Below are 225,711 nucleotides of genomic sequence, written 5' to 3' on the forward strand. Positions count from 1 at the left end.
CTTTCTTGCTCTCTCTGTGCAACATTCCTGAAAACTTGCATAGGTGAGTCAAAACACGCCTTGCCTTGAGGGAAAACAAACAGCTTGGTTTCATGTACTCTGTCCTTCCTTATCCTCTTCTGTACATGTTAATAGTATCTTTATGACACTGTATTCATGTCTGTCTCCCCCTGTATCCATCTTTTAAACTCACATCTTTCATGCACACTTTGTTTCATACACACACAATTCCCAATATTTTTGGTCCATCGTAAGTGAGAATTATTTAGGTAATTGGATAACTATGTGTTGAGACATGCCCACTCTCTCAAGGTCTCTGTTATAGGTCAACTGTTTTGCTACTCTAGTCTAAGTTAACGTGCACACCCTGTTTCAAGACTTCCGCCAAACTACTCTCTGTTCTCTGACCCAGACGTAAGGAATATTTATTTCAGTACTTGGGGAAAACCAGACTGCATTCTTCAACAGTGATGTCACTCAAGCACACACACACTCGTCCACAGACACACATAACACTCCCACACATGCATTCTGACGCCACACACTCCCACACACAATCGCACACTTTCACACACACTGCTGCTACTATCTATTATCTATCATGTTGCCTAACCACTTTACACCTACCTATATGTACATACTGTAGCTACCTCAATTACCTTGTGCCCCTGCACATCAACTCGGTACTGGTACTTCCTGTATATAGCCATGTTATTTTTACTCGTTATTGTTATTCTTTTTTTAATTTTACTTTTCCATTTCTGTATCTTTAACTCTGCATTGTTGGAAAAGTACCGGTAAGTAAGCATTTCACTGTTAGTCTACACCTGTTTTTTACGAAACATGTGACAAATACAATTTTATTGATTTATTTGACACACACAGCCACACACACACAAATACTACAAACAAGCAAAATTCACGTCTGTGGAAAATGATCTGTGACTTCTGGATCAAGCTGTCCCAAAGCAATCGCGGGATTGGTCTAAACCACAGAGACAGTTTCAGTCCTTAGCCAATAGAAAATACAGAACTTGTACAGCTGACGTGGATTCTGAAAACACGGAAGTAAAGCGTTGGTAAGTGAAAACATGCAACAGAAATTACTATTGCATAAAATTCATAACTAAATATATTATTTACAATCACCTGTCTAACCGTGCAGGTGGTATTTCATTAAATTGAGAAAGAGAAAATGTCAGTGGTGGCAACGGAGAGATATGGCTCCCTCGAGTCATGGAAATATCAGTTGAAGGATGGAGTAATGGAGAGAGAAAGAGAAGGGGGCAACGGTGGGACGACTGGAAAAACCATCATTGGCGTGTTCAAAGTGAGAATTTTTACATTATAATGAATTTTGATAAAGGCTCACAGAATATAGTCTCATAACTGCTAAGGGAGTGAACGTTATTTATAATAATCGTTACATGGAGAAAATCTGACATCTCTGAAATGAAAACGGTTAGCCCTCTTAATTAAGCAAAATATATTTTACCTAAACCCTTCCTGAACGCTTGAAAAAAAACAAGTGACCCTCATCTATACCCCAAATAATAATTAAACATAAAGTGGATAGCATGTTCCATGCCTATCGTTTACCCTCACTTCTTGGGACAGACAAGGGGCCTAATTTATACACCTTTCATAAGTACAAAATAATACCCCAAAATGTGCTTGCGCCACTTTTCACGCAAAAGTTGGCATTTAAAAAGGTTTAGTTTGATTGTGAGAATGTGCTCACCTCTCCGCAAACTTTAGACCATCTGCTAGTGGTTGAAATATTGTATTGCAAGTAAGCAGTGGCGATTTTAGCATGTAAATCTTGGTGGGGCAAAAACAAAAATGTGGGATGCATGCCAGCAAAGCCACAACACTAAACAATACATTAATTGCACTATAACGGCGACAAACGGTGCCCACAAACGGTTAGGACCTACATAAAGCTGTCCCAACACCTTACCACTGCTACACCTGGCTTTCAGCACTGCTTTGTCTGGCAGCGAAACAGTTCATTCAGCCTCATTTACTGCCTTTAAAAAAAACATAGCTGATATGGCTGACTTGCTTAAACAATTGAGATGTACAAGCTATGGCATAAGGGGACGACAAGCGGATAAGAGGCAATCTGTAATTTCGATTAAGACATTAATGAGCGACGACGGACGTAGCTAATATAACTATTTGTTCAGCACTTTTGAAATGTACAGTGGAGGAAAAAAGTATTTGATCCCCTGCTGATTTTGTACATTTGCCCAAATACAAAGAAATGACCAGTCTATAATTTTAATAGTAATAGTAGGTTTATTTGAACAGTGAGAGACAGAATAACAACAAAAATCCAGAAAAATGCATGTCAAAAATGTTATGAAATGATTTGCATTTTAATGAGGGAAATAAGTATTTGACCCCTCTGCAAAACATGACTTAGTACTTGGTGGCAAAACCCTTGTTGGCAATCACAGAGGTCAGACGTTTCTTGTAGTTGGCCACCAGGTTTGCACACATCTCAGGAGGGATTTTGTCCCAATCTTCTTTGCAGATCTTCTCCAAGTCATTAAGGTTTCGAGGCTGACGTTTGGCAACTCGAACCTTCAGCTCCCTCCACAGATTTTCTATGGGATTAAGGTCTGAAGACTGGCTAGGCCACTCCAGGACCTTAATGTGCTTCTTCTTGAGCCACTCCTTTGTTGCCTTGGCCGTGTGTTTTGGGTCATTGTCATGCTGGAATACCCATCCACGACCCATTTTCAATACCCTGGCTGAGGGAAGGAGGTTCTCACCCAATATTTGACGGTACATGGCCCCGTCCATCGTCCCTTTGATGCGGTGAAGTTGTCCTGTCCCCTTAGCAGAAAAACACCCCCAAAGCATAATGTTTCCACCTCCATGTTTGACGGTGGAGATGGTGTTTTTGGGGTCATAGGCAGCATTCCTCCTCCAAACACGAATAGTTGAGTTGATGTCAAAGAGCTCCATTCTGGTCTCATCTGACCACAACACTTCACCAGTTGTCCTCTGAGTCATTCAGATGTTCATTGGCAAACTTCAGACGGGCATGTATATGTATTCCTGAGCAGGGGGACCTTGCGGGCGCTGCAGGATTTCAGTCCTTCACGGCGTAGTGTGTTACCAATTGTTTTCTTGGTGACTATGGTCCCAGCTGCCTTGAGATCATTGACAAAATCCTCCCGTGTAGTTCTGGGCTGATTCCTCACCGTTCTCATGATCATTGCAACTCCACGAGGTGAGATCTTGCATGGAGCCCCAGGCCGAGGGATATTGACAGTTCTTTTGTGTTTCTTCCATTTGCGAATAATCGCACCAAATGTTGTCACCTTCTCACCAAGCTGCTTGGCGATGGTCTTGTAGCCCATTCCAGCCTTGTGTAGGTCTACAATCTTGTCCCTGACATCCTTGGAGAGCTCTTGGCCATGGTGGAGAGTTTGGAATCTGATTGATTGATTGCTTCTGTGGACAGGTGTCTTTTTTACAGGTAACAAGCTGCGGTTAGGAGCACTCCCTTTAAGAGTGTGCTCCTAATCTCAGCTCGTTACCTGTATAAAAGACACCTGGGAGCCAGAAATCTTTCTGATTGAGAGGGGGTCAAATACTTATTTCCCTCATTAAAATGCAAATCAATTTATAACATTTCTGACATGCGTTTTTCTGGATATTTTTGTTGTTATTCTGTCTCTCACTGTTCAAATAAACCTACCATTAAAATTATAGACTGATCCTTTCTTTGTCAGTGGGCAAACGTTCAAAATCAGCAGGGGATCAAATACATTTTTCCCCCACTGTACAGCGACAGAATTCAGAACATGGGCCGTTCTTACAGTGTACTCCCTGTACAACAAGTCAGAACCGTAGGATAAATAAAGGGGACATATAAACCAGACAATGAAAGCTCTTGCAATATTCAATGATTACATTTCTCTAAAACAGGTTAAAAGCTACATGTGCACCACCAAGTCAGAACAGTAGGCGAAATTAAGAGGTGAAAATAGACCAAATGATTAGGGTGAGGCACATTGAACGCCGTTTGGGTCTTTGCGTGTCAAAAAAGATACACGTCATAACACTATTCGACACATTAAATATGCTTTTAATTTGACATGTCAAATAACAGAATTCTATTGTAGAATGTTGTGTGTGCTGAATTTGCACAACCCAGGCGCCACCACTACTATCAGTAGCACTGTCAAAGCTGTGAAAAAAAAGTTGGCAAACAAGCACACACCGGCCACGAATGACATGGGCTACTAACAGCATACTACACAACATACACTTAGCATTACTTTCTTAGCTACAGTATACATATCTCCCTTGCATATTACATCATTTATGCAGCAGCATACAAGACATTTTTGGACTCACCTTGTGAAGGTGGCACGGCGGTCCTTTGGGGGCACATTTTGTCAACAAACTTTGAAAAATACAAACATTTGTCAACAAACTCGGGGAAAAAACACACATCCACTCCATTGAATAGAAGGCTAATGTTAGTGGTTGCTTTGCAGTGCTTGCAGTTAGCCACCGACTCCTTCCAAACAACTCATTGGTGAATTTGCAATTTCCAACTTGTTGTGTAATCTTTATGTCCAATGGCCGATGAGCACCGATACGTTTTATCTATAATTTCTCTTCATATGACAAGGATTAAAAAGGACTTGCCAGTAGATTGTCGACTTTTTCTTTTGGCTCAGCCCCACCTGCCCTGAATGACGGGTCGCCACTGCATGTAAGTATTTTGTGCAAATGGGGGATATGATGAAAAGCTTAAATAAAAAAAATAAAAACAGGAAAACAAATGAACCATTTACCATTAGTGAGAAGAATGAAAATCTATGTGTTTTATATTTAGAATCGAAAATAATTAGACATAGAAATCTTATAATTAGACATAGGAATCTTTTTCCCTTTTTTAGGCACTATATTTGCAGAATATATTCCTCACTTTTTCTGGCCGTGATTGGTTCATATTCTCAAAGGAGCCATACAACAAATTACCATCCACATCTCTCATTTAATTGGACCTAGTAGCCTAGTAAATAGATAGGCTATATGTATTTCAAGTTTTGCAAAATCATAGGCAGCGCAGTTTTACATTGACAGCTGATCTTTTACATTGAAGTAGGCATATGTATGGCGTTTCAATTTGTATTCTCATGTGCATAAGTAGCCTACTGTGAAATGCTTTTCTAGCAGTAATAAATATCAGTAGTACTATAAAACATAAATTAAAAAGTCAAGTAAAACAAAAACACAGGAGAAATAAAACTGTACCTACTGTAAGTACTGTAATTGCATTTTTTTGTGGCCTGCCCTACTATGTTTCAGAATTTGCGGGTTGTCCATCATTTAGGTTGGGGGAAAAAGTCTACTTAAAACATTGTCGAATTAAAATGTTCTGCTGACAGGTCCACGAAAATGTGCCATTGTTTTCTCGTTCAGAAACTGCCAGTTATTTTCCAGATACAGCATAAATGACTGCTAACACATTAAATAGGGCAGTAGTTTAGGTAAAATATTTGACAGTATGTGTAGGCTACACTATTGCTGTGCGATAGGAGCGCGACATCCTTGCCTATTTAATCTCAGAGCCTATACCAAGGCAGGGCATATAAACCCAATAATCTATTGATAAACTAAATATTTGCATGCCGAGGCCTAATGCAAGTAGTTCCAAATTATACAGCAAATAAAGGGTGTTATTGTCACCATAAAAGGAGAATGGAGGGTGTTATTGTCACCATAAAAGGTGAATGGAGGGTGTTATTGTCACCATAAAAGGTGAATGGAGGGTGTTATTGTCACCATAAAAGGTGAATGGAGGGTGTTATTGTCACCATAAAAGGTGAATGGAGGGTGTTATTGTCACCATAAAAGGTGAATGGAGGGTGTTATTGTCACCATAAAAGGTGAATGTAGGGTGTTTTCCAGGCTGAGTTGTAATGCTTGTTCCCACCAGTGGAGGCTGGTGGGAGGAGCTATAGTAGGAAGAGCTCATTGTAATAGCTGGAATGTAATTGATGGAACAGAGTCAAACGTGGTTTCCATGTGTTTGATACATTCCATGTATTTCATTTCGGCCATTACAATGAGTCTGTCCTCCTATAGCTCCTTCTCATATTCACCCTCTCCTTAACCTAAACAGAACATAGGCGAGTCGGCGCGCAATCCAAAAAAATCCGAAGAAGCCTTTGACTCTCCTGAACTACCACCGTAGGCCTACACAGCACAGCCATTGGTTAGGCATTGGTCAGCAAGAGCAGAGCAGGCTGGGGCTCAGGGTTGGAATATCCATTGCAGTGTGTAATGCTGCCTAGTTTTATGTACCCCATCCCAACAGCTATCTTAGAAATATAACTTTGCTCTGTGCTTCTCCTAGCATGCACATATAGGCTATGGATCATTTGATTGAGACCACACTAAATAGCCTATAAGCACACTTAATATTGCGTGCCCAAGGGAGAATCAGAGATGAGGGGAGGCATCGGGCACACATCGATATATAGCCTAGTAAGCAACTAATTCTAAAACACTGAGAAATATAGAAATGTCATCAATTACATGACCCTCCCCTGGACTATATTTAAAAAATACTAAACCCTCCCCTTGACTGAAATTGAAAAAGCATGACCCTCCCTCATTTTCCTCCAGGTACCCATACTGTACATTACATACAACCCCCCCCCCACTCTCTCTCTCATCTCATCTGCTCTTGTTAGAGTGTCTTCTTGCCTCAGGGGTTTCCAGAGAGTGTCAGTGGCGATTACCTGCAGTATCAATTTTGGGATACTCTTCAGGTAGGTCTGTGTGAGAAAGACATAGGATGTTGTTGTTTTGTGGATATGTGTGCCATTATTTTGAAATGTCAAATTTATTGGTACATTTTAACACTCTGTTGCACTCCCTCCCTCTCCCTTTCTCTCTCTCTGCCCCCACACACACACACACACACACACACACACACACACACACACACACACACACACACACACACACACACACACACACAGGCCTTCTCCAGTTCTCTTTCAGGTACTCTTGCCACCCAGGCCTCTTTAAGGGGTGTTGGTGTTGGAAACCAAGAGGCAACAGTTGCTGCTGCAACAATTACCTGGTTATTACGAGGTTAGTGTAATGACTGTGATAAGACCATTGTCTTCTTTCCTGTTAAGGGGTTTTATAAAAAAAACTATCTACATTTTAGATGGCACAGGCATGCTGGGAAGAATCCTATTTGCCTGGCTTAAAGGGTGAGTTTTGATTTGTTTTGTAATCTACTATTAGTAATTTTCAATATTGTTTTTCAAATTTTGTCTTTCTCTGTGTTTTAGGAATAAACTAGACTCTGAGGCCAAAAAATGGAGGTAGGGATGTCAAGCATCAATAAAGTGAGTGTGTTCATTGTGTGTTATGGAATTATTGGGTATGTCAATGCTTGTGCTGTTTTCCTTAGGCTTGTTGCTGATGTTCTCAATGATATCGCCATGTTCATGGAAATACTGGCTCCTAACTTCCCAACATGCTTCACTCTAATTGTGTGCTCTGCTGGAATATTCAAGGTAAACCTGAATAACATATTCTCACTAGCATTGATTTTGCAGATAGCAACCAGCTATTTTGAAGGTTTTACTTGCAATGTTCCTAATATGTGGTTGTTTTACCTACTTTGGTTGAATGCACTGATTGTAATTAGCTCTGAATAAGAGCGTCTGCTAAATGTAAATGTACACTGTTCGATATCTCTCTCTCTGTGTTTGTCAGTCCATTGTCGGGGTTGCAGGTGGGGCCACCAGAGCTGCTTTGACTCTTCACCAAGCTCGCAGAGACAACATGGCGGACATCTCTGCCAAAGATGGCAGCCAGGTGCTCCATACATATTTCTCTACTTGATGATACTGTAAGATACTGTAACTAACCCATGGCTTTTACTGTCCTGTCTTGTACGGCTGCTTTAAGATGAGGATCTTATTGTAATTCATGTGTTCTTTACAGGAGACTTTAGTGAATCTGGCTGGACTGCTAGTCAGTCTGATCCTTATTCCTCTTGTCACTGACAATCCACTGTGAGTCCTCTATTGCACTGCTTACACTGGCACTGTATGAGATAGGACATGACAGCTCTATATAGCTAACCTATTGGTTATTCAATGGAGATTGATCTGTTTTCCATCCCTTCTCATCTCCTCAGGCTGACGTTCGTCCTCTTCTTCCTTTTCACCATCCTCCACCTTTTTGCAAATTACAAAGCAGTGCGTTCGGTTGTCATGGAGACACTCAACGAAGCTCGGCTTGCTATTGTGCTCCACCAATACCTTAGAGATGGACGGGTCCTCGCTCCACTAGAGGCCAATCATAAAGAGCCTGTATTCTTGGGTATGGCTGACATTCAGTGAATAATAAACAATGAAATGGCTTGTTGATCATTATGGCTATCAACTATCAATGGCTTTAACATACTTTTCTGCTGTTTATTTTTTTAGAGTTCAGGAGGACAGTGCCAATCAAACTGGGAGTGAGGCTAGGGGAACTTGTTTATACGTAAGTTGGTGTCTGCCTGTTTGGTGTGAAAGTGAAGTGTGCTCAGATTTGGATGTTCATGCTCAATGATATAATTTCTTTCATTTTGTAGGTCAGAGGACCTTAATTTGGCCATGAAAAACAACCACGGGCCCTTCCTTATCGGAGTCAAACGTGGTGTGTATAACATCTTTCAGTAATCCCCCACCAACTGCTGTACTCAGTTGTCACGTGGGTTGTTTCTAGATGGATGTACATTACATCATGTCATTTTAATAGATGGTGTATGTCATGTGAGTGTTATTGAATGTGCTATTTCTCTCCCTTAGGCACGGTGTGTGTTTGTTTGGGACCAGATGCATCTGTATGTGATGAGATCAGGGCTGTGTGCCAAGCAGTGTGCCTCTGTGCTGTGTTACACCCTGTCTCGCCACTAGAGGGGGCTCTCAAACAACTCTCAATGTCACACAGCAACAGTGAGCCTTTAATGATCATCTTTACATGACAGTTTAAACCAATGTCTGTCAATGCTGTGTTATAACTCTGTTATCCCCTTTTCCTCTCTGTTATCCCTTTTTCCTCTCTGTTATCCCTTTTTCCTCTCTGTTATCCCCTTTTCCTCTCTGTTATCCCTTTTTCCTTTCCCTCAAGATCATTGGGAGCTGGTGCATGAGAGTCATAAACTTATGGACCAAATTTTTCAGCCATTCCTCAAAGGTAAGCTCAGTGTAACAAGGTGTGCTCAGTCAGTAGCTGTTTACTCCCACCGTGTATGTTGGGATGTTGTCAGTGGCGTCCGTTCAGCTAAACCTAGGGTATGCCCCTCCCCCTAAGGAATTGTTTGGAAGTTGAAGCTCATTTACTGCATTTGTACACAGTTTAAAAACTATAACATACTATTTGGAGAACAGCAAAAACCAATAAAAATGATCCCAGCCATTAATTATCACCTCAATAATGGGTTTAAAGGTCTGTGGAATGGTGTGTAAAATGTCAACCACTACTCAACTTCATAAATTGACTCATTTACTTGTGGAACAGCACATACAGTGAACATGAAATAGATGCATAATACAGGCTATCAAATCACAACAAGGACGATTTTCAAAAGCCGATATCAATGTTCTTTTATTTTATTATTATTATTATTTTTTATCCCAGGCCCCGTCCCCTCAGGAGGGCTTTTGGTAGGCCGTCATTGTAAATAAGAATTTGTTCTTAAGACTTGCCTAGTCAAATAAAGGTTAAATAAATAAAATAAAAATAAATGTGAGTATCTGGTGCATAAAACAGTTGGCCGCGGATGCAAACTATACCACATAAATCATAAACATGCTTTGAAATAAAAGGCATAGGCCTACACAAAATGACTTACTTAGGCCGACAAGGACGCATGACTCGACCAAAGAATGTCCAAAATCACAAATTACAAATGGAAAATCTACACATGCCTTTTTAAAAGGGAGCTAAGGCCCCTTTACATGTCACCTTATCAAACCATAGAGATAGATAGACGTTTCATTATTTTATATGTGCCATTGTAGCGTATATGAGCAGCGTCATTGAGGCAATCTCGAGTTTGAAGTAGTCAATTTTCTTCTTCACTATTGGCTGATCCCTCCTGATGACCCGGTTGGACATGACTCGAACACAGTCACCAGGAGGGCTCAGCCAATGAAGTTGGAAGTCCCATCCAGTTGACTACATTAAAATGGTGGAAGCCCTCATGGCCCTGCTCATGCTAAAATGGCCTTTTGGCCACTGGAGGCCTCTATCATTCTCTGTGTCAAATGTTTCCAGTAGTTACATTTTCTCTTATTGCGCTGCATAATGTGTGCGCCAAGCTCATTTGATAATTTCTGCATTATTCACCAGGGAAGGAAAATATTCAACGAATATTGAGGCATTTTTACCCTCTTTCTTTCTAACTGTCCTTGTTCTGTATGTCTTGTTTTGTTATATTTGTTTTGTACTTAGAACTCTGGGTCTTGTTGTTTCTGTCTGCTCTTTTATGTTTAGATAAGAATTGCATACTTGTCTTTTATACCTATACACAATTCTTGTGTGTGTTCAATAAAAAATATTTGAACGAATATTGAGGCATTTTATCAACAAGGTGCCTCAGAGTATTTAAACATTCTATTAACCAACGAGTTGGCTCTGAGAACATTTATGTAAACTCAGCAAAAAAAGAAACGTCCCTTTTTCAGGACCCTGTCTTTCAAAGATAATTCGTAAAAATCCAAATAACTTCACAGATCTTCATTGTAAAGGGTTTAAACACTGTTTCCCATGCTTGTTCAATGAGCCATAAACAATGAATGAACATGCACTTGTGGAACGGTCGTTAAGACGCTAACAGCTTACAGGCAGTAGGCAATTAAGGTCACAGTTATGAAAACTTAGGACACTAAAGAGGCCTTTCTACTGACTCTGAAAAACACCAAAAGAAAGATTCCCAGGGTCCCTGCTCATCTGCGTGAACGTGCCTTAGGCATGCTGCAAGGAGGCATGAGGACTGTAGATGTGGCCAGGGCAATAAATTGCAATGTCCGTACTGTGAGACGCCTAAGACAGCGCTACAGGGAGACAGGACAGACAGCTGATCGTCCTCGCAGTGGCAGACCACGTGTAACAACACCTGCACAGGACCGGTACATCCGAACATCACACCTGCGGGACAGGTACAGGATGGCAACAACAACTGCCCGAGTTACACCAGGAACGCACAATCCCTCCATCAGTGCTCAGACTGTCTGCAATAGGCTGAGAGAGGCTGGACTGAGGGCTTGTAGGCCTGTTGTAAGGCAGGTCCTCACCAGACATCACCGGCAACAACGTTGCCTATGGGCACAAACCCACCGTCGCTGGACCAGAAAGGACTGGCTAAAAGTGCTCTTCACTGACAAGTCACAGTTTTGTCTATGTCGGATTTGCGTTTATCGTCGAAGGAATGAGTGTTATACTGAGGCCTGTACTCTGGAGCTGGATCGATTTGGAGGGTCCGTCATGGTCTGGGGCGGTGTGTCACAGCATCATCAGACTGAGCTTGTTGTCATTGCAGGCAATCTCAGCGCTGTGCGTTACAGGGAAGACATCCTCCTCCCTCATGTGGTACCCTTCCTGCAGGCTCATCCTGACATGACCCTCCAGCATGACAATGGCACCACGCACAGAACTAGCAGTATGGCTGATTTCCTGCAAGACAGGAATGTCAGTGTTCTGTCATGGTCAGCGAAGAGCCCGGATCTCAATCTTGGACCTGTTGGATCGGAGGGTGAGGGCTAGGGCCAGGGCCAGGGCCATTCCCCCCAGAAATGTCCATGAACTTGCTTGTGCCTTGGTGGAAGAGTGGGGTAACATCTCACAGCAAGAACTGGCAAATCTGGTGCAGTCCATGAGGAGATGCACTGCAGTACTTAATGCAGCTGGTGGGCACACCAGATACTTACTGACTGTTACTTTTGATGTTGACCCCCCCCCCCCGTTCAGGGACACATTATTCAATTTCTGTTTGTCACATGTCTGTGGAACTTGTTCAGTTTGTCTCAGTTGTTGAATCTTATGTTCATACAAATATTTACACATGTTAAGTTTGCTGAAAATAAACGCAGTTAATAGTGAGACGTTTCTTTTTTTGCTGAGTTCAGTAACCAACGAAGGGGCGGCTCGCTCCATTTGTTCCCCGGGCCAGCTTGTCTCCATCTGATTGTAATGTGTTGCATACACAGAAGTTGCACTATCAGGGTGCTCATTATATTTTAAAAAGTGCTACATCCACACTAGCTAAATAACTTTTGCAAGCAAGATTGTTAGAATATCTCATTTTAATTCAGGAAGCTGGACAAGCAAGACTGATAGTGAATGGTGGAAATGCATTATACCAGAGGCAGGTAGGCTACAGGTAGGGATTAAGGATGCAGGCAGAGGATGATGATGATGAAGTAGGCCTACAGCAAGAAGTTGAAAAAAGTTAGGCCAACTAAGTAATCATGAATGATTTGCATTATCTCAATAATCATTCTGTCACTGCATGACAATTCAAATGTGTAATAGCCTACAATTGTTTGTTTTTAAGGCCAAAAACAGGAAACCAAACTTGCTCTAGCCTACTGGGTGAATGAATAAAAATATAAATTAGCTCTACAGCTTTCACAACCCATATTCTAATGGCAATAAATGCTTTTGGTTTCGAACAGCCACCAAAAATGAGGGTTCCCCCACCTCCCAATTAAATGATCACCTGGCTATCAAATAAGACAGTTCAAATGCCGACATGAAATTCAAAGCATTCAGCACACTGCCTAAATTGCTGTCCAGCAAAGCAGACTGGCACTGTCCCTGCTTTCTAAAAGTGAGCGAAAAGATAAGAGTTTACTCAGGCCGTTAGCCATTGAAGAAAAAATGGTCACGGTTTCTGCCTGTATAAGTGGGCGTTTCCTCTCTCGCGTGAGCAGGCTTTACCCATGTGACATTCTGTTCCTCCATAATATCTGGCATGCTCACGCAAGAGAAGGAACAGCTATCTGGTCTACTTATTGTCCGCTCCCGCCCCGTTGGGGGCAATAAGTAGACCAGAGTGGCCCCGCCCCAATCTGAAAAAAATTGGGAGTAGGGTGTCTCGATTTCTCTACTCTCTCTGAGGCGGCAGGGTGGCAGCCGCTCTCCGAGCGATGCTCCACATGGTCCTAAAGCCAGCCTTCAATATGCTAAACAGCTGTTGCATTTTAAATCGGGATTGGAATGATTTGAGCCTAATTTACATTTTTGGTCTTGAGCGCCACACCCAACTGACTCCCCTGGATGTTGTCACACTGGTAAGTCACCATTGTTTGTGCTTCATCTCTTCTAGCTCTGGAGGTAGCTGGATGGCAGACCAGTCGAACCCTACTGGACTGGAACGAATGGAGGGTGGAGTGGAAGAAGAAGAGCAGTTAGAGGAGTGTCAGGGTCTCTAGAGAGCAGCAACTGCAAGGAAATAGGCTGAGCTCTCTTTCAAACATTCATTGTGAGATGCTCAAAGATTAATATGCTCAGATTCAATTAAAGGTTTTTGTCCTTTTTTGGTACATTTTATATAAACTTCAGAATAAACTTGACCATAACTTTAACCATCTGTTATGGCCAGTGTGATATTACCAGCCCCTGAAAGTAAGCCTCTGACTAGCCTGATACATCATCCAGTGATAGCCAGTTAGCTAGTCACAGTCTGACATAATGCAATACAATAAATCTTTGGAAACGGTTCTCTCAGGACCTCTGGAAACCAGAATATTGAATAATATTACATTTGAACTTAGTCTGCCCATTTGTCTGGGGGATTGGTCCTTTTGAGACAAAATATTAAAAGGAATGTACTGTATGTACTGGCTCCCGAGTGGCTCAGCGGTCTAAGGCACTGCATCTCAGTGCAAGAAGCGTCACTACAGTCCCTGGTTCGAATCTGGCCGTGATTGGGAATCCCATATGGCGGCGCACAATTGTCCCAGTGTTATCTGGGGTAGGCCATCATTGTAAATAAGAATTTGTTTTTAACTGACTTGCCTAGTTAAATAAAGGTTAAAAATAAATTATATTAAATCAGACTTTCCAAACGTGGGTCCCAATTCTCTGCTTGCCTCATGTCAAAATAAAAGTCAGTGACAAGTGATCGCTTCCCACTTGGCACACCATGTAATTTCCACGTGGATAATTGGGTAATAGTTGGTTGAGATGTTGATCAATGAGATTCCGACCTATATTCACCCACTCAAAAAGACAGCCAAAAGATATGCTGTGATTTTAAATGGTTCTTTTTATAAATATCTGATTTAGATAATTATTCACACTCAGAGCCAATACTTTGTAGAAGCACCTTTGGCGTCGATTACAATTTTGAGTCATCTTGGGTGTATCTGTATCAGCATTGCACATCTGGATTTGGGGATTTTCTCCCATTCTTCCCTGCAGATTTTCTCAAGCTCTGTTAAGTTAGATGGGGAGTGGCGGTGAACAGCAATTCTAAAGAATTTCCACAAATGTAATGGGATTCAAGGCTGGATTTCAGCTGGGCCACTCAAGGACTTTCACATTCTTGTTCTGAAGCCATTCCAGCGTTGCTTTGGCTGTATGCTTGGGGTCACTGTCCTGTTAGACTGGGGCCGTGACCAAGTTAAGGTCATTTACATTCTGAAGTATGTTCTCATCAAGGATTTTCTGTGTCCTTGCCGCTGAAAAGCATCCCCATAGCATGATGCTGCCACCACTATGCTTCAGGGTAGGGATGGTGTTCGACAGGTGATGGGCTGTGTGCCTGGTTTTCTCCAGACGTAGCCTTATGATCTGAGTCTTTCACATGCATTTTTGCTAACTCCAGGCGTGCTGTCATGTGCCTTTTTCTCAGGTGTGACTTCCATCTGGTTATTCTCCTATAAAACCCAGATTGGTGAAGTGCTGTAAAGACTGTTGTCCTTCTGGCAGGTTCTTCCATCTCAGCCAAGGAACTCTGTAGTTCTGTCAGAGTGGGCATTTGGTTCTTGGTCACCTCGCCCAGTTGCTCAGTTTGGTCGGGCAGCCAGCTCTATGCAGAGTCTGGGTAGTTCCATATTTTTTCAATTTCCCAATGATGGAGACCACTGTGCTCATGGAAACTTTCAACGCTATAGAAATAGTTTTATAGCCATTCCCAGATATATTCCTCCTCACAATTGTATCTCGGCGATAACCGGACAGTTCCCTGGACTTCATGGAATATTTTCTGCTCTGACATGCCCTGTCAACAGTGGGAACTTATATAGACAGGTGTGTTTCTTTTCTAAATAATGTCAAAACAATTGAATTGGCCACAGGTGGACCCCAATCAAGTTCTAGTGACATCTCAAGGATGATCAGAGTATATTGGATGCACCTGAGCTCAATTTGGAGTGTCATAGAAAAGTGGTGTGAATACTTATGTAAATAAGATATTTCTGTAAAAAAAAAATAGCAATTTAATCCATTTTGAATTCAGGCTTTAATTCAACAAAATGTGGTCATTTTTGGGGGTATGAATAATATAATATAAGGGGTATGAATTCTTTCTGAAGGCACTATAGAGAGAATACTGTAGACGGCATGTGTGAAAAAGTGATTGATGATCTATTTTTAGTGTCACGTGTTTATACCTTTTTATGGACATCCTGTCTGGATGTTCTCACGCTATGGGACATCCTGTCCAGATGTTCTCACACTATCGAGTGAGTGCTTATGTAATATGATAGTGCAGCTGTTCCTTTGAAGTAAAGCATATGTTTGCAATAAAAATGTCATGTTGATTGATGTGTAGTGACCTTGTTGAACTGTTGAATGTGTTTGAACATTTGAAACAGTTGGGAATTTATGTAGTGAATGAGGGAGGCCAGAGTTTGAAAAGTTTAAACAGTTGGGAATTTTTGTAGTGAACTTATGGAGTAAGCTTGTGAGCCCCTGTAGAATGAAAAAAGTAATTTCCAGGGTAGGTATGCCTAAGTATAAGTAAGACCTGTGAACACTACGAGCGACAAGAAACCATGACAGATAAATGACATAATACAGATAATTGGTCTAGGAGCCATGTTTTGTGTCCTTCGTGTCAGGAACACAATGACAAAAACATCGATGCCATTCTTTGTGATGCACCTGATTGTTTTAATGATGTGATTGATACGAGTGAAGGACATAGGGGTTACATTTTCCAACCAGACGATTCAACAGTGAAGATTTTCACAGCTGCCTCAGCACACTTTTTCAGCCAAAAACCGGGAGTTTTTCACCTGCGTTGCGCATGAGAGAATGGCTTAAGATAAGACTTGCTCAATGTCAGTACGAACAGGCCCTGAGTGGAACATCCCTGCCTGGGTAAGCATTGGAAGAGGAAGTTTGCGGTCGAGATGATTTGAAAGCCATAAGAATCTCTTCAGTGGCCTATAGTCCAGACTCCAAAGTGACAATTTTGGGTTGTGCCAAATTCAATAGCTGAAATGCCACCAAATCTGTTAGCACATACAGTTGAAGTCATAAGTTTACATACACCTTAGCCAAATACATTTAAACTCAGTTTTTCACAATTCCTGACATTTAATCCAAGTAAAAATGAGGTCAGTTAGGATCACACCTTTTATTTTAAGAATGTGAAATGTCAGAATAATAGTAGAAAGAATGATTTATTTCAGCTTTTATTTATTTCATCACATTCCCAGTGGGTCAGAAGTTTACATACTGTACACTCAATTAGTATTTGGTAGCATTGCCTTTAAATTGTTGGGTCAAACGTTTCGGGTAGCCTTCCACAAGCTTCCCACAATAAGTTGGGGGAATTTTGGCACATTCCTCCTGAAAGAGCTGGTGGAACAGTCACGTTTGGAGGCCTCTTTGCTCGCACACACTTTTTCAGATCTGCCCACAAATTGTCTATGTGGTTGAGGTCAGGGCTTTGTGATGGCCACTCCAATACCTTGACTTTGTTGTCCTTAAGCCATTTTGCCACAACTTTGTAAGTATGCTTGGGGTCATTGTCCATTTGGAAGACCCATTTGCGACCAAGCTTTAACTTCCTGACTGATGTCTTGAGATGTTGCTTCAATATATCCACATAATTTTCCTGCCTCATGGTGCCATCTATTTTGTGAAGTGCACTAGTCCCTCCTGCAGCAAAGGACCCCCACAACATGATGCTGCCACCCCCGCGCTTCACGGTTGGGATGGTGTTCTTCGGCTTGCAAGCCTCCCCCTTTTTCCTTCAAACATAACGATGGTCATTATGGCCAAACAGTTGTATTTTTGTTTCTTCAGACCAGAGGACATTTCTCCAAAAAGTATGATCTTTGTCCCCATGTGCAGTTGCAAACCGTAGTCTGGATTTTTTTATGGCGGTTTTGGAGCAGTGTCTTCTTCTTTGCTGAACGGCCTTTCAGGTTACGTCGATATAGGACTCGTTTTACTGTGGATATAGATACTTTTGTACCTGTTTCCTCCAGGTCCTTTGCTGTTGTTCTGGGATTGATTTGCACTTTTCGCACCAAAGTACGTTCATCTCTAGGAGACAGAACGCGTCTCCTTCCTGAGCGGCATGACGGATGTGTGGTCCCATGGTGTTTATACTTGCGTACTATTGCTTGTACAGATGAATGTGGTACCTTCAGGCATTTGGAAATTGCTCCCAAGAATGAACCAGACTTGTGGAGGTCTACAATTGTTTTTCTGAGGTCTTGGCTGATTTCTTTTGATTTTCCAATGATGTCAAGCAAAGAGGCACTGAGTTTGAAGGTAGGCCTTGAAATACATCCACAGATACACCTCCAATTGACTGAAATGATGTCAATTAGCCCATTAGAAGCTTCTAAAGCCATGACATCATGTTCTGGAATTGTCCAAGCTGTTTAAGGGCACAGTCAACTTAGTGTATGTAAACTTCTGACCCACTGGAATTGTGATACAGTGAATTATAAGTGAAATAATCTGTCTGTAAACAATTGTTGGAAAAATGACTTGTGTCATGCACAAAGTAGATGTCCTAACTGACTTGCCAAAACTATAGTTTGTTAACAAGAAATTTGTGGAGTGGTTGAAAACGAGTTTTAATGACTCCAACCTAAGTGTATGTAAACTTCCGACTTCAACTGTAGATAGATAAATGAATAAATAAACCTGCACATAAATAAATGAGCAAGGAAATACAAATATACTGACCAAAATGCATCTACATGTATTTAGTTATTTATGTTTGACCTAATGCATCTGAATGTATTTAGTTATTTATGTTTTACCTAATTATTCACACATTCATTCATGTATATATATATATATATATGCATGTTGCTTGATTGCTTTTGCCTGACTCTGATGGTCCGAAAAGTAAACAATCAAACTACACACACTTGAGAGATTTACAACCGGTAGATACTGTAGCTACAGTAGACCAGTTCTTCTGGCAGTTAGTTAGTATGGCTGCAATCAGGCGAGCAACAGCCAGAGACTTGGCAGTGCTGGCTAACGCTTCTGAAAACAATGCCTCTCCAGATTACCTGCTTTTCCATGAGGAGGTGTAACAGAGTTTATTTATTTTTGTTTTATTTAACCTTAACTGACTTGCCTAGTTAAATAAAGAACAAATTCTTATTTCCAATGACGGCCTACCCTGGTCAAACCCGGACGACGCTGGGCCAATTGTGCGCCGCCTTATGGGACTCTCAAACACAGCCGGATGTGATACAGCCTGGATACGAACCAGGGACTGTAGTGACATGAGATGCAGTGCCTTAGACTGCTGCGCCACTTGAGAGCCTCGTGTTAAGAACATACCGTAACCTCACATTACAGCTAGCTTGAAATGTTGCCAATGGAGCTATCCAATTGGTATCTTTTGTATAGCTCAATCTGTTTGCATGTTGTCAAGCGGGCGGTCACCTCTGTTGGCGAGGTAGAGGAACCTGGTTCAAGCCCAGTCAGAGGCAAGTTCAGGGAGGCTGCGCTATATGCTAAGCTAGCACACTTGACCCTGGTTATACTGGTGCTGTGACCCAAACCCACAGTTTGGCTCAGCTCGAAGACTGGGGTTGCTGTGGAGTGAGTTGAAACAGGGTGAGTCTTATGGAGTTAAGAACGTATTGTAACCTCACTCCAGAGCTAGCTTAAATTGGTTCGCACGTTGTCAAGCCGTCGGTCACTTGTGTTGGCGAGGTAGAGGAACCTGGTTCAAGCCCAGTCAGAGGCAAGTTCAGGGAGGCAGCGCTATGTGCTAAGCTAGCACACAAACCCCGGTTATCGCGGCATGCATCGAAAACTTGAGTCAGCTAGCTGCTACAATTTGGAGAAAGTTGCCCGATGACCCTAAGTTCAGGTGCAGCACACCATAGAAAATGGGCCACCATAATCACACCGTTTTTCAACTGGTCGTTTAGCAGACGCTCTTATCCAGAGCGACTTACAAATTGGTGCATTCACCTTATGATATCCAGTGGAACAACCACTTTACAATAGTGCATCTAAATCTTTTAAGGGGGGGGGGGGGGGGGGGTTAGAAGGATTACTTTATCCTATCCTAGGTATTCCTTAAAGAGGTGGGGTTTCAGGTGTCTCCGGAAGGTGGTGATTGACTCCGCTGTCCTGGCGTCGTGAGGGAGCTTGTTCCACCATTGGGGTGCCAGAGCAGCGAACAGTTTTGACTGGGCTGAGCGGGAACTGTGCTTCCTCAGAGGTAGGGGGGCCAGCAGGCCAGAGGTGGATGAACGCAGTGCCCTTCTTTGGGTGTAGGGACTGATCAGAGCCTGAAGGTATGGAGGTGCCGTTCCCCTCACAGCTCCGTAGGCAAGCACCATGGCCTTGTAGCAGATGCGAGCTTCAACTGGAAGCCAGTGGAGTGTGCGGAGGAGCGGGGTGACGTGAGAGAACTTGGGAAGGTTGAACACCAGACGGGCTGCGGTGTTCTGGATGAGTTGTAGGGGTTTAATGGCACAGGCAGGGAGCCCCGCTAGCAGCGAGTTGCAGTAATCCAGACGGGAGATGACAAGTGCCTGGATTAGGACCTGCGCCGCTTCCTGTGTAAGGCAGGGTCGTACTCTGCGAATGTTGTAGAGCATGAACCTACAGGATCGGGTCACCGCCTTGATGTTAGCGGAGAACGACAGGGTGTTGTCCAGGGTCACGCCAAGGCTCTTAGCACTCTGGGAGGAGGACACAATGGAGTTGTCAACCGTGATGGCGAGATCATGGAACGGGCAGTCCTTCCCCGGGAGGAAGAGCAGCTCCGTCTTGCCGAGGTTCAGCTTGAGGTGGTGATCCGTCATCCACACTGATATGTCTGCCAGACATGCAGAGATGCGATTTGCCACCTGGTTATCAGAAGGGGGAAAGGAGAAGATTAATTGTGTGTCGTCTGCGTAGCAATGATAGGAGAGACCATGTGAGGATATGACAGAGCCAAGTGACTTGGTGTATAGCGAGAATAGGAGAGGGCCTAGAACTGAGCCCTGGGGGACACCAGTGGTGAGAGCACGTGGTGCGGAGACGGATTCTCGCCACGCCACCTGGTAGGAGCGACCTGTCAGGTAGGACGCAATCCAAGAGTGAGCCGTGCCGGAGATGCCCAACTCGGAGAGGGTGGAGAGGAGGATCTGCTGGTTCACAGTATCAAAGGCAGCAGATAGGTCTAGAAGGATGAGAGCAGAGGAGAGAGAGTTAGCTTTAGCAGTGCGGAGAGCCTCTGTGACACAGAGAAGAGCAGTCTCAGTTGAATGACCAGTCTTGAAACCTGACTGATTTGGATCAAGAAGGTCATTCTGAGAGAGATAGCAAGAGAGCTGGCCAAGGACGGCACGCTCAAGAGTTTTGGAGAGAAAAGAAAGAAGGGATACTGGTCTGTAGTTGTTGACATCAGAGGGATCGAGTGTAGGTTTTTTGAGAAGGGGTGCAACTCTCGCTCTCTTGAAGACGGAAGGGATGTAGCCAGCGGTCAAGGATGAGTTGATGAGCGAGGTGAGGTAGGGGAGAAGGTCTCCGGAAATGGTCTGGAAAAGAGAGGAGGGGATAGGGTCAAGCGGGCAGGTTGTTGGGCGGTAGGCCGTCACAAGTCGCAAGATTTCATCTGGAGAGAGAGGGGAGAAAGAGGTCAAAGCATAGGGTAGGGCAACGTGAGCAGGACCAGCGGTGTCATTTGACTTAACCTCTTACATCTAGACGTTCCGCTAGCGGAACACCTGCTCCAATATCCAATGATAGGCGTGGCGCGAATGACAAATTCCTCAAAAATACAAAAACTTCAATTTTTCAAACATATGACTATTTCACAGCATTTTAAAGACAAGACTCTCCTTTATCTAACCACACTGTCCGATTTCAAAAAGGCTTTACAGCGAAAGCAAAACATTAGATTATGTCAGCAGAGTACCAAGCCAGAAATAATCAGACACCCATTTTTCAAGCTAGCATATAATGTCACAAAAACCCAGAAGACAGCTAAATGCAGCACTAACCTTTGATGATCTTCATCAGATGACCCACCTAGGACATTATGTTATACAATGCATGCATGTTTTGTTCAATCAAGTTCATATTTATATCAAAAAACTGCTTTTTACATTAGCATGTGACGTTCAGAACTAGCATACCCCCCGCAAACTTCCGGGGAATTTACTAACAATTTACTAAATTACTCACGATAAACGTTCACAAAAAGCATAACAATTATTTTAAGAATTATAGATACAGAACTCCTCTATGCACTCGATATGTCCGATTTTAAAATAGCTTTTTGGTGAAAGCATATTTTGCAATATTCTAAGTACATAGCCCAGCCATCACGGGCTAGCTATTTAGACACCCGGCAAGTTTAGCCTTCACCAAAATCAGATTTACTATTATAAAAGTTTGATTACCTTTTGTTGTCTTCGTCAGAATGCACTCCCAGGACTGCTACTTCAATAACAAATGTTGGTTTGGTCCAAAATAATCCATCGTTATATCCGAATAGCGGCGTTTTGTTCGTGCGTCCCAGACACTATCCGAAATGGTAAATCAGGGTCGTGCGCATGGCGCAATTCGTGACAAAAAAATTCTAAATATTCCATTACCGTACTTCGAAGCATGTCAACCGCTGTTTAAAATAAATTTTTATGCAATTTATCTCGTAAAAAAGCGATAATATTCTGACCGGGAATCTCCTTTTCGGCAAACAGAGGAAAAATCACAAAGACGGGGGCGGCCAGGGCACGCGCCTAAGCCCACAGTCCCTTGATCGGCCACTTGAGAAAGGCGATAATGTGTTTCAGCCTGGGGCTGGGATGACGACATTCTGGTTTTTCCCGGGCTCTGAGCGCCCATGGAAGACGTAGGAAGTGTCACGTTAGAGCAGAGATCCTTTGTAAAAGATAGAGATGGCAAAGAAGTTCAAGAAATGGTCAGACAGGCCACTTCCTGTAAAGGAATCTCTCAGGTTTTGACCTGCCATTTGAGTTCTGTTATACTCACAGACACCATTCAAACAGTTTTAGAATCTTTGGAGTGTTTTCTATCCAAAGCCAATAATTATATGCATATTCTAGTTACTGGGCAGGAGTAGTAACCAGATTAAATCGGGTACGTTTTTTATCCAGCCGTGAAAATACTGCCCCCTAGCCATAACAGGTTAAACCTCTTACATCTAGACGTTCCGCTAGCGGAACACCTGCTCCAATATCCAATGATAGGCGTGGCGCGAATTACAAATTCCTCAAAAATACAAAAACTTCAATTTTTCAAACATATGACTATTTTACACCATTTTAAAGACAAGACTCTCCTTTATCTAACCACACTGTCCGATTTCAAAAAGGCTTTACAGCGAAAGCAAAACATTAGATTATGTCAGCAGAGTACCCAGCCAGAAATAATCAGACACCCATTTTTCAAGCTAGCATATAATGTCACAAAAACCAAAACCACAGCTAAATGCAGCACTAACCTTTGATGATCTTCATCAGATGACACTCCTAGGACATTATGTTATACAATACATGCATGTTTTGTTCAATCAAGTTCATATTTATATCAAAAACCAGCTTTTTACATTAGCATGTGACGTTCAGAACTAGCATTCCCACCGAACTCTTCCGGTGAATTTACTAAATTACTCACGATAAACGTTCACAAAAAACATAACAATTATTTTAAGAATTATAGATACAGAACTCCTTTATGCAATCGCGGTGTCCGATTTTAAAATAGCTTTTCGGTGAAAGCACATTTTGCAATATTCTGAGTAGATAGCCCGGCCATCATGGCTAGCTATTTTGACACCCACCAAGTTTAGTACTCACCAAACTCAGATTTACAATAAGAAAAATTGGATTACCTTTGCTGTTCTTCGTCAGAATACACTCCCAGGACTTCTACTTCAATAACAAATGTTGGTTTGGTTCCAGATAATCCATAGTTATATCCAAATAGCGGCGTTTTGTTCGTGCGTTCAAGACACTATTCGAAGGGTAAAGAAGGGCGACGCTCCCGGCGCGTTTCGTGACAAAAAAATGCAAAATATTCCATTACCGTACTTCGAAGCATGTCAAACGCTGTTTAAAATCAATTTTTATGCGATTTTTCTCGTAAAAAAGCGATAATATTCCGACCGGGAAACCCTGTTTTCGTTCAAAGACGAAAAAATAAAAACATGGAGTCGGCTCGTGCACGCGCCCCCAGTCTCATTGTTCTCAGATCGAACACTATCCAAATGCGCTACTGTTTTTCAGCCATGGCCTGCAAAGTCATCATTCAACGTTCTGGCGCCTTCTGAAAGCCTATGGGAGCGTTAGAAAATGTCACGTTACAGCAGAGATCCCCTGTTTTGGATAGAGATGATCAAGAAGGCCAAGAAATAGTCAGAGAGGGCGCTTCCTGTTTGGAATCTTCTCAGGTTTTGGCCTGCCAAATGAGTTCTGTTATACTCACAGACACCATTCAAACAGTTTTAGAAACTTTGGAGTGTTTTCTATCCAAAGCTAATAATTATATGCATATTCTAGTTTCTGGGCAGGAGTAATAATCAGATTAAATCGGGTACGTTTTTTATCCGGCCGTGAAAATACTGCCCCCTATCCATAACAAGTTAACAAACGAGGATCGAATGTCGTCAACCTTCTTTTCAAAATGGTTGACAGAGTCATCCGCAGAGAGGGAGGAGGGGGGGGGAGGGGGGGGGAGGATTCAGGAGGGAGGAGAAGGTGGCAAAGAGCTTCCTAGGCTTAGAGGCAGATGCTTGGAATTTAGAGTGGTAGAAAGTGGCTTTAGCAGCAGAAACAGAGGAAGAAAATGTAGAGAGGAGGGAGTGAAAAGATGCCAGGTCCGCAGGGGGGCTAGTTTTCCTCCATTTCCGCTCGGCTGCCCGGAGCCCTGTTCTGTGAGCTCACAATGAGTCGTCAAGCCACGGAGCAGGAGGGGAGGACCGAGCCGGCCGGGAGGATAGGGGACATAGAGAGTCAAAGGATGCAGAAAGGGAGGAGAGGAGGGTTGAGGAAGCAGAATCAAGAGATTGGTTGGAGAAGGATTGCGCAGAGGGAAGAGATGATAGGATGGAAGAGGAGAGAGTAGCAGGAGAGAGAGAGCGAAGGTTGCAACGGCGCAATACCATCTGAGTGGGGGCAGAGTGAGTAGTGTTGGAGGAGAGCGAGAGGGAAAAGGATACAAGGTAGTGGTCAGAGACTTGGAGGGGAGTTGCAGTGAGATTAGTAGAAGAACAGCATCTAGTAAAGATGAGGTCAAGCGTATTGCCTGCATTGTGAGTAGGGGGGGACGGTGAGAGGGTGAGATCAAAAGAGGAGAGGAGTGGAAAGGAGGAGGCAGAGAGAAATGACTCAAAGGTAGACGTAGGGAGGTTAAAGTCACCCAGAACTGTGAGGGGTGAGCCATCCTCAGGAAAGGAACTTATCAAGGCGTCAAGCTCATTGATGAACTCTCCAAGGGAACCTGGAGGGCGATAAATGATAAGGATGTTAAGCTTGAATGGGCTAGTGACTGTGACAGCATGGAATTCAAATGAGGAGGTAGACAGATGGGTCAGGGGAGAAAGAGAGAATGTCCACTTGGGAGAGATGAGGATTCCAGTGCCACCACCCCGCTGACCAGATGCTCTCGGGGTATGCGAAAACACGTGGTCAGACGAGGAGAGAGCAGTAGGAGTAGCAGTGTTTTCTGTGGTAATCCATGTTTCCGTCAGCGCCAAGAAGTCGAGGGACTGGAGGGTAGCATAGGCTGAGATGAACTCTGCCTTGTTGGCCGCAGACCGGCAATTCCAGAGGCTGCCGGAGACCTGGAACTCCACATGGGTCGTGCGCGCTGGGACCACCACGTTAGAGTGGCAGCGGCCACGCGGTGTGAGGCGTTTGTGTGGCCTGTGCAGAGAGGAGAGAACAGGGATAGACAGACACATAGTTGACAGGCTACAGGAGAGGCTACACTAATGCAAAGGCGACTGGAATGAAAATTAACTAAACAACTGGGGAAGCGAGAGCGCAGGGCCTCCCTCACTAACCATTCACTGAAACACTCATATAACTTTTCCAACTTCCACTTTAGAAATATAATTGATGTAAACTACAATGGTTCAATGTTTCCAGGAATAGGCTAAAACTTAGTTTATTCAGCTAGATAACTTGGTACAGTATTCTTCCGTGAAACCCACCCAGTGCACCGTGTCCTATGACGCCGTAGCTAACTAGCATGCTAGCATCCAATAACACATGGTTAGCACCAATACACAATGTTAGCACCAATACTTGGTTACAACAAACTACCAATGGATCATACGTGTCCGTGTCTAGTTCCTTTCATAACGCAGAAGTGATTAAACGTTGACTAGCTAACACAAAGTCAGTCCTGCTAGCTACACAAGTGGACTACACGTCTCGAAAGTTCAGAAAGTTAATTTTACGTTGCAAAAATCTTATTGACTAAAAATGATACAGTACTGCTAGCTGCTAGAGTTGGCTAGCTAGCAATGGCTGCGTTTACCTTTATCTTACCTTTATCTTTGATACAAAGACAACTTTGTAGCTAGCTAACATTACACTAATCAAAACGTTCCGTTGTAATGTATTTAGTTTCTACAGTACTGCTAGTTGGTAAAGTTGGCTAGCTAGCAGTGGCTGTGGTGTTGTGGTGTTGACGCCGTTTGGAAAACGGTACGAACGAACGAATACAGCTGGCTAGCTAACCTTGTTAGTTTCTCAAAGCTACACCTTTATCCTTGATAAAAAGACAGCAAAGACAACTATGTAGCTAGCTAGCTAGCTAATCAAATCAAATCGTTCCGTTGTAATGAAATGTAATATTACCCGCGGAGCGAAGTACAGCACGACTACTCACTCCAGCATCCGGTCACCGTTTGTGTATTTATTATTACTTTTATTATTACGTGTTTTACTTTTCTATTATTTCCTTTCTCTGTGCATTGTTAGGAAGGACCCTTAACTAAGCATTTCCCTGTTAGTCTACACCTGTTGTTTACAAAGCATGTGACGAACAAAATTTGATTTGATTTCAAATTTGATTTGATTAATTAAACGTTGAACACCGTTCTGGCATACTGAATCGAGCAACGCGCTGTGACATTGATTAACCAATGGTGTGTTAGATACCACCCACAAATGTTTGATGACACCCCCTCATTATCATATTGGAGGAAGAAATACATAAATAAATGAATAAAATTAAAGTGCGATTAATAATAATATATATCTATTTATGTGTGCTTCATTCATCCATTTATTTATCTATGTGTGCATTTATTTATGTATCGATTTGTGGCAGGTTTGGTCCTCCATAGGTTGGAAGCCCAAAAGGGCTTATGTGAAAACCACACCACAAAAACAATACACAAATATAAGTAAAATAATGAATAAAAAGTGAGTGAAATCTGCCTGAAATCTGTCCACGTTAAGCAGATCCTTAATTATTAAGCAGGCATGGAGTTTTTGTATGTGGGGGGGGCAATGAGAGAGTGTCAAATTTAGTCAAGATAAACATGAATTGCTATTTTGATAAGTGAGACTTATTTGGTCTAATAGAAGTTTCGTAATGATTAGGTTGTTACGAGTGTGATGCAAGTAAAATCCTGGCAACTTTGATAAAAAAAAAAACACTTTATATCGGAGTCCCTGTTGAACTTCAAGATTGTCTAAGCATCTCACTCTCCATTGAATACACACGGTTGACATCAACACTCCTCATAAAATATTCAAAATGATTATTCAAATAACAAGATGTTTCCACCAATCCAAAGAGGAATAAGCAGGAGCAACGAATCCTATTGTCATTATATCATATCTCTAGTTTGATTATGTGTGTGTTCATGTGTGAGAGTGTGATACTTCCATCTGGTGGCATCCAGTCTTGCCAATTTAGGGACTTTGCCACTATATTTTTGAGAATTTTCAGAACCCTTCAGTGACTTTATTGGTAAAAGGGTCTATCGACAAATTCAGTTACTTTTCAGTCTGCCTTTGGGGAGTTTTCACACCGAAGGTTTCTATGTTTCTTTTATCTAGTGATCCATCAATGATTTGGTTAATTATTAGCTATAATAAAACCAAACGTTTTTAAATGCAAAGTGGTAATTGGATGTCTTATACAAACTCAGCTTGCAAGCTTAACATGATGTTTGCCCTTACTCATACTTTTCTTGACCCAAAATAGGTTTACTACAAGCATTGCTTTTAAAATGGCATGTAGACAAACAAATTGACACATCTTGATTTTAGAGATTTATTTTCAAAATCCACAACTAATCCACAAGTAAAATGTACACAGTTTCACAGAAATGTCCATTTTTTAAATTGGCAGATTTTCTTCTCATTTAGGCACTTCTCATTTAGGCACTTAGGCACCGTGGCGGATGAATCAGAATTAGTTGGGTAACATGGATAATTAAGATGTTTTCTTTGCATAATATGCTTATGTGAGATACTTGTCATATGTGAATGTATTGTTAAACCATGTGAAGGGATGGCGTGATTAACGGGGAACCAATTATTTGTCTCCACAATGTCTGTGCGCAAGTCACTCCCCTCAGTGAGCTTGTCCAGGAGTGGAGTCAAGAGGGGTTTACTTGAGATGGGAGTATCTAGAGTTGTCAATTGATTTATGCCATTGGATGAGCTAATGGTTCTGTTCTATACTGTACCAGGGAGAGACGGTTCCAGTTTGGGGTGGGAGGACCAGATACTGGTCTATACAATGAACACTGTTGATACAGCAGTTGCTGTCTGCTATGTTTTATAGATATCTTTCAAACAGAACTTAACCTTTGTGAACTGTTCCTAAGATCTGTTGTTCGTCATGTACGTTGAGAGGGGTGGGTCTTGGGTATAAAAGATCTTTGTACTTTTGTGTAATCACTTTTCAATGGTTCATTGAAGGTCAAGTGCTTTTGCAAAAGCATCTTAATTATTAAAGATGTAGTTTTAAGTATAACTGACTTGTGTGTGAAGTTTAACTCTCCTCATTTGGTAATGCAGAAATTAGCCAGCACAGCACTTACTATAGTCATTTATTTAACATCTTGAAATGAGAACATGTTTTTATTATGTTGAACTCTTCATGACAGAGTGTTAAAATTAGGTGAAATAAAAGTTACACTACACAAAAGGTACTCAATTGGTGGAACAACCCGCACACTTTCCTCCTCCCAGGTATTTTGTACCAGTTTCCGTCTCTGTACAAAGGCATGGTCTTAAAGCTATGGAAGATGGCAAAACATTTAATAATAATAACTGATTGGACTTACAGGGCACTTTTCTAGACACCCAAAGCGCTTTACAGTGTAAGGGAAAATTCACCACCCTAACCCCCTTACATACTGTTGCGATAAGTGCCATGGGAGTGACCACAAAGTTGGGACACCCGTTTAAGTCCCATCTTCTTAAATTTTATTGAGGAACATGACATTGTTCTTTAGCACTTCAACATTATTAAAAGGAAATTGGTGTTGTAAATTGGTTCAGTATACTGTATGGTATAAATTACAGTGATCTGTCTTTGAACTTACAGCCTTTCTGTTCATTTCAGAAGCATATTTGTATTTTGTTAGTCTGTCTTTCCCCCTGGTGGCATTCATACATCTTCGTGCCCACAATCTGAAAGGGAACACCATTGAATGTGAGACTTACTCACCCAACTCAGTTTTTTTCCTGCCAAAGGCTGAGCATCTGTTGAAGATCAAGAACATGATATATTACTATTAGAATGATAGGCTTGTAGGGAAACTAACAACGCTGCTCTATCAAATAGAATAACTCATCCATGCTTGGAATGGAATCCCTTATACTAGCTAGCTAATTTTAGGTGAGTAGCAGAAGGTTAGCCTCATACGAACCATCCTGATCTCGCGAGCTTACGTTCTGTGTCGCGAAACATCATGTAAGCGCGCGCGATCAGGATGTTCGTACGAGGCTAGCAAAAGGCTGGGTCAAAGACAGTACAGTATGTGCGTAGATAGAACAATGAGACAGATATTTCAGGAGATGAATACATTTGAAGCATCCGGTTGGCGTTTCCACTCATTAACAAATATGGTGATGAAAGGAAGCCCAGTGACGAACAGTGGGATATTTTTATTTTCATAAAAAAAAGAAAAAAACGTTTTCATCCCGCACAGTAGGTGGCGGCAATACAACGTTTTGGAAGTTGTGCTTCGTAAGACCCCAACAAAGAAGAATTCTCACTGAAATATAATTGGCAACACCTCAGAGAGTGATTAGCTAGTTAGTAGTCCTGCGTGGGTAATATTTGTTCCTGTCACACAGCGACAAGAATGCCAACACTGTCACTGTGTTCAGCATACAACTGCAAAAACCGCAGCCCCAAAGCTGGTGTAGGATTTTTTAGGTAAGTATTACAGTCTACTGTTAAAACTACCTCGAGAGCCACGTTTGATGCCTAGCTAACTAAATTCCTACGGTAGCTAGCTTAGGCAAACGCATACTAAAGTTCTAGCCAGCTGTAGTAGCTCGAGAAACAGAAAGCTCCGATTCACAATGTCTGCAAGCGTTCTAATATGATTATGTTAACTGTATATAATAACCGCAGTAAACTTGTTTTTACTTGCGGATATTCGAGGGTTAACTCGTCGATAGGTCTCTGACGGAAGGTCCTAGGATGATGAGTGATATATCTAGTATCAGATGACGGTAGAGAGCAAGGTACACCCATTGTTTTTACTAATAGTCGAACCAAAGATTTGTATTACTAACCCAAGATGGATCAGAGCCTGTCCTTTCCAATGTGGGCAAATGAATCATAGTAGGCAGAACCAAACACGAGCGAGTGAGATCCTGTTGGCACGTTCTAGCATTTATTTGCATATTTATTTTAGTGAACGCCTACTCTGTCCCGTGCTTGTGTAATAACTCAATTCGCCCTTGCACTCCTAAACAATGCAATTTTTATAAACTTTGGCGAAGGGTAAAGTCTAGAAAACGCAGTCGATTCTGTTTGACAGATTTTAATTTTGTAAACAGAACTATTGCATTAAAATGTTTCAGCAGATGACAAAATGTATATATGTATGTGTATGTATGTATGTATGTATGTGTGTATGTGTGTGTGTCTTCTCTTCTCTTCTCAAATTTGATTTGTCACATACATGTTAGGCAGATGTTATTGCAGGTGTAACGAAATGCTTGGGTTTCTAGCTCCAACAGTGCAGTAATATCTAACATCACCATATTTGCTAGCGAGTGGAAACACCAACCGGATGCTTCACATTTATACATTCTGTGAAATATCTGTCTCGTTCTGTGGTAGAACTCTACTCTTAACAGAGCCGGAAAGGAGGCAATATGCTGTTTTCTGGTGCTCAGCTGGTCTAGGACTGTTGTAAAAGTGCAATGCCAGTGATTGCACGTAAACAAAACAATGTTTGCATTCCCGTCCAGGAGGGTTAGCCCTATATGAAGATGACACACACTGCGTAGGGACTCCAGTTGCCGAATGGCCCCACATTTCTATTAGTTACGTCTAACTACTATGCTATATTTGACCAATTTACAAGGGTTATTTTCAAACGCTTCACATCCAGGTGAAATGGAGATGTAAAACCACATAATGTGAAGTCACTGACCCCACCTCATCCATGCTACATTCAATAGAATTTCAGTTTACCACATATCAGATTTAATTGGCATATTTCAATACCTTCCTATCCATATGATCTACAGACAAGAGTGGTGGTTTCCTTCAATTCTCTTGTCGAAGTTACACTTTTTTGTTCCTCCTCTTTGATAGCCCTATTTGGTAATACCAAGTCCATATTATGGCAAGAACAGCTCAAATAAGCAAATAGAAACAACAGTCCATCATTACTTTAAGACATGAAGGTCAGTCAATTTTGGAAACCTTGAAGAACTTTGAAAGTTTCTTATAGTGCAGTCGCAAAAACCATCAAGCTCCATGATGAAACTGGCTCTCAGGAGGACCGCCACAGGAAAGGAAGACCCAGAGTTACTTCTGCTGCAGATGATATGTTTATTCGAGTTCCCAGCCTCAGATTGCAGCCCAAATAAATGTTTCAGAGTTCAAGTAACAGACACATCTCAACATCAACTGTTCAGAGGAGACTGCGAGAATCAGGCCTTCATGGTCGAATTGCTGCAAAGAACCCATAACTAAAGGACACCAATAATAAGTAGAGGCTTGCTTGGGCCAAGAAACACGAGCAATGGACATTAGACCGGTGGAAATCCAGATTTTAGATTTTTGGTTCCAACCAGCGTGTCTTTGTGAGATGCAGAGTAGGTGAAAGGAAGATCTCCGTATGTGTGGTTCCCATCGTGAAGTGTGTGGGGGTGCTTTGCTGGTGACACTGTCAGGGATTTACACTTAACCAGCATGGCTACAACAGCATTCAGGTTTGCACTTAGTGGGACTATCATTTGTTTTTCAACAGGACAATGACCCAACACACCTCCAGGCTGTGTAAGGGCTATTTGACCAAGAAGGAGAGTGATGGAGTGCTGCATCAGATGACCTGGCCTCCACAATCACCCGACCTGAACCCACTTGAGATGGTTTGGGATAAGTTGGACTGCGGAGTGAAGGAAAAGCAGCCAACAAGTGCTCAGCATATGTGGGAACTCCTTTAAGACTGTTGGAAGTGCATTCCAGGTGACGCTGGTTGAGAGAATGCCAAGAGTGTGCAAAGCTGACGTCAAGGCAATAATTTTTTTTTTTAACTAGACAAGTCTGTTAAGAACAAATTCTTATTTACAATGACGGCCTACCGGAGAACAGTGTGTTACCTGCCTTGTTCAGGGGCAGAAGGACACATTTTTACCTTGTCAGCTTAGGGATTCGATCCAGCAACCTTTCGGTTACTGGCCCAACGCTACCTGCCGCCCCAAAGGGTGGCTACTTGGAATATTTTTTGATTTGATTAACACTTTTTTCTTTTTGGTTACTACATGATTCCATATACATTATTTCATAGTTTTGATGTCTTCACTATTAAACTACAAAGTAGTAAAAAATAAAGAAACCCTTGAATGAGTAGGTGTCCAAACTTTTGACTGGTACTGTAGGTCTCTGACCTCACTCATTGTCCACAGTAGGCTACACCACTTAGAATTGCTTCTTTCATTTTTTTCACAGATTTTTTACATGAGTTGTTCTCATGATGGGCCTAATTTTCAATAGCTCACTTTCCATATGCACTACAGATCTACAGACCATTGCAGTGGCTTCGTTGCCGCTTATCAAAGTTACACCTTTTTATTTTTTCAAAATTCCTCGCCTTTGTACTCTACGCTAAGTCTTTTTGAGATGATTTATGAGATTGGAGAACACGTTGGGAGGAATCTTAGACTTTGCCTCCATACAGAATCTTTCTAGATTCTTAATTCTGTGCATGTGGAGTGCCCTCTTCAATTCAAACCAGAGTTTTAATAGGGTTCAAGTCCGGAGACTGAGATGGCCATTGCAAAATGTTGATTTTTTTTGTGGTCAAATTACAATTTATTTGTGGATTTTGATCTGTGCTTGGGGTTATTGGTGTGGCTGGCTTCCGGATTAAGCGAGTAGTGTGTCAAGAAGCAGTGCGTAGGGGAGTTGCAGCGACGAGACAAGACTGTAACTACCAATTTGGATACCACGAAATTGGGGAGAAAAAGAGTAGATCTGTATGTGAATTAATAACCACAGTTGTAATACGATAAATATTTGTAGTAAAACAAAGGGGAGGAATAATAATAACATTTATAAGACAGGTCAAAGAACCCACCACACTTGTCTTTAGAGATCTATAGCTCATATGGACAGTGAGCTATTGAAAATTAGACCTACCAGAGGAAATATTCATGTAAAATCAGTGAAATGTAAAATTGAATTTCCCTCCTATGGAGGAGAGAGATCAGTGACCTACCATTGAGTGGTTTTAGATGTGTATGTCATGTGGACTGGAAGCTATTGAAAATGTTTTCTTTATGTGGATTAATAGAGGTCAGGGAACACACCACACTTGACTATAGATCTCTAGCATTTGGATTGGAAGCCATTAAAAATGAATTATTTATAGTCAGAACTTTTTAAAATGGGAATTCTAATAGGGACGTCAGTGATTTTGGCTCTCTAGGTCATGCAAGTAGGCCTCGGGGGGCCTGATCGGTGTCAGACTTTTTCCCCAGCTAACACACCTGAGTCCAATAATCAACTAACTATTAATGATCTTCAGTTTAGAATGCAATTAGTTGCGTACAAGTGAGCGAGCATAGGCCTATTTATGTTTGAGCTCATATTTTTACATAAAATTTGTTAAATAAACAATCACATTTTTAAATGTATTTGTTGAGAAAAAACAGTTGGTTTAAGATCTCTAGATCATTTAATTGAGACAGTTTTTCGGTTAACACCAGGTTCGGCTGATTGCACTTTTAAGACAGACCGAGAGTGCATAATATTCTCCCATTGAAACCACATTTTAAGTCACTTTGAAAATGGAATGGAGAGAGAAAAAAAGGCTGTACCTAGGCCTCTCTTGTCATCTGATTCTAAATATGTCATCCTAGGACCTTCCGTCGAATAGGTATTGACGAGAGAACTCTGAATATATATTAACCAATATCCAAAGGGGAAACAAATTGAGTTGTTGTAGACTTTCGAACTGTGCATGCTGGTAAGGAGTGATTTACATTGGAGGTGCTTTTTTGGTTGCTTGTACATTTTTATTTAGACCTTTTTTGGAAGTACACACTGGCCATAACTGGATTAAATGAAGAAAGTGATCAACTAATGTATATTGACATAACGCTTGTAGAGTATGAATCTGAGTGTTGGAGGTCTGGTTCAGCTAGCTAGTACAAATGGTTTGCAGGAGAATTTAGCTAGCTGACGTCAGCTAGTTTGATAATTGTACTTAAACTCTGCGCTGTGACAATGCTGTTCTCCTTAGAAGTCTGTTGAATAAACCATTCATGGATTTACTCTTTATTTGAAAGCTGTAATTGTGATGCCAATTTTGACGTATGAATGTTTTGGTAACAGATTCCCCAAAAATGATCCTGAAAGACGCAAACAATGGATTATTAATATGAAGTGTAAAGGGTGGAATCCGCAACAAAACCACCGTGTGTGCTCTGTTCACTTTGAAGACAAGTATATTTGCGGAAGGGACATACGTCAACGCCTCACGCCAGACGCAGTCCCGACTATATTCGACTATCCAAAAAACTTTCAAAAGAAGGTACTTTTAATACAACCTCTGACTTTTTTCCTCACTTGTTGCTCAACTCAGTACTTGATGTACGACGCAAACTGAGGTGCAATTGGCACATGCTCATTGGCGCTGAGTTGAGCAACACGATTTCTTTGCCAGATGAACAGGGATTATTTACTGGAGTTTTTCTCCAAGTAGACTTTCATATTTTCACCATATTGATCTTTGCAGAGTATTACCTGGGCAGTCAAAGATGTTTCCCCGAAGGTAAGTTATTTACTCACAAGAACAACCAATGGCTTATGCTATATGCCAGTAACTTGTGCAAAAAAATAGATCAACGATGCACTTTATTTTCAGGTGGCATGTGAGAACATGGAGTTCCAACTTCCACCCCTCAAGCACATAATAGAGGTAATGAAGGATGTGTAAACATTCAGTCTCTAATACAGGGTTAGGGATAGAGTCTCCAAGTTGATCGTTGATTCATTGGTCTGTTTTTTTTCTAATATGTCTCACTCTGGATCGAAAACCAATAAGAGTGTCATTAAAACAGTACTATACATTGTCTCCCATTCTTACCCAGATCACAGAGGCGTGGGAGTGGCTGGGTATGGACATCAGAGGGCCGCTACCCTTGACATTGAACGGACACCAGTACGTTCTGACCTTGACAGACTTCTACTCCAAATGGGTGGAGGCCTTCCCCCTGAGAGGTTGTAGCTCTACTGAGATAGCACAGCATGTAGCTGAAGTCATCTCTCACTTTGGCTTCCCTTTTGGAATCCTTGTTCGACTGAAGAAGAACTTTACCAGTAAGGTGAGAGGTATATTTTGTCACATCATGCTTTTGTGTATATATATAGTGTATGTGTAACAGGTATGTGGACACCCATTCAAATTAGTGGATTCGGCTATTTCAGCCACTCCCATTGCTGACAGGTGTATAAAATCGAACACACAGCCATAGCTTTACTGAAGAGCTGTGACTTTCAATGTGGCACTGTCAGATGCCACCTTTCCAACAAGTCACTTCGTCAAATTTCTGCCCCGGTCAACTGCTAGTGCTGTTATTGTGGAGTTACTGCCTTTTTTAAGCAACATCAGCACATGAACTGTTCGTCAGGAGCTTCATGAAATGGGTTTCCATGGCCAAGCAGCCACAATGCCAAGCGTCGGCTGGAGTGGTGTAAAGCTTGCCGTCATTGGACCCTGAAGCAATTGAAATGCGTTCTCTGGAGTGATGAGTCACGGTACACCATCTGCCAGTCTGACGGACAAATCTGGTTTTGGCAGATGCCAGGAGAATGCTACCTGCCCCAATGCATAGTGCCAACTGTGAAGTTTGGTGATGGAGGAGGATTAATGGTCTTGGCCTGTTTTATATTATGATTTATTTTTTATGGTTCTGGCTAGGTCCCTTAGTTTCCGAAGGGAAATCTTAATGCTACAGCATACAATGACGTTCTGTATGATTCTGTGCTTCCAACTTCGTGGCAACAGTTTGGGGAAGGCCTTTTCCTGTTTCAGCATGACAATGCCCCCATGCACAAAGTGAGGTCCATGGTCCATACAGAAATGGTTTGTTGAGATCAGTGTGGAAGAACTTGACTAGCCTGCACAAAGCCCTTACCTCAACACCATCAAACACCTTTGGAACGCAGATTGCGATCCAGGCATAATCGCCCAACATCAGTCCCTGACTTCACAAATGTTCTTGTGGCTGAATGGCAACAAGTCCCTGCAGAAATGTTCCAACATTAGTCCGAAGCCTTCCCAGGAGAGTGGAGGCTGTTATAGCAGCAAAGGGGGACCAACTCCATATTAATGCCCATGATTTTGGAAGGAAATGTTCGAGCCGGTGTCAACATACTGTTGGTCATGTAGTGTACCTTGCAAAAGTACTACTTTGATATTGGTTCATATATGCAGTAAAGGTCAATAGGTCAGAAGTGGTTCGTTAGACAACCATGAGCTGTTTCCATTTATTCATGTTTCAGATCAATGTTGCTTTGAAGAGTCGTCTGAAGTTGAGTGGGTTCTCTCTCTTATACCGTCATCAGCAAGTTGGATCACTGGATCTGACCACACAGACCCTGATCAGCAGGTTTGTGTTTTAGACACATTCCTTTCTATAACTTGCCTAGTTATATAATTGTACCTTTTTTTAATTTTTTTTAAATATGGTGTTTAATTTCATATTTGACCATAGTGACCTTCACCCCAACAGGATGGTGTCTGATCTTGTGAATGACCATCCATACAACTGGGATGTCTGCCTCCCTGCAAAGGTGTTCAGCCTGTGTTTCAAGGAGCACCCCAAGACCAAGCAGAGACCTTTCTCTCTGCTGTGCTGCAAAGGACCACAGCCGGTCACCACTCCTAGGGATCTGTCTGTAAGTTTACTCTGTAGTTATAGCTTAACTCTTATCATAATGGATTGCATTACAATTGAATGGGTGCATTTCTGCCTGTCCTTTTTATATTTCCTACAGTTCAGTCCTGCAGAGCTCAGAGAGAGTTCCTTTGCAATTCAGTCAAATCAAGAGGGTGGGCATGACACTGATCTGCAAGGTGAGCGCAATCCCTGTACCGTAGCAGGGATTTTTCTGCCATTGTAATCCTTTATTGGGTCACCTAAGTCCAAACAGTAAGAAATGTATTTATACAGTACCAGTCAAAAGTTTGGATACCTACTCATTCAAGGGTTTTTTATTTTTATTTCCTACATTGTAGAATAATAGTGAAGACATTAAAATTATGAAATAACACATATGGAATCATGTAGTAACCAAAAGTCTTAAACAAATCAAAATATATGTTCTATTTTAGATTCTTCAAAGTAGCTGCACTTTGCCTTTGACAGCTTTGCAGACTTCTGGAATTCTCTCAACCAGCTTTACGAGGAATGCCTTTCCAACTGTTTTGAAGGAGTTCCCACATGCTGAGTACTTGTTGGTTGCTTTCTTTCACTCTGCGGAACAACTTATCCCAAACCATCTCAATTGTTATTGAGGTTGGGTGATTGCCTGGAGGTGTGTTTTGGGTCATTGTCCTGTTGAAAAACAAATGATAGTCCCACTAAGTTCAAACCAGATGAGATGGCATATCACTGCAGAGTGCTGTGGTAGCCATGCTGGTTAAGTGTGCCTTGAATTCTAAATAAATCACTGACAGTGTTACCAGCAAAGCACCCCCACACCATCACTCCTCCTCCATGCTTCACGGTGGGAACCGCACATGCAGATATCATCCATTCACCTACTCTGCGCCTCAAAGACACAGCGGTTGGAAAATATCAGACCAAAGGACAGATTTCCACCGGTCTAATGTCCATTGCTCGTGTTTCTTGGCCCAAGCAAGTCTCTTCTTCTTATTGGTGTCCTTTAGTAGTGGTTTCTTCACAGCAATTTGACCTTGAAGGCCTGCTTCACGCAGTCTCCTCTGAACAGTTGATGTTGACATGTCTGTTACTTGAACATTGAAGCATTTATTTGGGCTGCAAATTCTGAGGCTGGTAACTCTTAATGAACTTATCCTCTGCAGCAGAGGTAACTCTGGGTCGTCCTTTCCTGTGGCGGTCCTCATGAGAGCCAGTTTCATCATAGAGCTTGATGTTTTTTGCGACTGCACTTGAAGAAACGTTCAAAGTTCTTGACATTTTCCAGATTGACTGACCTTCATGTCTTAAAGTAATCATGGACTGGTTCTATTTGCTTATTTGAGCTGTTCTTGCCATAATATGGACCCCTACAACTGATTGGCTCAAATGCATTAAGAAGGAAATTCCACAAATTACATTTTAACAAGGCACACCTGTTAATTGAAATGCATTCCAGGTGACTACCTCCATGATGGTTGAGAAAATGCCAAGAGTGTGCAAAGCTGTCATCAAGGCAAAGGGTGGCTACTTTGAAGAATCTCAAATCTAAAATATATTTTGATTTGTTTAACACTTTTTTTTGGTTACTACATGATTCCATGTGTTATTTCATAGTTTTGATGTCTTCACTCTTACTCTAGAAGGTAGTAAAAATAAAAACCCTTGAATGAGTAGGTGTCCAAACTTTTGACTGGTACAATGTGTATATATAATACATTCTAAATTAATATCTACATTGCCAAGATGGGGCCCTTAATTTAAAAAAAAAAAAAATTTTAGCAGATTTTTTTTGTGATTGAAAACACAGAAAGAGTTTAACTTAAACGACTCTAAAACCAGATTCAAAGAATGTAGAAAATATAATCAATCTATATATAAACTCGGCAAAATAAGAAACGTCACTTTTTCAGCACCCTGTCTTTAAAAGAATGTAAAAATCCAAAATTTCACATATTAATTGTAAAAGGTTTAAACACTTTCCCATGCTTGTTCAGTGAAATATAAACAATTAACGAACGTTCCACAGGTGCATGTTCATTAAGACACTAACAGCTTGCAGACAGTAGGCAAATAAGGTCGCAGTTATGAAATCTTAGGACACTAAAGAGGCCTTTCTACTGACTGAAAGACACCAAAATAAATATGCCCAGGGTCCCTGCTCATCTGTGTGAACATGCCTTAAGCATGCTGCAAGGAGGCATGAGGATTGTAGATGTGCCCTGGCCACAAATTGCAATGTCCGTACTTTGAGACGCTAAGACAGCGCTACAGGGAGACACGACGGACAGCTGATCGTCCTCGCAGTGGCAGACCACATGTAACAACAGCTGCACAGGATTGGTACATCCGAACATCACACCTGCGGGACAGGTACAGGATGGCAACAACTGCCCGAGTTACACCAGGAACGCACAATCCCTCCATCAGTGCTCAGACTGGCCGCAATGGGCTGAGAGCGGCTGGACTGAGGGCTTGTAGGCCTGTTGTAAGGCAGGTTCTCACCGGCAACAACGTTGTCTATGGGCACAAACCCACCGTCGCTGGACCAGACAGGACTGGCAAAAAGTGCTCTTCACTGACGAGTCGCTGTCTTGTCTCACCAGGGGTGGTGGTTGGATTTGCGTTTATCGTCGAAGGAATGAGCGTTACATCGAGGCCTGTACTCTGGAGCGGGATCGAGGTGGAGGGTCCGTCATGGTCTGGGGCGGTGTCACAGCATCATCGGACTGAGCTTGTTGTCATTGCAGGCGATCTCAGCGCTGTGCGCTACGGGGAAGACATCCTCCTCCCTCATGTGGTACCCTCCCTGCAGGCTCATCTTGACATGACCCTCCAGCATGACAATGCCACCAGCCATACTGCTCGTTCTGTGTGATTTCCTGCAAGACAGGAATGTCAGTGTTCTGCCATGGCCAGCGACGAGCCCGGATCTCAATCCCATTGAGCACGTCTGGGACCTGTTGGATCAGAGGGTGAGGGCTAGGGCCATTCCCCACAGAAATGTCCGGGAACTTGCAGGTGCCTTGGTGGAAGAGTGGGGTAACATCTCACAGTAAGAACTGGCAATTCTGGTGCAGTCCATGAGGAGGAGATGCACTGCAGTACTTAATGCAGCTGGTGGCCACACCAGATACTGACTTACTTTTGATTTGACACCCCCTCCCTCCTTTATTCAGGGACACATTCCATTTCTGTTAATCACATGTCTGTGGAATTTGTTCAGTTTCTGTTTAATCTTATGTTAATCCAAATATTTACACATGTTAAGTTTGCTGAAAATAAACTCAGTTGATAGTGAGGATGTTACTTAATTTTTTAGTGTATATATTTTTTTGAACTACTGGGAGATTTGAAAAAAGCCCAAAACAATTAATTTAGCACTGCATTAGCCATGGCTAAATTCTTAGGATTGCAGGAAATTGATTTATATGCAAAAATGTATCTACACTGCCAAGATGTGGCCTTTAAAAATGCCCCTAAGCACCTTTTGATCCAGAAAAAAACCCTGCTATAGTATATATCACACTGAGTTGATGCTTGAGGGACCAAATTCTTGCTTCGGTTGAATGGTATGGTTCCCAGCCAAGGTTGAGTTTGTGGCGTTCCCAGCTATCCCTTCAGTTCGATAGCTACAGTTTTACCTCTTCACTTTTCGAAAGATGTTTGAGAATAACTTGGTCTCAACGTATCTTTTGAATTGGGTGAATACTTAGTGTATTACATAGCGTGTTAACTGTTCTACATTTTATTGTAATTACCTTATGTCATGTTGCAATTTGTTGGTCATATTGTGTTTATGTGCATTTGTTATTACAGGCATGGTTGGCATTGAATCTGGGAAGGAAACAGCTGGAAAGAGCACAGTTACAAGGGTCTCCTTTTTTAGGAGCAACACCGAGAGTAACACGGACGGTAACACCATCAGTAACACGGACGGTAACACCATCAGTAACACGGACGGTAACACCATCAGTAACACGGACGGTAACACCATCAGTAACACGGATGGTAACCCCAACACCATCAGTAACCTGGACGGTAACCCCAACAGTGAACCATCCTCTGAAGATCATCATGCCATGGAAACCTGAATAATTTATTGGATGAGCGCTCTCCCATGTTGCCAAATGTTTTGGGAGTAGGTTATTTTGGTTTTCTAAGGTGTGATCATTTTGTTGAAAAACACTTTGGTTAAATGTTTGGCTGGTGTACTCTTTCAAGATTGTTAGCAGACATCAGTGTGGGTCAGGAATTTATGTACCACCTGCATCAATTCAATCAGCCAAAACAAATAGGTGATTAGGTAGGTGATTTATTAATGATAAGGTTATCCCTAAAAGCAATTGCTTTATTTTGAAATCAAATTATATTTGTCAAGTGCTGAATTTAACAGGTGTAGGTTGTACTGTGAAATGCTTACTTATGAGCCCTTAACCAACAATGCAGTTAAAAAGTACGAAAGGAAACGGTAACAATAAAATGGCAACCAGGCTCTATACAAGGAGTAACAGTACCTAGTCAATGTGTAGGGTATGAGGTAGTTGATGTAATATGTAGGGTTAAAAATGACTGGGCATTAAGGATAGATCATATACAGAGTGGCAGCAGTGTGTGTGTTGGAGTGTCAGTGTAGTATGTGTGGGTAGCGTCCAGTGAGTGCATAGAGCCAGTGCAAAAAAGGGGGGTCGATGTAAATGGTCGCGGTAGCCATATGATTAACTGTTCAGCAGTCTTATGGTTTGGGGGTAGAAGCTGTTAAGGAGCGCTTTGGTCCCAGACTTGTCTCTCCGGTCACGCTTGCTGTGCGGTAGCAGAGAGTTGTCTATGACTTGGGTGGCTGAAGTCTTTGACTATTTGTAAGGCCTTCCTCTTACACCGTCTGGTGTAGAGGTTCTGTATAGCAGGGAGCTTGGCCCCAGTGATGTACTGGGCTGTACACACTACCCTCTGTAGCGCCTTGTGGTCGGATGCCAAGCAGTTGCCATACCAAGAGCTGATGCAGCCAGTCAAGATGCTCTCAATGGTGCAGCTGTAGAACTTTTTAAAGATCTGAGCGCCCATGCCAAGCCTCCTGAGGGGGGAGAGGTGTTATCATGCCCTCTTCACAACTCTTGTGTTTGGACCGTGATCGGTCCTTAGTGATGTGTTCAATGAAGAACTTGAAGCTCTCGACCTGCTCCACTAGATGTGAATGGGGGTGTGCTCAGCCTTCTGTTTCCTGTAGTCCACTATAATCTAATTTTGCCTTGCTGACGTTGAGGGAGAGGTTGTCCTGGCACCACACTGCCAGGTCTCTGACCTTCCTGTAGGCTGGCTCATCGGTGATCAGACCTTACTTGATCCTGATTACAAAGGACATGAAGACAAATGCATTTCTAGCTATTTTAATCATATGTACCATATTAAGGGCTGTTGAGGCCATATTATAATTCCAGTTGGGAGCATGGATGCTGCCATGCTGGTGGGAGCACAGTCACTGATGTCTGACATGGGTAAATCCATTTGCATTTATTCACTTTTTAACAGCAACCCTTTTGATTTGAACATAACCTTACATCCGCATACTGAACCAAAATATAAACGCAACATACAACAATTTCAAAGATTTTACTGAGTAACAGTTAATATAAGGAAATCAATCCATTTTTAAATAAATGTAGGCCCTAATCTATAGATTTCACTTGACTGGGCAGGGGTGCAGCCATGGGTCAGAATGAGGTTTTTACCCACAAAAGGCCTTTATTACAGACATACTGTTTACACGTGGTGTCAGTTGTAAGGCCGGTTGGACGTACTGGCAAAATATCTAAAACAACGTTGGAAGCAGCTTATGGTAGAGTAATGTACTTTAAATTAGCTGGCAACAGCTCTGGTGGACATTCTTGCAGTCAGCATGCCAATTGCAAGCTCCCTCAACTTGAGACATCTGTGGCATTGTGTTGTATGACAAAATTTTATACAATTCTAGGATCTTTTAATTCAGCTCATGATAAATTGGACCAACACTTTACATGTTGCGTTTTATATTTTTGTTCAGGATATTTTATAATTTCCTTATTAGAAAAAAATTACTTGGTTTCTAGTGCAAGCAACTTGTGCTTGTCTTTTACTTTCAGTTTATCCACCAGCTTCAAACAGCTGAAAATACTTTATTTTTAGTTTATTGAAAAGCTATTTAATGGTACAATGATTCTGTCACAAATGAGAATGATTGTGAAACACTAAGTTAACTACTGCTGCAGCTATGTAAAGGACATTTTCTGAATTACAATGCAAAAATATTACATATAGCTTCTTTAACCTTTTTAATGAAAATTATTTAACATGTACACTTCGGGTCAACTTTGATCTCCTTGGTATTCAGGTCTAAAAGTAACTTTCTTACTACTTATTCCATGATCAAACATGTAGGGAAGTTTTTGTTTAAATCAAAAGGGATGTTTTAAAAAAGTGATCGAATTCAAATAGATTTACCCACTTGCAAATATTTCTCTCATTACTCTCATCAAAGGCTGGAATACGAACCACATGGAATTGAGTTATTTGTTAAATGCGAAGATACTTGTATGCTTTTATAATGTATTTATTATGTGTGTCTCTTGTTATTGTGAAGCATGCAGGTGATGGAGTTTTAACGAAATTTACAATTTTAAGAAATATTCTCAAAACAAAGTTGTCACTATTTGTGGACCTATGAAGGCAAGTGCTGTGTGCCCCATTCTGGCATATTGCACACACACACACTGCTTTTGGACAGCTGTTGGATGAGGGGTTTTACTAGGATGTATACAGCTACTACTAGAAGTGACTTTTTCGTAGCAGGTTAGGAGAATTGGGTTAGGGTTAGCTAAAATGCTGTCCTAAACTGCTACGAAGTCACTTCCGGTTCTAGCTGTACTCCATAAAGTCACAACTGGATGAGTGTTTTGTGATTCTCGCAGTGCATCATGGGATAACGGTGGCATTAGGGTGGGGGTGGGGAAGAAAGGGGGAGATGGAAAAGAGAAGACTAAAGGTAGAAAATAGGAAGAGAATGGTATTTCAAGGAGAAGAATAGTGAAATTCCACTTAAGAAAACAAATGTTTTTGATAGACAAAATACATCTGAGGCTTAAATTTACTGGGATTGATTCACCACCTGTATTATGCTTTTACAACACTTAAGAGCTTGATGTGAACAAAATATAGACCAACAATTTAAGCAACATTGCAGTTTATTACTAAAATAAATACACTGCTCAAAAAAATAAAGGGAACACTAAAATAACACATCCTAGATCTGAATGAATGAAATAATCTTATTAAATACTTTTTTCTTTATATAGTTGAATGTGCTGACAACAAAATCGCACAAAAATAATCAATGGAAATCCAATTTATCAACCCATGGAGGTCTGGATTTGGAGTCACACTCAAAATTAAAGTGGAAAACCACACTACAGGCTGATCCAACTTTGATGTAATGTCCTTAAAACAAGTCAAAATGAGGCTCAGTAGTGTGTGTGTGGCTTCCACGTGCCTGTATTACATTTACATTTAAGTCATTTAGCAGACGCTCTTATCCAGAGCGACTTACAAATTGGTGCATTCACCTTATGATATCCAGTGGAACAACCACTTTACAATAGTGCATCTAAATCTTTTAAGGGGGGGGGGGGTTAGAAGGATTACTTTATCCTATCCTAGGTATTCCTTAAAGAGGTGGGGTTTCAGGTGTCTCCGGAAGGTGGTGATTGACTCCGCTGTCCTGGCGTCGTGAGGGAGCTTGTTCCACCATTGGGGTGCCAGAGCAGCGAACAGTTTTGACTGGGCTGAGCGGGAACTGTGCTTCCTCAGAGGTAGGGGGGCCAGCAGGCCAGAGGTGGATGAACGCAGTGCCCTTGTTTGGGTGTAGGGCCTGATCAGAGCCTGAAGGTATGGAGGTGCCGTTCCCTTCACAGCTCCGTAGGCAATCACCATGGTCTTGTAGCGGATGCGAGCTTCAACTGGAAGCCAGTGGAGAGAGCGGAGGAGCGGGGTGACGTGAGAGAACTTGGGAAGGTTGAACACCAGACGGGCTGTATGACCTCCCTACAACACCTGGGCATGCTCCTGATGAGGTGGCGGATGGTCTCCTGAGAGATCTCCTCCCAGACCTGGACTAAAGCATCCGCCAACTCCTGGACAGTCTGTGGTGCAACGTGGCGTTGGTGGATGGAGTGAGACATGATGTCCCAGATGTGCTCAATTGGATTCAAGTCTGGGGAACGGGCGGGCCAGTCCATAGCATCAATGCCTTCCTCTTGCAGGAACTGCTGACACACTCCAGCCACATGAGGTCTAGCATTGTCTTGCATTAAGAGGAACCCAGGGCCAACCGCACCAGCATATGGTCTCACAAGGGGTCTGAGGATCTCATCTCGGTACCTAATGGCAGTCAGGCTACCTCTGGCGAGCACATGGAGGGCTGTGCGGCCCCCCAAAGAAATGCCACCCCAGACCATGACTGACCCACCGCCAAACCGGTCATGCTGGAGGATGTTGCAGGCAGCAGAACGTTCTCCACGGCGTCTCCAGGCTGTCACGTCTGTCACGTGCTTTCATCTGTGAAGAGCACAGGGCGCCAGTGGCAAATTTGCCAATCTTGGTGTTCTCTGGCATATGCCAAACGGCCTGCACGGTGTTGGGCTGTAAGCACAACCCCCACCTGTGGACGTCGGGCCCTCATTCCACCCTCATGGAGTCTTTCTGACCGTTTGAGCAGACACATACACATTTGTGGCCTGCTGGAGGTCATTTTGCAGGGCTCTGGCAGTGCTCCTCCTGCTCCTCCTTGCACAAAGGCGGAGGTAGCGGTCCTGCTGCTGGGTTGTTGCCCTCCTACGGCCTCCTCCACGTCTCCTGATGTACTGGCCTGTCTCCTGGTAGCGCCTCCATGCTCTGGACACTACGCTGACAGACACAGCAAACCTTCTTGCCACAGCTCGCATTGATGTGCCATCCTGGATGAGCTGCACTACCTGAGCCACTTGTGTGGGTTGTAGACTCCGTCTCATGCTACCACTAGAGTGAAAGCACCGCCGGCATTCAAAAGTGACCAAAACATCAGCCAGGAAGCATAGGAACTGAGAAGTGGTCTGTGGTCACCACCTGCAGAACCACTCCTTTATTGGGGGTGTCTTGCTAATTGCCTATAATTTCCACCTGTTGTCTATCCCATTTGCACAACAGCATGTGAAATGTATTGTCAATCAGTTGCTTCCTAAGTGGACAGTTTGATTTCACAGAAGTGTGATTGAGTTGGAGTTACATTGTGTTGTTTAAGTGTTCCCTTTTATTGGATTGGTGCCCTTCTTTGCGCGGTATTGGAAAACCTCCCTGGTCTTTGTGGTTGAATCTTGTTTTTTTTTTATATTCACTGCTAGACTGAGGGACCTTACAATTATCTGTATTATTTTGTGTGGGGTACGGAGAGGTAGTCATTCAAGATTGATATTAAACACTATTATTGAACACAGAGTGAGTCTATGCAATGTATTATGACTTGTTAAGCTGATGTTTACTCCAGAACTTATTTAGGCTTGTCATAACAAAGGGCTTGAATACCTATTGACTCCAGACATTTCAACTTTACATTTTTTATGAATTTGTAAACATTTCTAAAAGCATAATTCCACTTTGACATTATGGGGTATTGTGTGCGTGTAGGCCAATAACATCTCAATGTAATCAATTGTAAATTCAGGCTGTAACACAAAATGTGGAAAAAGTCAAGGGGTGTGAATACTTTCTGAGCGCTCTGTATGGTTTTTCGGCAATGGGAAAATGCGGGACAATGCTGTCCAAGCAAGGGATAGCATCGGCACGTTGGGGCTAGCCTGTGATACAGTATAATAACTAGTGTCTTTGCGGTTCAGGAAGATCAGGTGTCGTGTAACAATTGTGACACATGAGGCTGTCTTTCCCATTTGTGAAACTGTGAGGGAAAACCAGGTTGAGAGGTTACTAGGTCAGGGTTGGGCAGAGGGTCTGACTAGTTCCCATGATGAATTGTTATGATAGGCTTGTTGGGATAGGTTTATTGTTGTTAGTGGGAGAAGGGTTACTTTGGTTTGATTCAGGAATTTTGGTTTAGTTTCGGTTTAATTATCGAATCCGCAGTTGGGGAAACAGCACCACTGTTCGCCCCAGCGTCTTTAATATTGTTTTTTTTGTTCATGAAACGGAGGACAGGAACGTCCGGCAGCGTGGTAAAATAAATTGCAGTACATATTCTGCTGTTCTGTTGCGCGTACAATGATTTCCGAAGGGGAAAAACAGTTTGTTTGCATTAACTTTTTTGTTGTTGTAGTTTCACCAATTTAAGGATTCTAGCTTTTAAAGGGGCAATTCGAAAAACAACAAGTGCCCCGCCACTTGTTTTGGCAAAAGAGTTGAGGGATGGGGCTGGAGAAATTGAACCACACAAATTCATGAGATCAAAATGATAGTTTTAACCATGTTTTGAAGCTATACAGTGTTTGTGTACAATTACATTGTTAACTAACAATTGATTAAAAAACTAACAAGTGAACTAATGTAAAATATACTGTCTGTAAAATGTATATAGGATGTAGAAGCCTAAGTATTGTTGTCCATTAGTTTACACCAATTAGGTGGTAGGGTTAGGGGAAAATATATTTAAAAAATATATATAAAGTGATATACAATGTATATTTACAAAAAATGTATATGGGGGATTGGAAATGGGCCAGACAATTACATTGATAGAAACCACAATCTATCTGCAATATTAAAGATCTACTCCCTAAAAAAAACATTTAGTTAAATAAGCTTTTATGCTCAGTGGAATTTTGAAATGGAAGTTATGGAACTCCCTCACATGCTTCTGTTATGGGGAAAAAGTCCACAATAAAACTGACATTAAATGTGGTTAGAGCATTGAGCCAGTAACTGAAAGGTTGCTGGATCGAATCATAGAGCTGACAAGGTAAAAATCTGTCGTTCTGCCCCTGAACAATGCAGTTCCCCGGTAGGCCGTCATTGTAAATAGAAATGTGTTCCTAACTGACTTGCCTAGTTAAATAAATCAAGTAGCCTATTCATTTCTATGCCTATGTAGGCTACTGTAGCCTACTATTTGATACAATAAATATGTTTAAATGATATCATGTGTAACTCTGTGTTGTATGTGTCTAACTGCTATGCTTTATCTTGGCCAGGTTGCAGTTGCAAATGAGAACTAGCCTACCTGGTTAAATAAAGGTAAAATAAAAAAATCACTGGAGTCATTGGAAATACATTTTTGTCACTTGTGTAGTCTACCTGGTGCTGGCAAACTGATTTAATAAATAGCCTATAACTTCAGTTTATTGTTGTTGTAGCCTCGTATTATTAATGTCCATGTTTGGTTAATGAAATTGGAAGTTATCAATTGTGTGTCATTGTCACAGTTCTATCGCAATTGCCGATCAGCTGTTATTAGAATGCATTTGTCAGATTATGTTACAGATTAAAAAAATATATAAAAACCTGTGGCAACTCCCCTTGCTGCAGAAAAAACATGTTGGGCTAGTTTATAGGCCTTGTGTGCGGGTTTTGAATAGTCATCGGTCTAGAAATGTCAGCTAAACCTGGCAACCGTGAATAGTGGCGTTTATGTAGACGTAGGTGGTGCATTTTATTTTTGCCCATTTTGTGCAGAACATTTGCAATTCACACTCCGACCTGTGAAAGGCAGCAATACGCAAAGTGTGTAGTCTGCCAGAGAACTACACGAAGAAGAAGAACAATAACAACAACCCGTGTAAAAAACATTAACATCCGGCGGCATCATTGTCACTTCTGAGAACATTTAGCTAGCTAGTTGTGCTTCGTATTTTATATTTGTTCATTTCATACAGCGACAAAAATGCCAACACTGTGTTCAGCATACAACTGCAAAAATCGCGGTCCCAAAGCTGATGTAGGATTTTTTAGGTACGTTTTACCGTCTTGCTCGAGAGACACGTTAACGCTATTTGCCGTGGTATTTTGGCAATATACCACATACCCCAGAGGTGCCTTATTGATATTATAAACTGGTTACCAACGTAATTAGAACAGTAACAATTATTTGGTCATAACTGTGATGCCTATTACTGGGTACGGTAGCTAGCTATGGTATTTTTAGCTAAAGTTATATCTAGCTAGTACAAATAACGTTAGTGTGTACGAGAAACCCTATGACAGAAAAAGCTTAATTAGCTAGATTATATGTTCTGTTGCGATACTGTTCTCTTATAAATCTACATAAATCATTTACGGATTTACTGTTCATCATTTGATACTTTTGTGATACCAATTTGCTGGTGTATTAATGTTTCTGGTAACAGTTTCCCCAAAAATGACCCTGAAAGACGCATGCGATGGATTATTAATATGAAGTGGAAAGACTGGAATCCTCAACACCACCACCGTGTGTGCTCCATTCACTTTGAAGACAAGTACATTTGCCGGATGGACAAACGTCAACGTCTCACGCCAGACGCAGTCCCGACCATTTTTGACTTCCCAGAGAACTTTCAAAAGAAGAAGGTACGTTGCAACCAAAAATGTATCTAGCGAGATACATCCCAAAGTCAGAACTCACTACACAAATAATACGGTTTATGATAACTAGATGTACAATATTTTAACGTGTGATTTAAATAAAATGTGTTCCTTCTACAGGCATCCATCCACCCACAGAGTAGAAGAGCCAGGGTAAGGCACTGGCAGAGGCTAATAACTCCTTGGCTGTATTTGGTATCACACATTGCACATTAGTGTCCATCTTGGTATTGCATTTGATGTAACTCAGCTATGTTTTCACTTGGTAAGTGAAGCATTGATATGTAAATGCATAGCCTACACACGGTATGTTTAAAGTACATGCGTCCACGCAGTAATGGTGGTCATTATCTTTGTTTTTGGCATGCAGAGTGATGGGTTGCCAGGGAAGTATACTGCTGCCCCTGCTGTTACAGTGGCTGAACTGGTCACAACACCAAGCCCCACCATCACATCAGAGACAAGCAAGCTGGCTAAAGACAATACTAAGTAAATAACCTCGTGAATTTAAGTGAAAGTTAAATGGTCTCTTTTTGGAATGCACAACATCACTGTAGAGCAGTATGGTTTCTACCTGTGTTCTAGTTCAGTTTTTTTCAATTGTCAACTTCTATTTTGACGGATCAGAGCTCCAGAAAAAGTTACCTCTTCAAGTTGGTATATCCATGTAGATGAAGAAATCCAAATGGCTGAATCCCTCCCAGGTTTCTTCCACAGTGATTACTGTCTACCACATGTGAGTGGCTCTAGATGGTCTGATTGGACTGTTGCTTTGTCAGATATACAGGGATTATTTACTGGGGTTTTGCATTATGTAGACATTTAATAACATTTTCCTCATATTGATCTTTGCAGAGTATTCGCTGGGGATTCAAAGATGATGTTGCCCCGAAGGTAAGTTGTTTGCTCACTGGAATAACCTGTAGCTTATGCTATATACCAATAGCTTATGCTAAGAATTTGATAAACAATGCACTTTATTTTCAGGTGGCATGTGAGAACATGGAGTTCCAACTTCCACCCCTCAAGCACATAATAGAGGTAATGAAGGATGTGTAAACATTCAGTCTCTAATACAGGGTTAGGGATAGAGTCTCCAAGTTGATCGTTGATTCATTGGTCTGTTTTTTTCTAATATGTCTCACTCTGGATCGAAAACCAATAAGAGTGTCATTAAAACAGTACTATACATTGTCTCCCATTCTTACCCAGATCACAGAGGCGTGGGAGTGGCTGGGTATGGACATCAGAGGGCCACTGCCCCTAACACCGAACGGACACCAGTACGTTCTGACCTTGACAGACTTCTACTCCAAATGGGTGGAGGCCTTCCCCCTGAGAGGTTGTAGCTCTACTGAGGTAGCACAGCATGTAGCTGAAGTCATCTCTCACTTTGGCTTCCCTTTTGGAATCCTTGTTCGACTAAAAAGGAAGTTTACCAGTAAGGTGAGGCAAAATATATTTTGTCACATACTTACTGTTACACATACCTTGCAACAATCTTGAGGTTGGTTCATATATGCACTAGCGGTCAATAGGTCCAGAGTGGTTCATTAGACAATCCTATGAGGTGTTTTTACATTTATTCATGTTTTAGATCAACCTTGCCTTAAACAGTCATCTGAAGCTGAGGGGGTTCTCTCTCTTATACCGTCATCGGCAAGTTGGATCACTGGATCTGGCCACACAGACCCTGATCAGCAGGTTTGTGTTTTAGACTCATTCCTTTATATGGTTTTTAATTTCATACTCAACTTTGACCATGGTGGCCTTCACCCCAACAGGATGGTGTCTGATCTTGTGAAGGACCATCCATACAACTGGGATGTCTGCCTCCCTGCAAAGGTGTTCAGCCTGTGTTTCAAGGAGCACCCCAAGACCAAGCAGAGACCTTTCTCTCTGCTGTGCTGCAAAGGACCACAGCCGGTCACCACTCCTAGGGATCTGTCTGTAAGTTTACTCTGTAGTTATAGCTTAACTCTTATCATAATGGATTGCATTTCAATTGAATGGGTGCATTTCTGCCTGTGCTTTTTATATTTCCTACAGTTCAGTCCTGCAGAGCTCAGAGAGAGTTCCTTTGCAATTCAGTCAAATCAAGAGGGTGGGCATGACACTGATCCGCAAGGTGAGCGCAATCCCTGTACAATACGACATCACACACTGTGGTGATGGTTAAAGGGATACTTCAGGGTTTGGGGAACTTCTCCTGCGTCAGATATACTTCTAGTTATCATTTTTATGTCTCTGTGTCCAGTATGAAAGAAGTTAGAGGGAGTTTTGTGAGCCAATGCTAACTAAGTAAAAAAGGAAATTGTAATGCGATTAAAAACAATAACGATGCTGTTTATAAGGAGTACAAGTACTGAATCAATGTGCAGGGGTACAAGGTAGTTGTGGTAATACAATATGTATTATACAGGTAAATAGTATGGTCTACAGCTTATCGTGATGCATAACTCAGGCGAGCAGAACCTCGAGACTTACTTAATATTAGAGATCGCGCACCAGCTGTTAGTTCACTTTCCTAAAGAGGTTTGAGAATAACTTTGTCAACATAGATATTGTTCAAGTGAGTATTTAGTGTGTTCTAAATTGTAATTGTCTTATGTTATGCTACTAACATAATTGTAATTTGTTGATCATATTGTGTTTATCTGTTATTACAGACATGGTTGGCATTGAATCTGGAAAGGAAACAGCTGGAAAGAGCACAGTTACAAGGGTCTCCTTTTTAAGGAGCAACACCGAGAGTAACAACAACACTGACGGTAACACTCATGGTCACCCCGACGGTAGCACGGCGGGTAACCCCGACGGTAGCACGGCGGGTAACCCCGACGGTAGCACGGCGGGTAACCCCGACGGTAGCACGGCGGGTAACCCGGACGGTAGCACGGCGGGTAACCCCGACGGTAGCACGGCGGGTAACCCGGACGGTAGCACGGCGGGTAACCCGGACGGTAGCACGGCGGGTAACCCCGACGGTAGCACGGCGGGTAACCCCGACGGTAGCACGGCGGGTAACCCCGACGGTAGCACGGCGGGTAACCCCGACGGTAGCACGGCGGGTAACCCCGACGGTAGCACGGCGGGTAACCCGGACGGTAGCACGGCGGGTAACCCCGACGGTAGCACGGCGGGTAACCCCGACGGTAGCACGGCGGGTAACCCCGACGGTAGCACGGCGGGTAACCCCGACGGTAGCACGGCGGGTAACCCCGACGGTAGCACGGCGGGTAACCCCGACGGTAGCACGGCGGGTAACCCCGACACCAACAGTGAGCGATCCTCTGAAGAACATCATGCCATGGAAAACTGAATAATTGATTGGATGAGCGCTCTATCGGGGGTGTAGTTTTTACTTTATCATTTTGATTAGAAACACTTGTGTTTTATGGTTGTGTGTGGCTGGTGTACTGGGTCATGATTATTACACAGGAGGATGATAGTAGGAGTTTTTGAACCAACTGGATCAATTCAAAATCAGTCAAAACATCATGCATAGCAACATAGATGATGGAATAGTGATAAGCTTATCCTAAAAGCAGTTTCTTTATTTTACACTGTAAACTTTTTTTTTTCTTCCAGTAAATGAATCCAAACATGTGTTATTGTAGTACATTATTGTAGTATAGACATTTTCACCTTACATTATTGTAGCATATACTGTAGATATTTTCACCTTACTTGATCTTGGAAAAATCCACTTTAATGCTCCTCCAACTGGTAATTAGTAGTAGGAAACTTATCTATCATCCCTGAGCTCTGACTTCTCCCACATGCTGACCTCTGACGTCACATACTAAGGAAATTAGTATGCAACAAGACATTATTTATAAAAAGCTATCTTGTTATTGTTTTTTAACACTTTGTTTACAATCATGATAGCTGTACATTGTTTATGGTTGACACAGTTTGTTGGCCATTAGCCAATCGGCGAGTTCAAAGCTTGTGACTGTATCAAACTGGTATTTACGACTTCACAACGGGTAAATACTACCTTCCCCATTTGGTTATGAACGCAGGATTATTATAGGAATGTTTTTTTATGCCTTGAATAAGAGACTGAACAATCAAAAAAAATATGCATTTGTTTATACAAAGATACTTACATTTATGAAGCATGCATTTATTATGGGTCTCTTCATTGTAGAGCATGCCGGTGTTGGAGCTTAACAAAATGTACAATTATGAAATATTCTCAAAACAAAGCTTGAGTTTTCACTTCACTGCACAAGCAGCGCTTTCGGACAGCTGGGGTGTAATTCAGTCCGCAGATTCTGATGCAAAACGTTTTTTAAACGAAACAGAATTTACCTCAATTTTCCAATAGAATTTACCTGAATGACCAATAAACTCTTGTTTTGGTTCTTAAATGGTAAACATCTCGCCAACTTGTAGTTCTAAAACCCGGTAATGAGTTACCTCTGGTTGGGGAAATAATAGGGGTTTGAAATAAATGCCTAAAATAAGGTCTGAGGAGGTCTTATATATTTTGTAATATGAGATATCAGTCAGTTAACATGACCTTTATGAATTATGAAGCGTTGTGCTTTATTTTTCATAAATACATACATTCACAGAAAGTGACGTAAACTGATGATTATTTGATATAACAATACGTTAGATTTCCTAAACCTGTGTTTACCACATACCTTATTGTCGGCGTTTATTCAAAACCGCCATTCATTTCCCCATAGGTATTGGCAAACGAACCATGGCGGAGTTCGCAAAGATGGTTACCCCTTCTGCCTGTGGAGTGAGTTAATGCCTACAAAACTACGCCATTACTAGTTCTCTGAATACCCTCCGCTGTGGTATGATCAGAGACATTAGAGAAAGGAGATAGGAATCCTATTGGGCAATGAATGAGACGCATAACGACCCACACAGCAGACTGTTGACCAATCGCGTTGACGTTGTTTTGCTTCGTCACGCTGTTGCTAAAATAATCGTCACGAAATCCGTTCCTAAAGTCAGGGTATGAGTAGAGAAACTTGCCTATTTTTTTTCTTCAAAGAACGCGATGGCACGATTCCAAAGGTATACATTACAGATAGCAAGTTAATTATCGCACATATCGGAAAATATTTGTAATGTTGTACTTCTTGTTGACAAAATCCATGCTAATGTTGAGTTTTTAGTTAGCGGCCAATTGACTCCCATTCACTCCTTGAAGGAAAGCTCTATTTGGCCAAGAATCGCCCAGAAGGCACCGCGCGGTCCATTGACGGAGCATGGGCAACGTACACAATGGTCGTTAATACGATTTCAATTGAGTTTCCTAGCTCATCAAAAGTATCTCTGGTGTTATACACCACTGTTGGATGAGAGCGTTTTGTGATTCTCGCAGTGCAGCGTGGGATAGCGGAGGCGCAACCGACCGAGAGAAATGGTGAGTGAGGAAGAGATAAATGATCTATTTTAAAACTGTGACTTGACATTCTTATGGCGTTTTGCTGCTATGGTAAAGTAAATGTTGACATGTAGAAACCGTTAATTCCCTCCATTAACACATATGGTGGGAAACGCTTGATATGGACTCGCAGCATATTAAGCTAACGGTAACTAGCAAGTCAACAGTAGCTGTTTAACTGCAATCAGCGTTTTGTTTTAGTCTAACTTGACGAGTTAATTCTAGCTCAACGTTCACTGTCTGACTTGTTAAAAAGAAATAAGTAGCTAACTTATCCTAGATCTGTCTCATGTAGCTAGTTATCTAGCCTTGGTGACACTCGAACATACTTTCCATGTCCATAGAAACTAGGTTACGTTAGCTAGCTAGGTAGCTACTGCCCAGATGGCTTGCTATTCGTTTGGTGTCAAGCGTACATGACCACACGTCAGTGAAGCATTGAGTGAATGGGCTAGCTAGCTAACGTTAGCTAACAGTAGTAGATGCCAGCCAACTGAACAAGTAATGCAATATTACCTAGCTTTTTTTTGCTGACTAGTTAGCTACACAAACATTCCATTTGCTATTTAATTAGTTAGCAAGCTAACGTTATACAGTTGCCAGCTTGTTAGCTAAAGTCATTTGGACATTTTGTATCCAGCATCGTTATGTAGCTAGCTAACAGTTAGCTAGCTACTAGCTTTGGAAGACAATGTTAACCAGTCAATGTTAATCAACTAGCTATTAAGTAACTGGTGGCAAGTTTAGGTAAAATGTGCTCATAGTCAACCGTAATTTTGTCAGTCAACAGAAATGTAGCATTTTCCTCTTCAAGTTAAGCCTAGTCTTACAGTTGGCGGTGCGGTCTTAACCAATTTACTTTGCATGATCCCCCAAACTTAAATGATGAGACCCTGTTTCTCCCAAATATTGAACTGTACTTTGCCCACTATCCTCCAGCCCTACATGTTGTCGACATTATTGGGTCCGGCCCAGGCTTGAGGCCTTTAATTAGAAAGATGGCTCTGTAGCACTTCTAATGATGAACGAGCACATGTGGGGCTGTCACCCGGCAGAAGCCTATGGTGGCAGATCTGGCTGCTGTTTGCTCAGTTTTCCCCTCTACTGAGATGTTTTAACGTCAAACAGGCGCATTGGTTCAAGAAAGGCTTCCGCATATACAAATCATAGGCCATTGACTACTAGACAATGAATGAAATGTCAAGGGCTGCAGCACGTTTCACAGTCCTATTCCAGTGTTTCTTATTGTTCACTGGTCTGTTAGCTAGCAAACAGAGCAACGGCATAGTGGTCCCTGGTACTAAAGGTTTGGGACACTTATTTTTATTATGTCTTATCTCTTTAACTTGCTGTTGTCTTAGGATGTGTTTCTGATGATCCGGCGTCACAAGACGACCATCTTCACTGATGCCAAAGAGTCCACTACGGTCTACGAGCTGAAGCGCATAGTGGAGGGTATCCTAAAGAGGGCACCGGAGGAACAGAGGCTGTACAAGGTATATACAGTGCATACCCCTTGTGGAGGACAATTACAAAGTGGGGGAGTAAGATATGGCCAGGCCAATGAAAGTCATTTATTCTATTTGTATATATAAAATAGGGTTTTCTTCTGCTGTAGGAACTCCCCAAGTCTAAGAGGAAGTTGATTTTATTAAACCCAAACACTCCCCCAAAGTCTGTTCTTCTCTTTTCTCTCTCTCCTGCCCTCATTTGTGGTGTGTGTGTGTGTGTGAGTGAATATATATGTATAGATAGATAGATTAAATGGTGAACTTGATGGTGGTGTTACATATCTACCCTCTGCTCTGACATCTCTCTTGTATCAGGATGACATGTTGCTGGAGGATAGTAAGACTCTTGGAGACTGTGGCTTCACAAATCAGACAGCCAGACCTCAGGCCCCAGGGACTGTTGGATTAGCTTTCCGTCTCGGTGGTGAGTGTTAATTTCTGTTACGTAGCATCTGTCCCATGTTTCAAAACATTCACTCTGTTTTATTCTGATGTTGAGCTGCAAGATATGGCTGTGAAATAGTTTGTTTAACAGAAACAAATTGCCACTTCCTTGCATCCCTAAGTTTATCCCTCTAATAATGCCTCTTGCTTCCTCTGTTTCCTTTTGATACTCTTTACTCTCTCCTTATCAAACAAATCTCTCCCTCTCTTTCAGATGATGCATTTGAGCAGCTGAGGGTTGAGCCCTTCTCCAGCCCCCCAGAGCTTCCTGACGTCATGAAGCCTCAGGACTCTGGCAGCACAGCCAATGAGCAGGCAGTGCAGTGAAGGAAGGAAGCAGCCAGGGAGGGAGGGACATGGGGCGGGGGATCTGGGAAGTGGTGCTTTGAATTAGGTAGGCCGGCTTTACAGACTGCTTTAGGGTAACATGCGAGTGTACCTGTGAGATCTTTAACTTTGCAGGAAGAACATGTATTCCCTCTCACACAGAGGGGAGTATTTTCATGTTATTCCTGAACTAGGCTCACGCATGTTTAGATTCACTCACAAGATCCCTCAACAAACATTTCTAATTTGTCAGGCCACTGTCAGTAAGGGGGTTGGGAAAAAATGAAAAATGCATCATACCTCCTAATTTAATTCATACTAGTCTTTTGGGGAGGGTGTAGCCTGTCTTTTGGCTATGTTGGAGATTTGCGAAGGGAGTGGCTATTACATTTTTAGAATGCCCTCTTGCTGATTGCATTGTTTTTCTTTATTCAATATTAATATTACAATTTAGCGTTTTTTAATTACTCCTTGGGGTGGTAGTATGTGGAGCAACAAAGGGTTTGTGAGTTATTAGCTTATCTAGTTAACATGCGCATGAATGGATCTGAAATAAACACATGTTGATGCCATGACATAAAATGTATAGCAGAACACATGTACTTGCACACACGGATGGACACACACACACACACACACAGAATGGTGTGAAGATTTACAATCGTCAGTTTTATTTCTAAGCTTTCCCACTATCTGGTTTTTGTTTGCTTGTTTCTTTACTTTTGAACCTTTGCACTGGAGTTCCTGTGTAATTGTTTTTCTTCTTGATTCTCTATACAAAACTGTACCAATTTGACCCCTACCCCCAAATTACACCCCCCCACCCCCCCTCTTTTGGGGGGGGCTGAAGTGTAAATGGAAACCTTCAGTGGAAAGAGACAGGAATCACTAATCTATTGTGATAAACAAACAAATTACTGGTGTCAAATTGAAATCGGTGTAAACTGTCTCAATTAGATTCAACAACCTGATTTTTGGGGTGGTTGTCATGCCCTTTTTTTAAGATATGATGGAAATGGTTCACCAACAAGCTCTTTTAAAAACAGGACTTTATGAAACAAGCAACACCTGTAATTGTCTTTTGAGTTGACATAAAAAAAAAAAAAACATTTTCTTTGTCACCTCCTGTGTGGTATATTGTTAATGGACTCTGTGAAATGCTTTTGTGCCATTCACTTTACTTGGTATTTGTCATTCATATGGTGAAATAAAGTCAGTTCAGTGAAATTGCCAGGATTGTATGATAGTGTAGTGTTATACTACAGCCAGAAAGAGGTGAGCTCTTGCACTTGCTTAATCTATTAAACTAGTTACAGCAGGAGAATGTGTTTGTAGCAGGCTGGATGAGAGCTAGTTAAATATGTAGCTAGCTCATTTATTTGGATAAAGGGTCAGGTAGGTAACTTTATTAATCTACACAATTGAGGATGAAGTGGATTAGCGAGTTAGCTATAACACAATAATAGCCAATGTATTAGTTACCTTAATATTTGTTAATAAATTACCTTGGTGAAACGTTTAGGTGGCTAGCTAGCCTGTAATTTGTAATTTAGTGTGTTGGCTGAACAAGCATGGCCTTTTGCATCAACTATATTTAAATGAATGAATTAACTAAACATCAGTAAATACGGTATTTAGCATATTTTCGGTGGTCCACTCATCTTTCGTGATAAACTAAGGTACAAATTACTGTCTCGGAGTCAACAATCTGACTGTTGTGGTTGTCATTCTCTTAAAATATGATGGAAATAGTTCGCCAACATGCTCTTTTAAAAACAGGACAACCACAAAGTCCTTTTGTTGACATACAAAATATTTGTCAGCCCCTGTGTGGTATATTGTTATTGCTATCGTTAATGCACACTATTCTGTGAAATGCTTTTGTGCTATTCACTTTGTCATTTATATGGTGAAATAAAATCCGTTCAGTAAAATTAGGAAATGTTCAGGATTTTATGATAGTGTATTATACTATCGCCAAAAGAGGGTGATGTCTTGCACTTTTTTACTGTATTACGCTAGCTACAGCAGAATATATTTCCCAGAGCCTGTAGGGATGGGCATTGGCAGTTGAATCCGAATAAAGGAGTTCATTGAGTTTAGTTTTCTTTATTTTAATGATTTGGGCTGATACAGCCAAAACAGTAGGTGGCAGCATGCACCTATAGCATTTTTCTTCGTACCCAGTGGTGTCAAGTACTTAAGTAAAAATACTTGAAAGTGCTACTTAAGTAGTTTTTTGGGGGGTATCTGTACTTTACTATTTATATGTTTAGCAACTTTTACTTTGCTACATTCCTAAATCAAAATAATGTACTTTTTACTCCCTACATTTTCCCTGACACCCAAAAGTACTCTACATTTTGATGGGAAAATGGTCCAATTCACACACTTAACAAGGGAACATTTATTTATTTTACCTTTCTTTAACTAGGCAAGGCAGTTAGGAACAAATTATTATTTTCAATGACGGCCTAGGAACAGTGGGTTAACTGCCTGTTCAGGGGCAGAACAACAGATTTGTACCTTGTCAGCTCGGGGATTTGAATTTACAGTTACTAGTCCAACGCTCTAACCACTAGGCTACCCTGCCGTCCCTGGTCATCCCTACTGCCTCTGAACTGGCTGACTCACTAAACACAAATTATTTGTTTGTAAATTGTGTGTTGGAGTATGCCCCTGGCTATCTGCCAATAAAAATTGTGTCATCTGGTTTTCTTAATATAAGGAAGTTTAAATAATTGATACTTTTACTTATGATACTTAAGTACATTTTAGCAATTCCATTTACTTTTGATACTTAAGTATATTTAAAACCAAATACTTTTGTAGTATTTTACTGGGTGACTTTCACTTTTAGTCATTTTCTATTATATCTTTACTTTTACTAAAGTATGACAATTGACTACTTTTCCACCACCGAAATAGTTCGTACTGCAATAATATCAAAGAAGACGACCCCGTACAGTAGATGGCGGCAATACACCAATAGGTGTAGTCTGCCATAAAACTTTAAAGAAGAAGATTATATTTTTGTTTTTAGCAGGATGGATGAGAGCTAGCTAGCTAGACAGAACAAATATTTAGCTATCTAATTTATTTGCATCTCAGGTGTCGGGTATCTAACTAGTAATCTACACAATAACTGAGGACATAGTGGATTAGCAAGCTAGTTAGATATAACGCAATAATAGCCAACTTAATAAGTTAGTTAGTTACCAGTATCTGTGATAAGTTACCCTGTATTATACATTTTAGATCGCTAGCTAGCCTGTAATTTAGTGTGTTAACAGACCAAGTTCTGAACAATCATGGCATTATCCATAAACTATTTAAAGGAGTGAATCAGCAAAACAAATCAAATATTAAATACGGTATTCAGGATAACGTTACCGTTTCGGTGGTCCTCTATCTAACCTTTTCCACTGCGCTCAGCACCACGCACACGCATGGATAATAATTATGTTGAGTCGGCTGGTCGAGCTGTGCTCGAAATGATGCAGCGTGAATGGGAGCCTCTTTCTCAAGACGAACTGGAGCAACGATTGGACCGAGCAGTGGAAGAAATTCTGGAAGCTGACCTCCTAGCAAAGGTTCAGGACCAGCCTGGACCAATCTACCTACAACTGTCTCAGCTGGTGGAAGAACCTCAACAGCAAAACCAAATTCGGTCAACAACAGAACTTACAACACTTTCTCATGTAGAAGAGGAGTCTGAATCTCAACAGTTAACTGATGCTGAGGAAAACGCTGCAGTTCAGGTAGCCTTCAGTAGGCCTACTTTTCTTCATTGTTGTGGCTTGATCTATTGTTCCATCCCCACACTAATGCAGATTTGAGATGACACCATTTGCTTCATTTGCTGTGCACACATCTGATTTATGTTTCTTTTCATCTCTCAGTACATTACAGATCTCCTCCAGAATTCAAACTCAAGATACAATCAGAGCCGTATGGCAGGACGTGCCCGCTTATCCCTGTCTCACACTGTTCTCCTGTCCCTTACTCTCCTGTCCAAGCGCCTCAGCTATCGCTCTGTGTCTACCAGTTTCCGCCTGGAAAAAGGAAACATTCATAGGATCTTCTTTTCCTTTTGTGAGCGTGTGAACACACTTGAGGACCAACAAATTAGATGGCCAACTGGTATGTAGACTGCTGTTCAATGTGGATCAATTACAAGTGTTATACAAACTTTTTCAGCAGGGACCCCATTTTATCTGCCAGTATTTCTGTGGACCCCATTTTCCCCCCAATAATTTCTTGCCACCCCAAATCGGATGACACAACCTTAAAATCAGTCAATTTAGATTTGACATCAACAAATAACATGAAATTAATTACATTACTTTCAAAATGAAAAGGCATCAATACATTTACTCAAGAAATGTTTTCCAATTATCTTTCTCAAAAACGTTTGTATATTGTCCCATACAATTTTTTGTATGGGACAAAAAATTTGAATATCACTGAATTACAATATCCTGAAATGTTCACCTTCAAACAATTGACACATTATTTACTCCATCACCTGTGTTTGTTTCTGGTCCTTCTCTCCTCCAGGCATTGAGGCTGTTGAAAACCTCCCCCCCCTCTCCAGCCTGCTGGGGAAAGCCAAGGGCTTGGAAGAGAAGGGCGTCCCCAGGGTCCTGGGAGTCTTGGGGCACACCCGCATCCCCATCCGCCTGCCCATTGGCAAACAGGATGTGGAGAGCATGGTGCCAGAGGTAAAGAGGATGAAGAAGGAGGCCCATCCCGACTCCTGGCTGAACCTGGAGCTGGTGTGTAACCATACAGGCAGGTTGATACACTGCAGAATCAGCAAGGGATCAGACCTGGATAGAGCCAGTGCTCTGAGGGACAAACTCAAACAGGTCCCTGAGATGATGCCCCCAGGGACCTGCCTAGTGGCTCGAGTTGGATATCCAGCCTCTGCCCAGATATTGACCCCATACGTAGTGGGTCGTGGCCCCAGGGGAAATCTTTACAACAGGTCCCTGGAAGCCCATTTTTACCTCCTGGACCAAGCTGTGGCTGACCTGAAAGCCAGATTTGAAAGGCTCAGGTATTTGGACATGGGGAACTATGAAAGAGCCAAAGCAGTTGTCCTTACTGCTTGCATACTCCACAATGTATTTCTGGACATGGGGGAAGTGGTCAACGGACAGGTTGAGAGGGAGGCAGGGACACAGGAGGGAGAGGGGGAGTGTGATGAGGAGGGTGTGAGGAGAAGGGAAGCCATCGCAGATTTGCTGTACAAAGAGTTGGATTCTGGAAGTACATAAAGTGATTTAGAATTTTTGTGTTTGTATTGAGATAAACAGCATTTATATTGAATGTTTTATTATAAGGAAGAGTATCACAGCAATATCTTGTATTTTATACATATGTAGGATTATTTGTATCCTATGGCAGATCTATGTACAAATGCCCTGTGTAGCCTTCTTCTCATTCACAGGTATTACAGGGAATTCCTGCAGTCAACTCCTTTGTCAAATGGTGTTATTACAGCATAATAAAAACGTATACAATGACAAATCATGACAACACAAAGTAGCTGAATGGTTGAACGCTTAAGAAACATTTGCATGATGCAGTCTTTCATTCTATGCACAAGTTCAGTGAGAACTCCTTTGCTCTGGTGTGCTGTACTGCTACTCTGGCAGCTGGAAACTGTTGTTTTGACTGTGAGACAAACTGGAGATTGCACGGGCTAGATTATTGATGGCCTCTATCTTCCTCTCCTCCAGGGCCTTCTGCTGGGCCCACATGTTCATCTTCCTCTCCTGCAGCTCCATGTACAGCTGCAGGACATCCTGGGGGGGCCTGGAAGCAAAGGGGGCAGCTGTCAGGGAGGGTGTAGGGAGGATGGGGGTAAACCGCTTGCTGGCAATAGCCTTGCCCAGCTTGGTCCCGTTGAGTTTGGACCTGCGCTGTGCCTCGATCTCCTCCCGACTCTTCCCCAGGACCTCATGCATGGCCTTGAAGAACTCCCAGTGGACACTGTGGGCCCCCAGTCTCTTGGACCTCTCAGCGTTTTTCCTGTATGTGGCCAACATGTTACGCCACTTCAGATCACACTCATAGGCCTTGACTGTGACATCTGTGCTCCCAGCTGCCCTTAGCTTGGCAGTCACTCTCTCAGCCACTGTCTCCCACAGTTTCTTTTTCTTGCACACTGGCTGGTCAAAATCCTGGTCCATTTCGAGGCGGGTTTGGACAAGTTGCCATGTGGCTTGTAAAGTCCATACAAACTCTGGAGAAGGGAAGTTGATAAATGTGTGTATATAAAAACAATATGATACAAATAAATGACATGTTTTGTTAAATGTTGTTTATTAAATTGTCATGTGTTTTCCTCGTAGCCCGTGTGTTTACAGAAACTTGCCCTATTGAGAAACTTTGAGAGCCAATTAAATTTATTCTGATAAATATCAGTGATCAACCACAAACTCATCGAGCACCTCGCAAATAACGATGTACGCAATCTGCTGACAAGTTGCACTGACCTGCTTTCGATTTATCTGGATCCAAACTGGACACCGTTGGAGTTTCATCTACTTCAATACTCTCTGTTACAACCGTCTCAATAACATCCATTGTGTTACTCAGTGACAATGAAATTTGTTTGAAGTAGGATATGACAAGCAATTCTAACCAATCATTTAACAACTGTGCTATGGCATGCGATTATTTCCCCCCCCGCATCAACTAAAACGATGAATATAACAACCCCATACTTGTTTCCAGCACCTCCCAGTGAGCGTAGCTATTGCATCGTAGAGCAATATGGAAAATGTAGTTTTTACAGTTCTAATGAAACAAGATTTATTTTGCTTACTTAACAACAATCACCGGTTTCTATAGATATGGCTTTAAACGAGGAGTTATTTATTAATGTTTTGGGAAATGTTATTTTTCATAGAGAAATATTGCTTAATTCTGATCGTTGTAAAACAGCTGAGACTACAAGGCCCATGATTAAATAGAACGACCCACCCATTCACACGTCCCTCCCCCCTTTTCGTGGCGCCTCCTGTTTATCGTCCAGCTAAAAGATGGCGTTAGCGGCTAGCTAAAACGATTATTCTTCGTTTGATTGAATTAATTATGTCGGTGGGAATAATTAGTCATTGCAAATACTTTATTACTCTTGAGATGGGACTAAAAACATAGCTTATAGCACTTGTGTTCGCACCATAACGCACCGTGATTGTTTGTTGGGCCTTCTCGCATACAGAGGCCTTTTTTTTTTTTTTAGGGAGTGGACGAGAGGTTTACAAACTTCAACTCCCAGCAGCATTGCTGAGAAGTGGGGTCAAAGGGTAATTTCTTCCACTTGTCATGCCGGTATTTGTAGTATTTTTGTTCATTTCCAGAATTTTTTGACAAACTTTGGAAATTGATTAAGCTGAAAATACACTACAGATCATTTGTTAACCATGTTTAATACTGTATAACTTTATGATGTAGCCTAAGAAAATTGGAAAGTAAAATGCACAAAAATAATGATCCACATTTCTGCCCCTCAGTCCCCCTGTCATCCTCCATGTCATCACTTTCTATCTGAAGTGACTTGTTAGTGAGGATAAGCAGAAGAGCAGGTGGGTTGGAGATAATTAGTTTCATCATGGCGTCAAAGCCAGTGCCAGGGATCCAGAAACATGGGACCTGGTTAGGCAACCCCAGAGAAGTGTCCTCAGCCTCCCCAGAGACCTCTCTGACCTGGTGCCTGTCACAGCTCTCTAAACCTGGGAGAGCAGCAGCCGAGGACCACAAGCCAGGCACTGCAGGGCCGGACACCAGTGGACACAGACAGCTGGATAAGAGGGTCAAAGCTGGGCAGTGGCGAGCACTGGTAGCCATCCGCACACAGCACATTAAAGGAGGAAGCAGTGGGATAGCTCGATTCCGAGGCCAGGGTGGACTGCACACTCTCCTGGACCTGCTAAAGCACCCTGAGTGTTCCAGGAAGACTCTGGATCTGGCTCTCAGCATCCTGGCTAACTGCTGCACTGAGAGACAGACACGAGTTGAGGTGAGACAGAAGGGTGTAGGACAAATCAGGGCTGCTTCACATTTACATTGATTGAATATGAATGTTTGGTATGAAAAGTTGGACAGTGGTGACTTACATTATGATATTTAATGTTTTTCTCCCCTCTAAAGGTTAGGAAGCTTGATGGAATATCTATTGTGGGCAAGTGACTATCACAATAAGTTTGAATCATTCATTTCACATAATGGTGAAAATTTCAGAAATGTAAGTTTGCTCTTCCTTTCTTAGTGGGTATTTTGAAGAAGAATGTAGCCATGGAGACGATCCAGAACAGAGCAGCCCGGGCCTTGGGGAACTTGGCCATGGACCCTGAGAGTTCCACACTTATCCACTCTGCCGGTAAGTAAAACATGTTATAATGATTTTGGCTGCCTGTGTCTGTCTGTACATCACTTTCTGATGGTATTTTTGTTTTGTAGTACAGTACCAGTCCAAAGTTTGGACACAGGGTTTCTCTTTATTTGTACTATTATCTACATTGTAGAATAAGAGGGAAGACATCAAAACTATGAAATAACACATATGGAATCACGGAGTATCCAAAAAAGTGTTAAACAAATCAAAATATATTTTGTATTTTTTATTCTTCAAAGTAGCCTTAATGACAGTTTTGCACACTCTTGGCATTCTCTCAACCAGCTTCACCTGTCCTGTTGAAAAACAAATGATAGTCCCACTAAGCGCAAACCAGATGGGGTGGTGTATTGTTGCAGAATGCTGTGGTAGCCATGCTGGTTAAGTGTGCCTTGAATTCTAAATAAATCACAGACAGTGTCACCTGCAAAGCACCCCCACACCATCACACCTCCTCCTTCATGCTTCACAGTGGGAACCACACATGCGGATATCATCCGTTCACCTACTTTGCGTCTCACAAAGACACGGCGGTTGGAACCAAAAATCTCAAATTTGGACTCATCAGGCCAAAGGACAGATTTCCACCGGCCTAATGTCCATTGCTCGTGTTTCTTTGCCCAAGTCTCATCTTATTGGTGTCCTTTAGTAGTGCTTTCTTTGCAGAAATTTGACCATAAAGGCCTGATTCATGCAGTCTCCTCTGAACAGTTAATGTTGATGTCTTACTTGTACTCTGAAGCATTTATTTGGGCTGCAATTTCTAAGGCTGGTAACTCTTAATGAAATTATCCTCTGCAGCAGAGGTAACTCTGGACCTTCCTTTCCTGTGGTGGTCCTCATGAGAGCCAGTTTCATCATTGCGCTTGATGGTTTTTGCGACTGCACTTGAAGAAACTTTTAAAGTTCTTGAAATTATCCGGATTGACTGACCTTCATGTCTTAAAGTAATGATGGACTGTCATTTCTCTTTGCTTATTTGAGCTGTTCTTGCCATAATATGGACTTGTTTTTTTACCAAATAGGGCTATCTTCTGCATACACCCCTACTTTGTCACAACACAACTGATTGGCTCAAACGCATTAAGAAGGAAAGAAATTCCACAAATTAACTTTAACAACGCACATCTGTTAATTGAAATGCATTCCAGGTGACTACCTCATGAAGCTGGTTGAGAGAATGCCAACTGTGTGAAAAGCTGTCAAAGCAAAGGGTGGCTATTTTGAAGAATCTCAAATATAAAATATATTTTGATTTGTTTAACACTTTTTTGGTTACTACATTCCATATGTGTTCTTTCATAGTTTTGATGGCTTCACTATTATTCTACAATGTAGAAAATAGTAAAAATAAAGAAAAACCCTTGAACGAGTAGGTGTGTCCAAACTTTTGACTGGTACTGTATAAGTTGAACATTAGATTTTGTCCCCGAAAAATAATTGCTTTTCTGTTTTCGACACAGGTGGTGTTCCACTCCTGCTCCTCTGCGTCTCTCTCGCATCCGCCCCGTCCCCTCCCTCTGATGACCCACTGGAAGCCCCTTCCTCTAAACTAGAGTGTGCTCAGTCGGCTGCCCGTGCCCTCCTCTACCTTGCAGACACCCCCTCAAACCGCCTTTTACTGCTCACCCAGGGTACTCTGACTGCTCTTGCCCCGCTCATTGCTCCAGAGTACCCTCTGGGGCTGAGGAGAGCAGCACTCCGGACCCTCCATGAGCTCACCAGGGGCTGTGGTGTAGAGTGTGCTAGAGAGGTTTCCAGATCTGGGGTTCTAGCTCAGCTAGGTGTCATGGCTTCGGGAGAGGCCGATAAACCTTTTGAGGAGCTTGCGTTGAAAACCCTGGCCAACATGTGCACTCAAGGCTGCTTACGTCCTCTGGTGGGTTCCCTGGGGGTAATCCAGAAGTTTACGGAGGAGGTCAAGAAGGACGGCCTGAAGTCTGGAGTGTTCCTCAAGGCACTCTGCTTATGCTGCAAAGAGGCAGTGAACCGGGCCAAAGTGAAGGAGAGCGGCGGTCTGGAGGTGTTGATTGGCTTCCTTGGTGTCCATCGGAGCCACCCCCTCGACCGATTGGTCATTCTGGCTTGTGTTGACTTTGTCTATGACGAAGCTGCCCTGGAACAGTTACAAGAACTGGGAATAGTCCCCCTGCTAGTTGCTCGGTTAGTGGAGCTGGCTAAAGGTGAGGAGCCATCTGCTGGGAAGATGGATGTGAGCCTCACCTCTACCATGTTTGCTTCAGAGCTGCTGTCTACGTCATGTTTCGACTCATTTGACTTCCCTCCCCCAGAGGGGAACAGGAAAGAGGAGATGGGGAAGGAACATGTCCTTGGGTCATCCAGCTTTCTTAGCCTGAGGTGAGTGAACAGACTCACCTTTGCACCCCTCTGGGTTTGTGCACCTGTGATTTATTTGAGTTTTGTAAAAATGGTTATCTGACCTGTCCTATTGCTGCTCCTCCAGGTCCTGGTTGGTGTCTGAAGGGTTGATCTCCTCTGAGGGGGATCTTCTTGACTCTCCTGGAGGCACGGAGGGAGATTGGGGGAGTCTTCATATCCCCTCTTCTTCTCCCCAAACCTCTACCACTGACTGTCATTCCCCTTTAAAATGCTTATCTCCTACCCGCTCACTACCTTCCTCTACTCCCTTATCCTCACCCGAATCTCAGAGTCAATCCACTCCCTCTACCTCAACGAGTTCTCCAGCTCAGGTCCACCTGTCATCTCCCTCAAAAAACGCTGATCTGTCTCCCTGTGTCCCTCTGCCCTCCTCTACCTCCACCCCCCGAGCCCAGCCCGGCTCCTCTACCTCCACCCCCCAAGCCCAGCCCAGCTCCTCTACCTCCACCCCCCAAGCCCAGCCCGGCTCCTCTACCTCCACCCCCCAAGCCCAGCCCAGCTCCTCTACCTCCACCCCCCTAGCCCAGCCCAGCTCCTCTACCTCCACCCCCCGAGCCCAGCCCAGCTCCTCTACCTCCACCCCCCGAGCCCAGCCCAGCTCCTCTACCTCTTCTCTCCCTTCCCCCACTATCCCACCCCTCACTTCCGTCTCCCCATCCAAGTTCTCCTCCCCTCCACGGAAAAGGCCACGTGTCCCCTCAACCACCCGCTCCAGTGTGGTGCCCCTCGACACCCCTCCCACAGTGTCCCGACCCCAGGCCTACCACCACCCCTACCACCCTGAGCCTTGGGCCCCAGAGTCTCCCATCCTGCTGCTGCTCTCACGCTTCTCTCACGCCACGGATCCCAGCGCTGCTCTGGTCAACTCAGGCATCATCTCTGGCCTACTGTTCTACCTCAGCCAGCATCAGGACCCCAGCGGCAGGTGCTTCCGCATGCTGTGCCGGCTGAGCTGCAACCCCAACTGTCTGCAGGCGCTGGTCAGGACTGGCTCAGTGGCTCTGATCCGCCACCACCTGGTCCAGAGAGGGAGTGACCCTGAGAGTTGGGGAGCTGGAGAGAGGCAGACTGATAGGGTCAAGGCCAAAGTGAAACAGCTTGGTAAGTTTAATTGTTGTACTTGGTCATAAAGTTTTGTTATTAGTTTGTGTAATGGTGCTGCTGTAACGTTTTGGGTATAATTTCTTGTGCATATGTCTTTAGGTCTTGCTCTTCTTAGTAATCTACGCGTTCAGTGTGAGTCTGGATTTGGTTCTGGAGTCCTGAGCCATGTGATGCTGTCAGGCTCGGAGTCAGACAAGCTGAACTGTGCCCTGTCTCTACCACTAGTAAATGGGTAAGTCAAATTGTCTTGTGTGAAATGGCACTGGTGGAATGTTATGAAGTGTATACCAACTGTAATCTGACATCAACTTGTGTTCCCTAACAGTAACAAGGTTCTGTTGAAGAAGCTTCTTCTAGACAACGGTGGTCTACTCTTGGCTCTGGAGCCCCTTGGATGTAATGAGGACGAGGAAGAGGAAGACCATCACACCAGTGAATGCCGACGACTCCTCTCCGATTGTCTCAACTCACCACAACATGTCTCCGCCCCCCAGCTCCACTCTCTATATTTCTCCCTGCTGATTGGATGCCTCTCTAGTCTGATGGGTTGCCCCAAAACAGTACTGGCTAAAAGAAGGTGCAGGGTACTCAGTCCTATCAAACCCCTGTCAGTCTCACAAACCGGTAAAGCTTCACCCCCTCCCTTAAAAAAGCCTCGTCTGGGCAATATCTGTCCTTACAATGACTCAACCTTTGACCTCCTCTTCCTGCTGGACGATGGGAGCCAGGTGTCAGCCAATAGGGAAGCAGTGGCTGGGGCGGAGGGAACCGAGGTGGTGGGGTCAGAGTACTTCAGGGCCCTGTTGAGGGGGGGCTTTGGAGAGGCTCAAGGGAAAACTGGGGAGGCCATCCCTATCAGGGATGTGAGCCAAGGCATGCTGCTACCTGTACTGCACTATCTGCATGGCTGTCGCCTGAACAAGGACGGAGAGACTGCAGAGGAACAGGGGGATGAGACAGAGAGAGAAGGCAGAGGAGAGTGTCAGATTTTGGGATCCTTGGCCTCTGAAGGACTGGGTGTCTGGAGAGACGGGGCAGAAGAACCCTCACCAGAGGCACAGGGCTTCCAGAAGACCCCCCTAGCTGAGACGATGGTGGGGGCCTGTAGGTTTTTGGTGACAGAGTTGCAGAGGGAGGTGGAGGATCTGTGTGTGTCTTTGCTGTCCTGCTCTGCCAAGAATGCTGGTCGAATTGCAGACGTTGGCAAAAAGCCTCCATCTAACATGAACCAATATGGGTCAGAGGGAGAGTCTGCTGACGAGAGCCTGGCAAACCGCACATCTGGACTAGAGTTGAGTGGTTCTGAGGCCCAGACAGACTCCTTGGCCCCCACAGTGACAGCAGGCCAGGCTGTGTCACTACATGGCTCTGGACTCCAACCCTGTCAGCAGACAGAGGGTAGACGACACTCTGCCCCTGGACCAGGCCAGAAGGGCGATAGTGCACCAAAGACAACCTCAGGACTGGAGACTTGTGTCAATCCTCTGAAATCAAGTTCTGCCTCTAAGTGCTGCAAAAGACGTTCTAAACTGCAGAGTGTTTCAAACACACAGAAGGTTGTAGATTCTGTACAGGACTCTAAAGTTGGTTCTGGTAGATGGACCCTCCTACCACAGGTGTATTGGTTTTCCCAGCGGTACAGCTATCCTGGACTGGGCAGGGCCTGTCTGTCCCTACTGCTGAGCTCTCAGGGCTCCTCCCAGCCCCGCCCTTCTTCCCTGGCTGCAGACTGCCTGCGCAGACTGGCCAGAGAGGCAGACTGTACAGAGACTCTGAAACGTGACCTAGTGAGTCTGGCCACCATGGCCCTGAGCTGAGAGGGGGAGGGCTAGGAGGAAAGAGGGGTGTTGGGTGGGGATGGAGGTGAAGAGGAGAAATAGAGGATCAAGTATGAGGAGATTATTAGGGATGGTATGAGATCATGTGATTGTCTCTCCAATGACACTGAAGTTAACGTTTGCCATTGTGAAAATGTATTTTATGTTCAAAAGTCTTTACAACATGATTAGCCTTCCTTCCTTGTGAATATCTGTCTTTGTCTCACAACAAATAACCTTTATATTCAAATATTGGTGTTTACAAAGTAATTGACGTTTGAATTATTTTCTTCAGAATAGTACATTTATATTTAAAGGAGTCATGCGGCCGTTTAAAGGGATGGGTTCTCAGACAATGAATCATGAGGAAAATCATTTTTATCTCATGGTGCACTGTAAATGAAGTTGTATTATAATTAAAACATTAGCATAATGTAATATGCTAAATACTTTTGTTGCATGTAATGGTAACTTTTTTTTATGTTTTCAGTTTGATTTTGAAGTATACACAGAGCTGTCCTGTAAATGTCCTGTATTGACTTGGATGACTCTAATAATCAGGGTGGGACTGGGTGCCATGTTGTATATGCTGTAAATAAAGAGAACTTTAGGAGTAGCTGCAAGGTGAAGATAACAGAGATCAGCTTTCACTCGCCTCATGTGAATCCACGTTCCTCAATAAATCTGTTTAAAATGTCTTTCTCTTTTGTCCTGTCTGAAAAGGCATACTGTATCTAAAGGAAAAGACTGATCAACACGAATGTTGGCCATGCACACTAGATCACCTGCTCAGTGCTCAGACGAACAGTGGTGATTCAACATGTAGAATTGTCTGGAAATGAACAGAAAATTACAGCCGATGTTCTGAGGTCAGAGGCAAGAGCAAGCGACACCCACTACGCACAGCCAACATCTGTGTTGGTCTGTCTTGTCCTTAATGTATGTTTGGTGTTCAGAACTGGAATATACTTGTATGTTTACATACTAGTTCCATTCATCTTACACATATAATAACATCAGACAGTTGGAGGTAAACAAATGAGAAGCCACTCAGTGTGTGTGATACAGTAAAACTAGTATATTTTTTATTTCTATCTGACTGGGAGCACCACAGTCAGTAGTGTTGCTAATTGGCCCCTTGGTCAGTAGCATAATGCCAGGTTCAATAGAGCTATAGATTACAGCTATTCAGCATGTCGCAATCAGGGAAGGTGGATGATCAGCATAGAGTTAGGAGGTTTCCTTAGTGGCGGGGGCCCTCATAACCCTCAGGAAGAGCATTTTCATGAGGGTTGTGGAAGAGAGAGTGGTTGCCGTCACCCCAGGGCCATTTCTGAAAGAGAAAGTTGTTTCATCATTCAGGATATATTGGATAAAACTAGACCTATGTTCAGAAAGACATCCCACTACTACTACCAATCCTAACATGTAGATGATGAACTGTGAGTGAAGTTAGTCTGAGGATGTGGCTATAGTCTGTTGGATATCAGAGTGCCTCCTGTATCACCTTGGTGCGGATGCGAAGGTGTGAGTAGGCCACAAACTCAGGGGGTTCATGGGAGTGCTGCTGCATCTTCATGTAGGCGTTGGCGATGCAGACGGCCACACCAGGTAGGGCCAACACAAACGACAGGATCTTCCAGGTCCTAGCTGTGGAGTTGAAACCAGTTCCGGTAGATCAGACTCTACGGTTCTGTGTGACCCTGAGTTATCAAGGCTTGGGTACATCACAACACCAGCATAACTAAGTAACAGAGCAGCTCCAAAACACTGATCATCCAGTTCAGATTGCAGTGACTCAGCCTTGGTTCCTTGTCTCAGGCTGTGACATGCAGGACAGAAGCGCCTCAATTACAATATGATACATTTGTAAGTCACCTGACAGGCCTAAATACAGCAGAACACAAACATTTAATGAATGTAAGAGGAAGACTGCCAACATTCCACAAACCTCTGTTAATGTTAAACCCAGAAGCCCAACTCAACACAAAAGGTGCAGGCAGTAGGGCAGAGAGAATATAACACAATATGAGAAGAGTTAAGTACATTACACACACCTGATCCTCCCTCATGGCCTGCGTGTGATGCAGCAGCTAATACCCTGCGGGCCGCCATCGATGCAGGAGATGCCATTCCTGTGGAGTACAGACAGACAACTTTTAAACCAATGGACAGAGGATAGAAGTGGGAATTAGTTTCCATGTTTGTGTAGACAGAGAGGCAGTAGGCTATGTTCAGATGTGTAGATTTATTCCTTTTAGAAAAGTGCTATTATATTTATAGGTAATCTATTACACCCTACAGGCAAGATGAAATAATCCAGGTCTAGGCCCACATGTTATCCATGTCAAAGGTTTGTATTGTGGCTCCTCTACCCCAGCAACGGCACATACAGTAAGTAGGTCAAGCTAAAGCTCGCAATAAACCTTCATAGTTAAGAAACCCCATTAAAATGGCTCACAATACATGTTAACTGGCAGTAAATGTCTAACCTAGTCATTTTCAAAGGAAGTCAAATACATTTTATAAATATTGGGTTTTAAATACCTAAATTAAAAGAAAAGTAAAGTTAAAAAAACAGACAGAAGCCATGCCATAGGCCTGTTGATATTACTGGTGATCTGAAATGGGAAACACTTGGGAAGGAAAAATTAAACAAATACCATAGAATCTATAAAAACTTTCTGTTCTTTATCCAAAACGTTTAACTCACCTTTAATTTTGTTGGTCAGTCTTTTGTCCCTTTCTCTTTCTGCACCTTTGTGTCTGTTTGTCCTTCAGCCTGTCCTGGACTGAACAGAACTGTGAGACTCCTCCCCGTTGCAACCTGTCTGTCTGCCAAGAAATATCAAGTTTATATTTGGTCAAGTGCAAAAGGCTGACCGGAAGATCTGTGGTAGACCTAACAAACCAGCGCAGTGTACAAGAGGAGTAGGATCACCCTGTTTGAGGAGAACTTTCCTGCAATGCTGGAAATTTAAAACTTCTGAACTTTGTAATTTGCACTTTGAAATTTCAGACTTGATTTTCCATTACGAAAAATATACATTAGGCTAATTATAATCCACATAATAATTCACAGTTTCTGTTGCTGCATGATTATTTTCCTGCTGTGTAAATGCTAGGCACTTTTGCACTTGACCAAATATAAACTTGATATGCTAGGCACTTACACTAAAACCGGCTAAAATTAAGATCCTACACCTGTAATAGTAGTAGGTCCCAGTTTTGTTCAATTTAATTCTGCGCATGACCACATGCATATGAGATTGATAGATTACCATGAACGCCATCACATGTTGATCAGACGGGAAAAGGTCTGAAGTGGGAAAAGGTCTGAAGAAGCTTTGAAATAGATGGTCTGTATTTCCTTTATGTTTTTGTTTAAGAGTTCACAAGAAGGCTAATGTGTCAAGCAATTCAGCACGCCTAATTTCATAGGGTTGGCATTTGTAGATAAATGTATTTTCATCAACTACACTTCAGTTGTACATAGAGAATGGGCCGTGTCCGCCCGTGTACAATCGGAAGTTGTGAATATGACTGATAGGTGTGTCTGCTAATCATGGTGCAGCTGACCTGTCCCTTTAATTTACTGAAGTCTGACTTGAATTTGGTCCAGTTGGAACTTGTGTTCCAAAATAGAAATAGAAATAGCTCTCACTGTGTGTCACAGGGTAACAGTATCCCCTGATCTGCGGCCGGTTAGTCAATGGCAGTCACAGTGCAGCACCCATACCTCTTCCTAGACAGTGAGCGTTCTATACCTACAGACTGCAGCCTGAACTTTGTATTGCTTAATGTTGAGCTATCTCTCTCATAGTTGGGCTGGACGTGTGTGTGTGTGTGTGTGTGTGTGTGTGTGTGTGTGTGTGTGTGTGTGTGTGTGTGTGTGTGTGTGTGTGTGTGTGTGTGTGTGTGTGTGTGTGTGTGTGTGTGTGTGTGTGTGTGTGTGTGTGTGTGTGTGTGTGTGTGTGTGTGTGTGTGTGTGTGCATGTCAGATAATAGTGTCCGTGGTGTAGGCCTACCGTATTGAAGCTGACAGACCCATAGGTGTAATGCTGCACATTTGGGTTTGAAATTAAATACTGAATATTGACATTCAAAGACGAGATAGCAAATAGGTCTAGAAGTGTAGTATTACTTCACTATAGATAAATATCATATCAGAACAGTAGCGGTGTGTGGGTAAGAAAAGTCATATTACAACCTAAGTGTTGTAATAATTGTGTTGTTTGCTCTATAACCTGTTAGTTTATAGTTGATATATAGACCTAAAGGCCGAGACAATAAGAAGACACAGTGGCAGAATAAATTCAACTACACCTTTGTTTCATCACAAAACCGACAAGCAACCTCTGTCCAGTGAAGTCCACAAAGCATATTGCATGTAACAAAAAGTTACATGACCTACAGCATGGTCAAGCAAGTTACTGTTTCCGACATTTTCGGACCACTAAACAACTATGGATTTAGAAGCACTGTGAGTTACCGCAAGTCGCAAAGAAAACAGGAACTGTGTCACGTCCTGACCAGTATAAGGGTTATTTGTTATTGTAGTTTGGTCAGGACGTGGCAGAGGGTATTTGTTTTATGTGGTTCGGGGTGGTGGTTTATTTAGTAGGGCGTTTGATTTATTATTTACGGGTTTTTGGGTAATGTTCTATGTTTGTATTTCTATGTGGTCTCTGGTCTTTTGTATTTCTATGTCTGGTTTATTGGGGTTGGACTCTCAATTGGAGGCAGGTGTTTTCTCGTTGCCTCTGATTGGGAGTCCTATATATGGGTATGTGTTTGGTTTAGTGTTTGTGGGAGATTGTTTCTTGTTTTGTGTGTGTGAGCCTTACAAGACTGTTTGGTTGTTCGTGAGTTCTTCGTTATTTTGGTGTTCACTTTATTTTCAAATAAATATCAAGATGAGCATCCACATTCCTGCTGCGTTTTGGTCCTCCATTCCAGACGACAACTGTTACAAACTGCCTCCACTATCCAGCACCATTTCAACTTCAACATTTCAACACCATCAAACCACCTATGCTTAGTCTAATACAGTGACAACTAAAATATACCAAAAACATTTACTCCAATCTACGTAAGCAAAATATGATGTGACTGTTGATGTTGATGTTTCTGTGTGCGTGGGTGCTGGGTTCTGTGTGCGTGGGTGCTGGGTTCTGTGTGCGTGGGTGCTGGGTTCTGTGTGCGTGGGTGCTGGGTTCTGTGCGCGTGGGTGCTGGGTTCTGTGTGCGTGGGTGCTGGGTTCTGTGTGCGAGGAATAAACATGTTGACTCACCCTACTTGGAGAGAAATGCCAATGCCATCCTCGTCTCTTTCATGTTGACGAAACAATCTATCACTTTGTCATACAGTACACAAATGTATTGTTGTTGTCTTAGGTTACCTGGCTAAAATGCTTGCTCGCTAGCCTAACTTCCTTTCATGGACCATGTTAGCTAGTTAACAATAGCCTTCTACATCTAGCTACATATTGAATGTCCATCCTCTCAGGCCAGGGGCACAATGTATGAATTAATGGTTGGATCAGAATCGGAGTAATAATCATTGGCCAGGACGGAGAATTAAGTAAAACCACAAGTCTAAATCCCTATCTCCATACATGGCTAATTTAGGAAAGGGACAATTTTAGCTAGCTAGCTAGCTAGCCACAGGAGGACAACAACGCAGTGAGATGCAACAATTCAAGTTGTTTCTGCCAATGACTTATGCTCTCTATACGATTTGATAGGAGTCACACCAAATCCAAGTTGGCTTCCCGTGACACTTTTGTTTTGGTGCGCTAGGAACATTCACAGTTGAGCTCACTCAGTTTAGCTCAACGCTGATTGGCTACTATTTTATACTTTTTTCATCATGGGAGGTCATAGCTCACTGGCTTCCTTTGCATTCAATGCTACAGGTGGCTACAATGTCATACTCTTTTGGAACTACACATACAGTGACAGAAGGGCGCTGTTTCACTTGCTCGGATGCTTTCTCTGGTGAGATACAATACAGTCGTGCCCAAAAATTTTGAGAATGACACAAATATTAATTTTCACAAAGTCTGCTGCCTCAGTGTCTTTTGATATTTTTGTCAGATGTTACTATGGAATACTGAAGTATAATTACAAGCATTTCATAAGTGTCATAGACTTTTATTGACAATTACATGAAGTTGATGCAAAGAGTCAATATTTGCAGTGTTGACCCTTCTTTTTCAAGACCTCTGCAATCTGCCCTTGCATGCTGTCAATTAACTTCTGGGCCACATCCTGACTGATGGCAGCACATTCTTGCATAATCAATGCTTGGAGTTTGTCAGAATTTGTAGGTTTTTGTTTGTCCACCCACCTCTTGAGGGTTGACCACAAGTTCTCAATGGGATTAAGATCTGGGGAGTTTCCTGGCCATAGACCCAAAATATCGATGTTTTGTTCCCAGAGCTACTTAGTTATCACTTTTGCCTTATGGCAAGTTGCTCCATCATGCTGGAAAAGGCATTGTTTGTCACCAAACTGTTCCTGGATGGTTGGGAGAAGTTGCTCTCTGAGGATGTGTTGGTACCGTTCTTTATTCATGGCTGTGTTCTTAGGCAAAATTGTGAGTGAGCCCACTCCCTTGGCTGAGAAGCAACCCCACACATGAATGGTCTCAGCATGCTTTACTGTTGGCATGACACAGGACTGATGGTAGCGCTCACCTTGTCTTCTCCGGACAAGCTACCATCAGTCCTGTGATGCCCCAAACAATCGGAAAGGGGATTCATCAGAGAAAATGACTTTACCCCAGTCCTCAGCAGTGCAATCCCTGTACCCTTTGCAGAATATCAGTCTGTCCCTGATGTTTTTCCTGGAGAGAAGTGGCTTCTTTGCTGCCCTTCTTGACACCAGGCCATCCTCCAAAAGTCTTCGCCTCACTGTGCGTGCAGATGCACTCACACCTGCCTGCTGCCATTCCTGAGCAAGCTCTGTACTGGTGGTGCCAGTTCTTCACAACAATTGAACCACTCTCCTTGAAGTTCTTGATGATCCGATAAATGGTTGATTTAGGTGCAATCTTACTGGCAGCAATATCCTTGCCTGTGAAGCTCTTTTTGTGCAAAGCAATGATGACGGCACGTGTTTCCTTGTAGGTAACCATGGTTGACAGAGGAAAAACAATGATTCCAAGCACCACCCTCCTTTTCAAGCTTCCAGTCTGTTATTCGAACTTAATCAGCCTTGTCCTCGTCAACACTCACACCCGTGTTAACGAGAGAATCACTGACATGATGTCAGCTGGTCCTTTTGTGGCAGGGCTGAAATGCAGTAGAAATGTTTTTTGGGGATTCAGTTCATTTGCATGGCAAAGAGGGACTTTGCAATTAATTGCAATTCACCTGATCACTCTTCATAACATTCTGGAGTATATACAAATTACCATCATACAAACTGAGGCAGCAGACTTTGTGAAAATTAATATTTGTGTCATTCTCAAAACTTTTGGCCACGACTGTTCATTCAGCCTCTTGTGATTTGAAGGAAAAGGATTAAACACAAAAGATACATTATTTTTTATGTTTTTTAAATATTTTTTTTCTTGGTGAATTTTGTGGGGAAGCCTGGCCTCTCTTGGCATCCATGAATGCACGCCACTGATAGTGAAAAAAACAACCAACTTAATGGGGTTTTCTATATGGTCTGGGTACATTATTTTTACTGACCACCAGATGGGGCATTGTGTGCCTATGGCACGATATCCAATTGACTAAGATTTTCACCCTCCTGTTTGGTGTTTCTCTAACTTGCCTAGATGCCTATTACTTCTCCCTCAACATCCATATGTGATCCTAGAGAAAATTATGCCTTTCTGTATTTTCCCAAATATTTGTTAACCTACTTTCAGTAGGCTATTAGTTCCCTGGAATCAGTTCAACTCCTCTTCAGCCTACAAGACTGTCTTTTTGTGTGTTTATGACGTGTGTGTAACCATGTGAGTTTCTTCTGTCTGTGTGTGATGTGTGTAACCATGTCCATTTCGTCTGTGTGTGTGTGTGATGTGTGTAACCATGTCCATTTCGTCTGTGTGTATATGAAGTGTGTAACCATGTGAGTTTCTTCTGTCTGTGTGTGATGTGTGTAACCATGTCCATTTCGTCTGTGTGTGTGTGTGATGTGTGTAACCATGTCCATTTCGTCTGTGTGTATATGAAGTGTGTAACCATGTGAGTTTCTTCTGTCTGTGTGTGATGTGTGTGTAACCATGTGAGTTTCTTCTGTCTGTGTGTGATGTGTGTAACCATGTCCATTTCGTCTGTGTGTATATGAAGTGTGTAACCATGTGAGTTTCTTCTGTCTGTGTGTGATGTAACCATGTCCATTTCGTCTGTGTGTATATGAAGTGTGTAACCATGTGAGTTTCCTCTGTGTCTGTGTGTGAGCCAGCCTGTCCTTTTATAAGTGTGAATCCTTTATTTTCACACTATTTGTTGAGTGTTCCCGTCTCTGTCTGAGGAGCTTCCAGCTCCAATGCAAACAGCAGTGAGAGCCAGGTGTGAAGTCAGCCTGTCAGGGTTAGGGTTAGCCAGTCATGCAGGCAAGCAGTCTGGCTGTCTGGCCCTGTGTTATTGTAGGCACATGTTGTGTTTTACTGTGCGCGTGCATACGCACTCATCAAGGCTCACATTGAAACACGCACATTCACTCTCACACACACACACACACACACACACACACACACACACACACACACACACACACACACACACACACACACACACACACACACACACACACACACACACACACTTGTTCGAATTGTTCACTCAAGCACACAATCAGTCTCACACATTCCCATGTTTCCACTCTTTCCAGCTCTCTCTTACCACATACACCTGTTTATGTGAACCTGGCACACACCTCTGCGTTGAGACACCTAGACTCAACAATGTTCAAGTGTACACACACACACACACACACACACACACACACACACACACACACACACACACACACACACACACACACACACACACACACGCAAAACTCGCACACTTTGACTGTATGCCTTCAAAATGCCAAGATAAAGATTGAGATGGTGTGAGCGGTTATTGCCACCCTGCCATAGCGTTGACAATAAGTTGAGAGCATGTGCCCTGTTAGATGAGTCTAATCAGGCCATGCCCGCTCCAGAGGGGCTCCTGGGTCTGATATAGACCATTCAGTTCTCCTGCCCCAATAAAGTCACTTCACACTTACACCAGACAAAAAGAACTCAACCAAATTCTTTCTAGTTATTTTCTTTCTTTGTCTTAGTTTAGTCACAGAAATGACATGGTCAACCATGGTCACATCCATGTTGTCTGTATCAGATGTATTGTGAGGGGTGATCCATTGTTGTTTAAAGTCATTTTGTAGTGGTACAGAGTTGCATATCCAAACATTACAACATGGGTCTTGAAAACATAGTATACTGAGCATTTGATGAGGCCGCCTCCAACAGCTAGTCCATCAATTCGCGTCTGTATTTTTTATGACCCTGAACTGAATTTAAACATTGTTCTGCATCACTGTCTTGGACAGTACAAGGGCTCATTTGTATTTTTCACACACTGTCTGGTGGGTAGTAAATGAGGTTGGGACTAGGCAAATCATGATCAGATGAAGTAGAAACGTTTAAAATCAAGACCTGTGACTATTACGTCGTTGGAAAGCTTTTCAACGCTGCCGATTGCACGAAGGCTTGAATATTTCCTTTAGAGGTTTTGACTGTCGTTCAGTAGGAAGAGAGGGAAGAGGTGAGGGATGGAAGATAAAGAAGCTCTGTAAGGACACACTTTAATGTGAAATTCTATGAAAGTGGAAATTGCAAACAGCATAGACAGGGGAGATATACTGCCTTGGATGTGGAGAGATAGAGATGCAGGGAGAAAGTGAATATTGAGAGTTAGAGGACATGTAGTAACAGCTATCAGGGGAATGAGATGGGCAGCAGAGATGTGAAGATAATGACTCAGAGGGGTCAGAGAGAGGATGCTTAGGAGTGGGTGTAAAGTGGGAGGGGTCTGGTCAAGACACAGGGCAAAAGGTTCAGAGGTTTAATTCCCTGTGTGGACAGTCAGTCTCTCACTATGTTCACCAATGCAAACACGTGCACCCAACAGTACTGCGTTGACTTATACACTGAACAAAAATATAAACGCAACATGTAACAATTTCAAAGCTTTGACAGAGTTACAGTTCATATAAGGAAATCAGTCAATTGAAATAAATTCATTAGGCCCTAATTTATGGATTTCACATGACTGGGAATACAGATATGCATCTCTTGGTCACAGATACTTTAAAAAAAAGGGAGGGGGCGTGGATCAGAAAACTAGTCAGTGTCTGGTGTGACCACCAGTTGCCTCATGCAGCGCGACACATCCTCTTTGCATAGTGTTGATCAGGCTGTTGATTGGGGCCTGTGGAATGTTGTCCCACTCCTCTTCAATGGTTGTGCGAAGTTGCTGGATATTGGCGGGAACTGGAACTGTCGATCCAGAGCATCCCAAACATGCTCAATGAGTGACATGTCTGGTGAGTATGCAGACCATGGAAGAACTGGGACATTTTCAGCTTCCAGGAATTGTGTACAAATGCTTGTGGGATGGGGCTGTGCATTATCATGCTGAAACATGAGGTGATGGCAGCGGATGAATGTCACGACAATGGGCCTCAGGATCTCGTCACTCTATTTCGCTACATTCAAATTGCCATTGATAAAATGCAATCATGTTCATTGTCCGTAGCTTATGCCTGCCCATACCATAACCCCACCGCCACCATGGGGCACTCAGTTCACAGCGGTGACATCAGCAAACCGCTCGCCCACATGACGCCATACACACTGTCTACCATCTGCCCGGTACTGTTTAAACCGGGATTTATCTGTGAAGAGCACACTTCTCCATTGTGCCAGTGACCATCAAAGGTGAGCATTTGCCCACTGAAGTCAGTTACGACAACAAACTGCAGTCAGATCAAGACCCTGGTGAGGACAACAAGCACGTAGAGGAACTTCCCTGAGACGTTTTCTGACATTTTGTGCAGAAATTCTTCGGTTGTGCAAACACACAGTTTCATCAACTGTTCGCGTGGCTGGTCTCAGACCATCTCGCAGGTGAAGAAGCCTGGATGTGGAGGTCCTGGACTGGCGTGGTTACACGTGGTTTGCGGTTGTGAGGCCGGTTGGATGTACTGCACAATTTCTCTCTATGGTAGAGAAATTAACATTCAATTATCTGGCAACAGCTCTGGTGGACATTCCTGCAGTTAGCATGTCAATTGCACAGTCCTTCAAAACTTGAGACATCTGTTGCATGGTGTTATGTGACAAAACTGCACATTTTAGAGTGGCCTTTTATTGTCCCCAGCACAAGTTGCACCTGTGTTATGATCATGCTTTTTAATCAGCTTCTTGATATGCCACACTTGTGAGGTGGATTAATAATTTTGGCAAAGGATAAAGGCTTACTTACAGAGATGTAAACATATTTGTGCACAAAATTTGAGCGAAATAAGTTTTTAGTGCGTATTGAAAAATTCTGTGGGACTTTTAATTCAGCTCATGAAACATGTTACCGACACTACATGGTGCATTTATATTTTTGTACAGTGTAATTCAATACACAAAATAAGGACAATGCACTACCAGCTGATGCAAAAGGATGCAAGTTTCAAGTTTTATTTGTCACGAGTACAGTGAAATGCTTAACTTGCAAGCTCTTCCCAACAGTGCAGTAGTCAATATCAAAATAGTATATACAAAAAACAGAAATAATAAATAAAGAAAAATGCATGGAGTTGCTAAAGCATAGACATGTATCCCTCAGACTATCGCACTCTGTTTTCTAAGTGGCTGGACAGAAACCCTGCCTGTCTGTTTTGGTGGGGTAACCCTGGCTGTAGACACTAAAACAAACCTTTAATACTGAGAATACACCATCAATATTGTCACTGTCTGACTCAGTCAGCAGGGGATTTGGAATGGAGACGGAGACGGGAGCGATGTGAGGGCTGTATAGTGGAATCTCCCATATGCTGTCACTGAGAGTCAACAGGGAAATGGAGGTGTCTGTGGACAGAAAGGCAGTTAAGTGGCTATTGTATGATCTTTTTCCACATTGAGAGGATTCATCTGACAGAGCTTGATAATCTTGATAACTGAACGTCAGGAGCAAGACTAAAATTCAATTATGGTCTTAAAATCAAGTATGGTGGACTTCAGTTCGGTCTTAAGGTGTCAAATGATGTAATATACTCAGTTATTGTAACCAGTGGTTAAATATCTGAGAAACAGTGGAAGGGTTGAGTTCTACTATCATTGGACTCATTGGACTGATCATTTTATGGATATGTAGGGGCTGAAAAGTGTTCATTATGAGATGATTTTAGCATGCCAAGTTGCCAACAGACTCATCTAAATGCAACAGTATATAGGCTAATAGATCCATGGACACATTTTGAGGTTACTGTAACTATATATTTCTTCTTATGTAATCATATAAAAAGTGCATGATCAAGATAGCATGCATAGTGGAGATCTTCACAATTGCTGTAATAATCTGTGCAGAATCTCGAATGGCATTGATCACTTGCACCATGTAATTTTAATGTAATCTCAACTGCATTCCAGGTCATTTGGTTGTGCTATTAGATGAACCACAGTGATATCACATTCATCTGTTGTATAAATAAATATCTGACATTTGAACTTTGCTGTGCTTTTAAATGATTGAAAGTGCAGTGATAGACATTTGGGTGACAACTAAACCAAAACTCAGACATTGTTTTTCCATTGGAATTTGGTTGTGCTTTTAGACGTTTGAAAGCATAGTAATAACACAATGCAAATCCAACTAACTTTTGTCTGTCTTTTTGAGTGTGTGAATTGGTCAATGGTCAATGTCTCAACCCAATATGACCCAATTATCCATGTTGAAATGACGTAGTGTGCCCAGTGGGTTATCTCAGTCTGAATAAGAGGCAGTAATTATTACAGTGTTAATGGAGCTGTCCATTACTGCGCGCCTGGCCATCTACAGGAAACTGTAGATCACCCAACTGGACCGGCAGCTAGACTCTTGGCCATTCTCTCTCACTGGGAGCTTGGCAGAGTCATGATGTTTTGACAGGCCGGGCCGTCTGTATGTGACCCTCTCCCTCTCCTCTCTGTTTCATCAGTCTGGATTCTATAGGACTGTTTAAACAGCCTCCTGGCACCCCTGCTCCTGCTGCCCCCGGACTGCATTTTTAAGACAATTTCCTGCAATTCTCAGAATTTCTCCATGGAGCCGAGATGCATTTTTGCAGTTTCAAAATAAATTTCCTGCATTTCTACACATTTTGCCATGGAGTTGAAAGATATAGATGCAGTTTTTTAAGCAATTCTACCACAAGAGGTTGGTGGCACCTTATTTGGGGAGGACGGCCTCGTGGTAATGGCTGGAGCGTAATTTTTTTTTAAACATTTTTTACATTTAAGTAATCAGTGGAATGGTATCAAATACATCAATCACATGGTTTCTATGTGTTTGATGCCATTCCATTTGCTGCGTTCCAACCATTAAGTGCCGTCCTCCCCTCAGCAGCCTCCACTGGATTATACGTATTCTGCCATGTAGCTGAGAGAACATTTAGCAGTTTAAAGATACATTCCTGCAATTCTATGCATTTTGCCATGGCTGGTTCTTTTGCTCAAATTTATTAACAACATCAATACTGTTAAATGCATTGTTTTTGGAATTTTCTATTCCCCTGAATGTTTCGCTTTTATATTGGTGATTGTTAGTTCTCAAAGAATATATAATAAAAAAAATATAGCTCTATTATTTTTTCTACATATTTAATATTTGGTTTCAGTTTGAGTTTATATTGAAATCGTTTTTTTTTTTTTTTTACAGAGGGTTCTACATGGAACCCAAAAGGGTTCTATGGGGACAGCCGAAGAACCCTTTTGGAACCCTTTTTTCTAATAGGTAATAGCGCAGCTCATGTTGGATTTCATACTCCCCCTGTCCATATCCCTGCTGCTGGTCAGCTTTTTGTCTTTGATTTGTGTGTCCTGGAGGATCCACAAAAGCTTCCCTTGCATCTCTCTGTTCCACTACTGTTGTCAAGGTGTTTATATCCATTACTACTGCAGTGATTGATTTTGACTGCAGATATTGACTGTTTGAGTTGTCCATCTGTGAGAGGGTGCATGGTGGTCTGTCAGTGAGATATTTTATTGCAGATTTGTCATCAGACACAACCACCACCTGTTGGTTCAGCCACATCCTCTGGTATGTCCGTTGCACCTGCACAGCTAGGGAGGTGAGCATGCTTTTCAGACCTTTCTGTGGTTCTTTGTGTTCTCTTAACTCAGTTTTGATATGCTACACAGAGTTGAACACTAATATTGAGAACTCCCAGCTGTGGCCAGAGCAACTTACGAGACTGAAGCAGCATAATGCCCGAACAGCATAAAACCACATAGGCCTAACACTCTGGAACCTCAGGGCTAAACTGCGGTAAGCAATTAAAAAAATACATGACAAATAATTATGTCATGTGCCCAGCACCATATTTGTCTGGGTATGAAACATGTGTCTGAAGAGATGTGTTATTGACATTCAGAGGATGAATGAGGACCTGGGACAGATGTAGTGGGAACAGGTTTATCTCAGACAGACACACACACACGAATAATGGCATTTACCTCAATCCTAAGAGACGAAAAACATGATTGCAAATCATTTGAATGCATACACCTACGCCCACCTAACAGGCATGTGAGAACCTGTCAGAAACTAAGAATTGACTGAGTGTTATGTATGTATGCCAGTGCTGCGGTGGCACACTGTTTTGCGACGTCTCAGTGTGTGTGCTTGCATCAGTGTAGGTGTATGCATTCATTGTGTGTTGTGTTTGCAGGAACTACCTGTTCAGCCCCCTCCTCCTTACCAACTATTAGGTTGTCTCTATGGTATGGTGTTTATCCTGTCTCTGTTTCAGTCTGTGTGTTCAGTGAGGCACGGTATTTTCAGTTTGACTGACCACACATAAATAGCGTCCAGATGTCTGTCCACACATTGCATACCCTGTTCTTCCCACTTCCTCATAGAGCCAACACTGTCTATACCAGCTCTTTCTGCCCTCTCTCTTCCCACTCTCTTCCCTCTTTCTGCCTCTCTTTCTTCTCTCTTTCTGCCTCTCTTTCTTCCCTCTTTCTTCACACCTTCTTCCCTCTTTCTGCCTCTCTCTTTCCTCTTTTCTGCCTCTTTCTTCTCTCTTTCTGCCTCTCTCTTTCCTCTTTTCTGCCTCTCTTTCTTCCCTCTTTCTTCCCTCTTTTTTCCCACTTTCTTCTCTCTTTCTTCCTCTCTCTTCCCTCTTTCTGCCTCTCTTTCTTCCCTCTTTCTGCTTCTCTCTTTCCTCTTCTCTGCCTCTTTCTTCTCTCTTTCTGCCTCTCTTTCTTCCCTCTTTCTTCACACCTTCTTCCCTCTTTCTGCCTCTCTCTTTCCTCTTTTCTGCCTCTCTTTCTTCCCTCTTTCTTCCCTATTTCTTCCCTATTCCCTATTTCTTCCCTCTTTCTGCCTCTCTCTTCCCTCTTTCTTCCCCCTCTTCCCTATTTCTTCCCTCTTTCTGCCTCTCTCTTTCTTCCCTATTTCTTCCCTCTTTCTGCCTCTCTCTTTCTTCCCTCTCTTTCTTCTCTCTTTCTTCCCTCTTTCTGCCTCTCTTTTCTCTGAAAATAACCAGTGTTCTTTGGATCCTCTCATCAATGTATTGTGTTGACATTAATTGTGCAGTGCACTGACCACACAGAAGCTGTGGGTTTGGACAATGTCTTCAAAAAGGTCCCCATGAGTGAAATGACCAGAAAATATACATGCAGAGGTCAAACGTGGGTGAGGGAGTAATTTTAATCATTTATGTCTAAGAAGTTAGGGTTTCTATTCAGAGCACCACTATGAGAAACAATATGCAGGTGTGCGTTTAGTTCTATATAATCATGAAAATAACCAGAGTTCTTTGAATTCCACTTGTTAAATGATTGTATATTGTGTAAGGTTTTGGATATCAGCGTGGTGCCATATAGACTATTTTAATGTTTTATATCATCATATATTCAGCAGTCATGGAGGTGTAGGTGGACAGTGCGTGTTAGTGGTAGCAGCCCTCACACAGCACAGAGGAAGTGTAGAAGACAGTAGATCATGTGTGAGTCAATGAGGAACCACAATCCCATGCATGGACCAATGCCTCTTGTTGACTAACTGAGGTGAAAACTAAGAGAGATGGTCAGTACAAACAGCGTAATAAAAGGTTTTAGACAGGTTATTTTGAAGGAACAATTTTACAATGTCCCTCTGTAGAAAAATTTTCATCTTTTAAGAGAGGAGGTGGCATTGAGGAATATTTCAACCTGGTTGCACAGGTTTCCACATTAAACATTTATACCAGCATGCTTTTCACTGAGCCTTACAGTGCCTGGCAGAAACAAACTACTCTAAAATGATGTCATATTTATCCTGCAATTTACTGGGCCTTTTTCTGGGCTGTTTGTGTAAATTTCAGACATTCTGTTTGCGTGTTCTCATTCTTTTCCCTTTCCCTTATTTTTTAGGAGGCGTACAGTCACACCTGTTTAGTAAAAACAAGACGGTCGTTAATGAACCCAGTGGGTCTTGTTTGGAACACAGAGCAGGTTGAGTTTGTTCCACCTGACTGTGAAAGTTCTCTCTACCACTCTTCATCATCATCATCATCTCTCTCCCCAGAGCAACAGCCCCATCCATTTATATTACACCTGTCAGTGGACTGGGCTGTTGTGTATAGAGGTTTTGTGCTAGTTTGCCGAGTGTATGTTTTCTACATATATATGTATTCCCGTGTGGCACAGCAGTGGTGGAAAAATTACCCAATTGTCATACTTGAGTAAAAGTAAAGATAGTTTAATAGAAAATGACTGAAGTAAAAGTGAGTCACCCAGTAAAATACTACTTCAGTAAAAGTATAAAAGTGTTTGGTTTTAAATATGCTTAAGTATCAAAAGTAAATGTAATTGCTAAAATATATTTAAGTATCAAAAGGAAAAGTATAAATCTTTTAAAATTCCTTATGTAAAACAAACCAGACTGCACCATTTTCTTAGATTTGTTTAATTTACGGATAGCCTGGAGAACGCTCCAACACTCAGACATCATTTACAAATGAAGCATGTGTTTAGTGAGTCTGCCATGTCAGACGCAGTAGGGATGACCAGGAATGTTCTGTGTTTAGTGAGTCCTCCAGATCAGAGTCAGTAGGGATGACCAGGAATGTTCTCTGTTTAGTGAGTCCTCCAGATCAGAGTCAGTAGGGATGACCAGAGATGTTCTGTGTTTAGTGAGTCTGCCAGATCAGAGGCAGTAGGGATGACCAGGAATGTTCTCTGTTTAGTGAGTCCTCCAGATCAGAGTCAGTAGGGATGACCAGGAATGTTCTCTGTTTAGTGAGTCCTCCAGATCAGAGGCAGTAGGGATGACCAGGAATGTTCTCGGTTTAGTGAGTCCTCCAGATCAGAGTCAGTAGGGATGACCAGGAATGTTCTCTGTTTAGTGAGTCCTCCAGATCAGAGGCAGTAGGGATGACCAGGAATGTTCTCTGTTTAGTGAGTCTGCCAGATCAGAGTCAGTATGGATGACCAGGAATGTTCTCTGTTTAGTGAGTCTGCCAGATCAGAGGCAGTAGGGATGACCAGGAATGTTCTCTGTTTAGTGAGTCCTCCAGATCAGAGGCAGTATGGATGACCAGGAATGTTCTCTTGATAAGTTTGTGAATTAGACCATTTTTCTGTCCTGCTAACCATTCAAAATGTAACTAGTACTTTTGAGTGTCAGGGAAAATGTATGGAGTAAAAAGTACATAATTTTCTTTAGAAATGTATTGAAGTAAAAGTAGTAATAAATGTAAATAGTTAAGTACAGATACCCCCAAAAACGACATAAGTAGTAGTTTAAAGTATTTTTACTTAAGTACTTTACACCACTGTGGCGCAGTTGGTAGAGCATGGCGCTTGCAATGCCACAGTTATGGGTTCAATTCCCATGGGGGACCTGCACGAAGATGATGGTACTCACTACTGTAAGTTGCTCTGGATAACTCCATCTGCTAAATAATAACATTTGAAATACATGTGCCTGTTCCAGCCCTCTCTCTGTAAACAGTGGACATGACATCAGACACTGTGTTTTCTCTGGGCAGCATCTTCATTGGCTCTCATCACTGACAAGAATTTGCTTTTTGTCTGTCTGTTTCCATCTAATGTGTCTCCACCAGTGGAGGCTGGTGGGAGGAGTTATAGGAGGACGGGCTCATTGTAATGTCTGGAATGGAATAAATGGAACGGTAGCAAACACATCAAACATATGGAAACCACGTTTGACTCCAATCCATTGATTCCATTCCAGCTATCACAATCAGACTGTCCTCCTATAGCTCCCCCCACCAACCTCCACTGGTCTCCACTAACCTGAGGTAGACCTAAAACAGCTTCCCTTTGACCTTGGCTTGACAGGAACATACTAACAACATCCCTAAAAAAAAACATTGTACTCAAAAATGTGCTTGAGGGCATATAAATTCAGACATGAGCTCAATGCATGAGAAGAGTTTTGGGGGGCGGGTGGGGGACACACACACACACACACACACACACACACACACACACACACACACACACACACACACACACACACACACACACACACACACACACACAAGTAACCGGGTTGTCTGTTTATTGGTTTTGATTGGATTGCAACTTGAATGTTATCAGTCTTCTACATTTTCGTAGGATCTTCTTGCTGCCTCCAGCCAGAATAGTGATTCATGCACTGTTTTGTCACTGTAAATTGCCGCTGTGAGCTCATGCTGGGCTGGCGTGACCGTGAGGCTCTGAGAGGGGGTAGGAGGGGTCTGAAGGGGTCACTAAGTCTAAGGAGGGGTGGGGAGGGGGTAGGAGGGGTCTGAAGGGGTTATTAGAGCAGAGGACCATTGAGGGTTCTTTCCTTATGGTCAGGATGTGAGTTAAAGAGGGGAGGGGTTGCAGAGTAGAACTGAACAACAGGGACAAAGGCCTGGTGTATACATGTACTCTTGGAGAAGGAATTTCAGCTTATAGGGTGTTTCTGTTTCTGGGTGTATGGTCTATGTACTTGTTTAAGTATATGTGTTTTGAGAAATATAATAAGGTCTCGTTCAGAAATGTTATAAATATGTTGTAATTATGTAATAGGGTTATGTAATAATATCATACAGCCAGTCCAATGTAGTGGATTTCCAAGGCTAGCCACCTTGAATGTATACACGTACCCATCCTTCCCCTCTGTAAAACACACATAGACTTGCCTAGTTAAATAAAGGTTAAATAAACAATCCTTTTTATTTCAAACACTGTCATACTGAAAATGCCCTTCTGTCCTACCGCCCCTTCCTTACCATCTAAATCAGGCTTCCTCAACTGAAGGCCCACAATCCAAATTTGGCCCACGGGGGTTTTTATTTGGCCCCCCAAGTTTTCTGAGTAACATTATATATGACATTTTTTTTGTTAGACATAAAAGACAATAAAAACACCAGAAAATCAGCTCCAAGTGATTCCTATCCATAGTAGAGAGACACGTGATCATATACACATGTAAGCAAGGTTTTAAATTATGTTTTAGTCAAATATTATATATGTTTGGGCTGCTTGCGGTCAATTTGCAGTTTACAAATTATTTGTAATTATGTTCCAGACCCCGACCATCTGCTCAAGAAAAAATCGGTCCACGGCTGAATGTAGTTGATGATCCCTGATCTAAACCATGATCTCACACTTATCACCTCTTTGAAGCATTGTCTTATCCCGCTCATCACACACAAATCACATTGCCATGTTAATATACTGGCTGGCAGCCCTCCAGCTGATCAGCAGCCTGATGTGGACTGTCTATGGATGGGCAGCGGTGGGCCTGACTGCCTGTCCAGAGAGAGAGGGAGAAAATGGGGCAGGTGCTTCGGTGCAGCAAAGGCCAATTGCAGGATAGAGGGCAGGGCTGGTCAGGGGGAGGGTATCAAAACCAGAATCGTATTTAAGGCGTGGGCAAACACTGGAGCTGTCTACTTGTGCTGTGCCCCTGTCCAGCCGGACAGTTTCTCTCTCTCTCTCCTTGTCTGTCTGTCTGTCTGCCTGTTTTTCTCTCTGCCGGACCAGGTCTCCTCCACCATGCTGGTAAAAGCGTTCCTTCAGACCTCGCTGGTCCTATGGCTGGCACAGCACACCCTACAAGGAGGTAAGAGACATAACCAAGATAGAATGGCTGATGGAAGAGGGATGAGAGGGAATATGACAGAATATGAGAGAAAGTGATAACGTTGTCTAAAGGATATAGATCCCAGGTGAGAGAAGAGAGAGAGATAAGAAGTCAGGCCCACATGTGTGTGAGGATTGGGAAGGATAGAAAGAGAGATTAAGACATGCCACCATAATTTCTTAAATTGTAGAGTTGGCACATCAGAAATGTTATTTTTAATTAATACTTAGAATTAATGTTGGAGTAGTTTCAAGACTGTCTTTGTAGAACATTATTATAATAGCAATCAGACGCATTACATTGTGTTGTGAAACACTGTACAGTAGGTGTCAGCACAGGACTGCTTGTTACCACCTTAAATCTTCACTGGTGCTTGCTTAGTGCACAACAGTGTAAATTGGACTTAAATGTTTAAATGTTAATTATTTATTAGTATATAGTAGTTTCCGAAGATATTGTATTGTTCTGTAAATTATGGATTTGCGTGTTTCTCAACTTTAAAAAATAAGAATATTTAACAATTGATTTGATTACTTAAATGGTTATGCATGTATAATATTCATATTATATTCATATATAAAACGTTAACTATTTTTATTATTGTTGGATGTGTTGCATTGTGGTCCACATTTAGTTACCTATTACGCACAACTTGCAACTTCCATAAAAAACTTGCCAATTTGAATTGTCCAAATTAAATAGAAATAACATTTGAATTAAAAGACATGTTTAATATAACATTAATTCCCTAGTTGTGAAATTCCTTTGACACATGTAGTCAAATTCTCTTCTAAAGAAAGAAGCTCTAAAATTCACAGAGAAAATCTGGAAATAATTGCCAGCATAATTTCTTTAATTGAATAGTTGGGGATAAAATGAAAACAATTTAAAATTGTATAGAACATTTGAACAATTCAGAGTAACTACTTGGTTTTAAACCCTGACAACATGCATTTCATGTTTCTGGTGACTTTATCTGAGAGGTCTGGAAGGCCAGTCAACATACAGATGTAGGATCTTTATTTGAGTCAGCTTGCAACAGCAGGAAAATAATCCTGCAACAACAGGAAATGTGAATTATTATGTGGATTATAATTAATTGATATTTTCCTGGGAAAATCAAGTCTGAAATTTCAAAGTGGAAATTACAAACCTCAAATACACTACAAGTTTCACATTTCATGCATTGCAGGACATTCTCCTGCAACATGGGGATCCAATTAAGATCCTACACCTCTACATCTGAGTGACAGATAGCTGTAGACATGTTGCTAAACTATCAGGAATCAACTTGGATATCATGCTCAGATATCTCTGTAAAACCGCCCAACTGACATTTATGTGTCAAATTTCCAATGACCGTGTCAGATCAGGGAAAAAAAATGGGCCTACGTGGTCCTTGCTGCCTGGATCTCAGTGAAATGGACCTGCTCCAAGTCTGGTGACCCCGCTAAGCCTCTGTAGTTTCATCTCGTCTGATTGCTTTGAATCAAAGCATGGGAAGGTGAGGTGGCAGCAGCGGTCCAAATTTGACAACCTGTTGTGAAAGAAGCCTTTACAACCTGCACACAGTCCCTCCTTTTTGTCTGTCTCTCCACTCCATCAATGGAGATGTCTGTTTCTCTTCCCTCAAGCTGCCCAGTTGGAGCTGAGTTTGCATGGGATGGGAGTGAGATGTACACTACTCATCATCCGATGACATCATTTAATATTTAATCAGCTGTAGTGTTTCAAATGCTTACGTTATGGATGGTGGAACACTGGCACTGGCCAACAGGAAATGATGAAGGCCTTCATCTTTCTCCAAACCACAGCATAGCAGCATAGCATACTTCATAAAGTGATTTGCAATTCTGTTTTTCGTCTCTATTAGGAGTGAAACCTCAAAGTGCCGGTATGGGGAAAATGCTACCCAGGGGTAAGTGCAATTATTAGTCTCTGTATGTCTGTCTGTCTCCCCCACCCCCACATCTCTCTCTCTCTCTCTCTCTCTCTCTCTCTCTCTCTCTCTCTCTCTCTCTCTCTCTCTCTCTCTCTCTCTCTCTCTCTCTCTCTCTCTGGGTGCAGGGATGAGAGGTGTAAAAGCTGGAGGTCAGTGGAACTTCCACCAACATTTCTGAACCGCTAACAGATTCTGTCTTATCTCAAGACTGCACTCAATTGACCCGTCTTGAGCATGGTCTAAACTAATTTGCTCAACTAAATATAGCTTCAGATTAAGTTGTCTGGCATTTTTAGAATTAATTAAAAACTGAAAGTGGTGCAATCGTCAATGAGAAATCTGACTGAGATTCTGTCTTGCAATGCTCATCCTCCTTGCTAATGATTTAATATAGACTCATATGATACAACGTTTAGAGTTTTTTCCCACCATAGAGAAACATGCTCCGCTATGGTGCTCACTGACCACTGATGTCTCATATCTCCCTGTGGTGTCTTGTTGTGGTCTTCCAGGGGCTGGTGCTCTTGGGATACAGGGAGGCTACGGAGCCAAGCCCGCCAAAACCGGAGGAGCTGGGGGTAATATTGATTGCCATATTTATATTTTTAGTGCTGCCAATCATCATTCATAATTTAATTTATGTACCATCATGACCTGTCTTTCTAATGAATCACAGGTGGTCATTATCCAGGGGGGGCTCAGCAGCTTGGAGGAGGTGAGTTTCTCAAAGATAGAGCTAAACCATGTACACTGAGTTGACTGTACCAAACATTAGGATCCCCCCCCCCTCAGAACAGCCTCAATTCGCCTGGACATGGACTCTACAAGGTGTTCAAAGCGTTCCACAGGGATGCTGCCCATGTTGACTCCAATGTTTCCCACAGTTTTGTCAAGTTGGCTGGATGTCCTTTGGGTGGTGGACCATTCCTGATACACACGGGAAACTGTTGAGCGTGTAAAACCCAGCAGCGCTGCAGTTCTTGACACAAATCGGTGAGCCTGGCACCTACTACCATACCCTGTTCAAAAGGCACTTAAATCTTTTGTCTTGCCCATTCACCCTCTGAAAGGCACACATACACAATCCATGTCTCAAGGCTTAAAAATCATTATTTAACCTGAGGCCCCTTCATCTACACTGATTGAAGTGACTTTAACAAGTGACATCAATAAGGGATCATAGACAGACCAGGTGAATCCAGGTAAAGGCTGTGTCAGGTGTTCTTAATGTTTTGTATTCTCAGTCTAAATATTCTCTGTTTGATTCAGCTTGTGTTTATCTACTCTGTTTAATGTGTTATTTGTGTGTATCAATATGTGACATGTCTCCACTGTCTTTCCCAAAGGGGGATACAGAGGCCCAGGAGGGGCCGGGGGTAGGGGGGGATATGGTAACGGAGGCCAGGGAGGCTATGGTAATGTCTACTACTTTACTTAACAAACAGTCTCTGAACAAGGCTTGTTAAGATGAAATGCCTTAGTAACTGAGATTTACATGAAATCCACAATGGCTATATGCCAAAAATGTCTAACTCTTGCAGCAGTTTTCCTTGTTGATTTAAATATTCATTCATTTATTTTAATAAATGTCTACATAATATGACTTCTTCCCATTTGTCTGATTGTAGGTGCTGGTCTGGGAGCAGGAAATGGCCAAGGAATGGGGACGGGAGCCGGACTGGGCTCACAGGGTGGGAAACCACGTGGAGGTGGAGGTGAGTGAGACATTCAGGACAAGAGATGTTTTATTCCAAAGTTTGTACTAACAATGCTGAGTAAACATCATCTGTCTGTGTGTCTGTGTTTGTCAGGATACGGTGGTAATGGCTATGGCACACAGCCAGGTACGTGTTTGTTCTGTTACCTGGTATTTGTTCGTATAGAACACACAATATTTAAGATCCTTAAGTCCGTCTCCTCTGTCTCTGTCTGTTGGATCTAATCATAGTTAAGTTGAATTTGTGCCATTGTCTGTGAGTGCAGATTGGTTCTCATCTAATAAACCAGAATGTGACCTTGGAATATAATAATAAAAACTCCAGCGGTGGTGATTTAAGCTTTTTGTGGTTATGTGGTTAAATGACATGATGTAAGAGTTATGTGTTGCATGTCCTTTGACCTTGCTACTTGTCTTGTTGCTAGGTTATGGGGCTGGAGCTGTAGCCAGAGGCTATCCACGACCAGGTAAGCAGCCAATCCCTGCTGGCCTGAACGATCTAAAGGCCAATACTATGGTCTACTATTTTACAAGCCAGGGTTCATATCTTTTACAGCTCACACCTCAAGCACTTAATTCATTGAACAAACTGTCAATCCCAATCAATAAATCAGTGGGCATTTCCATATCACGCACCTTACAAATTGTCATCTGCATACTGTACGCTGTACAGTGTACATTAGCCAGCCGGGTCCTACATAGACAGCAAGCATCTGTAAACTGGCTTTACAGATGTAGGATCTTCATTTGCAAAATTTGAGTTTTAAAAAGATTTTCCACTTTGAAATTTCAGACTTAATTTGCCCTAATGAAAAATGTATCAACCCTTACATAAATGTCCATTAAACTGACTGGTTTTGTTGGGGATTTTTTAATAATGTTACTTAGATTGATGCACAGGTGCGTCAATTTACTCTTAAAGATGAATTCTAATCCACATAATAATTCACATTTCCTGTCGCAGTAGGATTATTTTCCTGCTGTAGCAAACTGGCTGAAATTAAGATCCTACATCTGTACAAGCAAAGTGGTTGATTGCTGCAAAGCCTCTGTACCTCATACCCTGCATGTGGAGTTTGATCATTCCATTTGACAGTGCCCCTTTGCAAACATTAGGTGCTGGAGCTGGGTATCCCAATGGACAGGGATCTAAGGGACCAAAACCGGGTAAACTTTCCAATCCTGCTGTGTCCGTCCGTGTCCGTCCGTGTCCGCATTCATGTTGGTTTGTTTTTACCTGCGTTTTTCAGTTTGTGCCTTCATGTCTGCTCTTCGTGTTGCCGTTTTCAATCTCTTCTGTGTAATCAGTATTTATGCCTTTTGCTGATTCAGTCAGACATGGTGTAAATGCATGTTGTTTGCTCAGTGCATTAACAGGTGTCTATCTACTTACCATCAATGGTTGTCTTTATTGTTCGGCTGCCAAATTCTTTCAAATGGGCAGCCATATATATTTAGTTGTGGTGTGATTGGAATTGTGTTAGTGGTGAAGTATGTAAGTGGGTGTGTCCGTGTATGGTTATGTTTGTGGATCAGAGCATCGTATCTGCATGAGTCCGTCAAATAGTCGCCAGTGTTGAGTAATCACTATTGTGGTCTTCAGGATATGGTGCAGGAGCTGGAGTGCCCAATGGACAGGGTGCTAAACCCAATGGTAAACATCTGCTACCCTGTGTGTTTGTCTGTCTATGTGTGTCTTTGTTCCAGTTTCTATAAAGGTGCATGTTGCATGTAGACACATTATGCCACAATCATGATATTGATTGTGTAAGTTCACATACTGTCTACATATGGTGTAGGTATCATTTTCAGTCATAGTTTTGTTTGAATGCTATTGAGACACCACGCCAATATCTATTGCCATGTGTGGATCACAGCCCCTGTCAGCATGTTGTGGTTGTGGGTTTTGTTCCTAACTTTGTATAGGGATTTGGGTTTTTCTAACAGCATGTGTTTGTCCTGGGTCTTCTTGACCAATCACTAGAAAGTGACTCCTAACGATGATCAAAATATTATATTTTCAATATGATATTTGAAATCACATTGTCATATAGAATGATAGATTCATTTTGGGGTTCAGACTCCAGTCTTTTTATTGGTTGGTTTTTGGGTGAATCTTGTTGAATGAGCACTGTTGTGGTCTCCAGGGTATGCTGCAGGATCTGGAGGAGTTCCTACTGGACAGGGTGCTAAACCATCCAAACAGGGTAAACCTCGCGTTCCTTGTTTTCATGTCATCTCTTTATAATAATTAGTCTAGAACTTAAGATTTTATACGTGCACCTGGTGGCCTTTCCTTCTTCTCTGATCTGGTTCTCTATACTTACTAAGTGCTTTCGAGGTTTCAGCGTCAGTGCTCGAGCCGCTGGTATATCCAATGGGCTTACGGTTTGACATGTGGATGTTTTGTGAGTCTTGTGGATGTTTTCTTTTTTTTACATTTTACCTTTATTTAACTATGCAAGTCAGTTAAGAACAAATTCAGATTTTCAATGACGGCCTAGGAACAGTGGGTTAACTGCCTTGTTCAGGGGCAGAACGACAGATTTTTACCTTGTCAGCTCGGGGATTTGATTTGGCAACCTTCCGGTTACTAGTCCAATGCTCTAACCACTAGGCCCCTGCCGCTAAGATTCTTGTGTAATTGTTCCTGTAAATGATCTCCGGCTTGTCCGTCAAGTCTGTGTCTTCTGCATTTTCGTTTCTCACTGTCCATCAGGTGGATTTGTCACCCACTGATGTTGACTGTTGTGAGTCTTCGTCTATAAATGTCTCATGGAGACTGGTCTTGGTGTGTGCCATTGAAGTTTTAGAGTTTTTGATGGCAATGCTTTGTTAGGTGTGTGACCTCCATGTGGGCGTGTGTTTATGCCAGTGGATGCCCTCAGAGTATATTTTCACGTTAGTCTATTTTGCGTCTGTTGTTTCACTTGTGGCTTTTGTTGTCATCTGTTGTTGTTTGTCTTAGTCTGTGTCTTAATACGGCTGATGATGTGTCCTTTAACCTAGGCCCATCGTTAATCTCGGACGATCGCCCCTCATCTTGTCAGTGTTGTGTGTCTTTTTTCTGTCACGCTGTCCTATATGTAGTCTGTCAGGGGATGGTTGTTTGGTATTGAGTGCTGAGTGACCTGGAGAAAGAGGCCCATGAAGTGTCATTTGGAAGATTTGTACTACTGTTTAAGTTGCTGTTTCAAAGTGTGTTCAAGTACAATAAATCAACCCCGTGGATATACCTTGTGGCTGGGTGAAGACATTTGTAGTCATAGAACCAGAAACTGTGGTTGTAGAGACAAAACTTTAGAGATTAGTTTTATGTTTACATTAAGCAACAGAATTGGCCTATACGACCTGCAATTCAATGGATCTTTATATCAACAACAAATAAAAGGGCAATCTCTACTTCACCAGAGTCAGATTAACTTGTGGTTAAAAATGTATGTCTCTGTGTCCAGTATGAAGGACGTTAGAGGTATAAAGGAAGAATGCTAGCTGATCTCGAAGACTTCCAGTCTTTTCGCTAATGCTAGTTTACATTGACTCGCAAAACTACCTCTAACTTCCTTCATACTGGACGCAGACATAAAAATGGTATCCACGAGTTCATCTGACTCTGGAGAAGTAGATAAAGTCCTGAAATCTATACCTTTAAGGCTTGTCTCAGTTTTTGCAGTAAAAAAGAAAAACGTGAAAAACTTTTTCTAACAAAAAAGATCTGTAAATGCCAATAGTTAATTATTGTGAAAGTCTTCTGCCCTCAGCCATTAGTGTGCCAATGGGATATGCATACGATCTGAGCCTTCTCCAGGTCCCAAAGAATTCAATAGTGAATGGTGACAAGCTTTTTTCTGCCAGGTGCCTCTGCGGGAGGTTTGGGAGGTGCTGGAAAGGGTAATAAGGGTGAAGGTCTAGTGGCACAGGATTTAACAGGAGCAAAAAGCCAAGGACCTGCTGCATTGCTAGATGTGAAGGGGCCCAAAAGCCCTTATCCTGTTGTTCTTCAAGCACAGGGAGCCAAAAGCTATGGACCTGCAGCTCCACTGGGAAAGGAGGCCAAGAGTTCTGGTCCCGTAGCTCAGCAGACACAGGGGGCCAAAGGTTTTGGACCGGCAGCTCCAAATGGCAAAGGGGTCAAAAGTTCTGGTCCTGTGGCATCCCATACACAGGGGGCTAAAAGCCTAGGACCTCAGATACCCATTAGGAAAGAGGCCAAAAGTCTTGGTCCTGCGGCACCAGAAGCACAGGTCCAGTAGCTCAGCAGCCACAGGGCTCCGAAGGTGTTGGTTCTGTGGTCCCAGAGTCACAGGCGGCTAAAAGTCTAGAACCTCAGGTGCCTGTTGGGAAAGAGGGCAAAAGTATTGGTCCTGTAGCACAGGGAGCCAAAACTATAGACCTACGATACCAGATGGACAGGGAGCCTAAAACTATAGACCTACGATACCAGATGGACAGGGAGCCAAAAACTATAGACCTACGATACCAGATGGACAGGGAGCCAAGAACTATAGACCTACGATACCAGATGGACGGGGAGACAAACACTATAGACCTACGATACCAGATGGACAGGGAGCCAAACACTATAGACCTACGATACCAGATGGACAGGGAGCCAAACACTATAGACCTACGATACCAGATGGACAGGGAGCCAAACACTATAGACCTACGATACCAGATGGACAGGGAGCCAAAAACTATAGACCTACGATACCAGATGGACAGGGAGCCAAAAACTATAGACCTATGATACCAGATGGACAGGGAGCCAAACACTATAGACCTACGATACCAGATGGACCGGGAGCCAAACATTTTGGCCCTGTTGCAATAGAAGGGCAGGCATCTAAAAGCTATGTACCTGCTGGACAAGGTGCAAAAGGCCCTTCTGCTGGGGTGCCAGACTGGACAGGGTCCAAAGGTCTGGGCCCTGTAGGAGGACAGTCTACTAAAAGTGTGAGTCCTCTGGCTCCTGGAACAAAAAGTATTGGTTGCCCGGTACTGGACAGAAAGTCTATCCAATCTGCAAACAAGGGTAAAGTGTTCATTTCTTTATCTCTGCATTTCTTACTGTGTTCATCTCATGACTTTCGTGTCTGATGTTAAAGTGATGTCTCAGTCTGGGGCTCGCTAGACTCCTCTTCGCCTGCTGTTGTTTGTTTTCAGTCATTCCATTGTAAATTGTCCACTGGGATACATATCATCTTCCTGTTGTTTGTCCATGGTTTCCCTCCAAAAGTGTTTGTGAATGTTGCTCTTCATCTAATTACAATGTTTTTATCTTAAAATGTGTCTCAATCAGTGACTAACTCCAGGTGTTCATAGAAACCTGTCTTTATTATGTGCATATCAGCTGTCTGAGGTTGCTAATGAATTTGATGTGGCGTTTTTTTCAAGTGTTATTCTTAACATGTTATCTATGTTGTCTCTCCAGCGTCTTTGTCATCCAATGTCTTTAACAATCTTCATATGTGATGATTTGAGCGTGTACACTTCACTTACGCCTCAATTGAGTTCTCATTTACATTAACAGCCTTGATTTATCAGAATGAGTCATTTTTGATTTTAATATCAACTTTAAAATCATGTTATATAATATAATAATATATAATCATCACATAATATTGTCAGCAGCATACCACCCTGCATCCCACTGCTGGCTTGCTTCTGAAGCTATGTAGGGTTGGTCCTGGTCAGTCCCTGGATGGGAGACCTGATGCTGCTGGAAGTGCTGTTGGAGGGCCAGTAGGAGGTACTCTTTCCTCTGGCCTAAAAAATGCCCCAGGACACTGCCCTGTGTAGGGTACTGTCTTTTGGATGGGACGTTAAACGGGTGTCCTGACTCTCTGAGGTCATTAAAGATCCAATTGCACTTATCGTAAGAGTAAACCCCAGTGTCCTGGCTAAATTCCCAATCTGGCCCTCATACCATCACAGCCACCTAATCATCCCCAGCTTACAATTGGCTCATTCATCTCTCTCCCCTGAAAACTATTCCCCAGGTTGTTGCTGTAAATGAGAATGTGTTCTCAGTCAACTTACATGGTAAAATAAAAATAAATAAAAAATATATCCAGATTGGAAAACCATTTCCTTCAGTTGTGACAAAAAACTTGAAATGACCTTCAATTAACATTTACTTGACTTCTTAGCTGAACATGTTGATGTGTGATGTGAGTGTGATGTTGGAGCAGAGCAACCTATTGAACAGGGTGCTAAAGGCAACCGTGTGTTTGCCTGTCGTCCCGTCTGTAGCTCAGTGTGTGTGATCCTGTCTGTGTCTGTGCCCTGGTGTCTGTTCTATGTATCAGTGTTGCGCCACAGAGGACGGCTTGGTTCATTCAAAACTCTGACTTACATGCTAATCCGAATTCATCCCCCCGACTCTGACAGTCTAAATATAGAGTCTCTGCTACATCCTCAGTTTAGCTTCCGTTTAGAGTGAGTGTCACAGTTTAATAGTGAACACTGCTTGTTGCATGCTGGGGTGTTCAATATGCTGGGTCATATTGGGTTACTGAAGTATATGTATGGTTCATATTAGTTGCAGTACAAGTGTCGCTAAGACAGCATGCCCATGACTAACGTACAGATTCAACAACTTGTCAATATGTTAGCTTTTATGTCACGTGTTTGGTCTGTTTTTATATATTTTTGTACCTAATGAGTCATTGTTGTGGTCTTCAGGATATGGTGCAGGAGCTGGAGTGCCCAATGGACAGGGTGCTAAGCCCAATGGTAAACATCTGCTACTCTATCTCTGTGTGTCTGTCTCTGTCAAAAGTTTAAACTCTAACAGCAGGAAGATATGACGTTACAGTAAATATATTACAATCAGATAGCTGCTGTGTACCCTGTTTTAGGTTGTGTTGAATAACCAGTATTATGGTCTCTAGGAAGTGGTCCAGGATGTAGAGTGCCCAATGGTCAGGGTGCTAAACCTAAACCCCATATTGAACCTCTGCTACTCTGTCTGTTGTTACTCGGTCTGTTGTTACTCTGTCTGTTGTTACTCTGTCTGTTGTTTCGCTGTCTGTTGTTACTCTGTTGTTACTCTGTCTGTTGTTTCTCTGTTGTTACTCTGTCTGTTGTTTCTCTGTCTGTTGTTACTCTGTCTGTTGTTTCTCTGTCTGTTGTTACTCTGTCTGTTGTTTCTCTGTCTGTTGTTTCTCTGTTGTTTCTCTGTCTGTTGTTTCTCTGTCTGTTGTTACTCTGTCTGTTGTTACTCTGTCTGTTGTTACTCTGTCTGTTGTTTCTCTGTCTGTTGTTACTCTGTCTGTTGTTACTCTGTCTGTTGTTACTCCGTCTGTTGTTACTCTGTCTGTTGTTACTCTGTCTGTTGTTTCTCTGTCTGTTGTTTCTCTGTTGTTTCTCTGTCTGTTGTTTCTCTGTCTGTTGTTTCTCTGTCTGTTGTTACTCTGTCTGTTGTTACTCTGTTGTTACTCTGTCTGTTGTTTCTCTGTCTGTTGTTACTCTGTCTGTTGTTACTCTGTTGTTTCTCTGTCTGTTGTTACTCTGTCTGTTGTTTCTCTGTCTGTTGTTACTCTGTTGTTACTCTGTCTGTTGTTTCTCTGTTGTTACTCTGTCTGTTGTTACTCTGTCTGTTGTTACTCTGTCTGTTGTTTCTCTGTCTGTTGTTACTCTGTCTGTTGTTACTCTGTCTGTTGTTACTCTGTCTGTTGTTTCTCTGTCTGTTGTTTCTCTGTCTGTTGTTACTCTGTCTGTTGTTTCTCTGTTGTTACTCTGTCAGTTGTTACTCTGTCTGTTGTTACTCTGTCTGTTGTTTCTCTGTCTGTTGTTACTCTGTTGTTACTCTGTCTGTTGTTTCTCTGTTGTTACTCTGTCAGTTGTTACTCTGTCTGTTGTTACTCTGTCTGTTGTTACTCTGTCTGTTGTTTCTCTGTCGTCACTCTGTCTGTTGTTTCTCTGTCTGTTGTTACTCTGTCTGTTGTTACTCTGTCTGTTGTTTCTCTGTCTGTTGTTTCTCTGTCTGTTGTTACTCTGTCAGTTGTTACACTGTCTGTTGTTACTCTGTCTGTTGTTTCTCTGTCAGTTGTTACTCTGTCGGTTGTTACTCTGTCTGTTGTTTCTCTGTCGTCACTCTGTCTGTTGTTACTCTGTCTGTTGTTTCTCTGTCTGTTGTTACTCGGTCTGTTGTTACTCTGTTGTTACTCTGTCGGTTGTTACTCTGTCTGTTGTTTCTCTGTCGTCACTCTGTCTGTTGTTTCTCTGTCTGTTGTTTCTCTGTCTGTTGTTTCTCCGTCTGTTGTTACTCTGTCTGTTGTTACTCTGTCTGTTGTTACTCTGTCTGTTGTTTCTCTGTCTGTTGTTACTCGGTCAGTTGTTACTCTGTTGTTACTCTGTCTGTTGTTTCTCTGTCTGTTGTTACTCTGTCTGTTGTTTCTCTGTCGGTTGTTACTCGGTCTGTTGTTACTCTGTCTGTTGTTTCTCTGTCTGTTGTTACTCTGTCTGTTGTTTCTCTGTCGGTTGTTACTCTGTCTGTTGTTTCTCTGTCGGTTGTTACTCTGTCTGTTGTTACTCTGTCTGTTGTTTCTCTGTCGGTTGTTACTCGGTCTGTTGTTTCTCTGTCTGTTGTTTCTCTGTCGGTTGTTTCTCTGTCTGTTGTTTCTCTGTCTGTTGTTTCTCTGTCTGTTGTTTCTCTGTCTGTTGTTTCTCTGTCTGTTGTTACTCTGTCTGTTGTTTCTCTGTCTGTTGTGTCTCTGTCTGTTGTTTCTCTGTCTGTTGTTTCTCTGTCTGTTGTTTCTCTGTCTGATGTTACTCTGTCTGTTGTTTCTCTGTCGGTTGTTACTCTGTCTGTTGTTACTCGGTTTGTTGTTACTCTGTCTGTTGTTTCTTTGTCGTTTGTTACTCTGTCTGTTGTTTCTCTGTCTGTTGTTTCTCTGTTGTTACTCTGTCTGTTGTTTCTCTGTCTGTTGTTTCTCTGTCTGTTGTTTCTCTGTCTGTTGTTTCTCTGTCGGTTGTTACTCGGTCTGTTGTTACTCTGTTGTTACTCTGTCTGTTGTTTCTCTGTCTGTTGTTTCTCTATCGGTTGTATCTCGGTCTGTTGTTACTCTGTTGTTACTCTGTCTGTTGTTTCTCTGTCTGTCTGCTACGTACAGTATTGCATGATGCTGGTATTTCTGGATGATATTGCCCTTCTGACAAATATCACTATCTAGTGTTTGGATATCAGCTGGTGAACTGCTATAAGTACACTGTTGCTGTACATTTTGACTGGATGCCTAACTTCCCTATTGAAATTGTTTTATTGTTGCTTTTGTGGTATTTGATGCAGTTTTACGCAGTGTTCAGACATGCCTTCTTTAAACGGTATGCGGTGCTTACTAACCAGTGTTGTGGTTTTCAGGATATGGTCCAGTTACTGGTGTTCCTAATGGTGCTAAACCCAGTGGTCCTAAACCCAGTGGTGCTATACCCAGGGGTGCTAAACCCAGTGGTGCTAAACCCAGTGGTGCTATACCCAGTGGTGTTAAACCCAGTGGTGCTATACCCAGTGGTGCTATACCCAGTGGTGCTATACCCAGTGGTGCTAAACCCAGTGGTGCTATACCCAGTGGTGCTATACCCAGTGGTGCTAAACCCAGTGGTAAACCTCTAATACCATCACTAAATGTCAGCCTCTATCTCTATTTCTCTATTGCTGTATCTTTCATTACTTGTGACAGAACTCAATGGTCATTGATCATATCTACAGAGATAACCATTGTTGAGTAACCATTGTTGAGTAACCAGTGTTGAGTAACCAGTGTTGAGTAACCAGTGTTGAGTAACAGTTGTTGTGGTCTTCAGGATATGGTCCAGGAGCTGGAGCTCCCAAAGGTCAGGGAGCCAAAGGCAATGGTAAACCTCTGATACCTTGTATGTGTCTACGTCCGTCTTCACTGTTTGTCTTTCTATCTCAAAGTTGAGGTTGAGCTTTCTGGTGCATGTTGTGTGGTAATTCCAAAGTTTGTAGCATATTATTCATGCATGTCTGTGTTGTATGGTACTCTATCTTTAGAACAAAATTGGTGATATGCTCCTGAACACAACCAACTAGTGTTCAAATCAAAATTGTATTTGTCACGTGCTTCGTAAACTAGAGGTGTAGACTAAGAATGAAATGCTTACTTACGGGCCCTTCCCAACAATGAAGAGAGAGACAAATATAAAAATAATAACAAGGATTAAAAACACTATGAGTAACGATAACTTGGCCGTATACACAGGGTACCAGTACCGAGTTGGTGTGCAGGTGTCCGGGGTGACTAGGCGACAGAACAGATAATAAACTGTAACAGAAGCATATGTGATGAGTCAAAAGAGTTGGTGCAAAAAGGGTCAATACAGATAACCCAAAGCTACACAGACTAACTATTTACCTAACTATTTAGCAGTCTTAAGGCTTGGGGGTAGAAGCTGTTCAGGGTCCCGTTGGTTCCAGACTTGGTGCATTGGTACCGATTGCCATGCAGTAGCAGAGAGAACAGTCTATGACTAGGGTGGCTGGCGTCTGACCATTGTTATGGTCTTCCTCTGACACCGCTTGGTATAGAGGTCCTGGATGGCAGGGAGCTCGGCACCAGTTTTGTACTGGGCCGTACGCACTACCCTCTGTAGTACCTTTCGTGGTCGGTGTTTGCTAAATATTTGTGCATGGCTATAACCTATGCGATGAAATACTAGGATCAAGGGCAGAATGTGCTGTGGAGGTGGTATTGATCAATTGTCTATAAGCAGTGTTGAGTAACAAGTGTTCAGTAACCATTGTTGTGGTCTCCAGGATATGGTCCAGGAGCTGGAGTTCCCAGTGATCAGGGAGCCAAAGGCAATGGTAAACCTCTGCTACCCTGTCAGTGTCTCTCTGTCAGTCTTTGTGCATCTTGTCTGTCTGTGTCAAGGGCAGCATGCATTGTGTTTGCAAGTGGTTTTGATTTATTTTGATTTAATTGTTGTTGGTTCCAGGATATGGTCCAGGAGCTGGAGCTTCCAATAGTGCTAAAAGCAATGGTAAACCTCTTTCTGAGTGTTGCAGGTCTATATCCGTCTCTCTTTCTTTGTTGCTCTCTTATGATAAGATACATCACTTCTGTTTATAATAAGTACAGAGCCAAGATGAATTGAGTAACAAGTGTTCAATAACAGTTGTTGTGGTCTCCAGGATATGGTCCAGGAGCTGGAGTTCCCAGTGGTCAGGGAGCCAAAGGCAATGGTAAACCTCTGATACCGTGTCTGTTTGTCTCTGTCTTTGTGATGCATTGCTGCATGTCTGTAACCTCAACTGTTTGTTAGAATTAGCATATTGAAGCCTTTGACAGATAGAGTACCCAGGCCAGTGTGATAACACTAAATGTTGATGCTGGTTTGGTCTGTTGTAGAACAGGGTTGAGTAAGAGTTGTTGTTGGTTCCAGGATATGGTCCAGGAGCTGGAGCACCCAGCGGTGCTAAACCCAGTGGTGCTAAACCCAGTGGTGCTAAACTCAGTGGTGCTAAACCCAGTGGTGCTAAACCCAGTGGTGCTATACCCAGTGGTGCTAAACCCTGTGGTGCTAAATCTTGTAGTAAACCTCTGTTACCATCACTAAATGTCAGAGTCTCTATCTCTATTGCTGTATCTTTCATGACTTCAGACAGAACTCAATGGTCATTGATAAGAGCTACAGAGCTAACTTGTATTGAATAACAGTTGTTGTGGTCTTCAGGATATGGTCCAGGAGCTGGCATTCCCAATGGTCAGGGTGCTAAACCCAATGGTAAACCATGGCTACCTTGTCTGTGTCTACGGCCCTATTCAATGTGTGTCTTTCTATCTCAAAATTGAGGTTGAGCTGAATGGTGCATGCTGTGTGGTAATGCCAATGTTTGTAGCATATTATGCATGCATGGTCTGGTCATTTTTAGAACAGTTTTGAATAAGAGCTGTTGCTTTTAGGATATGGTCCAGGAGTTCCAAAAAATCAGGGAGCCAAAGCCAATGGTAAACCTACTGATAACATGTCTGTGTCACACTCTGTCTCTCTGTATCAAAGTAGAGCTTCTTTGACTGTATGTTGCATGATATGTGCTACAAAAGTTGGTGCGATGTGACTCCTGAACGTTGAGAAGGATGAATATATTTGTGCATGGCCAGAGGGGAAAGGTCCCAGGGCAGCATGTTTTGTGCTCATGCAAGTGATTATTTACAATAAGTCAGTGTTGACAGTGTTGCGTAACAGCTGTTGTGGTCTCCAGGATATGGCCCAGGAGTTGGAGCACCCAACGGTGGTAAAAGAAATGGTAAACCTCTTTCTGAGTCTTCATCAGTCTCTATTTCTCTGTCACTTTAGAGGTAAACTGGCTCCTTTCTCTGAGTCCACCAATCACTGGGTGACGCTCTTTTTCCTGGTCCTTCGAGCCAGACATTTAAGTACTCTGAACCATTCCATCAGGCCAAATAAACATGTTATTACAGTGAAATGCTATAGCATCTCTTATTATAAATAAAGTACAGAATCTCTGATGATAAGATCTACAGAGAAAACTTGTGTTGAGTAACAAGTGTTGAGTAACAGTCGTTCTGGTCTTCAGGATATGGTCCAGGAGCTGGAGTTCCCAAAGGTCAGGGTACTAAACCCAATGGTAAACCTGTGCTACCCTGTCTGTGTCTACGTCTGTCTTCAATGTTTGTCGTCCATGTCAAAGTTGAGGTCGAGCAGGATGCTGCATGCTGTGCGATAACGTTACTGTTTGTAACATATTTTTGCATGCCTGTTGCCAGTTCATTGAGCATATTGTAGAATTTGACCAATCCATGGATGCTGGTTTGGTCTGTTGTAGAATAGTGTTGAGTAAGAGTTGTTGTGGTTCCAGGATATGGTCCAGGAGCTGGAGCACCTAACGGGGCTAAAAGCAATGCTAAACCTTTGATACCTTTCCTGTCTGTGTTGCATGCTGTATGGTAATCTATCTTTAGAGGAGTATTGGTGATAAGCTCCTGAACACATCCAGCTGGTGTTTGCTAGATATTTGTGCACGGCTATAAGCTATATGATGAAATACTAGGATCAAGGGCAGAATGTGTTATGCAAGTGGTTTTGATCAATTGTCTATAAGCAGTGTTGAGTAACAGTTGTTGTTGGTTCCAGGATATGGTCCAGGAGCTGGAGTTCCCAATGGTGGTAAAATCAATGGTAAACCTCTTTCAGAGTGTTACAGTCTCTCAATCTCTATCCATCTGACACTCTCCTATGATAAGCTACAGAACCCCTGATGATCAGATCTACACAGCTGACTTGTGTTGAGTAACAAGTGTTAAGTAACAGTTGTTGTGGTCTTCAGGATATGGTCCAGGAGCTGGAGTTCCCAGTGATCAGGGAGCCAAAGGCAATGGTAAACCTCTGCTACCCTGTCTGTTTGTCTCTGTCAGTCTTTGTGTGTCTTGTCTGTCTGTGTCAAAGACAACATGTGTTGTGTTTATGCAAGTGGTTTTGATTTTCTATAAGCGGTGTTGAATAACACTTGTTGTGGTCTCTAGGATATGGTCCAGGAGCTGGAGCTCCCAATGGTGCTAAAAGCAATGGTAAACCTCTTCTTGAGAGTTATAGTCTCTCAGTCTCTATTTCTCAGTAATCTCTCTCATGATAAGCTGCTACAGAACTTCTGATTATACAGAGCTAACTTGTGTTAACTTGTGTTAACTTGTGTTGAGTAACAAGTGTTCAATAACAGTTGTTGTGGTCTTCAGGATATGGTCCAGGAGCTGGAGTTCCCAGTGGTCAGGGAGCCAAAGGCAATGGTAAACCTCTGCTACCCTGTCTGTTTGTCTCTGTCAGTCTTTGTGCGTCTCGTCTGTCTGTGTCAAGGACAGCATGCTTGTATTGAGTAACAGCTGTTTTTGTGGTCTTCAGGAGCTGAAGTTCCCAATGGTGGGGCTAAAAGCAATGGTAATGCCAGTTTAAATCTCTGGGTTTAAATTACTGGATGGCACTCATTATCATAACCTACAAAACTTTAGATAATAAATTCTACACCGCTAATTTGCTTTGACCCAGTGTTAAGTAATAGTTGTTGTGGTCTCCAGGATATGGTCCAGGAGTTGGAGCCCTCAACGGTGGTAAAAGCTATGGTAAAGCTCTATCTGAGTGTTACAGTCTCTCAATCTCTCTTTCTCTATCACTCTCATATGATAAGCTACAGAACCTGTGACTATAAGTCTTACTGGGCTTGTTGAGTAACCAGTGTTCAGTATCAGTTGTTGTGGTCTCCAGGATATGGTCCAGGAGCTGGAGTGTCTACTGGGCTTGTTGGGTAACCAGTGTTCAGTATCAGTTGTTGTGGTCTCCAGGATATGGTCCAGGAGCTGGAGTGTCTACCTGGCTTGTTGAGTAACCAGTGTTCAGTATCAGTTGTTCGGGTCTCCGGGATATGGTCCAGGAGCTGGAGTGTCTACTGGGCTTGTTGAGTAACCAGTGTTCAGTATCAGTTGTTGTGGTCTCCGGGATATGGTCCAGGAGCTGGAGTGTCTACTGGGCTTGTTGCTAAAAATGGTAGATTTCTGCTACTGGGTTGTTTCTCTTTCTCTGGCTAGTCTTCATCGGTGGTGATCTGCACATTGTTCTGCATGCTGGATGGCACTGCCACTGCAACAATTATGTCTTTGTTAGCTTTACAGTTAACCTGTTGAGGACAGATGTTCCGCTAGCGGAACCCCGTTCCGCCTGCGGAACCCCTAGCCAACAGCCAATGGCATCGCACGGCGCGAAATACAAAACCAACTAAAATACCACAATTCAATTTTCTCAAACAATCAACTATTTTACACCATTTTAAAGATAAGACTCTCGTTAATCTAACCACATTGTCCGATTTCAAAAAGGCTTTACAGCGAAAGCAAAACATTAGATTATGTTAGGAGAGTACATAGACACAAATAATCACACAGCCATTTTCCAAGCAAGCATATATGTCACATAAACCCAAACCACAGCAGCGCTAACCTTTGATGATCTTCATCAGATGACACTCCTAGGACATTATGTTATACAATACATGCATGTTTTGTTCAATCAAGTTCATATTTATATCAAAAAACAGCTTTTTACATTAGCATGTGATGTTCAGAACTAGCATACCCACCGAAAACTTCCGGTGAATTTACTAAATTACTCATGATAAACGTTGACAAAATACATAACAATTACTTTAAGAATTATAGATACAGAACTCCTTTATGCAATCGCTATGTCCGATTTTAAAATAGCTTTTCGGCGAAAGCACATTTTGCAATATTCTGAGTACATAGCTCGGCCATCACGGCTAGCTATTTTGACATCCGCCAACTTCGGGGTCACCTAAACTCAGAATTACTATTAGAAAAATTGGATTACCTTTGCTGTTCTTCGTCAGAATGCACTCCCAGGACTTCTACTTCAACAACAAATGTTGTTTTGGTTCCAAATAATCCATAGTTATATCCAAATACCTCCGTTTTGTTCGTGCGTTCAGGTCACTATCCGAAGGGTAACGCGTGAGCGCATTTCGTGACAAAAAAATTCAAAATATTCCATTACCGTACTTAGAAGCATGTCAAAACGCTGTTTAAAATCAATTTTTATGCTATTTTTCTCTTAAAATAGCGATAATATTCCAACCGGGCAACGTTGTATTCATTCAAAGAGAGAAAGAAAAACATGGTTCTCGTGACCACGCATCTCCAGTCTCACTGTCCCCAGGCTGACCACTTACAAACTCTGCTCCTATACTTTGCCCAGAGACAGCAGACACCCCATTCCACTTTCTGGCGGCTTTAGAGAGCCAATGGAAGCCATAGAAAGTGTCATGTTACAGCACAGATGCTGTAATTTCGATAGAGATGTAACAGAAGACAACAAATTGTCAGACAGGACACTTCCTGCATGGAATCTTCTCAGGTTTTGGCCTGCCATACGAGTTCTGTTATACTCACAGACACCATTCAAACAGTTTTAGAAACTTTAGAGTGTTTTCTATCCAAATCTACTAATTATATGCATATTCTAGTTTCTGGGCAGGAGTAGTAACCAGATTAAATCGGGTACTTTTTTTATCCGGCCATGAAAATACTGCCCCCTATCCCAAAAAAGTTAAGACCATATTGGAAGTAAGTCTCGCTTTAACCCGACAGACTTATTTAATGCCTGTAACTGTTCTGGAAAGGATGTAACAGAGCTTTCCAATGGTCAATTGTAAACAGTGTTGAGCAAGTAGTGTAAAGTAATCACTAGTGTGGTCTCTAGGATATGGCCCAGGAGTTCAGCAACCCAGCGGTGCTGAAAGCAATGGTAAACCTCTGATACCCTGTCTGTGTCACAGTCTGTCTCTGTCTCTGTCTCTTTCTGTATTGAAGTGGTGCTGTATATTTAGAACTATCTTTAAAAATATATTTTTGGTGACATGTAATTTGCTGATATCCTCCCAAATGCTAGTCAGCTAGTCTCTGTGATATTTTTTTGTGCATGGCTAAGAATCTATGTGTTGAATTACTAGGATAAAGAGCAGTGTGTTGTGGGAATGCAAATGGTTTTGAATAATCAGTGGTTGTAACACGTGTTGTGGTCTCGAGGATATGGTCCAGGAGCTGGAGTCCTCAATGGTGGTAAAAGCAATGGTAAACCTCTTTCTCAGTCTCAGGAACGTCACTGTGTCTGGGCACCACCCAGTGAGGGTTGGACACAGGGAGAGGTACTGTTTAAAGTGGGTCCTCTGTTAGGACAATGACACAGTATGAGGAGACAGGGTGATATGTTTCTTATTTTAAACCACTCTCTGGGTGGAGTTGTTTTTCATGGTCCTTGAGCCGGACAGATAATATATAATAATATATGCCATTTAGCAGACACTGTTAACCAAAGCGACTTCCAGTCATGCATGCATGCATTTTATAAATGGGTGGCCCCAGCGGGAATCGAACCCACAACCCTTGTGTTGCAAGCGCTATAAGAGAGGGACGCTGTTTCTATTATTATAAGCTACAGAGTTAACTTCTTTAGTGGTCTCCAGGATATGGTCCCAGTTCTGGAGTTCCCAGTGATCAGGGAGCCAAAGGCAATGGTAAACCTCTGTCTGTTCCTTTTTTCTATTTTCCTTTGTGGCTGTAATATTGTGTAGATAGCACTGTCGAGTAACATTTGTTGTGGTCTCTAGGATATGGTCCAGGAGTGGGAGAGCCCAATGGACAGGGTGCTAAAGCAACCAAAACTGGTAACCCCATACAATCTAGCTGTCTGTGTGTTATATCCACCTACATGTGCCAATCACTGTCGTTTGTAGCAATCACTTTGTGTCAGTGGCTAAACTGCCTTCGGAAAGTATTCAGACCCCTTGTCTTTTTCCACATTTTGTTACTTTACAGCCTTATTCCAAAATTGATTAAATAAATAAAAAGTCCTCATCAATCTACACACAATGCCCAATAATGACAAACCGAGAACAGGTTTTTAGACACAGACTTGGGGAAGGGTACCAAAATATGTCTGCAGCATTGAAGGTCCTCAAGAACACAGTGGCCTCCATCATTCTTAAATGGAAGAAGTTTGGAACCACCTTGACTCTTCCTACCAAACTGAACAATCAGGGGAGAAGGGCCTTGGTTAGGGAGGTGACCAAGAACCTGATGCTCACTCTGGCAGAGCTCCAGAGTTCCTCTGTGGAGATGGGAGAACCTTCCAGAAGGACAACTCCACCAATCAGGCCTTTATAGTAGAGTGGCCAGACCGAAGCCACGCCTCAGTAAAAGGTACATGACAGCCCACTTGAGTTTGCCAATAGGCACCTAAAGGATTCTCAGGCCATGAGAAACAAGATTCTCTGGTCTGATGAAACCAAGATTGAACTCTTTGGCCTGAATGCCAAGCTTCACGTCTGGAGGAAACCTTGTACCATCCCTATGGTGGTGGCAGCATCATGCTGTAGGAATGTTTTTCAGCAGCAGTGACTGGGAGACTAGTCAGGATCGAGGCAAAGATGAACGGAGCAAAGTCAAAGAGATCCTTGATGAAAACCTGCTCCAGAGTGCTCAGGACCTCAGACTGGGGCAAATGTTCACCTTCCAACAGGATAACGGCCCTAAGCACACAGCCAAGACAACGTAGGAGTGGCTTCTGGACAAGTCTCTGAATGTCCTTGAGCGGCCCAGCCAGAGCCCAGACACGATCGAACATCTCTGGAGAGACCTGAAAATATCTGTGCAGCGATGCTCCCCATCCAACCTGACAGAGCTGGAGAAGATCTGCAGGGAATAATGGGAGAAACTCCCCAAATACAGGTGTGCCAAGCTTGTAGCATCATACCCAAGAAGACGCAAGGCTGTAATCACTGCCAAAGGTGCTTTAACAAAGTACTGAGTAAAAGGTCTGAATACTTATGTAAATGTGATATTTACGTTTTTATTTTTTATAAATTTGCAAAAATGTCTAAAAACCAGTTTTTACTTTGTCATTGTGCGGTATTGTGTGTAGATTGAGAAGGGGAAAAAACGATTAATCAATTTTAGAATAAGTCTGTAACGTAACAAAATGTGGAAAAAGTCAAGGGGTCTAAATACTTTCCGAAGGCACTGTATATGATAATACCCTCTATGAATGATGCACCGGTCTTGTTGGCTCTATGTTCGTGTTCTAGAAGCACACTGGAAGCTTTTGATGAATCGCTTTAGGGATGGTTGACTTGAAATTTGACCTGAGTTGTTGGTTTGTCTTATCTTCACTGTGGCTTGGATTTGTGTAAACATATCTTTCTGTTTGGTCACAGTTATGTGGTAAGCATAGATGTTGTGTGTCACAGGCTACGGCCTAATCACAGTGATATGTAATGTGCATGGATGTTGTGTGTCACAGGCTACGGCCTAATCACAGTGATATGTAATGTGCATGGATGTTGTGTGTCACAGGCTACGGCCTAATCACAGTGATATGTAATGTGCATGGATGTTGTGTGTCACAGGCTACGGCCTAATCACAGTGATATGTAATGTGCATGGATGTTGTGTGTCACAGGCTACGGCCTAATCACAGTGATATGTAATGTGCATGGATGTTGTGCTCTGCAGGCTAGGAGCCAATAGCAGTATTATGTGATGGGTGCTCGCTGTATGTTTTCCTCCACAGGTAACAGGGTCAATCACAATGCGATGAGTTTAGGGATCGTGTCGCTCAGTCTCAAGTCAATCACAGGGTTTTGTGCTGAGCTTTGTTGACTTATTCCACAGGCTACGGTGCTGGAGCTGGCAGCTATCCTGGGGCAGGAAACAACGGCTATGGAGCAGGTAATGGAACTGACACTGACAGACAGAAACCTAACCAACATCTTTTCTCCTTTCAATGGATGGCTCACTATTCTGTGGCATAAAGAAAATCATTGGAAACATTGCTAAATCTGGCACAGGTTCCATGTTACCTCTTCACAGTACATTCTAATGCATGTTAGGTGATGTAATTGAAATTCATTTAAAAGTAGATGATCGCTTGAGTAATGAATTCACCTATGTTACAGGTCTTGGTCAAGGAGGATACCCCCAGAATGGAGCAGGCAAAGCTTTTCTATTTCTGTCTCTCTTTATATAGCTTTGTCTTTCTATTTCTGTCTCTCTTTATATATATTTGTCTTTCTATTTCTGTCTCTCTTTATATATGTTTGTCTTTCAATTTCTGTCTCTCTTTATATATCTTTGTCTTTCTATTTCTGTCTCTCTTTATATATCTTTGTCTTTCAATTTCTGTCTTTCTTTAAATATCTTTGTCTCTTCTATTTTTTCTATCTTAATGCATTTTTCCCTCTTTCTCGCTCTTGCTCTCTATCTCAGGTGCCAGTCTGGGACAGGGAGGATACCCTCAGGGAGGAGCTGGAGGATATCCCCAGGGTGGAGCTGGAGGATATCCCCAGGGTGGAGCTGGAGGATATCCCCAGGGTGGAGCAGGTGGATACCCACAGGGTGGAGCCGGTGGATACCCCCAGGGTGGAGCAGGTGGATACCCCCAGGGTGGAGCAGGAGGATACCCCCAGGGTGGAGCAGGAGTATACCCCCAGGGTGGAGCAGGAGGATACCCCCAGGGTGGAGCAGGAGGATACCCCCAGGGTGGAGCAGGAGGATACCCCCAGGGTGGAGCAGGAGGATACCCCCAGGGTGGAGCAGGGAAACCAGGCAAAGCTGGTGGTGATGAGCCTTTTACTTTGTCGCCATGTTTTTTTCTTTATTTCTCTCTTTCTTTCTTCTCACTCTCTCTCTCTTTCTATTCTATTTGATCTCTTTCACTCTCATTTGCCCTCTTCCTCACTCTTGCTCTCTTTCTCTCTCTCTCTCTCTCTCTCTCTCTCTCTCTCTCTCTCTCTCTCTCTCTCTCTCTCTCTCTATCTATCTCTCAGGTGCTAATCTGGGACAGGGAGGATATCCCCAGGGTGGAGCCGGAGGATACCCCCAGGGTGGAGCAGGAAAATCAGTGGGTAAGGCCTATTAATTATCACACTTTTGCTCGCTCTAGTTCTAATTTTCTTTCTTTCTCTGTTTCTCTTGCTCTCTTATTATGTCTCCCACCTTTCATTTTCTCTCTCATTTCCATTTGCCATCTTCTTCACTCGATTTTTGATCTCAGGTGCCAATCTCCTCTTTTCTCGTTATGAAATATCCCACAGTACTCTCTCTATGAATGATGTGCTGTGCTCTAATGTTTTTTGGTTGTCATCACAGGTTATGGTGATCAAATGGGAGGAGCATACCCCGGGGCTGGAGCGGGCAACGGCTATGGGAATGGTGAGTCAGCATGCTTCCCCTTGTCAAATGCTAAGGTCAAATTCCTTTCTTAAGGTCAAAGGCCTTAAAATATAACTACAGTTAGAGGACACTGTAGACTGAAGTATAGAGCTGAGGTATTGACGATGAAATACGAGATTCAATAGATATGTTGGGAATGACTGAGGAGTACAGTAGCAGTGTGAAACATAGCTGACTCTCTAGAGACGGAAGACAACTGCACCAAAGTTGTCACTGAGAAGTGATCTTAAATGAGAGAAGACAGATCCTCAGGGTCTGTACCACCAGGAAGTGACCTCGACTTCTTTTGTTCTCATGCAGGTGGAGGCCCAGCTGGGGGGGCCAATGCAGTGCCTGCAGGTATTTGGCGTCGGCATGTGTCTCTGTCTGTCTGTCTGTGCATGGCATCCACCTGTCCTTCTCTATCTGTCTATCCTTCTGTCTGTACATGGCATGCACCTGTCCTTATCTGTTAACCTTTCTATCCCCTGTACAGGAAGTAATGTTGTGGAAAACTTCTGCCACAACATTAAACAAGCCCACGCTAAAGCTAGAGGAGCTGGAAAGCTGCATGCAGTGTTGTTTGGGGACTTTGTTTGAGACTAAATGTCTGCTTTCTTGTCAAGGTTTTTAACATGCCCCCTCTTCTCCACAGGCTATGGCAATGGCTACGGTGCTGGTACTGGAGGCAATGGTTATGGAGCCGGTAGGTCTCATCATCTATAGCCAACCAACTAACATCTGTGGGTGGCTGACCAACTAACTGACCCGCTCACATACAGACATAATTCTAATTGATTGATGATTATAATTATGTTTCAGGGATTGGGTACCCAACAGTGTTAGCGGATGGTGCTGCTGGGCTGGGAGGCAAGGCAGGGAAGGGAGCAGGAGGTAACCATTCATAACCAGTAACAACTCACTCTTTTTTTTATTTCACCTTTATTTAACCAGGTAGGCCAGTTGAGAACAAGTTCTCATTTACAACTGCGACCTGGCCAAGATAGAGCAAAGCAGTGCGACACAAACATCACAGAGTTACACATGGGATAAACAAACGTACAGTCAATAACACAATAGAAAAATTTATATACAGTGTGTGCAAATGTAATAAGATTAGGGAGGTCAGGCAATAAATAGGCCATAGTGGCGAAAATAATTACAATTTAGCAATTAAGCACTGGAGTGATAGATGTGCAGAAGATGAATGTGCAAGTAGAGATACTGGGGTGCAAAGGAGCAACAACAAAAAATAACAATATGGGGAAGAGGTAGTTGGGTGAGCTATTTACAGATGGGCTATGTACAGGTGCAATGATCGGTAAGCTGCTCTGACAGCTAGTGAAAAGTTAGTGAGGGAGATAAAAGTCTCCAGCTTCAGTGATTTTTGCAATTCGTTCCAGTCATTGGCAGCAGAGAACTGGAAGGAAAGGCGACCAAAGAGGAGTTGGCTTTAGGGGTGACCATTGAAATATACCTGCTGGAGCGCGTGCTATGGGGTGGGTGCTGCTATGGTGACCAGTGAGCTGAGATAAGGAGGGCTTTACCTACCAAAGACTTATAGATGACCTGGAGCCAGTGGGTTTGGCGACGAATATGAAGCGAGGGCCAGCCAACGAGAGCATACAGGTCGCAGTGGTGGGTAGTATATGGGGCTTTGGTGACAAAACGGATGGCACTGTGATAGACTACATCCAATTTGCTGAGTAGAGTGTTGGAGACAATTTTGTAAATGACATCGCCGAAGTCAAGGATTGGTAGGATAGTCAGTTTTACGAGGGTATGTTTGGCAGCATGAGTGAAGGATGCTTTGTTGCGAAATAGGAAGCCGATTCTAGATTTAATTTTGGATTGGAGATGCTTAATGTGAGTCTGGAAGGAGAGTTTACAGTCTAACCATACACCTAGGTATTTGTAGTTGTCCACGTATTCTAAGTCAGAACCGTCCAGAGTAGTGATGCTAGACGGGCGAGCAGGTGCGGGCAGCGATCGGTTGAAGAGCATGCCACGGAAGGAGTGTTGTATGGCATTGAAGCTCGTCTGGAGGTTTGTTAGGACGGTGTCCAAACAAGGGCCAGATGTATACAGAATGGTGTCGTCTGCGTAGAGGTGGATCAAAGAATCACCAGCAGCATAAAAAGTAACTCAATAATAACTCAATCTGGTAACTTCTCTATTCTATGGGAACTTGACTCGCTCTCAGTAAGATGAGGAAGGTCAGTAACACTTTCTATGAGGCATATATACACATAAGGCATTATAGTGCATTATAACACTTGCATAAGCTGTCATAACAACTCATAAGTAGTTATAACATCCTAATTTAGGATCTTACTTAGGCCTACTCAAAACAAACAACAATCGTTCAAAGTCTGCATTGAGAGAGGTAAGAGGGAAGTATTTTGTCAGGTCATAATCATATAACATGTCATGTGTCATGTAACAGTGTGGACACTAGGTGTAATGTAACAGTGTGGACACTAGGTGTAATGTAACAGTGTGGACACTAGGTGTAATGTAACAGTGTGGACACTAGGTGTAATGTAACAGTGTGGACACTAGGTGTAATGTAACAGTGTGGATGCTAGGTGTAATGTAACAGTGTGGACGCTAGGTGTAATGTAACAGTGTGGATGCTAGGTGTAATGTAACAGTGTGGATGCTAGGTGTAATGTAACAGTGTGGACGCTAGGTGTAATGTAACAGTGTGGATGCTAGGTGTAGCAATTGTCTCCCATTTGGAAATAACTCTGGACCATGCCAATGTTCTGCCAACCATGTCTTGTCAAAATCTCATAGTTGTCTTATGAGGGGTTTTCTTCATCACTTTAGGGGACCTCTATCTAACCACAGAGTTAACTGCCCAGGGGTTCATCGTTTGTTTTATTCCTCTGCTATTCTAGGTCTTGGCGCAGGAGGATATCCACAGGGACAGGAGAAATATGGTGAGGAAGTCACCCTGAGATGGAAGAAGAGGGGTCAAGAAATGGATGTTTTCCCAAAAATGTCCTGTCTTGAAAAGATAGAGGGCATCAACAAGCAGGATGTACACATGGAAGGAGAAGAACTTTCACCCTAATTGATGTCACTAATAGCATCACACTCCAAAACATGCATGCCAACGAAAGTAATGAAACGCTCCCTGGACATGTCACAGTGTAATACCTAATCACTCACCCTAAGCACTCCGAATTACCATCGGGAATGACCATCTGAAACATACCTGATCAATTAATCCATAATCATGTAATAATCCATAATCATGTGATAATCCATAAACGTGCACCATATGGATGACCCCTTTAACCAGACAGTTATGTTTGGAAAACATCTGTTTCAGGAATGCCAGCTCATCAAAATATGCATGTTCAGCACATCATTCATGACATTATCTGGATGATACATCTACACATATCTTCATTCTAAAAGACACATAGCGAAACAAATTGTAGTCTCTCTATTTTATGATTACCTTCACACAATCATTCACACATTCTGTGTTTCACTTCTCATCTGACACACTCTCTATGCTCACTCTGATCAGCACTGTGTAATCTGTGTAATCCATCTCTGTTTAACTCGCATGCGTCCTCCTACATGCAGTACCCTGTGTGTGTCTGTAGGGGGTGCTGGCTCTGGTCCTGGTGGTGCTCTGCCTTATGGGGGCCAGCCTGTGGTCCCTGCTGGGCTGTGGCCTGATGGTGGGAAGTTGGGTGGGTACGGCCCAGAGCCCTACGGCGTTGCTCAGCCTATGGGGCTGGGACATGATACTGGCCTGGGTAAATACACTCTAAAGAGAGGGGAGGGTGAACAAAGGAAGAACAAGAGAAAATAGAGGCAGAAAAAGGACTGAAAAAACTGAGTGGTCAGGAAACATAAAGAGGTATAGAGAGGCTGAAAAGTAGAGAGATGAAGAGAAGGATTAGACAAAGAAAAAAGCAAGTCAGTGATGAACAAACAACAAACACTGAAGCAGCAACAGAGGGACTCAAAGGTCAAAAACTCAAGGGTCACTGTCACAGGAAAGCCAGTAATCATTGTCATTTTACACATTTGCATGATGCCATAATTGAGTCATATGTTTTCCATGCATTGATGTGGTCTGTGGGGTGGGAGGAGAGATGATGAGACTCTATAAGTGACCCTTGTGGTGTTCCACAGGGGGTGGAGTCAGTCAGCTTCCTTACAATGGCGCCCCAGTCAATACTGCTGGACTGGATGGTAAGAGCATTGTGACCCAAGGATTCTTTTGTATTACAATTCCTTGCTGTGACTTGTGACCCTGCTTATACAGTGTGGATGTGTGAGGAAGAAAAAAAACTGTTTGTGTGTGGTTGTAAATGTTTATGTGAGGTCTTGTTATAACGGTATTAGACACAATTAAATACATTTGTTGTAATAAACTCTCCCAGCAGGTGATGGAAGCTTCCCTTATGGTGCTCAGCAACTGGGCCTTGGTGGTGGTGATGGAGGCAAATCCTCTGGCAAATATGGTGAGACTGGTAGTGTGTGTGTGTGTGTGTTTGTGTGTGTGTGTGTGTGTGTGTGTGTGTGTGTGTGTGTGTGTGTGTGTGTGTGTGTGAGAGAGAGAAAGAGAGTATAAGAAAGAGAGACAGAGATCGTGTGTGTACAATGTGCTTGTTTGTGTGGTAATTTCTCTCTAAACCTGTCTTGCTTCTGCTGTCTCTGACCATCTCTCTAAAGGCAACGGTGGATTGCCACAGGGTGCACAACAGGGTGCACAGCCTTATGGACCTGCGACTGGTGGTGGGAAACCACCTTGCAAAAACGGTACATGTCTTTGTGTACATGTCCGTTTGTCCTATATGTGTCGTCTGTCGCTATACGTATGTGTTTGTGTGTCCGCACATCCGTCTGCTCATGTGCTATATATGATTTTGTCTGTTTCCTGTAGTATGTCTGAATGTGTTTGTCGTTGTTCCTCCTATTTACATGTGGGTATTTGTCTCTTGTCGTTTCAGGAAACGGAGGGGGCTATGGAGCACAGCCAGCAGGTGATTAAACACACTCACAACCACAACCCCTACACTGCTTGCCAAGGGAAATGATGTGTGTGGTAACTGCTTAAGGTGTGAATGCATGTGGGTGAGGAAGAGCACACATTTTTCAGTGTTAGTCTGTTGTGCGTGTTCTGTGCGTGTCTTGTAAATGTCCCTTGTGTCTGTGTTTCCTGTTTGTGGTAACTATTGCTTCGACTCTCATCTTGGCACTGCTTAGGCTATGGTCAAGGACAGCTGGGTGCAGGTCAGAGTGGCCCCTACAGTAACGCTAAGTTCTAAAGTCACATTCCCTGACTGAAAGTCCTGCTCTCTTCTGTCAGAATAACCATATTAGTTCCTATCAGTGGAGGCTGGTGAGGGGAGAACAGCTCATAGTAATGGAGTAGATCCATTCCAGCCGTTATAGTCATTATAGTATAGAGAAAGAGAGGGAGATTATTGGTTGGAATGGAGTGCATGGAATGGAATGAAATGTGTTGCATTCCATTTTGTTGACTCCATTCCAGCCATTACTGTAAACCATCCTCCCCTCACCAGCCTCCACTGGTTCCTACATCTAACCAGGGATGTCCATTAACACCGTTGCATTTTTGTTTGTTTTGTTGTTTGGTTGTTTTGTTGTCTGCTGAACTAACAAAACCTAAACCTCTGACTGTGTGTCTCCTTCAGGAGCAGGAGGGAAGGAAAGCAAATATGGTGGTGGTGGACTGAATGGATTCTTTGGAAATGGAGGATACAAAGGTGGGTGGGATGAGTGTTTGTTACTAATTTATGCTTGTCTCTGTGACTGAGCACATGAAGTCACCTTACTAGTAATTTAGATCAGAGCTTCTTGGCCTACCTTGTTTTATTGTTCTCTTTAACCAGCTGCATCACTCAAAATCATTTCTTCTCTCTCCCTCTCTCTTTCTCTGTCCAGGTTAAGTCAATCAGCTGAGGCCTTCTTCAAGTGAATATTTGTTCCGTTCCATCATGTGTTCATTGTGATGTTTGTTGTTTGGTCTGTTGTTACATTTAGCTATTCCATTTTTGTTCTTATTTGTCTGTTTTTTTGTTCATGGTCCTTGTCTTTTGTATTGTTGTGTGTCTGTCCCCTCTCTTCCTCTACTGTGTTTGGAGATTGTGTTGCCAGTGTGTTTGTGTTCATATCCATTTCACACTAAAGGTCAGAAAGCAACCGTATAATGTCTGTCAGTCTCCTCATTCTTTTAACCTTGGCAACAGTATGGTAAATGTACTGTACATGTGATGTGGGGGTTGAGTTTTAAGACTGAAGCTCTATGAGTTTAAATCAACACCAAATAAAATCCCAAAACCTGACACCTGAATTCTTCTGAGGTCATTATAAAGGGGGATATTCTCTGGGACGTTGTGATGGATATTACATACAGAAGATGTCATGTGTAGGAAAATCTATTTCGTAGTACCTCAGTATGCTAGTGGTGTTTGTTCATGACATAGTACTTCTTATGTTACTGTATTGCTATTACTGACAATGTATCCCCAACGACCTTTATCATGTTCCACAACGGAAATAGTTTTATCGTTATCTCAACACGGCAGTTCGTTTCATTCGTCTTTTGCATGGCGTCACCTAAACTTCATCCGTGCACAGGAAACCATAGCCCTTCCTCTCAAGTAATGCAACTGTGCCTTCAAACAACTGGTATCTCACAGACAGTAAACGAAACCAAATGCAACAAAACATAACGTAACAATACAACACCTGACATAAAAAGAAATGACAGCTATGCACGTGCTCATCTTGCATCAACATGTACATGATTGTTAACTTCAGAGAACTTTGCATTTGAGACATAAAAGAGATCCTGTGTGTGCTATAAGCATTTTATTATGCATAAAGTAACCCAATCATTCAACAATTTTAAATTGAATGCAAATGTAAATAAACACAAACAAGTACAAAACAAGCAACTAATACTCAAATTGTTTTTTGTTTAAATGTAACCTTTATTTAACTAGGCAAGTCAGTTAAGAACAAATTCTTATTTACAACGACGGCCTACCCCGGCCAAACCCAGGCAATGTTTAGCCAATTGTGCCCCGCCCTATGGGACTCCCAATAATGGCCAGATGTGATACAGCCTGGATTTGAACCAGGGACTGTAGTGACGCTTCTTGCTCAGAGATACAGTGCCTAAGACCGCTGTGCCACTCGGGAGTTCAAAGATATAGCATAGAAAACAAAACACATTTTACCAAAACATTTATTTTATTATTTTAGTTTGGAGAAATCTACCTGAAAAAGATCTGGGGTTTTGACATGGATCACCATGCATACCTCTAAAATCGACCACACTCTCTGTTCCCTGTACTGAGGCTCTTGTTGCCTTGGAGATTGGGTCCGTCCACCAACACTCCCATACTCACGAGCATGTCCTTTGGAATGAGACGGGAGTGGCGAGACACATAAACCTTCTCCAGGTGGGGATTCATAGGGGAGGGCACATAGTCCATACAGGTGGAACCACCTAGACTGGGGGCACACACCACCTCCCACTTGTAGAACATTTGGCCATGCTGGAGGTTGCAGAGATCCTCCTTCACCCCGGCTGTCAGCTCCTTCTCACATTCTCCTAACAGGTCGTCGTTCCACTTGTCGTCCTCGTCCCACACCTCAAATCTCAGCTTCTTACTGGTTGACAGATCCACGGTTCCCAGGTCATAGCTCATTGCCCAGCTGGGGTTGTTGTTGTTGTAGATAACTGTAGTGCGTCCGATTGTCTGGCCTGCAAAAGCCACCTTCACGTAGCCGTCAGTGGCAGTGGTGTGGTCTCCCCACAGGTTGGCCCCTCTCTGAACAGTGATGATCACCCGCGCCAGGCCCTTGCGGGTGGGGCAGCAGTCGGCGCTCACCCCGGGGTTGTTGTGGCAGCTGCAGACGCAGGAGTCTCTGTGGTCACTTTTGATGCCAGTTTGACATGGTTCAGAACAGTTCTTCCACAAGGCCTTCTCCAGGATGTAGTCGCTGATGGCCTTGCGCAGGTGCTTCCGAGCTGGGTTGGTGGTGGGCAGCAACTCATGGAGAGATTCCAGCGAATAGGAGACGATGTCCGGATAGCGTGGTAGGGAGTCCAGCCATTGCTTGTAGGAGGCGGGATCTTTTTCAGCAGAGAAGAGGAGCTCTGGTTCTGTGGTGTGGCCTCCTTTCACCTCTGTGAACCTGTAGGGTGTCAGAGGGGGAAAGGTTTTTGTGAGGGGCAATATACATTTTAGCAAGGGAGTATGTAATGATTAGGGAAGTGTGAAGAGAGAGAGACAGAAATAAAGATATTGTGTGAGGGAGAATCTATATGTGAGAGAGCAGCAGACTATAATTCCCCACCTATCATTGAAGACACTGGAGAAGCTGGCCTTGCTCTCTGTCTTAGACTTATCCTCCTGACAGTGCTTGAACTCAGTCTTCAAGCTGTTACTGTCACCCACAGTGGCAGACGCCTCCACATCCAGACACATCTTCACCTCCTCTGCACTGAGACCCTGCAGGCTGGCCTGGCACTGCATGATACTGGTCACAGACTGCACCGTTCCACCCAGGCTCACCTACACACAGGATGAGAGGTAGAAAGTAATGACTGTTCCCAGAGAGATGCCAGTAAACTGCACATCTAGGGGCAAACATCCCTAATTTTGATATGTAGTTTGTGTGCCTATTGCCTTGATGATTTACCACCTTGATGTTGACCATCTCTCTCCCTCACCTTGGTAATGTAATGCGTGCCAAAGTTATCAATAAGCTTGTAATAACGTTGTTTGTTTTCTTGTTGATATATTTTGGGGAGATTCTTCACTGCTGTCTTGAATTCTCGGTGTAACTTGGGCTGGCCAGATACTCGATAGCTATTTGTGGAGAGAGAAAAGAGAGAGGGGGGTTAATGTTGTATGGATACAGACAAACCCTCATAAAATGAAATAAACACGCAAAAATACACTTGTATTTACAATCCCCAAAGGAAACTGAGATGAGGTTTCACAGAGACACATGGGTAAAATGAGCTCATGCTGTGTGGGCCACCTGATTTTTACCTGTAATACGTGCAGGACACACTGTGGCTTGTGAAACTGAACTTGTCACTCTTGGTTTTCTCCATGGAGTACTCAGCCAATTTGGAGTTGGTTCCAGCGAGCATAATCTTCCCACTTATTGATCCCTTCTCTAACTCTAGATTGACCTGCCAGTTATTCTCCACAGAAGAGACACTGGAGCTGACGAGAGACTCACTGGAGCGATGGAGCTTACTGGACACTTTCATACTACACTGGTGGTTTGGTCTCCAATCCTCCACAGCCAAAGGAAGCCTCTGTTTTTTCCCTTCCAGATAGGGATTCTCACAGAGGGTGCATGTCTTGTCTTTGCGTTTCCACACGTTCATGTCAATGACAAAGGCTCCTTTGCGTTTCATTTTGGTGATGTCATAGCCTTCCCCTGCTAGGTTGGTTCCAGGAGCAAATTCTGCCTCTTTGCACTTATTGGCTGAGCCGATGGTGCATGATTGGCAACTGGGACGAGGAAGGGACAACATAAGCCCTGCCCAGAGGCACACTATCAATAAGGACATCCTGGATGAGGTGAGAAGATGTTTGCGACGGGCAGCTACAAGTTACTATTTCATGCTGAAAAAAATAAAAGTTATTTGTGAATCAGATGGTAATTATTGTAATGAAGTAAACAATTATTGATAACCAAGATATAACATACATAACTTATCGCAAGTCAGCATGCAAACGTAACCTATAGGCTAGATCATAAGCTAACAATGTTTACCATATTTTACACAAACGTATGAAAACTTGGTGCTGGTGTACATGGAACTTCTACATAAATATTCCCAATTTACATAATAGTTATTCTTGAATTCTACTTCCATGTCATCATATTCATTCCCTGAATTGAATCCTCACGGGAAATTAATCATGACCCTCAACTATGAAGTACATAATATGGTATAAGCATAACACTTGCATAAACTCAATCTTGTTCTATTTCATCCCACTTGTTATTTATCAATTTCAAAGTCTACTCTCTTATTGACTGTACAGTTTTTTGGGGGCATATTTTGTTCAATTTCTCTTTCTTTTGTTATCTAATGTGGTAGTAAATGTGTTACCGCAGCCTACTATCAAAGTCAAATCCAATTATTAGAATATGTGTACTCAAAAATAATATTTTTGTCCATATTCACATAACAATTTGTGTATGTTTCCTTTCTATAAAAATGGTGCAAAGCAAAACTAAATATACAGCATTAAAACTCACCTTTGACCAGTCTGTCCACTATGTGATGGATGTGAGAGTGAGAGGCTGGGGCAATAATGTACCGTATTAAAGTTCCTTTTTGATATTGGAAAAGGTGTGTTCGTACTCAAACGGGACGAGCAAATGGAAGGTTGAGGGGATGTTGGTCTTAGTATAGACGGTGTAAAAGAGTGTCTGACACAGAAGAGAACATTCTGTGGTTTCAGAGAGTGAGAATTGAGCGGAAGAGGGGTTGGGGTGGTGGTCTGGTGTGCTGCTCAGTGGAAAAATACGACAGTGGTCTTTCAGTTAAATGCCTTCATCTGACAGACCATTTACTTTGTCATTTCTCTGAAGTGGTGGTGTGGGTTGATAAAATGAAACTGTTGAGAAGATAATGATAGCCTACTAGGTCTAGGAAACCCTGGGTAATGTGATATAAGAAGGAATTTACCTTCTCAATTATAGAACTGCTAATTCAATATAACAAGCTACATGTATATTCTGAAATGGACAAATATAATCAGTGTGTTACTGTAAAAGAGGCAGAGAAATATGAGCTGGCCATCGATAACTGAAGGAAGAATGTTTTTTATTTTATTTTAATCAATATGACATTACACAGTACACTAATAACAACAAACACATAACACACAACAAGACAGAAAACAAGACAGCAATCAATCAATCAATCAAATGTATTTATAAAGCCCTTCTTACATCAGTCACTAAGTGCTGTACAGAAACCCAGTCTAAAACCCCAAACAGCAAGCAATGCAGGTGTAGAAGCACGGTGACTAGGAAAAAACTCCCTAGAAAGGCCGGAACCTAGGAAGAAACCTAGAGAGGAACCAGGCTATGAGGGGTGGCCAGTCCCTTCTGGCTGTGCCAGGTGGAGATTATAACAGAACATGGCCAAGATGTTCAAATGTTCATAGATGACCAGCAGGGTCAATAATAATAATCACAGTGGTTGTAGAGAGTGCAACAGATCAGCACCACAGGAGTAAATGTCAGTTGGCTTTTCATAGCCGATCATTCAGAGTTTCTCTCTAGAGAGTTGAAAACAGCAGGTCTGGGACAAGGTAGCAAGTCCAGTGAACAGGTCAGGGTTCCATAGCCGCAGGCAGAACAGTTGAAGCTGGAGCAGTAGCACAACCAGGTGGACTGGGGAGAGCAAGGAGTCATCAGGCCAGGTAGTCCTGAGACATGGTCCTGGGCTCAGGTCTGAAAAAGAAAGAAAGAAAGCACCCTTGAAGCATACAGTACCAGTCAAAAGTTTGGACACACCAACTCATTGAAGGGTTTTTCTTTATTTTTACTATTTTCTACATTGTAGAATAATAGTGAAGACATCAAAACTATGAAATAACAATAATGGAATCATGTAGTAACCAAAAAAGTGTTAAACAAATCAAAATATTTTTTATATTTGAGATTCTTCAAAGTAGCCAGCCACCCTTTGCCTTGATGACAGCTTTGCACACTCTTGGTATTCTCTCAACCAGCTTCATGAGGTAGTCACCTGGAATGCATTTCAGTTAACAGGTTTGCCTTGTTGAAAGTTAATTTGTGGAATTTCTTTCCTTCTTAAGGCGTTTGAGCCAATCAGTTGTGTTGTGACAAGGTAGGGGTGGTATACAGAAGATAGCCTTATTTGGTAAAAGACCAAATCCATAGTATGGTAAGAACAGCTCCAATAAGCAAAGAGAAACGACAGTCCATCATTACTTTAAGACATGAAGGTCAGTCAATGCGGAAAATATCAAGAATTTTGAACGTTTCTTCAAGGGCAGTCGCAAAACCATCAAGCTCTATGATGAAAATGGCTCTTATGAGGACCAACACAGGAAAGGAAGATCCAGAGTTACTTCTGCTATAGAGGATAAGTTAATTAGAGTTACCAGCCTCAGAAATTGCAGCCCAAATAAATGCTTCACAGGAGACTGCTTGAATCAGGCCTTCATGGTTGAATTGCTGCAAAGAAACCACTGCTAAAGGACACCAGTAATAAGAAGACACTTGCTTGGACCAAGAAACACAGGTAATGGACATTAGACCAGTGGAAGTCTGTCCTTTAGTCTGAGTCCAAATTTGAGATTTTTGGTTCCAACTGCTGTGTCTTTGTGAGACGCGGAGTAGGTGAATGAATGATCTCTGGATGTATGGTTCCCACCGTGAAGCATGGAGGAGGAGGTGTAATGGTGTGGGGGTGCTTTGCTGGTGACACTGTCAGTGATTTATTTAGAATTCAAGGCACACTTAACCAGCATGGCTACCACAGCATTCTGCAGCGATACGCCATCCCATCTGGTTTGCGCTTAGTGGGACTATCATTTGTTTTTCAACAGGACAATGACCCAACGCACCTCCAGGCTGTGTAAGGGCTATTTGACCAAGAAGGAGAGTGATGGAGTGCTGCATCAGATGACCTGGCCTCCACAATCACCCGACCTGAACCCACTTGAGATGGTTCGGGATGAGTTGGACTGCAGAGTGAAGGAAAAACAGCCAACAAGTGCTCAGCATATGTGGGAACTCCTTCAAGACTGTTGGAAAAGCATTCCAGGTGAAGTTGGTTGAGAGAATGACAAAAGTGTGCAAAGCTGTCATCAAGGCAAAGGGTGGCTACTTTGAAGAATCTAAAATCTAAAATATATTTTGATTTGTTTTACACTTTTTTGGTTACTATATGATTCAATGTGTATTATTTCATAGTTCTGGTGTCTTCACTATTATTCTACAATGTAGGGCGAGTGGTTTTCTGATGTCAACGTTGTGAACTGAGTGCCCCATAGTGGCGCTGGGGTTATGGTATGGTCAGGCATAAGCTACGGACAACGAATACAATTGCATTTTATCGATGGAAGTTTGAATGCACAGAGATACCGTGACAAGATCCTGAGGCACATTGTCGTGCCATTCATTCGCCGCCATTGTCTCATGTTTCATCATGATAATGCACGGCCCCATGTCGCAAGGATGTGCACACAATTCCTGGAAGGTGAAAATGTCCCTGTTCTTCAATGGCCTGTATACTCACCAGACATGTCACCAACTGAGCATGTTTGGGATGCTCTGGATCGACGTGTATGACAGCGTGTTCCAACTTCCGCCAATATTCAGCAACTTCGCACAGCCATTGAAGAGGAGTGGGACAACATTCCACAGGTCATAATCAACAGCCTGATGAACTTTATGCAAAGGAGATGTGTTGCGCTGCATGAGGCAAATGTTGGTCAAACCAGATACTGACTGGGTTTCTGATCCACGCCCCTACCTTTTTTTTAAGATACCTGTGACCAACAGATGCATAGCTGTATTCCTATGTGAAATCCATAGATTAGGGCTTAATCAATTTTTTCACTTAACTGATTTCGTTATATGAACGGTAACTCAGTAACATCTTTGAAATTGTTGCATGTTGCATTTATATTTTTGTTCAATTTAATTCAAAAAGTGTTCCCATATCAGACAAAATTTGAAGGAATAATGTTAACCAGCCCACTCTCAGTTGAGAGAGTGGGCTACCATGTAGGCTGCTCATTTCCAAATGTAGTAGGAAGTTAAACCATGTTTGAGGGAGATTCCACTGCCTTAGCGCCAAGCTTAATTGTGATGTGTCAATCAGAACTATCAAAATCGATACAATGGCATCAAGTCTGTCATATAAAGAGACTGACATTTATGGCATGTTACACCCATAGGGTCACCTCGTAGGACAACTATTGAAATGTTGAGACTGGCCGACTGGGAGACTCATAATGTTATTCAAGTTTTGATATGAAATGACACTCATCTAGCGAGAGAGAGGGAGTGAATGAGCGGGAGGGAGAAAAAGAAAGAGAGTGCAAAAATATCCTCCGTGTACAACGTAAAACACCAAATAATGCATGCAGAGCAGAATTAGGCCGATACCCACGAATGATCAAAATCCAGACCGAGACTCAAAATTCTGCAACCACCTAAAAGGAAGCTATTCCCAAACCTTCTATAACAAAGCCATCACCTACAGAGAGATGAACCTGGAAAACAGTCCCTTAAGCAAGCTGATTCTGGGTCTCTGTTCACAAACACAAACAGACCCCACAGAGCCCCAGGACAGCAACACAATTAGACCCAACCAAATCATGAGAAAACAAAAAGATAATTACTTGACACATTGGAAAGAATTAACAAAGAAACAGAGCAAACTAGAACGCTATGTGGCCCTAAACAGAGAGTACACAGTGGCAGAACACCTGACCACTGTGACTGACCCAAATTTAAGGAAAGCTTTGACCATGTACAGACTCGGTGAACATAGCCTTCCTATTGAGAAAGGTCGCCGTAGGCAGACCTGGCTCTCAAGAAAAGACAGGCTATGTGCACACTGCCCACAAAATGAGGTGGAAACTAAACTGCACTTCCTAACCTCCTCCCAAATGTATGACCATATTAGAGACGCATATTTCCCTCAGATTACACAGACCCACAAAGTATTTGAAAACAAATCAAATTTTGATAAACTCCCATATCTATTGGGTGAAATACCACAGTGTGTCACAGCAGCAAGATTTGTGACCTGTTGCCACAAGAAAAGGGCATCCAGTGAAGAACAAACACTATTGTAAATGCAACCCACATTTATTTATTTTCCCTGTTGTACTTTAACTATTTGCACATCGTTACAACACTGTATATAGACATAATATGACATTTGGAATGTCTTTACCCTTTTGGATCTTGTGAGTGTAATATTTATTGTTCACTTTTTATTGTTTATTTCACTTTTGTTTATCCATTTCACTTACTTTGGCAATGTAAACATATGTTTCCCATGCCAATAAATACCCTTGAATTGAATTGAGAGAGAGAGAGAGAGAGAGAGAGAGAGAAAGAAAGAAAGACAGTGTGGAAACAATATTTTAGATTCATATTTAGAGAAACATTCATATGCTCCTAGTAACTAAGTTATTACTTTTTGCTAAACAATAGTTTTTCTATTGAATCACAATCTATACAGTCAATTAGAATTATTAAGCATACCTCCAACAATATAGGGACAACATATTTTCTCTATGCTTTGCCCTCTCTCACAACTACAGAATCATATCAGATAGAAACGCACCCATATAATAATATAATACATGAACACACCCATGAACACAATCTGCGCTCCAATTGGTTTAGTAATGGCGTGTTCATGTTATAGGCTTTCCTATTGGCTAATGAAGGGTGAACGTAGAGCGCAAGCTGCGAGGGCTGGTTGATTGACATGGCTCCCGCCACCCTGGCTGGCACTACAGTCAACCTTTCACCTTCTTATCCAATGTGCATTTTTGTGTATTTTAAAATAAACTTTGCTGTTATAGGCCTACATTTGTTAACTACGTGGAAGTAATTAGAAAAATACATAGGTGAAGATGTAAGATTAATGTACAAATAACTTTATTTTTCATGTTTCCTAAATTCTAGAGAGGATAGCCTAATTATTGGTGCAGCCATTATTAAACATTATTCCAAAATAATACCAGACAGTGACTGGTGAGGTATTTATCCCTGTCTCCCTTGTGCTGTTTTCTCATAAAACCCCAGTGTCAGTCCCCCGCAATAATTCTCTTCAGTACCGCTCTATGGATTAGAGCGTCACTGTCCGGTACAGGGCATCAATCATCCGATGCGAGGGACTCGACGCCGGTGAACAAACGAGTCACATTTAACAAGAGTTTGGACGGAATCTTTATGGGAAATGGGGGTACCAATACGAGAGAAGATTTGGACACAAAAATCTGTATTTTTTGGTGTCGGATTGACATCTTCCTTATCCATATTTGTTTGAAATCTCCCGGTGCAAATCACAGCAGTAGCACGCTAACGCGTTCCATCGCACTACATCTGTAGTTGTTGGTCGATGACAAACTAGCTAACGTTAGTTAGCTGTAACCAGAATATGGATATTTTTGTAAATACAATAGAGATGATTGTGCGCGAGCGTTTAGCTGCTTTTACGTTATGACCTGCTAACGTTAGTCCTGTATTGGAAATCTGACCGCTAAACCCATTCCTCTGTAGTCAGTGGTATCAAGGTGACGGATGGAAGTAGCTAAGCTAAAGCCACTGGACTTGTGAACCGGTGCAGATGAACTAACTATGGCTAATGCTATGTGCTGTGGAATGTTGTACGCTAGCTAGCGACACATTGAGAAACTAGCTAGCAGCTACCATGAATTATATTGTGTTAGCTAACCTCCGACAGATGTTGGTTGTTATGTCGGCAATTAAATGTAATATGTAATGTATACCACGGGCTTACACCATGAATGTGGTTGGCCTCGTCCTTGTCAACCCCTGTGGTTGACACAAGTATCGGTTTTTAAAAGCAAACAGCGGGATAAAAACGCTGTCACCGGGTAGTGGTGCTGAAAAGAAAGAACATATTTTCTTTCGCTAGCTCGCTACTGTACTGTAGCTATGGGAGCTAGCTAGCTATGTAGCTAGCAGCACATTATAGCTAGCTACCCCCCCAGATTTTATCAATGGTGTCTAATAAATTTTTATTCGCAATAATTCTATTATATGTGTATATAGGTGTACAGTCATTATTTTACTTTTTTGGCGGCGTCGTTTTAACTATTTTGGTTGCTATGGCATTTTTAAATGGACCCAGACTATTAGACTGGGCGAATTCACCTCCTCATCTTCAATTCAACAAATACGTCCTGACTGGATACCGACCAATATCTTCTGTCCAAGACTGTATAAGAAGCCTTTTTTACATGCACAACGAACTGGGAAACATATACACACATGGTGAGTTTAAATATATTGGGATGAAGATAACTTGCTGTCTGGCTAGCTAAATATCTCTAGAAATAAATGAGTGGGTTTGCTAGCTAGCTAGCAACAGAGCAGTGCAGATCTTGCCTGGGTAAAGGCTTTGCTATGGAGCGATTTCAGTGCCAACAGAAACGATTTGAATTCAATATTTTTGTATTAAGATATTGATTTTAAATTCTATATTTTTCGATTTGTAATGCACACATTGAGTTATTGAATTCAATTGCCAGGTCGCAATTGTAAATGAGAACTTGTTCTCCACTTGCCTACCTGGTTAAATAAAGGTGGGGGAAAAAAAATAAAAAAAAAAAAAAAATTCATAAATTGCACTTGTATTTCATGATTTGAAATTGAATTGAACGAATATTGCATTCAGTTTTAAAATTCAATTTCAATTGCATTAAATATTCAAATACAATATTTATCTATTCAATTTCAATATTGTATATATTGCTTTCATTGTCTGTGTATTAAGTTTACAAAATATAATTTCAAGTTTAGCAAAGTTTCATATATTCAACTTCTCAGATGCATTCAGATTCACTTTGAAAATTCAGTTCTTTAAATTCAGATTCAAAACCAGAGACATCATCCTGGTACTTTGCTAGCAAGGAATGGTGGAAAATAACACATAGAATCACACGCTCCAGGGTTCTCTCCAGGATATTTTAACAAGGTGGTGCTGCAGAGTACGGCTGAGGGGAGGCCTGGAGCAGGGCAGTGACCCCCTTTGGACTCAGAGATTTTTAAATTTTTAACACGTGTAAGTGCCATTTCCTCCAATCTAGAGCAAAAAATACTCTATTAAATGCTAACAATAAAATATTTTTTACATAGTGGTGCAGCCAGTCTACAAGGTGGCGCAGCACTCCACTTACATTGGGGTGAACCGTGCGCTCTGTGTTAAACAGGTTTCAGGCGTTTTCTAAAGCCAATGTGTCATGTTGAATTTATCTTCTTCCAATGAATTTGGCTCTAGCGTTTGAACTCTTTGGGCTATAAGCGATTATGACCCCTTTGCTGAAAGCTAAAACTTGGAACATGGTTGTGGTTTCTGTGACCATGCTTATGTGATGAGAACCTTGCCTGAGATCTGAAGACGTGTTAGTTTGACATGTTAGACATATTAGTTTCAAGTCTCCGGCAAGGATACTCATTATAATGTGACTGACTGGGTGAAGACTTTGTTAACCTGCTGAGCTAAAGCCTAGGCATTGGTTCTGTGACTTGGATGGGTCTCTTCAAGGAGGAGGTCAAAGGGGGGTGAAGTGTAACAGGTGGTTCATGGACCATGCTTACATGATGAATACTCTGAGACCTGAAAAGTTGCATTGTCTGGCACACAGGAGACCTGGGTTAGAACCTAATCATGTCTTCCGGTCTCAGGCAAGGTTGTTCATCACCTGCATGGATCACCAAACCACCGCTGTTGTGCTTTCATTAAATGTGGTAAACAGATTCTTATGCTTTTGTTTGCCACAGAAAGTGTTGTTCTATAGTAGGCCTGAGTTCAAACCCAGTCAGTTATATTGGTGCCGTGAGTATGAGGTCAAAGGTGGGTGAAATGTAACCGAGATCAACACTCTTTTAATGAGTAACTTTTATTTTTTATTGAACCTTTATTTAACTAGGCAAGTCAGTGAAGAACAAATTCTATTTTTTACAATACTGGGCCAATTGTGCGCCCCCCTATGGGACTCCCAATCCCGGCCGGATGTGATTCAGCCTGGATTTGAACCAGAGACTGTAGTGCTGCCTCTTACACTGAGATGCAGTGCCTGCGCCACTCAGGAGCCCTTGCTGGAGACTTGAAGACTTGTTAGCTTCCTGAACTCATCCATATGTGATTTAGCTAAGTGGGCTAACAGTCTTATGACATGCTGGAGACCCGGTTTGAACCCAGTCAGTCACAAAAGCAAGATTAAATAGGGAGTGGAAAAGCTATCCTCAGAAGGGCTATGACAGGGCAATTCAACTATATTCTTATGGGGGCCAAATTGCATTTATTATTGTTACACTCTCTTACGTGTCCTGCGTGTCCTGTGTGCATCATAGAGGGGAACAGAAGGCACGACAATATTCAAGAGAGTCTTAGAGAGATCCCCATTCAGGAATGGGGTCATAATAGCTTATAGCCAAAATGGTACGCATTTTAGAGCCAAATTAATCGGAAGAAAATAAATTAAACATGCCACATTGGCTTCAGAAACCGCCGGAACCCTGTTCAACCTGTAGAATCAAACGTTCTATCTGTTAACTTCTACCATTCCTTGCGGACAAAGTACCAGGATGTTGCCTCTGGTTTTGAATCTGAATTTAGAGAACTGAATTTGAAAATGTATTTAATTCAATTGAAATTAAACTTTAAAACTATTAATTCAATTCAGTTTTCAATCATGAAATACAAGTTCAATTTATTTATTCAATTATTCAATTTGTGCATTACAAATTCAAAAATGTTGAATTGAAATACAGTTTCTGTTGGCACTGAAGTCGCACCATACTGTGGCCAGTGACAGCAGCCATGGAAAGGGTTAGCTGGCTAGCTAACTAGCAAGCAGCTTGCTATTGTAGTTAGTTGAATCACAGTAAGTTGCCATAGGCAAAACCAAAGACAAATCTCATCACCAGCTGATGACTAATAAGCTTTATGTAAAGTTTTGGTTGCACCTGGTAGTACATTACAGCACAGAATAAACTGGTAATAACGTGGTAATTATGTCAGAAAGTATGGTAACAAGTTATAAATAATAACAATGAATTTGCCCACATACTCTTATAATTTCAGTATATGTGTTGGGCAGAGAAGGAGAAGGCTGTCTGTGTCTCTAAAAATCCTCTTCATTTTCAGATTGAAGTGACCAAGATTGCATATGAAACCATGGTCTCTAGCATAGGATTCTTGATGACCTCAAGTGAAGTCAACTTGCTACGGTATAAAGGATGCTTGTGTACCAATGGAGTGTTGAGTTTTAGTGTCAGCCAACTCCTTCCATTTTACTTACAGCACACCCTGCCAACAGTCATTAAAACAGACAGGATTAGTGATCACCAGGTCAGGGGGGAATTTACGCCTGAAAGGAAGAGGAATCCTTTATTAAGACCAGGAATGATTGATTGATTGGCAGGCAGCTTAGCCTCTCCCTTACTATGCAATTTGTCATTCAGAGAAAAGTAATTAAAAGAAAAAGGATGTTCAGAGAAAAAGGTTTGTCATTCAGAGAAAAAGGTTATTGCAATATTCTTGCAGCATATTAGCATTCAGAAAATAGGCTACATAAATACGGATGTATGACTCATTGGATATCATTGGGTAAAAGCGTCTGCTAAATGGTATATATTTATATATTTAAAGTTGGTGAAGTCACACAGGTCCCATTTTTGGTAATATATGGCACCTGAAAACCAAATAAGATCACACAAATGGAGTCTACATGTTACATTTGCACAATATGTTCAACAGCTGGAATACTTTTGGATAGAAACACGCAACTCCTGTCTAAAGAGTAGCCATCATACTTTGGACCGATTAGGCTGTGTTTACACAGGCAATCCAATTATATTTTTTACACTAATTGTTTTTTTGGCCAATCAGATCAGCTCTGAAAAATATCTGTGATTGGTCAAAAGACCAATTAATGGAAAACCCCCAGAATTGGGTTGCCTGTGTAAACGCAGCCTTATAGAGCCTGTTCAGTAGTGCTGAGCGCTGTATGGAGGGAGGGGTGCAGAAGAGATCACACTCAAAATAGATGTTAGACAGGAGGCTGGTGGGAGTAGCTATAGGAGGACAGGCTCATTGTAATGGCTGGAATGGAATAAATGGAACGGTATCAAACATGGAAATCACGTTTGACTCCATTTATATCATTCCAGACAATACAATAAGCCTGTCCTCCTATAGCTACTCCCACCAGCCTCCTCTGGTGTTGGATTGCATTGGCTGTATCACCTGGCCAGCACAAACGATTTTACATTCGGAAAAGCAGAGTGAGCGAAAGATGGGGAAGAAGGCAGGAGGTGGAGGAGAGTGATATGTGTGTATCAAATTTCAAGGATCTGATTTGCTCACCAAGCACATCCCAATAGCCTAAGTGAAGCAACCTACAACACATATCTGTAGTTAAAGGGCATGGTAATGGAATTACGCTGCGATTTTTCACAGGAAAGAACTGTGATCTTTGCATCTGCACTGTTTTTCCAGTAAATGTTTTAATTGTATTTACTGTGCAGGGATCTCCCAAAGAACCTAAGAGAAGAAAAAAACAGAGGCTTCAGAAAGTATTCATACCCCTTGACTTATACCACTTCTTTTTTTTTTGTTACAGCCTGAATTCAAAAATGATTTAACAAAATTCTCACCCATCTACACACAATACCCCATAATGACAAAGTGAAACATGTTTTAAACATTTTTGCAAATGTATTGAAAATTAAATGCAGAAATATCTCATTTAAATAAGTATTCACACCCATGAGTGAATACTTTGTAGAAGCACCTTTGGCAGTGATTACAGTTTTGAGTCGTCTTGGGTATGTCTGTATCAGCTTTGCACATCTGAATTTGTTTTCTTTCTCAAGTGGCGGTGAACAGCAATCTTAGTCTTTCCACAGATTTTCAATAGGATTAAAGCATTCCAGCGTTGCTTTGGCTGTATGTTTGAGGTCATTGTCCTGTTGGAACGTAAATCTTCTCCCCAGTCTAAGGTTGTTTGCACTCTGAAGCAGGTTCTCATCAAGGATTTGCCTGTATTTGGCTCCATTCATTGTTCCCTCTATCAGTCTCCCAATCCCTGCAGCTGAAGAGCATGCCCATTGCATCATGCTGCCAGCAGCATTCTGCACAGTAGGGATGTTGTTAGACGGCTGATGTTCTGTGCCTGGTTTTCTCCAGACATAGCGCTTTGCATTCAGACCAAATAGTAAAATTTGTCTATTCAGAGCACAGAATATTTGCCTTATGCTATCAGTCTTTCACGTGCATTTTTGCAAACTCCAGGCATGCTGTCATGGCTTATTCTCAGAAGTGGCATCTGTCTGGACACTTTCCCTTAAAGTGCTGTAGAGACTGTTGTCCTTCTGGCAGGTTTTCCCATCTCAGCCAAGGAACTCTGTAGTTTTGTCAGTGTTCATTGGGTTCTTGGTTACCTCCCTGACCAAGGTCAGGGCCAACTCTAGGCAGAGTCTGGATAGTTCCATATTTGTTTTATTTCCCAATGATGGAGACCACTGTGCTCTTGGAAACTTTGAACACTCTTACAAATGGTTTTATACCCTTCCCCAGATATATGCCTAATCACAATCTTGGAGATGTACTAGTTCCTTGGACTTCATGGGATAGTTTCAGCTCTGACATATATAGACAGGTGTGTTTCTTTCCAAATCATGTCCAAAAAATTGAGTTGGCAACAGGTGGACTCCAATCAAGTTGTAGTGACATCTCAAGGGAAATTGGATGAACCTGAACTCAATTTGGAAAAATGTCAAAGCAAAAGAGTGTGAATACTTATGTAAATGAGATATTTCTGTATTTCATTTTCAATACATTTGCAACAATCTTGAAAAAATAAGTTTTCACTTTGTCATTATAGGGTATTGTGTGCAGATGGGTGAAAAAATACATCTCTTTAATCAATTTAAAATTTCTATGCCGTATTGCTAATTTGATTGGAAATTCATAAGACATGACATTATTTGTCATTTCATTGGAATATAATAACAGGTGCAGTAGTGAAAACTGCAAGCTTTTTGTATTGGTAAATCTGGTGCTAGTTGTTAGCAAGATTTAGGCCTATTTGACCGAACCCTGTTTATCCCCTTCACCCCTTCCTGACAGGTATCCCTCTGCTCTGCTTCCTGTTCCTCATCCCGCTCAACTTCCCCTGGTCCCAGATCAGTGTGACATGGCTGGGTGTGGTCCACTTCCTGGCCTGCCTGTCCCCCCAGCTGGGCTCTGTGCTCTACCACCTTTTCATGAACCACGAAGGAGGAGAGCCTGTCTACCACACCCTTCTCACCCTCGACATGTGCGGCATCTGCATGATCAACACGCTGGGTAAGCAGAGGGGCTTCTGGGTAGCAACTAAAAGCTCTCTACTCTCTCATTCTCTCTACCTTTTTATCTCCTTCTCTCCTTTCTTTCTCTTCCGGCCTTTTGTTTTCTGTGTACACTGTCTGGCGCACTCTTTTTGTGCAATCCATTTTTAATTTCCATATATGCAAATCATCTTGAGTATCCAATAGCCAGTGGGTCATACCAGCAATTTGGTGCCTTTCAAGATGTGTAACTTGGTAGGTGTCAAGTGTCAGTGTGCAGCGGTTAGGACGGAGTCAGGCGCAGGACACCTAACTGAGTAAAATACGTACTTTACTCAAAAAGAAAGAACAATGATTTCCACGCAGAGAAAAGCACACCAGCGCCCAGAAGTCTTGAACACTAAACAAAGAACAAACACGCACAAAACCATGTGGGAACCAGAGGGTTAAATAGGGAATAAATTATAACGTAATGGGAACCAGGTGTGTACAATCAAGACAGAACAACATAGAAAAAGAAACGTAGATCGGTGGCAGCTAGAATGCCGGTGACGTCGACCGCCGAATGAACAAGGAGAGGCACCAACTTCAGAAGTCGTGACAGTAAGCCGCGCGCCGACACCGGCCTCGGGGACGACCCGGAGGACGAGGCGCAGGGCGATCCGGGTGGAGACGGTGAAATTCTTGCAGTAAGGAAGGGTCCAGGATGTCCTCCACCGGCACCCAGCATCTCTCCTCCGGACCGTACCCCTCCCACTCCACGAGGTACTGAAGGCCCCTCGCCCGACGCCTTGATGGCTCGCACAGTATACGCCAGGGCCCCCTCGATGTCCAGAGGGGGCGGAGGAATATCCCGCACCTCAGACTGCTGGAGCGGACCAGCCACCACCGGCCTGAGGAGAGACACATGGAACGAGGGGTTAATACGGTAATCAGGGGGAAGCTGTAACCTATAACATACCTCGTTCAGTCTCCTCAGGACTTTAAATGGCCCCACAAACCGCAGACCCAGCTTCCGGCAGGGCAGGCGAAGGGGCAGGTTTCGGGTCGAGAGCCAGACCCGGTCCCCCGGCCTCACTGCGGTGGCGGTCGGCGCTCGCCTTCTGTCGCCTGATGGCCCGTTGTAGGCGCACATGGGCGACGTCCCATGTCTCCTCCGAGCGCCGAAACCATTCATCCACCGCAGGTGCCTCGATCTGGCTCTGATGCCACGGTGCCAGGACCGGCTGATAAACTAGTACACACTGAAACGGAGACAGGTTAGTGGAGGAGTGGCGGAGGGAGTTTTGGGCCATCTCTGCCCAGGGGATGAAAGCCGCCCACTCCCCTGCCGGTCCTGGCAATAGGACCGCAGAAACCTACCCACATCCTGGTTAACTCTCTCCACCTGCCCATTACTCTCGGGGTGAAACCCTGAGGTCAGGCTGACCGAGACCCCCAGACGTTCCATGAACGCCCTCCAGACCCTCGACGTGAACTGGGGACCCCGATCAGACACTATATCCTCAGGCACCCCGTAATGCCGGAAGACGTGTGTAAACAGGGCCTCCGCAGTCTGTAGGGCCGTAGGGAGACTGGGCAAAGGAAGGAGACGGCAGGACTAAGAATACCGATCCACAATGACCAGAATCGTGGCGTTTCCTTGTGACGGAGGAAGATCCGTCACGAAATCCACCGATAGGTGTGACCACGGCCGTTGTGGAATGGGTAGGGGTTGTAATTTCCCTCTGGGCAGGTGTCTAGGTGCCTTGCACCGGGCGCACCCCGAGCAGGAGGAAACATAAACCCTCACGTCCTTAGCTAAGTGGGCCACCAGTACTTCCCACTAAGACAGTGCACTGTCCAACCGATGCCAGGATGACCAGAGGAGGGTGACGTGTGGGCCCAACAGATCAATCGATCACGGACATCAAACGGAACGTACAGACGCCCAACTGGACACTGGGTGGGAGTGGGCTCCGTATGTAACGCCCGTCGATGTCCACGTCAACCTCCCATACCACCGGTGCCACCAGGCAAGAAGCCAGAAGTATGGAAGTGGGATCCGTGGACTGCTCCTTTGTGTCATACATCCGGGACAGTGCGTCTGCCTTTGCGTTCTGGGAACCTGGTCTGTAGTATAGGGTGAAAACAAAACAGGTGAAAACCATGGCCCACCTTGCCTGGCGAGGGTTCATTCTCCTCCCCGCCCGGATGTACTCCAGATTGCGGTGGTCAGTCCAAATGAGGAAAGGGTGTTTAGCCCCCTCAAGCCAATGCCTCCACGCCTTCAGAGCCTTGACAACAGCCAACAGCTCCCGGTCCCCCACATCATAGTTTCGCTCCGCCGGGCTGAGCTTCTTCAAAAAGAAAGCACAGGGGCGGAGCTTTGGTGGCGTACCCGAGGGCAGAGATAGCACAGCTCCTATCCCAGCCTCGGACGCGTCCACCTCTACTATGAATGCCAAGGAGGGATTAGGATGAGCCAGCACGGGAGCTGAGATAAACAGAGCCTTCAGGCGACCAAAAGCCCTGTCCGCCCCAGCTGACCACTGCAGTCGCACCGGTCCCCCCTTCAGCAAGGAGGTAATGGGAGCCGCTACCTGACCAAAGCCCCAGATAAACCTCCGGTAGTAGTTGGCAAACCCTAAGAACCGCTGCACCTCCTTTACCGTGGTTGGAGTCGGCCAATTACGCACGGCTGAAATGCGGTCATTCTCCATCTCCACCCCTGACGCGGACAGGCGGTACTCTAGGAAGGAGACAGACTGTTGGAAGAACAGACATTTCTCAGCCTTGACGTACAGGTCATGCTCCACCAGTCGACCAAGCACCTTACGCACCAGGGACACATGCTCGGCGCGTGTAGCGGAGTATATTAGAATGTCATCTATATACACCACTACACCCTGCCCGTGCAGGTCCCTGAAAATCTTGTCTACAAAGGATTGGAAGATTGATGGAGCATTCATCAACCCGTACAGCATGACGAGGTACTCATAGTGCCCTGAGGTGGTACTAAATGCCATCTTCCACTCGTCCCCCTCCCGGATACACACCAGGTTGTAAGCTCTCCTGAGATCCAATTTCGTGAAGAAGCGCGCCCTGTGCAATGACTCGGTCACACTGGCTATGAAAGGCAGCGGGTAACTGTACTTAACCGTGATCTGATTTATACCGCTATAGTCAATGCAGGGGCGTAAACCTCCATCCTTCTTCTTCACAAAAAAGAAACTCGAGGAGGCAGGTGAAGTGGAAGGCCGAATGTATCCCTGTCCCAGAGATTCGGAGACATATGTTTCCATAGCCGCCGTCTCCTCCTGAGACAGAGGATACACGTGACTCCTGGGAAGTGCTGCGTCTACCAGGAGATTTATCGCACAATCCCCTGTCGATGGGGTGGTAGTTGAGTCGCCTTCTTTTTACAGAAGGCGAGAGCCAACTCGGCATATTCAGGGGGGATGTGCATGGTGGAGACCTGGTTTGGACTCTCCACCATAGTTGCACCTATGGAAACACCTACAGTGAGGGAAAAAAGTATTTGATCCCCTGCTGATTTTGTACATTTGCCCACTGACAAAGAAATGATCAGTCTATCATTTTAATAGTAGGTTTATTTGAACAGTGAGAGACAGAATAACAACAAAAAAATCCAGAAAAACGCATGTCAAAAATGTTATAAAATGATTTGCATTTTAATGAGCGAAATAAGTATTTGACCCCTCTGCAAAACATGAGTTAGTACTTGGTGGCAAAACCCTTGTTGGCAATCAAAGAGGTCAGACGTTTCTTGTAGTTGGCCACCAGGTTTGCACACATCCCAGGAGGGATTTTGTCCCACTCCTCTTTGCAGATCTTCTCCAAGTCATTAAGGTTTCGAGGCTGACGTTTGGCAACTCGGACCTTCAGCTCCCTCCACAGATTTTCTATGGGATTAAGGTCTGGAGACTGGCAAGGCCACTCCAGGACCTAAATGTGCTTCTTCTTGAGCCACTCCTTTGTTGCCTTGGCCGTGTGTTTTGGGTCATTGTCATGCTGGAATACCCATCCACGACCCATTTTCAATGCCCTGGCTGAGGGAAGGAGGTGCTCACCCAAGATTTGATGGTACATGGCCCCGTCCGTCGTCCCTTTGATGCGGTGAAGTTGTCCTGTCCCCTTAGCAGAAAAACACCCCCAAAGCATAATGTTTCCACCTCCATGTTTGACGGTGGGGATGGTGTTCTTGGGGTCATAGGCAGCATTCCTCCTCCAAACACGGCGAGTTGAGTTGATGCCAAAGAGCTCCATTTTGGTCTCATCTGACCACAACACTTTTACCCAGTTGTCCTCTGAATCATTCAGATGTTCATTGGCAAACTTCAGACGGGCATGTATATGTGCTTTCTTGAGCAGGGGGACCTTGCGGGCGATGCCGGATTTCAGTCCTTCACGGCGTAGTGTGTTACCAATTGTTTTCTTGGTGACTATGGTCCCAGCTGCCTTGATCATTGACAAGATCCTCCGGTGTAGTTCTGGGCTGATTCCTCACCGTTCTCATGATCATTGCAACTCCACGAGGTGAGATCTTGCATGGAGCCCCAGGCCAAGGGAGATTGACAGTTCTTTTGTGTTTCTTCCATTTGCGAATAATCGTACCAACTGTTGTCACCTTCTCACCAAGCTGCTTGGCGATGGTCTTGTAGCCCATTCCAGCATCCGGTAGGTCTACAATCTTGTCCCTGACATTCTTGGAGAGCTCTTTGGTCTTGGCCATGGTGGAGAGTTTGGAATCTGATTGATTGATTGCTTCTGTGGACAGGTGTCTTTTATACAGGTAACAAACTGAGATTAGGAGCACTTCCTTTAAGAGTGTGCTCCTAATCTCAGCTCGTTACCTGTATAAAAGACACCAGAGAGCCAGAAATCTTTCTGATAGAGAGGGGGTCAAATATTTATTTCCCTCATTAAAATGCAAATCATTTTATAACATTTTTGACATGCGTTTTTTCTGGATTTTTTTTTGTTATTCTGTCTCTCACTGTTCAAATAAACCTACCATTAAAATTATAGACTGATCATTTCTTTGTCAGTGGGCAAACGTACAAAATCAGCAGGGGATCAAATACTTTTTTCCCTCACTGTATACACCTCCCTGAGCACTGACGTGACCATCCCTTGAGAGACCTCTGTTGCCACGAAATAGTGGGGTCATGATCGGCCAACCAGGCAAGCCCCAACACCACAGGAAACGCAGGAGAATCGATCAGGAAGAGACTAATTCTCTCCTCATGACCCTCCTGCGTTATCATACATAGTTGAGCTGTGACCTCCCTAATCTAAGTGCAAATGAACGGTCAATAAAGTTCCCAGCTGCGCCTTATGCTGGGAATGCGGGGAAAACTCCGGAAATTCAATACATACACACATGTGCACAACAGGGAGCTCTGGGTGAGTCGGGTGCCTACTCACCTGGGATGATCCGCCAGTGCCCTGCCTGCTGCCTCGACTCCCTGGGGAACCTCTCCAGCACCGACCAGCAGTGTGCCCTCTGCGGCCACAGGTGATGCAGGAAACGGCCCCCCCTCCGGTCACCCTTAGAGCAGCACCTCTGAGCTCCATAGGTGTAGGATCGGAGGTGCTGGGGGATGGAATTGACGGACCCCGATCCGGACGTCCGCGGGTGGCCAACAGGTTATCCAGCCGGATGGATAAATCCACCAGCTGGTCGAGGGTAAGGGTGGTGTCCCTGCAGGCCAGCTCCCGACGAACGTCCTCACGTAGACTACACCGGTAATGGTCGATCTGGGCCCTCTCATCCCATCCCGCGCTGGCAGCCAGGGTCCTGAAGTCCAGTGCGAAGTCCTGTGTGCTCCTCATCTCCTGTCTAAAATGGAACAAACGTTCCCCTGCCGCTCTCCCCTCAGGTGGATGATCGAAGACCGCCCGAAAGCGGCAGGTGAAATCCTCATAGCGGACCAACGCTGCGTCTATTCCTCCCCATTAGGCGTTGGCCCACTCAAGCGCTTTCCCCAACAAACAGGAGATGAGGGCGGACACTCTCTCGTGTCCCGAGGGAGCCGGGTGGACGGTCGCCAGGTAGATCTCCAACTGGAGCAGGAACCCCTGGCACCCGGCAGCCATCCCATCATATGCCCTCGGGAGCGAGAGCCGAATCCCACTGGGTCCAGATGACGGAGGGGTGGACAGTGGTGTGGGTTGGGGTGAAGTTGATGAGGGTGTGGGAAAACCCACTCTCTCCCATCGCTCCATGGTGTGCAGTACGCCATCCATGGCTGTGCCAAGATTTTGGAGCATCGTCGCTTGCTGCTGGACGCGCTCCTCCACTGGTAACGGAGGACTGGGTGCACTTGCTGACTCCCATTTTTTAGGTGAGTGTTTCTGTCAAGTGTCAGTGTGCAGCAGTTAGGACGGAGTCAGGCACAGGACACATAACTGAGTAAAAGACGTACTTTACTCGAAAAGAAAGAACAATGATTTCCACGCAGAGAAAAACACACCAGCTCACAGAAGTCTTGAACACTAACAAAGAACAAACACGCACAAAACCATGTGGGAACCAGAGGGTTAAATAGGGAATAAATTATAACGTAATGGGAACCAGGTGTGTACAATCAAGACAGAACAACATAGAAAAATAAACGTAGATCAAGGGCAGCTAGAAAGCCGGTGACGTCGACCGCCGAACGCCGCCCGAACAAGGAGAGGCACCAACTTCGGCAGAAGTCGTGACAGTAGGAAAAAATAGTTTGATTTCACACTTTGTCATAAAGAGCACATGCACAACCTAATAAAACTAAAAACATTTTCCCATCTCATAAAAAAAAGACTATATTAAGTGCCAAATAAAGTATTATTATTATTATTATTATTATTATTATTATTATTATTAAGCCTTTATTTTGACAGGGAAGTCATCTATATAAACAGTACCAGTCAAAAGTTAGGACACACCTACTCATTCCAGGATTTTTATTTTATTTTACTATTTTCTACATTGTATGTATAATAGTGAATACATCAAAACTACGAAATAACACATATGGAATCATGTAGTAACCAAAAAAGTGTTAAACAAATAAATATATTTTATATTTGAGATTCTTATAAGTAGCCACCCTTTGCCTTGATGGCAGCTTTGTGTGCATGATTCTCTGGGATGTGAATATTTGTTGTGGTGTAGTTTAATGACTAACTGCCTCTGACTTTGTGTGTTGTTTGCCTCAGGAGCGCTGCCCATCGTCTACAGCACCCTGCTGTGCTACCCATTCACCCGCACAGTGGCTCTGCTCGTCTACATCCTGCTGTCCAGCTACGCTATCTACTCGGCCATCACGGCGCGGAGTAGCGTGCGGCGTCTGCGCTCCTTTGCCTGGCAGGCCCTGTTCCGCTTCTCCTTCTTCCTGCTGCGCTGGGTGGGCGTGGGCGGCGGCAGCCCCACCTCGCTGCAACACTTCCTCACCATGGACGCGCTGGCTGTACTGGGCGGGATCATCAACATCTCGCGCATCCCAGAGCGCTTCCGCCCGGGCCTCTTTGACTACTGGTGCAACAGCCACCAGATCATGCACGTGCTGGTGGTGGGCTCCATCCTCTACCTGCACTGGGGTGTGCTGGACGACCTGCTCTGGATCAACAGCCACCACTGTCCCTCAGACTGATCCCCACCCTGCCTGGAGGAGGACCAGCGGGGAACAGGGTTTAGGACCTCTGGGGGGGGCTGTTTCAATAGGTAATGGTTGGGAAGGGAAGATGGGAAGTGTTCATGAAGATGTGCATGGAAGGCCAGATAAAGTGTTTTACATAATAGGGATTGGTGCAGGCTTTGACACATGTGCACCTAGCAAGAATGTTCATACTGTATGTGTCCATCTTGCCATTATACATGCGTTGCTATTTATATTAGGGAACACACACAAGGATTTGGGTATTGGCTCACTGGTCAACACATACACACACACACACACACACACAGCAGAGGATCTGTGAAGATTACACACAAAGGAGATTAAGGATTTGATATCAGAAATACACATAGAAATGCCTACAAAAAAAATCATGACATGCAAGTGAAGCTACACTTGAGCAATAGTTGATTAGCTGTTGACTTATCCTCATGTGTCAATTACCATTTCATCCTATGGCTTTTATCAAAGTGGATCCGTCAATGATGCATTCATTCTTTCTGAAGTATTATTCAGATGTCATTCTATTGCAACCTATGCAGCACTTAGCATATAAACTTTAGAACAAACACACACACTGCACACACTCACAGCGTAGCATGCATACATGCTAGTAATGCACAAGTAATGCACAAAGCACTCCCAGACCCGTCACAGAGTCCTATGGAACTACTTGAGTTACTGTGTATTAGAGAGGATATTCTCCCTCTCATTATTTCTTCCATGTTTGTTTGTCTTTCTCCCTTCTCTCTGACTTTGTCTGTATCTCTGTGGTCAGGTATCGGTGAAGGGTATGGGTAACTGGGTATGGGTGAAAGGTATGGGTAACTGGGTTTGGCTAACTGGGTATGGGTAACTGGGTGAAGGGTATGGGTAACTTGGTGAAGGGTAACTGGGTATGGTGTGAAGGGTAACTGGGTATGGGTGAAGGGTAACTGGGTATGGGTGAAGGGCAACTTGGTGAAGGGTGAAGGGTAACTGGGTATGGGTGAAGGGTAACTGGGTATGGGTGAAGGGTAACTGGGTATGGGTGAAGGGCAACTGGGTATGGGTGAAGGGTAACTTGGTGAAGGGTGAAGGGTAACTGGGTATGGGTGAAGGGTAACTGGGTATGGGTGAAGGGTAACTGGGTATGGGTGAAGGGCAACTGGGTATGGGTGAAGGGTAACTGGGTATGGGTGAAGGGTAACTGGGTATGGGTGAAGGGTAACTGGGTATGGGTGAAGGGTAACTGGGTATGGGTGAAGGGCAACTGGGTATGGGTGAAGGGTAACTGGGTATGGGTGAAGGGTAACTGGGTATGGGTGAAGGGTAACTGGGTATGGGTGAAGGGTAACTGGGTATGGGTGAAGGGTAACTGGGTATGGGTGAAGGGCAACTGGGTATGGGTGAAGGGTAACTGGGTATGGGTGAAGGGCAACTTGGTGAAGGGTGAAGGGTAACTGGGTATGGGTGAAGGGTAACTGGGTATGGGTGAAGGGTAACTGGGTATGGGTGAAGGGCAACTTGGTGAAGGGTGAAGGGTAACTGGGTGAAGGGTGAAGGGTAACTGGGTATGGGTGAAGGGTAACTGGGTATGGGTGAAGGGTAACTGGGTATGGGTGAAGGGTAACTGGGTATGGGTGAAGGGTAACTGGGTATGGGTGAAGGGTAACTGGGTATGGGTGAAGGGTAACTGGGTATGGGTGAAGGGTAACTGGGTATGGGTGAAGGGTAACCGGGTATGGGTGAAGGGTAACTGGGTATGGGTGAAGGGTAACTGGGTATGGGTGAAGGGGTTCATTCCTTGGCTTGTTAGTGCTCATTTTGTTTGAAGTTTACCTCCCTTTTAGTGCAGTCCACATAGCCTAAATGCTAGACTGAACTTGGATGCGTTGTGCCATTGAAAATACAGCCATTTTGAATAGGGAATCATGACAGACTATCCGTGACAGATTATTTACAATTGCTATTGTTGAGTTACATTAAGTTACTCTTTATTATTGGTTGACCTTAATCTTGTGAGACAGTGCTTTTTATTTATTCATCAATATCTATATTTAAAGTGACAATTCCTCACATTTAACTGAGGAATTTGATTTGGTTTTGAATCCGGATTATTAGAATTAGTTCATGACTATTAAGTTAAAAAAAGATATTTTGTTGTTGATTATTGTAATCATGTTTGGCACATACTGTAGTCAATGAAAAGGGCACATAACGTCTTAAATGAAGATGCCTAAAACAGACCGGATGTCTCTCTTTATAATACCTGAACAATAGTTACATGACTGTGCAGGATGGATCTTGTTGACTGAAAAGAGAAGTTCTGCCACCAAACAGATACCAAATGTTTATTACGCTACAGTATTAGAGATACCGTTTGTGATGAGGGTTTTTTAAATTAGAATGCACTATTATTATTTGACTACTAGAAACCAGTAGGTTTCCCTGAGAGGGTAGAAATGGCCGACAGCTAGGCTACATTCTAGGCTTTTAACTGTCCGAGGCCAGATAATGATTTGGTATGATGCACTGCATTCTATGCCAAAGCTGGACATTATTACTACATAACATAGCCCAGTTTGAGTCTTTGCACTTTGTTACCCTTAGAGAGGTACAGTACTGTAGTACCAAGCTGACCGGTGCCATATAGTATTTCATTAGACAACTGCAACCAAGCATGAATGAACCCCTAACCCTCTCACCATTTTCACAACCAGTAACCCTGAGCAAACTATTTCTGGTTACTCAGGTTTAAAGTAAAAATTGTTGCCACTAGTTTCTGCACTGGTATTTGAGTTTATGCTCTGAGGAACAGTACAATGTTTACTTTTTTGGATAACTTTTGTGTTTTATAGATTTTGTTCAACGATTGACTGTATGTGGAAGGTTGAGACCAAGCGTTTAGTTTTTTTAATCTGCTTTGTTCTGAGGGACCTTTTACCTAGTCGTCCCATGGACTAGTTAAGTTTGCATGTTTCTATGTAACATTGCACTTTTGTAACCTGGTGCACACACTCACACATAACCACACTAATTTCCACTTCACTCACAAGTTGCCAAATGATGTGTCGAGGGCCTCCGTTGTAGCACATGCTTTGCTCACATTGAGTCAGGGGTGAGGGAGAATGTCCCAGCCTCTCCCACACAGGCCTCAGACTGCAACCCGACCCTGACTAGTGTTAAACCGTTTCTCAGCCCCCTTATGAAACCACCCCTGTCATGGTGAGTACATTACAGCCATGGCCCCTTGTATCGTCATATGCTGAAATTGTATTACAGTGCACTGAATGAAACTGATTATTAATGCATGTTAGTAGCTCTCAAACGGAAACTCATTGTCTCATACGAGGACTTTAACTTAGTATTAGCCAAATGCTTGTGCATTGTAACATATGACACGTCATGCGTCAGTCACTCCAGCTAAGAGCTTTACATGCTGTCAGGGCAGTGGACCATGAGTGTTAAGAGAGGAACATACTACATACAGTATATACTAATACAGGAATATGAGGGACTACAACAGAGGCAATACAACTATATCAAATAAACTGCACTGTTTATTTATTTTCAAAAGGGCTTTGGATCAAAGTGAATACCAGTAATGAAACTTATTTAAAGTCCATGTAAATACATGTATGTATGTAGATTATATATACATACAGTGCAAACAGTATATAACGCTGATACTTTTTTATACATATATGTAAAGGAAAGAAAGCAGAAGTAGGAACCTGGAATTCAATATGTTTGTCACCTCAGACAATGCTCTGTGTCCGAGGGAAAAGGGACCTGGTAAGAGAAACGGGCTGAGGGGGGGTTCTACTGTGTATTAATATCAACCACATCCAACCTATTTACTGTAATATGTGAACCCAGATAAAACGGATTCTTTTCAGTTCTGTTGTAGAGATGGGTAACCGTGTGGGTTTTTGAGAGACACAGGGTTGAAGAATGCTTTTGCTCGATTAAATGTAACCTCATAAAAATAAAACATGGGGAAGATACGGGGGGGGGGGGGGCGCATGTATGAATACCTCTGATTACAACTGGATATCTATGCATTATCAGATACAAATACATTTACACTGTCTGAAGTGGATGTGTGTTCAAGTGCTGTTTCTCAACTGTCACAAAAACCAAAAAGGGCCAGTTCTCTACTCAAAGGGACTCCACCACCCTGGGTTTTCCACTTCTCAGGCTGCTATAGCCGTAGCTGTTACGTTGAGGCCAGGGGGGTCCTCTCTGAAACATGGCTTTTAGAGACGCACACCACAGAGGCCACTGTGAGGGACTCTTGAACTGGGTAGGGGTCTGAGGGAAGATAAGAGTCAGTAGAAGTAGGGATTATTTAGGGATTCTTAGGGTGGGCTCTGATAAAACAAGGTGAAATGTATTTAAAGAGTGGTTGAGAAAAGAGTAAGACTGTGGAAACGGGAAGATGGGAGGGGAGAGAAGAGTGTGGTGAGAGAAAGAACTGAAAACCATTTTTCAGAGATGGAACCAGGCCCACCAACAGTACCATTTTTCAGAGATGGAACCAGGCCAGCCAATGGTCATTGTTTTAGTCTGTATATTCTGATATTCTATGATGATAATGATGACATGTATGAAAACACTAACAAAATGTAACGGTTTTTTTTGTACACAGGTGCCAGCTAGCCTGTTTCTGACTATTTATAAAGGATTAACTGTCCACTATTGTTATATGATGATGATGACGATGATACTTATTATTATTAATACAATTACTCTGTGGAGGGTTGGTACTAATTATGATACTGTCTGTACAGATGATGAAATGCCCTTTTCCTCTTGATGAAGGGAGCTTTCTTGAGGGTCTGTCTGTTTCTCTGTTTGTCCTTGTCTTCGGTCTGTCTTGGTTTTTGTAAATGAATTGAATGGCTGTTCGTTTGGCCCCATCTGGTGGACATAACTGTAACGTTGCAGTCCATTGGAGGCATCATATTGTATCGTATAAAGGCTCACCGCCAACCGTTCTGTGTCTGGCACAGGAAACCCTGTTCTGATATTTTCACTAATTGCTATTTTGACCAATCAACTCTGAAAAAGATCTGATGTGATTAGTCAAAAGACTATTGGTGGGAAAAAATGACCAGAATTAGACAGGCTGCTTTTACACAGGCAACGTGACTGACTGACATACTACTCATCAGTGTTAACATGCTACGAGTGACCAAACCCTGCATGTTCAGGGTTGCACAAACCAGTTAGGAATGTATATTATGGACCCTGTAATGTTTGAATATATGAGCTGTTTTAAGATCTCATATTTCATGTGTGAAATCTGTGTTTTAATGTGTTTTGTCTGTCCTGCTCAATGTCTGGGTGCAAGTTGCATCCTACTGTGCCTCATCGACCCGCCTGTGTTCTTCTCACCAACGCTTCTGTTAATTTATGGCCATCTTGTATCTCCCTGTGTCTAGTTTCTCTACATGTGTCCATCTGTAGTGTCTTGCATTATACAGACAGGCCCTCCCACTCCTCAGTCTCCAGCAACGATTGTGCAATAAACTGAAGTCTATATTTTTAAACCTGTCTCTGGCCTTCCATTCTGTCTTTGGTCTCTCCTGTTCTGTTCTCTTGCTTGTTTTAATGGAGATGTTTTCAGGGGGGTTGAGGGAGCAGGGTCTGGTTAAAGGATGCATACATGTGTCTTTAAACAGAGCCTAGCTGTGCCATGCTATTCTCTGTTTGACCTTATCCTGTTATCCATTCATTGTGCACAGGGGTTAAATTGTCATTTTTTTAGGCGGTTGTCCTGTACACAGCAGCACCCTCTTTGCGCATATTTATATCCCACAGTCAACAGTCCCCACTGCAAGTAGGCAACTACAGTAGGGTAGATGTTAAGTGGGATCCTTGGGATGACCTAACCCTAGAATTCATTGTTCTTTATTTATTTAACTAGGCAAGTCAGTTCAGAACAAATTCTTATTTACAATGACGGCCTACTTGTGAAGCCCCCCCCGGCCAAACCCTCCCCTAACCCACGACACTGGGCCAAATGTGCGCTGCCCTATGTGCCTCCCAATCACAGCCGGGTTGTGATACAGCCCGGGATCACAACTGGTTTGAAGTGACGCCTCTAGCACTGCGATGCAGTGCCTCAGACCGCTGCACCACTCAGGAGGCCCAAAGCTTTAGAGCACTCTGGAGACTCTTCTGGTGACATTACAATGTATATATATATCTTCATATATATATATATATATCTTCATTTAAATGAAATGTAATCAAATCAAAGTAATACAGACTTAGAAAGTATTACACACACGCTTTGATGATTTGATTAGTCTAATTAATTAGGCCCACTTTGGTCTGCATATCAACAACTTCATCTAATCTTTTCTTAAGATCTGTCATTTAAATGTTTCAACCCCAGCAAGTGAGAAGACCGAACGAGACACCTCCCATTTCCACCTTCATCTAAAACTCTCACTTCCTCCATCACATAAAGAGATCTACCCTAGACTACCGGTCCTACTCCTCTCTGGCGACACAGCAGAACCAAGCAGGGAGCCTGACTGAGCAGAACATTTCCCCATCACTAAAACAGGTAGGCCTGCTTTCAGCATCCTTCTCCTAGTAATCACACACCATGTGACTGATAGTCCATAATTGCTGTCACTTTATATGATCATGCTGTAGGCCTACACACACACACACACACACACACACACACACACACACACACACACACACACACACACCATTATTGACATGTACTCAGGTCCTGGTCCTTTATAACATTAAGGCACACTGCAAAGGATTATTGCATTAGATGAATGTCTACCAAAGAGGTCTTATGATGCACAAATGCTACAAGAACAATGAGGCCTAAGTCTAGCCAAGGGATTCAGAGTCAGCGCAGCTTCAGATTTGAGGAAGTAAGGTCTGCAAATGGAGGTAAATTCTATGCTCACTCTTTTAGAGTTGTCGTTTTACAGCATAAATGTTTGGGCTGTAGGCCAGGACTGAGTCATTGTGTGCACTAATATTCTTATTGATAAATCTGAAACTTGTGAAATGTAGCCTATGCATTGAACATGAGGACTATCCACTGACAGTAATGCATGACAAACCCTACAAACCCTACAAATAATATCATGTACATATCTGCCAACTGTTTAATGTGTGAAAAAGGAACATTAGAGAGGGACAAAGAGAGCATGTGTGTGAATGAAACGGAAAGAACGATCGTTTTGTGGTTCTGTTGTTTGTTCGGTAGGATGTGGTCTAACTGTTGCTGTAGGTTCCTGGTTCACATGATTTCCAAACAGCAGTGGAGTATGCCTTTCAGTTTGCCTCTATAGTCCCATATGTTCATATTTCCTTCAATTCTCCATGTTGTCTCTCTCTGTGTGGGTTCATCCCTATGACTAGATGTGAGTTAAAGCATTACACAGAGCCACAAGTGTACCTCGGATAATAAAGACAAAAAGAAACAGTTGCAGACTGGAGGAAGTAGTTGTGCAAGTTCTTTCTTCCCCTTTTCTCTGCTTTTCCTGTATTGTCCTTCCTTCCTGTAGCTTTGTGTGTTTGTGTCCTCACTATGTGTTTGTCTTGTGGTCTAACTAGAGTGGGTCAGTGATGCTCATGTTCTTAAGACATTTTGTGGCATCTAAGGTCACAGTATTCAAATCCCTTCATTGCTCTTCATATCCTGTAAAATGTTTATACTTGCATTTGTGTATTATTTATGCAAATGATGAACAGTTACATTTATTTCACAGATTACTGGTTTTCTTCTATACATCTCTCTCACTCTCTCTCTCTCTCTTTCTCTCTCTCTCTCTCTCTCTCTCTCTCTCTCTCTCTCTCTCTCTCTCTCTCTGTCTATGTAAATGTTGTTGGGGTGCCAGGTGAGAGTTCACTGGCTACAGTAGCAGTTTGCATATTCTTAAATACAATAACCACTTGATTAGTCTACCACTGTGCATTAAACACTCTGCTCCTCTTCCTTTTTCTTCTTATATCTCCTCTTAATTCTCTCACACTAACCCCCTTTCCTCTCCCCATCCTCATCTCTCCTACTACCGCCCCACCCCCCCACTCTCTCCTCTCCCCATCCTCATCTCTCCTACTACTGCCCCACCCCCCCACTCTCTCCTCTCCTTGTCCTCATCTCTCCTACCCCCCCCCCACGCTCTCCTCTCCTTGTCCTCATCTCTCCTACTACCGCCCCATCCCCCCACTCTCTCCTCTCCCCTCCTCATCTCTCCTACTACTGCCCCACCCCCCCACTCTCTCCTCTCCTTGTCCTCATCTCTCCTACCACCCCCCCCCACGCTCTCCTCTCCTTGTCCTCATCTCTCCTACTACCGCCCCACCCCCCCACTCTCTCCTCTCCCCATCCTCATCTCTCCTACTACTGCCCCACCCCCCCACTCTCTCCTCTCCTTGTCCTCATCTCTCCTACCACCCCCCCACGCTCTCCTCTCCTTGTCCTCATCTCTCCTACTACCGCCCCATCCCCCCACTCTCTCCTCTCCCCTCCTCATCTCTCCTACTACCGCCCCATCCCCCACTCTCTCCTCTCCCCTCCTCATCTCTCCTACTACCGCCCCATCCCCCCCAACTCTCTCCTCTCCTTGTCCTCATCTCTCCTACTACCGCCCCATCCCCCCACTCTCTCCTCTCCCCATCCTCATCTCTCCTACTACCGCCCCATCCCCCCCAACTCTCTCCTCTCCCCATCCTCATCTCGCCTACTACCGCTCCACCCCCCCCACTCTCTCCTCTCCCCTCCTCATCTCTCCTACTACCGCTCCACCCACCCCCCTCTCCTCTCCCCGTCCTCATCTCTCCTACTACCGCTCCACCCACCCCACTCTCTCCTCTCCCCTCCTCATCTCTCCTACTACCGCTCCACCCACCCCCCTCTCCTCTCCCCGTCCTCATCTCTCTCCCCTATCAGGTCACCATGTCCAGGAAGGTAGTCAGGGCCAGTAAGTTCCGTCATGTCTTCGGCCAGGGAGTGAAGGCTGACCAGTGCTACGATGACATCCGCATCTCCCAGATGACCTGGGACAGCAACTTCTGCTCTGTCAACCCCAAGTTCGTGGCCATGATTGTGGATGCCAGCGGAGGAGGGGCCTTCCTAGTGCTGCCTCTGAACAAGGTGGGCCTGAGCAGAGAGACAGAGGTCAAAGTGAATGCCTTAAGTGAAGTTAGACGTTTTCAGGCCTCAAAAGTGGTCTAACGTCCATTTCCCTCTTCATCTGTTGTGTAGATCTATGAATATGTCTCAGTCTCAAATCTTGAAGTTTCAAAATGTCACTTTCATTCATGCCCAGATTTGCCCAACTACGGTACAATTTTGATGAAAATGCTCATTGGCGTGTCGTTTGTACAGTGTTCTAAGAACTATGTTTTTTCAACATTTGAATTTTGAATATTGCAAGGCGGCATCACACATTGTGCTGAATAAGGAAGTTTGGGGCAGAGTTTCGGTTCTACACGTCACTCGCTCTCTCTCTCTGTGTTGTTGCTAGTTTTTCACCATATTTGGAGCGGTTCAGTGCAACACAGTCTTGACAGGATGTGGCTAGGGCGCAGTATAGTGCAGCTGCATATACAGTCAGGTCCAACATTATTAGCACACTTGATAAAGATGAGAAAAAAATAATGTATAAAATATATAATACAAATACTGAGCTATTTACTGAGCTGGAGTTATATTTTCATGCCATCTGACTATAGCACCGCCTGGAGTTTGATCAACGGCATTGGCACATGGATTGGAACCGGTGCTATGGTCAGATAACATGAAAATATAGCTCTTTGGTCATGCATACCAGTGGTGGGTTTGACATTGAAAAACAGAAGCATATGTGGGATGCAAGTACAGTATCAGCACAGGACGAATGTGCTGCAATATCAACAACAAACACACACTACATGACCAAAAGTATGTTGACACCTACTTGTCAAACATTTCATTCCAAAATCATGGGCATTAGTATGAAGTTGGTCCCCCCTTTGCTGCTATAACAGCCTCCACTCTTCTGGGAAGGCTTTCCACTAGATGTTGGAACATTGCTGCAGGGACTTGCTTCCATTCAGCCACAAGAGCATTAGTGAGGTTGGGCACTGATGTTGGACGATTAGGCCTGGCACCCTGTCGGCGTTCCAATTCATCCCAAAGGTGTTCGATGGCGTTGAGGTCAGGGCTCTGTGCAGGCCAGTTAAATTCTTCCACACCGATCTTGACAAACCATTTCTGTATGGACATCGCTTTGTGCACGGGGGCATTGTCATGCTGAAACGGGAAAGGGCCTTCCTCAAACTGTTGCCACAAAGTTGGAATCACAGAATCATCTAGAATGTAATTGTATGCTGTAGCATTTAAGATTTCCCTTCACTGGAACTAAGGGCCCTAGACCAAACCATTCAAAACAGTATGCATTGGGGCAGGTAGCGTTCTCCTGGCATCCACCAAACCCAGATTCGTCCATCGGACTGCCAGATGGTGAAGTGTGATTAATCACTCCAGAGAACACGTTTCCACTGCTCTGGAGTCCAATTGCAGCGAGCTTTACACCACTCCAGGAGACGCTTGGCATTGTGCATGGTGATGTGCAGCTGCTCGGCCATGGAGACCCATTTCATGAAGCTCCCGACGAACAGTCTTGTGCTGACGTTGCTTCCAGTGGCAGTTTGGAACTCGGTAGTGAGTGTTGCAACCGAGGATAGACAATATTTACACGCTACGTGCTTCAGCACTCGGCAGTCCCGTTCTGTGAGCTTGTGTGGCCTACCACTTCGCGGCTGAGCCGTTGTTGCTCCTAGACGTTTCCACTTCACAATAACAGCACATACAGTTGACCGGGGCAGCTCTAGCAGGGCAGAAATTTGATAAACTGACTTGTTGGAAAGGTGGCATCCTATGACAGTGCCATGTTGGAAGTCACTGAGCTCTTCAGTAAAGCCATTCTATTGCCAGTGTTTGTTTATGGAGTTTGCATGGCTGTGTGCTCGATTTTATACACCTGTCAGCAACGGGTGGGGCTGAAATAGCCAAATGCACTCATTTGAAGGGGTGTCCACATACTTTTGTATATATAGTGTATGTAATGGTCCTATAGTAGTCAATATCTAGATTGATTTTGAATGCGTTATGTGATATTGAAGCATAAAAGGTGTAATTGAAACACTTTGACATTAAGTTTATGCATATTCATATATAGAACAGATATGTAGATATAACAGATTTTTTTTAACCGAAAGATATAGACTGTCTCAACGTCTTGAGTAGACGCCATTGCATCACTGTTTGCACTTGCCTGTAACAGGGATGAATAGTAGTCCTCTCAACCAAAATTCACAGTGCATTTAAGGCCTAATTATTTGGTCAAAGGAAGCCATTGTTCTCCAATGAACAATAATTTGATTTAAAGGTAGACAGCGAAATGACTGCAGATATTGAGATGAGCGAGATGTAAGACTTCACACAGTCACACTAAGTATCTGCGCATGTGCACGGGTTCGCTTCATGCTCTTACAGTGTGGGAGCCACGGGACCAAAACAGCTGAGAGGTGGGGCCTCGCGCTTCAACGCTCTTAGTTGTTGTGGAAATTGACCCACTATGCTGTTTACTTTCTGCATCTACGTCATATCGCTGAGTCTACCTTGATTTATATGTTGGAGAAGTACATTTTTCCGTCACTTAACTACTCTGTAGTTATTACTACAGCAATATAACCAGTATGTGATAACTATTTTTGAGACAGTAACTAAGAGGTTTTTGGATGGCAGCTGACATTAGGAGAAACATTTGAATGAAGTTTGAAAAGAATCATTATGCAACTTCATATCAAAATAAGGCACGTACTGTACATCCTGGGCGAGGGCCAACGTGACAGAGAGGACCAACAGGACCAACAGTCCAGATCCTCTGTGTGTTCCACCAGGGCCAACAGTCCAGATCCTCTGTGTGTTCCACCAGGGCCAACAGTCCAGATCCTCTGTGTGTTCCACCAGGGCCAACAGTCCAGATCTTTTGTGTGTTCCACCAGGGCCAACAGTCCAGATCTTTTGTGTGTTCCACCAGGGCCAACAGTCCAGATCTTTTGTGTGTTCCACCAGGGCCAACAGTCCAGATCTTTTGTGTGTTCCACCAGGGCCATGGGAACCCTGCAGACTGCTAGTACTCTCCCAGTAGAGTTCTCTGCTCTCTAAGGCTGATTTGAGGCATAGCTATACAATTGTCATCAGCTGACTGAGTTCCTCTCCTCTGAACCCTCTCTAGGTCTCTCTGTTGCCAAGACCACAGTAGTAGCAAAGATCTACATCTCCATGTGTTCTTACTGCATACTGTAGTATTTATCTCCTGTTTGAGCCATCAGCTTGTGTGTGTGTGTGTGTGTGTGTTTATTTGTGTCATAGTAACTCATCTTTTTCCTTTGTGTCTCCCTGTAGACGGGTCGTATTGACATGTCCCAGCCCACAGTCTGTGGACACACAGGCCCAGTGCTGGATATTGAGTTCTGTCCCCACAACGACAACATCATTGCCAGTGGTTCAGAGGACTGCAGTGTCATGGTAAGCAGAGGTCACAACTTTTCACTGGCCATAATGTTGAGCTTGTTAAGTAGAATTATATTATGGACGCACTTTAGGACATATGTCCCTCTGTGATCCAGTTGATCAGTGTTCTGTATCTATGTACTGTGTTAACTGACATACCCACCTCTTCCTCTACCTCTCCATCGTTCAGATTTGGGAGATCCCGGAGGGTGGCCTGGTCACGCCCTTGAACGACCCCGTGGTGAAGCTGGAGGGGCACTCCAAACGCGTGGGCATCCTCAGTTGGCACCCCACTGCCCACAATGTGCTCATGAGCGCAGGTATAGCACTGCTATGATGCATCGCCTCAGAATACAAGTGCCTCTTCAACTGTTAACATAAGTGGAGTAGCACTGCATGGCCTAACTGCCTGTTCCTTCGTCTCTCTCTCCCCTGGCTTCCAGGTTGTGACAACGTGGTGATCCTGTGGAACGTGGCGTGTGGAGAGGCCATGGTGAGGATCGACTCGGTCCACCCTGACCTCATCTACAGTGCCTGCTGGAACAGGGACGGCTCCCAGATCCTCACCTCCTGTAAGGACAAGACCATACGTGTGCTGGACCCCCGCAAGGGCACAGTCATCGCCGTGAGTGCCCCTCTCCCTGCCCCCATCAGTACCACAGGAGAACCAGCCACTCTAACCCTGGACAGTCAGATGCACCTAGCTACCAGGTTTAATGTCATAGATCTCAATAGAATCACAGTCAGTGATTAGTTCATATAGTTCCCTTCACGCGTCTTTGATAGATGAACCTCTTTTGTTGAGTGTTTGTCTTTCCCTGAGTCTGCATCTCTCTCTCTCTGGCTCTCTGCCTCTCTCAGGAGAAGGAGAAGACCCACGAAGGCTCCAGGCCTGTCAAGGCTGTGTTTGTGTCCGATGGGAAGATCCTGAGCACCGGCTTCAGTCGCATGAGTGAGAGGCAGGTGGCACTTTGGGACCCGGTGAGTGTTATGGGACAGTTCTGAACTTCTTATAAAGGCTTATGAATAGTGTCTTAAGACCCGACATGACCTGTATGTGTTTGACAGAAGAGCTTTGGGGAGCCACTCACCCTGCAGGAGTTGGACACCAGCAGTGGTGTCCTATTGCCCTTCTTTGATCCTGACACTGGCATCGTCTACCTCTGTGGCAAGGTTAGAGTTAAACACACACACACACACACACACACACACACACCCAGGAGGCTCAAATGTTTTTTTAGAACAGCTCAAAATAATGTCCAGAACGGAGCAAATGGAATGGCATCAGACACATGGAAACCATGTGTTTTATATATTCGATACCATTCCACTCATTACACTCCAGCCATTACCATGAGCCCTTTCTCCCCAAATAAGATGCCACCAACCTCCTTTGACACACACACACACTATGGTTTACTAACCATTCATTTTCCTGCCTCAGGGTGACAGCAGTATCCGGTACTTTGAGGTGACGGATGAGGCTCCCTATGTTCACTACCTGTCCATGTACAGCAGTAAGGAGAGTCAGAAGGGCATGGGCTACATGCCCAAGAGGGGCCTGGAGGTCAACAAGTGTGAAATCGCCAGGTAACCACACAGAGTCATGGACATTTTCACTCGCCAGTATACACACATATACACACAAGCGCTGTTTGTAAAATGGGAATGTATATTGTTTTATTCGCCCTCCACCAGGTTTTACAAGCTCCATGAGAGGAAGTGCGAGCCCATTGTCATGACGGTGCCCCGCAAGGTAAATACACTTTTAAAAAATGACTATAACTCAAAGCATGTGATTCTTAAATATCTCACTTTCACTTTCTCTCTATCTATCTATCTCTCTCTCTCTCTCTCTCTCTTCAGTCTGACCTGTTTCAGGAGGATTTGTACCCAGACACCATGGGTCCAGAGCCGTCTGTGGAGGCCAATGTGTGGTTTGAAGGCAAAGAGGGCCAACCTATCCTGATCTCCTTGAAGGACGGTTTTGCGACAACCACCAAAACCAAAGAGTTCAAAGTTCACAAAAGTCTTCTGAAGACCACATCAGCAGCCATGGGGCATCAGCACGATAACACTGGGGTAAGGACATGGCTGCATCTACCTACATGCTTTGATATATCTGTGAATAGATACTGTATTTTAGATATGGCTTCCTCTTTTGCACATTTCACCAGGAATCTCCCCTCTCCTTCTCTCTCTCTCTCTCTCTCTCTCTCTGTTTTTCTCTCTCTTTTTTGTCTCTATCTTTCTCTCTCTCTCTCAGGAGGTACATGCCTTGCAGAAGGAGGTGAAGACTCTGAAGGAAACAGTAGAGGAGCTGACCAAGCGCGTGAGCGAACTGGAGAGCAAGAATTGAAACAGAGCCATTGGGTTCGAGAGGGAGCTGATGGAGAGCGAGAAGGAGGTGTAAAGAGGAGAAGAGAAAGAAGGGATGAAAGTAAAATAGTTATAAATAGTTGGGGATGTTTGAAGGAAAGATGGTTAAAGGGAGAGTTGGAGACATCAATATCAGCAGCCAAATCGTTTCGTGTCTGGAAGCTTGAATTCGTTTTTTGGTGTCAGTTTTCACATTTATAGAGACTTGTTTTTAATATATGCTCTTACATAGTTGGAAATAAAAGTCCTTAATATTTTCCAAAATATTTCAACTTGTTTTGCTTTTGTTAACATTTCCAAACGCCATCTAAAGGATGGCACACCTGAAGGAGATGACAATCATTTGTATTGCAACAGAATAAAATAAAAACATGTATTTATTATTTGATACACAAAAGTAAAAGACAAGCTGATATACATAAGTAAAAAAGTTGTGGATGTAAATGATATATACAGTCATTTGACTATACCTGTATTTTGAAATGCATGACCACTGAGTCACTCACCTTGCTCTCTGTTGTTCATTCATGGCATTATAGAAGCATGTCACCCAGCATTAAAAAACTAAACGAGATAACACATTACAACAAGGATGTCAAACTCATTCTTCCCCGGGGGCTGCATTTGGTCTTCAACGAGGTCCGGAGATCCACACTGAAAATTGGTTATATTTCCTCGCTGTCACAATTTGTAAAATAATTTCCTCTATCCATCGTTTTTGGAATTTCCGATGCTCCTTGACTGTCTAACCTTCATGTAGATGATTATTAGCGAGCTGGACACAGTTAAGAAACTGAACGAATGTAGGTACATCATCATCTCTACACAGTTTTGATTTATAGTATATTATAGTATATTGAGTTAGTTCCCCCCCCAAAAAGAAACATATATTTGTATTTTAAATTGAACCACCATATGGGACCCTTGGATTAACTACAACTAAATCAGTCTTAGTATTTTGAAATATTCAATATTTACAACCATTATTTCCACTAATAATGTCCCTTCTTTATCCTCAAAATTAAACCCCTCCCCTTTCTTGTTTCCATTCTGTCTGACCCATTTCCTTTCCATCAAACTATCTCTCTACACACATACAAACATGCAGAGGTATAGTACATCAAACTATCTCTCTACACACATACAAACATGCAGAGGTATAGTACATCAAACTATCTCTCTACACACATACAAACGTACAGAGGTGTAGTACATCAAACTATCTCTCTACACACATACAAACATGCAGAGGTGTAGTACATGCACTAGACGTAGTTCTTGTTGGCGGGGGCTGAAGCGCTGTTGCCGTAGTACTTGGCGGTTCCTCCCGAGCTGCCAGATTTGGCTCTGCTGAAGCACATGAGCAGGCCTCCAGCCAGAATCAGCAGCACCCCAGCAGCCCAGCCAATAAAGATACAGGTTCCCAGCTCCATCTTCTGAGCCACAAGGGGGTTGTAGAAGTTCCTGATGACGTTGTGGGCGGACCAGCTGACAGGGATGATGAGGAGGAGGCCAGACACCAACAGGGCGATCCCGGCCACAAGACTGATCTTGGGCTTGATGTCCTCATTCTCCACGCAGGTGGTGAAGTCGGCGCCGGCGAACAAGATAAGGATGGCCAGGGAGGTGACCATGCAGCTGATGATGGTCATGGCGCGGGCCGCCTGCAGGTCAGATGGCAGGACCAGCATGGACTCATAGCTCTTACACTGCTGCTGGCCCGTACTCTGCACCACACAGCTCATCCACAGGCCTTCTTCAGTTTCCTACACACAGAGACAAATAGTTACAGTAATACACACGCCATTCATTCATTACAGCTTATTTGACTTCAGCATATTGCATTCATTCTACATTTTCCGAGTTATTAGAGTCATTTGAGTCAATATAATGTTAGAAAGTATTTAGGGGTTTAAAATGTAAACCACATAGGGCTAATAAATCACTTGATCTGCTCAATACCTGTGCCGTTACGATGTTCTGTCCTGTAAATGATGACACTTTCCACCTAGGGATGGCACAGCACACAATGCCCCCGATCAGGCCCAGGACCCCAAGGGCCACACATACAATCTGTACCCCAGTAGATCCCATCCTGGAAGAGAGAGAGGGGAGGGATACAAAACAGTTCACATTCTGGTATTAAAGGAAGTGTGGTTGCTTTAAATGTAGATATAGAATTACATGGTCATTTCTGTGATCATCACACAGCAGAGTACCCCACAAACACCTACACACACATACTTACACACACTGACTCATTCCCTATGACAGGCCTGTACAAGTCAGGATTGTGTAGCTCAGAGGTGCATTTAAAAACAAAGTCTCAGGAAGCACAGCCCTGGGACAGAGTCGTGTTGTGACAGGCCCGGTCTACCTCAGCCTGCTGCTGCTGCAGCTCAGTGGCATGCTGCCACTCCTAGTCTCACTGAGACTTCAACATCTCCTCACCTGGATCCACTCAATCTCACCTAGCCCTGCCAAAAAGTCCAGCAAATGTCATCCCTTTACAACTTTACTAAATCAAGCCAAAAGAGCTTTTCTTCCACCCCAACAGTAAGTAGCCTTGCAAAATTATTTATTCCATCTAAGCAATTATTTTATTTATTTACCTAGGTAAGTCAGTTTAGAACAAATGCTTTTGTCACAATGACGGCCTAGGAACAACTGCCTTGTTCAGGGGCAAAACGACAGATTTTTACCTTGTCAGCTCGGCAGTTCGATCTAGAAACCTTTCGGTTGCTGGCCCAACACTCTAACCACTAGGTTACCTGCCGCCCATTGATGGTATGCTACTCTCATTGTATTAAGAAAACATGCAATAGTGCTTACTTGGACCCTTCTCCTTATATTCAACTGGACAAGACCAGGCAGACTAGTAAAACAAAGACATAAATGTGTCTTCTCTTCTCACAAGGACCCATAGAGCTGAGGGTAAGAGGAAGAGGAGGAGGTCGAGAGGATGGGGGTGAGTGGTAAGAACATAATTACTAATAGTAATTGTTGCTACTTATAGATCCTGGTGAATCACTGAATCCTGAGCATAACATGAAGGCGTTATGTTTGGTTCGTCAATGGAATAGAGTATGAATACATTTCTTATACCATATTGAAAAAACTAGCGTATTTTGGATTAACCATAGAGTGTTTCACAATAGATTCATGTCAAAAGTAAAAGTTTGGGTGGAAATGTTCCTCAGAACTTATCTTTTAATCAGTAGAGACCAAAAAATAAGTTTATTTGTTTGTACTTTGCATATGGCCTGAATCATACATACCTTAGTCTGTTTGAATTAAGTGACATTCATGAAAATATAAGGATGTTACATGCATGTGTCTGCCCCTTAAACATACCATCAATATTCATTTATTTAAACTTGATTGGATAGGTTACTCCGCTAAGAGTTATAACAAATTAAAATACGGTTATAATGCACCATGGAGCTGGTATGTTTCATATTTGAAATAGCACAAAATCAGAGATACAAGTAGAAAAGTTTAACAAATACCTTTTGATGTGTCCTCTTGTCTTAATTGGAAATTTGAAAAGTAAAGTTCTTTGTCAAGGGTTTTCCTTCTCTTTAAAAAGGAAATTCTACTCTCTTAATTCAGGTGTTGATCTGTGTAAAGCGGTGGTCTGTTATGTAGCTGGTGTGATGTAAAGGGTTTTGTAGTGGACTGTGAGGTGTAGGGTGGGGCCGGGAAGAACATGAGAGAGAGGGAGGCGGGATGTACCTCACAACCAGACTGGACTTGTCTCATGCCTCTCTTTCCCACTCTTTTTCCAGCTTTCATTTGTGTTTCCAGTGTTGACATTCCAGGTTTAGTCACAACTTTTTAGCAGCGTTGGGGAAGCTACTCTGAAAATAGTTTACCAAGCTACGAATTACTTCACACTGGAAGAAGTTAAGCTACATTAGAGCTACCCTTAAGACAAATATAGTTTACTTAACTAAAGTTACTTTGAAAAACGAGTTCACTACATCCAAACTACTTTGTGAAAAATTATCATACGTAAATCTGAAATGTCATAGACTATAAAATTGCAACAGAACAGAACACTTTATGTTACCAGAATGTGTAACGCTACCATCATGCCGCCCAAAGCTAAAGAAGGTGGGAGTAATGGAGAGGACAGTGTTTCGCTATCACAAGTGCGTGATCTTTTAAATCAACAAAAATATGTCATCAAACAATTGTTACAGCAACAGGAAAATAGCTTCAAGAGCTTTGTCCAAATATTGGTGGACTCAGCTAACAAAAGAATGGATGATCTGACCAGAGAGGTCCAAGACCTTAAGAACAGTCTGCAGTTCTCCCAGGGAGAGGTGGATGTCCTGAAAGAGACTTGCACGAAGTTGACAACAAACTCTAAGTCTATGCGAGATGACATCAGCACTGTCTGTGAATCATTATTACAAATAACTGGGAAAAAAGACTAGAAGGACAATCCAGGAGGAATAACATTGTTGTAGATGGCATACCAGAGTCTCCACATCGGACCTGGATATAGTCTGAGGAGAAAGTGAGCAATTTCTTTACTGAAAAGCTGCAGATGGATCATAGGAAGATTGCGGTGGAGCGCACCCATAGGTCTGGAAACCTGTAACCAGCTCAGGGGACAGACCCAGGCCGATAGTGGTCAAGTTCCTAAGGTTCAAGGACAAGATGGCTGTTCTGGAGAGAAACAAAAACTTGAGAGGAATCATCTTCCTCAATGAGGGACTTCTCTGAAGCTCTGTGCCAGAGGTGGAAAGAACTTATCCCAGCTATGAAAGCTGCCAGAGAGCATGGGGACATTGCTTATACCGCCTACGACAAGCTCATTGTCCACCCTCCCTCCCTAAAGCCTGGGAGGAGTGAGAGAGCCAAGCTTCTGGGTCAGTAGCTTCAGCCCAACATCACACACACACACTGCAACTGACACAAGTGCCTGATTGACTGACTCTATTAGCTAAACAATGAATTTTTTCTTCTCCATTTATCTATCTCCGATAAGCTACCAAGGAAAAGGCTAAGAACAGCCCATATTAATATACAGTGCCTTCAGAAAGTATTCACATCGCTTGACTTTTTCCACATGTTGTTGTGTTACAGCCTGAACCCCAAAATGTGAAAATATGTTTTTCAATTATTTATTTTTTTACAAACTAATTAAAAATGAAAATCTGAAATGTCTTGAGTCAATAAGTATTCTGCCCCTTTGTTATGGCAACCCTAAATAAGTTCAGAAGTAAACATTTTCTTAAGAAGTCACGTAATAAGTTGCATGGACTCACTCTGTGTGCAATAATTGTGTTTAACATGATTTTTGGATGACTACTTCATCACTGTATCCCACACATATAATTGTCTGTAACATCCCTCAGTCTAGCAGTGAATTTCAAACACAGATTCAACCACAAAGACCAGGGAGGTTTTCCAATGCTTCGCAAAGAAGGGCACCTATTGGTATATGGGTAAAAAAACAAAACAACAGACATTGAATATCCTTTTGAGCATAGTGAAGTTATTAATTAGACTTTGGATGGTTTATTAATACACCCAGTCACTACAAAAATACAGGTGTCCTTCCTCACTCAGTAGCCGGAGAGGAAGGAAACCGCTCAGGGATTTCACCATGAGGCCAATGGTGACTTTAAAACAGTTACACAGTTTAATGGCAGTGATAAGAGAAAATTGGGGATGTATCAACCACATTGTAGTTACTCCAAAATACAAACCTAATTGACGGAGTGAAAAGAAGGAAGCCTGTACCGAATAAAAAATATTCCTAAACATGCATCCTGTTTGCAACAAGGCATTAAAGTAATACTGCAAAAAAAATGGCAAAGCAATTAACTTTTTCCCTGAATACAAAGTGTTATGTTTGGAGCAAATCAAATATAACACATTACTGAGTACCACATATTTCTCTATTTTATTTTCAATACATTTTCTACATTTTCTAAAAACATGTTTTCACTTTGTTATTGTGGAGTATTGTGTGTAAAAGAAATCTCTTAAATCCATTTTAAATTCAGGCTCCAACACAGCCAAATGTGGAATAAGTCAAGGGGTATTAATACTTTCTGAAGGCACTCTATGTAGCCTTAGAAATAAGGTTAATGAAATCAATAACTTGCTAACATCGGATAACATTCACATACTGGCCATCTCTGAAACTCACTTACAGTACATTATTTATTTGATGAAACAGCAGTAGCAATACAAGGATGTAACATCTACAGAAAGACAGGAATGCCTATAGGGGAGGTGTTGCTGTATATTTTCAGACCCATATTCCTGTCAAACTTAGAGAGTTTTGTGGAAGTGTTGTGGTTGCAAGTTCCCCTACCTCATCTAAACCCTTTTCTTGTGGGGTGCTACTTTTTGCCACAAAGTGCTAACACTCAGTATTTGGATCATATGTGTGCAATGCTCGATATTGTGTGTGATATTAACAGAGGTCTATTTTCTCTCAAAAGGAAGCTTCTACCTGTGACTAATGCCTGTAAATACGACCCAGGTTATCACTCAACCAACTACAGTGCATACAAATAGTGTTGGATCTGTTACATCGACTTGTATTGATCATCTCTTCACTAATACTGCAGAGCTTTGCTCCAGAGCAATATCAGTTCCCATTGGCTGTAGTGACCATAACACTGACCACATTTATATGCGCAGAGTATTCCGGATAGTAGCTCATATACCGCTTAAGGTCTTTATAGGTATAAGCCATTTCCATGCCCCTCTGATATCCCTCTAATGAGTATCCCTGTATCCATGAATAAAAATAATATTCCTCACCTAAGTTCATATGGGTTAAATGGAATTGTAACTGAAATATGGACTGTAGGCCTACAACCTCTCACATGTAGCATAATATAATATTAACTCCTGCAGAATTATGCATTTCTTGCAGTGAAATTATACAACAAATTCTAATTTTGTCTTGGGAACAGGAGTGGAGAAATATGATTTCTTTCTTTCAGAATCTCTTGAGAAAATGCAAATGCAGATGTAATGTGTTATCTTTCACACTGTTATGCAAGCACACAGTATTTCAACCATTGACCCCTCCTGTCTCAGCCTCCAGTATTTTTGCTGCAGTAGTTTATGTGTCGGGGGCTAGGGTCAGTCTGTCATATCTGGAGTATTTCTCCTGTCTTATCCGGTGTCCTGTGTGAATTTAAGTATGCTCTCTCTAATTCGCTCTTTCTCTCTTTCTTTCTTTCTCTCTCTCGGAGGACCTGAGCCCTAGGACCATGCCTCAGGACTACCTGGCATGATGACTCCTTGCTGTCCCCAGTCCACCTGGGCGTGCTGCTGCTCCAGTTTCAACGGTTCTGCCTGCGGCTATGGAACCCTGACCTGTTCACCGGACGTGCTACCTTGAACCAGACCTGCTGTTTTCAACTCTCTAGAGACAGCAGGAGCGGTAGAGATACTCTCAATGATCGGCTATGAAAAGCCACCTGACATTTACTCTTGAGGTGCTGACTTGTTGCACCCTCGACAACTACTGTGATTATTATTATTTGACCATGCTGGTCATTTATGAACATTTGAACATCTTGGCCATGTTCCGTTATAATCTCCACCCGGCACAGCCAGAAGAGGACTGGCCACCCCTCATAGCCTGGTTCCTCTCTAGGTTACTTCCTAGGTTTTGGCCTTTCTAGGGAGTTTTTCCTAGCCACCGTGCTTCTACACCTGTATTGCTTGCTGTTTGGAGTTTTAGGCTGGGTTTCTGTACAGCACTTTGAGATATCAGCTGAGGTAAGAAGGGCTATATAAACAAATTTGATTTGATTTGACAGAAAATATGCACCCAAGACGAACTGAAATCTTATCAGAAACATGTTTTGTCGTTTTCTCAGCTTTTCATTTCCTTAAAACTGGTCAAACATTTTGCACAGGACCAATCTTTCTATTGTTTTGGAGTTATTGCGTTTTGTTCCCGGTCCCTAAACAAAACAGACAACTTTACTGGTATTAACTACATTACTAATGCATTCATTCTATCGATGTAAGACATTATTCTGGTGAGCACTTCTTTATTGAATTTTCTGGGGCAGCAAGTTATGACAGAAGAGAAGCTGCATGTATCAAACTATAGTTGATAAACAAATGGCCTACCAAATGTCGGAAATTATAATATGGCCAGTGGTGATTTTAGCACGTAAATCTTGGTGTGGCAAAAACAAAACAAAAGTGGTATTTATGCCAGTTAAGCCACAACACTAAACAATACATTAATTGCACTATACTACTGCTACACCTGGCTATCAGTGGAGCCTTGTCTGGCAGTGAAACAGTTCATTCAGCCTCATTTACTGCCTTTAAAAAAAACATAGCTGATATGGCTTTTATCTATAATTTCTCTTCATTATTTATCTTCATATGACAAGGATTAAAAAGGATTTGCCAGTAGATTGGTGACTTGATTCATGATGATGACTGCTAGCTAAGATTTTGAATGTATGATGTTGACATGATCAGTCCAATCAAAGCTACTGTAGATACAACGTGATTTGACGTAATTTTATCTGTGGCCAATGACCTTGAGCCTTCTTGGATGGACACTTTTAATGTAACTCTATGGCAGCACTCAAGGAGCTAGAATTTTAGAGCTCTGCCCTTAGCCTTGGCAATGACGTTGTGTCCCCATGAATGACAGAACACTGAGCCAATCACGGTGCAACGCTCCGTATTTTCTGCTGGCTTGCCCCACCACAACAGAAAGCACTGAGCTAGGCTGAAACACCTGAATTTTGGAGCTTGCTTTAAAAAAAATATATATATTAAAAAGAGACCTTGTTTGTATGCGGCTTTATTAACTCAATTTACATTTACACTCAATGATATATGTATATTTTTTTATTGTTTGCAAACTGACACGTATTAATGCCAAAATAACATACAAAACAGGCAAGCCTTTTTATTTACTTATATTTTGCAAAAAATGTGGAGCTCAAAACTGCCTTGAATGACAGGTCGCCGCTGAATATGGCCTACCAAATGTTGGAAATTATAAGCAGAAACTTACAGTAACTTGATTATAGTAGGCTAAATTATTAGGGTGGATAAAATTGCACAGGTAGCCTACTTTTTGAAGTGATTTGTTTAATAATCAGATGAAAACATAATGCATCACACAACACCCATGATATGCAAAACTGAACCTGCCCAAACCGCAAAAACAACAATAAATGGGATAAAATGTTAACATGTCACAGTATCCCGTTTTAGATCAGCATATCCCAGGTATCTACCCCGGGTTTCTTATAACCGGGAAACAAGCCTTTTCAGGTTATTGTTAACGGTGTATGATGTTTAAAAACAAAATACTTGAGTATCCCGAATAATAACGGGATATTGGTGTGAATGTAAACGTGGTCCCTGTGACAATAATAAGGAAAGCCAAAGTGCCAAAGGTTGGACTTAAAGGAATTTGTAAGAGATCATACAAAAAAATTATCAGCAATCTTTTGTTGAAATATGTATGTTCGATGTGTATGAGGAAGTGAATCCAAATGCAGTATTTGTAAAGTTAGTCATATATATATTTTTTTAAATGTATTTTATTTATTTTTTTACATTTTTTAGTCATTTAGCAGACACTCTTATCCAGAGCAACTTACAGTAGTGAATGCATACATTTCATACATTTTTTTTTTCTGTGCTGGCCCCCCGTGGGAATCGAACCCACAACCCTGGCATTGCAAACACCATGCTCTATCAACTGAGCTACAGGGAAGGCTATGCCAATGTATGTATGTATGTATGTAGCCAATTGAGAGGTGGCAAACAAGTCAGGCTGCTCAACTGACTGGTTGACACTGTAAATTGAAAAGATTTGTGACTAAACTTAACAAAAAGAAGAAGAAATTATAATACCTAACCAAGATAAATGACATAAAACACAATGGAAAAAGACCTTGGAGTACCTTAAATGATATCATGGGCAGAAAACCCAATTCATCTCCATCGTTCATTGAAGTTGATAGGTAATTTATAACAAAACCTTTCTATATGGCCAATCATTTCAATGACTACTTCACTAGTAAAATGGTCAAACCTAGAAGTGAAATGACAACACTGAACAGTGAACCAATCATATTTATCTATAAAATATCTAATAATAAAAGAGAAGGATTGCTGTTTTGAATTTGGTCATGTTAGTGTGGGAGAGTTGGAAAAACTGTTGTTTTCCATCAATAATGATCAACCACCAGGTATAGACAACCTTGATGGGAAAATATTGAAAATGGTAGCAGACTGTATTGCCACGCCTATTTGCTATATATTTAACCAAAGCCTTAAGGATTGTGTGTGTCCACAGGTGTGGAAGGAAGCTAAAGTAATTTCACTGACTACAAATAGTAAAGCACCCTTTGCTGGCTCTAACAGCTGCCCAATCAGTTTGCTGCCTGTTCTTAGTAGACTGGAGAGAAATGTGTTTGACCAAAAACAATGCTATTCTTCAGAGAACAAGTTAACGACTGACATTCAGCATGCATATAGAGAAGGCACTCAACTTGCACTGACTCAAATGACTGTTGATTGGTTAAAAGAAATGGATAATAAGATGATAGCTGGAGCAGTATTGTTAGATTTCAGTGCAGCCTTTGATGTTATTGATCATAAATTGTTATTGAAGAAACTCTCTTGCTATGGCTTTACATCATCTGCCATCACATGGTTGGAGAGTTATTTATCCAATAGAACCTATTACTAAAGTAAAAAGCTAATTTATAAAACAACATCTAATGACACGATAGGGACTGTGAAATGACACTCACACAAACACACGCACACATTAACACAATCTAACACACACATTATTCTTTAATTGTATTGTTTGTATTTCATTGTATTTTAAATTTGTGTGACTGTTCTTGTCTGTCAGTTTATCAGTGTTTTGTTACTTGTCGTGTTTTATGTTTTTGTGTGGACCCCAGGAAGAATAGCTGCTGCTTCTGCAAGAGCTAATGGGATCCAAATAAATGAATAAATAAAACAATAAAACATAAAAACTGTTTCAAGTGAGAATTATGGCCTGATGCTGAAAAAGAAAGGAAATGATTGCCCACTTCACCCATATTATATTTGTGCAAAAAAGTAATGTGTACTTCCAGTAGTTAGCTACACTGCTACATCTCAAAAAAATAATTCAATGCTGAAAACACTACCTAGATTCAAATTTAGTTCAACTACCACCAAGCTACTGCAAAATGAGGTTCACTACCCTGTCATACTTTATTTGGATAGTCTGGATAGTCCATCTGTAGACGCTCTACAGATGGTCATACTGACAACAAACTATCTGTTGATAAGAAACTGCTTGCTAAGGTTACGGTTAGGGTTAGAATAAGAGTTAGGGTAAGGGTTAGGGCTTGGGCTAGGGTTATTAAGTTTAGGGTTAGGATAAGGATTCAGTTTGGGGTTAGGGCTAGGCTTAGTAGATAGTTGAAATGTTACGGATAGTCTGAAGAGCATCTACAGATCGACTATAAAGTGTTACCCACTAGTACTACATGAAAAAATGAAAACAAAGGATATGTGAGTGAAAGATAAATTGTTTATTTTTGGTTGTATAGATTGAAGACATGAACAACAATAACAGCAGAGGTCTCTCAATACCATCATGAAACCATGAATCATTTGGAGTTCACACATTTAGGCTCTGATTCATAGTAAACATGTAGCCTATGATTCACTGTGAATTCAGTCGAAGTCCCCCCCCTCCCCTACCCCTACCTGTATCATAAGGCACAGAACTCACAATGTCCCACCCCATACCCCACACCCCCAAGGAAAAGTTTAGCCCATACCTCTGTCGAAACTGTCTGACGAATAGAAACACAGTGAGGTGAGGGATGGATTTGGAAAGCTGGTAAAGAACGACTAAGGAGGAGGATTGTGTAATATTGACCTGTAATGGAGGAACGTGAATTTGTGGAGATAATGGGAAGGAATGAGGAATGTCGGGAAAGAGATGGGTTAGGGTTGCATAACATCCACATATTACCTTCCCACAAAGTTATACACTACACACGACACACTAACCTACTACATTATTTGAATAATCTGTGTAGTGATAGGGCAAAAACCAGGACCGAGTTTGGGAAACCCTGGACTCTACACTAATGCAAAATATGCCTTACACTTTTAACTTCTGACACACCGTGGCAGTCCTTGCCTGTACCAACCCCATTGACGTCGGTTTCCACTAGATAGCACAGTCACAAAGTCGAAATTGGCTATATCGTAAAAATCATTGAAAACATGCTTTTCGGTCTTAATTTAAGGTTAGGGTTGGGTATACGGTTAGCAGTGTGGTTATGGTAAAGGCTAGGTCTAAAATCACATTTTAAGAAGATACATTGTAGAAATAGGCAGAGTTTCTGACTTTGTGGCTGTGGTAGTCCTTTATACCTCAGTAGTGGTAACTAGTGACGACCGTTGATGTCATCAGTAAAACAGCTGGAGGTGGGGCACCAGTGTGTGACGGATGTACAAGGTATCCAATGGCAAACGACAACATGGGTTCAAAATCAAGCAGTGACCCAATCATCATTGAGTAAATCTAAAGCTCGCCTTAGTATCAACCCCCTCTCTTCTCGCTTCCCCTGAACAACACGGCCCTTTTTAAGTTCAGTGGGGGAAGAGAAAGGGGGACTCTGAAATACGAAGACAAAAAGACACAAAACAGACCTGAAAGGGCCCTGTCTTCTACACGGGAAGACTATTGTCACATCAAAGGTTGATTATATGTTAACATTTCATATTTGCATCATTCATTATTGGCTAGCTATAACTAAAGCGGGTAGCTTGGTTTGTTAGCTAACTAACATCGGCTAGCTAGCTTGAACTAACTAGCTAGCTACAACACGGAAGGGAAAGTAAAGCCAAATTACATTTTTTTCCCCCCCCTCAATTTGACATAACAAAATATAAGCTGCCCAGTTGTTTGTTTAACTTGATCGGTACTTGTTTTTTTGTCTCATCGAAGAAGCAACACGAAACGAAGGTCTTGACTGCCTGAACCACGACAAAAAAATAAGTAAAATGGCGGAGCCGGACAAATTAAACATCGACTCCATAATACAGCGTCTTCTGGAAGGTGAGGATTTGCACTTAACTAGGAATCAAGCCACTTAATTTGATTAATTACGAATCAGTTGTTATTTGGATTTTTGTATTTTCAAAGAAGCGTCGGAATTCTAATGATGTCTGGTGTATGTTAGCGTAGTTAGTAGGCTTAACGTCAAGTTAGCTGTTCTCTTTGAAAACGATGGGTCCTGGTTAGAGTGCGAGATAACGTTACCTAGGTCTACGAACTAGTAGGGCAAATGAGAGATGGCTGGCTTGCTGCTTCAATCTTTATCACTCGGCCTGAAGTGCCCATTTTGTTGTAATATTAGTATTAATGGCAAATCATTATTAAGATGACAAACACGACTATTTTACGATGGTGCTGTGTTAGCTAACTAACTCTAGCTAGTTACTTTAACGTTAAATATGTTCCGTGTTCTGTCTGGTGTATGCTGTTATAAAAATGAATGCGAAGCTAGCCACTAACCTCGGTTAGGAGGTTTTGTTTGCCAGTATTTAGCTAGCTATGTCTAACACACACCGGTTATACTGTAGCCTAGGCAGAAGATAGTACAGATCTTGCGCCCATCGTCTAGGTTGGATGTGCATTCCCGGTAATACACTAGTGTCCCCCTATGGATCGGCTTGTACATAAAACATCCTCCATTCAAGGGAAATATGCATACTTTATTTTTGAAGCACAATTTACCACCACAATTGTTTATATTTTTGGACAATCTAATATGTCGCACACCATGTTCAACCAAGAATGTGCCATATCCTAAATTGTCCTTAAAGACAAATTGTTTCATAAAGTATGCATATTTTCAGTTTTTTTAATGCCCATTAAAGCTAGTTAAGGAGGAAAGTGATGCATTTGCAGCCTGAATGGAGGATGCTCTATGTCGGAGCAGGCCCATTGCAATTCATGCCTGGATGAGGGAGAAGCATACTTAAGCATGTTTTTCAGGGCTGCGGATGCAATTATCATGTGCTGAAAGCGTACTTGCTGAAGTAATAACTTGCTTTTATTGTTTAAATGCAAGCTACAGTAGGTTTAGCCATATCATTAGTGGTTGGTTACACAGAGTGAAGGGCACCAATGGGTCACACTGGCTTTCATTCGGTGCAACTGTTTCCACCATGATAACGTACTACTGTGATACTCCAAATTCCATGGACAGGAAACATCAGTGCCCTGGTTTTAGACTCTGTCTGTCTAAAGAAGGCCAATGGCCTTTACTACATTATAAAGTAAAGGGAATATCCAGATTTGGGTTTGTTTTTCATTGGCCAAGTAGCTTATAGCAGGGCTGAAAGTTGTGCACACTGTAAACACTAGAGGTGGAAACATTATGGCACATTACATTCTCTGCGATTGCAGTAGATTTGTAATGTAATGGAGTGTTGCTTCCGTCACTCTCCTTGCCCCAACCTGGACTTGAACCAAGGACCCTCTGAACACCGCCAACTTTCACCCAAGAAGCATCATTACCTATAGCTCCACAAAAGCAGTGTCCCTTCAAGTGCTAGGGAAACAACTACTTCAAGCTCTGAGCCAGCACTAGTAGTAATTGAACACTACTAGCCCGCACCACTAGGTATTTCACATCGGCTACCGAAGCATGAATAGTAGAAATATGGGCAGACTTGGGGAATGTGAGGGACAGTGTTGTTTGCAAGTAGCAGTCCTAATGTCTTTCTTTCTCTTGGGTTTTTACTCTGAACACGTCTTTTGTTATGGGCAGCTTATGGACGTATTGATGGATTAAAACGATTCCGCTATCCGTGTTTCTGTTTGTGACCACCACACCACTCTTGGAGTATTGTGGAGGTTAATGACTGTTGAATAATATGTAGGCGTTAGTGTTTGGTGCATGGGAGAAGTTGTCTATACCACACAGGTTTGCCTACCCTCAGTCCTGGCCACTCCTTAGATTTATGATGGCTTCTATAGTAACAGATATGAGCCTTGGGGACTGTGTGTGTACATGGGGGGGCAGAAGCAAACTTATGATCTGTATGATAAATGTTGTGTAATGGGAGACCTGAGGCTGTCAGACCAACATAAACCCCTCCAGCTACTAAATCTGCAGGGGCCTTCCGCTGTAATGAGCACAGTGGCTGAGCCAGACATGAGCTTCTGCTGGCCTGGGAACAGTTCAGAAAACAGGAAGTGGGGCATTCTGCTGCTCTTGGAACTTGTCTAGTTAGATTATTTTTTTTTAAATGTCTCTCTCCAAGTCTGGTCTAACTGGTTTAAAAGTCACATCAGGTGTTCAAACCCCTGAATCTGCTGTTTTGTTCTTCCCTTTTTGAAATCTATTGATCTAGATGTATACAGATTATTACTGTATCAATTTATAGGCTATCGCTTATTTATGTTTTGACAATTATTGAATGTAATGGTACTGCAGTTAACCTAGACATTTTCACATGTCTGTTTTCTCTGTGTTATTGCTCCTCTACATCATGGTAATAGCGGTGCATCATGTTGTAGGGCTCCACCACAGATAGAACAATAATCCAGACATTTCATCGGATGTATAAGTGTGAAGCATCCGATTGACACTTCCACTCACTACCTAATATGGTGATGAGAGAGAGCCCAGTGGCCGGCAGTGAGCCAAGATGGAACGAGATGGATTTTTGCCGACATCGTGATCATTTTCTCCTCGATGAAACATTTGACCTCAACAGTTTTCTGTTCTCAAAGCTAGAATCCGTTATGAAGAGTGGACTAAGTTTTGGAGATTTTACCCTTTGTCAAAGTCAAACAATTAAAATGTTGTTTAGGAGGAGTGCAAGGGCAAATTGAGTTGTTGCACACACACACACTTCAGAGTAGGTGTTCCTTAACGGAAATATGCTAGAACGCGCCAATAGGACCTCTCTTGCTCTTGCTTGGCTCTGCCCACTCCTTGCTTGTTCTCCCCACTATGACTCATTTGTTCCCGTTGGAAACGCCAGGCTGTGCTCTATCTTGGGTTAGTTATAAAAAATCTTTGGCTCCACCATGTTGTCTGTCTCCAACTGTTTGAACAACATACTAGCCTGTCCACTTTGTCGTTCTTCCACAATGAAATCAGGTAGGGGACTGTGGATCGGTCTCTGTTCGTACGTTAGTAAGAACGCCATCTCCGACAGCGCTGGCCCGAGTTTGATGAAACTTGGGTGAACGATGACACTGATTGGCCCAAGGCAGGAGCTATAGTAATTAACTGAAATTTGTGAGTCACACCAGAGAGGAAGAGGTGAAGCGAGAGGGATAGCTGGGCCCAAAATCTGTCTTCTCCAGCAGATGGTGTTTTTATATGGAGGTCAATGCTTTATCTTGGCCAGGTCGCAGTTGTAAATGAGAACTTAACTCAACTAGCTTACCTGGTTTAAGTAAAGGTGAAATATGTATATATATTTTTAAATGGGTGTTGAATTTGGTTAACAAACCATGGAATGGCTTATTTGCTACTTAATTGATCAAATAGAAATTTCATAATGTTTTAGTTGTTAGTTTTTATGCTCATTGCACATTTATAAAACAGGCTAGACAGCTAGTAGATTAGACAGGGTCTGCTCTGTGCTAAATTTTGGGATTTGAGACATAAAGGGTGTCATTGGAAAGGTTCACTTTTCTACTACAGTAAAATGTCTCGAATGTGTTTCGGTGTCCATATGAGTGATTCTGTTGTACCAAACCTCAAATGCAAATGGCCAGTTTAAACTGCTTGTTGTCATAGAGAAAGAAGTAGTCTAACAACTTTGTTGTTGTGAGTGGCAGGGGGAGGGGCTTGGTGTGTGTGAATGGGAAGGTGCACACAGCACTGGAGTAAAAAGACAAGCAGACACAAATGCTCATAAAAACGGGACAGCTTTATTCTTGAGATGCATGTGTTTGGAATTTCGCGCTAAAATGCACATTCAAATTAATTAGATATATCGCTCAGCCCTAGCCCCTTCTGACTTTGACTGTGGCTCTTGATGGCAGGAAGTGTTGTGGAAACCGTGTTCTACTCTGTTCATGATAAGGTTGTCTGACAAGTTCAGAAAAAGAAGAAAAACAGCTGTACTGGCAGTATATATAGCAAACCTTTTTTTTTCTCTTGCGGTGTGGCAACTCATTACAAGGCAGAGTGTTTGCCTCTGTCGTGAGAGTTGTCATAATTAACCTAACACATCATGTATGGCATTTTCTGAATTAGTTTTGAAGTCTTGGCCAGTCCATAAACCATCACCTGTGGCTTTTTGTCCATCCAATCCTGCTGTATTTCTATGATGTAGAGACAGGCCAAGGTAACTGCCTTCTGGTTGCTTAATCACTCGTTTGTCAGAGAATGCACTGACCACCATCGACCTTTAGCTGCACCATGTAACACCTTAACACATGGGCCAGCCCGGTGACAATGTTTGCAAACCAGTTAAATGTGGTAACGTTGTGACTAGTTTCAATGGGATTGACCATCAGCCTCCTGACCTGTACATCTGAACGATCAGTCCAGGCCGCTACTACCACCTCCTGTCACCATCTAAGAGGATGTCCATATCAGGTGGGGAATCTGAAGCCAGCCAACTGTTGATTCCCAACGGCTTTCCTATTGTGCTTGTCCAACTTTTTATTTTCTATCCCGTGACCAGTAAAGCGGAAAGCCCTTTGTCTGACCCCCTCCCCATCCCCCACGCCCCTTCTCTAAGCTCACTGTTGCCATTGGCCATGTGGCTAACTTTAGAGTAAGCTCTGTCATGGCTTAGCCGACCCTAATCCAGGTTTAAAGTGACAAGCAGCACTACCCTATTTATACCCACATTTCACTCTTTAGGGCCAAGGCCTGTGTTGCTGCCCAAACATGACACTGCTCATTTAGATCTATTGCTGAGGTCCTACCTGGAAGTCCTCGTCCGTTTCCATCCTCCATTTTCAGAACAAATGTGTGTGCCCCTCTCCCACTGCCTGTGATTTTATTAGGGCAGAATATATTTTTGTGAAAGCACAACACTGAACAAAAATATAAATGCAACATGTAACAATTTCTAAGATTTTACTGACTTACAGTTCAAATAAGGAAATCGGTCAATTGAAATAAATTCATTAGGCCCTAATCTATGGATTTCACCTGACTAGGAATACACATGCATCTGTTGGTCACAAATACCTTACAAAAAAGGCAGGGGCATGGATCAGGAAACCAGTCAGTATCTTGTGACACATCTCCTTTGCATAGTTGGGCGGCAGGTAGCTTAGTGGTTAGAGAATTGGGCCAGTAACTGAAAAGTTGCTGGTTCGAATCCCCAAGCCGAATGTTGTTCCACTCCTCTTCAATGGCTGTGTGAAGTTGCTGTATATTAGCGGGAACTGGAACACGCTGTCGTACACGTCGATCTAGAGCATCCCAAATATGCTTGATGGGTGAGTTGTCTGGTGAGTATGCAGGTCGTGGAAGAACTGGGACATTTTCAGCTTCCAGGAATTGTGTACAGATCCTTGCAACATGGGGCCGTCCATTATCATGCTGAAACATGAGGTGATGTCGGCGGATGAATGGCACGACAATGAGTCACAGTTTCTCTGTGCATTCAAATTGCCATCGATAAAATGCAATTGTTTGTTTGTTCGTACCTAATGCCAGCCCATACCCTAACATTGACATCAGCAAAATGCTCGCCTACACAACGTGGTATGCAGTTGTCAGTACGTCCAACTGGCCTCACACTTTTTCTAAAACAACGTTGGAGGTGGCTTATGGTAGAGAAATGAACATTACATTCTCTGGCAACAGCTCTGGTGGACAGTCCTGCAGTCAGTATACCAATTGCACGCTCCCTCTTTTTGAGACATCTGTGGCATTGTGTTGTGTGATAACTGCATGTTCTCTAGTTTGGTATTTGGCATGGTCAGCAATGTTCAGATTGAGCTGTCAGAGCTTTGACAAGTGTTCAATTAACCCCGGTGTGTGTTTTTGTAAAGAACACTGTCTGCACCCAGCTTGTAAAGCAGAATGTCACTGAAGGGTTTCGGGCAATTTTATTGTTCTGCTCTTTTAAGTGTATCGATACCCCATTTAGCTTCAGCAATTACAGTACCAGGTGCATGATGGAGCACAAAAAGTGTCTGGTTGAATATTAGGCTTTCTGTTGATGCCTAGTTCTCCTGTGATGGTTTATAGAGCACTGGCATTGGACTTTTCACCTGCACCTAGGGAAGACAGCAGAACGTGCAGGAAAGGGGGTGGAATTGATTCTGTGACACAAATAACCCTGATGCGCATTCTTTCACAAGTTCCCCCGTACATCACTACAAATACCTAGGTGTCTGGCTAGACTGTAAACTCTCCTTCCAGACTCATATTAAACATCTCCAATCCAAAATCAAATCTAGAATCGGCTGTCTATTTCGCAACAAAGCCTCCTTCACTCATGCCGCCAAACTTACCCTCATAAAACTGACCATCCTACCGATCCTCGACTTCGGCGACGTCATCTACAAAATAGCTTCCAATACTCTACTCAGCAAACTGGATGCAGTCTATCACAGTGCCATCTGTTTTGTTAGCAAATCACCTTATACCACCCACCACTGCGACCTGTATGCTCTAGTCGGCTGGCCCTCGCTACATATTCGTCGCCACACCCACTGGCTCCAGGTCATCTATAAGACTATGCTTGGTAAAGCTCCACCTTATCTCAGTTCACTGGTCACGATAACAACACTCACCCGTAGCACACGTTCCAGCAGGTATATCTCACTGATTACCCCCAAAGCCAGCACCTCGTTTGGCCGCCTTTCATTCCAGTTCTCTGCTGCCAGTGACTGGAACGAATTGCAAAAGTCGCTGAAGTTGGAGACTTTTATTTCCCTCGCCAACTTTAAACATCAGCTATCTGAGCAGCTAACCGATCGCTGCAGCTGTACATAGACCATCTATCTGTACATTGCCCACCCTATCTACCTACCTCATCCCCTTACTGTTTTTATTTTATTAACTTTTCTGCTCTTTTTGCACACCAGTATCTCTACTTGCACATCTTCATATGCTCATTTATCACTCCAGTGTTAATCTGCTAAATTGTAATTATTTGCTCCTATGGCCTATTTATTGCCTACCACCTCATGCCTTTTGCACACACTGTATATAGACTTTCTTTTTTCTACTGTATCATTGACTTGTTTGTGTTATTGGCTTGTTTGTTTACCCCATGTGTAACTCTGTGTTGTTGTCTGTGTCACACTGCTTTGCTTTATCTTGGCCAGGTCGCAGTTGTAAATGAGAACTTGTTCTCAACTTGCCTACCTGGTTAAATAAAGGTGAAATAATTTTTTTAAATTAGTCACTTGAATACACTTACTACATGCTCCTTTATATCCTTGCCTGGAGCTTGTCATGCAAACAGGATTTCTGAATAATACAGTCCTACTGTTGTATTTGTTTGACTATAGATGTGCTGTTGTAGTGATCCCTTGCAGCTACAGTGAAGGTTTTAGTTTGGGAGGAGTGTTGAGATTGAAGTAGGAGCCTCATCCAGCTGATCATGTTAAACCTGTACTTGACCTGCAGTGCCACAAAAGCCTCAAGCTGCCCTGCAAATCATGCCAACATACTTATGAGTATTCCCTGCTCCAGAGCTACAATGGTGCGTTAACTACATTAAACATTTTACCAATTTGTGGCTCCAGTAGAGCTGATCACTTGTCTGTGTTGATCATTGAACACTTATCATATCAGTTGCACTGTGGATTTGCACCTCTGCTTGATAAACACTTACACAGCCACAGGGTGGGTTTTCCTTTTCCTGGTAGAATGTGTGTAAATGTCATAACTAGCTACTATACCCAACAAACATGTAAGATTCTTGAGATCCAGTGAGCAGAGTTAGGGGACAGCCAGGAGCATGCCTCAGGAAGATGCTCAGCGCAGCACTGTGCATGTGTCCCTTGTGACCTGACCACATCTCAGACTAGCCTGCTACTACCATCCTGCTACTACCATCCTGCTACTACCATCCTGCTACTACCAGCCTGCTACTACTAGCCTGCTTACCTCTGCCCTGTGGTCAGAGGCGGCCTAGCAACGTTTGCTGTCAGTTCACAGGCTACCCTATGCTAACAGACTGCATGCGGTGCACTTGTAACCAGAGAGCTCTGAAGTTGGCCATCAATGATATGTTTATTTAATTGTGATTTAGGCCTACTTTGATTTGAAGGGCAGTGTATTTGATCCTTGTTTGTCCTCCACCCTCTTTGAGTACATTGAGATTCGCTGCGTGTGCCTCTTTCCGTTGCAGCCTCTCTGTCCTGGTTACATCAGCAGACAGGCAGGTGGTGTGTTCATACGTGCTTCTGGGGCTGGGTGCACACTGCACACATTTGTTCAGACACATAGCCAGGCCTGTACCTTCTGCTAGTGCTCAGTTCAACACTGCCATCATCATCCCCTAGCCTTGAGTGCTCAGAAACAAAGACCCCAACCCCCTTTTCATTTAGGTTTCACGCTCTGTAACCTTGAGATTCTCACATCAAATAGTTCATCCTCTTGGCTTGTGCTGTGTGAGCAGATTCACCTTGGCTCTGGGCTCTGCAGTATGCTCAGGGTTGTACTGTCAGCGGGGCCCGTGATATTGATTGGTTTCTCTGCTCTGCTGTGCTGTGCTATTTGTGTATGTGTTGTTTCCATGGTCTTGGCCTAGCATGTTTGTTCCAATAAGCGCAATGTCAGTCCTCACTCTGTTTGCTCTGTCTTTCTCTCTCCTCCAGTTAAGGGCTCTCGGCCAGGCAAGAACGTTCAGCTGACAGAGAACGAGATCCGTGGCCTTTGCCTCAAGTCTCGCGAAATCTTCCTCAGCCAGCCAATCCTGCTCGAGCTTGAGGCACCACTCAAGATCTGCGGTGAGTCATATTGGATAAGTTACGATGGCTGAAATTGGTTTCATAGTAATTAATGTCAGTGTAGCAACTGATAGTGAAAGCTCCAAGGTTTCACAACACGACTGATTGTCTGATTTACTGTAGAATTCTAATCTCTAATTGCCTTTGCTATCTCAGTCCAACGGCCTGTATACACACACAGATCTAATGTAGTCAGGGAAGGTGTGGTAGTGACTGACTGGCCACCTCTGTGCTGCCCCCTGCAGGTGACGTCCACGGTCAGTACTACGACCTGCTGCGGCTGTTTGAGTATGGAGGCTTCCCCCCAGAGAGCAACTACCTGTTCCTAGGGGACTACGTGGACCGAGGGAAGCAGTCCCTGGAGACCATCTGCCTGCTTCTGGCCTACAAGGTCAAATACCCAGAGAACTTCTTCTTGCTGCGCGGCAACCACGAGTGTGCCTCCATTAACCGTATCTACGGCTTTTATGATGAGTGTAAGTGCCGAGAAGCTGGAACACATGCTTAACAACAGGAGACCGGAACACACAGAGAATAGCCTTTTAGTAATGTCCCCTGCTCCTCTTTAGGTAAGAGACGGTATAACATCAAGCTGTGGAAGACGTTCACAGACTGCTTCAACTGTTTACCCGTGGCTGCCATTGTAGATGAGAAGATCTTCTGCTGCCATGGAGGTGGGTGGTGTATGCTTGCATGGTCTGAGTGTGTGGGTCTCTCCCCTGTGGGCCTTATCAATAAGCACTTGGTGGCCCCATGATCGTTTGGATTAATCACTCCCCTTAAGTATTTGTGGTGGAAGATGACTCGTGTATACACTATATGTTTGATAAGAGGTGGTAGTTATCAAGGTGTGATTTCAGATATTATTGTTCTTGGTGGTAGAAGACAGTATCATGGCAGTCATCATTCATTTGTATGGTGATGTAATGTTTCTGTGTGCTATGTTCTGTCCAGGCCTCTCTCCAGACCTCCAGTCCATGGAGCAGGTGCGCAGAGTGATGCGACCCACAGATGTGCCTGACCAGGGCCTGCTGTGTGACCTACTGTGGGCCGACCCAGACAAAGATGTCCTGGGCTGGGGCGAGAACGACCGCGGGGTCTCTTTCACATTCGGGGCAGACGTGGTGGCCAAATTTCTGCACAAACACGACATGGACCTTATATGCAGGGCACATCAGGTAATGGCTTAGCTCAGTGGTTTAGAGTTTTGGATGGAGGTTAGGGGCTCGGAAGAGTGTTTTGCAGGACACTGTCAAACCAATGGTAGGTTTGGAAAGAATAGAGGGATCTTGTTATTAATCAGGGAAATCAGATGATCGAAGGTCAATGTAACCTACATAAATATTGAAGCACTTTTTAAAAGCTGGAATCCTTAATTGGTGACACTGCCACATCTGTTTGTGATATTACAACAACAAAGAAGTTGCTGTTAACAACAAACCCTATTTTTTTCCGCCTCTGACATCATTGCACGCGCGATAGAACAGCAGAATATGTACTGCAATTTTTTTTTGGTCCATGCTGCCGAAGACGACTACTCCGTTTCACAACAAAGGTGCTGGGGTGAACAGTGGCTCTGTTTCCCCTGATGCGGATTCCATCTTTAAAGCGTGTCATTTTGTGTGTTTACTGGCGATGGAGGTTGTGTTCATTTAAGATGGTAACTCCTCTGTTTGAAATGAACTGATTGCCCTGCAGTTGTTGGTTATCCACTCCTGGTATTTTTCCTGTTTATTTTTCATTGCGTTCTTACCTCTTTCATTCCTGTCCTCAGGTGGTAGAAGACGGTTACGAGTTCTTTGCAAAGAGACAGCTTGTTACTCTGTTCTCTGCCCCTAACTACTGTGGAGAGTTTGATAATGCCGGTGCCATGATGAGTGTGGATGAGACCCTCATGTGTTCCTTTCAGGTGTGTACTCCTCTGCTTTTCTCTCTGCCCCTTTTCTCTCTCCTTCAGTCTGGCTGTTCCTGTCTGTCAGTCTAGATTTTTAAGGTCTGCCAGTCCCCTGTCTTACCTGTTATGTGCTGCAGTGTTCAGTCTGTAGGAGTATATGTATATTTATAGCTGTCTAAAAAAAGCCTCTCTGTTCCTCAGATTCTCAAGCCAGCGGATAAGAAGCTCTACTCTTATGGTGGAGGTGGAGGAATGGGATCTGGACGCCCCGTCACCCCGCCACGGAATTCCGCCAAAGGCGGAAAGGCCAAGAAATAACACCCACTAGATCCCCCCCCCTCCCTGAGCACCCCTGTCTCTCCCCCCCCCCCCCCCCCCCCACTCTCTCTACCTCCCTCCTTTTCCCTCATCACCAAACAGCAACAAAGCAGACAGTACCTAGGGTTCGGTCCTCTTTTTCTCTGATACTGTTTTTAACTGTTTGAGTGTATGTATGTCTGTGTGTGTGTCTGAAAGAGAGGTTTATTGTATTCTGTTTGTATGTCCTTCCTTTCCCCTGCTCTGTTCTCCTGTCACTTTGTAGATGAAATTGGTCCTTCCTTTCAGTGATGTAAATGCACACCTGGGGGGGGGGGGGGGGGGGGGCCTTTACTGTTTGTTAGGGCCCTGCACTGTTTTGATGCTCAACACAAGCTTTTGTACATCCTGTTTGAGAGGTGTGTGTATGGAATGGGGTCAATCTGCATGGTCAGATGGTAACAACGGCACACACCACACACTGAGAGCACAGGTGGATATGTGCAGATGGACCCTTTTAGTTTATGGATTCACAAAGATCAAGAAGTGGACACGTTTATTTTTTTTCTCCCAAAAACCAATGATTTGAAAACGCAATCATGGATGTGAAATAGTTTTTCTGTTTTTCTTTTTCTTTTGTAGATGCATAAAAAAGTTTCAATCCGTGAGTTTTAGTTTATTTGGAAGCCAATGATTAATAAAGAACCATTTATTTAAAATATTCCATCACACTGTTCACTATGTTCACCTCACCATTGCTTTGTGATTTGTTTATATATTAAATTCCTCTAACCCACATGTCGAACTCATTCCACAAAGGGTTTCCGTGGGTTTTTGCTCCACACTTGTACTTGGTGGATGAATTAAGGTCACTAAATAATGAATTTCAGGGATCCCGAGTGGCGCAGAGGTTTAAGGCACTGCATCTCAGTGCTAGAGGAGTCACTACAGTCCCTGGTTCGATTCCAGGCTGTATCACAACCAGCCGTGAGTGGGAGTCCCATAGGGCGGCGCACAATTGGCCCAGTGTCGTTCCGGGTTAGTGTTTGGCCGGGGTAGGCCGTCATTGTAAAGAACTAACTTGCCTAGTTACATTCGGCCCTTCATGCAATGAGTTTGACACCCCTGCTCTACCCCCTTTGTCATTCCCACTTGCTCTTCTCTTGTCTGAACGGTATCGAAAGCTTTGTTTGTTCAGGGTGGGATGTTGGCATAAGTTGCTGGCTCCCAAGAAATACCCATTTCCTGTACAGCATTTTGGGGGCTTTTGCTTAGCCATTTTCTATCATCCCCTTTCCTTAAAATGTGCTCTCCTTGCTCCTATCCTTTAAACACAGTCAATGTTCATCTCTCTGGTTCTCACCCCCCCCTTCCCATATTCTGTCTCCCATTTTGCTCAGCAGTTTCCCTCTGGGTTCTGAGTAGTCAAAGAATGTCATACCTCAATTCTCACCCCACTTTGCATCTGCCCCCCCCCCACCCCTTACTCAGCTCATGTTTTTCTCTTCTCTTTTATATTTAAAGATGTGTAACAACTTGCCAGACAGCATTAATGCTCATTTCCTGTGCTGGGTTCTTTCTCACATTTTAGTAGCTAGCTCATATCTGCTTCTAGTGCTCTCTCCTCTCCACTAGGTGGTGCATTTCATACAACACTCACCATTGCGTCATCTCACTGAAGACTGGGATCAGGAGTACTGTACATTCAATGTGCCCCCAACAGTACTGAGTGCATTCATGGTGTATAGGCGGCAGTATGTTTTTTAAAGAGCACATGGCTCAAGGTTTTTTGGCTTTGTAGTTTATAAAGAAAATTGATCATATTGTGAGACCAAGGAGTGTTGGTTTTAATGACATGTTATGATCTATTGACCAGAGGAAGTGTTATTTGCTGTTAGATAAGGATATTGAATGCTTGATATACAATATGTTACATGGAAAGGTAATACGCTTGTTTTTAAAAGCGCTGTAATATTAGAGAACATTTTGGGTTGGATAACTTTTTTGCTGATAAAATAACAGGGCAGGAGTTTCAAGTTGTCGGGAATTGTCAATGGCTTGTTTTCTGACAAGGCTTTAAGACAATGATTCAGAGCTGTAATGTAGACCATCTGCAATTTTTTGAAAATATGCATTTTGGAAACAAGCTTTGCTTACATGCTTTAGGCAGTAGGGTAGAGCAATGCCTCAACTTGAAGATAAATTGTTTTGGGGATCATTGCAGGTCTTAGTATTGCTGTCCTGAATGATACTTCACAACTTCCAATGTCACCCGATCCTACGCTGTTCATAGCAGGGTAAACATTCTGCTTGTAATGTTGGTCAGATCATTAATTTGCTAAAATCATTATGACATCACCAACAATCTACTGTAACTATCGATATCAATCGTATTTCTTTTGAACTTTTATTTCAAGGACTAGGGCAATATAGATATTGTGATAATGTAAAACGTTTATTTTATTTTAACCAATCAGGGACGTTTTTCCTTAATGCACTGTCGCTGGGGGCAATACAAGGCCACGTTCAGTTGCCAAACGTTGTCGAACGTTGCAGATAGAAATTCCATGAATAGAGCTGATGCGTTCGTATTCTACATGTTAGAGGCGTTTGTTCTACATAGACTATTTCTATCCGAACGTATCAAAACGTGAAGTCCTGCTGAACGCGCCCCAGGCTAGAAAATCTCAAATATAAATGAATCAAAAACGTTAAATAAAAATAAAATGTTTTATTTTTATGTAATTTGTTTTCCAACCAATCACAAATCCTGTCTCTGTTACTGGGTAGAAAATAAAAAATAGTGAATTTGTACTTTGTCTGTTTTTGTCTTAAAGATGATACAATATGGACGTTTCTCTCGAGTGTTGGTTGTATGGTTCGTATGCATGATGTGCAATATAAACTTTTGCTCATGGGTGTCGGGAGGTTGGCCCCCTTAATGTCTAAAGAAGTAATTCCTGGACAATATTACTGTCCATAATAGTGGGCCATTTTTGTCTCAAGAAACGGCCAATATTCCATAATGGAACTTTAAATGAGCCATGGTTTGTGTATAATGTAATAGGCCACCAATGTTGAATTACCCATATTGTGATACATATTTTATGTTGGAGATTACATTTTCAATGGGCGCCATCTAGTGTGTACAACAACGTATGCAGTTCATCTATTGGAAATCGTTTATAGTAAAATTGTATTATAGGGAGAAATAGGCGGAGCATAAATGCACGTTTCTATTTTGCACATTGCCCTATTAATTCCGATCATATAAAACAGCTGAACCAAATCTCAAAACAATAGCAGACAAAGCGCCACTTGGAACGGAGTCAAGTCAGCCTTGTTGAATTGTTTGGGCTAAGATATAATTCAAACTGAAAATGGATCCTTGTGATTGCTCAAAAAGTAAGTTCGCCAAATGGAATTGATCTCTAAATTCCGAATTGACCTGAACGGGTACGATGGATTTGCAATGAAGGTGACCCTTATTACTTTAGTAGTTGACGTGTTTTGTTTATAGCTGGACGCTGCAGTTGCGGTGGACTCTGCAAGTGTACAAACTGCGGATGTGCCACGAAAAGTAAGTGCATGTGTTGATCTGTTTTGAGCTCGGAACAAGAATTGTTACACCCGCAATAACTTCTGCTAAATATGTGATCTATACAATTTGATAAAAAGCAATCCGTCGACGCAAAGCGACGCTAACGGATGGAGCTAGTGTTTATTCTCTTCCAATATTTTGTAAACATGTTTTTGTTGTTGATGGAATAGGCCTACGACAGTTAAAGTAAGCGCATTATGCATTTAAGTTAAATACTTAGAATCAATGGGTACATGTCGTGAATTTGTCAAAATGGCTGTAACAGGTGCAGATTGCGCCCCCCCCCCCCTCGTTTTTTTACTTTACAGTTCAGTTGTGAACAATTGGTAGCCACGTCTTCGACAGACTAAACATCCCAAACCAATGAGGATTCGAAAAAAATTGGGCCCGGCTAGGCGTGCGTTACACCGAGAAAGATTATTGCGTTCGTTTAAGAACCGGGCTGCCTCCTGGGCGTGAGCCAGGTGCCCGGAGAAAGCCCACGGCGAAGTCGGCTCAAAGTGACGTAATTATGCGCGTGAAGTAATGAGTACGATTGCCTTAACGAGCAATAGTAATTTCTAACTATCTGCCTTCCCTATGAAAACTAGTTTGAAAATTCGGTGCGGTGCAGATTAATGACTGTTCGATTTGCGAACCGGCTCCTCCCTCACCGCCTTTGCCCGTTCACATCAAGGGCCATAGGCTGTGCCCCGCTGCTCGGCATAATCAAATCCGCCCAGTGTCAACGCGCAACCCACCATTGAGACCTAAGAGCGAAATTGACTACCCTAGTGTCTCTTAAAGCATGGGTTCCCGAACTCGGTCCTGGGGGCCCCCCTTGGGTGCACGCTTTGATTTTTGCCCAAACACTACACAGCGGATTCAAATAATCAACTCATCAAGCTTTGATTATTTGAATCAGCTGTGTAGTGCTTGGGCAAAAATCTAAACATGGGCCCAAGATCCAAGTTTGGAAACCCTGCTTTAAAGGAATCCTTCACCTGAAATTACGAAGTTGCGTATCTTTCCTTACATTGTAAGCATTTAGTGCAATTTCCAAATAGTTTTAAAATGGAATATCCACTGTCAAACTCTGGATGCTGCCACTAGTGGCATGTCTAACATTCAGCTGAACTTTTAGCCCAGATAAAATGCCTTCAGGCCTGTTATATAGCAGCCACAGGTCTTGTTAGAAAACCAGTCATGGTCATTAATCAGTACTAATCTCTTCTATCATTCCTCCAGGTTGTTGTTCCTGCTGCCCGACTGGATGCAGCAAGTGCGCCTCTGGTTGTGTGTGCAAGGAGGGCAAGACGTGTGACACAAGCTGCTGTCAGTGAGGGCTTGACGCATGAGACTCCATGTCCTCTACCTGTGCACATGACATTATCCCTGTTGTATGACACAAGAGCATTGTAATAAATTGCAACTCCAATTTTGGATGTCTTCAATCATGTGAAACTGTCTCCTTGCTTTTTAGTGAGCATTAATGTGAATGTGTGATATTACCATTTCCTTGGAAAGTTACATGTCTGGCTAAGTAAACATGTGATCTGTCTGCTTGTAGTGGGTACCATCTGGGGCCAAAATCAGGCCCTTGCTGGTATAGGGACTTTGCATGTCTTCCTTATTCAGTGGTGCCATAGATTTAATATTGTTCATAGGACATGAGGGGGGGTCTCCACTGTCCTTGATCAATCCTCTGTGATTCCAGTTTTCTGGCTTCTTCGATCTAGTCCTAGACATTTGCTGTGTTCTATTGGCTGCGTTTAGACAGGCAGCCTAATTCTGATATTTTTTTCACTAATTGGTCTTTTGACAAATCACATTTCAGAGCTGACCCATTGGTAGGAAGAAATATCAGAATTTGTCTGCCTGTGTAAATTCATTTTAATAGGCAAACATCGTAATATTGGCTTTGTATTTAACGTAGGCGTATAGGCTTAATCAAGGTCTGGAAAACTGGCCCAAAACTTCAGTGTAGTTGGAATGGGCTCGATCTACAATGATTTGTACCTCAAGCCTGGGTAGTTACAAGCTTACACTGATGCGTTATCCCCTCGGTGTCCCGTGCAAGACACCCAGCGTGTGTGTGTAAGGGCACACTTCCCCAAGACCATGAAGGACCACTGACATGATCCCACTGCTTACACCAATGTAGTAGATGGCTGAGACGGGGTCCTTAGCCATGGATTCTGTCGATGTAACAGTGTTATTTGAGAGGGTTATCAATTTGTGTAACGTGAAAGTTCTGTTAAACTGAAATTTATAAATAACGACTGTCCATTCAAGCAACTGAAACCCAACCTACTATGACCAGGTACAACCAACAGTATTACTAGAACTAAAGGACATCCTCTCCCTATTGACAAATGGCCTGTGAGAGATTTTGTAACGGGCGTAAAATTGACCTTGGCACTAGCCAATGAAAAACAACGGATATGGCCCTAGTTCGGTTTCACTGCAGCAGTGTTACTCGCATACCTCAGTGGTTGTTCGCCCAACTTCTGATACGAGAATAACAAACAAAAATATAAAAAAGATTCCTTCCTTCGGGTCAGTCCTTTTGCTGTGGAAACCAGCTGATTAGCTAATTTGATTACATTTGCAGCGTTGAATCAACGAGGCAACACCAAGAAATTGTGCTGTGTTTCGGCGGATCAGCTAGCTACGTAACGTTAGCTAGCTGACTCGACATCTGACATAGCCAGCTAGCAGCTAGCTAGCAACCACTACGGATACAATCTAGCTAACGGCTTTCGTTAAATACTCCCAGGTAATGTTATGCTAAATATAACTGCAGACTAACTTATATACATCAATATAGCTAGTTATATTTCTCATGTTTGCTTATGCCTGAGTCAGACGCTAACTAGCTAGACTTTCAGTTTAACGCGATGTCCTGCGGTAGCTAGCTGCTAGCTATGATGTTAATTTAGACATCAAAATCAGAAGGCTAGCTAGCTAGCTAGCTGGTCAGTTTGCTAGTTTCTAATATAACCGTATTGATGTTTGAGCTAGAACTAGCTTATCGAAGCCGTACATAAGGGCTAATGTTAGCTTGTATGGGGATACAAGGACGACTTGACTCAGTTGTGGGTGGTTGTCAGTCGCAGCGCATCGCCCTGTCCCTTGACCCCGACCCCTGTCCTTTCAGCATGCTGATGGTGGGAGGCGATGGACGGATGCAGTAAAATGAGTGTGATGGAGCTGTGTGAGACGGATGATCTGGCCACCAGCTTGGTGCTGGACCCCTTGCTGGGGTTCAGCACCCATAAAATGAACGTCAGGTAATCTCTTTAAACCTCCTATCCATTACATTATATTTGACAAAAGTGTGTGAAATAACAAACTTTTGCCATAGATGTATGCATTGTACCATTTTTCTTGTGCTTGGTCTTGATGGTTCCTCTATGCTTCTAGTAATCAGTCTTCATCAGGCAGTTAAGGCACAACTTCAGCGTTCTTCACAGAGAAGTGGAAAAGTTAATTCACAATTGCAAAGAACAGCACACACCTAATTCTTGTCGCCCTGCAGTCCCCCCCCAGAGGTCCGTCGTTGGGGCTACCTCAAAGAGACTCTGCTACGCTTCCAACGCACACATGATTTGCAGGCCACCTTTGAGGCCCTTACAGTGGGAGACTGGGCCTGTGACTACTTCACTGGACTGGGAACACACCGTCTGGAACTACTGAAACAGCATGTAAGTGTGTGTTTGCAGGATCAGTTAACCCTGTTATATCAGTGTGCACTAGAAGTATGTTTTTGATTGCCCCTTCCTTTCTTTAGTCAGTATAATTTCTTTCATTTGTTCATTTACTTTTGTTGGCCTCTGTCATTTTTTGTTATTAGTTTGGGTAGTTAGCTAATATTACCTGTTTTCACTCTGTGGGTATTCATGATTGTGTGCATGAACATGCTTGGCTATATGCATGGTCTTGACAGCTATTATTTCTTCAGGTGTATCGCTACCTCTGTGCCTTCCTGTTGGATAGTGGTGTCCAGATTGAGTCATGTGACCGATACTCTTCAGAAACCAACGGAGCAAAGATAACCTCTACCAAGCACTGGTAAGGATCAACTTCTTTTAACAGTTCATTCAATAGTCATGTGCAACTCTGCAGATTAGATAAATCTTGTCTGTGTTTTTTTATATCATGTTTAACTCTGATGCTGAATGCTGCAGGTTTGTAGGTGAGAGGATGGAGGTTCTGTTGGGTTGTATAGCCGAGCTGAGTCCAGCAGACAGTGCTGTTCTGAGAGCAGGGGTGAATGACTTTAGTGTGATGTACTCCACTCGTAAGCGCTGTGCACAACTCTGGCTTGGGCCTGCGGCTTTCATCAACCACGGTGAGTTTTTCAAGATTCAACCCCAGTTACTGTCTGCAACACTGACCACACACTAAAACAGAAACCCACTGTGCATACACTATCACAGAACACACAGACAGAGCATCTGCTTATGGGATTTCTCTTAATTAGTTATTCCTAACAAGTCGTACATTAGATCTAGAGTGATCAAATCAAATGCTTTAATCCTGTTATTTAATGTGCTCACCTACAGCAGAGCTTCACAGGATTTGCTAATGGTCATTACTTTTATTATACAGACGCATGGCACAATTTCCAGTGTTTTTAAGTTGTTATATCTGTATTGTAACCATACGCTTGTTTCTGTTTCCTGGGTGAAGACTGCAGACCAAACTGTAAGGTAATCAACAGTGTTATATATTATTAGTCATGTTACTCTTCTATATTTTTAATCGCTCTGTGTGTTTGTTCCTGTTAAGCATAATTCCCTTTTTATAGAAGTGTTGTTATACATGATTATTGTTATTATCCTCTTCGTCAGTGTATTGTGCTTGTACTATTATGGTTTTATTGTTGGAAGTGTTACATCCCCAGGGCTAGCGATGTCACCCTGTTTCTTCCCTCACCTCCCCCTTCTCTCCAGTTTGTTCCTGGCGATAAGAATGGAGGCTGTGTAAAAGTGGTGAGGCCCATCGCACCTGGGGAGGAGATCACCTGTTACTATGGCGACAGCTTTTTTGGAGAAGACAATGAAATGTGTGAATGCTGCACCTGTGAGAGGTGAGAGGATTGAGACATATTTGCTCATTGTCTCAATGACCAGCTTAACTTATACATACATACATACATACATACATACATACAGTACCAGTCAAAAGTTTGGACACACCTAAACATTCAAGGGTTTTTCTTTATTTTTTACTATTTTCTACATTGTAGAATAATAGTGAAGACATCAAAACCTTGAAATAACACATTAGTAATCAAAAAAGTATTAAACAGATAAAAAAATATATTTTAGATTCTTCAAAGTAGCCACCCTTTGCCTTGATGACAGCTTTGCATACTCTTGGCATTCTCTCAACCAGCTTCACCTGGAATGCCTTTCCAACTGTCTTGAAGGAGTTCCCACATATGCTGCACACTTGTTAGCTGCTTTTCCTTCACAATCTCAATTGGGTTGAGGTCGGGGGTTTGTGGAGGCCAGGTCATCTGATGCAGCACTCCATCACTCTCCTTCTTGGTAAAATAGCCCTTACACAGCTTGGAGGTGTGTTGGGTCATTGTCCTGTTGAAAAACAAATGACAGTCCCACTAAGCCCAAACCAGATGGGATGGCGTATCACTGCAGAATACTGTGGTAGCCATGTTGGTTAAGTGTGCCTTGAATTCTAAATAAATCACAGACCGTGTCACCAGCAAAGCACCATAACACCACCACCTCCATGTTTTAGGGTGGGAAATACACATGCGGAGATCATCCATTCACCCACACAGCATCTCACAAAGACACGGCGGCTGGAACCAAAAATCTCTAATTTTGACTCCAGACCAAAGGACAAGTTTTGACTGGTCTAATGTCCATTGCTTGTGTTTCTTGGCCCAAGCAAGTGCCATCTTCTTATTGGTGTCTTTTGGTAGTGTTTTCTTTGCAGCAATTTGACCACGAAGGCCTGATTCACACAGTCTCCTCTGAACAGTTGATGTTGAGATGTGTCTGTTACTTGAACTCTGAAGCATTTATTTGGGCTGCAATTTCTGAGGCTGGTAACTCTAATAAACTTATCCTCTGCAGCAGAGGTAACTCTGGGTCTTCCATTCCTGTGGCGGTCCTCATGAGAGCCAGTTTCATCACAGCGCTTGATAGTTTGAAAGTTCTTGACATATTCCGCATTGACTGACCTTCATGTCCTAAAGTAATGATGGGCCGTTGTTTCTCTTTGCTTATTTGAGCTGTTCTAGCCATAATATGGATTTGGTCTTTTACCAAATAAGGCTATCTTCTGTATACCACCCCAACCTTGTCACAACACAACTGATTGGCTCAAACGCCTTAAGAAGGAAAGAAATTCCACAAATTAACTTTTAACAAGGCACACCTGTTAATTGAAATGCATTCCAGGTGTCTACCTCATGAAGCTGGTTGAGAGAATGCCAAGAGTGTGCAAAGCTGTCATCAAGGCAAAGAGTGGCTATTTGAAGAATCTCAAATATTAAACATATTTTCATTTGTTTAACACTTTTTTGGCTTACTACATGATTCCATATGTGTTATTTCATAGTTTTGATGTCTTCACTATTATTCTACAATGTAGAAAATAGTAAAAATAAAGTAAAACCCTTGAATGTGTCCAAACTTTTGACTGGTACTATATAATGACTTGTAACATTATACTATTTGTTTATTATTTAGAAAAGGAGAGGGTCACTTCCGACACAGAGAGAGGCAGCCTGGTTGTGATGACTCTAATGACCTGTCTGGCCAGAAGTACCGCCTCAGAGACACAGACCTTCGTCTTAACAGAGGGAAAGCACCCTGTCCTCCTACATTTCGGCCTACATTTACATTTTCAAATTCAGGTAAGTTTGTGTGTCTCGTTTCAAACGTTACGCTTGTCTTTTAACAATGCCTGAAATTCTCATTCTCTGAAGATCCAAGTGGTACTACGTATTGGTCATTGAGCAATAAACTGTCTTTATTGCTAAATGTTTTGCAGATAAGACAGTTAGTGACAGTATGCAACTAGAATGTAATGTTAGGTGCAGTATGAATTTATTTGTTATGCTATTGGTTTTGCCTGAATTTCTTAGTTCTTTGTCTTCCTGTCTTAGCTATCCCTTCAAGGAATTCATTTACCCAGCAGATGAAGAGAAATGCTCTGATGATGAGCAGGAAGACCAAAAGGTTGAAACAGGAGGGGCAAAGGAGGATATCGGGAATGAAGCAGCAACGGCTGATAATGCCATCCCTATCAGAGGTGGTGTTGAGGAACCTTAGGGTCCGAGTACGGCGCCACACGTTCAACTTCTTGTTGAGCTGCAAGGACCCCACCAGCAAAGAGAGGGCCTTGCTGCACCAGCTTGAACATGTGGAGACAAAAGACAAGTGGAGGAAGGAACAATCTGCTCTCTGCTGTACAACCAAAGAGAATGACAAAAAAGAGAAGAGCAGCAATACTTGTGAGTTAAACCTGAAGCCTTTCACTCTTCACCCTTCCTTGTCTTCTCAACAGAATGCTGGACCAGCAGTTTGTGGACAGATACTGGGTGGCAAGCCCCTTCGAGTGGTGGAAAAAGTATCTGTCCAGACAAGGATCTCTTCTAGAACAAGGAGCATGATCAGAAACTGTCACACACGCCAGTCTGTTTCCAGAGCCAAGAAGAACAACAAAATCATTAGCAAGCGCATTGAACTCACCAAACCCATTTGCAGAAAAAGCAACAGCGCAAGTCCTCAGAAACACATGGATAGCTGTAGTGGAAAAGATGCCACGCACAATGTTATCGGAGATATTCATGGAACCAATTGCATAACCATCGAAAATAACACCAGCGGCAACAACAATGATGTGGCATACATCAGCAACAGAACATACACTGGTGGAGGCGGGCCCAAAGGCAGCAAGGCTCAGGGTGCAGATCAGAAACCAGTGGATCTGAAAGTGGAAATCAAAACCATTGGAGAATCGGGGACTGATGGGACACTCGTGGCGAGCAAACCCTCTGGTAAAAGGGTTGAAGTTTGCCAAAGTGCTTTGGACAAAGCCAAGAAGCCTGGGAATCACCAGAAACCCATTAGTACTCCCCTTGTCACTACCACCCCTAGCACCATTTCTCTCTCTTCCCCCTCACTTGACCATGTTCCAGTAATGTCAGGACTGAAGCAAGTCACAGTTAGCTTGATAAGAGTGTCTGTGCCGGGAAGTGTAGCAGAAGAAAGGGCCTGTCCAGGATTGGAGGGAAAGGGCATTGTGAGAAGAGAGAGCAGCGTACCAGTGCAAGCAGAACAGATGGCTAGATCAGCTACACAGGGAGGAGAGGCAGACACCAGAGTGTCCAGGTCCCAGCAGAAGTCCATGGAGGAAGCAGGCAGAGAGTTGTCAGACGCTGAAGGTAAGAAAGGGGTGAGGGAAATGTATTTCAAGGCTAAGGCTAACAAAGTTGATGTAGGAAGGGGACAGATTGCTGTGGTGAAAGTCGATGTATTACATGGTGAGAAAGGGGCAGGTGAGAAGGTCATTGAAATAGAAGCTGCTGGTGGGGGGGAACAGGTTAGTGTGGCTGGGAACGGGCATAGGGGGAGTGTAAAAGACATTGACAGAGGGGCAAAACTAATTAGTAAAAGTGTACAATCTCAAGTTGTTGGCTGTGATAAGAGGGTGCTTAGAGGGCGAAATGATGCAGAAGAACAGAGTAATGGAAAAGCAGGTGGACAAAATAGCAAAAGTTGTGACAGCATTATCAGAAAGGATGGAGGTAAGAATGAGAAGGTGTCTGAAATGGTAAAAAAGGGGAGTAGTATAGCTATGGACAAGAAGGGTGTTGTCATCAAACAGGTGAGGGTTCTACTTTCTGATATTCTAAGAAAAGAGCGGGATCAGAAGGCTGGGGGCTCAGGAAGTGGGAACACAGGAAAGAAAGATCTAATTTCCTCCAACCATAAGCAAATGGAAGATGGCAGAGAGGCAAATAATGATGGAGGGAAAGAGGTTAGGGAACAAATATATGATGCACAGACAAATAGTTTGCCTCATGCAACAACACAAAGTGGGATAATTTCCAAACGGGGGAAAGGAAGGGCTAGTAAGATGAAACTTGAGGGTCCAGGCCAAGACTTGCATATTCACTCGCCACAAAGTAATGATGATTTAATCCCAGCGAAAGATAGGCTTTCCAAGTCTCCCCCTCCTTCTTCAGAATATCTTCAGACACACACCCAGGCCAACATTCCTCTGAAGAAACGGATGTTCCGTAATTCTGTGGAGACTGACTCTGAGCAGAGTATCAACTCTCCTGTGTCAGAGCCATCCTCCAAGGACCTCAAACCCTCCACAGAGCTGAGGCAGAATCTTACTCTGTGTTCAGGAAGAGAAACCAAAGCTATCAAAGTGTTGGAGGACAGAGGTAGAGGTGGGCTGCGGTCTAATAGTGACCCTAAGTCTACCGTTTCAGAGTTTGGGGTCCAATCTCGGACACAGACCTTCAAGAGGACAGGAAAACAAAATGCAACGCCCAGAATGCTGCGTCCCAGAGTCAATCAACTGGAACAAGACCGGCCACGGAGGAGTGCAGGAAAGTATAAAAGAGGGACCCGAGACTCAGAGGTACTGGAGAATGAATCTGATGAGGACAAACACAAAGTAGGACATGATGAAATCTCACTGGATTCTAAAAAGGAACATGTAAATGAAGGAGAGAATAAGCCAGAATCACATACTGAGTTACTGAATTCACTCACATCGCAAACATGCAAGGAAGAGAACGGGAAAGGGCAGAGCCTCAACTTCAAAATTCGTTTTAAGAGAAAGAGGGGCAAAGTGTGGGAGTTGGACAGACCTGCAGGAGGAGAGGATTTGATTATTGAAGCAGAAAAGTCTATTGATTCACAACAATTGGAGCCTTATAGGGCCATTTTAGATTCTGTGTCAATCCTAAACTTAGAAATGGAGAAGGGTGCCCAGGCAGATGGGAAGGAGACTCATGACGTACGATTTTGGAAGAGACGTAAAGTTAGACGAGACAGATTGGGGAGTTTGAAAGATAGAGGTCCCATTTTGATGAACAGGCAAAGTGAGGTTGTAGCTGTAGACTCCAAAGAGAAAGAAAAGGAACAGGGGGAGCTCAGCGAGGTAGAGATAAGTGAGGTGCTAGACGAGGTTATTTATGGAGTAAAGCAACTACCAGGAGAAAAGGGCCATACAACTTCTAGTGAGGGTATATCTGTCGGAGTGGGGGGACTGCAATGTGACTATCAAGTCACACCAAGTCCTGTTAGAATCTGTGAAAAAGAGAAAGATATTCCATCCTTGGCTGAAGATGGAGAACAAGTGAAGGATACTTGTATTGGAGTAGAGAGTAGTTTGGTTGACAGTGGGGCACTGCATGAACACAAAGTAAAGGATGAGGACCAACCCTTGCCACGGATCAAACTGAGGCGTAAAATACAGGGTGTATGGGAGGTGGACAGCCAGGAGTTGGAGCAGAGTGAAGCAGAGTCTGAAAAAGAGAAGAAGGAAATGACATGCGTTAAGCCAAAAGAAGAGTGCCCTTCTCAACCGCCCACCTGCCAGAAACTCAACAGTGCAATCAAGTGCAACACTTTAAAAGATTCCTCTGCTGTTCTTCTGAAAAAAGAACCTCCCCCCCTCACTTTATCTCTCTCAACCTTGACCCTTAACTCTCCCCAACCTGTGGGTTCTGATGTGATGGCCTATGCTCCTGAAACAATGAATGATAGGGCCATGCCAAAAATCACTAATAGGGGAGGAAGGGGAAGGGGAAGGGGACGGAAAGAAAGGCAGAAAACAGAGACCGCTCGTAAGGTTGCAACTGGAGAGATGGGAACTTCTTGTCTTAGTCATAACCTGCTACAGATAGACAACAGTCTTTCTAGACTCTCAGAAGGGTTATGTCAGTCACAATCCTTAGAAAAAAACATACCTTCTGATTACACTGCTTCCACCTCAAAGATTCCATCCCAGTCTCAGTCTCAGTCTCCACCATTCAGTTTTCCAGAAAGAATGCTTTCCACAGAATCCAGCTTTGCTAATTGCTGTGAAGATCTCCTCGACTTCCAGTGTCTCAATCTTGAAGGGTTCTATCATCCACAGAACATCCTCCAAACCTCTCCAATAGACCTCTGTCCAATGGATCCACCCAGCGGGCCCTTTAGTAGTCCCCTCTCTCATAGCCCCTCGGATGCTTGGAACCCAGAAACACCATACCTTGGCCCTCCAAGCCCAGGAAGTATCTTCAATGCAGAGGATCAGCAATTTCTTAATGGTCTTGTGTGCTCCAAAAATGAGTCTCTCCCTTTGGATTGTGGAGTTAAGGATGCTTCCAAAGACAGAGGACAGCTCAATGCAAATTTTTGTTTTACATCCCTGAGCAGCGCTGAGGGCACTTTCATGGATCGCTTTTTGATGAAAAATCCTGGGATGAAATTGTCAAAAGAAGATTCTAAGACACAGGCCTTATCTTCAGCAGCCAAAACCCACTACTCTCAGAAAGAATCATTCATGTTTAATACAAATACTCCATCCATCGGTTCCCATTCCCAAAATACCCCAGTCAATGTTCTCAATCAGAGCACCAATGGTACTAAGGCTAGTTCTGCTCATTCCAATTTTTCTAAGGTCCAGCCTCAAGTGAAAACTCCGGGTCCCTTCCACCTGATGAGCTCTTCCAACAAATCTCAATCTTTTTCCACCTCTCAGCCAGTACCAAGTTCCTTCAAAACTGGGCCCCAGAATTACTCTGTCAAGTCTGTCCATTCACCTCAAGTGGTTTCTAACAAGTTTGGCTCACAATTAAATCCTAATGTAGGAGATGCTTTTCGCAACACGCATGACAAAAGCTCTAGTGTGATCCAGAGTGTGCTGAAGTTTCAAGGAGGGAAACCAAGTCAGAATTTGAATAGTGCCCCTTCTAAAGTTAATATTGTCGCTGGCAACCCTAAAATTGCGGCCAAACCTCATATTGCCAAATCTAGGTACAGTGACACTGACAAGGTCCACCAGAGTAACAAATGTTCAGGTTTTAGCACTGGCGGACATAAAGGTAGCGTGCCCAGTTATAGCATCATTTCAGGAAAAGATCCAGTTCGTCTCAATGCATCAAACTACCCCATCAAGTCAAATCTTCCCAATGACAAAGTCCATCCAGATTATTTCCAGACGTCCAGTAAAAGTACAACGACAACTTTGGAGAAGCCGCCCTCTGACAAACCTCAATACACTGAAACCAGCTTCGGCAGCAAAAACTTCTCCACTCTCCCAAGGCCTTTCTTTTTCCCCAGCCAAGCACCTCAGAGTTATGGGTCTCCTCATGGCAAACATTTGAATCAGGACAAGCCCTGTGCTGCTGTGCACTCCCAGAACCCTCACTCTTCCTATGCCACATCGGCGTCACCTGACAAACTGTGTTACGATTCCTCAGACTTGACCTTTTCCACCTCGCTCTCTCCCTCTATGTCTCAGCACAATAGCCCCCAAGTAGCACACAGTTCTCCCTCTGGATCACAGACACCAGCTAACAAACAGCAGCCCCCCTCCTCCTCCTTCTCCTACTCTTATGGTCACCAAGGTCCACCTTACGTGGTCAACTTTACTGGTGACCACTCAGTCACCATGGGCCTGGGAGATTACCCAGGGTCACCACCCACCAACTATACGTACCGCTGCCTCATGGAGCCTTCGGGCACCCAGGGAAGGCTGGTTCTGGAGCCATGTGGACCCCAACTCTCACACTCACCATCTTTCTCTGTGGGGGGCTTTTCAGGGCTTAAAGGCCAGGATGACCACTGCAAGAGGGACACACAACAGCAGTGCCAGCCCATAGACCACCCACCAACATCTCACCATGCTCCCACATCCTCCCACTCCTTGAGTACCCCGGTCTCAGACCGTAAGCCCAAAAGACTGAGGCTAGTGGTTACTGATGGGCTAGTGGATCTGGACCTCCAGTATACAGACTGATTTATACCTGTTCTTCTCATCTGACTTTGATGCAGCTTGTAATATATCAACATTATTGTACAGAATTGTTAATGAGGAGCATATCTCTGCCCTGATGTTTTTTAAACAGCAATTTACACAGTCTACCTATCATTATGTTTGTTTAATGGTTACTGGTGTTTGTTCTAATCCCTCTCTTGGATACTGTTATGATATGAATGTCTCAGAAAAGGTTTTATTGACATCTGTGGAGATTGAGTAATGCTTATGCTTAACAGTTTTACTTCTATTTATTTTGTGAATACAACCATCTTCTGTGTAAGTTCAGTGATTTGCAAGAGGAAAATATGTAGTGAATAGATCAGTCAGTCTCCACAATGCTTTTCTGGCATGACGTCCTTTCATAGTCTGTCATAGCAGAGGTTAGCCTCAAGGTGGGCACATTGAACCCTCTAGTTAGTGGTATGTGGAGGCCTTCTTATTGTACTGTAACAAAGTTGACATGTCAGGAAGATAGGCCTACACAAACCGTTTGCACATTCTACAACATGATTATTTTGACATAAAAATGTGTTTTTAAGTTTTAAAACAAGTGTGTCTATCATGTTTCTGTGATTTTGGGCAGTAGGGCTTTGATTCCAGTCGGTTTAAGTACTGTCTACGAGCTCTAAAATGTACAGTTTTATTGGATCTGCTCTCTGTTTCACTAAGTACATAGACTTGCAAGTGTGTGTGGGAGTGAGGAGGAATATTAGGTACCATGCTTTTCTGTACATGGTATGTTTGTGCACTGCCTTGCCAATTTGAGTGAAGATTAGCAGTCAATGGTGCATTAAGAAATGCACAGTGCATCAACAGTGTGTGTAGTGTAGAATGACTTCCAGGCCTGTAAATTCCAGGACAACTCCACTGAGGGGTGGCGTGCATGACATGAACTGCAGCTCTGCAGCCGCTGTCCAGAGCACCCACAGTATACGAGGGAGGGAGACCGGGTGGGTGGGAGACTGACTGCAATGTTTTCTGCAGAATGAGTTTTTTTCTTTGGTCTTGTGTAGGTCAAGGGGTAGATGATACTGTATTAGTGGGGCAACTTGGACTAAGTGGGTACATTTTGTGTTCCCTCCCTTCCTTCTCTCCCCTCTATCCACACTGAGAATACTTGGTGCTTATGGCATTATTTATGAAGCAACTTCAAAGCAATCTGTTGTGAATTAGAACAAGGACAGTGACTTGTTACTTGATAATCTTGCTTTTAGTCTTGTCTCGCTCATTACTTAATTGGATCACACTGGTTAGGCTAGTTGTGTAGATGGTGATCACAATGAAATGTTATCTGAGAAATGTGTAGTCAGCCACGTGGTTGCATGTATTATTTTTACATCCATGAATGACATTCACATTTTTGAAATGGACGTTGCTCTTACACGTGTGTAATGTCATTTGAGCATTCCACTTTCCTCATTTAGACATCGTTCCAGTAGCAATCCAACAGAGGTACTCAATAGGACTACATCATCTTACATAAAACCATGAAGCAGTCATGTCTGTATTATTATTATTATTATTATTATTATTATTGAAAATGGTGCTTTATTGTAATTTAATATTTTACATATAATATTGATTGTTCCAGATATGAAAGGTTTGTTTATATTACATGATAGAACATATTGTTTATTTACTTTAAAAAAAATCTAACATTTCATTTATGGTTCCCCAACGTCTCCCCTGGACCGAGATTTAGAGTTGATTCAGGTGGTGATATATAATCAGCCTTTTGAAGAGGTAAACATTCTAATGGTCGGCTGTAGAATTGTAAAATGTAAATCATTAAAGAAAAATGCGTTCTTTTTTTGAATTAAGCTTTGGATGTGTCTTCACAATTTATTCGTGGTATGACATGTATTTATTGGTTCAACAAACCCCCTTGTGTCGTGTCGCATGAAGCTGTATTATGAACCATGATCCATTTCTAGATTTGTGGATCGTCTGAAGCATGCTATGTTCAACTTGTAATGTTAGCTTACAGTGCCTAGATATTTAATCATTTTGCTTAATTAAATACAGTAATTATATTATTTGACTGAATTTGTTTGGTTGCAACCATCATTGTAGTCCACAGAAAATGCTGTAAACTCTATATTGACTTATTTGTTCATTCAGCCATTTTGTTATACTGTAGTTTATGAAAATACCAAACCTCTAACAGTGCATATGTTTTGGGGTGAAAAAAAATATGCTGGTTTGATTGAAAGCTTCCTTCAGGCAACTACTTCCTTATTTCCTCAACATATTTTCACAAGCTTTCATATTCCTTTCTTGACTGGATGTGTGTCCCTCTCCAGTCTGTAATGTCTTTCTCTCTATCCATACAGTATATGACTGTCATTTACGTCTTGTCACTAAGCCTCCTGCCTGTTTCCCATCTTCTCCATCACTCAGTTTTCAGTCTTGTTTCTAGCCTCTTCTCTAAGTGCAGCAGCATGTACTTGCCATTGGCATGTTTAGCGCTTCAGATCCTGTGACCCACTTTGCTTGTCTCAGTGGAAAGTGAGGGGTTAAATGTGATGCCAAGTGGAACAGCTTTTCCATAATGAGGACAAGCAGAGCAGAGAAGCAGGCAGCAAAGAGGGAGAGACAGAGAGGCGATCTGAGTGTGCTAAGAGACTGGATCCTTTGAGGTGTTTCACCAACCTCTGAATGATCCCTTAGCATCAATGCTAGTACCTGCTGACACCTACATCAAATCAGTGATGTAAATGGTATTAATCCACACCATGCACCGTCAGCTTCACCTACACACAACACAGCCTAGTCCATATATGTGCAAAATAGGCCACACACTGAAGGATTCCTTTACTGGCTCAGGGAACTGAAACGGGCCATCTTTAACAACGGTGATGTTCCTTTTTCAATTATTCTATAACGCCTCAGCCACTCTTCCTCCTATTCTACTGTACGTCACAATTCCACTCAACTCTTAAATATACACTACATGACCAAGTATGTGGACACGTGCTCGTCGAACATCTCATTCCAAAATCATGGGCATTAATATGGAGTTGGTCCCCCTTTGCTGCTATGACAGCCCCACTCTTCTGGGAAGGCTTTCCACTAGACGTTGGAACATTGCTGCGGGGACTTGCTTCCGTTCAGCCACGAGCTTTAGTGAGGTCGGGCACTGATGTTGGGCAATTAGACCTGGCTCGCAGTTGGCGTTTCAATTCATCCCATAGGTGTTTGATGGAGTTGAGGTCAGGGCTCTGTGCCGGCCAGTCAAGTTCTTCCACACTGATCTCGACAAACCATTTCTGTATGGACCTCGCTTTGTGCACGGGGGCATTGTCATGCTGAAACAGGAGAGGGCCTTCCCCAAACTGTTGCCACAAAGTTGGAAGCACAGAATCATCTAGAATGTCATTGTAAGCTATAGCGTTAACATTTCCCTTCACTGGAACTAAGGGTCCTAGCCTGAACCATGGAAAACAGCCCCAGACCATTATTCCTCCTTTACAGTTGGCATTATGCATTGGGGCAGGTTGCGTTTTCCTGGCATCCGCTAAACCCAGCTTCGTCCGTCGGACTGCCAGATGGTGAAGCGTGATTCATCACTCCAGAGAACGGATTTCCACTGATCCAGAGTCCAATGGCGGCAAGCTTTACACCACTCCAGCTGACGCTTGGCATTGCGCATGGTGATCTTAGGCTTGTGTGCGGCTGCTTGGCCATGGAAACCCATTTCATGAAGCTCCCGACAAACAGTTATTGTGCTGATGTTGCTTCCAGAGGCAGTTTGGAACTTGGTAGTGAGTGTCACAACTGAGAACAGACGATTTTTAAGAGCATCGCGCTTAAAAACTCACCAGTCACGATCTGTGAGCTTGTGTGGCCTACCACTTAGCAGCTGAGCCGTTTTGCTCCTAGACGTTTCCACTTCACAATAACAGCACTTACGGGGAAGCTCTGACTTGTTAGAAAGGTGGCATCCTATGACGGTGCCACATTGAAAGTCACTGAGCTCTTCAGTAAGGCCATTCTTCTGTCAATGTTTGTATATGGAGATTGCATGGCTGTGTGCTCTATTTTCAGCAACGGGTGTGGCTGAAATAGCCAAATCCAGTAATTTGAAGGGGGGTCCACATACTTTTGTATATATAGTGTATGTAGCAGCATTAGCTCCTCTGCCCCCGTGTTTAACACCCTCTGGTGATTACAGGCTGTCAGAGGGGCAGAGAGTAGCTGTAGGCATGTGTAGTGTAGTGGTGTAGTCTTAGAGATGGCTGAGACAGACTGAGTGGACTTGGTGTTGGAGTCTAGAGGAGACCAGCGGTAGACAGTACAGTAGGAGTACAGCTCAGTCACTCTGCCAGTGGAGCGGAGAGACAGAGAGAGAACACCCCCATTTGTAACCCTGAAAAATGAGCTCAGCTGGAGAGGAGAAAGAGAAAAGAGAGATGGAGGAGAGAAGAGCAGACAGAGAAAAGAGCTGGATTTAGAGAGCAGGGCAGAGATGGAGGAGAGGAGAGAGAAAGCAGAGGGCTTAGAAGGAGGTAGTGTAGCAGGACATTATTTCCCAGGTGACAGGAGGCTGAAGCTCCAAATGAGTGTCCAGTGCTGGTGGTGTCAGGGCATTAGTGTAAATTATGGCTTGGACAGAGAGAGGACTGAATAAATATGTCAGCTCCACGGCCAGTGATATGGCTTTTATCGTTATTATGAACATCTTTCTTTCTGACAGTTCCTGTTAGTAGTTTAATGTCAGACTCTTTGCTCTTAGAGCTTGGGGTTTCAACTATTTTGTTAGATTGAGTTAATTGATATACCGGTAGCTCCAAATGTATTGGAACAGGGACAATTATTTTGTTGTTTTGGCTCTGTACTCCAGCACTTTGGATTTGAAATGATACAATGACTATGATGTTGAAGTGCAGACTGTCAGCTTTAATCTGAGGGTATTTTCATCCATATCGGGTGAACCGTTAAGAAATTACAACACTTTTTGTAAATAGTCCCCCCATTTTAGAGGACCAAAAGTATTGGGACAAATTCACTTATGTGTATTAAAGTAGTCAAAAGTGTAGTATTTGGTCCCATATATAAGTTACAGTGGCATAAATATCATACCTCCCCCCCCCAAAATACTAATTACTTGGGGTAGGATATTTGTGTGTCTGTAACTTTCTCACTCATAATTATTCACGATTCATTCAGAGCTATCCGTAACCATGGTAGCATCCACATTAATGTAGGAGTGTTTAGAAACATATTCTATTCTTATTTACAATAAAAGTGACTCCAAAATGAGTTATTATTCATTTCTATTGGGCACAAAATAATCAGAAACAACCAAAACAAACAGCAAATGTATCCAACAAGTTTGTAGAGTCACAAGCTTGATGTAGTTATTGCGTGCTATGAATATGGGACCAAATACTTAACTTTTGACTACTTTAATACACATATAAGTGAATTTGTCCCTATACTTTTGGTCCCCTAAAATGGGGGACTAAACAAAAATGATAAAAATACTCTCATATTAAAACTTAGTCTGTACTTTAACCTCATAGTCATTAAACTCACTGTTAGGGTTGCACATTTTGGGGAATATTCAGAGGTGGAAACTTTCTGTGGGAATTAACGGGAATATATGGGAATTAACGTAAATATATGCAAATTAATATTAATACCATTTAAATGTAGATGTTTTTTACATTGGATATATTTACCATATCATATAGAGACAGAAACATGAAGCTTTTACCTTATCATAAGTAGACATATCTGCAAATGATTAAATCCTTCCAATAGAAATAAAAAAATAAAAATGTAGTTACGAATTGAACTTTAATTAAATTAGTTGACTCTTCACATGGGATGATTTCACTGAACAACAAAAGAAAGGGAATATTGAATGATCCCCAATGATCCATCGCATCTCCCAAAAACGTTTTCAACATAGATCTGTAAAATGATAGTCTAGAGACTAAAGCTTTGGTTGTCTTCCTCTCAGGCTTCCATGTCTTCTCCCTGGACCTCCTCAATGTCCACCTCTTGAACATCAGATACTGAGGCCTCACCTTCACTGTCACTTTCCAACCTGTTTGAGGATGGCCACCAATTGGCCACCAATTTTTCAACCCTTGTATTGTTCAACCTGTTGCGTGCTTTGGTGTGTGTGTTCCCAAACAAGGACCAGTTGCGCTCTGAGGCGGCTGATGCTGGTGGGATTTGGAGGATGATGGAGGCAACAGGGGAAAGAGCCTCAGATCCACTAAGTCCCTTCCACCAGGTGGCCGATGAGATATGTTTCAACTGTTCTGCCTGCGGCTACGGAACCCTGACCTGTTCACCGGACGTGCTACCTGTCCCAGACCTACTGTTTTCAACTCTGTAGAGACAGCAGGAGCGGTAAAGATACTCTGAATGATCGGCTATGAAAAGCCAACTGACGTTTACTCCTGAGGTGCTGACCTGTTGCACTCTCTACAACCACTGTGATTATTATTATTTGACCCTGCTGGTCATCTATGAACATTTGAACATCTTGGCCATGTTCTGTTATAATCTATACCCGGCACAGCCAGAAGAGGACTGGCCACCCCTCATAGCCTGGTTCCTCTCTAAGTTTCTCCCTAGGTTCTGGCCTTTCTAGGGAGTTTTTCCTAGCCACCATGCTTCTACACCTGCATTGCTTGCTGTTTGGGGTTTTAGGCTGGGTTTCTGTACAGCACTTTGTGACATCAGCTGATGTAAGAAGGGCTTTATAAATACATTTGATTGATTGATTGATTGATTGTTGGTACGACTGCCATATTGTATCTCCATCCCAAAGCCCTTGCTTGGAAATGTACTTCGCCAGACTGCCAAGAACCTTGCCCTCATCAAGGCCAAGGTGGCGAGACACGGTAGTGATGACACCATAGGCCTTGTTGATCTCTGCACCCGACAGGATGCTCTTGCCAGCATACTTGGGGTCCAACATGTACGCTGCGGCGTGTATGGGCTTCAGGCAGAAGTTTCCTCTGCTTGGAGCAACAGTGAAGTGGGCAGGGCAGTACGGATTTCTTCTCTTACATCTGCAAGCAGAATCTGAACATAAGACAGGATGGCACTGTCTCCCTCAATCTGTGCAATGGCTACTGCTATAGGTTTCAGGAGTTTCAGGCTGCTTACCACTCGCTCCCAAAATACATCATCCAGGAGGATCCTCTTGATGGGGCTGTCCATATCGGCAGACTGTGATATGGTCATTTCTTGGAGAGACTCCTTACTCTCCAGGAGACTGTCAAACATGATGACAACACCACCCAACGGGTGTTGCTGGGCAGCTTCAATGTGGTGCTCTTATTCTTCTCACTTTGCTTGGTGAGGTAGATTGCTGCTATAAGTTGATGACCCTTCACATACCTAACAATTTCCTTGGCTCTCTTGTAGATTGTTTTCAGTACCATGATGTCCTTGAGGAGCAGATTCAATGCATGAGCAGCACAGCCAATGGGTGTGATATGTGGGTAGGACTCATCCACTTTAGACCACGCAGCCTTCATGTTCGCAGCATTGTCTGTCACCAGTGCAAATACCTTCTGTGGTCCAAGGTCATTGATGACTGCCTTCTGCTCAACAGCAATGTAGAGACCGGTGTGTCTGTTGTCCCTTGTGCCTGTGCTCTTGTATAATACTGGTTGAGGGGTGGAGATGATGTAGTTAATTATTCCTTGCCCACGAACATTCGACCACCCATCAGAGATGATTGCAATACAGTCTGCTTTCTCTATGATTTGCTTGACCTTCACTTGAACTCAGTTGAACTCTGCATCCAGCAAATTAGTAGATAAAGCATGTCTGCTTGGAGGGGTGTATGCTGGGTGAAGAACATTCAGAAATCTCTTCCAGTACATTTTGCCTGTGAGCATCAGACGTGAACCAGTTGCATACACAGCTCGATCAAGACATTCATCAGCATTTCTCTGACTACGTTCCTCCATTGAGTCAAAAAAACTTCTGATTCCAGGAGGACCATGAGCTGTTGCTATCTATAAGATTAATAATTTTCACCTTGAATAGATGTAGAGGGACTTTTGTCAGAGTTTGCTTGTTGTGAGCACTGAGGGAACTTTATGCACTTGGCCAGATGATTCTGCATCTTTGTTGGATTCTTCACATATGATTTGGCACATTATTTGCAAATGTACACAGCTTTCCCTGCAGTGAAATGTCTCCACACATCAGATAATGCCCGTGGCATTTTCCTTTAAAGATTAGAAAAACATTTGTAAAAAAAAATAAAAAATACAATTCCATGTACAGATAAATAGTTAAGCAGTTAGATTAAACAACTCCTTTGTAAGATAAATGTTTTAAAATGAAACATGTATGGAAACAGGTGAATTAACACTCCTCAGTTAGCAGGCTTAAGCAAGCTAAAACCCACACGGTAGCAAAAACTAACTAGCAGAAATTGTTAACAAGTTAGAAATGATTTAAACACACTTTGCTGTAGGCTACTATTTACTAGTTAACAAAAAATCATGTATGTCATATAAAATATATTCACCCCACCCAGTATTGTAATCAAAACTTACCAGAAAGCATGTAGGGCCTGGCTCAGACAGTGCAGTAGTGGACTCAATAGCCTCTCATTAGTGTGCAAGATCTTGAGAATCAGCTGTACATGTGATGGAAGAATGCACTGTGCATGCAGAGGGTTGCAATTCCATCAAGTTGGGGATAGTTTAACCAAAATATGCCACAAGACCTAGAATTGCCTTATGTGTATCCCACAAAAAAGGTTCACTGTTATAAGCTAACCTTTTCGATGAATTTAAACAAAATTCCCAGGCCTAACTTCCCATGGAAATTTCACGGAAAGTTTCCGACCCTTTGCAAACCTACTCATTGTATACTAAATTCAGCTAACCACACACAGACTCTCACAGATAGACACAGACAGGGGCAGCGTTTAGACAGGCAGCCCAATTCTGATATTTCTTCCACTAATTGGTCTTTTGACCAATCTGATCAGCTCTGAAAAATATCTGATGTGAAAAGATCTGATGGGATTGACCAATTAGTGGAAAAAAGATCAGAATTGGTCTGCCTGTGTAAACACACAGACTCACCCAATCACGCAGGGGAAAGCAAATTATTCAACGGCAGTGCGTACACACCCAAAACAATGCAAATTCAATTTAGTGATGAAGATGATGGATCACATTTACATTGTGCTTGATATTGTATGAGGTAACTCGCTAGAGTGAAGGGTGGACTTTTCCCACAGGGGAAACATTGAACTTAGCACTCAGTCTTTTCACTAAGTACAGAGTTTAGTCACACTTTGATATGTCACTTTTATATTTATTATATTTCAGCCAGTGAGATGGTTTTGATAGATGGCTTTGATGGGCACACACCGCTGGGGCACTGGGATAGTCCTGGGATACATGGGAATGACTGACAGCTCTTTCTTGTGGTTGTCCATCCAGATACTAACCAAGCCAACACATACACAACTCATATTAATATCAGAGTGTTAGGAGGTAGGACTTCATCTCCATGTATAGTTCTGAACACATCCACAGACGTCCACTGACTGATTCCCTCTGAGCGTAGTGTGTTTGAGCCACGAAAGGGGCGTGTCTGCTGTCAGAGCCCCCCTATCAGCTTTGACATGCCTCACTCACCCCTGATTGGCGTAATGGAAGGGATTTCTACTTGCTATTTATTTCAGTTAGTCAGTTGGAAGGCTCCTTCTCCACCCACTGTACCTTCATCCACTGTTACCCCTCCCCACACAGACATATACAGTCTCTCCCCCACTGTTACCCCTCCCCACACAGACATATACAGTCTCCCCCCACTGTTACCCCTCCCCACACACACATATACAGTCTCTCCCCCACTGTTACCCCTCCCCACACACACATATACAGTCTCTCCCCCACTGTTACCCCTCCCCACACACACATATACAGTCTCTCCCCCACTGTTACCCCTCCCCACACACACATATACAGTCTCTCCCCACTGTTACCCCTCCCCACACACACATATACAGTCTCTCCCCCACTGTTACCCCTCCCCACACACACATATACAGTCTCTCCCCACTGTTACCCCTCCCCACACACACATATACAGTCTCTCCCCCACTGTTACCCCTCCCCACACACACATATACAGTCTCTCCCCCACTGTTACCCCTCCCCCCACAGACATATACAGTCTCACCCCCACTGTTACCCCTCCCCACACACATATACAGTCTCTCCCCCACTGTTACCCCTCCCCACACAGACATATACAGTCTCTCCCCCACTGTTACCCCTCCCCCCACAGACATATACAGTCTCACCCCCACTGTTACCCCTCCCCACACACACATATACAGTCTCTCCCCACTGTTACCCCTCCCCACACAGACATATACAGTCTCTCCCCCACTGTTACCCCTCCCCCCACAGACATATACAGTCTCACCCCCACTGTTACCCCTCCCCACACACACATATACAGTCTCTCCCCACTGTTACCCCTCCCCACACACACATATACAGTCTCTCCCCACTGTTACCCCTCCCCACACACACATATACAGTCTCTCCCCACTGTTACCCCTCCCCACACACACATATACAGTCTCCCCCCACTGTTACCCCTCCCCACACACACATATACAGTCTCCCCCCACTGTTACCCCTCCCCACACACACATATACAGTCTCTCCCCCACTGTTACCCCTCCCCACACACATATACAGTCTCTCCCCCACTGTTACCCCTCCCCACACACATATACAGTCTCTCCCCCACTGTTACCCCTCCCCACACAGACATATACAGTCTCTCCCCCACTGTTACCCCTCCCCCCACACACACATAGTCTCTCCCCCACTGTTACCCCTCCCCACACACACACATACAGTCTCTCCCCCACTGTTACCCCTCCCCACACACACACATACAGTCTGTCCCCCACTGTTACCCCTCCCCACACAGACATATACAGTCTCTCCCCACTGTCTCTGTGTATGGAAATCAGCATTGCTGCAGTGGCCCCCCTTATCCTCTTATACACATCCTTTTCATTCTTAATTCATATTTCATTATGTGTGTCGCTCGGCAGTCCTGCTGCATCTGCTCAGACTGTGTCTGTTGGGATAATTTGATTAGAAAAAACAGTCATTGAGATGATGAAAATAATTGGATAATTGTATTATCCATTGTATTTGCGCTGTCGATATTGTGTGACGCGTTAATTTGACAGTTTGGGTCTGTTTCCCTGTGAAGTCTGTGGTGCTGGTGGTTCCCACTGTCTGTGTTCTGTAGGGTCTTCAGTTCTGTCCATTTTTTAAATTTATTCCCAGCTAACAGTGAAGAACTCTTCAAAACATCAAAGAGAGAGTGAGAATGGGAGATGAGGGAAGAGAGAGAGAAAGAGAGGGAGGGGTGTGCCCTGTATCTGGGTGCTGGTGGAGGCGAGAGAGAGGGAGACTGGGAGGAGAGGACGAGGGGGAGGGGCGAGAGCACTAGAGAGCGAGAGAGACACAGGTATGGGAGGGGGATCGAGGGAAGTAAACCAACCAACCAGATGAAAGTGAGAGAGAGATTGGGCTGTTTGAACGTGCTAGAGGGGAAGAGAGAGAGGGAGAGAGAGGGAGAGCGAGAGGGACATTTTCAGGACTGAGGAAATAGAAGTGTTACTACTGGGCTGTGCTGCCTGGTGCTAGAAGACCGACATGGAGAATATGCATCGCCCCACAGCACACACAGAAACCGGACACCACGTAAAATGTGATTTTCAAAGGCCTCACTATCAGCGGTGATTTTTCCACTTCTCCCATTCCTTTTTTAATTTTTAATTTGCGCTGCCTACTCTCTCCTTGTTTTTGTGTGTGGATCCCCCCTCCCTCCCTCCCTCCCTCCCTCCCTCCCTCCACCACTTCTGTCACTCTCTCCATTTCCAAAGGAGGGATCTGTGAATCAAGTGCAACAGAAGAAGAACAGTAAGTGAAGCTCTTTTTCTGCATCCGAGGGAGACAGAGAGAGGTGCATGGGGGAATATTGCAAGGCAAGCAGAAGAGAGCAGGGATAGTCTCAGGAAAGAATGGAGAGGGTTAGAGGGAGTTCTGGTTGCGGGGTGTTTATTCAAGTTACGGCGTTGATGTGAAATGTGTCTAATTCATTGGTCACGTGGGTTGACGGAGAGTCATATCAATGCTGTGACTAGAGGAAGATACACAGGCAAATACCGTGCAGAGAGAAGATACATGACAGAACAAGATGACAGAGAGATAAAGGTGGAGGAGGTGGTGAGAAGGCAGAGGACAGAAGGGAGAGTTGGGCAACAGTGACATTTTGGCAGCAGAATACTCTCTGATAGCAGTACATATATCACACCTTCTCAGATGGAAAGAGAAAGTGGGACCTTTTCTAGATGTAGTTCAGTGATGGACACGAAGGTAGGATTGGCTTGAGATGGCGATTTGTGTAGGCAGTCCCACTGGAAGGGGTGTTCAGTACAAGGCATCAGCGAGGTGTTATTTACACACCCACCCACATCCATTGGCATGCATTAGTCTACTGAAGGCTGTTGTACCCATGCAGGGACGGTGATGGACTGCTGCACAGTCAAGGCTGCTGGTGAATGTGATTGGTACTCACATCAGAAGACTAACAACCATTTGAAACCACGTAGTCATGATGTCATGATGCCAGTGGAACACTGCATGGGTAGAACTACCACGTAGTCATGATGTCATGATGCCAGTGGAACACTGCATGGGTAGAACTACCACGTAGTCATGATGTCATGATGCCAGTGGAACACTGCATGGGTAGAACTACCACATAGTCATGATGTCATGATGCCAGTGGAACACTGCATGGGTAGAACTACCACGTAGTCAATGATGTCATGATGCCAGTGGAACACTGCATGGGTAGAACTACCACGTAGTCAATGATGTCATGATGCCAGTGGAACACTGCATGGGTAGAACTACCACGTAGTCATGATGTCATGATGCCAGTGGAACACTGCATGGGTAGAACTACCACGTAGTCATGATGTCATGATGCCAGTGGAACACTGCATGGGTAGAACTACCACGTAGTCATGATGTCATGATGCCAGTGGAACACTGCATGGGTAGAACTACCACATAGTCATGATGTCATGATGCCAGTGGAACACTGCATGGGTAGAACTACCACGTAGTCAATGATGTCATGATGCCAGTGGAACACTGCATGGGTAGAACTACCACATAGTCATGATGTCATGATGCCAGTGGAACACTGCATGGGTAGAACTACCACGTAGTCAATGATGTCATGATGCCAGTGGAACACTGCATGGGTAGAACTACCACGTAGTCAATGATGTCATGATGCCAGTGGAACACTGCATGGGTAGAACTACCACATAGTCATGATGTCATGATGCCAGTGGAACACTGCATGGGTAGAACTACCACGTAGTCATGATGTCATGATGCCAGTGGAACACTGCATGGGTAGAACTACCACGTAGTCATGATGCCAGTGGAACACTGCATGGGTAGAACTACCACGTAGTCATGATGTCATGATGCCAGTGGAACACTGCATGGGTAGAACTACCACGTAGTCAATGATGTCATGATGCCAGTGGAACACGGCATGGGTAGAACTACCACGTAGTCATGATGTCATGATGCCAGTGGAACACGGCATGGGTAGAACTACCACGTAGTCTTGATGTCATGATGCCAGTGGAACACTGCATGGGTAGAACTACCACGTAGTCATGATGTCATGATGCCAGTGGAACACGGCATGGGTAGAACTACCACATAGTCATGATGTCATGATGCCAGTGGAACACTGCATGGGTAGAACTACCACGTAGTCATGATGTCATGATGCCAGTGGAACACTGCATGGGTAGAACTACCACGTAGTCATGATGCCAGTGGAACACTGCATGGGTAGAACTACCACGTAGTCATGATGTCATGATGCCAGTGGAACACTGCATGGGTAGAACTACCACGTAGTCAATGATGTCATGATGCCAGTGGAACACGGCATGGGTAGAACTACCACGTAGTCATGATGTCATGATGCCAGTGGAACACGGCATGGGTAGAACTACCACGTAGTCTTGATGTCATGATGCCAGTGGAACACTGCATGGGTAGAACTACCACGTAGTCATGATGTCATGATGCCAGTGGAACACGGCATGGGTAGAACTACCACGTAGTCATGATGTCATGATGCCAGTGGAACACTGCATGGGTAGAACTACCACGTAGTCATGATGTCATGATGCCAGTGGAACACGGCATGGGTAGAACTACCACGTAGTCATGATGTCATGATGCCAGTGGAACACTACATGGGTAGAACTACCACGTAGTCATGATGTCATGATGCCAGTGGAACACGGCATGGGTAGAACTACCACGTAGTCATGATGTCATGATGCCAGTGGAACACTACATGGGTAGAACTACCACGTAGTCATGATGTCATGATGCCAGTGGAACACGGCATGGGTAGAACTACCACGTAGTCATGATGTCATGATGCCAGTGGAACACTACATGGGTAGAACTACCACATATGATCTGCCACACAGATACACCTGTCCACGTATTCCAACATGCACGTAGACATTTAGATACATCCATACATCCATATGCACATACACTACTGTGCACTTTGCTGTGCATCCAAAGGCGTATGCACCTGTGACTTCAAACACTTATATATCCACATCTACTTTCATTGGAATGAACTTCCACATGTGCCTGCATATACCCATAGGGGCCTACTCCACACACACACACACACACACACACACACACACACACACACACACACACACACACACACACACACACACACACACACACACACACACAGACACACACAGGTGGGGTTTGTAGAGCTGAATATGGAAGAATTGTGACGTGGTGAGATATTATAAGGCTGTATTATTATAAGGCTGTATTGTTATAAAGATTATTATAAGGTTGTATTATTATAAGGATGTATTATTATAAGGCTGTATTGTTATAAAGATTATTATAAGGTTGTATTATTATAAGGATGTATTATTATAAGGCTGTATTATTATAAGGCTGTATTATTATAAGGCTATATTATTATAAGGCTGTATTATTATAAGGTTGTATTATTATAAGGCTGTATTATTATAAGGGTTATTATAAAGCTGTATTATTATAAGGCTGTATTATTATACAGTTGTATTATTATAAGGCTATATTATTATAAGGCTGTATTATTATAAGGCTGTATTATTATAAGGATGGATTATTATAAGGCTGTATTATTATACGGTTGTATTATTATAAGGCTGTTTTATTATAAGGATTATTATAAGGTTGTATTATTATAAGGCTGTATTATTATAAGGCTGGATTATTATAAGGATTATTATGAGGTTGTATTATTATAAGGTTGTATTATTATAAGGATGTATTATTATAAGGCTGCATTATTATAAGGCTGTATTATCATAAGGCTGCATTATCATAAGGCTGCATTATTATAAGGATGTATTATTATAAGGCTGTATTACTATAAGGCTGTATTACTATAAGGCTGTATTATTATAAGGCTGTATTATTATAAGGCTGTATTATCATAAAGCTGCATTATCACAAGGCTGCATTATTATAAGGCTGTATTATTATAAGGCTGTATTACTATAAGGCTGTATTATTAAAAGGCTGTATAATTATACGGCTGTATTATTATAAGGATTATTATAAGGTTGTATTATTATAAGGCTGTATTATTATAAGGATGTATTATTATAAGGCTGTATTATTATAAGGATTATTGTAAGGTTGTATTATTATAAGACTGTATTATCATAAGGATGTAGTATTATAAAGCTGTATTATTTTAAGCATGTATTATTATGAAGCTATTATTGTAAGGCTGGATTATTATAAGGATGTATTATTATAAGGCTGGATTATTATACGGCTGTATTATTATAAGGATGTATTATTATAAGGCTTGATTATTATAAGGATGTATTATTGTAAGGCTGTATTATCATAAGGCTGTATTATTATAAGGATTATTATAAGGTTGTATTATTATAAGGCTGTATTATTTTAAGGATGTATTATTATAAGGCTGTATTATTATAATACTGGATTATTATAAGGCTGTATTATTATAAGGCTGTATTATCATAAGGCTGCATTATTATAAGAATTATTATAAGGATGTATTATTATAAGGATGTATTGTTATAAGGCTGTATTATTCTAAGGATTATTATAAGGTTGTATTATTATAAGGCTGTATTATTATTATAAGGATTATTTTAGGATGTATTATTATAAGGCTGTATTATTATAAGGATTATTATAAGGTTGTATTATTATAAGGCAGCATTATTATAAGGATTATTATAAGGTTGTATTATTATAAGGATGTATTATTATAAGGCTGTATTATTATAAGGCTGGATTATTATAAGGCTGTATTATTATAAGACTGTATTATCATGAGGATGTATAATTATACAGCTGTATTATTATAAGGATGTATTATTATAAAGCTGTATTATTATAAGGATGTATTATTATAAAGCTGTATTATACGGCTGTATTATTATAACAATGTATTATTATACGGCTGTATTATTATAACGATGTATTATTGTAAGGCTGTATTATTATAAGGTTGTATTATTATAAGGCTGTATTATCATAAGGCTGTATTATTATAAGGATGTATTATTATAAGGATGTATTATTATAAGTATGTATTATTATAAAGCTGTATTATTATACGGCTGTATTATTATAACAATGTATTATTGTAAGGCTGTATTATTATAAGGATGTATTATTATAAGGCTGTATTATCATAAGGCTGTATTATTATAAGGATGTATTATTATAAGGATGTATTATTATAAGGATTATAAGGTTGTAGCCTAGTGGTTAGAGCGTTGGCCTAGTAACCGAAAGGTTGCCAGTTTGAATCCCTGAGCTGACAAGGTACAAATCTGTCGTTCTGCCCCTGAACAGGCAGTTAACCCACTGTTCCTCAGCCGTCATTGAAAATAAGAATTTGTTCTTAACTGACTTGCTTAGTTAAATAAAGGTAAAAAATGTTTTTATAATAAATAAGGCTGCATTATTGTAAGGATTATTATAAGGTTGTATTATAAGGACCTTCTTCAGATGGAAGCACACGGTTGGTCTGCTCTGTCCCTGTATTTATCTGAGTCTTTCTATAGATGTCTTTGTCTCCGATGTTCTTCCTCCATCATATCAGCCATTGGAGGGAACACTGATCACTGGGTGTTGATGGGTTATTGTAGTGGGCACATTTAATTACACACAAGCCTTGATGATGCAGCAAGAGGCTGAGAGGGAGGGAGGGAGGGAGGGAGGGAAGGAGGGAGGGAGGGAGCCTGTACTTAATAAAGCAGAAGAGAAAGTTACACTGTTGATTCAACTATTGATTGGGACCAGATTTAGGGAAGATATTTGGACACAGACGCCATGCGCAGGCACACACACACACACACACACACACACACACACACACACACACACACTCTGTTGGTGTTTTATATGTGCACATTAGCTGCGGGCGGGTGGCGAGAGAGATGAGAGGATGACAGAGTGGATAATCAGACAGAAGCACACAAAGGGAGATCTAAAATTAGCCTCAATGGTGAGAGCGATTGACAAATCACAAAACTGGAATGACACTGACATTCCTTTGCCCAACATGTAGAAACTTCTCCTCTGCCTTTCTCTCTCAACTCCCACTATTGTACAGTATGTGTGTATTTCTGAGTGTGTGTTAGTTAGAAGGATGTATTGCTGGGTAGCCTAGCATGTAGGAGTGAAGAATGTTGGGCCAGTAACCGAAAGGTCACTGGTTCGAATCCCCGAGGTGACTAGGAGAAAAATCAGTCAATGTGCCCTTTAGCAAGTCACTTAAACCTAATTACTCCTGTAAGTCACTCTGGATATGAGCATCTGCTAAATGACTAACATGGAAATGTTAAAAGTGTTCTGTACTTTTGTATACTTTTTAGCCAGTAGTTCTGAAAGTAGCACTCACGAGCCAAAAGTGGACCCCTAAAATTGCGTACTACATCACATATGTGCAGATTTGTCACCACGTCATAGCCCTCTCTCTCTCGCTCTGCTGTGGATGCATCATGTGCATCTTGCTAGCTGTCACTCATATGGCGAGGGGCTGAAGCTCGTTGGTTGAACTGGAATTGCTAGGGGGCCGACCCACTTAGGGAAAATGGCACAGCACTGCTTCCAGCAAAACTGTTGCTTTCAAACGAGGGATTTCGTACAGTAATTATGCTCATAGATTATGCATGTGATGACACATCCAGCCCAAAGCAGGAGGTTTAAAAATACTTAGTCGCCAAAGTTCCGGAGAATATCTTCAAGTGTTCCTGATGTAGAGCCCAGTGTCGGTGCTGCTCCCTGCTGACTGTGTGTCAGTGTTCCTGACGTAGAGCCCAGTGTCGGTGCTGCTCCCTGCTGACTGTGTGTCAGTGTTCCTGACGTAGAGCCCAGTGTCGGTGCTGCTCCCTGCTGACTGTGTGTCAGTGTTCCTGACGTAGAGCCCAGTGTCGGTGCTGCTCCCTGCTGACTGTGTGTCAGTGTTCCTGACGTAGAGCCCAGTATCGGTGCTGCTCCCTGCTGACTGTGTGTCAGTGTTCCTGACGTAGAGCCCAGTGTCGGTGCTGCTCCCTGCTGACTGTGTGTCAGTGTTCCTGACGTAGAGCCCAGTGTCGGTGCTGCTCCCTGCTGACTGTGTGTCAGTGTTCCTGACGTAGAGCCCAGTGTCGGTGCTGCTCCCTGCTGACTGTGTGTCAGTGTTCCTGACGTAGAGCCCAGTGTCGGTGCTGCTCCCTGCTGACTGTGTGTCAGTGTTCCTGACGTAGAGCCCAGTGTCGGTGCTGCTCCCTGCTGACTGTGTGTCAGTGTTCCTGACGTAGAGCCCAGTGTCGGTGCTGCTCCCTGCTGACTGTGTGTCAGTGTTCCTGACGTAGAGCCCAGTGTCGGTGCTGCTCCCTGCTGACTGTGTGTCAGTGTTCCTGACGTAGAGCCCAGTGTCGGTGCTGCTCCCTGCTGACTGTGTGTCAGTGTTCCTGACGTAGAGCCCAGTGTCGGTGCTGCTCCCTGCTGACTGTGTGTCAGTGTTCCTGACGTAGAGCCCAGTGTCGGTGCTGCTCCCTGCTGACTGTGTGTCAGTGTTCCTGACGTAGAGCCCAGTGTCGGTGCTGCTCCCTGCTGACTGTGTGTCAGTGTTCCTGACGTAGAGCCCAGTGTCGGTGCTGCTCCCTGCTGACTGTGTGTCAGTGTTCCTGACGTAGAGCCCAGTGTCGGTGCTGCTCCCTGCTGACTGTGTGTCAGTGTTCCTGACGTAGAGCCCAGTGTCGGTGCTGCTCCCTGCTGACTGTGTGTCAGTGTTCCTGACGTAGAGCCCAGTGTCGGTGCTGCTCCCTGCTGACTGTGTGTCAGTGTTCCTGACGTAGAGCCCAGTGTCGGTGCTGCTCCCTGCTGACTGTGTGTCAGTGTTCCTGACGTAGAGCCCAGTGTCGGTGCTGCTCCCTGCTGACTGTGTGTCAGTGTTCCTGACGTAGAGCCCAGTGTCGGTGCTGCTCCCTGCTGACTGTGTGTCAGTGTTCCTGACGTAGAGCCCAGTGTCGGTGCTGCTCCCTGCTGACTGTGTGTCAGTGTTCCTGACGTAGAGCCCAGTGTCGGTGCTGCTCCCTGCTGACTGTGTGTCAGTGTTCCTGACGTAGAGCCCAGTGTCGGTGCTGCTCCCTGCTGACTGTGTGTCAGTGTTCCTGACGTAGAGCCCAGTGTCGGTGCTGCTCCCTGCTGACTGTGTGTCAGTGTTCCTGACGTAGAGCCCAGTGTCGGTGCTGCTCCCTGCTGACTGTGTGTCAGTGTTCCTGACGTAGAGCCCAGTGTCGGTGCTGCTCCCTGCTGACTGTGTGTCAGTGTTCCTGACGTAGAGCCCAGTGTCGGTGCTGCTCCCTGCTGACTGTGTGTCAGTGTTCCTGACGTAGAGCCCAGTGTCGGTGCTGCTCCCTGCTGACTGTGTGTCAGTGTTCCTGACGTAGAGCCCAGTGTCGGTGCTGCTCCCTGCTGACTGTGTGTCAGTGTTCCTGACGTAGAGCCCAGTGTCGGTGCTGCTCCCTGCTGACTGTGTGTCAGTGTTCCTGACGTAGAGCCCAGTGTCGGTGCTGCTCCCTGCTGACTGTGTGTCAGTGTTCCTGACGTAGAGCCCAGTGTCGGTGCTGCTCCCTGCTGACTGTGTGTCAGTGTTCCTGACGTAGAGCCCAGTGTCGGTGCTGCTCCCTGCTGACTGTGTGTCAGTGTTCCTGACGTAGAGCCCAGTGTCGGTGCTGCTCCCTGCTGACTGTGTGTCAGTGTTCCTGACGTAGAGCCCAGTGTCGGTGCTGCTCCCTGCTGACTGTGTGTCAGTGTTCCTGACGTAGAGCCCAGTGTCGGTGCTGCTCCCTGCTGACTGTGTGTCAGTGTTCCTGACGTAGAGCCCAGTGTCGGTGCTGCTCCCTGCTGACTGTGTGTCAGTGTTCCTGACGTAGAGCCCAGTGTCGGTGCTGCTCCCTGCTGACTGTGTGTCAGTGTTCCTGACGTAGAGCCCAGTGTCGGTGCTGCTCCCTGCTGACTGTGTGTCAGTGTTCCTGACGTAGAGCCCAGTGTCGGTGCTGCTCCCTGCTGACTGTGTGTCAGTGTTCCTGACGTAGAGCCCAGTGTCGGTGCTGCTCCCTGCTGACTGTGTGTCAGTGTTCCTGACGTAGAGCCCAGTGTCGGTGCTGCTCCCTGCTGACTGTGTGTCAGTGTTCCTGACGTAGAGCCCAGTGTCGGTGCTGCTCCCTGCTGACTGTGTGTCAGTGTTCCTGACGTAGAGCCCAGTGTCGGTGCTGCTCCCTGCTGACTGTGTGTCAGTGTTCCTGACGTAGAGCCCAGTGTCGGTGCTGCTCCCTGCTGACTGTGTGTCAGTGTTCCTGACGTAGAGCCCAGTGTCGGTGCTGCTCCCTGCTGACTGTGTGTCAGTGTTCCTGACGTAGAGCCCAGTGTCGGTGCTGCTCCCTGCTGACTGTGTGTCAGTGTTCCTGACGTAGAGCCCAGTGTCGGTGCTGCTCCCTGCTGACTGTGTGTCAGTGTTCCTGACGTAGAGCCCAGTGTCGGTGCTGCTCCCTGCTGACTGTGTGTCAGTGTTCCTGACGTAGAGCCCAGTGTCGGTGCTGCTCCCTGCTGACTGTGTGTCAGTGTTCCTGACGTAGAGCCCAGTGTCGGTGCTGCTCCCTGCTGACTGTGTGTCAGTGTTCCTGACGTAGAGCCCAGTGTCGGTGCTGCTCCCTGCTGACTGTGTGTCAGTGTTCCTGACGTAGAGCCCAGTGTCGGTGCTGCTCCCTGCTGACTGTGTGTCAGTGTTCCTGACGTAGAGCCCAGTGTCGGTGCTGCTCCCTGCTGACTGTGTGTCAGTGTTCCTGACGTAGAGCCCAGTGTCGGTGCTGCTCCCTGCTGACTGTGTGTCAGTGTTCCTGACGTAGAGCCCAGTGTCGGTGCTGCTCCCTGCTGACTGTGTGTCAGTGTTCCTGATGTAGAGCCCAGTGTCGGTGCTGCTCCCTGCTGACTGTGTGTCAGTGTTCCTGACGTAGAGCCCAGTGTCGGTGCTGCTCCCTGCTGACTGTGTGTCAGTGTGTGGGAATTCCGTCCTGACAATGTCTTTGTTCCTCAAGTGGTCCTCTCATGCCATGACGTCAATATGCTAAGCTGAAATACTCTTATCAGGTAGGGGTGTGACTGTACTTACCACCTACACACCACTACTCAGCACTAGATGAATTATACACACAGCTACACACACTCATATTGATTGGCAGACAAACTGAGCCATTTATATTGTGATGAACAGTGACTCAATGACTGTCAAACATCATGCTCATACTGATCAAGTCACCCACAGACCAGGACTTCACTCATCTGCAACCTGATCGTTTGACCAACTGACCATTAATTATCAAGCAATTGAGAAAGCCAGGTCGATAGTAGCCAAGTCAAAAATCTAGGAAGAACCCTTGAGAAGATGGAGGCTCGAGAGGGGAGTCCACCCTCTTCTGGTTGGCTGCGTTGAAGTTTGGAGTAGATTATGACCATAAAACGCTATCAAAGGCTATCAATATCACTGGGAAGGCCAGGGTAAGGGTAGAGAAAGACAAGGCTGGTTCAGAGGCAGCATACAGGACAGGAGACAGGGTAGGATAGGCACCTCAGGACTGGAGGCAGGGAGACAGGGTAGGATAGGCACCTCAGGACTGGAGGCAGGGAGACAGGGTAGGAGAGGCACCTCATGACTAGAGGCAGGGAGACAGGGTAGGAGAGGCACCTCAGGACTGGAGGCAGGGCAGGACAGGCTCAGCCAGGCTGGTAGGTAAGGGTTTACCTCAGGGAGCTGGATGGTAGCCAAAGGGACTCCAGTGGGACCAACAACTGATGTAGAGATGGCAGTCAATAGACTGATGAATTCACTGAGTAACCAAGCAGCTAATGGACATGGCTGTCATGTCTATTTCTGTTGCCATGAAGGCAGTGGAGGTCCTGTAAAGGCTTCTGATGAGCCACTGTTTTTCTGAGTCACTGACTTAATATTCAGCCTGCGTTGGCAGGGAAATACCAATCATTGAACTCTGTTCTGAAATGTGTCAGACTTGACACAGCGGCAACACATGGTTAACACATCCACTGAGGATCATATCTCTTTACATGGATTAAAGATGCCAGATGTTTCAATATCTCTCAGAAATGTGTTTGAATGTAATTTTGCTTATGTAATGTTTACGTTCACTCTCTACAGGCATCTGCTTACCTGCCTTGAACAAGGAGGTTTTGAGTTACCTTACTGTAGTCCATGTTGTTTAGACAGATCAATGCAGGTAATGCTCTTTCAGATGTCTTTTCGAGGAGAAACATGATGCTTACTACATCTGGTCTTCCTTTCCTTCATCTCTGTTCTGTCTGTCCCTCCTTTCATGGCCTCTCACCCCCTCACACTCAATAAGACATTGTTCCGTGTTGCCCTCCTGCCTCTCTCTCCTCCTGGTGTATTTGTTCAAGTGCAGAGAATGCAGGATGATTTCCTCTTCAGTATTTGCTATGTTGCTCTGGGGGGATAGTTCATAACTCCAGATTTAGCCCACTCGTTTACTCTCCTCTCTCTCTTCCTCTCTTCTCCTCCTGCCCGCGGTAAACGACTGATCTGGGACAGACGGCCTCCCTTGTGCTCTGTCCTACTTCAGTATCGTCCTTTCTCTCTTCCTCTCTCTCCTCCTGATTTATGATACCTCCTCTCTCTCCTCCTGATTCCTGATACCTCCTCTCTCTCCTCCT

General features: G+C 43.2%; 16 protein-coding genes across 58 annotated transcripts; 12 read left to right on the top strand and 4 right to left on the bottom strand.

The window, feature by feature from the left end:
* The first annotated feature begins 880 nt into the window (after positions 1-880).
* Positions 881-13,670, top strand: rusf1 (RUS family member 1). Of its 3 annotated transcripts, XM_045720151.2 has the most exons (15): positions 881-1,079; positions 1,166-1,330; positions 6,732-6,809; positions 7,023-7,137; positions 7,217-7,262; positions 7,344-7,376; positions 7,466-7,571; positions 7,774-7,875; positions 8,005-8,075; positions 8,201-8,385; positions 8,493-8,550; positions 8,642-8,706; positions 8,859-9,005; positions 9,181-9,246; positions 13,382-13,670. In XM_045720151.2, the coding sequence occupies exons 2-15, from the start codon at positions 1,196-1,198 to the stop codon at positions 13,465-13,467; spliced, it is 1,293 nt and encodes a 430-aa protein (XP_045576107.2). In that variant the 5' UTR covers positions 881-1,079; positions 1,166-1,195; the 3' UTR covers positions 13,468-13,670. The 3 variants fall into 3 exon arrangements, with proteins under 3 accessions (XP_045576107.2, XP_045576108.2, XP_082832584.1); XM_045720152.2 differs by having other exon boundaries at positions 1,064-1,330; XM_082976458.1 differs by lacking the exon at positions 881-1,079 and having other exon boundaries at positions 6,664-6,809.
* A 15,746-nt stretch (positions 13,671-29,416) lies between these two features.
* Positions 29,417-46,574, top strand: LOC106606894 (uncharacterized). Its single transcript, XM_014203350.3, has 9 exons — positions 29,417-29,874; positions 34,522-34,720; positions 34,925-34,960; positions 35,054-35,107; positions 35,280-35,513; positions 36,694-36,800; positions 36,924-37,089; positions 37,189-37,267; positions 40,893-46,574. Exons 1-9 carry the CDS (start codon positions 29,801-29,803, stop codon positions 41,165-41,167), a joined length of 1,224 nt encoding a protein of 407 aa, XP_014058825.3. The 5' UTR covers positions 29,417-29,800; the 3' UTR covers positions 41,168-46,574.
* A 2,266-nt stretch (positions 46,575-48,840) lies between these two features.
* On the top strand, positions 48,841-53,255 carry LOC106606893 (uncharacterized). Its single transcript, XM_014203349.3, has 12 exons — positions 48,841-49,034; positions 49,430-49,631; positions 49,767-49,799; positions 50,017-50,135; positions 50,274-50,382; positions 50,502-50,540; positions 50,634-50,687; positions 50,859-51,092; positions 51,244-51,350; positions 51,431-51,596; positions 51,696-51,774; positions 52,316-53,255. Exons 1-12 carry the CDS (start codon positions 48,967-48,969, stop codon positions 52,966-52,968), a joined length of 1,863 nt encoding a protein of 620 aa, XP_014058824.3. The 5' UTR covers positions 48,841-48,966; the 3' UTR covers positions 52,969-53,255.
* A 1,745-nt stretch (positions 53,256-55,000) lies between these two features.
* On the top strand, positions 55,001-59,445 carry elob (elongin B). 2 transcript variants are annotated; one of them, NM_001141486.3, is given in 4 exon segments: positions 55,001-55,044; positions 56,427-56,561; positions 56,892-57,000; positions 57,235-57,829. In NM_001141486.3, coding segments are annotated over 4 exon segments (360 nt in total). In that variant the 5' UTR covers positions 55,001-55,041; the 3' UTR covers positions 57,348-57,829.
* Positions 59,446-60,344: 899 nt separating this feature from the next.
* On the top strand, positions 60,345-63,673 carry LOC106606891 (uncharacterized). Its single transcript, XM_014203347.3, has 3 exons — positions 60,345-61,108; positions 61,250-61,490; positions 61,908-63,673. The coding sequence occupies exons 1-3, from the start codon at positions 60,797-60,799 to the stop codon at positions 62,627-62,629; spliced, it is 1,275 nt and encodes a 424-aa protein (XP_014058822.1). The 5' UTR covers positions 60,345-60,796; the 3' UTR covers positions 62,630-63,673.
* Positions 62,671-64,112, bottom strand: LOC106606892 (uncharacterized). The gene is made up of 2 exons (XM_014203348.3): positions 63,854-64,112; positions 62,671-63,600 (listed from the first exon to the last, which is right to left on the bottom strand). The coding sequence occupies exons 1-2, from the start codon at positions 63,942-63,944 to the stop codon at positions 62,999-63,001; spliced, it is 693 nt and encodes a 230-aa protein (XP_014058823.1). The 5' UTR covers positions 63,945-64,112; the 3' UTR covers positions 62,671-62,998.
* A 244-nt stretch (positions 64,113-64,356) lies between these two features.
* Positions 64,357-71,776, top strand: LOC106606890 (armadillo repeat-containing protein 5). 3 transcript variants are annotated; one of them, XM_082976459.1, is made up of 8 exons: positions 64,357-64,669; positions 64,877-65,382; positions 65,514-65,544; positions 65,632-65,742; positions 67,221-68,115; positions 68,222-69,258; positions 69,361-69,493; positions 69,587-71,776. In XM_082976459.1, the coding sequence occupies exons 2-8, from the start codon at positions 64,975-64,977 to the stop codon at positions 71,076-71,078; spliced, it is 4,107 nt and encodes a 1,368-aa protein (XP_082832585.1). In that variant the 5' UTR covers positions 64,357-64,669; positions 64,877-64,974; the 3' UTR covers positions 71,079-71,776. The 3 variants fall into 3 exon arrangements, with proteins under 3 accessions (XP_082832585.1, XP_082832586.1, XP_082832587.1); XM_082976460.1 differs by having other exon boundaries at positions 64,357-65,382; XM_082976461.1 differs by lacking the exons at positions 64,357-64,669; positions 65,514-65,544 and having other exon boundaries at positions 65,254-65,382.
* Positions 71,777-72,136: 360 nt separating this feature from the next.
* On the bottom strand, positions 72,137-73,913 carry LOC106606889 (cytochrome c oxidase subunit 6A, mitochondrial). The gene is made up of 4 exons (XM_014203344.3): positions 73,792-73,913; positions 73,136-73,213; positions 72,586-72,728; positions 72,137-72,411 (listed from the first exon to the last, which is right to left on the bottom strand). Exons 2-4 carry the CDS (start codon positions 73,209-73,211, stop codon positions 72,322-72,324), a joined length of 309 nt encoding a protein of 102 aa, XP_014058819.1. The 5' UTR covers positions 73,212-73,213; positions 73,792-73,913; the 3' UTR covers positions 72,137-72,321.
* Positions 73,914-91,200: 17,287 nt separating this feature from the next.
* On the top strand, positions 91,201-122,175 carry LOC106606883 (uncharacterized). Of its 34 annotated transcripts, none has more exons than XM_045720163.2 (42): positions 91,202-91,392; positions 93,287-93,331; positions 93,868-93,933; positions 94,032-94,070; positions 94,702-94,770; positions 94,984-95,070; positions 95,167-95,199; positions 95,498-95,539; positions 96,189-96,239; positions 96,676-96,726; positions 97,220-97,279; positions 101,760-101,810; positions 104,883-104,933; positions 105,856-105,906; positions 106,038-106,082; positions 106,234-106,284; positions 106,776-106,826; positions 107,305-107,349; positions 107,641-107,691; positions 108,198-108,242; positions 108,391-108,441; positions 108,587-108,631; positions 108,797-108,847; positions 108,960-108,995; positions 109,133-109,177; positions 112,234-112,290; positions 114,296-114,352; positions 114,580-114,615; positions 114,890-115,240; positions 115,450-115,527; positions 115,772-115,834; positions 116,156-116,194; positions 116,490-116,540; positions 116,657-116,728; positions 118,738-118,779; positions 119,996-120,055; positions 120,247-120,327; positions 120,539-120,625; positions 120,817-120,849; positions 121,073-121,099; positions 121,525-121,596; positions 121,775-122,175. In XM_045720163.2, exons 1-42 carry the CDS (start codon positions 91,326-91,328, stop codon positions 121,777-121,779), a joined length of 2,490 nt encoding a protein of 829 aa, XP_045576119.2. In that variant the 5' UTR covers positions 91,202-91,325; the 3' UTR covers positions 121,780-122,175. The 34 variants fall into 34 exon arrangements, with proteins under 34 accessions (XP_082832596.1, XP_045576119.2, XP_082832588.1 ...); XM_082976462.1 differs by having other exon boundaries at positions 120,250-120,327; XM_082976470.1 differs by lacking the exon at positions 116,657-116,728 and having other exon boundaries at positions 91,201-91,392; positions 120,250-120,327.
* Positions 122,176-122,689: 514 nt separating this feature from the next.
* Positions 122,690-126,365, bottom strand: LOC123743421 (perforin-1). The gene is made up of 5 exons (XM_045720206.2): positions 126,134-126,365; positions 124,903-125,490; positions 124,578-124,716; positions 124,202-124,419; positions 122,690-124,039 (listed from the first exon to the last, which is right to left on the bottom strand). Exons 2-5 carry the CDS (start codon positions 125,433-125,435, stop codon positions 123,160-123,162), a joined length of 1,770 nt encoding a protein of 589 aa, XP_045576162.1. The 5' UTR covers positions 125,436-125,490; positions 126,134-126,365; the 3' UTR covers positions 122,690-123,159.
* Positions 126,366-131,725: 5,360 nt separating this feature from the next.
* LOC106606885 (progestin and adipoQ receptor family member 4) lies at positions 131,726-147,770 on the top strand. The gene is made up of 3 exons (XM_045720207.2): positions 131,726-132,904; positions 138,768-138,986; positions 146,174-147,770. The coding sequence occupies exons 1-3, from the start codon at positions 132,631-132,633 to the stop codon at positions 146,605-146,607; spliced, it is 927 nt and encodes a 308-aa protein (XP_045576163.1). The 5' UTR covers positions 131,726-132,630; the 3' UTR covers positions 146,608-147,770.
* Positions 147,771-152,963: 5,193 nt separating this feature from the next.
* LOC106606886 (coronin-1C-A) lies at positions 152,964-161,811 on the top strand. Its single transcript, XM_014203339.3, has 11 exons — positions 152,964-153,193; positions 155,555-155,758; positions 159,059-159,181; positions 159,357-159,486; positions 159,610-159,791; positions 160,028-160,147; positions 160,235-160,339; positions 160,611-160,756; positions 160,865-160,922; positions 161,033-161,248; positions 161,433-161,811. The coding sequence occupies exons 2-11, from the start codon at positions 155,561-155,563 to the stop codon at positions 161,523-161,525; spliced, it is 1,371 nt and encodes a 456-aa protein (XP_014058814.1). The 5' UTR covers positions 152,964-153,193; positions 155,555-155,560; the 3' UTR covers positions 161,526-161,811.
* Positions 161,812-161,904: 93 nt separating this feature from the next.
* cldni (claudin i) lies at positions 161,905-165,224 on the bottom strand. Of its 3 annotated transcripts, none has more exons than XR_014392636.1 (4): positions 165,055-165,223; positions 163,508-163,640; positions 162,750-163,311; positions 161,905-162,655 (listed from the first exon to the last, which is right to left on the bottom strand). XR_014392636.1 is itself a non-coding variant. In XM_045720209.2 (4 exons), the coding sequence occupies exons 3-4, from the start codon at positions 163,637-163,639 to the stop codon at positions 162,811-162,813; spliced, it is 633 nt and encodes a 210-aa protein (XP_045576165.1). In that variant the 5' UTR covers position 163,640; positions 164,378-164,473; positions 165,055-165,224; the 3' UTR covers positions 161,905-162,810. The 3 variants fall into 3 exon arrangements, 2 of the variants coding, with proteins under 2 accessions (XP_045576165.1, XP_014058815.1); XM_045720209.2 differs by adding an exon at positions 164,378-164,473 and having other exon boundaries at positions 161,905-163,311; positions 165,055-165,224; XM_014203340.3 differs by having other exon boundaries at positions 161,905-163,311; positions 165,055-165,222.
* An 8,920-nt stretch (positions 165,225-174,144) lies between these two features.
* Positions 174,145-185,872, top strand: ppp1caa (protein phosphatase 1, catalytic subunit, alpha isozyme a). 2 transcript variants are annotated; one of them, XM_014203342.3, is made up of 8 exons: positions 174,145-174,298; positions 174,549-174,659; positions 183,375-183,506; positions 183,752-183,982; positions 184,076-184,180; positions 184,461-184,684; positions 185,281-185,415; positions 185,602-185,872. In XM_014203342.3, the coding sequence occupies exons 2-8, from the start codon at positions 174,605-174,607 to the stop codon at positions 185,716-185,718; spliced, it is 999 nt and encodes a 332-aa protein (XP_014058817.1). In that variant the 5' UTR covers positions 174,145-174,298; positions 174,549-174,604; the 3' UTR covers positions 185,719-185,872. The 2 variants fall into 2 exon arrangements, with proteins under 2 accessions (XP_014058817.1, XP_014058818.1); XM_014203343.3 differs by having other exon boundaries at positions 174,167-174,298; positions 174,552-174,659.
* A 3,010-nt stretch (positions 185,873-188,882) lies between these two features.
* Positions 188,883-190,713, top strand: mt (metallothionein). Its single transcript, NM_001141338.1, is given in 3 exon segments — positions 188,883-189,102; positions 189,218-189,277; positions 190,526-190,713. Coding segments are annotated over 3 exon segments (180 nt in total). The 5' UTR covers positions 188,883-189,077; the 3' UTR covers positions 190,621-190,713.
* Positions 190,714-191,716: 1,003 nt separating this feature from the next.
* On the top strand, positions 191,717-204,129 carry LOC106601577 (uncharacterized). Of its 2 annotated transcripts, XM_014193886.3 has the most exons (10): positions 191,717-192,056; positions 192,438-192,570; positions 192,819-192,984; positions 193,242-193,351; positions 193,468-193,631; positions 193,973-193,992; positions 194,236-194,372; positions 196,006-196,172; positions 196,425-197,705; positions 202,092-204,129. In XM_014193886.3, exons 2-10 carry the CDS (start codon positions 192,458-192,460, stop codon positions 202,286-202,288), a joined length of 2,355 nt encoding a protein of 784 aa, XP_014049361.1. In that variant the 5' UTR covers positions 191,717-192,056; positions 192,438-192,457; the 3' UTR covers positions 202,289-204,129. The 2 variants fall into 2 exon arrangements, with proteins under 2 accessions (XP_014049361.1, XP_014049360.1); XM_014193885.3 differs by having other exon boundaries at positions 196,425-204,129.
* Positions 204,130-225,711: the final 21,582 nt, after the last annotated feature.

Source organism: Salmo salar, chromosome 06 (assembly GCF_965601325.2).
Source record: "Salmo salar chromosome 06, fSalSal1, whole genome shotgun sequence".
Classification (NCBI taxonomy): Eukaryota; Metazoa; Chordata; class Actinopteri; order Salmoniformes; family Salmonidae; genus Salmo; species Salmo salar.

What these genes read in the sequence shown, in the direction of transcription:
- rusf1 (XM_045720151.2), top strand. Translation starts at nt 1,196, where the DNA reads ATGTCAGTGGTGGCAACGGAGAGATATGGCTCCCTCGAGTCATGGAAA. An exon ending in GCTCTGCTGGAATATTCAAG is followed by an intron (nt 7,572 to 7,773) that starts GTAAACCTGAAT and finishes TGTGTTTGTCAG; the next exon opens with TCCATTGTCGGGGTTGCAGG. An exon ending in CTCAATGTCACACAGCAACA is followed by an intron (nt 9,006 to 9,180) that starts GTGAGCCTTTAA and finishes CTTTCCCTCAAG; the next exon opens with ATCATTGGGAGCTGGTGCAT.
- elob (XM_045719471.2), top strand. Translation starts at nt 55,187, where the DNA reads ATGGACTCGCAGCATATTAAGCTAACG. An exon ending in AGGAACAGAGGCTGTACAAG is followed by an intron (nt 56,562 to 56,891) that starts GTATATACAGTG and finishes CTCTTGTATCAG; the next exon opens with GATGACATGTTGCTGGAGGA. An exon ending in ATTAGCTTTCCGTCTCGGTG is followed by an intron (nt 57,001 to 57,234) that starts GTGAGTGTTAAT and finishes CCTCTCTTTCAG; the next exon opens with ATGATGCATTTGAGCAGCTG.
- cldni (XM_045720209.2), bottom strand. Translation starts at nt 163,639, where the DNA reads ATGGGATCTACTGGGGTACAGATTGTATGTGTGGCCCTTGGGGTCCTG. An exon ending in AGAACATCGTAACGGCACAG is followed by an intron (nt 163,312 to 163,507) that starts GTATTGAGCAGA and finishes CTCTGTGTGTAG; the next exon opens with GAAACTGAAGAAGGCCTGTG.
- LOC106601577 (XM_014193885.3), top strand. Translation starts at nt 192,458, where the DNA reads ATGGACGGATGCAGTAAAATGAGTGTGATGGAGCTGTGTGAGACGGAT. An exon ending in TGGAACTACTGAAACAGCAT is followed by an intron (nt 192,985 to 193,241) that starts GTAAGTGTGTGT and finishes TTATTTCTTCAG; the next exon opens with GTGTATCGCTACCTCTGTGC. An exon ending in ATAACCTCTACCAAGCACTG is followed by an intron (nt 193,352 to 193,467) that starts GTAAGGATCAAC and finishes TGAATGCTGCAG; the next exon opens with GTTTGTAGGTGAGAGGATGG.
- LOC106606885 (XM_045720207.2), top strand. Translation starts at nt 132,631, where the DNA reads ATGGTGTCTAATAAATTTTTATTCGCAATAATTCTATTATATGTGTAT. An exon ending in GGGAAACATATACACACATG is followed by an intron (nt 132,905 to 138,767) that starts GTGAGTTTAAAT and finishes CCTTCCTGACAG; the next exon opens with GTATCCCTCTGCTCTGCTTC. An exon ending in CTGCATGATCAACACGCTGG is followed by an intron (nt 138,987 to 146,173) that starts GTAAGCAGAGGG and finishes TGTTTGCCTCAG; the next exon opens with GAGCGCTGCCCATCGTCTAC.
- LOC106606891 (XM_014203347.3), top strand. Translation starts at nt 60,797, where the DNA reads ATGGATAATAATTATGTTGAGTCGGCTGGTCGAGCTGTGCTCGAAATG. An exon ending in AGGAAAACGCTGCAGTTCAG is followed by an intron (nt 61,109 to 61,249) that starts GTAGCCTTCAGT and finishes TTCATCTCTCAG; the next exon opens with TACATTACAGATCTCCTCCA. An exon ending in ACAAATTAGATGGCCAACTG is followed by an intron (nt 61,491 to 61,907) that starts GTATGTAGACTG and finishes TCTCTCCTCCAG; the next exon opens with GCATTGAGGCTGTTGAAAAC.
- LOC106606892 (XM_014203348.3), bottom strand. Translation starts at nt 63,944, where the DNA reads ATGGATGTTATTGAGACGGTTGTAACAGAGAGTATTGAAGTAGATGAA. An exon ending in TCCAGATAAATCGAAAGCAG is followed by an intron (nt 63,601 to 63,853) that starts GTCAGTGCAACT and finishes TCCCTTCTCCAG; the next exon opens with AGTTTGTATGGACTTTACAA.
- ppp1caa (XM_014203342.3), top strand. Translation starts at nt 174,605, where the DNA reads ATGGCGGAGCCGGACAAATTAAACATCGACTCCATAATACAGCGTCTT. An exon ending in CTACGGCTTTTATGATGAGT is followed by an intron (nt 183,983 to 184,075) that starts GTAAGTGCCGAG and finishes GCTCCTCTTTAG; the next exon opens with GTAAGAGACGGTATAACATC. An exon ending in GATCTTCTGCTGCCATGGAG is followed by an intron (nt 184,181 to 184,460) that starts GTGGGTGGTGTA and finishes TGTTCTGTCCAG; the next exon opens with GCCTCTCTCCAGACCTCCAG.
- LOC106606893 (XM_014203349.3), top strand. Translation starts at nt 48,967, where the DNA reads ATGCCAACACTGTGTTCAGCATACAACTGCAAAAATCGCGGTCCCAAA. An exon ending in CACAGAGTAGAAGAGCCAGG is followed by an intron (nt 49,800 to 50,016) that starts GTAAGGCACTGG and finishes TTTGGCATGCAG; the next exon opens with AGTGATGGGTTGCCAGGGAA. An exon ending in AAAGGAAGTTTACCAGTAAG is followed by an intron (nt 51,093 to 51,243) that starts GTGAGGCAAAAT and finishes TTCATGTTTTAG; the next exon opens with ATCAACCTTGCCTTAAACAG.
- LOC106606883 (XM_045720163.2), top strand. Translation starts at nt 91,326, where the DNA reads ATGCTGGTAAAAGCGTTCCTTCAGACCTCGCTGGTCCTATGGCTGGCA. An exon ending in CAACGGTGGTAAAAGCTATG is followed by an intron (nt 109,178 to 112,233) that starts GTAAAGCTCTAT and finishes TGTGGTCTCTAG; the next exon opens with GATATGGTCCAGGAGTGGGA. An exon ending in GGGCAACGGCTATGGGAATG is followed by an intron (nt 115,835 to 116,155) that starts GTGAGTCAGCAT and finishes GTTCTCATGCAG; the next exon opens with GTGGAGGCCCAGCTGGGGGG.
- LOC106606890 (XM_082976460.1), top strand. Translation starts at nt 64,975, where the DNA reads ATGGCGTCAAAGCCAGTGCCAGGGATCCAGAAACATGGGACCTGGTTA. An exon ending in TGATGGAATATCTATTGTGG is followed by an intron (nt 65,545 to 65,631) that starts GCAAGTGACTAT and finishes TTCCTTTCTTAG; the next exon opens with TGGGTATTTTGAAGAAGAAT. An exon ending in TCTCTACCACTAGTAAATGG is followed by an intron (nt 69,494 to 69,586) that starts GTAAGTCAAATT and finishes GTTCCCTAACAG; the next exon opens with TAACAAGGTTCTGTTGAAGA.
- LOC106606886 (XM_014203339.3), top strand. Translation starts at nt 155,561, where the DNA reads ATGTCCAGGAAGGTAGTCAGGGCCAGTAAGTTCCGTCATGTCTTCGGC. An exon ending in CAGAGGACTGCAGTGTCATG is followed by an intron (nt 159,182 to 159,356) that starts GTAAGCAGAGGT and finishes TCCATCGTTCAG; the next exon opens with ATTTGGGAGATCCCGGAGGG. An exon ending in CAATGTGCTCATGAGCGCAG is followed by an intron (nt 159,487 to 159,609) that starts GTATAGCACTGC and finishes CCTGGCTTCCAG; the next exon opens with GTTGTGACAACGTGGTGATC.
- LOC123743421 (XM_045720206.2), bottom strand. Translation starts at nt 125,435, where the DNA reads ATGTCCTTATTGATAGTGTGCCTCTGGGCAGGGCTTATGTTGTCCCTT. An exon ending in GTGTCCTGCACGTATTACAG is followed by an intron (nt 124,717 to 124,902) that starts GTAAAAATCAGG and finishes CTCCACAAATAG; the next exon opens with CTATCGAGTATCTGGCCAGC. An exon ending in TCCAGTGTCTTCAATGATAG is followed by an intron (nt 124,040 to 124,201) that starts GTGGGGAATTAT and finishes GACACCCTACAG; the next exon opens with GTTCACAGAGGTGAAAGGAG.
- LOC106606894 (XM_014203350.3), top strand. Translation starts at nt 29,801, where the DNA reads ATGCCAACACTGTCACTGTGTTCAGCATACAACTGCAAAAACCGCAGC. An exon ending in CAAAAAACTTTCAAAAGAAG is followed by an intron (nt 34,721 to 34,924) that starts GTACTTTTAATA and finishes TGATCTTTGCAG; the next exon opens with AGTATTACCTGGGCAGTCAA. An exon ending in AGAAGAACTTTACCAGTAAG is followed by an intron (nt 35,514 to 36,693) that starts GTGAGAGGTATA and finishes TTCATGTTTCAG; the next exon opens with ATCAATGTTGCTTTGAAGAG.
- LOC106606889 (XM_014203344.3), bottom strand. Translation starts at nt 73,211, where the DNA reads ATGGCATCTCCTGCATCGATGGCGGCCCGCAGGGTATTAGCTGCTGCA. An exon ending in AGGCCATGAGGGAGGATCAG is followed by an intron (nt 72,729 to 73,135) that starts GTGTGTGTAATG and finishes TCAACTCCACAG; the next exon opens with CTAGGACCTGGAAGATCCTG. An exon ending in ACCTTCGCATCCGCACCAAG is followed by an intron (nt 72,412 to 72,585) that starts GTGATACAGGAG and finishes TTTCTCTTTCAG; the next exon opens with AAATGGCCCTGGGGTGACGG.